Source organism: Schistocerca serialis, chromosome 9, assembly GCF_023864345.2.
Source record: "Schistocerca serialis cubense isolate TAMUIC-IGC-003099 chromosome 9, iqSchSeri2.2, whole genome shotgun sequence".
In the NCBI taxonomy this organism is placed as follows: domain Eukaryota; kingdom Metazoa; phylum Arthropoda; class Insecta; order Orthoptera; family Acrididae; genus Schistocerca; species Schistocerca serialis.
The window spans coordinates 416141146-416429503 of record NC_064646.1 but is presented as its reverse complement, the minus strand read 5'-3'; the positions used below and the strand labels follow the sequence as shown (position 1 = coordinate 416429503).

Below are 288358 nucleotides of genomic sequence, written 5' to 3'. Positions count from 1 at the left end.
TTTTTTAACAATTGTAAGCGGCGGTAGCGCGCACAAAAGCAAGCCGTGCCGCGAGCGGCAACAGGCCGTAAACACGCACTATCAGAATGTGACAAACAATGCATGACACAGTACAGTAATGAATTTTCAGCTTAGAGTGACGTAAACACCTATAACAAAGAAAACGGCGCTTATCAGATCAAAGAAAAATAAGCAATCAATTCAAACCAGACAAAGCACGTGAAAAAGGAAGGGTACCCGTATAAATAAGGACGGAGCGCCTGACTCATAGCAATGGTTACCTGGTAAAGCTTAACTGCTAAGCTTACAACTCCAACCAAACTACTGTAGCTGTGTCGTCATTCATTTGACCTTAATTGTGTCTCATATTACAATGGACCAACTTTGTTTCGGCCTAAAACTTTTCTCTCCCCTTGAATTTCAACTCTCAAATTTCAGGTGTGGCTTAGATTTGAGAATTTTTTTCCCCCTTGATTTCGAGTCTCATTTTTCAGGTGCGGCTTAGATTCGAGTGTGGCTTAGATTCGAGTAAATACGGTATATCCTTCTTTTTTCTTGACGGTACTGGCAACTCAAGGACCAAAATTATTGGCAGGCTCTTGCATACATAAAAATACACATAGATACAATTTCCCTGAAGCAGTTCAACTGTACTGAGCTGTATAAGAGTGGGTGGTTTTGGACAGATTGGGCTCTTTGCCAAAACAATCTTTGCCAATTGTCCTGTTATATGTTGATTCACACTGGCATCCATTCGATACACTGTTAATTATATAATCAGGGTTAAAGTTAGACATTATGTGTCTCATATGTATACAAATGTAATCTGCTTCTTCCAGCATTTCTTCCATGTTGCAGTTTTGTTGACAGTTGATGATTTTTCGCTGTCTTCTTGAATGTTGATATTCGAAGCTTTTTATCCAGGTATCATTAGCAATAAACTGAAATTTTTCTGACAAATATGGAATGTGACCACCATTGCCCATTGTTGTAATGTTCTCATTGTCACTTGTTCGTAACACCTTGTTTATTCTGAAATCTTCCCATGTTTCAGTGTTGATGACTGCAATTTGGTCGTTACTAGTGCCACCTTTTTCTATTTCTTTCTTTCTTCTTATCAGCCAAGACATGTAAGTATGAGAGTGATATTTGTTAGGATTGTAATCAACATTAAAGCTGTACTTGAAGAAGGAACCTGTTACAAGTTAAATAGGATTCCATAGAGATTCCCCCCCCCCCCCCCCCCCCCCCATGAACCATGGACCTTGCCGTTGGTGGGGAGGCTTGCGTGCCTCAGCGATACAGATAGCCGTACCGTAGGTGCAACCACAACGGATGGGTATCTGTTGAGAGGCCAGACAAACATGTGGTTCCTGAAGAGGGGCAGCAGCCTTTTCAGTAGTTGCAGGGGCAACAGTCTGGATGATTGACTGATCTGGCCTTGTAACAATAACCAAAACGGCCTTGCTGTGCTGGTACTGCGAACGGCTGAAAGCAAGGGGAAACTACGGCCGTAATTTTTCCCGAGGGCATGCAGCTTTACTGTATGATTAAATGATGATGGCGTCCTCTTGGGTAAAATATTCCGGAGGTAAAATAGTCCCCCATTCGGATCTCCGGGCGGGGACTACTCAAGAGGATGTCGTTATCAGGAGAAAGAAAACTGGCGTTCTACGGATCGGAGCGTGGAATGTCGGATCCCTTAATCGGGCAGGTAGGTTAGAAAATTTAAAAAGGGAAATGGATAGGTTGAAGTTAGATATAGTGGGAATTAGTGAAGTTCGGTGGCAGGAGGAACAAGACTTCTGGTCAGGTGACTACAGGATGATAAACTCAAAATCAAATAGGGGTAGTGCAGGAGTAGGTTTACTAATGAATAGGAAAATAGGAATGCGGGTAAGCTACTACAAACAGCATAGTGAACGCATTATTGTGGCCAAGATAGATACGAAGCCCACACCTACTACAGTAGTACAAGTTTATATGCCAACTAGCTCTGCAGATGACGAAGAAATTGAAGAAATGTATGATGAAATAAAAGAAATTATTCAGATTGTGAAGGGAGACGAAAATTTAATAGTCATGGGTGACTAGAATTCGTCAGTAGGAAAAGGGAGAGAAGGAAACATAGTAGGTGAATGTGGATTGGGGCTAAGAAATGAAAGAGGAAGCCGCCTGGTAGAATTTTGCACGGAGCACAACATAATCATAGCTAACACTTGGTTTAAGAATCATGAAAGACGGTTGTATACATGGAAGAACCCTGGAGATACTAAAAGGTATCAGATAGATTACATAATGGTAAGACAGAGATTTAGGAACCAGGTTTTAAATTGTAAGACATTTCCAGGGGCAGATGTGGACTCTGACCACAATCTATTGGTTATGACATGTAGATTAAAACTGAAGAAACTGCAAAAAGGTGGGAATTTAAGGAGATGGGACCTGGATAAACTGAAAGAACCAGAGGTTGTACAGAGTTTCAGGGAGAGCATAAGGGAACAATTGACAGGAATGGGGGAAAGAAATACAGTAGAAGAAGAAGAATGGGTAGCTTTGAGGGATGAAGTAGCGAAGGCAGCAGAGGATCAAGTAGGTAAAAAGACGAGGGCTAGTAGAAATCCTTGGGTAACAGAAGAAATATTGAATTTAATTGATGAAAGGAGAAAACATAAAAATGCAGTAAATGAAGCAGACAAAAAGGAATACAAACGTCTCAAAAATGAGATCGACAGGAAGTGCAAAATGGCTAAGCAGGGATGGCTAGAGGACAAATGTAAGGATGTAGAGGCTTATCTCACTAGGGGTAAGATAGATAGAGCCTACAGGAAAATTAAAGAGACCTTTGGAGAAAAGAGAACGACTTGTATGAATATCAAGAGCTCAGATGGAAACCCAGTTCTAAGCAAAGAAGGGAAAGCAGAAAGGTGGAAGGAGTATATAGAGGGTCTATACAAGGGCGATGTACTTGAGGACAATATTATGGAAATGGAAGAGGATGTAGATGAAGATGAAATGGGAGATATGATACTGCGTGGAGAGTTTGACAGAGCACTGAAAGACCTGAGTCGAAACAAGGCCCCCGGAGTAGACAACATTCCATTGGAACTACTGACGGCCTTGGGAGAGCCAGTCCTGACAAAACTCTACCATCTGGTGAGTAAGATGTATGAAACAGGCGAAATACCCTCAGACTTCAAGAAGAATATAATAATTCCAATCACAAAGAAAGCAGGTGTTGACAGATGTGAAAACTACCGAACAATCAGTTTAATAAGTCACAGCTGCAAAATACTAACATGAATTCTTTACAGACGAATGGAAAAACTAGTAGAAGCCAACCTCGGGGAAGATCAGTTTGGATTCCGTAGAAACACTGGAACACGTGAGGCAATACTGACCTTACGACTTATCTTAGAAAAAAGATTAAGGAAAGGCAAACCTACGTTTCTAGCATTTGTAGACTTAGAGAAAGCTTTTGACAATGTTGACTGGAATACTCTCTTTCAAATTCTAAAGGTGGCAGGGGTAAAATACAGGGAGCGAAAGGCTATTTACAATTTGTACAGAAACCAGATGGCAGTTATAAGAGTCGAGGGACATGAAAGGGAAGCAGTGGTTGGGAAGGGAGTAAGACAGGGTTGTAGCCTCTCCCCGATGTTGTTCAATCTGTATATTGAGCAAGCAGTAAAGGAAACAAAAGAAAAATTCGGAGTAGGTATTAAAATTCATGGAGAAGAAATAAAAACATTGAGGTTTGCCGATGACATTGTAATTCTGTCAGAGACATCAAAGGACTTGGAAGAGCAGTTGAATGGAATGGACAGTGTCTTGAAAGGAGGATATAAGATGAACATCAGCAAAAGCAAAACAAGGTTAATGGAATGTAGTCGAATTAAGTCCAGTGGTGCTGAGGGGATTAGATTAGGAAATGAGACACTTAAAATAGTAAAGGAGTTTTGCTATTTGGGGAGCAAAATAACTGATGATGGTCGAAGTAGAGAGGACATAAAGTGTAGACTGGCAATGGCAAGGAAGGCGTTTCTGAAGAAGAGAAATTTGTTAACATCGAGTATAGATTTAAGTGTCAGGAAGTCATTTCTGAAAGTATTTGTATGGAGTGTAGCCATGTACGGAAGTGAAACATGGACGATAAATAGTTTGGACAAGAAGAGAATAGATGCTTTCGAAATGTGGTGCTACAGAAGAATGCTGAAGATTAGATGGGTAGATCACATAACTAATGAAGAAGTATTGAATAGGATTGGGGAGAAGAGAAGTTTGTGGCACAACTTGACCAGAAGAAGGGATCGGTTGGTAGGACATGTTCTGAGGCATCAAGGGATCACCAATTTAGTATTGGAGGGTTGCGTGGAGGGTAAAAATCGTAGAGGGAGACCAAGAGATGAATACACTAAGCAGATTCAGAAGGATGTAGGTTGCAGTAGGTACTGGGAGATGAAAAAGCTTGCACAGGATAGAGTAGCATGGAGAGCTGCATCAAACCAGTCTCAGGACTGAAGACCACAACAACAACAACAACAACAACAGAGTAAAAGTGTGTGTGTGTGTGTGTGTGTGTGTGTGTGTGTGTGTGTGACAGTGAGAGGGGGGGGGGGGGTTAGTTTCGATACTTTCACTAATCACTTCACTGGTAGAAAATTCTTGTTGGGTTTCCGTTTCCCAATAAAATAAGAAGAGCCCCCCAATAAAATCGTGCATACATTTGGTGAGACGCTGTTCACTACTTTAGAGACCAGTACAGAATGTCTGGGAACTATTGAAATCACAGTCTGTCAGAAATGTACCATTTAAGCAATTCCTTTTTAACTGTATTAATTAGTGAAATTAAAGTTGTTATAAATAAACTACATATATTTACTTTGCATATACGAATCAAACTGTTTAAATACATTCAGATTTTATAATTATCAGTTTAACATCGTTGAGGAATAAAATAAAATTAAGGAAAAATAAAATAAAGATGCTGTAACTTACCAAACGAAAGCGTTGGTATGTTGATAGGAGACAATTAAAAAACACACAAACACACACACACATTTCGAGCTTTCACAACCCAAGGTTGCTTCATCAGCAAAGAGGGAAAGACGAAAGGATTTGGGTTTTAAATGAGAGGGTAAGGAGTCATTCCAATCCCGGGAGTGGGAGGGGGAAAAAAGGTCACGTACACTCTCTCTCTCGCACGCACGCGCCCACACACACACACACACACACACACACACACACACACACACACACACACACACACACATCCATTTGCACATATGCAGACACAGGCAGACATATGTAAATGCAAAGAGGTTGGGTAGAGATGTCAGTCGAGGTGGAAGTACAGAGGCAAAGATGTTGTTGAATGACAGGTGAGGTACGAGGGGCGGCAACTTGAAATTCGCGGAGATTGAGGCCTGGTGAGTAACGAGAGGAGAGAATATATTGAAGGGCAAGTTCCCATCTCCGAAGTTCTGATAGGTTGGTGTCAGTGGGAAATATTCAGATAACCCGGACGGTGTAACACTGTGCCAAGATGTGCTGGCCATGCACCAAGGCATGTTTAGCCACAGGGTGATCCTCATTACCAACAAACACTGTCTGCCTGTGTCCGTTCATGCGAATGGACAGTTTGTTGCTGGTCATTCCCACATAGAATGCTTCACAGTGTAGGCATGACAGTTGGTAAATCACGTGGGTGCTTTCACACGTGGCTCTGCCTTTGATCATGTTCACCTTCTGCATTACAGGACTGGAGATTAGATACAGGCTCCCAGGTAGATGCTATTTTCCTTGGCTTCCGGAAGGCGTTCGATACAGTTCTGCACTGTCGCCTGATAAACAAAGTAAGAGCCTACGGAATATGAGACCAGCTGTGTGGCTGGATTGAAGAGTTTTTAGCAAACAGAACACAGCATGTTGTTATCAATGGAGAGAGGTCTACAGACGTTAAGGTAACCTCTGGCGTGCCACAGGGGAGTGTTATGGGACCATTGCTTTTCACAATATATATAAATGACCTAGTAGATAGCGTCAGAAGTTCCATGCGGATTTTCGTGGATGATGCTGTAGTATACAGAGAAGTTGCAGCATTAGAAAATTGTAGCGAAATGCAGGAAGATCTGCAGCGGATAGGCACTTGGTGCAGGGAGTGGCAACTGATCCTTAACATAGATTAATGTAATGTATTGCGAATACATAGAAAGAAGGATCCTTTATTGTATGATTATATGATAGCGGAACAAACACTGGTAGCAGTTACTTCTGTAAAATATCTGGGAGTATGCGTGCAGAATGATTTGAAGTGGAATGATCACATAAAATTGTTGGTAAGGCGGGTACCAGGTCGAGATTCATTGGGAGAGTCCTTAGAAAATGTAGTCCATCAACAAAGGAGGTGGCTTACAAAACACTCGTTCGACCTATACTTGAGTATTGCTCATCAGTGTGGGATCTGTACCAGATCGGGTTGACGGAGGAGATAGAGAAGATCCAAAGAAGAGCAGCGCGTTTCATCACAGGGTTATTTGGTAACCATGATAGCGTTACGGAGATGTTCAGCAAACTCGTGGCAGACTCTGCAAGAGAGGCACTCTGCATCGCGGTGTAGCTTGCTCGCCAGGTTTCGAGAGGGTGTGTTTCTGGATGAGGTATCGAATATATTGCTTCCCCCTACTTATACATCCCGAGGAGATCACGAATGTAAAATTAGAGAGATTCGAGCGCGCATGGAGGCTTTCAGACAGTTGTTCTTCCCGTGAACCATATGCGACTGGAACAGAAAAGGGAGGTAATGACAGTGGCAGGTAAAGTGCCCTCCGCCACGCACCGTTGGGTGGCTTGCGGAGTATAAATGTAGATGTAGATGTAGAGTAGGTGGTGGTGGTGGTGGGAGGGTGCATGGGACAGGTTTTACACCGGGGGCGGTTACAAGGGTAGGAGCCATGGCTCCTATCAGTACTCCGGAGATGGGAACTTGCCCTTCAATATATTCTCTCTTTCCATTACCCACCAGGCCTCAACCTCCGCTAATTTTAAGTTGCTGCCCCTCGTACATCACCTGTCATTCAACATCTTTGCCTCTGTACTTCCGCCTCAACTGACATCTCTGCCCAACCTCTTTGCATTTACATATGTCTGCCTGTCTCTGTATATGTGCAGATGGATGTGTGTGTGTGTGTGTGTGTGTGTGTGTGTGTGTGTGTGTGTGTGTGTTTTCCCGGAATTGGAATGACTCCTTACCCTCTCCCTTAAAACGCACATCCTTTCGTCTTTCCGTCTCCTTCCCTCTTTCCTGATGAAGCAACCTTAGGTTGCGAAAATTCGAAATTTGTGTTTGTGTGTTTTTTACTGTCTCCTATCAACATACCAACGCTTTCGTTTGATATATAATGGTAGATAGGTAGCAGCAGGAATCGAACTTGAACCAGCAAATTGCCGATGCACCACACTACTGATTTGGTGACTATTCCCCAAAAATCCTTGCACTCTATTCGGAAAACGTTTGAGAGCATTTTACGTTTACTATGGCCTACTCAGGTGTCATATTCTGAGAACTTGAAAGGGGCATCTACCTGCTTATACACACACACCGTTTGAGGCAAATCGGGGAGCCCAGTACCAAGGTGTTCCCTTGTAAGTTGAGGATAAGTTTTCAGTGTGTAAATGAAGGCCGAATGCTCTCGTTGGGATAAATGCTGTTATACAAAGTTGATGTAATCACCTACTGTATTGTTATTGTAGAAGTCCACAATTGTACGACATTGATAGCTTGTTCCAATTTTCATCAGAGCATCTGAGGATGTCTGGCAGGTGCCCTCGTGTCATACTTATAGAAAACAACTAGTGGCTGCACTGCTGATGATTAGCATCATCTCTTTGTGGATATGTAAAATTTTAATTAGTACAATTGATATGAATCTTTTACTTTTATGTTTTATGTGAATAATGCTCTCTCTCTCTCTCTCTCTCTCTCTCTCTCTCTCTCTCTCTCTCTCTCTCTCTCTCTGCTACTGTTGTATATGTGTATGGTGAGAACTGTTTAATTTATTACTGGACTTGGAGAGCTTATTTTCTTTTCAGGGCTTTTTCCTGGTGCCTTCTTTTCATGGTATTCATCAAATAGGCGAGATTAAATTTAGCTCACCTGCACATCAATGTGGAAAGATTGAGGAAGGTGATGAAGTAGTTCAGGTCAACTATCAGACTGTGGTGAGTTGTGGTTAGCTTATGTGAACACTTCTTCCACATTCCACTTTTGTGTTACACATGACAATTGTTGGATTACAAAGTTATTTTAAAGAAAACATTTTAATAATCTGAATGTGTGTTGAAGACTAAATTCACTTTCAGCTCTACAAAAGTAATTTTTGCCTCATGAGTTTGTTTTCAAATTGTGTTACGGAAATAACACATTTTTATGATTGCGTGTTCCATATATCCTGTAGAAGTCCTGTGTCTTATATGTAGTACATTCTAATTACATTTGTTCGCATAGTGTGGTGTATGAAGACTGTATCTTATTCAATGCGCCACTATGCTTTAGAGAACCTAACAACTTTTATGACATACATTTGATTTTTGGTGCAGTATGGATAATTTCCTCCAACACCCCTCCCTTGTCCTCTACACAACCCCTCTTTTTCACACTCGTATTCTAATGCTTTTCATTCTGTGCAGTCAATTATACATTTATGAAGGAAAAGTTGCTAATTTATTTTATTACATTCTAAAACAAGACAAAATGTCATTGCCAGTTCCCTGACTCCATTTGTGTCAAAGAAAATTAAGTGAAAGTAGATCTTAGTTCCTCAAAATCATGTTTTCTTATTAATATCATGTTTGGTCCAATGGGTCTCTGCAATTTCATTTCAGTGCTTATCAGCGACTGGCAGATGATATCATTTTATTGTGTTCATTGATAGTTCCAATAATATCTTGTTCTTAGGTCATTTTTGTTTGCTTTAATAATGTAGTGGATGTATATAATGCCTTTTTTTTTATAATTATAACAGAGACTAAGAAAGAAAATCCAATTATTATTGGCAAATCTATTTCATTCAGATATTTTGCAGCGTTTTGAAGAAGTATTTAACGCTAACCATTCCAGTAAAGTTTCTGATACCAGACTTCACACCATTGTCCTGGTTTAAATACCAAAACTCTCCACACTGTCTCATGAAGAGCATCTGACACTGTTGATGGTGATCCATCACTCGGATGGGGTCATTAAGCTCGGCAGCCCCCTTGATGCTATTTGTGAGTAGTATGCTATGTGTGGGCACTGGGCTTCACGCTCTCCCTTCTCTCAGCATCATAATCGCCATAAACATTCAACACAAACACATTACACTACATTCGATGCCTCCTTCCCCCACCCCCCACCCCCCACTAAATGCCTGAAACCAATTAAGAAATTAAATTTATTTTATGCAACTGGTTGCTGATTCTCTTGATATGTACAACCACAGATGCTGAAGGTGGATAAAATGCCATATTTTATTTCTATAACTAGGTAGGGTGGCAAGCAAAAAAAGTCATGATACTGTTCGAAGAGAGCCCTACAGATGTATTTTTGACTCTGAAGAAGCGCCCTCGGCATACGAAAGTATATGGGCAAATTTATATGAAGCCTTACAGATTGCCAAGTAAAAAACGTGCTGCACCATATTCTCGCTGGAATGATAATTTGCCATCACCAAGACCTGAGCTGCTTACAATTCCAGATTTTGAAATGCCATTGCCGAGGTAAGTGTCTATTTTTCCTATGTACTACTTAACATGTTATTTTCTCACAGAACACAATTTTATGAAAACCACAAGTTAGAGATATTTTAAATTTGACAAATTACTTGTGAATTCTGTCTTTTGTATGTTTCCAGTGTCTCAAAAGTATGTTTTGATGAATAAATTTGTGATGGGTGGCATCACTATATGCAACAAAGAACTCCTCTGTGAGAAAGGAAATATTATAGAATATTATTGATGTTTTTCATAGATTGCCGATTGAAAATGTGCTATAATGTTGTGCAGCCTAGTTTAAAACGTTGGGTGGTTGCTACTGGTAGTTGCTCTACTATGTTGCAAACAGTTCTTAAAGAACCTTTTTTTTTAAAAATATATTATCTCATATAAATGTAGGGTACTGCCCTCTGTGTTTAGTGAGCAATAACCAGAAGAATTATTCTGAATTTTTCATTGCTAATCTCCTCCTCTTGTTTTGAACTCATTTTAGTTTATAAACAACCGTGAAAACTAAAGAACCCCAGAGACATGAGGATATTGTTAATACTGCCCGCAGATGGCACAGTGTCTTACAGGCAGCACTCTATTTCTCAGGTAGCATAATATATCTCAAAAGATTTTGATATTCTCAGTAATGTTGCAAAACCTCTCAAACTAATCTACATATCATCAATATTGTTGCTGATCTGGAAATATTGAGCAATAATATTGACCATCTAGAGGAATTAAACATTGAAGGGGTTAAATAATAAATTCAGTTGGAGGCATTAACTTGGTGGGAGTGCCAGTGGAGGGGAGGAGTGTAGAGTGAGTGAAGGATGTACGAGATTGGGCTCAAATAGAGAGAGATAAGATGGAGGAATATTAAGGAATATAAGCTCACTAGATGAAATGTTAGTAACCCTTAAAAGAGCACAATTGCTTTGGAGCACTAAAGGTATTACTCTGGATACGGGCTGGTGCAGTAAGTGTAGGCTACCTGCCAGTTGGCCTTATGATGCACATTCTGCGTATTCTTGACCCATGTGGTCACCTGTGCGTGTAGTCATTCAGCTAGGGCACTATGATCATGACAGCTTCATCATGGGTACCTGACTGTGCATCAGCAGTTTGCCCATTTTTATTTTTGTAACCTCCCAGCACCTGAGACTGAGACATTTTATTTAATATCTGTTTAGGAAGCCGATCCACTTATGGGTTCAGTGAACACACTATTGTTTTAACGATGAATTTTGAAATATGGCTGTGTGTCACTTTCCACCTGCGAGAGAGATACATTTACCCTTTGGACTTTAGCTGATCCATGGATAGCAAAAAGCAGAAATAGATGACACCTTCTGTTGTATCCTAAGATTGTGATGCAGATTCACCAGCGAACATCACAATCCAAAGGTCCTGAAGAAGCCTTGCACATTTACTCTTGGAAATGCACAGTTTATAAAATGAAACATGTTTAAATACCTTTTCAATGCTGTATTATACCCTTGAGGAAAATTACAGTCTCTTCTTTTCAATACTTTTGACACATTTGTCACAATAGCAAAGTAAAATAAAATTGGTTTTAATGGTGGACAACAATGGTTTACAACTCTATTGAAGATTTGTACATGTTGATACTCGATCTCATACCATAACAGTGTGTGTCACCCATCTCTGCTTCTTGCTGTAGATTTAGCTCTCTAAGGAGCAACGCTAATAACATCGCTGTTGAGCACCCGTAAGCACGGAACACGCATCCAAGGAGTAACTACAGTCCAAAGAGCAAATGCATCTCCCTCGCAGGTGGAATGTGGTACATTTCAGAATTTATTGTTAAAACATTAGATAGCTCATTGAACCAACAGCTGATCGGGTTCCTAAACAGATATCAAATAAAACATCGTACGCTAGTGCACTCATGGAAGCTGGGATACTCGGTCCTGCCAACAGCTACCTGTACAGGAAAACTCATGTTAGAACAGCACTGGGTTGGGGTATTGTTGATAGAGATCAACATGTTAAAGCCACATACACACCATAATATACCATGTGTTACCACAGTGATTATAATTATTGATACTGTGGCCTCTACCATTTCATTTTAACATAGCAAATATATGTGATGGGCACACAGGTACATATGTGTTATGAATACGGAAGTGAACTAGAGAGATTCTGCACAGTCTGGATAATGTTTCATGAAACCATTATGTCGCTACACATTATTATGTAACAAATGCAGTTCAATTGAATTTAATAATGTATAAATAACTGAATAACTAAACGACAGTTAACAAAATAAAATAACAATAAACTTAAGCAATCTAGACATGTGCAGGACATGTAACTCGTATCTCTCATTACTGACACATTTAGGTGACAAAAGTCACAGTATAACTTCTAATTTTGTTTCGGACCTCCTTTTGCCTGGCATAGTGCAACAGCTTCATGTGCCATGGACTCAACAAATCGTTGGAAATCCCCTACAGAAATATTGAGCCAGGCTGCCTCTATAGCCATTCATTATGGCAAAAGTGTTGGCAGTGCAGGATGTTGTGCCCGAACTGACCTCTCAGTTATGTCTCGTAAATGTTCAATGGGATTCATATCGGGCAATCATTCACTTTATTTGTCCAGTATGTTCTTCAAACCAAGCGTGAAGAATTGTGGCCGGTGATATGGCACATTATTATCCATAAAAATTGCATCATTGTTTAGGAACATGAAGTTCATGAATGGTTGCAAATGGTCTCCACGTAGCTGAATGTAACCATTTCCAGTCAATGATCAGTTGAGTTGGACCAGAGAACCCAGTCCGTTCCATTAAACAAAGCCCACACCATTATGGAGTCACCACCAGCTTGCACAGTGCCTTGTTGACAACGTGGGTCCATGGTTTTGTGGGATCTGCACCACACTCGAACCCTACCATCAGCTCTTACCAACTGAAATAGGGACTCGTCTGACCAGGCCATGGATATTGTCATGAGCCCAGGAGAGGCACTGTAGGCTATACCGTGCTGTTAGCAAAGGCACATACATCGGTCATCTGCTGCCATAGCCCATTAACGCCACATTTTGCCATGCTGTCCTAATTTGATATGTATGTCCCACATTGATTTCTGCACTTATTTCACACAGTATTACCTGTCTGTTGGTAATGACAACTCTATGCAAATGCCACTGCTCTCAGTCATTGTGTGAAGGCTGTTGACCACTGCGTTGTCAGTGGTGAGAGATAATGCCTGAAATTTGATATTCTTGGCTCCCTCTTGACACTGTGGATCTCAAAATATTGAATGCCATAATTTCCAAAATGAAATCTCCAATGCATGTAGCTCCAATTACCATTCCTTGTTCGAAGTCTGTTAATTCCCGTCATGCGACCATAATCTCATCAGGAAACTTTGCACATGTATCAGCTGAGTACAAATGATGGCTTCACCAATGCGCTGCCCTTTTATACCTTATGTACGTGATACTACACTGTCTGTATGTGTGTACATTGCTATCACATGACTTTTGTCACCTCAGTGTGTAAGTCTGGGCAGTGAAGTGGGACGTGTGAGCCAGTTGGTTGTATGGAATCAGCACAGTAAGATGGGTCAACTTGGATATGTGAAAAGATGACAGAAGAGAGCTATCTTGTTTGGAAGTGCCCATCACCTCACAATGAACGAAATTGTCCTATTTGTTGCTATATCAGTGCAGACTGCCCAACATGTCTACAAGGAATGGTGTATCACTCACAGTCATTTAATGTAGTGTAAGAACCATTGTAAAAACATCTTAACTGGCAGGGACTGGAGGCGAGTGTCATGCCTGTCAGTTATCCAGCAGTTTCAGACCCAACAGAAATTGCTTCTCCCAGTGAATGCTGGTTCATATCAAACAGTTTGTGAACAAACATTATGAAGGAAACTGTATGCAATGTCCATTTGGAGTCTGGCACTTCAAAAGGCCATTGCTAACAGCAGCACATGAAACTATGCATCTTCTATTGGCCAAATAACACAGAAACTGGACAGTAGCTGACCAGAGGCATGTGTGGTCTGATGAGTTTTGATTTTGCCTCTTTCCAAATGATGCGATATGTCAAGTGCACTGATGGCTCAATGAGGTGTTTTAACCTGCAGTGTGTGTAGAGTATAGGTAGGCCAGAATTTACTTTAAAACATTTTGGAGGATTTTTCATGATTTGACCTCATTTGTTTACATTAACGCGAACATGAATCATTAGCCTCATTCCACTCAGTCTTAACCAAACAGAAAATTTTTAGGACTAATTTGGAGAAGCCATTGAAACTTATCAATATCACCAGAATATGGTAGTTTTACCAGATATAATCATCAGTGAGTGGCTTTGGGTGGATATGGCATACCTGAAGAACCTTGTGGACTCTGTACCTCACTAAACTGTGATCATTATCAGGGCCAAGGCCAGAGATTGTGTTGCACAATATTAGTGTTATGTCTTTTGGGAATGACTTAATTTTTTGTCTGGTGTGCTTTTGTGCTTATGAGATGGAAAGTTGTAACATAATGGAGGTAAGAATAGGAAAGGAAGCAAGCAATTACTGCCATGAGTAATCACTAGTTATTCTTCATCCTGCATAAAAGTTGATGCACAACTAGGACTGGTAACGTACTGATCAAAATAATAAAATGTTCACAGGGATGCTTGGCACACACAATATTAAAAACGGATTGATGCCTAAGAAAAGAAATATTACAGCTGACCCAGTGTAGTTTGTATGCACACAATCATATGTATTCAGTTTGTCAGTTCTCTATCTGTTTGTCCATATTGTATCTATCTGTTTTGAAACCTTTGTGCATCTATAACTTTTTTCTTTTATGTATTAATATTTTATACATATTTTCTATTGCTTTTTTTTTCTTATCCTACATGAATGTGTTCAACCTTCATACATACAATTTTCAAATCATTTAATTTGTTCTATAAGTGACATGTCTGGATTTACAATGAAAAGATATTTTAACAAAAACAAAAAAGCTATACACCAGAGGAAATAATCAACTGGCAGCCGGGGAAAACATACAGTGACTCCTTCTGGCAGAATTGTTGAAATGGAAGGAGGGGGAGGAAGGGAAGGAAGAGAGGTTAAGTAAAAGGACTGGCGAGGCTCAGGAAATGGGGAGAGTTCAAAAAATTTTCCAAGAACCACAAGTCAGATGAGATTTACTGGATGGGATGAAAAGGAAAGACTGATTGTTGCAGCTACATTGGACGAGATTTGAAAACCTGAGAACTTAAGGTGGAAGATATGGTAATAAACAAGACAATTGCTGACAAAACATCATGCAAAGAAAAGAAATAGTTACTGGAAATAAATGCAGAGACCAGAGAAATTAATGCTGAGACGATAGAAATTAACTTAAATTTAGGCCAAATTGGTGGTGAGAACCAAGGGCATATTGTAATGTCAGTTCCCACACACTGTTCTGAGAAACTGGTGTCAGAGAGGGGGGGAGGGGGGTAAAATCGAGATGGCACATGCGGTGAATCGGGCACCAAAGTCTGACTCTTATGTTGTAGAGCATGCTTTGCAAAAAGTTGTTATGGGTTGCCAGTATACACTGTCTGTCTAATTCTATTAATCAAGACTGATAACTTGGTGATAGTCATACGAATGAAGAGGGCTCAACAGTGTTTACATAACACTTGTAAACACTGTTTGGCCTTCTGCATTGGTGTTGTTATCGAGTTATCAATTAGGGTGAATGGGAATAGACAGAGAGTGTATACTGGCAACACACAATATCTTGTTGCAGAGCATGTTCTACTACAGAACAGTCATGACCTCGGAGTCCGTTCCACCACATGGCCGTCTCAATTCTCCCCGCTGACGCCAATGCCGTGCCTCTGTTTGCGTGTCACAATCCTTCCTCTGGTCCCTACACATGACGATATCCTGTTCTTTGCAGAACTCGAGGCTCTTCATTCCCTAAAAACTGATGGCTCCATCATTATCCTCCCAGCAGACAAGGGATCTATGACTGTGCTACTTGACCAATGGGACTATATACGTGAGGGTCTATGCCAGCTGTCTGACACATCTCTGTGCAGCATATGCCATTGAGGCCCCACCTCTCACCTCCTTCCTAACGTTCACAAACCCAGTCGCACTGTCCATCCCATAGTTGCTGCCTTCAAAGCACCCACCGAACACACATCTGCCTTAGTTGATCAACACCTGCAACCTACAACACAAAGACTTCCCTCCTACAATAAAGGCACCAACCATTTCTTAGATCAACTTAAATCTGTGCCCGTCTCACTCCTAACACACGTCTTGCTCATCACCATTGATGCCACTTCCCTGTATATTGACATCCCCCACGCACATGGTCTCTCTCTGCTGCTGAACGTTTCCTCAGTCTGCTCAGTCTGTCCCCCCCCCACCCCCCCACCCCCGAGGGAGGTGGCGCAGTGGTTAGCACACTGGACTCGCATTCGGGAGGACGATGGTTTAATCCCACATCCGGCCATCCTGATTTAGGTTTTCCGTTATTTCCATAAATCACTTCAGGCAAATGCCGGAATGGCCAACTTCCTTCCTTAATCCAATGAGACCGATGACCTCGCTGTTTGGCCTCATTCCCCAAATCAACCCAACCAGTCCATCCCCACCTGATTCCAAACCTGTGACATCCTTCCTGCTCACCTTACTCAACTTTATACTTACTAGCAATGACTTTACCTTTGAGGGACACAGACATATAAACAGATCAGGGGCACAGCCATGGGAAGTAGGATGGCTCCTTCCTATGTCAACTCTTTCATGGGTCACTTTGAGAGGCTGATCTGTTAACATTCTTGGGGTCTCTAAATAAATTCTCCAAATTAAATTTCACATGGTACTATTCCGAATCCCATGCCACTTTCCTCGATGTACACTTGATCATCACTGACAGTCAGCTACACACTTCTGTGCTCATTAAATCTACCAACAAACAGCAGTACTTACAATTTCATAATTGCCACCATTTCCATGTGAAATGTTTCCTCCCATACAGCCTTGGTATTCGAAGCATACATATTTGTTCAAATGTAGACTCTTTATACCAATATACCACTATTCTCATCTCAGCCTTCAGTGAACACAATTACTCCACCAGTCTAGTTTAAAAGTAGATTTCCCTGCCATCACATTCAATCCTGAAACCGCTGATCCGTCAAAAACCAACTTAGGGAGCCAGCACCAGCTTGCACAGTGCCTTGTTGATAACTTGGTCCCATCGCTTCGTAGGGTCTGCACCACACTCAAACTCTACCATCAGCTCTTACCAAATGAAATCGGCTCTTACCTGACCAGGCCATGGTTTTCCAGCCATCTAGGGTCCAACCAATAAGGTCATGAGTCTAGGAGAGGCACTGCAGGTGATGTCATACTATTAGCAAATGCACTCACGTTGGTTGTTTGTTGCCATAGCCTGTGAATGCCAGTTTTAACCACACTGGCCTAATAGACATTGTCATCGTATGTCACACATTGATTTCTGGGGTTTATTTCATGCACTGTCACTGTAGCTTGTTTGTTATCTCTGACAACTCTACACCAATGCTGCTGCTCTTGGTCATTAACCGAAAGCAATAGAACAATGTGTTTTCTGTGGTAACAGGTAATGCCTGGAATTTGATATTCTCAGCTTGACACCATGGATCTCAGAATATTGAATTCCCTAATTATTTCCAAAATGAAATTCCCCATTTGTCTAGCTTCAACTACCACTCCACATTCAGAGTCTGTTACTTCCCATCATGCGGCCGTAAATGTGTAGACACCTTTTCACATGAATCACCTGAGTACAAATGACAGCTCTGTCATTGCACTGTCCTTTTATACCATGTGTATGCGATACTACTGCCTTCTGTATATGTGTATGTCACTATCCCATGACTTTTGGCATCTCTATGCAATTTAAAATAATTTTTTTCAGTCTCGGCATTTCTTCACTCTCTTGTAGTTTCCTGTATCTTTTATTTCCTGTCTATTCCTCCGCCGCCCCGCCCCCCCCCCCCCCCCCCCCCAGACACACACACACACACACACACACACACACACACACACACGTCTACCACATACAATGCCCTTAGCTTTTTGCTCTTACTAACTCATGCATAATGTTTTGTCACTAATCTCTGTCTTACTTGTTACTGTAACTTCCACCGTTAGCCTCTCAGGTTATCAAATCTCATCTGGTGCAGTCCGCAACAATCAGTCTTTCCTTCTCATTCCGTCCACTAAGTCTCCCCCGACCCAGGGTTCTGGGTGACATTTCCTAACTCTCCCCATTTCCTAAACCTCACCATTCCCTTTCCATAACCCCTCTTCCTTCCCCTTCAATTCTTGTGCCAGAAGAAGAAGAAGAAGAAGGCAGTGCCTCCAAAAGCTTGAAAATTTCAGTACTTTTATATGTATGTTGCCCTGCCACTGCTTAGTGAATAGATTTTTTTTATCCATCCAATTACATTATATTCTCAAGCATTGATTACTTTCATTGATCTACTATATAATGTGTGTGTAATTTAAGAATAGAGGTAAGAGTTGTTGACAGGCAGATAATCAAGACTAAAGATGTTACTAGCTTCGTGATGACTCCTTTTTCGAGCTACAAACAAGCGCGCGCCCACACACACACACACACACACACACACACACACACACACACACACAAAATATTATAAATAACAATAACGTGGTGCAATCTTGTAACTGGTGTGTGCGTGTGTGTGTGTGTGTGTGTGTGTGTGTGTAAAACATTTATGTGAAAGCCATATGCTTAACATATGAGTTTATGAGACTGTTTCTTTGAGAATCTTAAAGAAAAAAGGCTTCATAGGCAGTTTAGTTCAAGTATTCTATAGTTTATATATACTGAAATTTAATCCCATCCCGCCTCCCTTTTCTTTTGTAAAGGAACTGCAATTACATGTGCAGATTAGTTGTGATAGAATATGTCTCTGAAATCAGCCGTGACTCACATCTTGCACTACTTACCTGATTTGAAGAGCAGCATTAATATTTCTCCTTTCTCCAGTGAAACTTGAATCATTTAAAAATTTCAGGCAGTCAGAAGTTATTTAGGTGAAACAAGAACCATAGTCTCAGTTTAAATTGTTGAATTCATTTATCTAAATTGAATTCACTTATTGAAATTGTTGAATTCACTTTATTACAATAGCCATTTCAGCCTTCGAAAGGATTATGCTGGGATTGACAGAGTTAGAGGCACTGAAACTTCCGCCTTCCAATTGTGGTCTTGAGGAGTTGCTATAACATTTCAAGCTCATAACAAGATCATAGTTTTTTCCCTAAATTCAACATTAAATCAGTATGTTTATAATAATACTCTCCTTGATTTTAAGCAAGTTATTTTCTACTTCTTATGAGACTTTGACATGCAGATTCTACCTCGGCCCAACCAGTTAATTTAAATTTTTAGTGCGTCTAAACAGTCATATTTTTGAAGTACTGAACATGTAAGCTGTGTAAACACTGTAAGTGTTTTTTCTTCTGTCAACTTATTATTAGACTCTTTTGGGATATTTATGAAGGTTTCCCCTGACTCTTTCCTGGTGTCAGTGAAGTGTTCATATGGAACAGCCTCTGAAAGAAATTTATACGAGAAGTATTATCTGACTATGTAACTTTGACTACTAGGCAAAATCAAATGATGACGAATCTGTGATGGAATAAGAACAGGATGATATGGATAAATTGCTACTCACCACATAGATGAGTCATTGAGTGGCAGACAGGCTCATTAGGAAGACTACTACAAGTTACAAGACTACTACATATTATCAGCTATCCAACTAATGTGGCCGTGTGTGTGTGTGTGTGTGTGTGTGTGTGTGTGTGTGTTTTGTCTACAGTATTATGGAAAGATAGTTGCTACTCACCATATAGCAGAGATGCTGAGTCGCAGATAGGCACAACAAAAAGACCTCTCAGAAAGTGAGCTTGATCAGAAATAGACAAAACACACACACACACACACACACACACACACACACACACACACTCACACACACACACAAATGCAAAAGCTACTCACCACGTCGAGGCAATATTGATCGTTGAGTAGCAGACAGGCACGTTGAAAAGACTGCTAGATATTATTTGCTATCAGACTAATGTGGCCATTTGTGTATGTATGTGTGTGTTAAAAGGATTCACACAAAAATTAGAAAAGTTGTTTGTTTAGTTTGTGTGCCTTTTGACAACTCAGTGCCTCAACTACTACCTGTACTCCTCTAAATCTGTAAATGCTCTGTCCATCCAACCATACATTCTTTATAAGTACTTTAGACCTACAATTACATGATATACATCCCTTTGGTGTAACTGTTGCTGCTGGTGAAAATCAACTTTCATTCCCTTCCAGATCTTCACCAAAGCAACAGTCTAGAGAAGCAGAGGAACAGCCAGAAGCTGGCTTGGATTCTGATGTGGATGAGGATGATGATGACGACGATGATGAAACGTTTCTACCTGGCTCTGCTGATGACGATGGTGGACAGGCATCACCGACATCTGCGAGACTGTATTTGCCAAAACAAAGGTCATCTGTACAAAGAAGAGCTACTGTTACTGGGGCAAGTCCTACAAGCAAGAGGTCACCAGTGAAATTAGAGGAGGTATGACTCCCTAAATTCTTTCACAGGATTACATACGTATAAACTGTTCACAGCATTCAGAGTTTGCATGAGACTCATGGAGTCACATCTACTCCCTTTATCAGCCTTAAACTTAACTGTTGCTGTAATTGTGTACAGGTTGCAAAAGACTAAGGGGAAAGCCATGTAAGAACATTAAAAACCCCTTTTTAGGGTTTCATAGCTCAATCGTTAAAAATAGGTCTGAGGTCTATGTCCTTTGGTGATGTAGAGAAGTTAAGTTTCTAAGACATTGCAATCAGAAAATATGGCCATTTATGTCATATATTTTGATATTCTCACTCATCAAAACCCATAGAATACTTCCCGTTGAAGTAGAATCATGAAATTTTGCAAGAAGCAAGGTTTCACAGTACAAGTAAAGAAAAAGAATCAGAAAATTGTGGTCACTTAAAACTTCCAGTCTATTAGGCCATGGTCGATGTTTAAAACTTTATCCTAACGTCCCCTCTCCAACTGCAGGTGACATCTTCAGAGGTAAAATGGCGAACTGCAAACAGAACTCAAGGGAGTGCGGAATATATAAGCAGTGTAGAGGGCACAACAGTCTTATTATGTGATGTGGCCTAAGAGATTATCGCTGGTAATGCCAACATTCTTGATTGTCATTTGTACGTTGCAATGTTGACATCCAAATTTTATCTAATGTAAAATCTTCCTCTTTTCTGTTAAAATTATTACAGTGTTTATAAATCTCTATTGCCTCTCAATACATATGCACATATAATGCAATGTTTTTGGTGTGACACTTGTCTCAGTGAACTTTATATCACGATCACCATCTTGGTAAAGATATTCCACTATGGCACAATTTATCCATGTGTCCAAAATGGCAATTCCTCTTGTGTTCTATGAGACAGGTGTTAACACTTCTTTTTATGGTACTAATATAAAACAGTCCACAACTACAAGGAATTTTATATATAGCTGGTGTAGCCAAAGGATGTCCTATATCTTTTGCCAATCTTAAACATGTTTTATTTCCTTGTTGGATCTGGAGGTAGTTTCGACACAGTACTTTCTCATACTTTCCCAATACAATCTGTAATCATACAGGTAAATGGAAGGAAAACTTTCCCTTTGGCCAGCCGTTATTCCTCATCAGTCTTGATTCTCTCCCTTGGGTGAAGTGCTCTATCTATCTATCTCCTTGTTAGAATAAACATTCTTCTTGAATGTCAACCATAGATGTTCAAAGTCATCTTTCAATTAAGTCGGTTCACAAATCTTGTGCACCCTATCTACCAAGTTTTTGATCACTCCTCTTTTTTTTTGTCTGGGGTGGTGGGTAGGATCTTTATACAGGTAACAGTCAGTATGCATTGCATTTCTATATATTCTGTGGCCCAATGTCCCGTCGCCTCACTTGATAGCAAACACATCCAAGAAATTCAGCTGGCCAGTATTCTCCGTCTCCATAGTAAATTGTATTTTCTGGATTGAGAGATGTATCAAGAAGGCATCCAATTTATCTGCTCTGTGTGTCCATACTGTCAAAATATCATCACATCGACATAGTGGTACTACCTGGCTGGTCTTTTCGTGGCAGTCTGCAATGCCTGTTGTTCAAAGTTCTCTGTAAACAAATTGAAAACACCTGGACTAAGAGGACTACCCTTAGCCACTCCGTCAATGTGTTCATAAAAATTGTTATTATGTTGAAAATAGGTCATGGTGAGGCAGTGTTTGAATAACTCCAAGGTATCTGCTTTCACCAGTTGATTAGTGATTTTAAAAATCTTTGTAGTTGGGTAATTCTTAAGTTTTTTATAATTGGTCAGATCCAATATATTGTTGGTCTTTTCATGGTAGTCCTCACTCCTAATTGGGATTACCCAAGATATGTTCTTGTGTCAGTCTTACTTCCAATCCTTTGGTACTGCTACATGGATCGTATCTGTATGATTCCCTAAGATGTGGAGACCTTATCCATGCACTAACCTCGCACATCAACTCCAGGCCATCAAAGGCATTTCCTACTCTATCAGAGGCAGGGCTATGTAATATTGCTTCATTCCAGCCGTTCGTTCCACATTGCACCGTACGAGAAACCACTTCCCTGGGCATGATATTTGTATGGCTTTTACCTTCTTGTGATAGTTCTTTCTTAGATTAGTCCGTATGTTGGATGTTGTGAACTAATTTTTCTGCTATGTTCAATGACAACATCTTTTTCATACATCTAAATTATTGGCATTGGACTGATCTTTTTATAATGTTCTTTATGTATTTTATTTTATTTTTTTAATCTAAAGTGTCTTGTGCATTTTCAACTTTTCATGGCATAATGAATAGTCCATTAAATTTCGGGCGTACAGCCACGCAAATAAAATTTCTTCCACTGATGTTTCGACTGCATACCATTCGGCCATCCTCAGAGTGAGGCACAAGATGGACGTCAAGGTGCGAAGCATGGCCTTATATGCTTCACTGCCGTGGTATGCTTCTGCAAGTTACAGACACTGGTCAGCAGCAGAGAGATACGATTACACATGTGCCACCTGTGGTGTAGGCGTACAGACGTTTGATTCGCTTATTGATGTGCAAGGCCTGTCTAAAGGTATCAGACTGTTGGCCAGAAAAAATATTTCAAATACCTGATGAGGTTGTGACCCTAATCCCCTTCAAAGTAGGCCCCTTGTGCTTGCACACACTTAGCCCACCGAATCTTCCACTGCCGAAACACCTCTGAAAGTCTTCTTTTAGAATGGTGTTTAGCTCCGTTGTTGTGTTCTGCATGCTCTCTTCCCTACTCTTAAAATGGGATCCTTTTAGTGGCGTCTTCAATTTTGGAAACAACCAGAAGTCGCAAGGAGCCATGTCTGGAGAGTAGGGAGGTTGGCGAATGGCTGTAATTGTGTGTTTGGCAAGAAATTTTCGATCAAGTGGGATGAATGTGCAGGAGCACTGTAGTGATGTAGTTGCCAGTTTTTCGCCTCCACTTGTCTTATCTTCTGTGCTGAACTGCATCACGGAGTCGCCGGAGAACATCTTGATAGTACTCCTTTGTTACTGTTTGTCCTTCTGGTGCGTATTCCTGATGACACCAAGGAAGACAGTCAGCATCACCTTGATTTTGCTTCACATCTGCCGCATTTTCTTCAGCCTTGGAGATTCAGGATGCTTCCATTGCAATGACTGTCTTTTTGTTTCTGGGTCATACCCATACACCCAAGACCTCTTCGTAATACCTGGTTCAGGCCTTCCAGTTGACTCAGAACCAGGTGACCACGTTCAGTTCCAGGGATAATTCTACAGATTGTGGGCTTCCTTGAAATTCCATGAGCAATTCTGGTCTACTCACCTTCTGGAATGAAGAGAAGTCCTCAAGGATGGTATGCATTTTTTGAAACAATCTACATGGTGATATAGCTTAGGGTCCCAGGTATAATACCTTGCAGCCATTCGCCCTGGTGGGCCCTCCTTTGCAAGTGATCAATGAAAGAAAAAATAATAATTTTGAGTGATGCACTAGAGTTTGAAAAATATAAGCTTTTCACAGACTACTGATGTAGTGTATTTGTTAAGGTACATTCTTCATAAGCAGAAGGTTATGATTTTGTTGTTGACTATAATGAAGTACTCTCTGAAAAAAGCTGCATACATACTCAGTCAGATCTTGAAAAGATTCGGTTCTAGGCGCTACAGTCTGGAACCGCGTGACCGCTACGGTCGCAGGTTCGAATCCTGCCTCGGGCATGGATGTGTGTGATGTCCTTAGGTTAGTTTGGTTTAAGTAGTTCTAAGTTCTAGGGGACTGATGACCTCAGAAGTTAAGTCCCATAGTGCTAAGAGCCATTTTTGAACCATTTGAAAAGATTTCAAAGTTGTGCAGTTACTGGCAACTTGCTTTAGATATTCAGAAATTTTAAATTGTGCATTCCACAAAATGAAAAAAAGAAAAACACAATATCCTGTCAATACAATATGTTCGGAATGAGATTTTCACTCTGTAGCAGAGTGTGCGCCGATATGAAACTTTGTGGCAGATTAAAACCGTGTGCCAGACCGAGACTCGAACTCGGAACCTTTGAATTTCGCAGGCAAGTGCTCTACCATCTGAGCTACCCAGCACGACTCACAACCCGTCCTCACAGCTTCAATTTTGCCACTACCTTGTCTCCTACCTTCCAAACTTTACAGAAGCTCTTCTGCAAACCTTGCAGAACTAGCACTTCTGAAAGAAAGAATATTGCGGAGACGTGGCTTAGCCGCAGCCTGGGGGATGTTTCCAGAATGAGATTTTCACTCTACAGTGGAGTGTGCACTGATATCTGTTAGTCACAGTCAGAATTAATCAGCACATACAAATACCTGGGTTAAAAATTTGTATGGCTATGATCACATTGGTTCAGTTGTAAAGCAGGTGGCAGACTTTTTTCCTCATTTTTAGTTTTGTTATGTTTTGTTCCTTAAAAAAAATATTCTTGTCCCCCCCCCCCCTCCTTGCCCCTTACCCCTTACCACTCCCTTCAACTCTTAATGGAATAGTTCATGGCTGAATTGTTTTGATATTGTTGCAGAAGAAGCTGAGTAGCACCGTGGTGTAGTGGTTATGATACTAAACTGTTGCATGAAGGGTCGTAAGTTCAAAACTCAGCTGGACTGTACAATTTTAATTTGTATATTTGGTTCAAGTACATTCTAGAGGTATCCACAAATATTGAGAATCATTGTACTGGAATGTTCTGTAGCTGTGTATATATACTGTGTGTGTTCTGGCCGGTGGCAGTTCGCTCCATGCTCTTGTATGTGCAAGTGCTGAATGTACCTTCATTAAGTGAAGTTTGTGTTCATCATTCATCTAATTACACCTTCTTCTACGTGACATTATTCTGGTGGAGATGCTGGGTATTGGAACTTGTGATAGCGCACATTATCGACGATACAGTGGCTCCCACCAGGCCACGACAGAGCCACCATTTACGTGTCAAGAAACCTGAGTTCGAGCTATATTCAACAGATCACAATCTATCGGAGACAGAAGAAGAGGAGGATGTTACAATGACAGCAACTGTGTGCCACCACATGAGACATCCTTCCAGGTTCATTGGTGACGATGACCAAGATCCAAACAAGTGGCTGAATGTATATGAGTGTATAGGTAAATTTAACAAATGGGATGACACCGTGTGTTTGGCTACCATATTTTTTTACTTGGAGGGCACTGCCAAGCAATGGTATGAGAACAACAAGGAGAAGTTCACAAGCTGGGAAGTATTCCAGGCGGAACTGCGCAATTATTTCGGCGACACACACACAACAAAAGTGCAAGGCTGAAGATAAACTAAAGTGCAGGGCACAGCGTCCAGGAGAAACTACAGCATCCTACATTCAAGACGTCTTGGAGCTGTGTAAAATAGTGGATCCTAGAATGAAGGAGGAAGATAAGGTTGCACATCTCATGAAGGGTGTTGCTGAGGACATGTATCAAGCCCTACTCCTGAAGGAGGTTTCGACAGCAGACGACTTCATAAAATGTTGCCGGTATATCAAGTCAATGCATCAAAAAATAATTACACGCAAGTAGTTTGAAAGGCTTCCAAACGTCATATCAATGTCTGTGATGGAGGAAGCAACTAATTTCACAAGTGTTCTTCATCAGACAGTGGGAGAGGAAGTTTAGAAGACACTTGGATCGTCCTTCATTTCCTTCTAAAGCGGTGAAAAAGTCAAGACCCAGGCGGAGTTACTTTCCTACAATGCTGCATGCGGAACTTGTTTGGGCACCAAAGAAGACTGACATCTGGAGGACCCAGGATAACCAACCAGTATGTTTCCATTGCGGATGACCGGGACGTGTGGTGCGCTATTGTCAAGAAAGGTGCGCGAGAAAACAGCAGACCAATCCTAGCCATCGCCAACTCCAGAATGACGAAGATGAAAAAGATGATGTGGGTGCAGAACGACGTAGGTCACCATTGCCATAAGCTAGCCGCTGGAGAGGACGCTCCCCAACACGCCGATCAAGGTCTCCATTGCCGTTTAGAAGCTCCAGCTGATCACCTAGCCACTGCAACCTGGAAAACTAAAGGGTCAGCCTTCCTTGGAGGTGAGGCCGCCGAAGAGAAAAATCCTCTGCCGTCGATCACTACAAAAATGATAGAAAATTACATTGGTATCCTCATGGATGGCCGACCAGTCCAATCTCTTGTATATGCTGGAGCATCATATTCAGTCATTTCGGAGGAATACTGTCGCCAGTTGCAGAAAATGGTTTTTCTCAACCATGGACATGTAGTTGGGATACTGGCAGATCCAAGTGGATGAGGCTGATAGTGAGAGAACTGTATTCATCACCCCTGAAGGCCTGTATGAGTTTAAGGTAATGCCGTTTGGTTTGTGTGACGTGCCAGCAACTTTTGAATGTGTGATGGATAATTTTCTAAGGCACCTGAAGTGGATGATGTGTCTTTGTTATTTAGATGGCATTATAGTGTTCTCACAGACATTTGATGAACATATAAGAAGACCGAGGGCCGTTCTTAAGGGTCTCCAACAAGGCAGACTGAAACTTAATCCAAGAAAGTGTCTCTTTGGAGCAAAAGAAATCAAAATACTTGGACACCTTGGGTCAAATGGAGGTATGAGGCCAGACCCAGAAAAGTTGAGATGTATAACAGAATTTCTTGTGTCTAAAAGTATTAGAGATGTGAGAAGCTTCCTTGGATTATGTTCTTATTACCATCGTTTTACCAAAGATTTTTGTATCAAAGCCATGCCACTCCAAGGGTTGTTAAAAGCTGATGCTAAATTTATCTGGGATGGTGCTCATCAAGATTCTTTCAATGTGCTGCGAGAAGCTCTGATGACTGACCCTGTACTTGGTCTGTATGATGAGAGAGCACCTATAGAACTACACACTGATGCCAGCGGGTATGGGATCGGTGCTGTTCTGGTACAGATTTCGGATGGAAAAGAGGAGGTTATGGCCTGTGCTTCTGGGACACTTACAATAGCTGAGAGAAACTACTCAACTACAGAAAGAGAATGTCTTGCTGTGATCTGGACCATGTGCAGGTTTCGGCAGTATCTCTATGGAAGGCCATTCACAGTTGTTACAGACCATCATTCACTTTGTCGGCTGACAGGTCTTAAGGATCCAACAGTACGTCTCTCCAGGTGGGCACTACATCTTCAAGAGTATGACATTACCGTAGTGTACAAAAGTGGGAGAAAACACAAAGATGCCAACTGTCTCTCAAGAAACCCTGTGCAAGACCATCAAGACTTTGATAAAGATAGTGACTGCCTCGCTGTACTCCAGGAACACTCTGCCGAACAGAAGAAGGATGCCAAGATATCTCAAATTATGCTTGCCTTAAATCAATCAGAGGATGTGAAAGGACAATTTAAGGTAGTTAATGGATTATTTTGTGAGAAAAACTTTGATCCTTTTGGAAAGAGGTGGCTACTAGTGATTCCTAAACACATTCGCTTAGGTGCTCTACAGAAATTTCATGACACACCTGAGGCCGGACATTTAGGATTTATTAAGACATATGATAGGATCCGCAAGAGAATTTTCTGGCCTGGTTTCTTTAGGAGTGTCCGTCACTATGTGTCCCACTGTCGAGAGTGCCAGAGGAGAAAGGCGGTTCCTCAGAAACCACTTGGCCGACTCATACCACTTCCACGAGCCAAAATGCCTTTCCACTGTGTTAGGATTGACTTCCTTGGACGATTTCCAATGTCTGCTAGTGGCAGTAGATGGATTATTGTTTGCACTGATTACCTGACATGCTATGCCTTTACAAAAGCCATGAAAACAGCCAAAGCATCCGAGGTAGCCAAATTCATCGTGAAAGACATTGTATTAAAACATGGTGCCCCAAGGTCGATATTACGGATCGAGGGAATGTTTTTCAATTGAATCTTGTGACAGAGATAAACCGTCGGTGCAACATTATTCATCGCATGACAGCTGTCTACCATCCGCAAACTAACGGGCTTTCTGAACCCCTTAATAAGACCTTGGCTGACATGCCATTAATGTTCATCAATGTTGAGCAGAGCAACTGGGATGACGTTTGCCTACAATACCGCCAAACAAGACACCACAGGATTTTACGCCATTTTTCCTGGTGCATGGGCGTGATGCGATTACGACGATGGACACTGTGTTTCCATTACATCCTGAAGACATGGACGACAACTACAATGGCCAGGTGTTAACCAGAGCTGAGGAAGCTCAGCAGTTAGCTCGACTCCGAACACTGTAGGTTCAAGAAGACGATCGCCGAAGGTATGACGAGAGCCACCGCCCTGTTGCCTACCAGCCTGGTGACCTCGTCTGGATCTTCACTCCTGTTTGGAAGGTTGGTCTCTCTGAGAAGCTACTTTGGACCTCATGAGGTTGTAAGGCAGTTGTCTGATGTTACTAATGAAGTTGAAGATTTCGACCCCGACACAAGATGATGAAAGATCAAAGATACGGTCCACATCCTTCGAATGAAGCCCTATAAGGGTCCTGCAATCCAGGGTAAATTCAAAGCTTCAATGACAGGCAACAAGCGGAAATGTGGTGAAGAGTGTAGCGGCAAAAGAAGTTCTAAGATGATCATCGCCAGGGTGAGAATCAGTCATCGCGAGTCGGAGTATGCAGAACTGATGACTCGTTCCCGGACCAGGACGACGCAACACCGAGATGCTGTTCTCGTAAGGAGGGAACAATGTTGCAGAAGAAACTGAGTAGCATCGTAGTGTAGTGGTTATGATACTAACTGTTGCATGAAGGGTAGTGAGTTCAAAACTCAATTGGACTGTAAAATATTAATTTCTATATTCGGTTTAAGTACATTCTAGAAGTATCCACAAATGTCAAGAACCATTGTAGTGAAATTTTTTTGTAGCTGTATGTAGGTCTATACTGTGTGTGTTCTGGCCGGAGGCAGTTCGCTCCGCGCTCTTGTATGTGCAAGTGCTGAATAAATCTTCGTAAAGTGAAGTTAGTGTTTGTCATTCATCTAATTACACCATCTTGTATGTGACAGTATGAAGTATGCTGGGAGAAGCTGAATAATCAATTCATCCTTGGTTAGCTGTTCCTCAATTTCTGATTAAGCATGTGCCCTCTTCCCCACAACAAAATAAAACTTTCAGTTGTTATTTATTAGTTTCCATACTATCATGTCCTGATGTGATTTTCTTAACTTTGTGATCTCATTAGCATTTATTCCCCATCCCCAACAAAGATTATGTGACTTACCATACGAAAGCGCTGGCAGGTCGATAGAAACACAGACAGACACATACATACACACACAATTCAAGCTTTCGCAACAAACTGTTGCCTCATCAGGAAAGAGGGAAGGAGAGGGAAAGACGAAAGGAAGTGGGTTTTAAGGGAGAGGGTAAGGAGTCATTCCAATCCCGGGAGCGGACAGACTTACCTTAGGGGGAGAAAAGGAAGGGTATACACTCTCGCGCGCGCGCGCGCGCGCACACACACACACATATACAGACACAAGCAGACATATTTACAGCTCCCATCTCCGGAGTTCGGATAGGTTGGTGTTGGTGGGAAGTATCCAGATAACCCGGACGGTATAACACTGTGCCAAGATGTGCTGGCCGTGCACCAAGGCATGTTTAGCCACAGGGTGATCCTCATTACCAACAAACACTGTCTGCCTGTGTCCATTCATGCGAATGGACAGTTTGTTGCTGGTCATTCCCACATAGAATGCATCACAGTGTAGGCAGGTCAGTTGGTAAATCACGTGGGTGCTTTCACATGTGGCTCTGCCTTTGATCGTGTACACCTTCCGGGTTACAGGACTGGAGTAGGTGGTGGTGGGAGGGTGCATGGAACAGGTTTTACACCGGGGGCGGTTACAAGGATAGGAGCCAGAGGGTAGGGAAGATGGTTTGGGGATTTCATAGGGATGAACTAAGAGGTTACGAAGGTTAGGTGGACGGCGGAAAGACACTCTTGGTGGAGTGGGGAGGATTTCATGAAGGATGGATCTCATTTCAGGGCAGGATTTGAGGAAGTCGTATCCCTGCTGGAGAGCCACATTCAGAGTCTGGTCCAGTCCCGGAAAGTATCCTGTCACAATTGGGGCACTTTTGTGTTTCTTCTGTGGGGGATTCTGTGTTTGAGGGGATGAGGAAGTGGCTCTGGTTATTTGCTTCTGTACCAGGTCGGGAGTGTAGTTGCGGGATGCGAAAGCTGTTGCCAGGTTGTTGGTGTAATGGTTCAGGGATTCCAGACTGGAGCAGATTCCTTTGCCACGAAGACCTAGGCTGTAGGGAAGGGACCGTTTGATATGGAATGGGTGGCAGCTGTCATAATGGAGGTACTGTTCCTTGTTGGTGGGTTTGATGTGGACGGACGTGTGAAGCTGTCTAATGGCCATTACACCAACAACCTGGCAACAGCTTTCGCATCCCGCAACTACCCTCCCGACCTGGTACAGAAGCAAATAACCAGAGCCACTTCCTCATCCCCTCAAACACAGAATCCCCCACAGAAGAACCACAAAAGTGCCCCACTTGTAACAGGATACTTTCCGGGACTGGATCAGATTCTGAATGTGGCTCTCCAGCAGGGATACGACTTCCTCAAATCCTGCCCTGAAATGAGATCCATCCTTAATGAAATCCTCCCCACTCCACCAAGAGTGTCTTTCCGCCGTCCACCTAACCTTCGTAACCTCTTAGTTCAACCCTATGAAATCCCCAAACCATCTTCCCTACCCTCTAGCTCCTACCCTTGTAACCACCCCCGGTGTAAAACCTGTCCCATGCACCCTCCCACCACCACCTACTCCAGTCCTGTAACCCGGAAGGTGTACACGATCAAAGGCAGAGCCACATGTGAAAGCACCCACGTGATTTACCAACTGGCCTGCCTACATTGTGAAGCTTTCTATGTGGGAATGACCAGCAACAAACTGTCCGTTCGCATGAATGGACACAGGCAGACAGTGTTTGTTGGTAATGAGGATCACCCTGTGGCTAAACATGCCTTGGTGCACGGCCAGCACATCTTGGCACAGTGTTACACCGTCCGAACTCCGGAGATGGGAACTTGCTCTTCAATATATCCTCTCTTCCCGTTACCCACCAGGCAATCTCCGCTAATTTCCAGTTGCCGCCACTCATACCTCACCTGTCATTCAACATCATCTTTGCCTCTGCACTTCTGCCTCGACTGACATCTCTGTCCAAACTGTTTGTCTTTAAATATGTCTGCTTGTGTCTGTATATGTGTGTGTGTGTGTGTGTGTGTGTGTGTGTGTGTGTGTGTGTATGCGCGCGAGTGTATACCCTTCCTTTTTTCCCCCTAAGGTAAGTCTGTCCGCTCCCGGGATTGGAATGACTCCTTACCCTCTCCCTTAAAACCCACTTCCTTTCGTCTTTCCCTCTCCTTCCCTCTTCCCTGATGAGGCAACAGTTTGTTGCGAAAGCTTGAATTTTGTGTGTATGTTTGTGTTTGTTTGTGTGTCTGTCGACCTGCCAGCACTTTCATTTGGTAAGTCACATCATCTTTGTTTTTAGATATAAATTTCCTACGTGGAATGTTTCCCTCTATATATATATATATATATATATATATATATATATATATATATAATCTTTCATTTAACTATTATCATTTAATCTTGCTTTGGAAGAATGAATCTGTGAGCAGATAACGTAGTGATTTGCTATGCTATTATTTATATGTACCGAGCACTGTTTCCATTTGGCACTCGAATATATACTCGAGTAATCCATGCCCTTGAATAATCCGTGCACCCCAATTTTGAGGAAGAGGAAAAAAAAATAATTATTTTTTGCTTTAATTTGTTTTATTTACAAAAAAAAAAAAAAAATTTGTTCCAACATTATGATGTGTTCAAAAGTATGTATAATAACTACTGGCTTGAAGCAATGCTGCTGTACAGGTTGATACATTGTTAAAACGCAACCGATTCAGCGGCGTGCAGCTGGCCAGCCGGCGGGTGGGCGGCCATCGGCGTGCAGCTGGCCGGCTGGCCCATTAGACGGGCGGGCGGGCAGGGAACATTATCACCGCCAGCCGGGACTCAACGCGTACCTACAATAGCTAAAAAAGACATGTGAATTATTTTGCTTAAGAGTTTGTTAATACAGTATGTGCAATAAAATATTTTAGTCAATACCGGTATGTTTCCTCTCTTACCTCTCTATTCATCACTTTCATCATCATCACTAGCAGGAGAATCATTGTCATCTTCACCATCTTCCCATAGAGCGTCGTCCTCTGTTCCATCCAGTGAATTTGTGATTCCACATTTTTTGAAGGATTTTTCCACCTGTGGTTGTGGAATGGAGTCCCATGCACTTTTCACCCATTCACAAATCTGGGACAAATCCGGCTATTTGATTTTTCCACTAGGTGTGAACTTACGGTATCATCAACCATCCATTGCGTATATCACTGTTTAAGTGTAGCTTTGAATGGCCGATTTATACACACATCTAGTGGTTGTAGGATGGATGTTAGGCCTCCAGGGATAATGACCAAGTCAGTTTTCCCTTTTTGTAATTTGTCTCGCACTTCCTTAGTTGTATGTCTGCGGAAGCTGTCCAGGACCCACATGTTGCATAAATTCAGTAGCGCACCAGGACGACATTATCAAACGTGTGTCACCCAGTTAATTATAAGTTCATTGTCCATCCACCCTTTCGGATTCGCTCTCACTAATACCGGTTTTCCTTATAAATATCACATAAGGTGGTAGCTTTCATCTATCGCCAGTTACACACATCACTGTACATCTTTGTTTCTTACTGCCGCCAGTTCGTGTCATGATGCTGGATTCTCCTTTCCTGTTCACTGTGTTGTCGAGCGGCATCTCAAAATAGACTGGCGTTTGATACGCATTACCAATTTGCGATAATATATAGGACTGTTTATGGCGCAGATTTATCACGTAACGATGAAAATTCACTATTTTTTTCCTCGTAACTGCCTGGAAGCTGCTGAGCGATAGTAGTTTTCCTCTGGAATCCTAAACCATTTCGGTTGAAAAATCTTGATAGCCAGCCCCGGCTAACTTTGAAATTGGTAATGCCTAGTTCTTTGGCTAAAGACAGTGCTTTATAAGTTGGCACATTTCACTCGTCACCACGCATCCGTATTGTTTCTTCTCATCTACATAATCGCAGAGCCTTTTCTTGAGGTCCAGTTGCTTCGCTTTTCGGCTGCGAAATGCCCGGCAGTTACTATTAGTTTCTTGAAGCTGCGTTTTATTTTTTCGCCAGTCACAAATACAACTCTCACTCACGTTGTACTTTCTTCCTGCTGCATGGTTTCCAATATTCTTGGCTTCTTCAATAATTTTCACTTTTTCTTTAGCAGTGTACGAGTGATAACGAGAACTTGTAGCCATAATTAACAAGTTTGAAGACGTTAATACTTCACTCCTAACATGCTACTGATGCATCACAGACTGAGGCCACAACAATGCAATAGTATAATGGGATGTATTATTGGAGGCGGAGCAGTACCAACAATGTTTAGAATAATCTGTGCGCCCCAGTTTTTCGTCCTAAAATTCGGGAAAAACGTGCGCGGATTATTCAAGTATATACGGTAATTGTTAGCCTTTATGTAGTTCTGATTTTTCTTTTGTACTTATTTTCATTTTTAACCAGTCAGTTATTAAATTTGTTTGCAGCTGCTTCGTGGTCTTCCACAAGAAGGACGCGTTCTGCGAGACAAATCAGCAAGTGTTGGCCATGGGTTGTCATCTGGATCATCTCGTCCAGCAACATGCCTTGGTATAGAAGGCCGTAAGTCAGGAACACGGGGGATCCTGGATAAGAGTCACAGTACTCCTGCATATGATCTGACAGACTCAAGAAGTGTTGTCGTGAGGGATGCTGCTATTGTTGACAGTGGACCTCCAGACATCACAGTGATCCAGGCAGTCAACTTACCTCTTGTACAGGCAAATGTTTCTATGGATGTTCAGAAGTAAGCAAGTCCTCATCATGTAACAATGAGCGCCACTATTTTAAGATTTGATTGCAATTAGGTAGTAAAACACTCTCACGATCTAGCTAATGACATGGAACACACACATGAAAGAGGGATAGTAACAACAATAATTAGAAGGTAGCAGTGACAACAGGATGGGTGAGGAGTGTGGGGAGATGTAAACTAGGAAGCCAGCGGTTCAGGTTTAAAGCTGAGTAAAGAAAACTATGGGAATAATTGTAAGATGCATAGAAGGTATATTTTAAACTATGGAAGTAGGCAGTGCAGAAGGATGAGATGAAACTATACAAACAAAGTGGAGAGGAATGAAAATTAGGAGTGGCTGAGAATGACACTGAATTTTGTGAGAACAGTGTGTGCGCATATTTCTGAGAACTATATTTTATCCGTCAATAGAAAACTGTACTTCAGTTGCTTGAACAAGAGCATGTCTGGTAGTAGCAACCTTTTTTTGGCAGTACACTGTTTGCAGCAATTCAGTCAGTTTTATTCATAGTTATCTGGAATTTTTCAAAGGTTTGTTGTCCATAGTATCAAAAATTTATGTCACTGAAAACACTGCCTATATGAAATTCTTGTGATGTAGTATGAGGATAAACGGAAAATAAGAGAAGTGATATGCAAAGGACACATGTATTTGCAGCTCACTTTAGCATGCACGCCTTATTCAGGGAATGGATTGAAATTGTAAAAAGTTCATATTTGTATAATTTGAGGGCTTTTTGTTTATTATTCTCAATGATGATGATGATGATGATAATGTGAAAGAAAGTAATTTTATTGCAAAACACTAATACAATTTTAAAAAATTTCCTTTCACAAAACTTGAAATACTCTATTAAAGAATTCCCATTTTCTTTTACAACCACACACTTATACATTTCATTTCTTCTTCTAAATGTGTTGTATTCTGCAATGTACATCATCATCTGCAGCATCAGGAAGAGCTTCCAGCCCCTGACCAGGGTCTTCCTCTGTCTTTCGCCACTATTCAGTAACCATCCTGTTGAAGTCCTGACCTCGTTTCCCAATTTCTCTTCAACTTCTCTCAGCCAGCTGTCCCCTGGCCTTCCTCTCACAAGGGAATGGTCCAATAAGACATGTCTAAACCTACCTGGAAATTTTTTACACAGGAAGAAGACAACTAAAGAAATGCACTGCCAGAATTTTAGCTGCTATGACACACTGCAAGCATTTTGTTAAAAATGTTGAAGTTACACATTTTTGCCATGCAAAGAACAGCTTAGAACAGCTGTTTGTACAGCCCTGCCCACCTAGCTAATGACTCAGTGAATCACTCATGCAGCACCGCATAGAAGAATTATCTGGAGTTCACAGACGCCAATTTCAGGCACCTAAATCCTGGTTTACAATAGAGCAAATGGAAGCAAACACATACGAATGAGTATTTGCAGAAAATTTATTACCATTCACTTGTATATGGGTATATAATCGTTTATACTGGAGGGAACAGGAGAGAACATGAGGTAGCGAACATGAATGCTGTGTTATTAGTTTTTAGTTTTTGGAGCTAATATTCAGCATACAGGATACAACTCTATCTTGTTAGAGCCACAATGCCAAACTTTGCTATTCAGTGAGGATTATTTTGCATGGCAAGTACACTGTTCTTGGCGGAGTATGCAAAATGGTGCAAGGAAGGAAGAATTTAAGCGTCTCAATTTGTATGGAAGCGTGACATGCGTGGAGATCGTGCACTTTACATGAAATTGCATCTCCATCTCTCCTTAGCAGTGGTCCAAAATTCTCCTTGTGTGTCAGCTGCCATTTCTCCCTGGCTTCTCATTATCATTGAGGGGAAATTTATAAACAGGACACTAATTACCAGTGTCAAGCATAATCTCAAGAGGCAACACAGCTAGCGTTTCCACTATGTGTAAGGTCTAATGGTCATAATCTTCTTTTCTACAACAAAAATGGTGTAGTGGCAAAGCACATGCTTTGTGATCCAGACAGTGCAGGATCAAATCCCGTTCAGACCACAACTTTTTCACTGTGATTTTTAACTGAGCATTTGCTTCTCACAGATGTTGGAGTGGCCACGAAAGACGTATGGTTTGGATTCCACATTAAACTACAGGTCTCCATTTTCTGATTAGGTAAATGGGGAGGGTTAGGGACACATAAGTAGCTGCAGTGGTGTTCAGTCCAGACCTGCAAGAGGCCTACTGGGTACACCTGTCAGAATTCTCTTTTGAAACTTCCTGGCAGATTAAAACTGTGTGCCGGAGTGAGACTCGAATTCGGGACCTTTGCCTTTTGCGGGCCAGTGCTCTACCATCTGAGCTACCCAAGCACGACTCATGCCCCATCCTCACAGCTTTACTTCCACCAGTTCCTCATCTCCTACCTTCCAAACTTCACAGAAGCTTTCCTGTGATGCTGCAGAATTGTCTTTTGCTCATGCTTGTTAGCTTGTTTGCTCCAGTGAAACTCTGGCGTAACTATACAAACTTTTTTTGAATAACTTCATATTGGCAGTTCAGTTCTTGCACGTATATTACTGATAAAAGTGGCTAGCAGAGAAAATAAAATCACGGCAGTGTTTGATATCAGAGAAGACGTCCATCAGTGAGGATTTTTAATTTGTTGAAATGAAATGTGTCTTAAGGTACTACATTTTATAACAGTTCCTGTCAGCCATTACTTATAAAAATGTTTGAATGTTGTACGTTTGACTATCAGTGAAACAGTTCTCTGTTTATTCTCTATAGTTGTCACAAAAATGCAAAGTGTATTGAATGACAAAAACAAACATTTTTCTCGCTCCGGGCACACTGGACAAAGGAAAAATTGATGCAGTCAGGCACTTTGCAGGAAGCATTAGTTTTATTTAGACAGAACTGGAATGGAGTCGGAAACAGTCCTGGCTGTTGTTCCACATATTGCGCTGCATACCAGGCATATGTGATCAAATTTGTAAATCGTGGTGGAGAAAACTGGTAATGCACAAATGGCTAGAGCTTAAGAATACTGATCCAGTGACAAATATGAAATGAGAGGGGTATTGGAAATTATGTTGTCTGATAATTGCCCGAAAAATGTTTTTATGAGTCACATTAGTAGTTCCAGGCAGAATCCACATTACATCTACAGATTTTTTGTCATCCTCCACAGTAACAGAGGTGGTGCTATGTCCAGACCATGAATCCAACAAAAGCAATGAATTAGTTTCTGCAGCTGGTGGGAATACGTTTCGAACGAAATGTTGAAAAATATTCTTCCCCACTTTTCCAGATTTTGATATGTCGATTACAAGATTTTTGCAACTAAACAGTCCATTCTTTTATTTTTGATCCACATTTGCCTTGCAGTTCTTGAAGACAGATATATAGATGCAGAAACAGTAAACCACTCGTACTTATCGCTGGCATTATCATACATGAATGTGTCAGTGCATTCATTCATTGGGCTGCTGACTCCGTCTTTTATTCACCCCGAAATGGTGAAGTGCATTGTGCCTGCAATTCTTTCGCAAAACCTGACAGATCAGCTGTGGGGATAAAAGCAAGTCTCGTCTTTACGTCAGCTATGAATTGCTCTGTACCATTGTCTATCACTGGCAGCTGCTCTACATGTTTATGTGACGTAAACTTGATAATTTTGCTACTTTCTATTCTGTAGATTGCTTGAACCTAGGTAGCCAGGTCGACAAAGCCTGAAAATTAGCAATGTTCATGTCAGATGCAATTCGGAGGGCCTAGTCTCGGGAACGGTGCATAGCCTCTCACGAACAGTTCTAAATCTTCATCAGGTTATCTTCCATTCAGAAGGCTGTTGCACGCAGCGACTGTTATATTGACTTGTGTTATATTGACTTGTAAATCTGAAATATATCCTCTTTTTACCTGAGGTTTCTTTGCTGTTACCTCACTTGTACCTGTGTTTTTCTGTCCAACTTCTGTGAATGTCCATTTTAGATATTCCCATTCCTCTTCAATCGAACTATCTACTGTGGTACACAGTCTATAAACTGACATGAGTCCACTTGAAAGTAATTTGTCTACACTACTTTCAGAATTATTTTCATTGTGTATTTATCCATTTTGTGCTGTGCTGCACTGGAATATTTGGTTATAGCCTCAAGTTCAGTGCTAGCACCCTCCAGTACGTAAATTTCATTGCTTAATGAAAATGTCCACCTTCTGGTAAGGTTTGTCACATGAAAGTGGTGTGGTATTAGCAGAAATCAGCTTCGTGTAAAAGTGACCAGTTGCTGTACTTATTGCCTCAATTATTTTATTTACAATGGCTGAGGAACTTCACCTCTTAAGTATAAAATTTTTAACTATAACATTTCAGAACTCCCGTACATTTTCTGCAGTGTATGTTAATTATTGTTTCTGTTGCTTATTTGGGATGTCACAGGTATCTGATATTAGAGAAAGGTCTCTTGCCTAATTATGCTTGCTGGTTTCACATACAATATAATATTTGTCAAATTTTCTAAATTTATACCACTTTCTTTTAGGAGTGTCATGACTTATGATAGTTAACTTTGTGTGGACTGTTTGTTTTTGTTACTTGCCTGCATGTGCGCTTTGTATTTGGTATTTTGGGTTACTGTCTTCCAAAAGCAAGGTTATAATAAACATCTTTGTAAAATAAGTGTTTTATCCTTACATTTTGGTATATTTTTCTGGATCAGTTGATTAACAAAATTGTTTCTCCCTCCTCTAGCAGATTGGAAATGTCAGAAGTAGGAAACAGCACCGAACCTTCATCTTCTGCTGCTGTCACTGTGGAGCATACCACAGCTAATGCAAGAGACATCATTCCTCTTCCTCCAGGTGCTCAGTCTGTACCTTCAAGCAGTAATACCGAAAGAACACAGACACTTCCACTGCAAAATACTCACTCTTCAAATACACCATCTGAACCAGCACCTCCAACAAAGCCCCGTATACCTCTGCCCGTGCTTAGTCCGAGAACACAGAAAAAGAGGAATTTGTTGTTGTCAAGTGAGTAAACCATTTTTAACTTGATATTGTCCAATTTCATAGTTGACTTGTAAGAAGTGAAAACTTTTTGATGATTATATTAATTTAGCTGTAGTGTATATACAACTCCATTTGTTACCTTTGCTCAGCAGCTATTCAGTTTTCCACATCTCTGCATGTTGTTTGTTTGGAAAAATATATTTGCAACCTTGGGCAAAAATTATAGAGGGCCTAGTCAAAAATAAATGTAGCCAGTTTGTCATGTTGAATTCTAAAGTGAGCATGCTAAATTTTACAATAATTAGTCGTTTTAACGTTTTTGCTGTCTTACCTGCTAGCGTAACGCTACTTTCGGAGTGCGTGAGTGGGTTCCTTTTTTCATTAGTGTCTGTATTAAAGGTGCTGCAACAGTAAGCTGCGCATTCATCTGAATATGTATCTTTTATCTTGTTTACACATGTATGCTATCAATGCTACCATTGTCAAAAACTTGACATCTTGCCTCACTAAATGTCTTGTTCAAATGTTGGCTATAAAATCCTCTCCTTTTTGTCACTTCCCACCTCATTTATCCCCTCACCTACTCCATCCGATATACCCCTCACGTGAGTCTACTTGCTGAACTGCAGGCTCAGCATTGGGTATTCAGATGGCACAATGGGGCTGTACAGGCAGGTGTGTGTGTGTGTGTGTGTGTGTGTGTGTGTGTGTGTGTGTGTGTGTGTGCGCGTGCGCGGCCGTCCGTCCTTCCGTCTGTCCTTCCGTCTGTCCTTCCGTCTGTCCTTCCGTCTGTCCTTCCGTCTGTCCTTCCGTCCGTCCTTCCGTCCATCTGCCTATGCTATTCGGTAAATTCTTACCTTTATTCCTAAATTATTTAGAATAATAAATTATGTTGAATAACTCAGTAGTAGACTTCAGGTCTAGTTTATTATATTTGAGGAGGAGAAAATTATGGATCTGTGATACATAAATTTTGAGTTTACTTGTTGAATTTAAGTGGCCAGAAATTTTGTTAATAGTAATGGTTAGGAGAATGTCACTTGTTTCCCAGTAGGGCTCATTTCTATCAACAAATGGAAATGAAGTCTCATATTGACTCTTAAGATGTTCTTCATTCACTAAAATTGTTACTAGGACGTCGCAACATACCAGCAGCTGAGGCTACTGTGGGTGCTGAAAAATCAGGATGGCTGGTGCGTCGGTGCCGGCAAGGAGGTGCTGGTGCTGCATGGGTGCGGGCTTGGTGTGTGCTCCGAACACCGGTCTTTTACGGCTTCCGTTCACGTGAAGCAGCACATGCGGATATCATGGTGTCATTACCAGGGTTTACTGCAGCACCTGCTACAGAAGTTAAATCGAAGAGCTTTGCTTTCAAGATATACCATACAGGCAAGCATTGCTCTGACTGTTACTCAGGTGTCACATACAAACAATGAATAGTGACTTTTATACTACACAAGCCACTTTTAAGTTTCTTCAGAAGTAATGAAAAAAATTAATGTAAAATGTTTTATCATTACCCAAAAGTTTTTCTTCAAAATTTATATACTTTTGCATGCATTTGAACCAGTTCTGTGTTCATTTTTTTTCCTGGCCTATGTTATTACATCAAAAACCTAGTTTTGCAAGAATTCAACACCACCTGGAGGTAATGAAAAATCACTGTCTGCTTGTGTCTGTGTATGTGTGGATGGATATGTGTGTGTGTGCGAGTGTATACCTGTCCTTTTTTCCCCCTAAGGTAAGTCTTTCCGCTCCCGGGATTGGAATGACTCCTTACCCTCTCCCTTAAAACCCATATCCTTTTGTCTTTCCTTCTCCTTCCCTCTTTCCTGACGAGGCAACCATTGGTTGCGAAAGCTAGAATTTTGTGTGTATGTTTGTGTTTGTTTGTGTGTCTATCGACCTGCCAGCGCTTTTGTTTGGTAAGTTTCATCATCTTTCTTTTTATATATATATATATATATATATATATATATATATATATATATATATATATATATATATATATATATATATATATATATATAATAGAGGGAAACATTCCACGTGGGAAAAATATATCTAAAAACAAAGATGATGTGACTTATCAAACGAAAGCGCTTGCACGTCGATAGACACAAACAAACACAAATATACACACAAAATTCTAGCTTTTGCAACCAACGGTTGCTTCGTCAGGAAAGAGTGAAGGAGAGGGAAAGACGAAAGGATGTGGGTTTTAAAGGAGAGGGTAAGGAGTCATTCCAATCCCGGGAGCGGAAAGACTTACCTTAGGGGGAAAAAAGGACGGGTGTACACTCGCGCGCAGCGCGCGCGCGCGCGCGCGCGCGCGCACACACACACACACACACACATATCCATCCACACATATACAGACACAAGCAGACATATACAGAGGCAAAGAGTTTGGGCAGAGATGTCAGTCGAGGTGGAAGTGCAGAGGCAAAGATGTTGTTGAATGACAGGTGAGGTATGAGTGGCAGCAACTTGAAATTAGCGGAGATTGAGGCCTGGTGGATAGCGGGAAGAGAGGATATATTGAAGAGCAAGTTCCCATCTCCGGAGTTCGGATAGGTTGGTGTTAGTGGGAAGTACCCAGATAACCCGGATGGTGTAACACTGTGCCAAGATGTGCTGGCCGTGCACCAAGGCATGTTTAGCCACAGGGTGATCCTCATTACCAACAAACACTGTCTGCCTGTGTCCATTCATGCGAATGGACAGTTTGTTGCTGGTCCTTCCCACATAGTCACAGTGTTCTGGGTTTGAGAGGACGAGGAAGTGGCTCTGGTTATTTGCTTCTGTACCAGGTCGGGAGGGTAGTTGCGGGATGCGAAAGCTGTTGTCAGGCTGTTGGTGTAATGGTTCAGGGATTCCGGATTGGAGCAGATTCGTTTGCCACGAAGACCTAGGCTGTAGGGAAGGGACCGTTTGATGTGGTATGGGTGGCAGCTGTCATAATGGAGGTACTGTTCCTTGTTGGTGGGTTTGATTTGGACGGACGTGTGAAGCTGGCCATTGGACAGGTGGAGGTCAACATCAAGGAAAGTGGCATGGGATTTGTAGTGGGACCAGGTGAATCTGATGGAACCAAAGGAGTTGAGGTTGGAGAGGAAATTCTGGAGTTCTTCTTCACTGTGAGTCCAGATCATGAAGCTGTCATCAATAAATCTCTACCAAACTTTGGGTTGGCAGGCTTGGGTAACCAAGAAGGCTTCCTCTAAGCGACCCATGAATAGGTTGGCGTACGAGGGAGCCATCCTGGTACCCATGGCTGTTCCCTTTCATTGTTGGTATGTCTGGTCTTCAAAAGTGAAGAAGTTGTGGGTCAGGATGAAGCTGGCTAAGGTAATGAGGAAAGAGGTTTTAGGTAGGGTGGCAGGTGAACGGTGTGAAAGGAAGTGCTCCATTGCAGCGAGGCCCTGGACGTGCGGGATATTTGTGTATAAGGAAGTGGCATCAATGGTTACAAGGATGGTTTCCGGGGGTAACGGATTGGGTAAGGATTCCAGGCATTCGAGAAAGTGGTTGGTGTCTTTGATGAAGGATGGGAGACTGCATGTAATGGGTTGAAGGTGTTGATCTACGTAGGCAGAGATACATTCTGTGGGGGCTTGGTAACCAGCTACAATGGGGCGGCCGGGATGATTGGGTTAGTGAATTTTAGGAAGAAGGTAGAAGGTAGGGGTGCGGGGTGTCGGTGGGGTCAGAAGGTTGATGGAGTCAGGTGAAAGGTTTTGTAGGGGGCCTAAGGTTCTGAGGATTCCTTGAAGCTCCGCCTGGACATCAGGAATGGGATTGCCTTGGCAGACTTTGTATGTGGTGTTGTCTGAAAGCTGACGCAGTCTCTCAGCCACATACTCCCGACGATCAAATACCACGGTCGTGGAACCCTTGTCCACCTGAAGGATGACGATGGACCGGTCAGCCTTCAGATCACGGATAGCTTGGGCTTCAGCAGTGGTGATGTTGGGAGTAGGATTAAGGTTTTTTAAGAAGGATTGAGAGGCAAGGCTGGAAGTCAGAAATTCCTGGAAGGTTTGGAGAGGGTGATTTTGAGGAAGAGGAGGTGTGTCCCAGTGTGACGGAGGACGGAACTGTTCCAGGCAGGGTTCAATTTTGATAGTGTCTTGGGGAGTTGGATCATTAGGAGTAGGATTAGGATCATTTTTCTTCGTGGCAAAGTGATACTTCCAGCAGAGATTACGAGTGTAGGACAGTAAATCTTTGACGAGGGCTGTTTGGTTGAATCTGGGAGTGGGGCTGAAGGTGAGGCCTTTGGATAGGACAGAGGTTTCGGATTGGGAGAGAGGTTTTTGAGGAAAGGTTAACTACTGAATTAGGGTGTTGTGGTGCCAGATTGTGTTGATTGGAATTTTGAGGTTTTGGAGGGAGTGGAGCTGGAAGTGGGAGATTGAGTAGATGGGAGAGACTGGGTTTGTGTGCAATGAGAGGAGGTTGAGGTTTGCTGGAAAGGTTGTGAAGGGCGAGTGAGTTGCCTTTCCGGAGGTGGGAAACCAGGAGATTGGATAGTTTTTTGAGGTGAATGGTGGTATGCTGTTCTAATTTGCGGTTGGCCTGGAGGAGGATGCTCTGAACAGCCGGTGTGGATGTGGGAGAGGAAAGATTGAGGACTTTTATTAAGGATAGGAGTTGATGGGTGTGTTCATTGGCTGAGTTGATGTGTAGGTGAAGGATTAGGTGGGTGAGGGCAATGGATTGTTTAGTTTGGAACTGGTATAGGGACTGGTGGAAAGAAGGGTTGCAGCCAGAGATGGGAACTTTATGTGTGAGGCCTTTGGCGGTAATGCCAAATGTCAGACAAGCCTGAGAAAATAAAAAATGCGAGCGTAATGTGGCTAGGGTGAAGGCATGTTTGCGGAGGGAATGTAAATAAAACTTAATGGGGTCGTTGTGGGGTTGTTGTGAGGGTGACATGGTATTAGAAGGTGGAAAGTGTAACATGAGGTTGAAATGAAAATAAAAATAACTGGAGAAAGTAACTGGAGATCTGTTGTGAAAAAAGGCGAAAAAGTGTTGGATAAAGCTGGCCTATGTTGATCCTGTGGTGAACTTGGGTTGGTAGACAACGATGTGCACAAAGGTTAGGTGGTTGTGTTGCCGCCAAAACACGTTGAAGGATGAAGAGATTCGGGAAAATTTCAAAAAAATGGCGTGTAAATGTATTAAAAAGAGTGGTTTTGTGGTGGCAGATTATGAAAATGAGGCTAACAATTGTCTGGCGAAGAAATAATGATGTTAAAAACTGTGGGAAGCGGCTAAAAATTATCAGTGTTGTGGGAAAAACGGAAATGGAAATAAAGCGAAAGTTATCAGAACTAGACGAAATGGTTGTTTAATAGGTGAAAGGAACTGTTTGTGGACTAGAGATGGTGGATTTTATAGCAGCGGTAGTGTTGAAAACGGAAAAAAATTTTTGGACATGGTTTGGAAGTGGGTGACATATTATTGAGTATATATAGGCGGGATAAAATTGTATAGTAGATTACGGTAAAAAGGAGAAGGTGAATACAAAGTGAAACTACTTGCAAAAACAAAAGAGAAAATAAGACGACAGAAAAGATTTTGAAATGCAACAGTGACAATAACAAACGTAATTGTTGGGTTCAAATTAATGATATGAATTAACAGAGGGAAACATTCCACATGGGAAAAATATATCTAAAAACAAAGATGATGTGATTTACCAAACGAAAGCGCTGGCACGTCGATAGACACACAAACAAACACAAATATACACACAAAATTCTAGCTTTCGCAACCAACGGTTGCTTCGTCAGGAAAGAGGGAAGGAGAGGGAAAGACGAAAGGATTTGGGTTTTAAGGGAGAAGGTAAGGAGTCATTCCAATCCCGGGAGCAGAAAGACTTACCTTAGGGGGAAAAAAGGGCGGGTATACACGCGCGCTGCGCGCGCACACGCACACACACACACACACACACACACACACACATATATCCATCCACACATATACAGACACAAGCAGACATATTTAAAGACAAAGAGTTTGGGCAGAGATGTCAGTCGAGGCGGAAGTGCAGAGGCAAAGATGATGTTGAATGACAGGTGAGGTATGAGTGGCAGCAACTTGAAATTAGCGGAGATTGAGGCCTGGTGGGTAACGGGAAGAGAGGATATATTGAAGAGCAAGTTCCCATCTCTGGAGTTCGGATAGGTTTGTGTTGGTGGGAAGTATCCAGATAACCCGGACGGTGTAACACTGTGCCAAGATGTGCTGGCCGTGCACCAAGGCATGTTTAGCCACAGGGTGATCCTCATTACCAACAAACACTGTCTGCCTGTGTCCATTCATGCGAATGGACAGTTTGTTGCTGGTCATTCCCACATAGAATGCATCACAGTGTAGGCAGGTCAGTTGGTAGATCACGTGGGTGCTTTCACACGTGGCTCTGCCTTTGACCGTGTACACCTTCTGGGTTACAGGACTGGAGTAGGTGGTGGTGGGAGGGTGCATGGAACAGGTTTTACACCGGGGGCGGTTACAAGGGTAGGAGCCAGAGGGTAGGGAAGGTGGTTTGGGGATTTCATAGGGATGAACTAAGAGGTTACGAAGGTTAGGTGGACGGCGAAAAGACACTCTTGGTGGAGTGGGGAGGATTTCATGAAGGATGGCTCATTTCAGGGCAGGATTTGAGGAAGTCGTATCCCTGCTGGAGAGCCACATTCAGAGTCTGATCCAGTCCCGGAAAGTATCCTGTCACAAGTGGGGCACTTTTGTGTTTCTTCTGTGGGAGGTTCTGGGTTTGAGAGGGGATGAGGAAGTGGCTCTGGTTATTTGCTTCTGTGCCAGGTCGGGAGGGTAGTTGCGGGATGCGAAAGCTGTTGTCAGGTTGTTGGTGTAATGGTTCAGGGATTCCGGATTGGATCAGATTCGTTTGCCACGAAGACCTCGGTTGTAGGGAAGGGACCGTTTGATGTGGAATGGGTGGCAGCTGTCATAATGGAGGTACTGTTGCTTGTTGGTGGGTTTGATGTGGACAGACGTGTGAAGCTGGCCATTGGACAGGTGGAGGTCAACATCAAGGAAAGTGGCATGGGATTTGGAGTGGGACCAGGTGAATCTGATGGAACCAAAGGAGTTGAGGTTGGAGAGGAAATTCTGGAGTTCTTCTTCACTGTGAGTCCAGATCATGAAGATGTCATCAATAAATCTGTACCAAACTTTGGTTTGACAGGCCTGGGTAACCAAGAAGGCTTCCTCTAAGCGACCCATGAATAGGTTGGCATACGAGGGGGCCATCCTGGTACCCATGGCTGTTCCCTTTAATTGTTGGTATGTCTGGCCTTCAAAAGTGAAGAAGTTGTGGGTCAGGATGAAGCTGGCTAAGGTAATGAGGAAAGAGGTTTTAGGTAGGGTGGCAGGTGATCGGCGTGAAAGGAAGTGCTCCATCGCAGCGAGGCCCTGGACGTGCGGGATATTTGTGTATAAGGAAGTGGCATCAATGGTTACAAGGATGGTTTCCGGGGGTAACAGACTGGATAAGGATTCCGGGCGTTCGAGAAAGTGGTTGGTGTCTTTGATGAAGGATGGGAGACTGCATGTAATGGGTTGAAAGTGTTGATCTACGTAGGCAGAGATACATTCTGTGGGGGCTTGGTAACCAGCTACAATAGGGCTGCCGGGATGATTGGGTTTGTGAATTTTAGGAAGAAGGTAGGGGTGCGGGGTGTCGGTGGGGTCAGGAGGTTGATGGAGTCAGGTGAAAGGTTTTGTACGGGGCCTAAGGTTCTGAGGATTCCTTGAAGCTCCTCCTGGACATCAGGAATGGGATTACCTTGGCAAACTTTGTATGTGGTGTTGTCTGAAAGCTGACGCAGTCTCTCAGCCACATACTCCCGACGATCAAGTACCACTGTCGTGAAACCCTTGTCCGCCGGAAGAATGACGATGGACCGGTCAGCCTTCAGATCACGGATAGCTTGGGCTTCAGCAGAGGTGATGTTGGGAGTAGGATTAAGGTTTGTTAAGAAGGATTGAGAGGCAAGGCTGGAAGTCAGAAATTCCTGGAAGGTTTGGAGGGGATGATTTTGAGGAAAAGAGGAGGTGGGTCCCACTGTGACGGAGGACGGAACTGTTCCAGGCAGGGTTCAATTTGGGTAGTGTCGTGGGGAGTTGGATCATTAGGAGTAGGATTAGGATCATTTTTCTTCGTGGCAAAGTGATACTTCCAGCAGAGAGTACGAGTATAGGACAGTAAATCTTTGACGAGGGCTGTTTGGTTGAATCTGGGAGTGGGGCTGAAGGTGAGGCCTTTGGATAGGACAGAGGTTTCGGATTGGGAGAGAGGTTTGGAGGAAAGGTTAACTACTGAATTAGGGTGTTGTGGTTCCAGATTGTGTGATTGGAATTTTGAGGTTTTGGAGGGAGTGGAGCTGGAAGTGGGAGATTGAGTAGATGGGAGAAACTGGGTTTGTGTGAAATGAGAGGAGGTTGAGGTTTGCTGGAAAGGTTGTGAAGGGTGAGTGAGTTGCCTTTCCGGAGATTGGATAGTTATTTAAGGTGGAGAGTGGCATGCTGTTCTAATTTGCGGTTGGCCTGTAGGAGGATGCTCTGAACAGCCGGTGTGGATGTCGGAGAGGAAGGATTGAGGACTTTTATTAAGGATAGGAGTTGACGGGTGTGTTCATTGGCTGAGTTGATGTGTAGGTGAAGGATTAGGTGGGTGAGGGCAATGGATTGTTCAGTTTGGAACTGGTATAGGGACTGATGGAAAGAAGGGTTACAGCCAGAGATGGGAACTTTATGTGTGAGGCCTTTGGGGGTAACGCCAAATGTCAGACAAGCCTGAGAAAATAAAATATGGGAGTGTAATCTGGCTAGGGCAAAGGCATGTTTGCTGCTATCATATAGCTTGGAACAACTGATTTTGGTCAACCTTCATAAAATTCAACATTGACTAAATCAGAAACTAGACAAAATTTTCCAATCCAAATACAAACAAGCTAGTCTGAAGGCAAGTGATTACCAAAAGTTGATCAAAGCAATTCAAAATATTGTTGTTGAGTTAGGCCTGTATGAAAATTGGTAAAAAATTATCCATTGTATGCCTTTGTGTAAAATTACCATCTTTTCACAACATTGTTTCTTAAAAAAATGGCTGTAAAGAAACTGCACAGGCAGCTTATGAGCCACCGGTGTTATAACAAATGATCAATTTTAAAACAATATTAATGTCATGACAGCAGTAATATCACAACAGTAGTAACATCACGTCTCACTAAATACCATCTAGTGATCAATCTTAAATATGTAAGAGATGACACTCGTATTGCTGTAATTTCTTTTACTGCAATTGGTGTTGTCAACAACCTATATAAACAACATGGACTGCCCAAGATGTCGCCATATTCGAAGCCAGTTAGAAACTTGGCTGCAGTGTTGTACAGTGTTATGATGAGTGATACTTAGCATGGAATCTTAAGGTTTTGTTTGTTATATGCCAATATTTCCTGCTACCAGTGATGATTTATCTGTATTTGTTGTCTGCACAACGCATTTTGGGAAATAATTGCCAATAGGAAGTGCATTTTTCATGCACTGTGGGATGTAAAGTGCAATGTTTGCAATTCGTGAGGTGCTCCATTATTCTGTGACTTTACTATAACGAAAACCGACTTGTTTGTCATACACTATAGATACTGACAATTTGTTTTATAGCTTTACTTACAATTATTATACATTTGACTTGAATGACATTTCGTGGGTTTCATGCTAGGAAGTTATGTCATATGTATTTATTACAGAGATATATTTATATAGGTTGTCGGTATTTGCAGAGGAAGCAAACAGTAGTAGATGTACATAAATGTTTTAATGTGAGCTTTGAAGCATTAATTATCATTGCTTTTGCAGAGAATCTCAGATATCTGGGTCAGAGTTTCTGTTCTAGTGTCAAGTTTTTTGTTTACAGCAGTTCCAGTGGAAGACAGATCTGTCACATTTCATGTAATATTGTGTAAGGATTTTTGTTTCTTGGGACAGAGCAGTTACCAGATCTCTTAATAGGAGAAGAGCATTTATAGATACACTGAGGAGGTTACCTCTTGTTCCAGTCTTGTATTGGTTACCCATCATTGTATTGTATTAGCTCCTTATATTTCAAAGAAATTTTGTGCCGAAAAATAAAGACTAGGTTAATTAGAGTTTATTTACATACACAGCACACATGCCCATTATAGTTGTTCCTGTTTAACACCTAATTTTACCTTGGACAAACAGATGTATTGTTGATACATTACAAAATGATAAATGCAGTAGAGGAGTGTACATTAATAATGTGCCTACCAGACTTGCCCTCTGATCTGTATACAGAATTTTTATTCATATTTTAAAAGGATAACAATCAATTCTCTGAAATAAAGTAAATTATTATAAATTTTGTTCTGAAGCATGACATGACTCTAAATTGAAAACTCATTTATATCAATAACTGCTATTTTAGAATCTTGATGCCCTGGAAAAATTTCTGTGGGATCCCATGGCTGTAGTTACTTAAAAACGCACATTTTACAAACCCAGTGATGGCTTGGAAGTTTATTAGAGTCAGTACAGGCTTTTCCAGTTATCACAATTGAGTCCCCTTCAAATATCTGTAAAAATGTTGATTACAAATTGTGAAGAGATTATATTATCTCAAATCCATTTAAAACACAGAATTTCAAGGTTCTTTGTTATGGAGCATAAAGCTTTCGCTTCATAAGCTTCATAACCTGCTGTCAGGTTGTCTCAAGAGTGCATTCGCTGAATTCTCCATATTTATTTAAACTTTCATGTGTACAACTTGCAGATCATGTGAATTCTGAAGCACAAACTCTGGCTGCAATTAGCATTTCGTCAACTAGTGAAAATGAACATAAATGAGGACAGTGAATGTTTGCCCACATTGTGTATTTCAAATGAGAAGTGTACCTCCCTCCAGAGTGAATGAATAAGTGGAAATATCATTCCTGGCAGAAAACAGCCCTACTACAGTTCATTGATACCCATTACATAGCTCTCAAGTGACTGTATAGTGTTTTGTTCAGCACAGAGGTTACTGGACATTATTCCCACTGAAATGAAGAGATCACAATAACTGTTATTTCAGGTCACTCATGTTGAGGTGGTAATCTTCTTTTGAATATTCATTACACAATTTTCACAGCCTTGCCAGTTTTGATTTGCATGTAAGGCAATAAATGACATTTGTGCGTGACTTGTTTGGTAAGAATATCATCTTTGAGATTTTGCTGTGTGTAGGGGGAGCCATGGTGGCTAATTTGATGAATTTATGGTACAGCATGCGAAGAAGATGCCATCTGCAGGATATAAGTTTCAAACATTGAATTTCTGTTAATAGGTATTTTCATCAGATCTGTTGTAGTTTTTATGTCCTTTTTTCTTTTTTCCCCCATGTGTGTTCTTGGGATGACATAACAGCTATTTTGCATGACATAAACTGTTGGGTGAGGGGGGGAAACAACACTACTATAATTTGTTGTAGAGTATAGCAGTACTCATACCATTACACAAAGGGCAATTTATAATTTAACTACATCTTTTGTGTGGTTTAAGCATCTTGATGATAAGAGCTTCATAAGAGATTATTAAAGCCTTTGTTCACAGAATCACACCATACAGTGTTTAAAGCCAAGGTTTGGAGTTTGCATATCAGCTGCATCTGATAATTCAGATTTTTTAGATTTATGAGTGCACTTCAAGTAGATCACTTATTTTTTTACTCTAAGGTTTAATGGTTATAATATTACCTTCAAAATTAAACAATATATCTTTCTGTTTTACCACAGTTATTGTTACAGTTAAAGCGATCAACAAATTGTTCTTCAAGTAAGAAACTGACACCAACAGGTTGTCACACACACAAATGGGAATCAAATTGTTTTAATTCTGTAGAAGGCTTTGTTAATTACTACAATAATAGTTGTTCAGTAATTTTGTAATGCCTGCCAATATTTTCCCATATTTTCTTGTTCCATCACCACCATGATCATTTTCACAGCCCATCCCACCGAAAAGGTAACTGATGTGAAATAAAATAAGACATTGGTTGTTTGTAGTGTACAAGCCTTTTTTATTCAAAATAGTCTCCTTGTGAGTCAATACACAACTGTAAGTGTTGGAAAAAATGTTCAAAACAATTCTGATAGTCAACAGTTGGAACTGCCTTCAGGACTATTGTCATAGCCACCTGGATATCGGAAATCATGTTGAAAAGCTATCCTTTCACCCCTCATTTTCAGTTTGAGAAACAGCCAGAAGTCGCACAGAGCCAAATCTGACGAATATGGAGGGTGGTAAAGTGCAGTGATACCTTTTTGGAGGCCAAGAAATGATGTATGCTCGTACTTTAGTGTGCTGGAGTATTATCATGCAACAAACACCATGTTCCTTGGTTGCAGTATTCAGGCCTTGCCCAAACAGTCTTCACTTGTAAATGAGTTAGAATTCCCAAGTAATAAGGTGTGTACACCATTTGATCTTCTGAAGCGAATTCTTTAGGGACAATTCCTTTGGAATCAAAGAAGACTGTGAGCAGTGTCTTGCGTGGCTTTTCTGCATTCTGACTTTTTTTGGTTTCGGAGATTCTGGTCCTTTCCATTACAAGCTCTAGCGCTTTGTAAGTGCCTCATACTAAAGACACCATGTTGCATCACCTGTTATGATTCACGACAAGAAGTCTGGATCCCCATCAGCAAATTGTTTCATTTCTCTGCAGTGTTTTTGATCGTCCATGAGCGAGTGGGGTACAAAGCGACAACAGATGTTCTTTTTGCCCACATTTTCAGTCAGAATATGATGGACGGTTGGTTTAGGAATTCCAGTGAGCTTCTGAATTAACCTGGTAGAAGCTCAACAATCATTTCAAAGAATTTCAACCACTTTTTCAACATTTTCTTTGACTCAAACTGTCACTGATGTTCTTGGACGTTGCTCACATTCAATGCTCTCTCGGCCATCACAAAGTCTTGCACAACACTTAAAAATGTTTTTATGACTCATTGCTTAACTACCATAAACACATTGTATTATTTCAAAAGTTTCTGTGGCACACTTGCCCACTTTGAATTTGAAACAAACCTTAATGTTTGCATATTACTCCATTGCTCTTTTCACAACTGAGGTTCAAAATATACTAAGGCGGCAGGTAGTTGAAACACTCTGCATCACATCACAGGTGGAAGTAGTGGTTCCGTGAATATAAAATCAGTCACCTTCTCTGTGGTACGGACTATGTACTTCAGGGACTGTGAGAACTGCAGTGAAAGCATTATTGATAATGAAACTCCTGTTGAGAGAGATTTTTTTTTTTTTTTTTTTACTAGTTCTTTCCAGATACTTAATACAGAAATTTTCAATATCATCTGATGCCTTTACCTGTGTCTGAGGTGTGTGTTTCATGTTTCCAGGTACTGTGTTTTACTTTGCAGTGGAGTCAGAAGATGAGTTAACAGGCTGGTTGGACTGCATAAGTGCTGCCACAGTTGTCAGTGATTCATCGCAGGAACCGGAAGGTTTGTTTCTATAAAGTACAAATTTTAAGATTATATACAGTTCATTCTCATGATAAGCAGTGTAATTTCCTTCCTCCACCCCTTTCCTTCTTTTACTGGCCATTGAACGTATGAGACGATTTTAGTTCTGTCATAGATGTGTCCACAGCCTTATTGTAATTTCTGAATGCTAAAGCAATTTCAGTGTCCACTGTAGGCTCTCAGATTCGTTTTATGTATGTGTAACAGTATTACTTTATCTGTACTTACCCTATAAAACTTATGATGTACTTTCAATTAAGTTCTTGAATATTTTAGCCTGCACATACAACAACTAAGGCACAGGCTTTGCTAGAATTTTATCTTGTGTATTCATTAGAGCTACAGTTTAACTTGCCCTGCCTCAAAACAAAAGAAACAAGACTGCTTACAACATCAAGGAACTACTTGTCATAACATATTAGTGTGCAACCTTTTCTGCCTTTAACTGTGTCCTGTCTCTGTCACATGTTTCATTAAAATTTACCAACTCTGTAGCAATGGACAAGCAGTTTACTACAGTTGTGTTCTTGAGCCCCCTATGCAACCTCAGGAAAACAATATGGAGAAATATTTTGAGCAGTGGAAGGAATGGATGAAAGCAAGCAACATACAAATGTCTCTGACATGAAAATCCTTGCTATTAATTTGATAAGTACACAAATTTACTTCGTAAGTCTCATTTCTTTTGTGTCAGACTTGTTCGCAGCTACTGGTCTGGTGGTTAGCCTCTAGATTGCAAGTTCCAGGATTGGAGATTTTCTTCACTCGGGCTGGCCTTCAGGTTGTCCTCATCATTTTATCTCATCTTGATCACAGAGACACGCAATTCCCCAAACAGGTGTCAGATAGACAGACTTGCACCAGGTGGCCAATTGACCCCAGGTGGGGCCGCCCAGCCAACAACGCTCTTTTCTCTTGTGTTGAGGTAGTGGACATTGTTTCATTACAGTCAGTTCACAAAACAAGGAACTTACTTTTGTGTACATGAAGTCAAAGGGTTAGATGGCACTTCAGAAAAACATGTGGCACTGTTCAATATTTATTTCAAAATTACATTGGTTAATAGATGCACAGAAACACATATTGTGTGGATGGATATGTGTGTGTGTGTGCGAGTGTATACCCGTCCTTTTTTCCTTTTTTCCCCCCTAAGGTAAGTCTTTCCGCTCCCGGGATTAGAATGACTCCTTACCCTCTCCCTTAAAACCCACATCCTTTCGTCTTTCCCTCTCCTTCCCTCTTTCCTGATGAGGCAACAGTTTGTTGCGAAAGCTTGAATTTTGTGTGTATGTTTGTGGTTGTTTGTGTGTCTGTCGACCTGCCAGCACTTACACACACACACACACACACACACACACATATATATATATATATATATATATATATATATATATATATATATATATATATATATATATATATATATATATATATATATCTGTGTGTGTGTGTGTATATACACTCCTGGAAATGGAAAAAAGAACACATTGACACCGGTGTGTCAGACCCACCATACTTGCTCCGGACACTGCGAGAGGGCTGTACAAGCAATGATCACACGCACGGCACAGCGGACACACCAGGAACCGCGGTGTTGGCCGTCGAATGGCGCTAGCTGCGCAGCATTTGTGCACCGCCGCCGTCAGTGTCAGCCAGTTTGCCGTGGCATACGGAGCTCCATCGCAGTCTTTAACACTGGTAGCATGCCGCGACTGCGTGGACGTGAACCGTATGTGCAGTTGACGGACTTTGAGCGAGGGCGTATAGTGGGCATGCGGGAGGCCGGGTGGACGTACCGCCGGATTGCTCAACACGTGGGGCGTGAGGTCTCCACAGTACATCGATGTTGTCGCCAGTGGTCGGCGGAAGGTGCACGTGCCCGTCGACCTGGGACCGGACCGCAGCGACGCACGGATGCACGCCAAGACCGTAGGATCCTACACAGTGCCGTAGGGGACCGCACCGCCACTTCCCAGCAAATTAGGGACACTGTTGCTCCTGGGGTATCGGCGAGGACCATTCGCAACCGTCTCCATGAAGCTGGGCTACGGTCCCGCACACCGTTAGGCCGTCTTCCGCTCACGCCCCAACATCGTGCAGCCCGCCTCCAGTGGTGTCGCGACAGGCGTGAATGGAGGGACGAATGGAGACGTGTCGTCTTCAGCGATGAGAGTCGCTTCTGCCTTGGTGCCAATGATGGTCGTATGCGTGTTTGGCGCCGTGCAGGTGAGCGCCACAATCAGGACTGCATACGACCGAGGCACACAGGGCCAACACCCGGCATCATGGTGTGGGGAACGATCTCCTACACTGGCCGTACACCACTGGTGATCGTCGAGGAGACACTGAATAGTGCATGGTACATCCAAACCGTCATCGGACCCATCGTTCTACCATTCCTAGACCGGCAAGGGAACTTGCTGTTCCAACAGGACAATGCACGTCCGCATGTATCCCGTGCCACCCAACGTGCTCTAGAAGGTGTAAGTCAACTACCCTGGCCAGCAAGATCTCCGGATCTGTCCCCCATTGAGCATGTTTGGGACTGGATGAAGCGTCGTCTCACGCGGTCTGCACGTCCAGCACGAACGCTGGTCCAACTGAGGCGCCAGGTGGAAATGGCATGGCAAGCCGTTCCACAGGACTACATCCAGCATCTCTACGATCGTCTCCATGGGAGAATAGCAGCCTGCATTGCTGCGAAAGGTGGATATACACTGTACTAGTGCCGACATTGTGCATGCTCTGTTGCCTGTGTCTATGTGCCTGTGGTTCTGTCAGTGTGATCATGTGATGTATCTGACCCCAGGAATGTGTCAATAAAGTTTCCCCTTCCTGGGACAATGAATTCACGGTGTTCTTATTTCAATTTCCAGGAGTGTATATGTATATGTATATATATATATATATATATATATATATATATATAAAAACAAAGATGATGTGACTTACCAAATGAAAGTGCTGGCAGGTCGACAGACACACAAACATACACACACAATTCAAGCTTTCGCAACAAACTGTTGCCTCATCAGGAAAGAGGGAAGGAGAGGGAAAGACGAAAGGAAGTGGGTTTTAAGGGAGAGGGTAAGGAGTCATTCCAATCCCGGGAGCGGAAAGACTTACCTTAGGGGGAAAAAAGGACGGGTATACACTCGCGCACACACACACATATCTCCATCCACACATATACAGACACAAGCAGACATATTGAAAGACAAAGAGTTTGGGCAGAGATGTCAGTCGAGGCGGAAGTGCAGAGGCAAAGATGATGTTGAATGACAGGTGAGGTATGAGTGGCGGCAACTTGAAATTAGCGGAGATTGAGGCCTGGTGGGTAACGGGAAGAGAGGATATATTGAAGAGCAAGTTCCCATCTCCGGAGTTCGGATAGGTTGGTGTTGGTGGGAAGTATCCAGATAACCCGGACGGTGTAACACTGTGCCAAGATGTGCTGGCCGTGCACCAAGGCATGTTTAGCCACAGGGTGATCCTCATTACCAACAAACGCTGTCTGCCTGTGTCCATTCATGCGAATGGACAGTTTGTTGCTGGTCATTCCCATCCATTCATGCGAATGGACAGTTTGTTGCTGGTCATTCCCACATAGAATGCGTCACAGTGTAGGCGGGTCAGTTGTAGATCACCTGGGTGCTTTCACACGTGGCTCTGCCTTTGATCGTGTACACCTTCCGGGTTACAGGACTGGAGTAGGTGGTGGTGGGAGGGTGCATGGGACAGGTTTTACATCGGGGGTGGTTACAAGGGTAGGAGCCAGAGGGTAGGGAAGGTAGTTTGGGGATTTCATAGGGATGAACTAAGAGGTTACGAAGGTTAGGTGGACGGCGGAAAGACACTCTTGGTGGAGTGGGGAGGATTTCATGAAGGATAGATCTCATTTCAGGGCAGGATTTGAGGAAGTCGTATCCCTGCTGGAGAGCCACATTCAGAATCTGATCCAGTCCCGGAAAGTATCCTGTCACAAGTGGGACACTTTTGTGTTTCTTCTGTGGGAGGTTCTGGGTTTGAGAGGATGAGGAAGTGGCTCAGGTTATTTGCTTCTGTACCAGGTCGGGAGGGTAGTTGCGGGATGCGAAAGCTGTTGTCAGGTTGTTGGTGTAATGGTTCAGGGATTCTGGACTGGAGGGAACTTGCTCTTCAATATATCCTCTCTTCCCGTTACCCACCAGGCCTCAATCTCTGTTAATTTCAAGTTGCCGCCACTCATACCTCACCTGTCATTCAACATCATCTTTGCCTCTGCGCTTCCGCCTCGACTGACATCTCTGCCCAAACTCTTTGTCTTTAAATATGTCTGCTTGTGTCTATATATGTGTGGATGGAGATATGTGTGTGTGTGTGTGTGCGCGAGTGTATACCCGCACTTTTTTCCCCCTAAGGTAAGTCTTTCCGCTCCCGGGATTGGAATGACTCCTTACCCTCTCCCTTAAAACCCACTTCCTTTCGTGTTTCCCTCTCCTTCCCTCTTTCCTGATGAGGCAATAGTTTGTTGCGAAAGCTTGAATTGTGTGTGTATGTTTGTGTTTGTTTGTGTTTCTGTCGACCTGCCAGCACTTTTATTTGGTAAGTCACATCATCTTTGTTTTTAGATATATTTTTCCTACGTGGAATGTTTCCCTATATATATATATATATATATATATATATATATATATATATATAAAGATAGTATCTGTTCATTTGGACACGTCCAAAAGAACAGATACTATCTTCATATGTATGATTTTGATAATCTTTGCCATATTTATATGGAGATTACAAAACTATTTTTCTTCCGACATACCAGAAATTTTTTACATTGGTTACTTCAACAAGAGTAACTTTTTTAAATCAATAATGAATTCACTTAAAAAATAAAAAATATACATATCCTCCATTAGGTTATTAAAATAATATTGGAGTACAGAAAATTATTAGAAAAAGATGGTTTTGCAATTCAACTAATGGGCAAATTCCCTGTGTATAAAATTCTGCCACTTGAAAATGCAGAAAGCTCATAAGTGTCTAGAAGGTCCTCATCAAAGATAAAATGTTTGAAGATAAGCCGCTTTTCATGTGAGGAAAATAGTAGAAATCACTTGGCGCTAAGTATGCTCTGCAGGGTGAATTTTAAAAATACCCTGTTTGAACAGATGCAACGGGGTATTGCATTTGCTGGAAAAGTGTGTGCCCAAGAATTGCATTGCATATAAACATAATTCTTCATTTGGCCAAACCTTCTCAGGTTTTGTAATGTTTTACAAAACAAATAAGAATTTGTCATTTCATCTTTTATAATATCCAAAAACAAAATTTTTTAACATCCCCACCCAAAGAAAGTTAGTCCATAATCTTTGTGACTGACTGTTTTTGGCAGGTGTTGATTTCTTAAATTGACATCACAGTACCAGCTCCAAATCACAGACTGCTGTTTTGTTCTGTTTGTTAGCATAGGAAATCCATGTGCCATTGCTAGTTACAATTATCAGTAGGCATTCTTAATATGTTAAACAATGGACTTTACGATCAGATAAACAGTTATCCATTGTGTTTTGTGGTTCTCAGGAAAGAGCTTTGGAACTCGTTAAGCACAGAACTTCTGGCAGTTTATTCATTTAGTCATGCTCTGACACACCTCTGGAGAGTTGAGACATAGTTAAATTATAGTTTTCATGAATTGTTTCACCAGTTTTCCCTGCACTTAATTGCTGGCTGCAAATACCTACTCACTTCTGTCGCCATCATGAATATTCTTCATTCCATTCTTAAAACAGTGAAACAATGTAGGCACAGCACTTTTGCTCCTTTCATCCAGTAGAACACAACTTTCATGACAAAATTTAGCTGTTTTGAGATTATTTGCAACTAATAACTGTATTACGGAACTGACTTCACATTTTGTTTTTGAATGGTTACTACAATCCAACAATAAGCAGTTTTACCTTCCCATCTGTTGCAACATGGAGCACACTAGTTGTGAATCAGTGTCATAATAGTTTCTCCCCCCTCCTCCCCCCCCAACTGTGATCTCCACCTTCACCAACACCCCACCCCTACCTCTCCACTATTTAAAATGTTGCATGAAACCAGAAATTGTGTTGTAGATAGTCCTCAACATATATTTTTTATCCTTTTCTTGCTACCATCTTTGCCTCTTTGTTTCATCTTTCATAAAAGTTTGATGCAACGTAATGGAGTCTTCCAGTGAAAATTATTTAGGCTGAACCGGAACTCCGCTGACAAACTTTCAGGTGTAATGTATAACTAACACTGCCGAGAAAGCAAGCCTGAGACAGAGCCAAGCAGTATTGAGTGTTAGTCTGAGGGTGAAGATTAAAGTCAACATTTGTGTTGACAACATGAGTTACCATGAGTGGAAGGAACAGTTTTTGTTTTCTAAAGAAGACATCTACAACTACATACATACTCTGCAAGCCACCATATAATGACATAGCATTGAAATTTGCGCTGTTGTGCACTATTTTCAGTGCAGTACAGATGCAAAGCTAACTGCAACAAAAAACCAAATGAAATGCAATGACTCTGTAATGACACACTGGAGACCATGATCCCTTACACCAAAATACTCAGAAGGTATCCCTGAACAATTGCTGAAAGTTTGTCAGCGGAGTTTCTGGTTCACCATGTATATCCAGTTCATGATCAAAATTCGTTTTCCTACATGCCCTGTTACATCTGAAGGTCAGTAAAAACTGTTAAGTCCACATGTCATTGAGTGTTAGGCACTACCATTATCTGATGAAAACAAGTAACTGTGTTTATGAAACAAAGATCTTAACATGTTTCTTTTGCAGTTGTCTTTAGTGAAACAGAAGAAGAAGATCCACTGACACCGCTACCAATGGACCAGGACAGCAATCACTCCAGTCCCAAATCTCGAAGATTTGCTGCATGGCTTGGAGGGTCCAGTCAGCCTGGATCACCGCAGAATGCCATTACAACTTCCTCAACTGGAGAAGACTCAGGAAAAATTAGGTATGGTATTTGTCACCTGGTACAATAACCGGTCAAAGATGGTGACTTCCCCATTGTTTTGTTTGTTGTCACCTATCACACTCAAAAATTAAATCTTAAATGTTGTGGGTGCAAAAATCGTACTGACAGTTTAGTAGGATTGATTATCTTTGAAGACAAACTTCTCTGCTGTTGCTGGCACTTTTATTTCTTGGGAGCCATAGATCTGAGAGGTGTTGATAGCATCAAGTTATTTTGAAAATAGGGGAGTCGAAGTTCCTGGGACAGATGTATTACAATAATCTTTCTGGTCACATCGTATCCATGTGTAACAAATTTAGTAAATTGTGCACACACACACACACACACACACACACACACACACACACTCTCTCTTCTGGAGGTACATCATACCAGACGTCTGTGCGCACATCGCGCACATCACACAATACCTTTAAATTATAGGCCAGTGGTTTGTAGGCACAGATTTGGTACCCAGTTGTTTCCAAACGTGTTCCATTTGGCTCAGCTGTTTAAAATTGAGGAAGGATTGGTGGTCAATAATTACCTTCAGGAAACAAAATTTTTAGTACTTCTGATATACGCATATAAAAGTACATGAAACTGTCCCTGCTTGTAGAATTATAACAACAGATGAGCTGCTCTCATTCTGGGATGTTTGTTTAACTTTCCCATGCTGGCCCTCCTTCCTCCACAAGGAAGAAACTTTTTATTTCTGAAAACTAGGATAGTTTGATGTATCTTGAATTGTGCATATCAGTGCACTAAAAGTTTTGTTTCCTCAAAGGAAATACTGACCAGGAATTCTGTCTCAGTTTTTTATATTTGTCAGATGATTTTTCCTCTTTGTGAAATTAATTATGATTTTTCATGTTTTAATTGTATTTCTTGGTCAGTAGAACTTTGTTTTAATTTACATTCACTTTCTCAGTGCCGAGTCAAGAAAATTTGGTTCACTGAAAAAAGCATCCAGCAATAAGATTGCCAGTACTGCTGCAAATGAATCATCACCAAATCCATCGTCTAGCCTTGATCGGAAATATCTTCGCTTTCTTGGAGCACCACCACAGCCTGTTCCAACAGCACGATTCAGAAGTTACCGACGTGTAGTTCCTGCAGCACCACAGCGACGACCTGTCACTAGTCAAGCAGGTTAGTTGCATTTGCTTTAAGTGCAAACATTTTAGATTAGGCTGTTATGAATGTGAGTTGAAAAATACAAATTATTGTAACCTATAAGGTTTGATGGAGATTTGTAGCATCAGTTCTTGTCACAAAGGGGCCAAAATTGTCATCCCTGTGAACATTCAGGAATTGGCGAAATTTGAGATTGACACACACTACCGTTAAGTCAGCCACTTAGTTAGTCAGCCAGACAGCCAGTGAACAAATGAACTTCATCACATTGTCAGTTGTGATTGTATGACGTCCGCAGCTCGTGGTCGTGTGGTCGCATTCTCGCTTCCCGCCCCCAGGTTCCCGGGTTCGATTCCCGGCGGGATCAGGGATTTTCTCTGCCTCATGATGACTGGGTGTTGTGTGATGTCCTTAGGTTACTTAGGTTTAAGTAGTTCTAAGTTCTAGGGGACTGATGACCATAGATGTCAAGTCCCATAGTGCTCAGAGCCATTTGAACCATTTTGATTGTAAAACGGTTTTAATTTATTTTCTTGTACATGCAGCTAGTTTCAGTGTATCTCATGTTATGACTGAAGTTGTGAGTAATTGTGTTTGTTGTACAGGTATCCAATGAGGTAAGTAATTATAACTTTTTATTATGATTTGGTTATGTACAGAAGAAACGCAAAAATCTGTAGCCATTGTTAAAAATAATTTTTCCCTCTCTCTGTGACTCATTTTTATGTAAAAGAATTTAATTTGTGTGATCGTAAGTTGGATTTACTGACTCTGAAGTATGTGTAAGTGGCATAGTTACATTACTCGCAAGCAAAGTACCAAAAGCAAGTGCAGTGTGATTTAAGTAGGAAGTACACAACCAAATCAATGGACAGACAAAGGCTTAAAACTGTCAGAGTACCATTAACCCAGAAAAAATCCGGATAAATGCAAGTAAGACTTGCACACCAAGAGTGCCATACAAACTTAATTTTGTATTGTTACATAATTATGTATATAGGTAGTTCATGTATCCCAGCAATTGAGAATCTCGATGATACTTGTCTATCGATATTGGTTCTGGCAAGGTATCGGTCCTGGGAATTCCAAGACTTTCCAGAATATTTTAATTTCAAGTTTTTAGTGCATATTTTGTGTAATTTCACATCTGATATGGTAATTTTTCATTTATTTAAGTTTTGGAGTTATATTAACATGCTGTGTTTATTAACTGTCAATTGCATTTATGTCACTTATTTTGATACTTGAAAACTTAATCATCAAAATCTATAGTGTACTTCCTGATAACCTCAAATCATGAAATTTGGTAAGAATGAAGGTTTCCTAATACATACAAGTCAAGGAGAAAGTCCAAACATTGTTAATTACGTCTCCAAGGGACCATAGACCTCAGGAAGTGATATATTTGATACGTCTACCCAATTGTAAGCATGAGAGGCACCACAGGACATTTTAATTTCCACTGTCCTGGATATGGTTTGATGGCATCCTTTACAAAGTATACACATTTCAATTCCACAGAGTGAAATACAGTGACGTGCGATAGGAGAATGCTGTGTGAAGAGGTGTGGCACTGCACTTTGGCACACTTACGACCAAATAACATGTCTTACATTTCCTCGAACACATATGTTAAATGCATCAGACTCTTCAGAAAGATGTGCGCTACAAAATGAACATATTTTTGAAAATTCTTTTTTTTTTTCTTTATTAATTTTTGACATCCGTAGCATGTAGAGCTGCATCAAACCAGTCTCTGGACTGAAGACCACAACAACAACAACAACAACAACAACATCTCAAACACTCGAGGGAGTGGCGGTGTATTGCCCCGATACGGAAATATTGTAGATCCGGGGCTGATGCGCAGAGCAGTCTGAGTTACAGTGGGGAAGTGCGTCGTCTCCACGAGACCCGTGCTTTGCTGTTTCCTCTTCGTGTACTGCTCTCATGTCAAATGAAAATAAAACAGATTTCTGTGGGTGGGGGCTGTCAAGTGAATTAAAATACATTCACACAATTATGGAGGGCTAAAATGTGTTGTTAGTTGCAGATTTTATTTTATTTCCACCTTTGACAGTCAATCATTAGTTGCCTTGCAGAAAAATGAAGTTCTTTTTGTCGGTTTGCTAAAGAAATTTTCCTTTATTAATCTTTTCCGCTGAGGCATACAATATACTTGAAACGAAGTGTTTAATTCCACACACTACTTGTTGCATTTCAAGTGCACATTTTCAACAACTAGCACGTATGTCATTATGCCATAATAAAGAACCAAACATGAGATAACATAGTACTGGTACTCCAAGAAAATTTACATCCCGAAAACTACATTGAAAAGCTTAATATCAGGTCATGGCGTGCTTCACTGGGAATCTGGACATATGAATGTGCACTTTAAATATATCCTTTGAATGTGCACATTTTAGTATGGGTCACAAAATTGCAATGCACTTGGAGTGTCCTCTGCCGACATTGTGGCTGTGCAAGCGCTGTGATGCCTGTCATCTGGCGCTCTCTGGCAACTGCAAAAACGAACCTATTTCTAACAGGTCACGGGAAAATATTCCAAATGGTGGTTTGAAAAGCGTTACTATAAAAGTAAATTTCCTTTTACTCAAGTTGAGCTATGTGCGAGTGTGTACGATGAATTTCTTAAATCACAGAGCATTTGACTCTCATTTAAAAATCAACTCTTTGATGCTGAGCCATTTAGATGAATTTCGAGCCCAGATGATCACACATTTATGTCATAATTATAAATTTTTCTGACACATTTGCGTGATATATCTTAAACTGTAATACGCGCATACAGGACCAACATTATATGTGAAATCTTAGCTTCTCTTGCAGCGTATTAATCTTACAGACCAATATTATATGTGAAAGCTTTACTTTTCGTGTAGCAACACTATTAGCTTTTTCTGTTTGTGTGTTCGCACTACTTAACAGTGATGTTGCTATTGGCTGACTACGTCGAGTGTCCTAAGTTCTGAATACCCGCTTTCATCAGCTGGTGAGATCACATGACATGAGCTATACCTGGGTTACAAAGCGCATCACAATCTCGATTTCATTGCTTTGGAAAGTAACATGCGGTGTTTGGTGGAATTCGGATTTATACTTCCGTAGTACGAAAATGTGCAGCGTACGTGGTGCAGCACATTAAAGATCTTTCCAAAACGTGCTTTTTTCCCTTGTGTTTCGTTTTCTAAACCGCCGGGAAATTCTACGCCGTATATAAAGCCATAACCATTCAAAGGACTGATAAGTTATACAGTTCTGAGAGAAAATACACTGTCAGTTAACAGGGAAAAAGTATGTTTTCACCCGGGAGAAAGTGTATTTTTAATCAGAAAATCCGGGAATTTTTTTTCCTTGTCCGCATATACACCCTGACAAAGCTGCATATAGATTCCATGGTTCTCCCACACACACTTACTAACACATCTACTTTCTACATCTACATGTACATACATACTCCACAATCCACCATACGGTGTGTGGTGGAGGGTACCTCATATTTTCTTCCCGCAACGAATTTTAAACCTGCACACACAAACGTGTGCTGCACAGTAGGTAGGATTTTACCATCCCACATTCATAACTAGAATATCGTGTGTTTGAGACGGTAGAAGGCTGAGTGGTTCTAGAATTTACACAGAAATTCTCAAATCACTACATATCCCCGCCCAAGACCGAACACGAAATATTTTATACATAATCATTATTCACATAATATCAATCATAATAACATTTCATATCTTAACAGTATACACTTCTTACGTATGGTTATATACATATCTTTCCTTTGAGTAACAATTTCTGTCCTTTCTTGCACAATCTTCTGCTTATTTTTTCTCTGCTCTTTTCTTCTTTTACTTTCTTATTATGACATGAGCATTTATTTGTTGGTTTAGTCAGCTTTGTTAATATTTAGTAATTGTGAGGACTCTTTTTCTTTTATTTATTTATTTATTTGTTTGTTTATTTTTATTTATTTCCCCCACCCCCACCCGAATTGTGAATTTCGGGTGTTTAGGACACATGAGTAATCTTTTTCTCTATTCTTATCTTTAGTACTATCTTTTTCCTGGTATGTACTACTTTCATTGTTTGTAGCTTGGAGGAACTCTGGGTGAAGTTAAAGTGTTCTTTTGACACTCATTTACTTCCACAAAACATAATAATGCTAGTTGTTCATAGAATTTACACTTTCCAGAATAATTCCTATAAAATTTGTGTCTTTTGTCACGATACTGTCCCCTTCTCCTAGGATCAGCACCTATTCCTTGCTTGTGGGTTGACGTTATGGGAGCACTAGCTCTTTCCATTCTGGCAGGTACGCCCCTTACAAAACATCTCTATTTTTTAGGCCACAGATCATCCTATCTCCACGTAGGTACATCTGCCCTTTATACTTAGTGAGTGCCTTGTACGCCCCCCCCCCCCCCCCCCCTAATCTTTTCTGAGTAGGCCTCATGGTTCGTTACCCTAATATACATTTTTATATATACCATAATTAAGTATCTTCTGGTAAAGCTATAAATCTATTTTAAACATAGCAGTCATTCTTTAATATATCATTCTCTCCCTAAGAGTCCTCTACTTATCAACTTCTATACTTTCAATAGAGATAACGCCCCACTATCCTTCAATTCGTCAGAGTTTTTATTGCACTGACGTAGCTTAATGACCAACCTGACTAATTCTACTCCTCCTTTAGTTTTCTTTGTTTGCTCATGCCTCTCTCATATTTATCTAGTACTCATTACTACTTTATAGTTGTTCGTTATGTATGTGCACCTCTTCTTATGTATATTCAATCTAGAACCATCATAACTCCCCATATATGTGCGCATAATTCCCAATGTACACACCTTTTCCCCTACAGCACCGGTGGTTCTCACATCGTGACGGGCTTTGTCTTATATAATTTAATGTTTGTGTAGAAGTGTATGTATATTTGTGTATATTTGGATGTGTGTTCGTGTAGTCTGATTCTTCGGCCTTCTTAGCTAAAGATAAGATGTAGGTTATTATTACCCACGGAAATAAGGAAGGACTTCAGTGATAGAAGTTTATGAATATGGAAAGAGGTAAAAGATAGACAGGTCCTCAAGATGAGAAGTAAGAACCCATCTATATCACATCTCATAAAAGGTATAAAATACTCTATACAAAATAGAAAACTGTACACTTCGGTATAACAATTGTTCAGTTAGTCACATCATATTATATTTTCCACAAACATAATACTCTATTCAATTTATTTCGTCTGGACATAACTTTCTTCTACTTCTTCTTCTTCTTCTTCTTCTTCTTTTCAAGTTGTTCTTTATTTTATGTTCGTATTCAGTTTTTTTAAGCATTAAGGTTATAGGATAATTTTAGATTTTAAAAGAATTCGGTACAGGAAAACTATTTTGGAAGAAACACAGAAAACAACTTGGGATCCGACGGTCGGCACTCTGCCCATTAATTCAGAGTGTTAATATCCCTGGGGGATATACAATTTTACATCCTTTACGTTGTATTTCTGTTTTTCTAATCCAGTTGTGGGATCTACTAAAAATAACGTCTTAGGATGGACCACTGTTTGTACCCGGGATGTTCCCTCATATTTTTGAAAAAAGTTGAGTCTCTTTCCTCAGAGTCGAGCTGGGAAGATGTTGTTTTATAAGAACCAGGTCATCGACTTGGTACTGAGGTTCCACAGCCTTTTCATGGCAGTATGCATGACATAATTTCCCAATTTCCTTCATTACCCGTTCACATGCATTTGATGACAGGTTATAAATGGATATTAACACTTGTCTAATACTTTCCCACACTAGGAATTCTCTAAATTCGTTGCCCACAAATTGTGGTCTGTTATCTGTAAGAAACCATTTTGGTTTACCTACTTCTAGAAAGTATTGTTGTAAACAGTGTATAACTGTCTACATATTTGCTCGCTTAATAGGATATAGTTTAGCATATTTTGACCAGCATTCTATGATAACCAAAATATATTATACTCCTCCCTTTCCTTGTGGAACTGGTCCAAAGAAATCTGCTGCTGTAAGGTCGTGTAATGGCTTGGGGATAATAGGATACATTCTGTACTTCACGTGAGTATTACTCTCTGGCAAATTTCACAGGTTCCAATCATAGATACTATTTTATGTCCTAGCTTCTTGAAATAATAAAATTTATCCATATAAGATATGCATTTTTTGATTCCGAAGTGTCCAAACCCTGTGTGAACATACCATATAAGTTCGTTTTCCATTATCTTCGGAAGACATAAACGCCAACGCTGTGATGTTACACTGTCTCCCCAAAACAAGTTATGATCTACAATTTTCCATTTTCCCAATTGATTAGGAGGTAACGAGTCCTGGATACACATAGAAAATATTTCTGTGAAATAAGGATCATGATGAATATTCAGAAAATATTTCTGTGAAATAAGGATCATGATGAATATTCTCTGTTATTCTTTGAACCATCTCTTTTACCCTGATGTTCGGATATTCTGATGACATAAAATTAATGGCATAAATAATTCCGGGCCCTTCCGTACGCTTAAAGTCTTCCATTCGTACGGGCAGCCTCAATAATTCATCAGTTACTATATTTTTGGAACCTTTTACTTATCGTATCTTGATATTGTATTCCTGTAGGAAAAATATCCAGCACATCAACCAACTGTGTTGTAATCAGTTACTCATCAGAAAGGATAAAGCTTGCTGATCTGTATAAATATGGATTTCTGATCCCCATACTAGTGTTTGAAACTTTTGAATATTCCACACAATCGCCAATAATTCTTTTTCGGTAGCTGTGTAATTTAGTTCGTGCTTAGTTAGGCTACGGCTAACAAAAGCTATGGTTCTGTTCTACATTTCTCAAACCCCATTCTCCGTAGCCTAACAAAAGCTATGGTTCTGTTCTACATTTCTCGAACCCCATTCTCCTTGGAAAATCTTGGCAGCAATACCGTAATCAGATGCATGTGTCAAAATTTTAAACAGTTCACCCATAACTGGATGATGTAATATGGGTGCCTCAACAAGCACTCTTTTAACATTTTCAAATCCATCATTTGCACCTTGAGCCCAAGTCCACAGTACTCCCTGTTTTAGTAAACGTGAACTTCTCGGGTCATTTAACTACTCCCCTCGTACGTACCATCGATAGTATCCGGCCATACCTATAAATCCTTTTAATCGTCTTACATTTCTGGTGTGTGGACATTCTTTGATAGCTTTCATGCATTCAGAGTCTGGTCTGATTCCCTCTACCCCTACAATATGCCCTAAAAACTTAAGTTCTTGGCGCGCAAAAAAGGATTTTGACAGCTTCACCGTAATACCTTTCTCTTTAAATTTTTTCAGAGTCTTGCACAAAGTTAGACACTGTTCCTCCCAAGTAGCTGATATTATTAGGATATCGTCTACATATATTATCAAATCCTTCAATAAGTCTCTTCCTAGTGCTTCATCTAATGCACGTATAAGTATGGACACAGAGTTATTAAGTCCAAATGGCAATACATTGAAATGATATGATTTTCCATCAAACAAAAAGGCTTTATACTTTTTGGATTCTTGATGTAATTTTATCTGCCAATATCTCACGGTCAAATCCATAGTGCTAAAGAATGTTGCCTTTTCAAATTTGGATACGTTAAACTCGGAATTTTCCACTGTCCCTGCTATTATAGGTTGTGGGTTATTAGTAGATAAGCTTGGTTCTTCAAGCAATAACCATACCTTTGTGGGTATTTTGTGCGTAAAGTTAACATACTTATATGGAATATAGCCTCCTAATGTATTTCCACAACCTGGGACCCGGCCCTGGACCCAGGTCAAACAACATTTTCCTCATTACTTAGCGTCACGGGTTGGTTACCGTGACGAGGTACTACATTCCTATTTTGTGTTTGTTGGTGTTACTCGGTAAAAATTCTTGAGAAGTTACTGGATCTAAATTTGAATGTGAATGCTTCTTTTGATAGTTGCTGTTACAACTTTTCTTATTGCACTGGTGTACTTTTGCTAAATTTGCCTAATGCCTTTTTAAATTATTCCAGCTATTCTTTTTATAGTTTGAACTTTCACTTTGGTGTAAAATTTCGTTGCGGTCCTTATTTATTGCATCAACAAAAGACAACAACTCTTCTACCATTTTCTAACCACTACATAAGATGTCTTTTCTCGCATAGATGGGCAATCGCCTAATTCAAATACGTACCAATCCCTCTTCCTCCACTGGCTTATCTCGATACTTTGCTCGTGTTAAATGCCAATCAATCGAAATATTTCCTCATAGTACCCCAAGTATTATTGTAATATTTTGAGTCCCATAGATCTGATATCAACTTTTCTTGAGCACTGGCAGACCAGTATTTCTCTTTAAATTTCTTTTGAAAGTCCTCCCAAGAGGAAAAATTCTCAATATTTGCTGTGCCCCATTCTGAGACTTCCACTAGGAGGTACCCCACAGCAAATTTGATCTTCTTAGAATCTTCCTAATTTTTTGGTAATGCTTTGTTAAACCTTTTTAAGAAATGGGTCGGATGTACTTCTCCATCAAGCTTAAATTTAGGGAATTGACTACATAATCCTGTATTAGCTCTCCATTGTATATCAGTCACAGCTTCACTAGTTAATATAACACTAGGTGAAGATACACTTTCGTCTACTTTATCTTGGATAAGCTTAATCTCTTTCCACAGGTCGTCCATACCCTTCCTGGTATCATTAATTTCAGAAGAAGGAATAGGCAATACATTCCTGGATGTTATTCCCTCGGTAACTTTTCGATCTATAATTTCCCCAAATGTTCCGCCAAACTAATTACATTTATGATATCAGAGTTAGCTATTTTCTCTTTGAAATTTCTTTCTACATTATCTACTCGTGTACTGACACCTGTAATCTGCGATTGAATGACTGGAATTAACTCATTCTGCTTATCTACACAAGTGTACAACTCATGCCTTACATCATTATACTTACTACTGTATACTTCAAAGCGTCTATGCCTTCGCACAGATTACTAAATTCTTCGCTTTGGCAGTCAACCTTGGCACTTAACAAACCTAAATTTGTCATTAAATATTTAGAGTTTCCCTCTGCGCATTTAAATCTTCACTCTGGGTATTTAATTGACAATTTACGAAGCGTAGTTCTTTACTTAGCGTCACACTTTGAGCTTTGGTTAAATTTACCAACTCAGCCCAGTTAGGCACTTCTTTGCTAATTTTCATAGCCAAACCTATTTTGTTTCATGCTCATCCAGCGTAGAATTCTTGTAGTGTAGGTGAGCAGATGTGGAGGCAGGCCTGCACTGGTGAACAGCAGCTGGTGACGGCGGCATCGGGTGTACGTTGGTTTCCACGTCTGCATCCCCGCGACCTGTGTGAGAGCTGTATACTCCCCACACTGGGTCTTCTTGGTTCTATGCATATTTCTTCTTAGACAAATACGTCGAAATGTTCTTTGCTGTTTTATTGTTGTGAATTTTTCATGTCTTCACCATTTTTCATTCAGATTTTGCTCCATTAGATAATTGAACATATTCCAATGTCTGAGAGTAAATCCCTTGTCGTATTATGTTTGGTTGCTATGGCAACACACAACAGCTTCTTTTCTTGTTTTTTGACTGAAAATTCCTGTGTTTTTTGTCCTTTTACACAGGTCGCCACATTCTAGCGTTTTGACAACTTACAGTGTGTGTGTGGGTGTGGGGATACTGATTTATTTCCCCAAACTACATTTCACTTCTTTACGAGATGACTTACTTGGGGTTTGCAGCCGCTCTTCTTTACTGGATAGCTGGCTGCTGGAAACTCTCTTGACTTCTTCTCCGTCGAATAACGCTAGGTACAGGAACTTTCAATCCTCTTTCTACTAGTGAAATAAGTAGTGATACAAACTTTACATTTTGTCAATCAACGATGTATTTGACTTTCAAGCACACTAAAAATTATTACTTTCAACATAATATGTAACTTCAGTAAGTCTCTCGTACAGTTATATGTTAGAAACAAATTGATTTACGTTCGAAAGAAAGTCTGCTTAAACACTACGACTGTCAGAAAAAGAGATTGAAAAAACATCTTGCCTCTAACAAGGCTGAGTCAAGAGTCTATAAGAGTACTTTTTCAAGTGTTCTTGTTTCACATAATAATAGTCAGTGTCACAATCAGCACAAAGCTGCATATAGATTCTTTGGTTCTTCCATACACAGTCACTAATACACATATGGATTGCCGAACAGGTACTTGTCGATGCCGTTTGACTTCTGCATCTACTTTCTTCCCGCAACTGATTTTAAACCTGCACACACAAACATGTGACATGCTGTAGGTAGGATTTTACCATCCCACACTCATATTTAGAATATTGTGTGTTCAAGATGGTAGAAGGCTCGGTGGTTCTAGAATTTACACAGAAATTCTCGAATCACTACCTCCTTCTGAGTTAGGCAGCGCGAGCGCACGCGCGTGCCCCCCCCCCCCCCCCCCCCCCCCCACAGACACACACACACACAAATACATCTCTTGCACACATGAAAACTGTCTCTGGGTGCCAGTGCCAGACTACGAGCAGCTGCTTATGATCCATCGTGGATTTTACATTATTTGATTTTTAATACTTCATATAAATAGTGACTGAATTCAAAAATCTAAAATGCTGACATGATCTGCTCATTAAGAGGTGTAATGTTATGTGAAAAGTTCCACCACAGTAAAATAAGTTTTACAGTTACAAACTGTGTATACTACTTGAGACAGTGAAACTCATTGCACTAATACCCAGACTATGTTTATTTGGTATTAAAGAATGAGAGCACTTACTGGTGTGCAACAGACTTTATACATAGTTTTAAACCTTTATGAAACTTTTGCTCATTCACACCATCCACAAAATTATGAAAGGAAAATAGTTCCTCTTACTATATAATCACTGTTCATGTAGTAAAACTGCCACACCATGCATGACACTTTAATTTATTTCTTTTTTATTACAAACTGTATTTGCAATATATTTTGCAGACAGTGTCCACAAATAGCACTGAATGTACAGGGTGTTTCAAAAATGACCGGTATATTTGAAACGGCAATAAAAACTAAACGAGCAGCGATAGAAATACACCGTTTGTTGCAATATGCTTGGGACAACAGTACATTTTCAGGCAGACAAACTTTCGAAATTACAGTAGTTACAATTTTCAACAACAGATGGCGCTGCGGTCTGGGAAACTCTATAGTACGATATTTTCCACATATCCACTATGCATAGCAATAATATGGCGTAGTCTCTGAATGAAATTACCCGAAACCTTTGACAATGTGTCTGGCGGAATGGCTTCACATGCAGATGAGATGTACTGCTTCAGCTGTTCAATTGTTTCTGGATTCTGGCAGTACACCTGGTCTTTCAAGTGTCCTCACAGAAAGAAGTCACAGGGGTTCATGTCTGCCGAATAGGGAGGCCAATCCACGCCGCCTCCTGTATGTTTCGGATAGCCCAAAGCAATCACACGATCATCGAAATATTCATTCAGGAAATTAAAGACGTCGGCCGTGCGATGTGGCCGGGCACCATCTTGCATAAACCACAAGGCGTTCACAGTGTCGTCTAAGGCAGTTTGTACCGCCACAAATTCATGAAGAATGTCCAGATAGCGTGATGCAGTAATCGTTTCGGATCTGAAAAATGGGCCAATGATTCCTTTGGAAGAAATGGCAGCCCAGACCAGTACTTTTTGAGGATGCAGGGACGATGGGACTGCAACATGGGGCTTTTCGGTTCCCCATATGCGCCAGTTCTGTTTATTGACGAAGCCGTCCAGGTAAAAATAAGCTTCGTCAGTAAACCAAATGCTGCCCACATGCATATCGCCGTCATCAATCCTGTGCACTATATCGTTAGCGAATGTCTCTCGTGCAGCAATGGTAGCGGTGCTGAGGGGTTGCCGCGTTTGAATTTTGTATGGATGGAGGTGTAAACCCTGGCGCATGAGACGATACGTGGACGTTGGCATCATTTGGACCGCAGCTGCAACACGGCGAACGGAAACCCGAGGCCACTGTTGGATCACCTGCTGCACTAGCTGCGCGTTGCCCTCTGTGGTTGCCGTACGCGGTCGCCCTACCTTTCCAGCACGTTCATCCGTCACGTTCCCAGTCCGTTGAAATTTTTCAAACAGATCCTTTATTGTATCGCTTTTCGGTCCTTTGGTTACATTAAACCTCTGTTGAAAACTTCGTCTTGTTGCAACAACACTGTGTTCTAGGCGGTGGAATTCCAACACCAGAAAAATCCTCTGTTCTAAGGAATAAACCATGTTGTCTACAGCACACTTGCACGTTGTGAACAGCACACGCTTACAGCAGAAAGACGACGTACAGAATGACGCACCCACAGACTGCGTTGTCTTCTATATCTTTCACATCACTTGCAGCGCCATCTGTTGTTGAAAGTTGTAACTACTGTAATTTCGAAAGTTTGTCCGCCTGAAAATGTACTGTTGTCCCAAGCATATTGCAACAAACGGTGTATTTCTATCGCTGCTCGTTTAGTTTTTATTGACGTTTCAAATATACCGGTCATTTTTGAAACACCCTGTACTTGCAAAATTATATCATTGTATGACACACAGTTCAGGAAATATGATGTTATAAACATGGAGAAGTGTGAAAAACTAGCTTTTGCATAAAATTGTGTGCAAATTACCCAGAGTGCACACATCCAATATTTGATGATAAAACCACTGACTTCTAATGAAATTTAAATATAATTTCAAACTTTCTCTAAACTTTTCCTTGCTTGCACATTAGCTCAATTGAAAGGTAGTCAGAAGTTTGAAGCTGTTTTATACACAGGAATTTGTTTCTTTAAAGAACTGGAAGTTTACTGATGTATCAACTTGCTATACAACAATTACTGCTTCATCCAACAGGTCAGTGACCAGACAATGATCACATTACCAAAGAAATTGATAAAGCTGTTACGGATTACAGCATAGTGGGCATGTAGCCACACCCCACTCTCAAGGGAAGGCTTCAGATGGTTTAATTTTGCTAATCTGTGGCTGAGAATAGGCAGAAAAATATTTCCACCCTCAATTAATTCCAGCAACAGACAAGAAGCTTTAATGCAAAGTAGTTTCATGCTCATCAAAAGCTGTTTGGATAAGTACCAAAACAGATATATGGTCAAACCCAACAAAAACTACTCATTAATAAGTTTTATGACCCGTTGCATTCAAAGTGTAAACTATCTTAAAGTAGTGCTTGGCACAGCTGTTTTTCCCAAATGACCATACTGGCACTTACATCTCAGACAAAGCACTAAAAGTCGCTGAAAAAAAAAAAAAAAAAAAAAAAAAAAAAGCCATTTGAGTGGCTGATTTCGAATCATTGTGTTGTGTTGCTCTTACACTGCAGTTACACATTATGTAGAGTTGAGGATTTGATTTTTAAAAATTATCAAAAATTGCATCATTTTCAGGGAAATTAACAAGGCCTGGAGATATTTGACCACATTTTGAAAAACATTGAATTTACCAAAACACACAATTTTTCAAGATATTGAAACACATTAGAATAGTGTGTGCTTCATGCTGTAACATTTGAATGAGTCAGTGTATGACTAAAATCTATACTGTATTAAAAAAGGAACAATGCACGAAAATCATCAGTGAAGACTGGAAAACTGGGATTCCATTATAGATGATATTAGTGTGTTGCATTGCTTTTACCGAGTCACATTGGACATCGCAGCAGGTACATGCTATATGTAGGTGGTGATGCTTAGTGGCAGTGAAAAATGGAAAATTAAACCCAAGCGAAATTTCTCAGAGATCTACAATTAAAAATGGTGAAAATAGTGATCATCAAAATTATGCTGTTGGAGATAAAGAAAGACAGATTCCTAGTCACATTAAAATCAGAGGTTGGGAGCTCCTAATACAGCTTCTTTGCTTTTCTCAGTTTACAGAAAGGATATGTAATGTAAATCCAATCTGAAAAGGCAGCCCGTGACCACCAAAAACAGCACTACAGATATTGCAAAAAAGTCATACATACATACTGTCTGTGCCTTATTAATTGAAATAAATGTGTAGGGGGTTGTTTTTCAGTGGGTATATTAATTGCAGTTTGTAGTTACATCAGGTATCATTTGCCTCCATTTTATGTTTTTGTTTTTCATCTTGGTGATTTAAACTTAATAGAATTAACTGATTTTTGCACTCATTGTACGAAATGTATGCCTCTGAGCTCTTGAGAAATTTCTACAACTTGTAATGGTGATATGTTCGTTTGATGGGTATTATGTGGACACTAATGTGAGTTTTAGGTGCGATGTGCTTTACATTATGGTTGCTTAAGATAGCTTCATAGATCAGACAGAAATACTTCATTTATGACACTACAAACATTAGTAAGCAGTAGTGTGGTCTTCATTACCACATAATTTTTGTATTTCGTTTTGCTTTGAACTGTGTGTTACTCATTGTGTTCATTTCTAATTTTGAAATGAGCAAAGAAACTAATCCTGATCCATCATGAAGTTGAGGATGACTCACATCATCAGAAGGAATTGGCAGTCTCTTTGACCATGTGCCAATTCTGCTCATAAAGAAGCACAAATCATGGGTTTAGACTGCTAGTCCTATGAGGAGGAGGCAAGGCTTGTTATCCAGTAGCACACCTCCCCCTTCAGACTGACAAATTTCCCTTTTGTTTATACGCATGGTTGACTGCCAAGTCAAGATGTCACACTGTTAATCACAGAGCATGATAGCTTAAGGATTATGTTTTAGTACAGTAAGGATGAAAACAATAAATAGAAATGAAGAAAGCCAACCACTCACCTACAGGTGATTGATCTGTAATGCAGAGACACATGTAAGAGCACAGAGGCTAAAGTAGCTGTAGATTTACCTCTTTTTGTAGTGCTAGTACACATTGCCGTACACACAGAGACCTTGACGCAACCACCTACAGGTTTGATAACATTGTTTATGAGTGTACTGTTGCCTGTATCTAGTACCTAAAACTGCTTTGGGAAAACAACGAACTCTTAAATCATCATGTGGAATATTCAATTAAAGTCCATCTAATCATAAAGTATGAAGACAATATTATTAAAAGGAACGTTTGCTACTCACCATTTACCGTATTTTGTGGGCTATAAGACACAAACGTCAGGTATATCTTATACTCGAAATTAATGTTAAAAATGTCCATTGATTGCTAAAATTCCCACCACTCTTAAAAATGGCCATACATTTGATGCCACAGGAAACTTATCTCTATCTGACACCATTGGATTCAACTTAGAGCAGTGCACCTATGTGACGAACATGAGTTGCGAGGATTCACAAGCTTGCAAACACTGTTCCCCTTCTTCCTCGCCATCATAGACACAAAACACTGTCAATTTATGATGTATCGTTGCAGTCTATGGCACCATTGAACTTGAGTTGAAAGTGATGTATGTTATTGGTAATAGTACAATATTTTTTATACTAGCTAGTTTTGTAATGGAAAAAAATAAAAGGTTTATATGATGCAGGCTGTAATTTGGAAGTAATAGTATATGCAGAACAACATGGAAACAGAACAGCTGAATGGCATTTCGGCCCTCCACCAACAGAAAAAGACAATTTGCAATTGGTGAACTAGTAAAAAAGAACTAAAAAAAACACTAAATGTGCAAATAGAGGACTGAATGCAAAATGGCCAAAACTAGATGATGGCATATTGAAATGGATTCTGAAGGACACTGTCAAAATGGCATTGGAATTAATACAAAAATTATTGAACTACACACTCTTAAGCTAGTGTTACAGTGGAACTTAACAGACTTTTAAAGAGTGGAGTTGGTTGATGCTAAAGGTTTATGAAGTGTCACAGACTTAGCACGCAAACAAAAACCAAAATACATTAGGAAATGCACAAGAGTATGAAGAAAAATTATCATCTTTCCATTGCTTTATTGTTCAAAATTGAAAGAAAACCAGTATGGAACTGAGCCAAATAGTGAATATGGACGAGACTCCTCTGACACTTGATGTGTCTAGTAACAGAACTTTTGCCATGAAAGGTTCTAAAACTGTAGCTATAAAAGCAAGTGATTATGAAAAAATGCAATACACTGCAGTCCTTTCATGTTTTCTGACAGTACTAAACTTAATCCAATGATAAGTTTCAAGCGCTAAACAATGTCAAAACCTTGTGAACTATTGGCAGGTGGTGGTGTTCACATACATGACACTGGTTGGATGGCTGAGGATGGTATGAAATAATGGATTAATGGAGTGTGGGAGAGAAAGAATGGTGTTTTATTGAAGATCAATTCTCTTCGTGTGCTAGATTAGTGTACCAGTCACTTTAAAAATGCTGTGAAAGAGAAATTGTGCAAGGGAAATACAGAGCTTGCTGTTATTCCATGAGGACTTATTTCTCAATTGCAACCCCTTTGATGCTGTGATAAATAAACCATTGAAAGTGTATATGGGAGAGGACTGGCACAAATGGATGATCGATGAAATCCAACATGAATTCATGTGAAGGGAGCTGTAAAACGACCTACAACCAAACAAATGTGTCAGAGGATAAAACAGCCATGATCTGGAGTGAGAGGGAACATTATTTTTAAATCTTTCAAGAAGTGTGACGTAAGTAACACTCTCAATGACAGTGAAGACCATATTATATACAAAGAGGACAATGTTGATGACAGCGAGGAGGAAGAAGAAGAAGAAGAAGCGGAAAGTCCAGATTTTCAGCAATTTTAAAGGTCAGTTCAGTTTTAAAAACTAAGAATTTTTTTTATTCTGGCTTTGCAATCTAATAACAAAAATGGTAAAAATATTGGTTTTTTTTTTAAATTGCCTAAAAGTTAAGGTGCATCTTACAGGCCACATCATCTTACAGTCTGTTAAATACTGAAGTGGAGATGATATGCTGCAGACATGCACAATAGAAAGATCACTAAACAAGCTTTTGGCCAGCCAGAGACAGCGATCATTTGTGTATGAGTTGCCTAATAGCTTTCCTTCCACCCCCATAACGCAGTGCTGTTTTCTTTTGTTACAATTTTCTAACACAATACTATACTCAGTGTCCATCCTTTTCTTTCTATATTTTACATATTGCATTCCAAACCATGACACACACTCTGACTTATGAGCCACTCAGTATCAACTGTCTCGCCCAAGCACAACTCGGGGACAGCTACATGACTGCACCGACTGTTGGTGCAGCATCCCATGTTCTACATTACTCCCACCAATATCATTAATCCTAGACTCTCAAATTGATCACTCTTCCTGCACCGGCCGGCCAGAGTGGCCAAGCGGTTCCAGGCGCTACAGTCTGGAACCGCACGACTGCTACGGTCGCAGGTTCGAATCCTGCCTCGGGCATGGATGTGTGTGATGTCCTTACGTTAGTTAGGTTTAAGTAGTTATAAGTTCTAGGGGACTGATGACCTGAGAAGTTGAGTCCCATAGTGCTCAGAGCCATTTGAACCAATCCTGCACCACTCTTGCATATTTTTATGCGTTATTGTCTGTACCTTCCTGTCCAAATGAACTTACACCACATCCCAGCAACCACCGATGTGACATCCCCCCCCCTGACGTTTTCTCCTCTATTATTCCAGTTCGCACATACTAAACTCACCTAATCTAGTAACATCTGCTGCCCCTCTCTTCATACATATCTGCCCACCAACCTGCAATTCACATCTTCAGCATTCTTCTGTAGCACCACATTTTGAAAGCTTCTGTTCTCTTCTTATCTAAACTATTTATCGTCTATGTTACACTTCCCATACATGGCTACACTCCATGCAAATGCTTTCAGAAAATACTTCCTGACAGCTGACTCTACACTTGATGTTACCAGATTTCTCTTTTTCAGAAATGCTTTCCTTGCCATTGCCTGTCTACATTTTATATCCTCTCTACTTCAACCATCATCAGTTATTTTGCTCACCAAATAGCAAAACTCATCTTCTACTCTCATTTTCTAATTCCCTCAACATCACCTGATTTAATTTGGATACATTCCATTATCCTCATTTTGCTTTTGTTGATGTTCATCATATATCCTCCTTTCAAGACTATCCATTCTGTTCAACTGCTCTTCCAGGTCATTTGCTGTCTCTGACAGAATTGCAGTGTTCTCGGCAAACCTCAGAGTTTTTATTTCTTCTCCATGTATTTTAATTCCTACTCCAGATTTTTCTTTTGATTCATTTACTGCTTGCTCAATATACAGCTTGAGTAACATTGGGGATAGGCTACAATCTGTCTCACTCCCTTCCCAACCACTGCTTGCCTGTCATGCCCCTCAACTCTTATAACTGCAGTCTGGTATCTGTACAAATTGTAAATAGCCTTTCACTCCCTGTATTTTACCCTTGCCACCTTCAGAATTTGAAAGAGAGTATTCCAGTCAACATTGTCAAAAGCTTTCTCTAAGTCTACAAATGCTACAAACATAGGTTTGCCTTTCCTTAATCTTTCTTCTAAGATAAGTCGTAGGGTCAGAATTGCCTCGTGTGTTCGAACATTTCTAAGGAATCCAAACTGATCTTCCCCAAGGTCAGCTTCTACCAGTTTTTCCATTTGTCTGTAAAGAATTCATGTTAGTATTTTGCAGCCATGACTTATTAATCTGATAGTTCACTAATTTTCACAACAGTCAATACCTGCTTCCTTTGGGATTGAAATTATTACATTCTTCTTGAAGTCTGAGGGTATTTTGCCTGTCTCATACATCTTGCCCACTGGATGGAAGAGTTTTGTCATGGCTGGCTCTCCCAAGGTTATCAGTAGTTCTAATGGAATGTTGTCTACTGCCGCAGCCTTTTTTCAACTTAAGTCTTTCAGAGCTCTATCAAATTCTTCATGCAGTATCATATCTCCCATTTCATCTACATCCTCTTCCATTTCCATAATATTTCCCTCAAGTACATCACCCTTGTATAGACCCTCTATGTAATCCTTCCACATTTCTGCTTTCCCTTCTTTGCTTACCCACGGATTTCTACTAGCCCTCGTCTTTTTACCTACTTGATCCTCTGCTGCCTTCACTATTTCATCTCTCAAAGCTACCCATTCTTCTTCTACTGTATTTCTTTCCCCCTTTCTTGTCAATCATTCCTTAATGCTCTCTCTGAAACTCTCTAGAAGCTCTGGTTCTTTCAGTTTATCCAGGTCCCATCTCCTTAAATTCTACCATTTTTGCAGTTTCATCAATTCATAATCAATAAATTGTGGTCAGAGTTCACATCTGCCCCTGGAAATGTCTTACAATCTAAAACCTGGTCCCGAAATCTCTGTGTTACCATAATACAGTCAATCTGGAAACCTTCCAGTGTCTCTAGGTCTCTTCCATGCATACAATCTTCTTTCATGGTTCTTAAACCACATGTTAGCTATGATTAAATTATGCTTCGTGCAAAATTCCACCAGGCGGTTTCTGCTTTCACTCCTTTCTCTCAGTCTATACTCACCTATTACTTTCCCTTCTCTTCCTTCTCCCACTATCGAATCCCAGTCCCCCATGACTGTTAAAGTTTCGTCTCCCTTCAATGTGTGAATAATTTCTTTTATCGCATCGCACATTTCTTCAATCTCTTCATTATCTGCAGAAGTAGTTGGCATATAAACTTGTACTACTGTGGCAAGGTTGGGCTTTCTGTCTATCTTGGCTACAATAATGCGTTCACTAAGCCGTTCGTAGCTTACCCGTGCTTCTACTTTTTTTAATTCATTATTGAACCTACTCCTGCATTATCCCTATTTGATTTTGTGTTTATAACCCTGTATACACATGACCAGAAGTCTTGTTCCTCCTGCCACTGAACTTCACTACTTCCCAGTGTATCTAACTGTAACCTATCCATTTCCCTTTTTAAATTTTCTAATCTACCTGCCCAATTAAGGGATCTGACATTCCGTACTCTGATCCGTAGAATGCCAGTTTTCTTTCTCCTGGTAATGACATTCTCTTTAGTAGTCCCCACCTAAAGATCTGAATGGCGGACTATTTTACCTCCATAATATTTTACCCTAGAGGACACCATCATCATTGAACCATACAGTAAAGCTGCATGCCCTCGGGAAAAATTAGGCCGTAGTTTCCCCTTGCTTTCAGCCATTCACAGTAGCAGCACAGCAAGGCCATTTTGGTTAATGTTATAAGGCCAGATCAGTCAATCATCCAGACTGACACCCCGGCAAGTATTGAAAAGGCTGCTTGCCCCTCTCCAGGAACCACACGTTTGTCTGGCCTTTCAACAGATACCCCTCCATTTTGGTTTCACCTACAGTACAGCTATCTGTATCGCTAAGGCGCACAAGCCTCCCCACGAATGGCAAGGTCCATGCTTCATGGGAATGGGGTGGGGCAGTCCACATTAGAGTCTTTTTATAAATTTTTATCTTTGCTCACATTGTCTTTTCACATCAATTTCAGTTCATTGTCACCTTTCAGTGTAACCCTACTCACTCAAGTTTCATCTTGCTTCCCCTTACTTCATCCATTCCGTCCTTTTTCAGATTGAGTCAAGCCTTGGCACCCGTCAACAGTGGTCGTGTGTGTGAGAGAGTTGTATTTATGTGAAAGAGTGTGTGTGTGTGTGTGTGTGTGTGTGTGTGTGTGTGTGTGTGTGTGTGTTTTGTCTAATTTGGAAGAAGACCTTTGGACCAAAAGCGTACTTTTGTAGCAATCTTTTTGTTATGCCTGTCTGCAACTCAGCATCTCCACTGCATGGTTAGTAGCAGTCTATCCTTTTCATAATTTTCTCAAAATGTTTCTATGAATACAAAACATCTTGAAATTTACCTGTTTTTAAAGTTTTAGTGTTTATTGATTGTCAACATGTGAGTAATAAAAGAAGAAATAAAATAAAGAAAAAATAATTGTTCGCTTGCATTTTATCTTCATGATTTCGTTTTGCTTACTAAGTAAGCCACTGCATCTGGCAGTCTTCTGTGTCTCAGTCAAGTCCCTGCACGCTCCCGTAGACAGTGCTTTTCTCTCTGCCCAACCGTACCTTGCTATCCCTCCCCCTTCCCTTCCACTCAATGTGCCAGTTACGTTCTGGTCCAAGATGCCGGAGATGGTGGTCATGTGTGCATTTGGTGCAATTGCTTGGGTGAATGTTTCTTTCTGCTTTCTTTTCTTAAGAATGTTGTTGTTGTTGTGGTCTTCAGTCCTGAGACTGGTTTGATGCAGCTCTCCATGCTACTCTATCCTGTGCAAGCTTCTTCATCTCCCAGTACCTACTGCAACCTACATCCTTCTGAATCTGCTTAGTGTATTCATCTCTTGGTCTCCCCCTCCAATACTAAATTGGTGATCCCTTGATGTCTCAGAACATGTCCTACCAACCGATCCCTTCTTCTGGTCAAGTTGTGCCACAAACTTCTCTTCTCCCCAATCCTATTCAATACTTCCTCATTAGTTATGTGATCTACCCATCTAATCTTCAGCATTCTTCTGTAGCACCACATTTCGAAAGCTTCTATTCTCTTCTTGTCCAAACTATTTACCATCCATGTTTCACTTCCATACATGGCTACACTCCATACAAAGACTTTCAGAAATGACTTCCTGACACTTAAATCTATACTCGATGTTAACAAATTTCTCTTCTTCAGAAACGCTTTCCTTGCCATTGCCAGTCTACATTTGATATCCTCTCTACTTCGACCATCATCAGTTATTTTGCTCCCCAAATAGCAAAACTCCTTTACTACTTTAAGTGCCTCATTTCCTAATCTAATACCCTCAACATCACCCGACTTAATTCGACTTATTCCATTATCCTCGTTTTTGCTTTTGTTGATGTTCATCTTATATCCTCCTTTCAAGACACTGTCCATTCCGTTCAACTGCTCTTCCAAGTCCTTTGCTGTCTCTGACAGAATTACAATGTCATCGGCAAACCTCAACATTTTTATTTCTTCTCCATGGATTTTCATACCTACTCCGAATTTTTCTCTTGTTTCCTTCACTGCTTTCTCAATATACAGATTGAATAACATCGGGGAGAGGCTACAACCCTGTCTTACTCCCTTCCCAACCACTGCTTCCCTTTCTTGTCCCTCGACTCTTATAACTGCCATCTGGTTTCTGTACAAATTGTAAATAGCCTTTCGCTCCCTGTATTTTACCCCTGCCACCTTTAGAATTTGAAAGAGAGTATTCCAGTCAACATTGTCAAAAGCTTTCTCTAAGTCTACAAATGCTAGAAATGTAGGTTTGCCTTTCCTTAATCTTTCTTCTAAGATAAGTCGTAAGGTCAGTATTGCCTCACGTGTTCCAGTATTTCTACGGAATCCAAGCTGATCTTCCCCAAGGTCAGCTTCTACTAGTTTTTCCATTCGTCTGTAAAGAATTCGAGTTAGTATTTTGCAGCTGTGACTTATTAAACTGATTGTTCGGTAATTTTCACATCTGTCAACACCTGCTTTCTTTCGGATTGGAATTATTATATTCTTCTTGAAGTCTGAGGGTATTTCGCCTCTTTCTATACATCTTGCTCACCAGATGGTAGAGTTTTGTCAGGACTGGCTCTCCCAAGGCCGTCAGTAGTTTCAATGAAATGTTGTCTACTCCGGGGGCCTTGTTTCGACTCAGGTCTTTCAGTGCTCTGTCAACGGCAAGGTCCATGGTTCATGGGGGGAGAATACCTTGGCCAAAAGTTAAATGTGAACAGTCTTTTTGTTGTGCCCATGTGCAACTCTGCAGATTATCTTTACAGTGAGTAGCAGTCTGTCCTTTTTTTATTGTTGTTGATATTCCAACTTGGAGTTTCCATTGTTTCATCTTATTTTTAGATTCAGGCACATTACATTAACCAAGAAAGATTTTCCCCATCTCACTGACACATTATGGAGCTTGAAGATCATCACATTTAATCATTCATAAGCAGGTAGCGGAAAGACACGTCAGGCTGTATAGAATCTATTGCATTTGCCAATTTATACTAAAACCAGTTGTTGTAAAGTACATGACCATGGCCTTTACCCATGGTACATGGGTGCTGTTAATCCTTTTGACTTGTAAGCATTGTAGGGACCGTTGAGACTGTTAAGTGGAACATCACAACTGGATACATGAATGCCGCATATATTAAAAGTGAAGTTACACCACAGTAAAGAAAGTGAAAGAAAGCTGAAGTTGTTGTATGGCCATATAAAAAAGTTATACTTTCTCAGTACCTGTTGGGAAAGTATGCTAGAAATTTTCTGATTTTGAGAGCTGCACAAATCAGTGACATGAAGCATACATGCATAAATAGGAACAAACCGTTGAAAGTCCTCATTTTGTTAGGTACTGAAAAGCATCTTGGTGTACACCATTTTTATCGTTCTGTGTACATTCATGGTTTGACTGTGAATTCACATATTGGTCCATTTAGAGTTTCTTTGAAGTAACATTTACAATAATTGACATATACACACATTACAAGGTTTTGCAGCCTCTAACAAATATCACAGAATATATACTGAAGTGGCCCTACCTTCATTAAATAATACAAAAATATATTCACGTACACAGTTCATGCAAACAGAACTTTACAGTGTAAACAAGATGTGCAGTCGGCGCTGCTCAGTCGATCACCACTATCAGATGTATTGCTATCATGACAGTTGGAAATACTCTGGGAGAGCACATTCAAAGTTGAAGATGCCACTAGTACAAAGCAAGTTAAATGGAAAAATTTTTCACAGTCAAACCTGCAAAGTAGTTGTATATGTCTACCAGTTTATGAACAAAGAAGCTTTGTTACATGCTCCACTGAGACTACAATCCACATTGAAATGAGTGGATGAAGCAACTGGTGTTTCATTTGCTTCCATCTGGCAAACCAAGAGAGAACTGGAAAGAGTCCATGCTATTCTTGCTTGGTGTGTGTAATTCCACATCTTTTTAAGTTCCAGTGCATGTGTGTTGCCTTTGGTAATTAGTAAATTGCTTCAATTTTATTGTCAGTACTGTTAAGCATGTGTCCAGTCTCTTTGCGTGTTTGATTATGAAAGTCTCCTAAACATATTATACATGGAAGATATCTCCAAAAAATTTGGTAGTAAAAAATAATCTGCAACTGCTAACTTTTTTCACAAGTAAATCACCCACTCTTGCAGATTCACGCAAATACTCTGCTGAGCTTTACACCCATAAACTTATTCGTAGACAGAGTCTGTATTCCATTTCATATATACCAGAATTTTGAAGAGGTGGTCCTCTCATAACCTATTATTAATGCTGTAGGGAAGTTCTTGTAGATTGTAAATACTGTAAGATAAACTGGAGACTGAAAAGCAGAAGCATTGAGTCATTGATAGACACATGCAAAACAAGGGAAACTTGATAGGGTTCGTAGTTCTCCATTGACGAGGTAGAGTATGCGCGCGCGCGCCCACACACACACACACACACACACACACACACACACACACACACACACACACACACACACAGGCGCGGGTGCACACACGTCCCAATGTCCCTGTATGGTGCCAGCGCGTGTGTGTGTGTGTGTGTGTGTGTGTGTGTGTGTGTGTGTGTGTGTGTGTGTGTGTGCTGTAGCTTGTCAAGGATAACTCTAAAAGCTAGCAAGTTTTCCATCTTTTGTTTGTGTGTATCAATGACTCTGCGTTTCTGCTTTTGAGTGCGTGGTCTCCATTACTCCTAAAGTATTTATACCCTGTTGTTATCTTATTTCTTAACTCTTTGAGTCCATCAAATGGATTTATCTGTTTTGTTTCCAACTGCTCTTGATTGAAGAGAGGAGAGAGAAGATGGTAGATACATATTGAATTGTCGAGTTAGAGACAAAAGCTCTACATAATGTACCCACGTAATTACATTTTTTAAAGAAAATCCATTTTTTTCATCCTCTCGTTGCTTATTTAGTGCATATCCATATACCTGATGTTAATACAAAAGAAAGAGTTCAAGGTTAGAAACTAAGCAAGCAGTCATAAAAATGCACTATACTACAGAGACTGAGTTTGAGAGTAGGATTTCAAAACCGTAGGTAAATCCTTTAACACTCATAATTAAATACACATTGTTGTTACATAAATTGTTAATGGGGGCTGTCTTGTATTGCAGGCCATGCTCTTAGTGACTCTCCTGTCCGACCCCCACAACTTCACTCAAGCAATCCATCATTACCAGCATTACCTCCTGACATGGCAGATTACCGGTTGGCTGCAGATTTGCTGCGAGAGTTTGGTCGTGGTCGTCAGGATACTTCAGGATTTGTCACCCTTGAGGAGTTCATGTTGTCACGGCAAGAAGAGGATAGGAGAGCACTTCGTGGGAGCCACAACTCGGAGCGTGAACGGTCTGAACACACCCAACAACCTTCACTGACATCAAGTAAGGAATGGGATGTACCTATATAATAGCCTACAGTAATGACAGAAGCTTTAGAATTGTGATTTGGTATTATTTCCAACAATACTGATTTTATTTCTGCAGTTGGTAGTACAGACATATTGCTTTGTCTTTCTTATGGGCACATAGCCTTTCTTTTTTTTTCCCCCAAGATACTCTCTGTGAACAGAAATCTTACCTTAATATTCTCATTTCATTTTTAATTTTTTTCTTTAACACAAAGGCAATCAAATATGGTACATTGTAGAGCTCTTTCATCAGTTCATAGGGAAAAGTTAATTTAAAAAAAAAAAAAACACAATACATAGTCATATAATTATCTAAGAATCAACATGTACTTTCACACTTATTTCTCTAAGTAGCGATATTAACACTTATGAAAGCTGCAACACCAGGAAGTAGAAATGCAACTGAAGTAAATTTTATACCACTGAGAAAGTATGTAACAGTATGTAAATAATGACTACAAAACTGCACATGGTGTCTGGCTTTTAGTATGGTGTTAAGTTCTCACATGCTGCAATCGGAGCCTCTAAAAATTGTAATGTGGAAACAAAAAAGGCTTAGGTATATTCCTGGGGCATCTGCCTCCACTTGGTTTGCAGCAAAAATGTTTGCTGGAGGATCACATTCAGTGACACATGTCGTATGAACTTGTGGGAGAGAAAAGGAAGCAGTTGTACACACATGGGTGGTCATTGTTCTCTTGAAATATGGAAAATAAAATTTCCAAAGAAGCTATGGAATCTTGTACTTTCTAATGTAGCTGTATCAGCTCAAATTGCCCATTATCCCCAGGACTCAAGATCACATGTTGCACCTAATGGCGTCAGAAATTATTGTACTAGGTATTTGTCCATTATGCTGCTTAACTATTGTAGATCTGTAGTCAAGGGACAGCTTCGTTGATCAGTAATCGAAACATCCTTGGTCCCAGATTCGAACCTCGCCACTGCTTACATTTTGAATAAAAAATCATCAGTAATGGCAGCCAAATACTTCCATCATAAGAAGTCACCCTCATTCTGCCAACGACCTTGTCAAAGAGGGTGGAGGAACGGATGAGGTTCAGAGCACTCTCTAGCCCTTGGGGTAGGAAACTGCCCATAAAGGCAGAAGAACCAGCAAAGATCAATGGATGTGGATGCAGGAGGCAATGGAAACCACTGCATTAAAGATACAGTACATCATATGTATCCACAGAACATGTGGCCTGCAATTGATAAAGTGTCATGTTGATCTCCCCACTGGCAAATCTCCAGGAGGAAACTGCCAAGAGAGAACAGTAAGAGTAGAAGACCAAGAATGAAGTGATTGGATTAGAAAGGGTGTTAGACAAGGATGTAGTCTTTCACCCCTTCTGTTCAATCTATACATTGTAGAATCAATGAAAGGTTCAAGAGTGGAATTAAAATGCAAGATGAAAGGACTTCAAGGATAAGACTCACTGATAATGTTACTATCCTTAGTGAAAGTGAAGAAGTAGTACAGGATCTACTAAATGGAATGAACATTCTGCTGAGTACGGAATATGGCTCAAGACCAAAAGAGAAAAGTAATGAGAAGTACCAGAAACAAGAACAGTGAGAAACTTAACATCAGGATTGGTGATCACGAAGTAGATGAAGTTAAGGAATTCTGCTACCTAGGCAGGAAAATAACCCACGACAGACGGTGCAAGGAGGAAATCACAAGCAGACTAGCACGGACAAAAAGGGCATTCTTAGCCAAGAGAAGTCTACTAGTATCAAACATAGACCTAAATCAGAGGAAAAACTTTCTGAGAATGTGTGTTTGGAGCACAACATTGTATGATAGTGAAATGAAATGAAGGCAACAGGAAAACCAGAAGAGAAGAGAATGGAAGTGTTTGAGATACAGTTCTATAGAAGAATTTTGAAAATTAGATCACTTATAAGGTAAGGAATGAGAAGGTTCCCTGCAGAATTGGCAAGGAAAGGAATATACGGAAAATATGGACCAAAAAAAAAAAAAAAGACAGGATGGTAGGACATCTGTTAAGACATCAGGGAATAACGTCTATAATATTAGGAGGAGCTGTAGAGTGTAAAAACAGTATAGGAAGACAGAGATTTGAATACATCTGAGAAATAATTGAAGATGTAGTTTGCGAGTGCTACTCTGAGATGTAGTAGTTTGCACAGGAGAGGAAAAAACTGCTGTATTTGTAGTCACTATACAAGCATCATTAGTGATTACATCGCAGTAGGGTAAGTTGAGGCAGGACTGTTTTGCAAACACACATTCCGCAACTCCACAACCCCTTCTATGATATTCATGTACCTACTGCAGCATGAGACATTTATGATTCATAGGCAGTGGAAGTCAATGAAATGGCAAGTGTATCATCATTCATCATTTCCACCCACCCCAGATGCCATTGAGCTGTCAACACGACAGCTTTCTTGTAGCCATATATATAAGAAGGTAGTCATCTCATGATGTAATCACATTGTGTGTCCTAATGTCTACTTGTCGCAGCACACGACTATCTCCTATCTACAGTTTCCACAAATGTACCGTTGTCATCTTATCGGTGTGCCTAGTATGAGTCAGATTTTGCTGTATGATGTATCCATTACCTAGAGCGTGAGCACACACTCATATTGGAATTCATTTGCCTACTGGTATTTCACTCTTCAATATCAACAAGGCACATTGACAGTTGCTGGATTTCAACCTCGTGCTTGGCTCTACAAAATATCTTTTAAAGCTAAAAACAGCAGGTTTGTATGGCCTCACACTTGTGTTGTAACAAGTCAACAGCCAAATGCAACATTGCATCTCGGAGATGTGATGAATACATGAGGAACCTTCAACTCAACTACTTGGATAAGTCAGCAGTAATGGAACATAGCATCTTAGAGGAAGACACATTCAACTTTAAAGACACAGAGGTGCTGCGTAGTGCCAGGAGTTTCTAGCATTCTATAATAAAATAATGAGTGCTTGAAAATTCAGTAAACAGGAGCAGCGGCCTCCATCTGAACTTTAGTTGGGATGACATATTCCAAAAAAAATTGACAGATTGGAGCACCAACAACAGTCAAGACTAACTGGTGACCCTGGCACTCAGTTTGGGGCCACTGCCCATTATCTCCCCTCCACCACCTGTGACACTCATTTCTGAGTACTCACAGTATGCAAATCTGGTGTGTTTCCAGGAGATGAAAGATGTGACCCAAAACAGATAGCTGGATCTGACAGGACCCAGGCACTTTGCCAGAATATGACAAATAAGAAACTTACTGAAATGTTTCTATGAAAGGTTGACATTACTCGGCTAATTTCTCAAGAAGAAAGTGCATAAACATTTAGTAAACAAATAATACATTGCTATAATCATATTCTGGATGTGATTCATAACATACTTGTGATGATGAGCAACAGACTAAAAAAAAAGCAGCAGTGTGGTAAAAAGCAGGGAAATTGAGAAATTGTTATGAAATAATAAGTTAAAGTGAAAATGGATAGAATTGTGACCACTTGGCTCAGTTAACATATCAAGTGCACAGTGTGTGAAATGTAACTAAGGAGGAAACAATAAAATCCATAAATGCAACTACCAATACAGCAAAGCTGCTTCATCTTTTATCTGTAAGATGTAAATACAAAATCAGTATGATGCAGAAAGATTCCAATAGCATCGGTCAATTAGAAATGAAATCTGGCTAAAGAGAGAGAAGGAGAGATTTTTAATAATAAATGGTTGTACGAAAGACTGGGTACTGCCAAGAGGAATGTGAAATGCAATTTCACGTGGGACCCAAATGATTGAAAAACCCAACGGGTTCCTCCCATTTACTTCTACATCTATACTCAGCAAATACCTGTGAGGTGCTTGTCAGAGGGTACACCCCCTTGCCAAGTTATTAGGGTTTCTTCCTATTCCATTCATGTATGGAGTTCAAGGAGAATGATTGTTTGAATGCCTCTGTGTGTGCAGTAATTACTGTAATGTGATCCTCATGATCCCTATGTGACCAATACATAGGGGGTTGTAGTATATTCCTAGAGTAATCATTTAAAGCCAGTTCTTGAAACTTTGTTAACGGACTTTTTCATGGTAGTTCAAGAGTGTTCCAGTTCAGTTCCTTCACTATCTCCATGATACTCTCACACAGGTTAAACAAACCTGTGACCATTCATACTGCCCTTCTCTGTGTGTGTTTAACATCCCCTGTTAATCCTGTAATACATGCCCACATGCTTCAGCAATATTCTAGGACCACTTGAACAAGTGATTTGTAAGCAATCTCCTTTGTAGACTGATTGCACTTCCCCAGTCTTCTACCAATAAAGTGAACACTACCACCTGCTTTACCCACAACTGAACCTATGTGGTCATTCCATTTCGTATCCCTATAAAGTGTTACACCCAGATATTTGTAAGAGTTAGCCAATGCCAGCCATGACTGATTGATATTATAGTCATAGGATATTACTTTTTTTTTTTTATGTATGTATCCTGGGAGCGGAGGGACTTGCCTTTGGAGGGGGGGGTTCCTCATTACCTTCATTCTGACCCACAACTTCTTCACTTTTGAAGGCCAGACATACGAACAATTAAAGGGAACAGCCATGGGTACCAGGATGGCCCCCTCATACGCCAACCTATTCATGGGTCACTTAGAGCAAGCCTTCTTGGTTACCCAGGCCTGCCAACCCAAAGTTTGGTACAGATTTATTGATGACATCTTCATGATCTGGACTCACAGTGAAGAAGAACTCCAGAATTTCCTCTCCAACCTCAACTCCTTTGGTTCCATCAGATTCACCTGGTCCTACTCCAAATCCCACAGCACTTTCCTTGACGTTGACCTCCATCTGTCCAAAGGCCAGCTTCACACGTCTGTCGACATCAAACCCACCAACAAGCAACAGTACCTCCATTATGACAGCTGCCACCCATTCCACATCAAACGGTCCCTTCCCTACCACCTAGGTCTTCGTGGCAAACGAATCTGCTCCAGTCCGGAATCCCTGAACCATTACACCAACAACCTGACAACAGCTTTCGCATCCCGCAACTACCCTCCCGACCTGGTACAGAAGCAAATAACCAGAGCCACTTCCTCATCCCCTCAAATCCAGAACCCCCCACAGAAGAACCACAAAAGTGCCCCACTTGTGACAGGATACTTTCCGGGGCTGGACCAGACTCTGAATGTGGCTCTCCAGCAGGGATACGACTTCCTCAAATCCTGCCCTGAAATGAGATCCATCCTTCATGAAATCCTCCCCACTCCACCAAGAGTGTCTTTCCGCCGTCCACCTAACCTTCGTAACCTGTTAGTTCATCCCTATGAAATCCCCAAACCACCTTCCCTACCCTCTGGTTCCTACCCTTGTAACCGCCCCCGGTGTAAAACCTGTCCCATGCACCCTCCCACCACCACCTACTCCAGTCCTGTAACCCGGAAGGTGTACACGATCAAAGGCAGAGCCACGTGTGAAAGCACCCACGTGATTTACCAACTGACCTGCCTACACTGTGATGCATTCTATGTGGGAATGACCAGCAACAAACTGTCCATTCGCATGAATGGACACAGGCAGACAGTGTTTGTTGGTAATGAGGATCACCCTGTGGCTAAACATGCCTTGGTGCACGGCCAGCACATCTTGGCAAAGTGTTACACCGTCCGGGTTATCTGGATACTTCCCACTAACACCAACCTATTCGAACTCCGGAGATGGGAATATATATATAATAGAGGGAAACATTCCACGTGGGAAAAATTTATCAAAAAACAAAGATGATGTGACTTACCAAACGAAAGCGCTGGCAGGTCGAAAGACACACAAACAAACACAAACATACACACAAAATTCAAGCTTTCGCAACAAACTGTTGCCTCATCAGGAAAGGGGGAAGGAGAGGGAAAGACGAAAGGATGTGGGTTTTAAGGGAGAGGGTAAGGAGTCATTCCAATCCCGGGAGTGGAAAGACTTACCTTAGGGGGGAAAAAGGACAGGTATACACTCGCGCACACACATACATATCCATCCGCATGTACACAGACACAAGCAGACATTTGTAAAGGCAAAGAGTGACCCACACTCGGTTTACCCTATTGCTTCCCCCTAGCTCCACCAGAGAGCCCTGTGGCATTCTGCAACAATCTTAGATCTTGTTGTAGGAGTTGCCAATGATTTCAGGGCTGCCTGGCTGCAAACAGATGTAGATGTAGATGCTACAGTCATTGTAGCATCTACGCATATTCTCCTTCACACATGCCCTGATTGCAGTTATTTCAGCTTAGAATACAGAGGCCAGTTTTCCTAGAGAGATGATGCCCTCCAGTCTTGGCTGAACCCTGTACACCCCTGCCCTAACTCCTTGGTCTGAATTCAACCCATCAGTGAACCAAACTATGTCCCCTGTACGGTGTCGAACTGTTTTTTTTTTTTTTTTTTTTTTTTTTTTTTTTTTTTTTTTTTTTTTTTTTTTTTCCCCCACTGCTTCCTGCTTCCAATTATTATATTATAAGGCTTGTTGAAGCAGTTGGGAGTTGTTATATAGTCGGCAGGCATTTCCCCAGCTATTCCTACATTTACCTCACTCACTATGTTAGTGTGTGATTCTGGATATCTGAAAGAGACCCAGTTTTTGTCAGTTTTAAGTCTGCATGCCCCAGCTGCTGCCTCCATCTTGACCCAGTGGTGTAGTGGAGGCATGTCCAGCATGGCTTCCATTCCAGTGTCTGGTGTGCTGCTAATTCCGCCTGCTATGGCTAAGCAGGCCAGTCTCTGCACCTTAGCAAGCTCCTTAGCTGCAACCCACTGTTCTACCTTCTTCCACCGCACTATGGCCCCTTAGGAAATCACATGTCTAACCACTGTGGCGTATATCCAGTGCATACCCCTGGGGCTTAGGCCCCAGTATTTGTCACAAGCCTTTCTGGTACTCACTAGAATACTTTTTACCTTGGAGCAGATGCTCTTAATGTGAGGGGTCCACGTCTACGTCCTGTCTCCCCAGGCAGCGACTCAGGGCAGCAGAGGCCCCTTTACTATGCTGCAGATTAATCTGCAGCACCTCCAGTCTCCATCTTTGAGGTCTTTGAGAATCCTGATGATAACCTGCAAGAACTCTAAAAACAGTTTCAGGTCCTGTTCCCACATTGCCTTCAAAGACTTCTCTCCGACCTCCACCACCAGGGTTTGTCCTTCCAGTACAACCTTCTGGTTGACCACTCTCCAGTCTTCAGTCTTCTGTCAAGACTTTTGGCTTCTTGGCCCCTATTTTCTCGAACAGAGTCTTAGAAGAGACTTCATTAAGGATCTTCGGCACCCATATTGACACCTTTGTGGTCTTACAGAGCCTCCCTGCTGTCTTGACCAGCAGCTTCGCCTCTTCCCAGGGGGATATCATGGGCACCTTGTCCTTAAGCCACTCCACCGTGTGCCCTCCCTCGCAGACAAAAATGAGGGCACCACAATCTAGATAGACCCTCCTAAAGTTGAGTCCTGGGCCAGCGTCCCCCCCCCCCCCCCCCCCCCCCCATCTTTTCAAAGAGGGCCATCTGTACCAATACCTCCTGCTGCCAGTGGATAGCCTAGCTGGATAACTGCCATCCTAAAAACTGAGACTGCAGTATGGTAGGTCTGTTTCCCCATTTCTTGCCTCTGTTTTTTCTGGACTCACTTATCCAGGGAGGAGGTAGTCTTAGAGTCCCCCCTTATCCTCTTGCTACCCGTCTTTGATGTTGTTGGGGTCTGCATATCCCCTTCAAGTTGAGACAGATTTTTCCTGGGGGTCTTAGATTCAAGTCTCTTTAATTCCCACCACTTGTCTTTAGGAAACAGTTCTTTCCATTCCTATTTCCTCTGTTCTCTGAGTAGTTTCCTCCTCTGGCCCGCAGACAAGGCTTTGATCTTAATCTGGTCTAACTTTTCGGTTACAGGTTCCATTTCTGCCTCAGTTCTAGACCCAGATTCAGTAGCGGAAATGCCTCCCATCGGTCCTGACCCCGATGTTTGGATGTCTGAGATCTCAATTTATTTTCTTTAATCATGTCCATATTGGTCCCACGACATTTGGGGATCTACATGGTCCACACCACAAATACCCCACACTGTGTAAGGCTACTTACTCAGGGAGGTCGCCCAGTATCCCTGAGGCTCCATCCATCTTCCCATGTGCCTCGCACCCCTCGGCGTGGATCACATCACACCTTGGGTTGGGAAAAGGAATTGGGTAGGACTAGGAGCAGGTAGGGAAGATGGGACGTTGTGGGACACTCTTAGTCTGATCCATCGGCTGAGGCCTTTTCGGCAGTAGTTCCTCTACCTTCAGCATAGCCCTCAGCTTCACGCAGATACGCAAGCCTCTCCACCCGCACAGACAGTGCTTCATCAAGGTAGTATCTCCTGGAGAGGACATCGCTCTTTGTAAATATCATACACCTCTGTATTGTGCCGAATCATCCATTTTTTTCACTCTCATTATCGTAAACTGGTCCAAAAATCTGCCGAAGGACTTTCATTTCAAATATCATCAGTCTGTTCAGGTCTTGCTTGGTTGTACGCCAGGTGGCACATCCATATAGTACTACAGGCTGCAGGAGTGTTTTGTAGGTGTTTATTTTGAAATATCTTGACAAACTTCTGGTTTTGAGGAGAGCATTAAGGCCGTGATAACAGCAATTACCTGCCTGTAGTCTTGCCTGTATTTCCATTTTACTGGGCCTGTAGTCTTGCCTGTATTTCCATATTACTGGATGGTTCATCTCTGAATACTGTGCCCAGATATTTGAACTCCCAGACTGGACCTTCAGTTGTCTGTAAGGGTGGAAGTGGTTCTTGAGTTTCGTTATGTCTATGGTGTAGAACCATTGTCACAATTGATTTGAAGTCCAATTTTCCTCACTGTTATTTCCAGAATGTCAGCTATTTCCCCTAATTCTTCTTGCAACCCAGACAGTAGCACTATATCATCAGCATATCCGAGGTACTTGATGTTCACATCCCCAGTCTTGGACTCCTGTGAGTTCACTAGATGACATATCTCGCATTACCTTCTCTAATGTGAGATTGAAAAGAACAGGTGATAGTCAATCACCCTGCTGTAGCCAAGTTTTTATTTTGAATGTTTCAGTCACCTTATTTCCAATTTTTACCTTTGCTGTAGTATCCATCAGGCAGGCCTTCGTGAGGCTTACTAGTTTCTTGACAAAATTGAACTCTTCCCGACACTTGAGCATACTTTCCCGATGAAAGCAAGCATATGCTTTTCTGAAGTCAACAAACATTATGTGTAGTTCTTGGCCAAACTCCCACCATTTCTCTACGATCTGGCGTAAGACAAAGATTTGATTGATAGTATATCTTCCGTGATGAAATCCTCCTTGATATGCTCCAATAATGGTGTATGCCAACAGTTGAATTCAATATATAAGATAGTTTGAGAAGATCTATAACAAATTTCTCTAAAATTGATTTTATAAGTTTATTCACTTTGCATGTTTTGTGTAATGATTGGTTGATCACTAATCTTGTAATTAAATATCATGAATTTTTGTCATGGTTTTTAGGCTTACCATGCTTTTTTAATCATTTAAAATGAACTACCACTAAATACCAAGATAAGTAACAGCATGTACATCGCTATTTTCACCTTACTTTATACATGACTAGAAAAACCTAACACCACCATCAGGGAATTACAAGGCTTACGTGAGAGTCTGAAAAAACAATATTCAAAAGAATCATCGCTCCCCCTTAGGTTGTAATTTTTCCATGCATACATTTAAATTTTCAAATTTTTGTGTTAACTTTCCCCTATCTATTCTTCACATGTTAGTGGGTACAGTATTTTTGACCTCTTATATTTCTTGGTAACATCTTCAATGTGTGTGTGTGTGTGTGTGTGTGTGTGTGTGTGTGTGTGTGTGTGGTGTTATTATTATTAGTGGCTGTTAACCACGTAAAAGTTTATTGTGTTACTCAACTTGCTGCTGTGTAATAATGGCTCGATGAAGTTATATAATACCAATTGAGCTTTGAGGGAAGTTGAGTTGAAAAAGTATTGAAAAATAATAAGTTGCCCTTTCTTTCTTTCCGATCTACTTGATTATCTTTCAGAGTTTTCCAGCAACCCACAATACAGAGCTTTTGAAATTTAAGAATGGAGTGACAAGTTTCATGCAACTGATGACTTCTCATTATTTTCAAATGTACTTTCTATAATAGTGATAAGAATAGTCATTGAAACAAATGATTAGAAATTTCCCTTTTGTGTAATCCTCAGCCTTGCTTGTATGTAAAACTTCTAATGTCTTGTGCATAGTTGTATGATGTTGATGGGAGAAGAGTATCAGTTCCCTAAACTGAGTATCAGTTCCCTAAACTGATATTCATGACATTGAAAACAATTTTGTAATGATTTGTGCAGAACACAAACAACTTATTTGCAGAACATGATTATTTTGGATGCATAAAGATATAAGAATCTATGAAAGTACTCTCGTATTTGAAATTTCTTATCTACTTATTGTCTGTATGGAATGATAGTCTAGATGTGTAACGTACACCACACATATTAAAATTTTCCGTAGATACTGTATGAAAAATTTGATTTTAAAATAACACAAGCCCTTACCGAAGTACCACCACAGTGTACTATATGTTTATTTCATTATATAGCAGGTAGCAGTAGGCAGTGTGGATCTTCTAGTCGGAATTTATCAGCCACGCCTGAGCCAGCTGAAAGAAACAGTAGCCAAACATCACAACTAGCTTTGAACATAAGTACAAACAGTTCACGTCTGTGCTTCCCAAACAACAGGGAAGATGGATCAAACCAGCGTGACAGGTATGTGTTACTATCCTGGATGATAAATGCTTATGACTTAAATTAAATATGTAACCATATTTAACTTCTCGTCAGTTTGCAAAACTGAGACTAACCTGTTTGAATTATTTCCTTGTCAAGAGAAAGACAGGGTTAGATGGGGAAAAACGGACTATAGGAAAGAAAAAGAAAAGTTAATCAAAGTAATGGAGTTACATAACCAGATCTGATTTGTAAGTAACAAGCTGGAGAAGGGTCACAGAAACAAGTTTTGAAAGATAATTGTATAATTAGAAAGAAAGAATTGTATTGGAGATGAAGAAAAATTTTGATTAAATAATTGAGAGGAACTGCACAAGGCTAAAACCAAATTAATGGATAGCTTGAAACTGTAGATAAGTTGTAATTGATATTTTCATTTATGCCACACGGTTTTATTAATCTAAGCAGCTGAAGATGAAATAACATGAATAAAACAGTGAACAGAAAGTTAGTGTCAGGAAATAAACTAAACTGTCATGTTCAGTGGGAAATTAATAGCCTTTTCCTATGGTATGAATGATTGATAAGACAACACTAATTCTGAGAACACAAGTGTAAGTACAGTTTTGTGGTATTACCTTATGCTGTTATTAATCTGTTGAAACATTCCAAATGTGATTGAACATAGAGAAAATGCTTCCCTGAAAGTAGTTTTCAACATTAAGGAAGACATGCATTCTAGCAGCATGCTCCCATATGCTGCGTATGTTTGTATACTAGTGTTACTCAAGGAGAGAGAAAATGTGAAATTTTGTAATGTGGCAACAGGTGGAGGTACAGTACTATATAAATCTGATTTAAAGGGCAAAGCAATCTTAGTGTGGTGTATTATAATAACTGAATGCCCAATCCACAAATCTCATGCCTAAGATAACCTGTCTATGAAATGAATTATGTGCACTGAAATTAAATGAATGGAAAGACTGGGATGTAAACCATTTAGACATGCAGGATAATCTATGTATCTAATATGTAGTGACAATTGAAAATTTTGTTAGGCTGCAACTTGAGTTCAGGATTCGTGCTTGTTGTGAGCAGCAACTTCAACCATTAGGTTATCTGGTAATGCCTCCAAATTTAACTCAGAACTTTGTTAATTATGTCTCCAAACTACTGCCTGAGGCTTTTCACTGGTATGTGGGAAGGGGGGAGTGTGGCGATGGAGTTGATAAAGGACACCCAGTGCCAATATTCCAGTGGCACTGTTGCCACATATTCCAAAGGAAACCTCTGCTATTAGGAGAACTCTAGTGGTAGTGTTTGGAAATAGGAAGTGGAAACAACGATGGCGATGAAAGTTTAAGTTGGGCTTCGAGGTATGTTCAGATGGCCTGATAGTTAAGATGACTGTTTGTGATATACATGAATTTAGAGTCTGAGTTCCAGCCTGCCACAGAGTTTCAACTATCAATACATATTCACCACACGTAGTATTCAGCATATCTAAACAGTTTGCATCCTGTGCTGGTTGCACATAGTAGATTATCTACTGGATAATGTGTGTCAACCATCTGCAATTTTTTGGGTTACATGTATCATATACGTACAACTATTCATTGTTGATTCATAGCAATTACAAGGACCAGATAATTCCACAAAGTTGTATCTAGGCAGTCCAAATACCATGGTTGCTCTGTATAAGTTACCTCTTAGATGTCTAATTCAAAGTCATTGACTTGTGTTAGAGCATGTAACCATTCAATGCTTGCCTTTCCTCGAGAAATTTTAATACTGTAGACCTTATATTTAATGGCTCAGGGGCACAAAACAATCTAATACAAACAATTGAGAATATTCTTTTAGTACCTCTTATGAATGTTATGTGATATGATTTCAATGTTTACAGTTGCGTGACAATGATGACCAGCTTTTCAGCTTGCAGCATGTACGCCAGGAATTCCATTGTCTGCCTCTTTGTGACCTTAAGCAGATAAAACACAAACAAACACAGTATTTCATAACAGACACTATCTTAATACTAACATCCATTACCATGTATCGTAGTGAGCATGAGTCAGGGTATTCTGACCATCTGAGTAAATATCAGCACAGTCAAAATCAATCACTCATTTCATTTAAATGCATTTAATTCATTTCATAGAGTGTTATTTTTGGGGCTTGTAGAAGCAGAATGCAAACTAGATCTAAAATTAAATGATCAGAAAACAAAATACACGATAGAGCAAGGATGTTGAGAGGAAAGAGACAACCAATTGTATTTCATAATTGCCAAACATAAACTCACCCGTGCTGAACAGTTCAGATTTCTGGGCCCAAAGATGGGCGAACAAAATCAGTAACAATTATAAATTAAAATGCTAACAGAGCCTACTACTCCACTCATAAACTTCTAAGGTCTAGGTTACTGACAATGAAAACAAAAATTAAGCTATATAACACAATTGTGAGACCAGTCTTAATATATGGAGCAGTAACATTGAGTTAAAATGAAGTGGATGAGCACCAGTTACAAGTATTTGAAAACAAAGATTATAAGAAAATCTTTGGTCCATACTATGATAATCAATTGCAAATTTGGAAGAGAAGAGACAATACAGAAATCCACATGCCATCAAACAAGCAACAATAATGAGGAGAAGACTTCAGTGGGCAGGTCATCTGATGAGAATGAAATGCTTTCAAGAATATTAATGGAGAAGTTATATGGTAAGAGACCAAGCGGCAAGACCGAGGAGTACACTGGTAAATGCAATTAAAACAATATGCAATAGGATAGGTATAAATGATTTGTGGGAAGCAGTACAAAAAAAAGCATTTGGGGGCAATGTGAGATTGGCACAGGAGCTTTGAGTCCCTGAGAAACCAAGAAGAAGAATAGGTCATTATATCTGAGACATAAGAAACAATGTAAAGAAGTCACAGCATATAATAAAACAAGTAAACTGAATGTTTGTGGGAGGAAAAATATCGCAGGTATGTAAGTGGCTCTGCTGATACCTACTGTGACACTTTTCTCATTATTCAACTAAGTCTTCAGTGCTCACTGATTTGCATGCGAATCTACGTCTAGTGAACCTACAAAAAGAAAAAAAGAAACAGTAAACCAGTAATGTACCAAATTGAAATCCAGGAAATGTTGACTTCTGCTACAAGCACATAATAAACTATGTAAACTAAAACTTTGCACAAAGTTCTGTTGCTCCTGATTCTGGCACTGTGTTTTGTCTTTTTCTTTTTCCTGGCCTTGCCCTTTGTGTTGCAGGGCCAGCATGTTATTCTGGATTTGGCAGTGTCTGTGGTAGAGGATGATCAGATGCCCTTCCTGTCACTGCCTTCAGTTTGATGGTGTATATGTACCAGGATAACCGGGAAATCCTGGAAAAACCCTGCAGTTTATTCATTTGTGTGGGGGGGGGGGGGGGGGGGGGAGAGGAGGGGGACCATGTTATTGGTATTAGTATCAGCCTGTGTAATAGGCAGCTCGATAAGATTTTGTAGGTGACATCCAGTAAGGCAATTCCTCTGTAGGTATCACAAACAAGTGGATTATTCTCCTTAAATATGGAGGACACAATTACAGTTTTCCAATCTGCAGGAATAGTTTCTGTCTTCCAAATTGTTTCTATTAACATCTGTATTTCTAACTCCAGTTGTGGGCCTCCATTCATTTATAACTCGGCATATATCAGGTCTTCGCCACAAGCCTAGTTATTCTTCAATTTCTATATTGCTTGCTGTATTTCATTTACTGATGGGGTAGTATCAGCTTTATCAATTGTATCAGGTTCTTCCAATTTAAAGTAAGAGTGTGGGTCATTGCAGTTGAGAAATTGTGAAAAGTATGTCTTCCTTTTTTTTGTATGTCACTTTCGTTGGTCAGTATTTTCCCATACTGTTCCTTTATGAACTGTTCCCTTTTACTGAATTTGCCTAAGGATTTTTTTTTTTTTTTTTAATATGTATTTTGATACACCTGCCTTGTTCTTTTGATGTTGGAAATCATCCTCTGCTTCTCTGATCATATTGTTATAGTATTCCTTTTTCTTCTGTCTTAGGGTTCTTTGCATTTCTTGGTGGAGTTTATAGCAGCTATCCTTTGATGTCATATCGTCCCTTTCTTTAATCCATGCATTCCTCGCATTTCTTTTTTCCAGCACTTTTTTATGACACTTTGTGTTAAACCAAATTTCATTAGGTCATTTTCTTTTACCTGTGATTTTGGAAGCATCATCTTGAATACAGCTCTTCAAGTGTCTCCATCTGCTTTCGACATCCTGTGGTTCTGTATTTGTCAGTCTCGGTTTTGTTAGATTGCTCTCAATTTCTTTTGTAAAATTTTCTTTTGTATTTACTTTCGCCAGGTTTCCTATGTTATATCTTGTAATTTCTCCTCTATTTCTGTTTACTTTCCTTTTGAGTTTCACTTTCATTTTTGATATGATTAACATGTGGTCTATGTCACAATCCGCTCCCCTAAAGTTTCTGACACCTTTAATACTGTTTTAGAATAGTTTCTGGATAGCTACATGATCTATTTGATTGACTACCTTTCCATCTGGTGATATCCATGTTCCTAAATGAATGTGTTTATGTTAAAATTTTGTGCTGCTTATAGTGAAACCAGTTGTCATTGCAAAGTTTATAAGTCGAACCCCATTATCTGAACTTTCCTCGTGTAAGCTAAAATTGCCGATGGTTGGCTTGTAGATTTCTTCCTTTCGTACTTTGGCATTAAAATCTCCTAACACTATTTTCACATTGTGCCTAGTTACAGAGTTGTACTTTTGTTCCAGTTGGCTGTAGAATTCTTCCTTCGTGTTATCATCCTTATCTTCTGTAGGTGCATGTGTATTTAGAAATGTCGTGTCTAACCACTTTGTTTGAATAGTTATGTTGCTTATCCCTGATTGATTATTGTCATCAAAATTCCTCCTACGATCTTCCACTGAGGGCTTCACCCTCTCCACTTTATCAACATAATTTAAGAAATCACCAGTATTACTCCTAAGGGCAGGTACAAGCAATTCTCTTCCTCATTACCACTCTCAAACTTTATTTCTTCATTGGGGCTAATATTATCCTCCTCTATTCTTTCTTTATTTAGCACATTGCCATCATTATCAGTTATAAATTCAAATACCTCATCCTCACTACTGGATTTGTCACTGCTATCATCATTACTACTACTGTCTGAACCAGACCCACTGTCACTTTCATTGTCCTCCCATACATGGCTAATTAGTTGATCCTTGTTTCCAGGATTAGACCACAAAGCAAAACATCTGAATTCCTTATGTTCCCTTAAAAATTATCGTCCATTTTGACACTTTGCACATCCTGAGCAAAGCAGTGCACTCTGTTTCATCACTTTAATTTTATTATAGTAATTTCGTCCTCCCTTTTTACAGGATGAACATTGCTACCCACACCATCATTAGACATCTCAGTAGAATTAGACTCGTCTTACTACTATCATTTACATTACCATTACCTGTGATTACAGCACATTTATATACAAGTGGCTCTCCATCACTCCCTGCTCTAGTGTGAGCTAAAACTGGAGCATTATCTAGTTTAAGTGGTTGGGTCCAGAATTAAAATCATCTCCTCCTTTACTTTTACTCTAATTTCTCCTACCATTTCCGTGCCCTTCTGGCTATCCTCCATTCAACCATTCCTTGAATTTCTACTGTAATTAATCTTGTTCGTCCTATTTACCTGAAATTCTCTTCGTGATTGATTATTGTCATCAAAATTCCTCCTACGATCTTCCATTGAGGGCTTCACCCGCTCCACTTTAACAACATAATTCAAGAAATCAGTAATATTACGCCAGGAGGCAGGTACAAACAGTTCTCTAACTTTCTGAAGCAACTTAGTTTCTAAACCCATAATTATTGATTTGCTACCTAGCTATTTGTCCAAATATTTCAGTTCGTTTATCCAAAGCTGACAGAAACCTTTCACAGTACCCTTCCTAGAGTCAGATCTCTCCCTTCCCAAAAATTCACTTAAAATTTTGTGCTGCTTCACTTTGGACCAATATTCATCTAAAAATGCTTTCTCAAAGCTTTGACACAAAGTACAGCTATCAGCTACCTGAGATGCCCATCCATAGACCTCCCACAAATGATGGCAAATCATTAAATTATCTAATGAACTCCAGTGTATGCACTCCCTCATATGGTTCAAAATTATTAAATTTCTTACAACCAACAAATGAAGAACTTCTTTGGGACACTACATACTCTTATGCTTTAGATTTTACACCACTTCCATCTTTTTCTCCATTTCAGCCAATTTTGAATCTACATTTTTATTTACTTTTACTAGTTTTTCCTCTACCACTACTGCACACTTGATTTTTACCTCTGTTTCTAAATCATTTGTAATCTGATCAATTTAGTTCTCAAGTTTAACCCTATTTTCAGCACAAAATTTCCTGGCAGCTTTGACTTTATCTTTACACTATTTCTCAAAAGCCTCCACCTTCCTACTATAGTCATCACAAGGCTTCTTTCTCTCTTCTACACATTTACTACTCATTAATTTCTCATTAGTATTATGTGCTACCTTTGTTATCTTTTCTTCACAGTCTTTAACTATAACCTCCACCTTCTTATTTAATTCTGAAAAATTGAGAGTTGACTACCTTAATTTCTTCTTTAATTTCTTTCTTCAGTTCATCCTTTAAGCTAGTCATATCAGTTCTAATACTACTGTCTTCTTTCATACACATACTACTCAGACTACTCATAATTTGCCTTAACATCTATTCCACTTTTCCGTCTGCCATAAACTTTTGTCTTTGCTGACTTTCACTACTAGGTTCCTCCCTCTTAACCTTAATGATTTCATCCACTTCAGTACTGTTTTCATCCATTTCGCTCACCTCACCATACAGTGTAGATGACACTTTTATCATTCCATCTACAATACGACTTTTGTCCCCATCATTCAAAGTTACATTCATGTCTGAATTAAAACCACTATCACCTACAGAACCAGTCCCCATTAAGTGTTTCTGTTCATTTTAAAACTTAACCTCCACAGCTTTGTTATCAATTTTCACATCACTTCCCTGTTGTCTATTCTCCTCCATCACACTGTTATGTTCGTTAAGGCCGCTCATTATGTATCACTTAATATAAAACCGCTTTTGCTATGAAATTATGTTGTTCTTATTCACTCACCTGCTGCGGCATCTTGATTGCCATCTGTACAGCTGCTGCAAGTTGTAATTTTCTCGGTGAGGCGTCTTGTTTATTCCAGTCGGCTGTACTGATTGGCTGCTCCTATACTCAGTGGCTGCTTCCATAGAACCCTCTCGCTGATTGGCTACTTTCCTACTGTGGCCATGAAACCCAAGCGCTGATTGGCTGTTGCATCTCCTTCGTTAAAATTACTGCACTGTAAACACTCTTGAGTTCACTGTTCAAAGTTCGTGAATCCTTGTTTATTGTGCTCAGTTACAATAGTCCTCACCATATGTGACGTTCGCCTGCTTTATTTCCTTGTTGATTGTCCTTGGTGTCGACGTACTGCGTTGCTATACTGGCTGAAAAATGGGGGTGGTGGAAGTTGAACACTACTTTAAATGATGTAGCTATCCAACAGTAAACTATTGTATCAGTATGTTGATGTTTGCTCACAACCTATTAATGAGACTTATCAAAGTTAACCAGTAGTGGACTGTCCATATAACTGTGTATTTTGGGGGGAGGGGGGTTGTGAACAGTGAAAGTAAAGAACTGTGAAACGCAAATGTGCACCTGTCGGCTACAGCACTTAAAGTAGTCTGTATTGAACTTCCACCCCCCATTTTTCGGCCAGTATAGCAATGCAGTATGTTGACACCGAGGACAATCAAAGGGGAAATAAAGCAGGCAAATGTCACACAGTATATCATCTCTCCTACCTTCCAGACTTCACAGAAGTTATCCAGTGAAACTAGCAGGACTAGCACTCCCCTAAGGAAGGATATTTGGAGACATGACTTAGCCACAGCCTTGGGGATGTTTCCAGAATGAAATGTTTGCTCTGCAGCAGTGTGTGCACTGATTTGGAACTTCTGTGAAGTTTGGGATGTAGGAGATGAGATACTGGCGGAAGTAAAACCCTGAGGACGGGTTATTAGTCATGCTTAAATAGCTCTGTTAACAGAGCCCTTGCCCAGGAAAGACAAAGGTCCCGAGTTAGAGTCTCAATCTGGCATACAATTTTAATCTGCCAGTTAGTTTCATATCAGCATACACTTGGCTGCAGAGTGAAAATTTCATTCTGAAGAGTTATGTTAATGCCAGTGATATCCTAGCCTTACAAAATTTGTGGCCCCTTTTGGAATCTGAAACACTGCATTTAGAAGAGCAAGTCAAAGTGAACTTTTGCAGTGGCCAAGTCCTCAGTTCCTTGCTATTACGTTCTTGAGTCCATTTAACTGTAGGATTGTTAGTACCTTCAGTTTTATCCTGTCATGCCTGTATAAGGAGCTACCAAAGATAATTAGAAACCTCTGGCGAATTACCCTGCTTCATGTAGTTTGCCACTGTTGATTCCAAATTGTTGTTTGAAAAGAAGTTCGCCCTAATATTGGAAAGAGTCTACAGTTTGTCACCACCAAGCTGAAACAGTTTGAAGGGGAGGTGTGTTAATGGATACTGAAGTACCTGAGACAGTGGCAGAAAATTTTGATTGTTGACATTTTATTTCACAGTATCATCAAACTTCAGAAAATACTTCACAGTATTCATTGTTGTAATACTGTGAGGTTTTTTGTATGTTATGTACTTTTTTGTTCATTTTACCAGTGGTGGACATTTAGCATAGACTATCTCCCATCTGCTGTTTAATAAATCGCAAAACTCAATAGGATGGAAATTTTTCTTGTAACAGTGCTGGATATGTTTATGTTTGTAAATAAATTGTATGTTACACTAATTATAGTTTTGTTTAACTCAGGCCAATTACTGCACTTCACTTACAATCTGATGAAAGAGTACTAAGATGTAAAGGTTGTTGAAATGTAATTGCTTGGAATTTTTTGATGGACTCATTCACTATATGTACCATTTCATATTCAGTTTTATAGAACTAAAATGGCTTTAGAAACATTCACAGTAATTCCCAATGTTATTTATGTGCCATAATGTGTGTTGATCATCATTGTTTGTTGTAATAATGCTATTGTAAATCCTGTCTGCAAAGAAGCTACACATTTGAGTATATGGAGATGTTTAGTAGCGTTGCTACATAAAAATAAAATGTGGTATTTTGTTTTCAGAAATGGCCATTCTGAGAGAATTCGACTAACATCAATGAGACAAGGAGGAAGTGAAAGTAGTGTTGGCAAGTCACAGCCAAGACCTCCTTTGAAGCCTGCGGCACAGTACCAGCCGCCACCAGCAGCAGTGGCAGCTGCATCCACCCTTGCGCCAGGCTTTGAGATGCACTTAGGTGAAAAGACACCGGAACAGCGGCGGCGTGTTGCAGATATCAGCCCCCCTCTTTCTTCAGCAACAGCAGCAGTGCCAGATCCAGGAAAGGTGAGTCGGTTGCTGATGGCCTTTTGCTGTCGGCTAGCCGAACGAGTCAAGAGTTCTCGTGTGCGCTGGCACCGTCTCATCAAAGGTGCTGTACATGGTGGAGGTATGGGCAGCACCAGTGGAAAGTCAGCTAGAGGTGGTTCTGAACCACAAAAGTGACCTTCTGAAACTTGTAACTTCATTGAATTTATTACATTCAATTTCAGTTGGGTTCAAATGCTTTTTGTTGCTGTTTGAAGTCTACTGATTTCATGTAAGTCATTAAACTGTTCATGGTGTTAAAGTAGAGGGATGGGGGCAAGTAGGTAATGTAAAGGTCTTGTTTTTTAAACAAAGAAGCTGCTGCAAGTCATTGTCATTTGGGAGCAAAACAGACAGTTGAAAATTAAGGAAGGAAGCTAGTTGTTGGTTTCTGTGAGGAGGTTAGTTTCCATGTCTGCTTAACACAGTATTGTTAATTAAAATAAATGTTGGGAGTATTTTAACTTATATTTAGATAATAGATTCAAAAACAATGTTCTGTATTTGTATGTCCCACATTCCTCAGCCATCCTTCCACATATATATGTTTCCGTTTAGTGCTTCTTTGCATTTGGTACATAGTGATGACACTGAGGTGCAAAAACATGCTCTTCTGGAAATTGATTTGTAGCAGTAATACATGGTAGAAAATTCTGTCCCCACAAATAAACATGTGTCGTGACTTTTTGAATAAAAAGTATGTGTTAATCTTCTGGCACTGGTTGTGTTATGTTTGATTAATAGAGTTCATGAAGGATATTTGTACATAGCACTTTAACTATGTAATAATTGGAAGAGATACATTCTTCATTTGATTTGCAAGGCATAAGTTTCGTACCTGACATTGCAATGCATCCTCTTCTTCTGTTTGATTGGCATGTGGTACTATAACTATAAATATATGAACAATGCCACATTCCTTGGTACTCAGTGTTTGTGCAAGTTGTTTGCCACATAATGTCTTGGCCATATTTATCAGTTAGCAGTGGAGTTTTGTTGTTGATTATATTTTCAAATCTTCTACAATATAATATAGAGGAATGATGTTCTTGAGGTAGAAATAAGATTAAAGCTTCTTTGAGATAAAGTGAAGGCTCAACAACATATTTTTTACAGAGGTCCAATAATTACAGTTTGTGAAGGAAGTAAGCTTAGGATCAAGAGAATTAGTGTACCAGATTTATGTGCCAGAGATGTTAGTCATGGGGCTGAAATGGCAGTACATTATATATTATGAAGCTGCAATATTACCATGTTGCAGTGCCGATTTCACAGTACTTCCCTTAATTCAGTTTCTCTAAACATTCCACTAAAGGTTTATTAGCCATATATGTTGGAGTACAAAATTAATGTTATGATAAATTGTTCTCTGATGAAATTCACACTTTTATAGCATGTTGTTCTTGCTGTGTACAGTTTCAGCTAACAACATCTAGTTAAACACTTCGAAGTTATATTAGGTAAATTTAAATACGAAATGTGTGTTCCAAAAGCTTAAAGTTTGAGCTTCCTCCTCCTGTTCCTCCCTATCAAATGTGTTACAAGATTTATTTGTATTCCTTTATTAGACATATCACACCTTGACCTAGTGTTTGCAATGTACATTGTCTGGCTTGGAAGCTATTACCTTTTACCATGAAAAATACAGGTTGTGTGTTTCAAAAAAAAGAATTGACTGTAACCAAAAGTTACTAAATGCACATTTACAGAGTATATCACAAGAAAAAAGAAACATTTCTTGTAATTAAAAAACAGTGAATATCTTTTTTTCATGTACAATAATGTTCTCTTTCAACAATTTTTAAATAGGCATTGTTTCATTGTGTATGTACAACAACATTTTTCAGATTGCCAACATTTAAGAACTTTATTGAAACTGTAACTATAATAACTGTGTGCTAAGAGAGTCACAATACTTTTCTAAATTGTATTATAAATGTATAAGTTTACGTAAGTCATTCTTGGATGTTTTTCATCACTCTTTTTTTAATACAATTTGTGTCAGTGTGTGATGCTCTAAAATGTCTTTTGGTCAGAGTTCATCTACCAGTTTCGCTCTTGCAGCTAGCTTGCATTTGAATGCAGGTTTTCTCTGTCATTTATCCTCTTCCTAGTGACATGTTTCTGTGTGCATTTTTCTTTCTTGCTCTATCCTTTCTGCAAGCTGCCATGTGTGACAACACACAACTCTGTCACAAGGGCTGTCTTTATTAGAGCTTTATAAAGTATCCTTTATGTACAGATGTATATGAGATGCATATACCATTTTTTTTTTTTTTTTTTTTTACACACAAATTTTATGTTTTATGTTTTTATTGTTTTTTCAGCCTACAATGGGGATCTCGATGCTTGGCAAAAAGCCGGGCCGCCGTGTGCCCCCCTCTCCCACTCCTGACTACCCTGGTCTAGAGTATCCCCCTGTGTTCGAGCCTGAGACGTATACGCTGAGCGACGCTAGCAGCCTGGCTCGCTCCCGTGCCAGGCAGCGTCCCCCCAAGTGAGATTCCCTCCTACACCCCATTTATTTGCACCAGTCAACTGTGGTACAAATCTGAACTAGCATTCCTTGTGTAGACATATCAAATTGGTCAGTCACCTTTAACGGGTGGGCACTTTAATTTACTTAATGATGAAACTGGGCTGTACTGTTCCAACAAATTGTGATAGGTGTGACATATTTAAAAAATGTCATGGGACTAGGTGTCATACAATTTGTTTGTGCATGTTGCATGCTTATTCAGCTGCTTCTGGACTTTTGCCTGACATCCAATTGAATAATTTTATTGCTGAGAATGAAGTAATTATGCGCTTTCTTATAATACTCCAAAACACGTCCTCAGTAAAATTTCTGTAAGATGACTCACTTGATTTACAAGATTTTAATGACTGTAATTTTGCTTAATATTCAAGACTGGCAAAGATGGTGATACACCCATATATTATATATAAAGAACAATGTAATTTTCTTACTTGGTCAGAATTTTCTGTTATGTATTTGTAGTTGTGGAGATACAGGGTACAGTTACACCTCAGTCTGGGAGAACTGAATTTCTGATAATTACTGCTATCTTTGTATACAAAGAGTAATTTATGTGAAACTGTGTAGTGATATTTTGGCTACATATCTTACGTAGACTATTTAAATCAAATAGTTTATTGTACTTGTTGAGACATAGTTGTTATACAAACACAGTACTGCCCCACCATTCTTATCTGTAAATGTTTCAGTGTAATAATACTGGTACAGTAAAAGCAGAAGTTTGTAGTTTGAGAAGAGAGACGCAGATATGATCAGCATAAATTATACACAAGTAGCATAGTCCTGGCAAGAAAAATGATCAGTCAGACTGACAGAATTCCCAAACACACTAAAAATGGAATGGAGATGATTCCTTCAATAAAAATCTAAAGACTGGCAAAGTATGAACACATTAATGTGAGAATTATCTAAATATAAATTGTTGGGTCAGAAACTAGAAATGTGGAGTGCTGCATCATATCAGATTGAGGCTGTTCCCATCATTTGTGGTAAAATAAAACTGTCCATTGGCAAGTTTCAGAGTATAAGATGAATGCAGATTAAAAGATGAATTTCCAGTGTAACTAAATAAAATGTGAGGAGGAGGAATGGGTTGTACTTAGGTTTAGGGTTGCAAAGCAAGAAACTGGGACATGTACAGCTAAACAGTGGCATCAGAATTTGTCATTTCTCTGTACAGTGTGATCTGTAGTATATTAAGCACAGTTATTTTGTGAATTCTAATGATTGTATGGTATAAATTATTGTTGGACGCAACAAAGAGAGCCATACTTCATCACAAGTAATGAATCTCCATTGCTTGACTGTCATATGCGTCTCTTGTCTTTCAATTCATTTTGTGATAATGTATCAGCATACTTTTGTGCCAATGAGCACATTATCTTTTGACAACTAAATTTTCTGTAGCAGCTTTGAACAATTTAGTCTGTTCAAATTCTAGAAATTTCATTGAATAAATGAACTCTTTAAAGTTTTACTGCACATATAAATCTGCTTGGACACAAAAGTTGAATTTCAACAAGTATGCCTGTTACCATCATAAATGAAACATTTGGACATCGTGCCTATACTAAACATTTCCACCAATCTTACTGTCTCTTATATCGAGCAACTGTATCATTCACAATACTCCACAAATTGTATGATTGTTGATCTCAAAGTCATTATGTATAAAGATGAATAGTGTTAAATGCATGAAAGTTTATACTCAGATGGCACATATAACAAAAGGACTTTGTGCTGAGCTATTTTGTATAAAAATAGAAGTCTTACTCATAAAATGTGTGCAATATCCCAAGAGAAATTTTGATAAAGATGTATTTGAAATACAAAATTATCATGCCACAAGGTTCCATATGCGTAATAGTTTGCAAGTAGACAAATGGCAGATAAGTTGTACAAAATTAGATTTTGCACCTCTTTCTGAACATACTTAGTTTCAGTTAATGATTTTGATACACATTATGAACTTGCCCACTTCCTCAGCACAGTTGAGGATAATTGAACTAAGGGTGCAAGTAAATTAAGTTTATTGCTACTTATTTCAACCTCACAAACAGAAGTACTTAGACCATCATGTACTGATGCAATATGGCTGTCACTTAGTTGTGTATCAGTTCTTCTGCTGAAAAGTAAATGGGTATTATATTCAGGCCAGTGAATATTATGGGAAACTTCTGCTTTTATGAATGTAGTTTTTACAAATACTGTGGCTGAACACTTCTGTTATCTCTCTAAAAATCTGAGAGACATTTAACAGTACTACATCTATTTTCATGTTGATGTGAATTAATTTCATCAGGTTATTCAGTTCAACATAGAAACAGTAGAAACTGTATGATGGGGCAATTGAAATGTTCATGTTGGTACTCTTACTGTTTGTCTTTTGTCAGGCTGCAGTAATGATTGATTGCTTGCCTGAGATGCTGATCATTATAGCTCTGTATAGCTCATTTACAAGCTTTTAAAGCAGCTTTAAGCATAGTACAGATCACTGGAAGGTGTACATTCAGAAACTTATGAAAATTATTGAAAAAGCTTCTAAATACACATTTTTTCTTGAGATTAATTTCAATTTAGTGCAGGCTGATCAAGAACAGTAAATAATAAGTCCCTATTCTGTGAGAAGGTACCAAAATAAAATTTCAGGTATTGGTGTAAATAATGGAAGACATGGTTTTAATTCCATGAGAGTTAACTGCAAGCAAACATGTTAGTACTGCACAAGGAGGTATTCCTACCAGTTTTAATTATAACATCAGTTAAAATATTTCATAACAGATCAGCATCTCTGAAACCTCAGACATTCAATGTTACTTATGTGAAACATTCGCATATTTATGTGAAACATTTGCAGACAACTTTTTATGAACAGTAATGCTTTCCCAGATATATATGTTTGCTTGTTTAAGAAAAGGCTCCACAATGATGTCCAAAATTGTCACACATATATTACAGATGATGGAAGCATTGAGCTTGCAAGTATTATAGAATAAATTTTTAGTACTGTAAGACAAAACTGAATATTTTTTGTTAGTCAGAATGTAAGTTTATTTTATTGACATTCATCTTCTACATTTAAAGATCAACTTGTGCCATATTAAGAGAAAAGGGCACAATGTGGTATTGCATCACATTTATCATATGTGCAGCATTGCCCAGATTATAAAAACCTACACTTCGTTATTTTTATACAGAATCATAATGTCAGCCTTATAAAATGAAAACAGTGAAGAAATCCCATTTAATGAGAATATCCTAGTGGAATATGCTCTATGACAAAGGAAAAATGTCTAAGCTATGATGGTTTCAGAAGGTCTTAGATAACAAGTTTATTGTGAAGCAGCACTTAAGCTGTATCCTCTACACGATTAATATTGCTCAGTGTTCTTGGGTGTTAGAACTTCAGTAATTCCAAAGAAGAATTAAATAAGAAAAGTAGTGATGAAGAAATTAAAATGAAACTTTTTAATAAATGGTTTATGTGCCTAACTTTTTGGTTTCTTTGCAATTGGCCATTTTCATAGCACTAAAAGGTGTAGGTTCCTCAGAGAAAAATATAGCCCTGTTGTGCAGCTTCTTTCGTCTCACAAAGAAGTACCCCCCTTAAAAACTAATAATGTTTAATAAATTTACAATAGGCCTACAGTAAAATTAAGAGGGTTTTTCCTTTACAGTATTGTAACTTTGTGCCAGATTGCCAGCAAGTTTTATTGTAGCTTTGCCAAAATCATTTTGCTTCCATCATTTGTGATTTTGAAGTTAACTCACATTATGCTTTAGAAATAATTGATAACAATTAGCCTGTACATTTCTAGCTGCCATGTTGTATGTTCTCTGGGAAATGGATTGTGGACAAAACAGTATCTTCTAAACATCAGGACATCCTTGATTAAAATATTCATAAAACTGTATTTTCTTTACTAACACATGTCTCAACAAGAAGCACTAAGCAGATTAATCAAAAGCTTCATTATGTAACAGATTTTTCATTGGTTTATAACATTATTTTTTACTGCTTGTTTGTCAGATTTAACATTTCTCACTTCCCTTACATGAAAAAGATTCACATAAATGCCAATTAACGAGTAACATTGGATTTCTCCTAACCAAGATAGAGGCTAACATCACAATGTAAAGGAACTTTTGGATTTTACTTGCTACTCCAAATACCTCCAGGATCTCCTCCTAATTTTCATTGTCAAGAGCGGGTGCTGATGACTGCACAGTTGAGTGCCCCAAAAACCAATAATCATCATCATTGTCAAGAGATCACATCTTCTAATATGTATCCAGTGGAAGCCTGTCTTTAACACCTTCAGTTGTCTTTCCTGTTTTCTTTTATCTGCTGTCCTAACCATTTTATGAATAACTGGAATTAGTTTGCTGAATAAGTATGTGTAATTCTTCTATAGTTCAAGAAATAAATTTTACACACCAGACTTTGATGTAGTTTGGCTGATGCATGTAACTCAGTTTTGCATGATTTTTCTGCACGATGGAATATGCTGGTAACTTTTGACTTGGCTTTTTTATTTCCAGAGTTATGCATGCTGTATTGATAAAGACTCTGGTGCACGTGAGAGCCAAATGTCAGAATAATTTTCCACCCTTCATCGTCCCCATTGCAGATGTCTTATGAATGTAAATCTACGATGTTAATTTTAAAATGACTGTAAGAATCAGAAATGTATAGATATATTTACACTATAATATTGTAAAAAAAATTAAATAAATATGTTTTATTGTTTGAATTGTAAATGTTTAACCCACAATGACTATATTATGGTTGCACAGAAAGTATGTGTTTTGTTTCTTGTTATATATTGTGAAACTTTTACCTTAAATATGTATTGTGAAACCTTTACCTTATATATGCTTGCAAGCAATGTCACACTTGACATAGAAACCAGACGGTAACAGTGCTTGATGATCACTTGTACATTACATTCACATTTTACATGCAGACACACAGCAACGTGTATTGGTGAAGAAAACATTGTGACAAACAATCTGAGCATCCAATGACAGGTAAGCTTATATTATAGAACTCGAGAACTGTTAGTTGAATGTTTATTTTCATATAAAGCTGTAGAACATCCGTGACAACAGATTTGTTGTCTTGCTTGACAAGCTCCTTGTATCACTAATACCATAACCAAGTTCTAGTTTGACTCATTAACTGTACACCAGAGCAGTTACTGCCACGATCACCCTTGCTTACCCAATGTAGATATTTACAGTTTTGTTCCACTAGCAAAATCTGCACACAGATTCGCTGATATGGAGTTTATAAAATTCCACACAACGTAAGTCTATTTACAAAAGTCAATCTTTAGTGGGTAGCACACACCATTACCCTACCCCTCCTCCGGAACCATGTTTCTCTGACCTCTCAATATGTACCCCTCCATTGTGGTTGCATCAATGGTGTGGCTATCTGTATCACCAAGGCACACAAGCCTGCCCACCAACGGCAAGGTCCATTGTTTTGGACAGGGGGGGGGGGGGGGGGGGAGATATAGGTTTAAAACAGTTCATTGAGATTTTCATAATAAAATAGAAAAATACATAGATCCACATCTAATTGATTATATCATGAAATCCTCAATGTACCATTTTAAATCTATAACCTACATGTGCAAACAAAAAAATTGTGTAGTATTTCTGGACGCCCAGCAAAGACGCTTTGTAACTAAGGCAAAACTCTGGGTACACAACATAAAAGAAGAACTTAATGTGCAACATGCAAAAAGAATTTTTCTTATGAACTAATGTAATTTATATACAGCTTTTGCAAAAATGGCCAGCACATGAAACTTGTTAAAATGTCTATTGATGGAAAGTATGTGCTCAGTGTGTTATGAGAACATTTGCAATTGTTCTTACCATGAGTAATGAATTTCCAGTTCTTGGACAGCTCATTTAACTGACAAAACAAATAGTGGAGATGGAAGTTAAATAGCAAATCATGAATGCACCAAAACATACCACATCTTGGAATCTCTCACTACTAAGTAAAATAAGGCTCAAGATATTTCAAAAGTACAATAGCTTCATTCTCTGTGGAACAGATAGTTCAACACAAATAGAGGAAGAAATACTTTCGTTTTTTAGTGTTTGGTTGAAGAAATCTCTTTGGGCAGGGCAAAATGAAAATGATTAGAAACAGGGAAAAACTAAGTGCTATATTACTTGATGAGTCAGTCATACATTTTCCAAATAATTAAAATCAGAATAATGTACAAGGCAAGTAATTCATGTTTGCAACCATAAAAAGGTGGACTCCTTCAGGAAACTGAAGAACAATTCCGATGGATGTAGTGTTGTTGGCTACTGTCAATGTTTGACAAATAAGAAATATGTGGTGCAAAATAATTGCCAGTTGAATCATACTGGGTGTGAGAATTACATCAAAATGGTATTATGGGTGTTTATTACTCCCTGCCGGAGCCACAGTTTAGGATCGGAACCAAACTTGGACAACACTCCAGCACAACTTGTAGTATACAGCCTACTCTATCTGAAGTCTATATTCCTGTAAACCTATCTTGTTACCTTCATCCAGAAACTCGACTCTCTTGATAGTGTGATATAAAGACAAGTTATTCAGATGCAGTGGACGCTAATAATATTTCTTGACAAAATACATTTTAGTGTAGTTTATGCTGGTACTAGATCACAAAGAGCCATCAAACGTAACCAGAAGGTTAAACATGGTTTCCTTAAGTGTTCTATGGAATGTCAAGGAACCTTTAGAGCTGCGAGCATAAAAATTACTCACGAAAATGCAACACTGTTAAAATTTTTTCTTTCACATTGATCTTTAAACAAAAAACCACAAAATTTATAACAGATCATCTACTATAAGAAAATTCATTTTACAGACTTACAACAGTATTACATATTCACAGGAATGCATCATGTGGTCATCAGCAATATAGTACTCGCATTACGAAACAGTAATAAGGCAATCAAAACACAGGTGTATGTGTACTTACTCGATTTGGAGAGAAATTAAGAATTTTTCACATGCAAATCAATCTTTGGTTTGGTTGAAAACTCCCTTATAAATTAAACTTTGGGAAAATCTAGTACATCCATTGAGTTTCTTATGATTGCCAGCGTGTTGGCCATGTCTCCTATGGCCATTGTTCTGTCTCTGCCAGCGGGGCCTCAATGCTCTCTTTGTTCTGGTGCATGTTGTAATGTTAGCCTCCAACACCTACACTTATGTTCTGTAATGTTAATTGTCACACAATTCACAGGTACAAGCCCTCATACAATCTACATAATCTCTGGTAGAAGTGGCAAATAAAGTATGTATGTTTTTAATTTCTAGTATTCTGACTGACTTCCCAAGCTCATGCCAGACAGGAATGCACAGATCTTTGTATTACAATATGGAACCTCAGTTTGCACTCTTGACAATTATATCCATAGTTCATAGTCAAGCAATGTGAATTACAGTTCTTCTGAATGATTCTATTATGTTTAATGAATACCATTAAAGAACAGTACTAGCAGAGTAGGCCTGTAATCTGATACAGTATAGTACACTTGCGAGAGAAAATTCTCTCGGGATTCTAAAATGAAATCTAACTTTTGAATTTTACAGTTTACTGCACATTATATTCAATTTCCTTATTAGTGAATAAAGGTTTCTGCGCTCACGATTTGGCGCTTTCCGAAGAATCAGGTTGTATGTTGATACAATAATTAAGAGTAAATTTATTTCAGTTCGTGTATTGCAAATTATTTTCATTACATACCAAAACTGCCACAATAGTAGTAGTAGAAATTGTAAATCATATAGTAATCGATTCGCCAGTAACGTAAAGATTAACACCTAATAACATGGGACATATGGCAAGTAAGTGTCCGATTTCTGCGTGACTCAAAACTTAAGAACTAGCGATACGAGGATATAATAGCCAAATCACAGAACATCAATTTTGCACTCGAATTTTAATACTTGAGCAAGTGGTTACAGAATGTTCACGATACAATATCAACTAGACACTTCTAACAGCTGAGCAAATTATTAGCACGACGAAGATGAGTAAGATACACTGGTGTGCTTGATGCGAACAAGCTGAAGTAACAAAATCCATTTCTTCAGACTTAATTTTCTTAATTGTGCCCGCAAAGAAGTTCTGCGTAGAATGCAAGTCTTAATTTGTATTTAATAAACGAATGACCATACGATATGTAACTTCGTGACATCCAGCTGACGCTTAAGTTTGTCGATTTTTTGATCACTCTAGTTTCGCGCAAGTAGTCTTTTGTTTCAGATTACTGCCAACTTTACAAATTATAGATAACAAAACTGGGTGCACTGTAGTTGCTATCTGAATGTCACGTTGCGCTGTTATGGAAATTGTGTTATGCAGTAATTCAACAGTGGGCGCTACTTACAACTCTTCGAGGAGGCGACTTACAGTAAAGACGCGAGTCATCTCTACTCGTACAAATGTAAGGTACGAAGAACAAATCAAATCTGTAGTTCCAGCACTGCGTGAGAAAAGTCGGAATTTGACCCCACAGCGACGCTACGTATTGGGCGTAGAACAAAGTTTGACACCTACATATCGTTTAACACTGAGAATAATTTATGTAATCTGTTTTACATGAATACGATATTCCTATTTAATGACATTTAGTTTCACAACACAGCTTGCTCTCTCTGCGACATAATTCGCTAATGTTGGCAGAAAGACCTTCATCCAAAACTGTTGTGGGAGCTCGAAGGGCATAATTTATTGAGTTTTCTCTTCATACACTATGAAGCTGATCTGCACTTGATAATAGTATATCTTTTGACATAAAAGGTTTCATTTCCCCAATGATCCGAGCAATCCCCAAATTGAGAGTCGTGACGAGTGATGCGTTTTGTACTTCAGTCGTGAAAAAAAACACTAGCATTATTTTATTATGATATTATCAATGCTCACATTGTTGTGCACAAACCTCGATTACAAAGCCATATCCTGTATTAAAGTTCAGAAATAAATAATTTCTGAAAGGTGGCAACACTTTCTTGTGCTACGCACGTAAGATATTTATTTAACATGTTTCGCGGTATGAAAAAAATAGAAACTCATAGGAATACTTATTAATTACATATATATGAGCGTTTTAACACGGGGAGGGAAACTTAAGGTAGTACTAACAGATTACTGCTAAGCCGAAATGTGCATCTCAAATCTTGAAGGGGAAGTCCCGAATGACGAAAGGCATTGTGAGGTACGTGTTGGGGAATTTACCTATAGTGGCAGTTGCTGATCATAAAGGTCGAAACGTCCAGCAAAGTTGGTGTTGCGTGAAAGGTAGGCATATAATTCGTTCATTCTCCTGGTGTATCAGTGAATGATTTAAACCTTTAGAAAATGGCAGGCATTCGTCGCACTTTACACCCTTACATGATGATGTACGTTACTGGTGGAAGTGTGAGTAAAGAGGTTTCTTTGTTAGAAGGTGCAGAAACACGTGCTGCTATGGTTATTGTTGCATTGTAATATTTAGTGTTCAGTACTAACATTCACATAGAGCCATCCGTGAATTGTGTTATAATGTTAATTAATATTAGTACTCATAGCATTCATGTTCGAAAGAATAGTATCAACAACTCCTTCAGAACTATATTGGCGCAGAAACTAATTGTTATATAAATTGATATGAATATCTACTGTGTGACTTGCTATCGGCGCAGTAAATTTTAGATTAGGAAGGTCCTGTCTACAACCAATGGTTAGTGCAAGGACTTTGTTCCTACATGTTAAGAAACCTGCTTTTCTGGCAATAGTTTGAGAATGTGGATAGACAAAATCATTGGTCTTATGTCATGCACAACTTTCCTGCATAAACGGTAGATCATTTCTGGTCCAGATAAACTTATGAGTTGACTGCTTCTTTAATTTCATGTCCAGATTGTGTGGATTAGCCTGATTTTTATAGAACATTTAGCCTAAATTACGTTTTAAAAAACGAAGAAAAGGTAATCCAAATGGTACCAAACTACTGAAATGCTTGAAGCAAGAATAACGAGGTGAAGGAGTCCATAGGAAACTTAGAACTGGTCGAACGAAGGATATGTATATACAAATCAATATGAAGTAGCTTCAGAATAAATGGATAGAGACTTGTTTAAGTAAAATGAAAATATGTTGGTCCCCGGCGACGGTCATATGTTGAGTATGTTGTAGTATTAAAATTTCCCATGGCATTGTACTTCTGTGACAACAGTTTTAGATACTTTATATGCATTTGCTTCCTGTAATATTTGTAATAGGGCTGATAACCTTGGCGTTGAGTGCCTGTAAGCTCCCAATGCTCCTACACACACTGCATTTCCTTTCATCTGACACCGAGATTATGTAGTTAATAGAATAACGGAGAAACTATAGCAACATTTATATATGTGTTTTTTCAGGAATCATCTTGCAATGATATTTTAACCTTTTTGTCAATATAATACAATGATAATAAACATCTCACAAAAGCATATACACAGAATATGTCAGTATGTTTTTATGAGGATAGGGCACATGGTTGGCTGTGGCCTTGCTGAAGTAGCCATCCTGGCATTTGCCCGATAGGATTTAGGAAACCCACAGAAAACCTAGATCAGGATGGCCAGACAGACAAATCCCATCTTCACAAATATAAGGTCAGTGTGTTAATGACTGTATTGTGAATATGGCTTATAATTTTGTGCAGTTTCTTCATGTCTCTCAACATCATCACTGCAGATGCCATGAACATTCAATGGTGACTTTGCAACCATGATCATGCTGCTTGCCCTCACTTCAGTCCATTCTGAAAAATGACACCTGGCCTATAAATATGCTGCTGTGCCTCATGCACTTCACAATGTCCTCCCTTCTTTTTGTGTGGAGAATTTGAGCCAACATCCCCCTTGATGTGTAGCATTTTGATTTGACTAGAATGACAGGATGTTAAACGCCATGCACTCTCTTTGTAAAAACATTATATTATGATCATATCTCATAATGTTAAAGAGTGTTGTAGTTGTCCCCTTTCATTATTAACCCATAATCTTATTTGTATAAGTAGCCTAATTTATAATTTTGTTGTATATACAATACTTATGTAGTACATTACTTGTGAATTATGTTTCACATTTGTTAAATATTTGTACTGTATCATTGTATTCTGTAATGGGAGGAGAAAAATGTGGAAAGAGCACTGGCCATAGCAAAAATATAAATATGTAGCCTACTACAGACATTACGAAATCCATATCTTTGTCATCAATTAATCATTTACTGTGTGCTAAAAGTGAAATTATGATAATACAACTAAAATTTACCTTGAGCAATAATAAACAAGAAACACGTGAGGCCTTAATTGCGATAGCTCCGCATCTGCATTCTCCATATCTTGTTGCAGTTATATGTGAATATGAAATAGTGTTTCATTTTTCTTTGATGTGTTTGGAGAGTATTTATATTTGTGCATATTTACTCCAAATTCAAAACAAACCTTCCTAGCTAAAGTATTAAAAATGGGGTCGTACCATTTTATCTTAGATCTGTTTCCTGTGGGAGAATCATGTTCTCTCTCTCTCTCTCTCTCTCTCTCTCTCTCTCTCTCTCTCTCTCTCTACTTACACCCTTTTGTGTGAAGAAGAGGTGTTTTTTTGTGTGGCAGACCAATCTGCAGCATAACCTGAAATCTTTAAGTTTTTTATTGCTGTTGTTTGTACCATATTTAATAAATGCAGATATGAAGACATGCGAGCCAAATCCATTATTACTAGCACTGACTTTTCATTTAGTACAGGTTTGTGTGTGGATAACAAAAGTCCTGGACTAAATTCAGAAAACCTGTTTTACATAATATAGTAATTGCTTTTGAATATTTTGGTGTGTGTAATATTCATAAACCATAACAAAAATTATGCAGACATGCTTTTGAATATTTTGGTGTGTGCAATATTCATAAAACATAACAAAAATTATGCAAACATTTAACTAGTACAGAACAAATCCCAAACTGGGTTAATGCAACTGCTACACGAGAAGGGAGTCAGAATAGATCTAAGTAACTACAGAGGAATTTCACTAACAGCAGTTGCATATAAAACTCTTCTCGAAAGAGCAGAGAAGCAACTTGAACCAAAAGTTGAAGAATGTCAGACAGGACTCTCACCGGGCTATTAATGTCCAAAGCAAACTGTAAACCTAAAGCTAATCCTAAGACATTAGAGAATTTGTAGAAAAAATGTAGTTGGCACATTTATTGTTTTCAAAATTAAGCCTATGACTCAGTTCCCAGCCAATCATGCTCCCAAATATTGAAAGAACAAGATCTAGATATGAAAACACTTGCAGTCATAAAACGGACACTGACCAGACAAAACCAGTGTCAAATGCACGGAGAAACTCCCAGATCCTTTCGAAATCAAAATAGTAGTTAGACAAGATGAACTGTCTCCATTACTTTTCACTTATGGCCTTGAGAAAGTGACACAAATACGGTGCAAACTGAAATCAGCCCATAAAACTGACCAACCAATCACTTTAGGTAGAAGCAAGTTACGTGTACACTGTGTAGCATTCACAGATGGTTTAGCAATAGTAACTCATGACATTGCATCAGCCCGAAATCAACTAGCTAGTTCCACAATTTAAATATGCAAGTGAAACCATTCAGGAAAACTACATCGATACAAAAGCAAACAATATTAGATGCCAAAGGATGGAAACTGAATACTGACTTAAAATCCAAAATATCTACAAGAAATGTTGAAAACATAGAGAAAGGCAAGAAAAATTCTAAGCCTAAAACTTGTAGACGAACTATACCGACTCGTAAGTTTCCCCTCCCCTATCACCAAGAGTAAATCAAAATGGACATGATGAAATAGGTTGGCAAGACAAAAACTAATCTGAAATACGTAGGAATTACTCCAGAAGTTCAACACCGTGTAGCCTTCAGGTCCAAAAGGAAAAACCAAAGAGGAAGACTTCAGTCTGAAGAGATAAATAAACACTGCAGGAAGAGAATGAAAAAAACATGGACACAAAGAAAGTCAAATGCCCACCTCTTAAGTATTTATATGGTCCTGATAGTCTTATTTGCAAATAAGAATAATAAATGTATATTCACAACATGTCAGTTGTAGTACAAGAATTTCAGGAAGAGGGCATAACATAAAATAAAATAATGTCAGTGGATGATTCCCCTCACTGAGCATGTGTTACAAAGTAGTGCGTAAGTCAGGGTGTTGGTGGTGTGAATTTACTGACGAAGCGCTCAATTTCGGCTTTATGAGTCACAGAAGTGATGCATTTTGTTCATTGCAGACAATATTACAGGCCATTTATAATCTCTATTACACACTGTGAAACAAAAACAATCTTGAAAATTATTCACTGGTTCTCTGCAAATGGACTTTCATTGAAACGAATACTGCAATTTTGTTCTGCAGAAGGCCTGACTCACCAGAAATTACTTGTGAGGAAATAACTGCTGAAATGGAAGTCACAAATTACAGATCTTGGTCATATAAACTCTACAACTTCTGTCTCACAGGCAATAGTTAACTTGGGAGATAGAAACTGTCAAAAAGTTAACATGGCATTATTTGCTGGGGTAGCTCTTTCCCGTGGAAGAAAGTATTCATTTCACAGAAGCGCATAAGGGTAATAAGTCTTGACCCTTTTGTAGATGGCACTTTAAACAGTTTGATATCATGGCAATGGCCTCAGTACATGTATCCCCCTTATATTTTGTTGCCAACAAAGACAACAGTATCATTCATAAAAATAATACCGTGTGTGTGTGTGTGTGTGTGTGTGTGTGTGTGTGTGATACAGTTATAAATTAACATACATAATTTTGGAAAAAGAGTCTTTAATCTGCACTGTTCTTAAAAAATATCTGTAATTGTCGTGACTTTGCTGTCGTGCTGATATTACAGCAATAATTGATAGCGTGGCTCTACGAAAAAACAAGTTATGAGGTTTTTACGAAGTTTATAACTGAAATCCGTGGTGATTTTTAATATGTGCCTGTACTCTTAAATCAACATGGGGTATACAGCAGAGTCTACAGTGTAGCCTGTCACATATAAAGCATTCATTCCATTCACAGGTGGAGAATGGTAAGGGTAAGATGGAGAATTGTAAGGGTAACTCTGTAAATTTTACTAGGGTTATTTTATATGTGAAGTCTCTTGTCACATCCTTTTGTAGGTGACTGAGCAGCATTTTATGATCCTGTCTCACAGACTGGTTTTGAAATATTTGCGGCAGGTTTTGTGAGAAGACTGCTAAAGGTCTTGTCTGTAATTCTAAAACATCTTCCTCTGTGGAAGACTATCATCACCTTATTTGTTGCTTTGCTGATGTGCAGTCATAAACTTAAAGCAACTGGCAGTATGTTTTGACAACTCGTTTAAAGTGCTGGGCACTCACAAGTAAAATATTTAGTTACCCTAACCACCACTGACACACATACGTAAAGGACATCTTTGCCATCTGTATGTATTTGGCAGTGCTGCAGTTTCACCCATTTCATTTCTGAAGGCAGTTTAGGCATCAAGTCAGAACATGAATAAAAACAGAACTATACAACATTCAGCAGTAGCAGGCCAGAAACAATGTTTTCTTTGGTCAGCAAACAATGTTTTGAGCTCAGTGTAAATAGCTTGAGAATCTGTTAATGAACATAGTTCTAACTTTCATGAGCTTGATCTGACTTTCAACTTGCTATGTTGAAGATCACATTGGACACAACATGACAAATCATGCCAAAAGGAAGCTACCAACATCTCCAGTACAGCACTAACAGTTATATTTGTGAATCTGTATGCTATCAGGTACAAGATTGCAATTTTTGTACAAAAATGTGACAAATATTTATCATAGTAGTATTTCAACGTTATGTCAATAAAACAAGATATAATACTGTAGTGACAGTGGAAGAACAGTTAAGGTATTGTATTTAATGTACGAAGATTACAGATACACTAAATTTTTGCAAGCAAAATATCATATGGTAGTATTATTTTGTACGGACACTCAACTTGTGTGTGCAGTATTTTAAAACAGCAAAAGAAAGCTATCGAGGTAATTACTCATTTTGAAATTATTGTTCTGCTTAAGAATTAAGGCCAGAGAGCTTTACACCCTCATCTATGGTAACCATGAATATTTTTCATTTTAATATCAAGGGAAGTATCATTTGACTCCAGAATCAGACTTTTAACATTTATACAGGCTTAAATGTCCCTCCAGATGTTCAAGGTAATCAGTGTTTCAAACTTAAATAATCAATCAGTCTGTGTATTTCTTTTATCCTGTATAAGACAAACGGCATTGACGTTCTGTGTATTTTAAAGCTTCTATTACCTCTTGTAGTCTTCATTGCCTCAATTATTACACTCCATCTTGTTTCAGACAGACTGTGAAGAGATTGAAAACTAGTGTGTTTAAATAACTCTGTCCATCTCTGTGGGCTTGCACTGAAGCAAGTGTACAGCTGGTTCAGACAGCTTAAGAATACATCTACTACTTCATTACTTCTTGTAGCATGTAATTCTACTAAGTTTGAAGTATGAGCTGCACAAAGAGAAAATGTTACCAGCAGATTAATTTCTCTAACTTTTGCGTGCATAGCTTTTATGTGACTAATCATATTTGATCCATTATCAAAGCACTGACTGTGACAGTGCTGTAAATCAAATTCATGCTTGTTAAAAACTTCTGTGATAACATTACTAACCACATCATCTGTCTTTTCTGCTAATCAAAATATTCCAGAAACCTCTCATTTATCTCATCATTTAAAAAAAATATACCCTAAAAACAGAATATTCTGTTCGGTCTCAACTTCTTCCCTTTGTTCTAAGATTTTATTTATTGTATATCTCCATACAAAGATAAAATCTCATTCTGTGCTCTCCAAGATAAACAGTGCTCTTATCTTTTCATGTTACTCTTGACAGCTTTTAACATAAATAGTATATTTTCTTAAAAATATATCATATTTAGCCAGTAAGTCACCTAACTCCAAGAAGTCACGATTATCTGGCTCTCCTAACTGGTGACTACTTCTTCTAAAAGGCAAATTTTGTGTGGATAACAAGTTGCTTTGTTTTAGCAATAGTTTCTGGAACATGGAAAGCACACTGCTGCATAATTGGCTTTGTCCATGACATCTCAATGCTAAGCAGTTATTTTTATGCAACAAACTTCTCATAATCAGGAAGAGTGGAGTATAGCTCTTTCAAAGCTGTTATTGTGTAGTCGAATCCTTGATCCAGTGTAGCTAACCTTGATGTAACAAGCTTTTTGGATTCATTCTGAAATACTAGCCATGGATTATAGAAGATTTTTTCCTTTCTGTCACTCCACACTAATCAATCCCTTTTTACTTGAAATTTGTTGTTACAGCATTTGGAATTCAAGTGATACTTGGTAAATATTCTACTTTGTTTGTCTACAATCTGATGAACTGTTCAAAGATCAGTGTTTGAAATGCCCTTTCTAAAAATTCTGTCTCTGTTACTGTTATTAAATGGATATGGCCATTGTCCAGGATCACTTGGATTCCAGTCACAGTCTGTGGATACAAACTCAAGACTTCTTTTCTCTTTTATCTCTCCTTTGTCAGATGGCAAAATGCCTACATCAGATGCTGCTAGTTTAGGTGTTTGCTCAGAACAAGTTACAGTTTCTGCTGATGTTGAAGGATTACTTACATTCATCACAGAACTATGTTTTGGCAAAAAGTAATCAAGTATTGGGTTTTTAATTTTCTCTAGCTCTTTCACAAATTTTTCATCGCTTTTACATTTCTGTGATCACATCTGAGCAGTACATTTATGTGCATAACCATACATTATCCTGGAAATAAATAATTAAAATACATACTAAATTATGTTTAAAGTAACAAAGAACACTTTAAATAATAGTGAAATTTGTGGTAATAAATTATTTTTTTAAATTTTATAACATACCTCAGAATAACAATGATATAATAGATACCTGTGGTATTTACATAAGCAAAGAAGGATAATTTTCACAAAAAGTTATTATCATTCTGCCATCAGTCACAGTGTTCACTGAATTAATGAAAATAAGCACAGCACTTAAATCTGAAATACACTGCATATAAAACATCAGTGTTCGGACACTAAAACCAAGCATGAAAACATCGGTCATCGCAGATTTTGCCAATGCTGCTTTTATAAAAATAGCAAAGTCATAAGTGCTAGGGTCTCTAAATTCCTGTAGGCTCGTTATCGATGGAATAAATGTTATGCTTGTGACCTAATGGGCTTTAGAGAGTCGCTTAGTCAATGTTTGAATGTGTATTTAATTTCTAGAAAAGTTACAATTATTTGTTGTTAAGAAACATGCCAAATGCTGGATGTGGGGATTTATCAATTGACCGTACAAGCTCGTGTGACAGGCGAGCAAAGAAGATGTGACTGAGAAAGAGAATGTCATTTAAAATAAGTCTGCATACTACACTGCAAATAGGAGTAATGCTGCCACTCACATACATTGTCATGAAAATAGATATATAAGAATCTCAAAAAAATAATCTCATATTTGAAGATCGTAAGTGCCCCTCCCACACACACAGCACAACACAAGACCCAGTTTGCCAGTGACTGTGAAAATAAGGCAGTCTAGGCACTGCAGACATCCCAATTGCTGTCATAAACATAATACTTCTGAGAATAGATTAGTAACTATACTTTACCATTGAATGGCTGAATAATTTCAGCAAGGAACCTATGACATTGGGAGCAGTTGTTAGGCGAAGACAAATTCTGTGTCAGAGAGAGAGAGAGAGATAGAGTGGGCACCACATTGATTTTGTGTGTACTAGAAATGCTTTAATAATGATTTAATTTACCAGTTATGTTAAATACACTTTATAAAATGGAAATTGTGTATGTAAGGGAACTTGTATAAAAATGAAACAGCATTTGCTTGTAGAATGATGCATTAGTACTTCAGGAGAGTGAATTCTGTTCTGAAAATCAGTGGCAAATTAAACGTCTGCCAGTCCAGGACTCAGATCTGGTATAAACAGCAATGGAGAGCATTATAGCAAGTAAATTAATGAAGGAAGATCAAATCTGCCATGATACAACAAAATAAGTCAGGGTACTGTGGTACAAGTTATGAAATAAACTTGCCAGGTTTAAAAGAATGCAAAATCTCCAAATTTTCAACGATTTACACATGCTTGACACTAGCGTGGACTTCAGTGTGGGACACTTTTAATAGTTTCTGTAATGAACCTGTCTCAAAATGTGATAGAAATTCCAAAGATCTGAGCAACAAGACATAACCAATATCTTACGATAACAGTGCCAGTGAAGTGGAGTTATTAAAGACTTTTTTCTGAAATTCCTTCACCAAAGAAGATGTAGTCAATATTCCAGAATTCAAATCAGGAACAGTTGCCAGCATGATTAATTTGGAACTAGGTACCCTTGGTGTAGTGAAGCAAGCTATGCCACTTAATAAAGGCAACTATTCTGCTCAGTTGTATACCACTTGTTTCTTTTGTAGTATGCTCATGAAATAGCTATATTTTTAGCAGTTGTATACAACTGATCATTTTATGAATGATTTGTACCTAAATATTGGAATATTTGAATGGGTTGCACTAGTACACAAAAAGTAAATAAAATTAATCTGTCCAGTTATAGACCCACATCTATGACATCAATTTGTAGTCAGATTTTGGAACATGCTGTGTTCCAGCACTATGAAATATGCTGAAGCAAACTATTTGTTGATACATAACCAGATGGATTCAGAAAATACTGTACTTGCAAAAGACAACTGGATCTTTATTCATGGAAAGTAATGAGTAATTATCTGAAGAGGGTTGTAAATTGACAAAAGGTTTTTGACACTGTTCCACACAAGCGGTGTCTATCCAAATTACATGCCTGTGGAGGATTGTTTCATTTGTGTGACTGGATTCATGGTTTTTGGGCAGAAAGGTCACAGTTTGTAGTAACTGACAGGAAGTCATCTAGTGAAACTGAAATGATATCTAGGGCTTGCCAAGAACTGTTACAGGCCTTCTGCTACACTTAATCTGTATAAACTATGTAGGAGGCAATATCTCAAAATGAATTGCAAAATTATTTAGACAAGTTATCTCCATGATACAAAAGTATGGAAACTAACTCTAAACCATAACAGATACAAGGACCTCCACATTAGTGCTAAAAAACTTCTGTTAAATTTAAACAGGAAGTGCAAAATGGCTAAACAGGGATGGCTGAGTACAAATGTAAGGATGTAGAGATGCATATCACTAGGGGTAAGATAAATACTGCCTACAGGAAAATTCAAGAGACCTTTGGAGATAAGAGAACCACTTGTATGAACACCAAGAGCTCAGATGGAAACCCAGTTCTAAGCAAAGAAGGGAAAGCAGCAAGGTGGAAGGGTATATAGAGGGTCTATACAAGGGCTATGTACTTGAGGGCAATATTATGGAGATGGAAGAGGACGTAGATGAAGATGAAATGGGAGATATGATACTGCGTGAAGAATTTGGTAGAGCTCCGAAAGACTGAAGTCAAAACAAGGCCCTGGGAGTACACAACATTCCATTAGAACTACTGATAGCCCTGGGAGAGCCAGCCAGAAGTTCAACACCGTGTAGCCTTCAGGTCCAAAAGGAAAAACCAAAGAGGAAGACTTCAGTCTGAAGAGATAAATAAACACTGCAGGAAGAGAATGAAAAAAACATGGACACAAAGAAAGTCAAATGCCCACCTCTTAAGTATTTATATGGTCCTGATAGTCTTATTTGCAAATAAGAATAATAAATGTATATTCACAACATGTCAGTTGTAGTACAAGAATTTCAGGAAGAGGGCATAACATAAAATAAAATAATGTCAGTGGATGATTCCCCTCACTGAGCATGTGTTACAAAGTAGTGCGTAAGTCAGGGTGTTGGTGGTGTGAATTTACTGACGAAGCGCTCAATTTCGGCTTTATGAGTCACAGAAGTGATGCATTTTGTTCATTGCAGACAATATTACAGGCCATTTATAATCTCTATTACACACTGTGAAACAAAAACAATCTTGAAAATTATTCACTGGTTCTCTGCAAATGGACTTTCATTGAAACGAATACTGCAATTTTGTTCTGCAGAAGGCCTGACTCACCAGAAATTACTTGTGAGGAAATAACTGCTGAAATGGAAGTCACAAATTACAGATCTTGGTCATATAAACTCTACAACTTCTGTCTCACAGGCAATAGTTAACTTGGGAGATAGAAACTGTCAAAAAGTTAACATGGCATTATTTGCTGGGGTAGCTCTTTCCCGTGGAAGAAAGTATTCATTTCACAGAAGCGCATAAGGGTAATAAGTCTTGACCCTTTTGTAGATGGCACTTTAAACAGTTTGATATCATGGCAATGGCCTCAGTACATGTATCCCCCTTATATTTTGTTGCCAACAAAGACAACAGTATCATTCATAAAAATAATACCGTGTGTGTGTGTGTGTGTGTGTGTGTGTGTGTGTGTGTGATACAGTTATAAATTAACATACATAATTTTGGAAAAAGAGTCTTTAATCTGCACTGTTCTTAAAAAATATCTGTAATTGTCGTGACTTTGCTGTCGTGCTGATATTACAGCAATAATTGATGGCGTGGCTCTACGAAAAAACAAGTTATGAGGTTTTTATGAAGTTTATAACTGAAATCCGTGGTGATTTTTAATATGTGCCTGTACTCTTAAATCAACATGGGGTATACAGCAGAGTCTACAGTGTAGCCTGTCACATATAAAGCATTCATTCCATTCACAGGTGGAGAATGGTAAGGGTAAGATGGAGAATTGTAAGGGTAACTCTGTAAATTTTACTAGGGTTATTTTATATGTGAAGTCTCTGTCACATCTTTTTGTAGGTGACTGAGCAGCATTTTATGATCCTGTCTCACAGACTGGTTTTGAAATATTTGCGGCAGGTTTTGTGAGAAGACTGCTAAAGGTCTTGTCTGTAATTCTAAAACATCTTCCTCTGTGGAAGACTATCATCACCTTATTTGTTGCTTTGCTGATGTGCAGTCATAAACTTAAAGCAACTGGCAGTATGTTTTGACAACTCGTTTAAAGTGCTGGGCACTCACAAGTAAAATATTTAGTTACCCTAACCACCACTGACACACATACGTAAAGGACATCTTTGCCAGCTATATGTATTTGGCAGTGCTGCAGTTTCACCCATTTCATTTCTGAAGGCAGTTTAGGCATCAAGTCAGAACATGAATAAAAACAGAACTATACAGCATTCAGCAGTAGCAGGCCAGAAACAATGTTTTCTTTGGTCAGCAAACAATGTTTTGAGCTCAGTGTAAATAGCTTGAGAATCTGTTAATGAACATAGTTCTAACTTTCATGAGCTTGATCTGACTTTCAACTTGCTATGTTGAAGATCACATTGGACACAACATGACAAATCATGCCAAAAGGAAGCTACCAACATCTCCAGTACAGCACTAACAGTTATATTTGTGAATCTGTATGCTATCAGGTACAAGATTGCAATTTTTGTACAAAAATGTGACAAATATTTATCATAGTAGTATTTCAACATTATGTCAATAAAACAAGATATAATACTGTAGTGACAGTGGAAGAACAGTTAAGGTATTGTATTTAATGTACGAAGATTACAGATACACTAACTCTGCCACAAAGGAATTTATTTGGAAACTTAATGAAATTTTATTTTTAATAGTGTCATGTCACTTTACTAAAACTACCAGTTTTGTACAAACAGGTATCCTATTGGTATACAGCAGATGGTTTTTGCTCTAAAAGATGAGCTTCCATCAGGTGAACAAATTATGTAGCTTTCAGGTGATTGATTAGATCTAAAAGTGTCTTGGGATCAACATGAAAAGAACCTCAGTGGTTTACAAGACAATTTTCAGATTGTGACCCCAAATATATATTGGATCATACTATTTTTAAATTTTTGCATTCAAAATATCATATGGTGGTATTATTTTGTACGGACACTCAACTTGTGTGTGCAGTATTTTAAAACAGCAAAAGAAAGCTATCGAGGTAATTACTCATTTTGAAATTACTGTTCTGCAGAGAGCTTTACACCCTCATCTATGGTAACCATAAATATTTTTCATTTTAATATCAAGGGAAGTATCATTTGACTCCAGAATCAGACTTTTAACATTTATACAGGCTTAAATGTCCCTCCAGATGTTCAAGGTAATCAGTGTTTCAAACTTAAATAATCAATCAGTCTGTGTATTTCTTTTATCCTGTATAAGACAAACGGCATTGACGTTCTGTGTATTTTAAAGCTTCTATTACCTCTGGTAGTCTTCATTGCCTCAATTATTGCATTCCATCTTGTTTCAGACAGACTGTGAAGAGATTGAAAACTAGTGTGTTTAAATAACTGTGTCCATCTCTGTGGGCTTGCACTGAAGAAAGTGTACAGCTGGTTCAGACAGCTTAAGAATACATCTACTACTTCATTACTTCTTATAGCATGTAATTCTACTAAGTTTGAAGTATGAGCTGCACAAAGAGAAAATGTTACCAGCAGATTAATTTCTCTAACTTTTGCGTGCATAGCTTCCAGTCAACATTGTCAAAAGCTTTCTCTAAGTCTACAAATGCTAGAAATGTAGGTTTGCCTTTCCTTAATCTATCTTGTAAGTCATAGGGTCAGAACTGCCTCGTGTGTTTGAACATTTCTACGGAATCCAAACTGATCTTCCCCAAGATCAGCTTCTACCAGTTTCTCCATTCGTCTGTAAAGAATTTATGTTAGTATTTTGCAGCCATGACTTATTAAACTGATAGTTCACTAATTTTCATAACTATCAATGCCTGCTTCCTTTGGGATTGGAATTATTACATTCTTCTTGAAGTCTGAGAGTATTCCACCATTGTTAGCATATGAACCGGAAAAACTGTATTTAGGGTGGGGGTCTTATGATACCCAAACATATCCAATCAAATAATTTCACACATGCTTGTTGACATTTCATTCTCAAGATTTATCATACTATTCATAGGCTGACCTTAGATCCCCACTTTATGGTATTGCTATGACTGCCTTTGGTTCAGATGGATCACTAAACAGTGCAAGAGATTGACCAGATGCTCTAAAAGTGGTTCAGTTTTGCAGTGCTCCTGATATTAAATCTGCCAATTGCAACGATTAACATTTCATGCACCATATAAGAATAATCACTAAGGAATTTAATATTATTCACAAAATCCATTATAAGAAAGTCTGGCCTTCCAACTAGCAGCCAAATGTCAGCTGCCAGACTTGAAATATAGTGTCAAAAATGGTTCCCACCTATGCAGTGACCACTGCCACTACTTAACTGCACTGCAAGCAATATAGAAGCATGACTGTGGGAGTGCATGATTCAGTGCTATGGATTTCCTGCATAAGAGAAAGTGAGATGAATAGTGCAATTAAGAATTAGGATGATAAACAATATGCATTTCACAATTCATCTCTCTTTCCCTTAATTTGTCTTTGCTTCTTATTCTGGACTGAAGCTTGCACAGTGTTTACCAGTCTGCCACCTCTGACCAATGTCTCTGACACTTACCACTTCGTCTTTGTCTGCCCTTGTTCTCACTAAAGGTGGTTCTCTCTCTCATCTTGTGGGGTCTGAATGACATGGCCTTCCTTTTCTAACCTCCCATAGCAAATGGCTCTCTCCTCCCCAGTGAATGAACTATTAGTTCTAAAAACCAAGTAATGTGTCCCTTTTGCTTTTATATACACTGATGGAAAAAAATCACAACACTAAAAAAAATTAATGTAGAGTGTTGAAATTTTGGGGATACATTTGTCTAGGTAACGTATTTAAATGATTAACATTGCAATAACACAGGTTAATGTTAGCGTGAGATAAGCCATTGCAAATGTGGAATGCTGGTACATTAATAACAGTTGTAACTGCCAGAATGTTGAATGTAAGTATGCAATTGTGCACATGATGCTGGAGTTGTCACTGGATGATGTCCCATGTGTGCTCAATTGGAGACATTGTGTCATCAAACAGGCCTATGCAGCACATTGACTCACTGTACAACATATTGGGTTACAAGAGCAATATGTGGGTGATTGTTACCCTGTTGGAAAACATCTCCCAGCATGCTGTTCATGAATGGCAGCGCAACATGTCAAATCACCAGTTTCATATCAGATTTGCAGTCAGAGTGCATGGGATTCTCATGTGAGTGCTCCTGCTGACTTAACAAAATCACATCCCATACTGTAACTCCATGTGTAGCACCAGTGTATCTAGCACCCAAACAGGTTGGTTGCAAGTCCTCATCTGTCCTTTTTATCAGAAAGAAACGTGTTGCAAACAGACTATTTTCCAGATAGTAAATTGCAGTGTAATATAACAAGCAGACAGAGTGTAGCTTTGGGAGGTAAAATTCCAAGTCTTGCCAATAGAAACACTTAAAATCAAAATACAACAATAACAATTCCCAGTTTTCAGAACTTTTTTGTTTCTCCCTCAGCGGGAGAAGTTTTCTCAACTGACTTGCATTTTGATAGAATTAAAAAGTTAGGTACTTAAATTCAGCTTATAAACAGCTGTTGTAATATAACATTATTTTAAATGTTATGTAATTAGATAGCCAAAAAGTTTACTCACCAACTGGGGACAGGAGAATACACATAAACGGCATTTAAACTAGCAAGATTTCAGAACCAGTGGCCTGTTCGGCCTGTTCTTCTTACGGAAGAGTTGAAGGGGAAGGAAGACAACTGGTGAGGTATACGAAAAGGGGACAGTCCAGAAAAGTCACCCAGAACTCCGGTTCAGGGTAGACATATTGGGTGGGATAAAAAGGAAAGACTGATTGTTGGGGACTGCACCAGATGAGATTGAAAACCTGACACCTTAAAGATAGGGTAATAACACAAGACACAGATTACTGCGAAAACATAATGCACGATCTAATAAGAGCAGAAAACTAAACGCATTGTATGTGATAGAGGTGAGAGGTAGGAGGGGAGGTTGGCAGGGAAACATAGACAGGTCAGAAATGAAGGATATAGAAAAGTGAAAGGGAGTGAAGAAAGGACTAGTTGCTGTGAAGAAATGCTGAAATCAAAGAAATTGATGTAGATTAAGGCCAGGTGGATGGCAAGAACCAAGGACATGTAACGTGAGTTCCCATATGCAGAATTCTGAGAAACTGGTGTCTAGGAGGAGAATCCACATGGCACATCTGATGAAACAGACACCGAAGTCATGACTGTCATGTTGCAGAGTATCCTCTGCAACAGGGAATTGTGTGTTGTGAGTATACACCATGTGCTCAAAATGGTTCAAATGGCTCTGAGCACTATCGGACTCAACTTCTAAGGTCATCAGTCCCCTAGAACTTAGAACTACTTAAACCTCACTAACCTAAGCACATCACACACATCCATGCCCGAGGCAGGATTCGAACGTGGGACCGTAGTGGTCACGCGGTTCCAGACTGTAGCGCCTAGAACCGCTCGGCCACCCCGGCCGGCCACCATCTACCTATGCCCATTCACTCTAACTGTTAATTTACCTATTTAAAAAGCTGAATAGCATCTGCATAACACCTGGTATGTGACATGACGTTTGACACGTGGCTCTCCCTTTGATAGTACCGGGTGATCAAAAAGTCACTATAAATTTGAAAACTTAATAAACCATGGAATAATATAGGTAGAGAGGTAAAAATTGACACACATGTTGGGAATGACATGGGGTTAAAAAAAAAAAAAGTTCACAAAATGTCCGACAGATGGCGCTGGACAGCAAAACGTCAGTGACTGCGCATGACAATTGTGTATAAAAGGAGCTGTAATGAGAATCAGATGCACCTGCAGTCGCAGTATGTTGACGTTACCTAAAAAGGCGCTTTTAGTGAAGCTGTATTATCAGAATGGGGAATGTGCTAGTTCAGCGTTACGATCCTATCGCCAAAGGAAGGGGATTCGAACGGGTAAAGGTCCGTTGACAAATGCAGCTGTGGCGAGAATGATTTCGAAGTTCGAAGCCATGGGTTGTTTAGACAATAGACCCCGTAGTGGCCAACTGAGCACAAAGTGTTATGCTGCTGAGAAAGTTCAGGAAGAAATGGAGACTGTAGTGGGTTCGTCTATGCACGGGGAAGTCAGCGCTCGTGCAGTCGCACGTCACACCGGCATTCCATACACTACTGTTTGGTTGGCACTGAGGCGTACCCTCCGATACTATCCGTACAAAATCCATCGGCATCATGAAGTGTTACCTGATGATTTTGTGAAGTGGAGGGCATTTGTGGTGTGGGCGTTGCAAAAGATGGCGGAAGATGACGATTGGTTGAGTAATGTGTTGTGGACCGACGAAGCTCCGAGAGGGTCTGTCAACGCCCACAACTGCAGAATTTGGGCTACCGAAAATCCTAGAACTGTCGTGGAAACTCCATTGCACGACAAGAAAGTCACGGTATGAGTTGGATTTACCACATCTACCGTTATCGGGCCTTTTTTCTTTGAGGAAATGCGTGATTCTGGTTTTGTAACTGCTACTGTGATGGGTGAGAGGTATGCCGATATGTAACAGAATCGCATCATCCCCAGCCTGGCTGGTAAACACCTTCTGGAACGTATTATGTTTATGCAGGATGGCGCTCCACCCCATATTGCTAGACGCATGAAAGATCTCTTGTGCGTGTCGTTTGGTGATGATCGTGTGCTCAGTCACCACTTTCGTCATGCTTGACCTCCCAGGTCCTCAGAACTCAGTCCGTGTGATTATTGGCTTTGGCGTTACCTGAAGTTGCAAGTGCATTGTGATCGACCGACATCTCTAGGAATGCTGAAAGACAACATCCAACGCCAATGCCTCACCATAACTCCGGACATGCTTTACAGTGTTGTTCACAACATTATTTCTCGACTATAGCTATTGTTGAGGAATGATGGTGGACATATTCAGCATTTCCTGTAAAGAACATAATCTTTGCTTTGTTTTACTTTGTTATGCTAATTATTGCTATTCTGATCAGATGAAGCGACATCTGTCGGACATTTTTCGAACTTTTGTATATTCAGTTTTCAAATTTATACTGACTTTTTGATCATCCAGTATATGTTTACCCAGTTGCAGGTCTGGCACAATTGATGGTAGGAGAGTGCATGGGAGAAGTCTTACGGCAGGGGTGGTCACAGAGGCAGGAGCCATAGGGTAGGGACATGGAAGCAGAGGGAGCACAGGGTCTGACAAGGATTTTGTGGAGATAGGGAGGGTGATGAGAAGCTATTCTAGGTGTTCTGGACAAAATGTCACTCAGAATGTACTTCATTTCAGGGCATGATTTGAGGAAGTGATGTCCTTGTCAGTGTAGCTGATTAGTACATTCAAGACCAGGATAACACTGAGTGACACGAGGTGTAATCCTAAGCTGTTTTTTTTTTAGAGATCAGCAGTACCAGGATTGAATGTGATGGCTTCGGAAATCTGCTTTTGAACTAGATTGGGCTAATTACCAATGGTGGTTTATTGGTGTAAAGAGTCTGCATCTGAACAAATATGTTTATGTCGAACGCCCATGCTGTATGGGAGGATAGGAAAGAATGTTTGACAAGTAAATGATGGCTATTGTTATATGTAAAAACTATTTGTTAGTTAATGTGAACAAAAGAAGTGTGTTTCCTGACCCTTAGTGAGAATGAAATCAATGTCAAGGAATGTGGTGTGGGATTCAGAATGAAATTTAATTTGAAGGAGAGATTCCAAAAAATTTATCAGGTTAGCCTCACCATGAGTTCATAAGGCAAAGATGTCATCAGTGTATCAACACCAAAGCAGGGGCAGAAGGGCATATGGACCACAGGAAAGCTTCCTCCAAGTGACTCATGAAAAGGTTGACATAGGAAAGAACCATCCTAGTTCCCGTGGCTGTGCCTCTGATTTTTTTGTATGTCTATCCCCAGAGGTAGAGTAGTTGTTGGTAAGAATAAAGTTGATTAATGTGAGTAGGAAGGATATCATAGGTTTGGAATCAGGTGAACACAACCTGAGGAAGTGTTTAGCAGGAGACACACCATGTGTGTGGGGGATGTTGGTATAGTGGAAGGTGACATCAATGGTGGTGGGAGTGGGACGGGCCCAGATTTCAGATGATCTGGGAAACGGTTCGTGTCATTAATGTAGGAGGAAAATCTTTGTCTTATAGATTGCACGTGTTGATCAACTAAGGGATATATCTGTTTGGTGGGTGATTTGAAGCCATCAGCTATGGGACAGCCAGGGTTATAGAGCTTGTGGATCTTAGTAGGAAAGTAACGTGGGGGTGGGTGGTATGGGTGGGGGTAAGAAGTTGTATGGATTGAGTTGTTAGTCATTGTGAAGGGCCTGAGAGATCTTGATGGCTGGTGCTGTACTTAGAAATGTCTTACAGCTGACATAGACCTTTGCTTATGTTCCCCCATCAGTCAAGTACCACAGTGGTAGATCCCTTGTATGCTGGGAGAATTTGATAGTCATCAGTTTTTTGGAAATGAAGAGCATGGATGTCTGCAAAGGACTGGTCAGAGTCATGTTGTAGGGATCTGGGGAAGGGCTGTGAAGCAATGCTAGTTGTGTGGAATTCTTGAAGTACTTGTATGGGATGATTTTAGAGGTGGTGGTTATGGATTAAGTTGAAGTTGGGATTGTAGTCAGAACTTTTCAAGGCATGGGTCAGTGTCAGTTTGCTGTTGGGAAGGTTTTGAGATTAGGCTGCATAATGGTATTTCCACCTGACATTACATGTGGAGGAAAGTAAATCATGAACGAAGCCCACATGATTAAATGCAGGTTTAGGTCAGAAAGGGAGACTCATGGACAATGCAAGTAATTCAGGAGGTGAGAGTGCCTTAGATGAGAGGTTGAGAATGCTGTACTGTTGCGACTGGTTCTTGTGATCATTTGTGAGGTATCTTAGGTCTAGGATGTAGTGGTGAAGACAAGGGGTGTTAAAGAGTTTGGCCAAGCTTGGTTTGTAGGAGAGAAGTGGTGGTTGATGATATGGTTATTTAGAAAGCTGCATAGGGACAGGGACCAATGTTGAAGCAGTTTAGGAGGAGATTTGAATAGCTTTTTGAGGTGAAGTTTGGCTTGTTGTTCCATGAAGTTAGCTTGGCAGATGATACCATCCAAGGAAACATGAGGGACAGATAACTACAGGACTTTGTGGAAGGAGCAAAGTCTATTGGACTGGAAATTTGGCAGATGAGGCACGTAAAGGAATTGTAAAAGAGGTAGGTGCAGAGTAGGATTACATCCAGAAACAGAGACTTCCAGTGTTAGACCTTTGAGTGTAACAAGCAGGTTTGAAGAAAACAAAATGTGGTACCTTAGTTTTGATAGGAAATATGTAAATATGTGATGGTATTCAGCATGGTAAAGAGGAGGGTTGGGATTGTTAGGGATGAGTGTCAAAAAAGAAGCAGAGGATGGAAAAAGATAGAAAAATGGAAGAAAAGCAAGGAAAAGGATTCAAAAAATTCAGACATGGATTAAGTAATGAGTAGGTGATCATTTCTTGCCAGAGAAGTGGCCTATATGGTAAGAAAAAAATATGATTTGAAAGGGGGGGTTGCAAAAGTCAAAAAAACAGACAAAATTTTGAAAACAGGGCAAACAGAAAGAGGAAGTTATTGAAGAAAATGTAATCTACTGCGTTTGGCAAATAAAATAATGCCATGCAGGAGACGCAGTAAAAGTCAATCAAGAGTTGTTTGGTGAAAAACAAACACAAACAAATTGAATGAATTGTGTACAAGCAAGGTAGGTGGACAGTGGAAAAAAGAAAATGCTGTCAAATTCTCAAGTAAATCTGTGAGAGATGATCAAGAGCAGGCCCTGCAGTGTAGTGAACCGTAAACAAAGTTTTATATGCAAAGCTTTTGATACTGTGGATCATACAATTCCGTTGCATAAATTAGAAGCATATGGGATGAGAGGGGTATCCTTGCAACTTCTTATCTCATATTTGCAAGACAGGAAACAGTGTGTCAAGCTGACTTATGAAAGGAATGAATAGTTGGTAACAACCAAATCAATCCACAAGATACTTCACTGTGGTGTGCCCCAGGGAAGTATGTCAGGGTCTTTTCAGTTTCTTGTGCACGTTAATGATTTAATTGAACCCCAAAACTGCAAGGTTGTAAGCTGTGCTGACGACACATCTTTTGTCAGCTGGAGCCATGGTATGCAAACTACGGCAAACAGTAGTGAAACCAATTCTAATTTTCTGTCAAGCTATCTTACTGCAAATAAGCTACTCATAAATAAAGAGAATACAGTGGCAATGCAGTTTGTACTAAGCTATATTCAGAGCATAAATAGAAATCTATTCACACCTCCATTGGGCCTTAGCTACACAAATTATTTGGTATAATTGTTGACGAATGCCTGTCAAGGAAAGAATGTAACAATATGAAAAGAATCGTTGCTACTCACCATATAGCAGAGAGCTGAGTCGCAGACTATTTTTGTAGGAAAATGAGTACAAATGTGTATCTACTGAAAAGGGTCACAGCCTACTGAACGATATAAGCATGCGACAAATGTACTTAAGAGTGATACATCTACATCTTCAGTATGGTATTGAGATAGGTGTTTGGGCACCAGCTGTCTGGACAGAGAGGCTCTTCAGGCTACAAAAAAAGGCGAGGTAAACAGAAGAGTGCCTTGTAGAGAAATCTTCAGAAGATACAAAATGTTAGAAATCTTCAAAAGATATAAAATGCTAACCATATTACAGAGATGCTGAGTCGCAGATAGGTGCAGCAAAAGATTCTCACAATTATAGCTTTCCACCATTAAGGTCTTTGTCAACAATACACACACATCCAAACGCAACTCGCACACACAACTGCAGTCTCAGGCAACTGAAACCACACTGCAAGCAGCAGGACCAGAGCATGATGGGAGTGGCAACTGGGTGGGGGTACAGAGGTGGGATATGAGATGGGAAGGGGGAGGGATAGTATGTTGGGGTGGCGGACAGTGAAGTACTGCAGTTTAGATGGAGGTAGGGGAAAGTTGAGGAGAGTGGGGAGCTGTCATTTCACCACCACACCCAGTCTTTTTATTTCTTTCCTTTTCCGCCACACATCTCCCCTGCCCTCTGTGTAAACTGCAGCGCTTCACTGTCCTGTCCGCCACCCCCACCATACTATCCCTCCCCACCCCGGCCTCCTTCATTTTCTGACCTGTCTATTTTTCCCTGCCCACCTTCCCTCACATCTATCACCTATACCGCATACCCATCTCCAACAAATTGTCTTTCCTTCTCATCCCATCCAGTAAGTCATGCTTCTGGGCAACTTTTCTGAACTCCCTCATTTCCTAAACCTCACCACTTGTTATCCTTCATCCCTCTTCCTTCTGCTTCAACTCTTCTGCCAGAAGAAGTAGCCATTGGCTCCAGAAGCTCGCAAATTAAAAATTTTTTTATGTGTGTTCTCCTGTCACTTGCTGAGTAGGTTTCTGTATCCATCCTATTTTCAAAAATTGATTATTTTCATTGGTGTATTAATCCATCTAACCATTCAGACAGTGTTTCCACTAGTAAGGCTGCAGTTGCTACTGACATTGTTTCTAAAATCACTTCAACTGAAACACTTCAAGCAAAATATTGGGCATGGGAGCAGATTGTACGCTAAAATGAGCAGCTTGAAATCTCTAGTGAAGCACACTTATTGCACAAATAAGTTTTCTGTTTGTGCTTCATTGTGAAATTTATACTGCCCGACAGAAGGTGGAGCACACACGCACTGATTCATTTGGAAAGAGTGCAACAATGCCATTGTATCCACTCCTGAGACGAGATAGCCCAAAATCTTTTGAATGGTCCTTCCATTTCCTGTATGCCGGCACTGGAATAGAGTTGATGTTCGAACTGATCCAACACAGGTTCTGTAGAGGACACATTTGCGGATCTTGTTGGCCATAGAAGTACCTCAACATCATAGAGACATGCCATGTGTGGATGGGCATTTTCCTGTTGAAAAATGGCACCGTGATACTGTCGCAGGAGAAGTTAAAGATGGGGGTGCATGATGTCTGTCACACTGTTATGCTGTCAGTCAGTCCAGCTGAGACTAGAAGACATAGCCAACATCTCGAATAGGACCTCTCCCTAGGTCACTGTCATACTCACCAACAAAGCTCATCCTGGGTAGTGCAGAACTGTGTTTCATCATTGAATATAACGCGATATAACTCACCAGCAGTCGATGCTACTAGGTCATGGCACCACATCCACCATTTGTGTTGTGATGTTCATGGCAGTCTACCCGAAGGACAGTAATTCTCTGTCCAGCTGCTGCTAGTCTGCAACCAGAGGTGCAGGATGACACAGTATGTTGCACAGAGTTCATTACTTGTTCTCAGATGGAGGGTGCATATGTGGACGGTTTACAAAGTGCTAGGAGCACTTGTGGTGGTCGCCTATGGTCGATCAATACCTTGATAATGAATGGGTCAGTCTGCACATTCCCATACAGTCCAACATCTGACCACTATCACTTTTGAACAATCCGCAAATCTCGATACTGCGCGATACGACCAGCTGGCTAAATGCAGACCCATAATGAGACTCCTTTCAAACTCTTCAGAAGTTGAAAACACTCTCTCAAATGAGTATACAGCATCTCATTGGGCTTCTGAGTGATCACTGAACATCTGATGCTGTCCACACCCCTGATATATTGTACCGAGTCTGGTAATAATGCTGATCCTTTCTTATGCCCATTCTATCTGTCACAGACAGTAAGTATTCTGTTCATTACTTCAGAAGTAATCATCATAACTGTTAATGCATTATCCCACTGTAAGACAAGACAGTCAGTGCCTTCATTGAAAAATGTTTGTGGTTGCCTGTTGAACCATGATTGTACCTGGACCTTTTGCTCTTCATCCAATTCAGATTGATGGCCATAAATGTAGGCTCCAGAAATATAGAAATCATGTGGGGAGAGATCAGTACTACAGGGAGGATGTGTAAGGGCCTCCCAGTGAAACTTTTGCGGTGTAGTCAAAACAACCCTGGCAGCATGTGGGTGGCCATTATCCGGCAACAAAATGATGCTACCTGTCAACAGTGCTGCATATTTGGACTTGAGGGGGCACTTCAGTTTTTGCATACTGTCTACATACTGCTGTGTGTTAATTGTGGTGCTGTGTTTTCAAAAGTCAATGAGCAGTGTAACCTTGCAGTCAAAGAGAAAGGTTGTGCTTGCATTGCCATTTCAGATGCTTTCCCTCCATCTCTAAATGATGATACCATGTTACGACATTACAGGACAGAACGTGACATTCTTCTTCGTGATACTGTTCCAGGTCCTGCAGTGATGTTGACATTCTGTTCCTTCATCAGGCTATGGGAACTCCACTATGCTTAGGTTTTCCAGAACTTAAGATGCTCTGTCATGATGACGTGAGCAGTACTTTGACTGATAAACAACATGAGCCAAATATGAGAATGCAGGATTACTCAACAAATCTCAATGATAAAATCTTCTCGGGATGACAGCCGAGTCAATGCATTTGTTCTCCAGCAACATTTCAGCAAGTTCCTTACTTGCCGTCTTCAGGCAAAGATGGTGACTTAGTCTGAAGATGGCAAGTAAGAAACTTGCTGAAACGTTGCTGGAGAACAACACTTTGACTCGGCTGTCAACCCTAGAAGATTTCATCAACATGAGCCAAATGTCATCTGCCATCAGTCATTTCTGTTGGCATCATTCACTGTAGCAATGGCAGAAGGGGTAATGATACAATGAGCCTATCCTGGCTGATCACTGTCTTTCAATGAAACCCTGATCTTTTTGAAAATGTTTATTCCAGGTATACGCACGTGACATGCTGTGTTCGCCATACACATCAAACATTTAGACATAAATTTCACTTCCTGACACTACTTCTGCACAGCACATCTAGAATAGTTTTCCATCAACCTCCCATCTCCACAGTATTCTTCTCAGACCCTATGCTCCTTCTGCACCATAACCTATGGCTCCTACCCCTGTGACCATACTCACTGCAAGACTTGCTCTATGCACCCTCCTACCACCACCTATAGCAACCCTGTAACTGGCAAAACATATATTACATAGGAAGTTCCACCTGCAAAACGACACGTCATATACCAGCTGTTATGTAAATACTGTTTGGCCTTCTACATCAGCATGACTACCCCCAAATTATTAGTAAGGATGAATGGGCATAGGCAGAAGGTGTATACTGTCATCACGCAAAATCCTGTTGGAGAGCATGCTCTGCAACATAACAGTCATGACCTCGGTATCTGTTTCATCAGATGAGCCATGTGGATTCTTCCCCCAGACACCAGTTTCTCAGAACATCACAGGTGGGAAATAGCACTACAATATAACCTTGGTTCTCACTAGCCACCAAGACTTAATTTACATTAATTTGTTCCATCTCAGCATTTCTTCACTATAACCACTCTCTGCTTACTCCATTTTAGTTTTCTACATCTTTCGCCGCCTGCCTCTGTTATGCACAATGCACTTAGCTTTTCACTCTTATTAGCTCATGCGTGATGTGTAAGCAGTAATCTCTGTCTGCACATTAACCTGTCTTGAACCTTTAAGCTCTCAGGTTTTCAAATCTCGTCGGATGCAGTCCCCAACAATCAACCTTTCCTTCTCATCCCAAATGGTAAGTCTCCCCTGATTTGCTGTTCTGTGTGACTTTCCCAAAATCTACCCCTTTTCCTAGACCTCTCCAATCATTTTCCTTCACTGCTCTTCCTTCCCCTTCAATCTTTCTGCCTGGAGGAGCCACTGGCTCCATAAGGTTGCAAATTACAACCGTCTTGTATGTGTGTGTTCTGTCGCCACTTGCTGAGCAGATTCTTTTATCTATCTAATTAAATCATTATATAAATATAATAGAAAGAAACATTCCACATGGGAAAAATATATTTAAAAAAAGATGCTGTGACTTACCAAACAGGAAAGCACTGGTAGATAGACACAATAAAAAACACACAAACACACACACAAATATCAAGCTTTCACAACCCACGGTTGCTTCATCAGGAAAGAGGGAAGGAGAGGGAAAGACAAAAGGATGTGGGTTTTAAGGGAGAGGGTAAGGAGTCGTTCCAATCCCAGGAGCGGAAAGACTTACCTTAGGGGGAAAAGGGACAGGTATGCACTCCCACACACACACACATATCCATCTGCACATATACAGACCTCTATCTACCAGCACTTTCCCGTTTGGTAAGTCACAGCATCTTTTTTTAAAATATATAAATCATTATATAGTCTGTTTCATTATCATTTGACTGCCTGTTATGTGTACTTGCCAATTATGTGTACAGGGATGCCACAGGTTCTGGAAATCATGGAATTTCAAACATGTCAGGGAAATTTGAAAGAACACTGGAAAAATCTCGTTTTTGTCTCAGTAGGTGAAATGGTTTGTTTACTGAGGTGTCACGCATTGTCGCTGGCTGGATGCAGCTGAGCACAAGCACTGCTTCCCTACTCCCTCATTACTACTGCTTCTCTCCTTCCTACCAGTCTCCTCATCTTGCAGTCAGTGCTGCCACCACTTCTTGGTGGTAGCGTAGCAGCTGCTGACCAGAGGCAGGCAGGCATGAGGAGTGGTTTCTTTTGATCTGATTCTCAGAGACTGTCGATGCAGTGGCAGGGGAAGGTGGTCATGTATGCATGAGTTCTGTCTGAACAATTGTGTGAATGCGTGTGTGCTCTCATTTTCTGACAAAAGCTATGGCTGAAAATTTGGTTGTAAGAGTGTGATTGTCTTTTCTACATGCCTGTCTGTCCTCAGCAATCGTCTTTACAGTGAGTTGCTACTTATCCTCATTAGTATTGATTCTCAGAGTATTTGAATAAGTTATCTGTTGCATGGTTGATCACTGTGGTCTCATTTCATCAACATGCTGTCAATGGCTTGTAAATAGCTGGGCACATGAGTGGATTTCCATGACAGGCCAAAACTGGAGGCTGTTTCTTTGGGCATCTGTAATGGATTGGGGCTGCAGATCCAAAGCCATTCAGTTTCCACTATTGGTGGGCCCTACCCAGCAGATCTAGTCTCACTAACCTGCCTGCAGTCCAGGTCTGTGTGTGACATATTGCTGCAGATTTTCGTGGTTCTTTGGACCCAGGACTGTGGTGCTCCTCAGCAGGCCAGAGGCCATGGGCGATGGATTTCAGGAATTGCGACTGTCTCAGTGCAAGTATGTTCTACAGTGTGGTGCTTTATAGACATTTTATTTGTTCTAGTACATTTTGGTACTTTAAAAGTAGTTAATCTACTAAAAAGTATGGACGATAAGAAGAATAAAATTGTGTCAGTCACTGACTGTGTGTATGCTATGCACTCACATATTTCTCAAAAGAAAAATCACAAAATAAAATTAAAATAATAGATATACCACTGTGGGTAATAACACACAATAACAAACTTAGTAGAACCAACATTTTATTGGTAGTCACAATTCTTCCTCACCTTATACACTTAACAGGCCTACTTTTTTTTCTGATGTTATTTCCGTAATCAGTGAAGTTATTTTAAATATGTGTGGCGACTCCAAGGAAATGTGTATTTCCCACCAAATGTGTTTTGTTTTATTGAAATAAAATTAGTGGTCTTAGTGAAACACACTTACCATTTGGCTTGGTTTCTCCATCTAAAAACAGTTCATTACAAAAGATGTTGATGTTAGTACTGAAGATTTTCCCTCACATCAGCAAATGCCACCTGCTTGCAAGTGTTTTTTAGATATTTCCTCATTTGCACTGTTGTTTCTTGTACTGTAGCTGCAAAGACAGATTGTCAACTTACATCTTAACTTACCCTTGAGATCTCCAAATTTGTCAGGGAAAAATGATAAAACTTGTCTGGAAATCAGAGAATTTTCTTGGGGAAACTTGTGGCAACCCTGGTGTATGTGTATGAAGTTACATTGACCTGTGACTGTATCTCCTAGGTGCTTCACATTTTTTGCTTGGCAGTGTAGACTCAGTGAGCATTAAAAATGATTATTATAAATATAAGGTGCTTTCAGAATATGGCTGTTGTATTTGTATTCAGTAAGTAATGCTTTACATTTTTTTCTGAAGCAGGTTAGTTTCATTTACTATTCCAATACACCAAATGTTCCCCACTCTTTTTTTTCTGCAAAACCCTGTTATTCAACATAATCTTGGGTCAATCCAGGAGCCTTATGCCACACTACTGGGAGGATATGTGTACCCACAAGGCACTACTCTACTAGTCAATGTTTGAGCCAGTGTCTTGCTGCATCAGTAACCTCCCCATCATCAGTGGAATGCATCCTCCATTGGATCAAAGAGATGGAAGGTGTGAGATCTGAGCTGTAGGATGGATGAGGAAGAACAGTGCAGTGAACTTGTATGAGTTCCTCTCAGGTGCACAGATCTGTGTGAGGCCATGCTTTGTCATGCAGTAGGGCTCCCCTCAGGTATGCAGACTTATGTGAGGCCTTGCTTTGTCATGGAGAAGAAGTATATTCATATTTTTGCGACAAAGAACAATCCGAAGTCATTTCTTCAATTTCCCGAGGGTAGCACAGTACACTTCTGAGTTTCTCATTGCACAGTTAGGTAGGATATCAAACAGACATCAAACACAATAATCTTTTCAAAGTTTCAGAAGACTGTCTCCATGACTTTATTGGCTGACGGTGCAACTTTGAACTTTTCTTCTGAGGGGAGATGGTGTGGTGCCACTCATGGATTGCAGCTTGTTTCCAATTCAAGGAGATGAACCTGTATTTCATTGCCTGTGAGGATGTTTTACAAAAAAAATTGTCACAATCAGCCTCATAATGTGCAAGTAATTCCACACAGATGGTCCTTAATTTCTCTTTATGGGCTTGTGTTGAGCGGCGAGAAACCCAGTGGCCACACCCCTTTGAGTACCCCAACAGGTGGACAAGCATGTCAGCACTACCAACAGAGACATCCAGTTGAGCAGTGAGATGTTTGATAGTGATCCATCGATCCCGTCAAAAATAAGAGTGTCTACATGTTCAAAAATTGCAGGAGTCATAGCTGTATGTGACTGGATTGCTTGCAGGAGATCAGACAGGTTTGTGCGGCCTAATTAGGATAACGACCCATGTCTTCCCCACTGATTCACAGTGCTTTTGTTCACTGCCAGGTCTCCATAGACATTCTGCAAGTGGCTATGAATATCTGTGATGCTCTGGTTTTCTGCCAAAAGAAACTCAATGACAGCTCGCTGCTTGGAATGCATCTTTGTTACAGGTGCCGTTTTGAGGGCTGTGTATAGGACTACCACCTATCGGAACTTCGTGAAACTGTAGTGACTGAAGCAGGAATATTCCCCAATGTCCCATAGCAAATTCTGCATTTTTTCAACCGAAATTGGCTGATAAAACAAAAGTGTTGCATTACTTATTGGATGCCCCTTGTATAATATCCTTACAAAGTTTTTGGATTTGGCTCTGTTGATACAAATCCAGTTGCTCCATTCATACTAATCATTGATGAAAAGGAATGCCGAAGGCTACATGAAGTGTACATTTTGACTCTTTGCAAATTATTTAGCTATACTTCCTACATTGAAAAATACAGAAGGTAGGAATGGTAACTTCAAAACATCAGGAACCTCATTAATAAAAAAATGTGAACTTTTAGTATCCATACAGAAAAATGAATGAGCGACGAATTGTCTGCTGATGTGTTGCACTTACCAGAGCTCGAAAATAACTCTGAGATCAGAACATTATGAACAGAAGCTAATGATATACTTCTTTTGGACCGGTAAGAGGAAACAGAAGGTGGTTGTTGAGGATATTCATATATTCAAAGTACGAACTTCTAGGATATTCTCACACCATCATACTGGAGCTTTAGTGACCTGCCCATCATCATCCTGGAGTTTTAGTGACCTGCCCCATCCCTTTTAACATTTCCAACTTAATCCCTCTTTCCTTAGCAAGGAAGTAATTAAAACTAGTATATTGTTTATACATATATACATGTCTATCAGTAGTACTTAACATTTCAGTTCATGGAGATAAGTGATGGCCAGGAGGTGCAGTTGTATCTGTGTTTCCACATTGTGTTATACAACACAGTCCCGTTAATCCGAACATGAAAAATGTTAGTCTAAGTATGGAAAACTGTGCAGTAAACTGCTGTACATGCACACTATTTTAATTTACGCAGTACAGTAATCATTATTAGAAAAAACATTAGGTTTAAGCAATTCGTAACAATGAAAGAAAAGCTGTAAGACTTACTAAAGTACAGCAGACATTTTATCCCTACTTTCTAGATGACAAAAACTCAAGTCATTGTTTTTTGGCATAATGAAGACGGTCTGTTATATGACACATAGTTGCACCATCGTCTCATAAACAGTGGGCTGTTGCTCCAAATAACGTAGCGTGAGGTCAAGGGCTTCTGCTGCGTCACTGTGTGGTACCATCTCTCCTTTGTCACTTTCATACTCATTGTCACTTCCATCACAGCAGTCCACTTCTTCCTTGTCTTGAGTCACAGCAGCAACTAAATCAGCATCAGTAAGGTTCTCCAAGCATGCCCCATCCACTGCCTTCCACTCATCTATGTCTCCTTCACTAGCTCCTTCACATCCAGGGATTGTCTGTATCATTTGTAGTAGATTTTCCTCTTCATTTTCAACTAGGTTGTCCTGAAATTCAAGAGATGTCCACAGTTTTCTCCATGATTTTCTCAGAGTATTTTCTAAAATACTCTGCCATGCCTGAGCGGCCCAATAAACAACATCCTTCACATTGGTCTTTTCTATTTTGTCCACTAAAGGATTGCTGTCATCTTGGATCAGCCTTCTTAAATACTGTTTTCTGTAAATCAGTTTTAATGTTTGCAGTACCCCCTGGTCCATCGGCTGTAGAAGTGGTGTAACATTCGGCAGCAAAAACTTCGCCGCAATTTCTCCATCACATAATTCCTCATTGCTGGGGTGAGATGGCACGTTATCAATCAAAAGGATTGCACGGGGACACAAATGATTTTCCTTAGAAAACCGTCAAATAGAGGGAACAAACTGGCCGTGAAACGATTCTTTGAACAGCTTACCATCCATCCATGCTTTTTTCTGGTTGCGATAATATACGGGCAGGGACTTCATGTTGGAGTTTTTAAAAGCTCTTGGCCTAGCAGATTTGCCGATCAGCATTAAAGGCACCTTGTAATTACCAGCAGCATTGCTGCACGCTAATAAAGTAACACGAACTTTGCACATTTTAAAACCAGGAGCATGGTCTTCTGCTTTTGATGCCAGGCTTTTTGTTGGCAAAACCCTAAAATTAAGGCCAGTCTCATCAGCGTTATAAATTTGTTGGGGAGAATACTGTCCCCCTCTTATCATTTTTTCAAACTCACCCAAGTATTCCTTCGCTGCATCACGGTCAGAAGAAAGCTTCTCTCCAGTACGTGTTAGCTGACAGATTCCATGACGTTTTTCGAATCTCGATTCTTCTTCAAATGACAAATGGTTGCCTTACCAACACCCAGTTCTATTGCCAGTTTAGGTACATTCTCACCATTTCTTATCTGTTTTAAAGCATTCAGTTTTTCTTTGAGAGTTAACATTGTATGTTTCCGTTCACTCATGAAGAAAATATGTGCACCACTACACCTGAACAAATACAATACATCTGTTACGTGTGCCAACGATAGATAACTAACATAACCAAGAGCTTTGCAAGCCAACTGGCATTGCACTGACCTCAGATATTACAAAGGTCTCATCAATGCACAACAACAAGGGCAGGGAGTGAGAGTGAGCCATTGTTCCCACACTAGTTCCCATTTGTTACCATGGTATACCTACTTATCTGCTTGGTATACTTCAATCTAGCTATTCCTCACTGTAATTCCAGCTAATCCGAATAAATCGGTAATCCGAACAAGGTCTGGTCCAAATTAGATCAGATTAAAGGGACTCTACTGTATATAGAAGGTTTTTGAACCTCTTGGGTGGTTGTGGGGAAGCAACATAATGTCTCTATGTAAAACAGTTTGTAAATTTTTTATCGTGACAGCCAGCCATGCGTAGTCCTGCTAGGCAGAAAGGTGTTTCCAAAAGCAAGCTGGGTCTCAGGAGTCAGGAATGAGGCAGGGGCATATCGGTGTAAGTTTGCAATGCATGTGGAAATTAATGTAATATGAAATTTGCAGTGTGTATTTCATTCTTAAATTATTACCCAAAATTCTTGATGACATGATGACTTATTTGGCATTTCATTGTGTTTCTTGTCGTTAGAATATCGAGCTAAAGAAATATGGTTTGAGACCTCCTGTTACATATTCTAAAATTCCATTTTATCATATTTACTGCAATAAATTTTTAGATAAGACATATTGCCCTTTGGATGCTACATTTTATTATGCATAGTTCTTTTTTAACTAGTTATATGTTTCTGTTTGATTGTGTGTGTAATTTACATTTTGGTTTACTTTTCAATCCAGTCTGCAGATTCTGGGACAATGAGCAAGAACAGCAAGAAATCAAGGAAAAACAAGCATAAGGCTGCTCCTGCTAGTGCAGAGCAGAGCTCGGAGTCAGTGAATGACAGTACCATCAACGGAAAATCTGAAAGGATTCTAGAAGATGCATCAGGCCCCAGTAAGAATAAAGACAATACAGACAAGCTGACGATGGAAGCTGACCCTCCAGAACCTAACCCAGGAAGGATTCTAGAAGCTGCATCAGGCCCGAGCATGAATAAAGACAATATAGACGAGCTGACGATGGAAGCTGAACCTCCAGAACCTAATCCAGAAGACCTTTCACAATTAAAGAACACATGCCGTGCTTTGAAATCAAATCTAAATACCATTAATAGGAAATATCAAGAGGAAAAAAAAGAAAAGGAAATATTACTTAATGAAAACCAAGATTTAAAATCCAAATTGTGTTCTGTGGAAAGGGAATTGGAAGCTGCTAAAATGCAAATAGAAAAATTGAAAAACCAAGGAGCTCTTCCCCGAAAATCATGCGAGGCTCACGAGCCAATGGATCATGTAACAGTTGAGGTATGGTACTTGATCTTACTTATAAAACAAGCAATATGTGGTAACTTAAAACTTAATGTTAAGCTGTACTGTCAATTCTTCATGTTTCATAAGAGCTGGTCCATAGTGGCTTAGTTCTTGCTTTATTGTGTCCACATGAAAATAAATTTTATCATTATTGAGTTTAATAAAAATAATATAGGCTCAAGTGAAAACTGTAGTCTTGTCATTGTCATTATTATTGTTGTTGCTCAAATAATTAATATATCCCAACAGATACATATTATTTGCATATAAATGTAAGCTTTTGTTACCGATGTTAATCTGATAAAAGTCTTCCAGGTGCACTGCCAGTTACTAAAATAGTAAAATGTCTGTCATTTTATCCACATACAGCAATTGTTCTTTTAGTGTAGACAGTCTACACTCTCAGGGAGGCCACAGCACTATAATCAAAACATTGGTTATTTTAGCATTTTAAGTAATTTAAATGATGATATTTGCAGTGTGGAGAAGGATTTTAATGAAGGCTCACTACCACCCACCCACCCACCCACCAGTCTCTGTGATTAGAATTTGCAGTAGTTCTTGTATAAGTACATGGGGTTTCTACAACCCAGGAGATCCGGGAAAAACACAGGAATTTTTTCATCGAGGAGAAAAATCGGGAAAAACCCAGGATATTTTTAGAATTCGGGAAATTTTTCATTGTTTGAGTTTTCAGTTAAATTTTTGTAATTTTGACTGGTAAGAACCGATACTCTAACAAAGTATATTACTGTATCCCGCTACTGCAGAATAATACTTGAACAATAAAACATAAACAAGAGAAAAAAACGAAAATAACTTAAATTGCAAAGGAATTGCGCCATATACAACAACTACACACAGTGCTCATTCAAGTGCCTGCCAATTGAAAATGTGTCAAAGGCTTTAGGAAGACTATGCAGTGCTTCATAACAACAAATTGCCTCCAATGAGCGTGAAGTCGCAACTGTTTACATTCGATTTGTTTTTGCAGTTACACGTGGGCTCATGCACATGCGCAGTTGAGTCACGTTTGAGTAGTTGATTCTCCCGCTTCTGGCTACAGAAATGTGGCTGTTGGCTGTGCAAGCAGTCACAGCAAGCAGCTAGATGATACCGGAAAATTTCCTCATATTCTTGAGGAAAAATAACTTGTTTCACAAAGCACCTAGCATCCAGGCACGTTTGTCTATAGATTATTCATATGCTTTTGAAAAGCTTCCCTGTTGGTTTTTGAACACATTTTAAGTTGTTTTCTGAATGAATCATAAGTTGACTTTTGAATGCATGCATAGTGTACGTGATGCCTCTGTCAGGAGAATCTTCGTCGCATCTAGAAATAAACTTTCCGCAGACAAAAGGGGGCGGGGCAATACGAGCTGATGGAGTAAAGCCAAACAGATGAATGCCAATTGCTGTCTGGTTATGTGGTTGATTGGGTTTGCAAATGATCAGCATTATTATAGTTACTAGCGAAATCCGTAGATTCAGACTACCAGAATGGAAATAAACGACTAACAGGAATAGCAGGTGAGAAACATTACGTATTATCTTCTCGGTGTATCCAAGAAAATGAAATTTTGACTGAAAATTTTTGGCCAGATCACTACACTAGTAAGGACCAGTTGTACAGTCCCCGGCTAGCAGACGCGTAAGGTCTATTTGGAAGTTATGCGGAAAACGTGTTGTTTGAACACGTAATAACACCTAACTGGAAAATTATCACAGGATAACTAAACCTGTGATTCTGACAGGGTTAGTGAAGTTAATTGACGAACAAATTTCGACAATGGCAGCAATAGCTACAGAATTGGTGATGACAAGATTCTTAGAATGAGGAAGGAGAAGAAACGGGGGCATCACACAAATTATGGAAGAATAAGACGATTCCAAATTTATATAAAAATTTCGTAATACTACTTTTCGATCTCATGCTTGAGAAGCTGTTGCGTATGAACGAAATGTGAAACTATTTCCTAACATAAAGCTTTTTGTTCGTAGAAGGCCTAATAGGCATTTGATATTGGTATTTCATGGATTATGTTCTATTGTGTTATAAAAATGGCCATTTGTGCCAAAACAGTCTCGTTTATTTGGTGTGTTACAAAATTGCTGCCATATTAGAAAGGCCTATTTTGTTTTATGTAGCAGACAGTGCCAAAATAGACATAATCAGATCGAGAAACCACACCAGTCTTGGGTATTATTTGTATTAACAGCTTTTTCAGTATTAGATAACGACATTTCGATTTTTCATGTAGCAAAACGTTTGGCGAACTTTGATGAGGTAATAGATTCTTTCGCAGAAAGGAAAGCACGCCATGTAAAGCTGTAGCAAGATTAGCGAGAAAAAAGTACTAGGAGCTAAGGTTTGAAGAAATGTTTAATTTCTTGCTTATCTCTTGTCAGTATTGGTTTTATATATCCTATATTTAATTTTATGTCACACAAAACAGCAAGTTATTAACTAAAAGGCAATAAATAGTTCAGATTTTCTGAAGAGTTCTTGTTCTCTTGATTACAAATAATCCCATCCACTATTAGTTGCGAAATTTTTTTTTAAGAGGGCCAGGCTGTCAAACCAGCTGACTGGGAGCAGGAGAGGCACCACAGGACATTTCAATTTCCCCTCGCCTGAATATACGAGGGGCGTTCAGAAAGTAAGCTCCGATCGGTCGCGAAATGGAAACGACTATGAAAATCCGATAAAGCTTTGCACAGATGTGTTGGGTAGTGTCTCTAGTATAACCCCAGTTAGCATCACGTCGCTCTTCTCATTTCTGAGCTCGCAGTGAGTGCGTAAAGATGTCTAGAAAATAGTGTCTGCCGCCAAGTACGAGGGCCTGGTGAGAAATTTCGCCTGAAGCTATGCAGCTAACATTACATAACTGTCGTGCTGTTTCTTCTTCAAGACAATTCTCAGCCGCATTCTGCAGGGGCAATGACGATGCTCCTGCATCGTTTTCAAATGGAAATGTGAGATTACCCACAATACAGTCCGTAATTGTCTCCCCCTGAGTTTCATCTCTGGTCACATGAACCACTGTCTTTGAAGACAACATTTTGACACAGACAACGAGGTGTAGGCCAGCGTGGAGAATTGGCGGAGAGCACTGGCGGCTGCCTTCTATGATGAGGCTATTGAAAAGTTGGTACAACGCTATGACAAAAGTCTAAGTCAGAACGGCGACTACGTAGAGAAGTAGCTGAAAGGTGTAGCTAATTGTTACAAGTAAAACATTTCTGATGTTCACTGTGGTTTCAATTTGGCAATCAATTGGAGCTTACTTTCTGAACAGGCCTCGTAGTTTGGATGTGCGGTAGAAAAATGCTTTATGAAGAGGCGTGGCACTGCACTTTGGCATACTTAAGACCAAATAATATGCCTTACATTTACTCAAATACATATGTTTTATGTTCCAGACTTTTCAGAAAGATGTGCGCTACAATATGAACATGTTTTGAAAATTCTATTTTTTTAATTTTTTTTTTATTGACTCGGTCCGCAAATGTCGTAGATCCGGGGCTGGAGCAGTCTGAGTTATAGTGGGTAGTCTCCACATGACCCGTGTTTACATTTATTGATTTTGCTGTTTCCCCTTCGTTTACTCTCACGCCAATGAAAACAATACGGATATCTGTGGCCGGGAGATATCAAGTGAATTAAAATACATTCACAACATTACGGAAGGCTAAAATATATCATTAGTTTCAGATTTTATTTTTATTTCCACCTTTCTGACAGTCAAGCATTAGTCACCTTGTGGAACTATGAAGATATTTTTGTCTGTTTGTTCAAGAAATTTGACTTCTGTTAACGTTTTCCGCAGAGGCAGTCAATGTATTTGAAACGAAATATTTAATTCCACAGCACTGGCTAGTTTCAACTGTTCGCTGCATTTCAAATACACGTTTTCGTTTTCTAGCACGTCATAATAAAGAACCAAACATGATATAATACAGTACTGGTGCTCCAAGAAAATTTACATCGCGAAAAACACACTGAAAAGCTTAATGTCAGGTTGAGGTCTACTTCATTGGGAATCCGGACATACGAATGTGCACTTTAAGTATGCACTTCAAATGTGCACATTTTAATATTGTTCACAATATTCCGATGATCTTGCAGTATCCTCTGATGTCTTGTTTCTTTTATGACATAATGTATGATCTTTCAATGTTTTACACGTACGTACATACGTTATGATAGCTACCCAAGCGCGGTGTCACCTGTTATCTGCGCTTTCTGGCAACTGCTGAAACGAACCTATTTCTAACAGGTAGCAGGAAAATATTGCTAATAGTGGTTTGAAAAGCATTGCTTTCAAAGTAAATATTCTTTTAAGTAGGTTGAACTATGTGCAAAAATGTACCATGAGTTTATTAAATCACAGAGCCTTTGACTCTCATTTAAAAATCAACTCTTTGATGACGCGCCATTTAGAAGAATTTCAAACCCTGAAGAGCAGGCATTTATGTCATTATTAAAGATTTTACTGGCACATTTGTGTGATATATCTTAAAATGTAACACTTGCAAAAAAGATCAACAGTATATGTGAAAGCTTAGCTTCTCTTGCAGCTTGAGAACAATATTATATGTGAAAACTTGGCTTTTGTTGTAGCAACACTATGTATATTAATTTAAACTATGAACTTTCCCTGTTTGTGTGTTCGTGCTACTTAACAGTGATGTTGCTGTTGGCTGACTACATCACATGTCCTATGCTCTGAATCTCCGCTGTCATCAGCTGGCGAGATCATGTGACGAGCTATGAGCGGCCTACAAAAGCCCATCGAAATCTCGATTTCAATGATTTGAAAAGTAACATGCAGATTGGTGGAATTCCAATGTATACTTTTGTAATACGAAAATATGCAGTGTACATTTTGCTGCACATCAGAGATGTTTCCAAAACATGTCTTTTTTCCTGAGTTTCATTTTCTAAAGTGCTGGGAAATTGTACGCCCGTGTATAAAACCATAACCATTCAAAGGATTGATAAGGGAAAATATACTGTCACCCGGGAGAAAGTGTATTTTTTTTTCCTTGTCCATGTATACAACCTGGTACACTCTCTCTTTATTTGAAGTTCTTAATGTGGTGTCCTGTTTAAAAGAGATTTTGATGTGTACTGTAATGAAGGCATCTTGAGCTGTTTATTGGAGTGCACTTTGTACATTGTATGATCTCAAAAAGGGATTCACTTTCATTACTAAATGTGTCAGATGGGATTTACACGGTATGAGAAGGCTCCCATTCGACTTGGTGAAGTACTGTTTAAACAGTTGAGTAGTGTTCTTATTTATAAACCTACTTGTTTTTGAGCAGAGTGTCACTGTATTATGAGACACAAAGTAGATTGGTGGTTACTGTCAGCATCTTGTCCCTCATTATCTGAAAGGCCGTTAATAATCTGCTTTGCAGCAGTGTTGTTGATTTTACTTTTATCTGCAAAGATGATTTCTATTGTTCTAGTAGGATTGACAGTAACTTGTAGGTAAGCACATTATGAGAACTGGATTAAAGGAAAACAAAGCAGTAGTCATTAACTTGCTACATGCCATGTTTGTGTATCTTCACCCAAAAAAGGGCCTGAATCATTTAAGTTTACACACTCATTATCAGCTGTTTGGTATGGGTCGTTTAAGCTGTAATATACTGCACTGATCTTGCTGACATTTTTTCAGGGGAATATTTGTAGGGTTTGCTATTATTAATTCCTTTCTTTTTTGCTGGACTTTAAAGGGCACCTAAAACTTCTTCATCATCCTGTTTATGTGGAAGCTATACTTAGTAAACATTTCTTAGTAAAATTAATTACAATTTATAATAGGATTTGTGAAATGGTTTGGATATTATAGTTTGAATGACAGCCTCATTCGTGCAGTATTGTCATTATGGAATATTATCAACTACTTTGGTGTTCAAAGCGATCAAAATTTTCTCCTTGATGTCATGAACAACACCATAACCTTCATTAAACACAATGTCTGATTAACCTATCAGTATCATATGATAATGTTTGACATCAGTTGCATATTTTCATTTCGAAGACAGTCAGTATCTATTCTGGACGAATATGTTCAACTTTCATCTGAGCTCTGTCAGGTGCAGTTGACTTTGGGCACCTAATTATCATGCTTATATTAGCAAGTAACATTACATTATTTTAAGTTATTTGTTATGTTTGAACCAAGAAAGGTGTAAAAGAAAATGCATAGCCATTCAGTAGTAAGAAGTATTTTTTGGGTCAGACCTGGTGTTCTAGTAGTAATAGATACACTGGGAAACTAAAATGTCACAGGATTGAATCCTGGTTGAACTATGAAATTTGCAGTATGTCATTAAGGGGAGTTGGAATGCCCTATCCCGACAATGTTAAATTTAGTGACTTGGCCTCCCTGTATTTCAGGAACCACTGTAGCCATTGACATGAATCTTTTACAGGACATTAAACTGTATATTCTGAGTCTACTGAACTACAGTGATTGTATTTCAGCTACTGATTTCGGAAATACAGTTGTTTAATTGCATGATTAAAATTTTGTGTACTTTTTTGTACGTTATCCTAAATAATTTTAATTATACATAACATTATATTCTTCTTTTAGTTCAGTGGATTCAGGATATGTATGTTATTACTCCCTGAAAATTTGAATGCTCTGCCTGAAGTGGTTTCTGAGATTTAGGGAAAAATGCAACAGACAATGTAAATTTTCAGGAACGGCTTCTATAAAGTTTCAGAAGATCGTAACTCACTTAATATATGCTTAATTTTTTTATTTTTTGTCACTCAGAAGCACCCTGCACCATACTGTATACCATCCTCTTGATCTTTTTCCAAGTTTCTTCTTCTTTCTGGACTTCTTGGTGGCCAACTGTGCTGCATATTCTTCTTTATCAATGCGAACCTTGTCCATCCGTTCAAGTTCTCTGATGCAGTTTGCCCCAGGATTCATTCCCATATGCTGTAGCACTTTCACCCTACCAATGTTGCCATTATTAAAAGCAATAACAGCATCACTGACCCCCCCCCTACTTTCGTGTCTTCATCCCAACAAAAACATATTTTTGTAAGCAAGTCCATATAATATTATTGAACAACTCATTGGGATTTTGAGTCTGACCATACAGACACTTCTTCAATAATTCAGGATTTGCCAGGTCTCTAAAATAGGTTTTATGATGTCCATGACTGCTGCTGGGAAGGAATGTTTATGGCTGTATGAACTGTTGTAGACTGGACATTGTGGTAATTCCACCATGAATCGGCTCCATGAGGGCAAAGGTGGTGTACTGTTTTTTCATCAGTTGACAGTTTGTGGAAGAAGGTAGCCCATACTGCCTGCTTTATTTTCGACGAATCCTCAGTATTATTTCTAATGGCCATCCCATAATACTGCTGTAGTTCATCAATCATTTTATCTGTCAGCCTGCCTCTTATGGTTTTACCATCAGAAAGTTTTCTTCTTTCTCAAACTTTGTTTCAACTTCCTCGATCTGGTGCCCATCTTTATAACACAGCCTTCTATATAAAAAATTACCATTTTATTAGGTCTTGAAGTAATGCATGTAACAATTTTAATGTTTTCAACTGGTGTAGATTATATTTAAAAAAATAATTTTTTTTTTTTTTTTCCTAACTCCCGTAATTTATCCTTTATCTCTCAGTGATATATTAAGGCTCATCAGGAATGTCCACCTCCGTAGCGTAGCGGTAACGTTATCACCTACCACGCAGAGGGCCCGGGTTGTATTCCCAGCAGGGGACTGGTTTTTGTGTGCATCCTTCCATTGACTCACAAGTCGCAGAAGTGGCATCAACTAAAAAGGACTTGCAATACAGCAGCCGAATTCCCCTGAATGGGGCCTCCTGGCCAACAATGTTATACGATCATTTCCATTTCATCAGGAATGATGGGTGGGTTGGATCCCATCTTAAACTGTAGGTCCCCTTTCCCCCATAAGATTACTGGGTTAGGTTAGGGTCAAGCACGGAACTGAAGTGGCTTCCAATTGAAATTCTTGCATTAGGCTATTGAGCCCCGTGGAGTTATAGTGTAAAACAAATTAGCTTATGCAGTCTATTAACAGAATTCAATTATAATTTTGGGGTTCGGCACCAGATGGAAGCATCATCTGGAAAATGTGGAAAGAGAAGATTGGGGACATTTGAAATGCTGTTTTGTAGCAAAGCTCATGAAGTGAATAGGAATAATAATAAAAAAAAGGTCCCAACACAGAATGGGGAAGTGGAATAAGCAAGTGAGATATAGAAATATGTGATATTAATTACATTTCTTGAAAAATATATAACTTAAGAATGGGAAATGTAAGGAGGTGACACGTATTACTAAAGATGTTGATTTTAATAAATATGCACAAGTGACAAGATCAGCCACTGTACATAAAGGTCTACACGAAGCAGCAAAAGAAGTGACCACATTAAAAAGTAAATTGTTTTTACCATGAGAAGTTCTCTTCTCTATTCCAAACAGTTGATACACTCCTGGAAATTTAAATAAGAACACCATGAATTCATTGTCCCAGGAAGTGGAAACCTTATTGACACATTCCTGGGGTCAGATACATCACATGATCACACTGACAGACCCACAGGCACATAGACACAGGCAACAGAGCATGCACAATGTCGGCACTAGTACAGTGTATATCCACCTTTCGCAGCAATGCAGGCTGCTATTCTCCCATGGAGACGATCGTAGAGATGCTGGATGTAGTCCTGTGGAACGGCTTGCCATGCCATTTCCACCTGGCGCCTCAGTTGGACCAGCGTTCGTGCTGGACGTGCAGACCGCGTGAGACGACGCTTCATCCAGTCCCAAACATGCTCAACGGGGGACAGATCCGGAGATCTTGCTGGCCAGGGTAGTTGACTTACACCTTCTAGAGCACAGTAGGTGGCACGGGATACATGCGGACGTGCATTGTCCTGTTGGAACAGCAAGTTCCCTTGCCGGTCTAGGAATGGTAGAACGATGGGTTCGATGACGGTTTGGATGTACCGTGCACTATTCAGTGTCCCCTCGACGATCACCAGTGGTGTACGGCCAGTGTAGGAGATCGCTCCGCACACCATGATGCCGGGTGTTGGCCCTGTGTGCCTCGGTCGTATGCAGTCCTGATTGTGGCGCTCACCTGCACGGCGCCAAACACGCATACGACCATCATTGGCACCAAGGCAGAAGCGACTCTCATCGCTGAAGACGACACGTCTCCATTCTTCCCTCCATTCACGCCTGTCGCGACACCACTGGAGGCGGGCTGCACGATGTTGGGGCGTGAGCGGAAGACGGCCTAACGGTGTGCGGGACCGTAGCCCAGCTTCATGGAGACGGTTGCGAATGGTCCTCGCCGATACCCCAGGAGCAACAGTGTCCCTAATTTGCTGGGAAGTGGCGGTGCAGTCCCCTACGGCACTGCGTAGGATCATACGGTCTTGGCGTGCATCCGTGCGTCGCTGCGGTCCGGTTCCAGGTCGACGGGCACGTGCACCTTCCGCCGACCACTGGCGACAACATCGATGTACTGTGGAGACCTCACGCCCCACGTGTTGAGCAATTCGGCGGTACGTCCACCCGGCCTCCCGCATGCCCAGTATACGCCCTCGCTCAAAGTCCGTCAACTGCACATACGGTTCACGTCCACGCTGTCGCGGCATGCTACCAGTGTTAAAGACTGCGATGGAGCTCCGTATGCCACGGCAAACTGGCTGACACTGACGGCGGCGGTGCACAAATGCTGCGCAGCTAGCGCCATTCGACGGCCAACACCGCGGTTCCTGGTGTGTCCGCTGTGCCGTGCGTGTGATCATTGCTTGTACAGCCCTCTCGCAGTGTCCGGAGCAAGTATGGTGGGTCTGACACACCGGTGTCAATGTGTTCTTTTTTCCATTTCCAGGAGTGTATTTATATTGAGGACAGGAACCATACAACTGTAGATATAACTTTTTCCATTGCTATAATAATGTGTATTTATTAGTTAACAAATATAGCAATTTTCAAGATATTGAAAATATGCCTGATGCACTAACTTACTTAAAATAAGAATATAGAAACAAATTATACAATATTGTGAAATTTACATGTATCAGTAACAAACTTGCAGCCAATCCATATTCTATGATTTGACACACATACCACTCTGATAATTGTGCCTTTCTTTATATATGGACTAAGCAAACAGCTTCGCATCTTCTCTCATCCCAGGGTTTGGGTCAGGATCTCTGTCTCTTTTGGACAACCCTTTCCAGTCGTGTGGTTTAAATTTCGTGGCTAATAGTGTCTATGGTTACCTATATTATACATTGCTGCCCCTATAGCCTGTTCCTAACTGCTGTCAAATGTAATCTTCATACTCTTTCGGCGGTAGTCCTAAACTATATATGATTTGTGTGTATTGTTCAAACATTGTCATTGAATGTTTCCTTTTTTCTCAATTTGATTGCTTGAGATGGAAGTATAAGGTACAACATCTATATAGTTCATTGTAATTGATACCATGGTTGTAAAATCCACAGTTGGTAAGTGAAATGTTTCAATTTTCTTTATGTTCTTATTTCATTTTGATTTTTTTGAGACCATTGTTGTAGGCATTTGTTTCTACTTCACAGGAACATGCGGGTGAGCAACCAGACCAAAAAGCATCTTCAGATGGACTCATGCGGTATGTTAGAATACAGTCCCATCTTTTCACTGTTCAATCACTTGTAGCAGTTGACACAATGAATTGTATATATAAAATATGTAAAGAAATGCAGCTATAAGAGTTGAAGGTCATGAAAAGGAGGCAGTTATTAGACCAGGTATAAATAGTGGCTGTTTAATGCTCTTCACAAAAATGCTCTATCTTTTCTTATAACACCCACAATTTTTACAGGATTCCTAAAGTGTCCTATTTTTAAATTTCCTCCATAATACATACTGCAATAAATCATAAAATGATTCAACATGATTGATTGTGAAAAGATCAATACTTCTTGAGTTGTTTTGACTCTCAAAAGCAGGAGAGAGAATATAACCTCATCTGTCAAAATAGCATACCTACCTTTTGTTAAAAAACTTTTGCACCAAATACTGTTGGTTATACTGTGTTGTAGATTTGAGGAAAAGGCAAGCAGAAATCTTTACCATTTGGTATTCCAATGGTATGGAGAGAACAAGAAAACCATATAAAATATTGGAATTTTTGTATGATGAACAGTGTGAAAGGATCATAGTATGAAGGCTTTCACGACCGGATGACATATCTTCTGGTAAACCTTCCGGGATGTAAGGTCGTGGTCCATGAAACTCTTCAGCTCCTAACGTTTCGTCCAGAGCTGCGCTGGACATCTTCAGAGGGGTGTTTCTCCTCCGGTGAGTCTTGCCGACTGACGTGTCGGACGTCTGAGAGCGACTTATGTATCGTAGAAAGTGGGTGTGACCAGAGTTACACGTAATATGCAGCGATAACCTTTGTCAGAGATAAAACTTAACTATCGATCGTAATCTCGTCACGGATAAAACTGTCTAGCAATTCTGTAGTGCTACTGTCCAAATATCACTAAGTTTCATGGTCTCTTCTTTCCGGTTGAAATTATCCCTATGTTTATATATTTCAATTGCTTCTCTACAAAGCCGTGGGTAATAGTTCGTCGTCGTAGATAAAATTTTTGTTTCGGAAAACTTCACTTGATGATTTCCTGGCTGAAAAGCGTGTTCTGCTACAGCCGATTTATCTGTTTTTCCTAATCGGCAAAGACTTCTGTGTTCTTTTAACCGTGTATTTACGCTTCTTTTTGTTGTTCCAACATAAACTTTACCACATGTACACGGAATTTTATATACGCCACTGGCTGATAGAGGAGCGCGTTTATCTTTTACAGACCGAAGAACATGACAAATTTTCTTCGTTGATCTAAAAACAGGTCTAATATCATATTTACTTAAAATCTTTCCAATCTGATCCGTTACTTTCTTTATAAAAGGGAGAGAGACTGTATTCTTCCATCGTTTTTCGGACTTGACCTTAAGCTTTTTGTTGTTTGGGTGCAGAATTCTGCTTACTTCTTTCTTTGAGTAGCCATTTTTCTCAAAAGCGTGCTTCAGATGTTTTAATTCGTCGTCTAGATACTCTGGCGTGCAAATCTGTCTGGTTCTGTCAACGAGACTTGTAATCACACCTCTTTTTTGTTTTGGATGGTGGTTAGAGTTTTTATGTATGTATCTGTCTGTGTGCGTTATTTTTCTAAAAATCTGTTGTTTCAAGCTTCCATCCGTCTGTCTCATAACTAAAACATCCAAAAACGGTATTTTGTTATCATTTTCTCTCTCCATGGTAAACTGGATTCTTGGATTTATATTATTAAGGTAATCAAAAAATTCGCCTAAGGCTTCTCTACCATGTGGCCAGACCACAAATGTATCGTCTACATACCGATACCAGCGAGATGGTTTCTTATCTGCTTTTTCCAAGGCTGACTGTTCGAATTTCTCGATGTAGAAATTAGCTACTGCAGGACCCAATGGGTTACCCATTGCTACGCCATTAAGCTGTTCGTAAAACTCATTATTCCACTGGAAATGACTGGAAGTAAGACAGTGTCTGAAAAGGGCAGTCAGATCTTCTGGAAAAATATCCGTTATAAAATCCATAACTTCATTAACTGGAATCATAGTAAATAAAGATACTACATCGAAACTTACTAAAATATCTTCAGGAGTCAGAATTAAACCTTCAATTTTCTCTATAAAATGACGTGAGTCCTTTATATATGAGTCCGTTTTTCCAGTCAGCCTTGGAAAAAGCAGATAAGAAACCATCTCGCTGGTATCGGTATGTAGACGATACATTTGTGGTCTGGCCACATGGTTGAGAAGCCTTAGGCGAATTTTTTGATTACCTTAATAATATAAATCCAAGAATCCAGTTTACCATGGAGAGAGAAAATGATAACAAAATACCGTTTTTGGATGTTTTAGTTATGAGACAGACGGATGGAAGCTTGAAACAACAGATTTTTAGAAAAATAACGCACACAGACAGATACTTACATAAAAACTCTAACCACCATCCAAAACAAAAAAGAGGTGTGATTACAAGCCTCGTTGACAGAGCCAGACGGATTTGCACGCCGGAGTATCTAGACGACGAATTAAAAACATCTGAAGCACGCTTTTTGAGAAAAATGGCTACTCAAAGAAAGAAGTAAGCAGAATTCTGCACCCAAACAACAAAAAGCTTAAGGACAAGTCCGAAAAACGATGGAAGAATACAGTCTCTCTCCCTTTTATAAAGAAAGTAACGGATCAGATTTGGAAAGATTTTAAGTAAACATGATATTAGACCTGTTTTTAGACCAACGAAGAAAATTTGTCATGTTCTTCGGTCTGTAAAAGATAAACGCGCTCCTCTATCAGCCAGTGGCGTATATAAAATTCCGTGTACATGTGGTAAAGTTTATGTTGAAACAACAAAAAGAAGCGTAAATACACGGTTAAAAGAACACAGAAGTCTTTGCCGATTAGGAAAAACAGATAAATCGGCTGTAGCAGAACACGCTTTTCAGCCAGGAAATCATCAAGTGAAGTTTTCCGAAACAAAAATTTTATCTACGACGACGAACTATTACCCACGGCTTTGTAGAGAAGCAATTGAAATATATAAACATAGGGATAATTTCAACCGGAAAGAAGAGACCATGAAACTTAGTGATATTTGGACAGTAGCACTACAGAATTGCTAGACAGTTTTATCCGTGACGAGATTACGATCGATAGTTAAGTTTTATCTCTGACAAAGGTTATCTCTGCATATCACGTGTAACTCTGGTCACGCCCACTTTCTACGATACATAAGTCGCTCTCAGACGTCCGACCCGTCAGTCGGCAAGACTCACTGAAGGAGAAACACCCCTCTGAAGATGTCCAGCGCAGCTCTGGACGAAACGTTAGGAGCTGAAGAGTTTCATGGACCACGACCTTACATCCCGGAAGGTTTACCAGAAGATAGTGTGAAAGGAATTGTTCATCCAAATAACTGTTTATTCCCATGCCTGAACTGTCCACTATTTTGGGATCTTCAACATCATGAGACCCTAATTATTACTCCACACTCACAAAAGAACTGAATGACCTCGTAAGTGGCATACGTTGTCGGGTCTCTACTAAACGAAAAGCATTTGCTTACCCTGTGCACAAATTTCTACTGGATCAACAGAATCAGAATTTCATGAATGTTTCACTAAAGAAGGTTCTCTTGTTTATTGTAAGAACATTGAAGGTGTTCACCAAGATACGGTGTTACATACAACATGAATGGATTGAGACTATTTATAGATTCTAACAAAAGAATGCTGAAGGCTGTACTTCCACACATTGGAAATAAGTATGGCTCTGTGCTGATACAATATTCTGTACCCTTAAAAGAAATTGAATATTCTAAAATAACCTATTAAAATACGGAGATTCTGCTGAAGGCACTGAACTGCTTGAAACACCATTGGGTTGTATGTGGAGACCTGGAAGTAATGGGAGTGAAGTTTCCTGTGCCTCTGGGATAGTCATGCCCTTGAATCACATTGGAGTAGAATAGAATGACCTACCAGAACAATAATGAATCCTGGGCAGAAAAATGTGATAAGAGAGTCTTCCGCAAAATAAGAGAAAATCGTCCTGCCATCTCTTCATGTTAAACTGGGAATCATGAAACTGTTCGTCAAAGCAATGCCTAAAGATGGTGATTGTTTTAAGTATAAACGTTTCAGATTTTCTTTTCTGTCTGAGGCTAAACTTGAAAGAAGGAGTATTTGTGGGATCGAACTGGCTTGGACAGGATTTAAGAATGTGATTAACAATGTGTAAGAAATATGAAACACACAAATTTCAAAGCCATGGCTGAATATATGATGATAGCTCTGGATGAAATATGAGTATTTAAAACCCATTGTCTTCATACTCATCTTGCTTTTCTGTCTGGCAGTCTTTAAGATGATGTGAAAAAGCTTGGACAAAGAGCTCATCAAGACATGAAAAAAATTGAATCACGTTACCAAGGAAAATGGGATGAACAGAAGATGGGGCTGACTACTGTTGGTCTCTAAAAAGAGATAATGCGGAACTACAGGACAGAAGAAAATCTCGATGACAAAATTTCAATATCAAGAGGAATTAGTACTTTAAAAGTACAGTGTCTCCGTAAAACTTGGAACAAGTTCAGCTTAAATTGTGATTCCATCTGTGAACAAATGAGTGCTCTTTGATTTTATTAACTGCTTACGTTTGTAAACAGTTTACAGGTCACTAGTATAGCTGTGTGTGTCTTAATTAATATATTAAAATGTCTTAATATTGTCTAATGTGATTGGATACATTAAAAAAAATCTACTCACCAAGTGGTGGCAGGACAAAAAAAAGAAGGTTACACTCAAGCAAGCTTTTAGAGGCAGTGACTCCTTCTTCCAGCAGAAGTTGAGGGGGAAGGAAAAGGACTTGAGAGGTTTAGCAAAAGGGTTAGATGTCACTCAGAACTGCAGTCAGGGAGACTTACTGGACAGGATGAGAAGGAAAGACTGATTGTTATGAACTGCACCAGACAAGATTCAAAAACCTGAGAGCTTAAAGGTGGAACACAGGGTAACATGCAAGACAGAGAATACTGCTAAAACACAATTCATGAGTTAATAAGAGTGAAGAGCTAAGTGCATTGTACATAACAGAGGTGGGAGGGGGTGGCGAAAAATAAACAGGTCAGAAAATGAAAGATGTAGAAAACAAAAACAGAGTGAAGAAGGCAGTAGTTAGAGTGAAGAAATGCTGAGACAGAAGAAAGTAATGTAAATTAAGGCCAGGTGGGTGGCATGAACCAAGGACATGTTGTAGCACTAGTACCCAATTGCGGAATTCTGAGAAACTGGTGTCTCAGGGAAGATGGTACGTGAGGTGAAACAGGCAGCGAGGTCACGACTGTCATGCTGTAAAGCGTGCTCTGCAGCAAGATATTGTGTGTTACTGGAATACACCCTCTGCCTATGCCCATCCATCCTAACTGATAACTTGGTGATAGTCATGCCAATGTAAAAGGCCGAACAGTGTTAATATAATAGCCGGTATATGACTTGTCGTTTCACAGGTGGCTCTTCCTTTGATAGTATATGTCTAGTCATTTACAGGGCTGGTGTAGGTGGTGGTAGGAGGCTGCATAGGGCAAGTCTCACAGCGAAGATTGTCACAGGGAAAGGAGATGGTTGCAGGATGAGCATAGGGTCAGACAAGGATGTTAGGGAAATTGGGAGAGCAATGAAAATCTATTCTAGGTGTGGTGGGCAAAATCTCAGATAGAATGGATCTCATTTCAGTGCATGATTTTAGGGAGTCATGCCCTTCCCGAAGTACCTGAGTGACAATTGGTGTATTCCAAATTTGATCGGATGGCCTAATAAAGCTGCATTTGAACAAGACTGGTGGGGTAATTACGTTCAGTGATGGCTGAAGTCAAAATGGTGGTGTATTGCTGTAAAGAGTCTGCATCCGAACAAACACTTTTGCCTCAAAGCCAAGGCTATATGGGAGGGATTGTTTGACATGGAAAGGATGGCAATTGTCAAAATGCAAGTACTGTTTGTTAGTTGGTTTAATGTGGATTAAAGTGTGTGGCTGGCCTTCGGTGAGGAATAAATCCTATTTATCTTTCTTCATCCTTCATTTTCTGACCCGTCGTTTTTTCGCCGTCCCCCATCCACCTGTGCTATGAACAGTGCACTTAGCTTTTCACTGTTTTAATTTGAGCACAATGTCTCAGCAGTAATCTCTGTCTTGCATATTACCCTTAAGCTCTCAGGTTTTTAAATCTCATCGGGTGCAGTTCCTGACAAACAGTCTTTCCTTCTCATCCCATCCGGTAAGTCTCCCCTGATGTGCAGTTCTAGGTGCTTTTCCGAAATTATTCCTTTTCGTAAACGTCTCCAGTCCTTCTCCTTCACCCCTCTTCCTTCCCCTTCAACCCTTCTGCCAGAAGAAGAAGAAGCTTTGCCTCCAAAAGCTTGCATATGTATACCTTGTATGTGTGAGTTCTCCTGCTGCCACTTGGTGAGTAGATTTTTTTACCCATACAATCACATTATCACTGCCCTGTGTAATTATTGCAATAAAGTCAAATAACCTACAATATAGATATATTGTTAAATGGAAGTAGTATATACATTTGTATGAGTGAAAGGATGTGCATAGGATACTAAATAAGTCTAATACATTTTGGGCTCTGTCAACCTTATGAGGAGAACTCGACTCCTCTTATGTCAGTCACATAAAATTTTTCAAATGCTTGGTGCATAATACATCATTTTCATGGGGTGGAACCTGAACATATTAAACAAACTGAAACATAGATAAGGTAATTAAAATATTTAATTGTATGGTAAAACAGTATCTATTTAGGGTTGAGTCATTATTTGTAATGTGGTAGGTTACAGATGGTTCTGTATAAGGTTCCCACCTGTTCAGATTTTGTAGGGATCATCCTTACTTTTCTGTGAATGTCTTGTGTCCTTATAAGAGTATGACGTGACACCCTCGGTCTCGACCTTTTTATGTTGCTTCTACAGTGTTATTTTTTTTATATCGCCTGATTTTTAATTTCATGTTCTTGTCATCCTGTTCTTGTTACCCAAAGTTGGTGTGTGTAAAACACAGGAGAGAGCAACAAAACATTGGGTTTTAAAGTCAATTGTTCCGCTGCCTCATTATCATAGCAGTTAAGTGTTGAAGAGACAGTTGTATTTATGAAGTAGCCGAGTGAAGGAGTATTGACATGTTTCACACTTTTCGCTGTTCCATAAAAGCAAAACATTATTAATAGTAGGTTGGTTTTAGGGTTTTCCAAAGTCTAACTCATTTTTAAGAGTGGAAATACAAATAGTAGTGGCAGTGATTGTAGTGCTGACAATTATGATGGTCAGAATGAAACTTGACAGAAAAGAATCTGCTCATTTCTTAAAAAATGATTAGAGGATGAACAGTTTAGAAGATGGTTAGCTAAAGATGATGATGAAGGAATATCTAAATGACCAGTACATATGTCCTGCCTTTTCAGTAAAAACTGAGGGTATTGGGGCCTTGAGAAATAACACTGAGCGTGATTGCTACCAGTAAATACAGCTGGTAATCATAACTTTACTGCATTCAAAAGAGGTAGTTCAATGGATTCATTAGGAGCTCAGGGAATTAGATTAGAAAATGATAAATAAAAAAATATAAAATGCAGCACGGCAGCACCAAGATAAACTTTATTAGGAAAATGTAATACATTAATGTTCTAATGCCACCATTAATGTTGAGGCAGTTATTATCAATCAATTGTGAGAAAGAATTATTAGGATTGTGTATTATGTGTAAACTACATTTATTTCAATGACGTGAGAATTATAACAGTAGAAGTGGTAGAAAACAGAGAAAAATGTGGTTTCAACTTACCTTATTGCAGAGTCAGTGTCTAGTGGCAGATAAATTCCATTCGGATATTCTGTAAGTGAGGTTCAGGTTGGTTACAAAATCATTAAAATACTTTTCTTGAAATTCCACACCTTTTATTACGAACTTCAGTCATATCCAAAAAGCTCACAAATCTTTATGTATAACATGGCAAATTCTCGAGAAAGATACATTAATAGTATAAACTGTTCATTACAATCCATTAAATTGTCACCACAGTCTGTAATCTAACCACAACAACTTCTCTCTGCCACTGCAACACTTGGTGCTAAAGACAATCATTATACAAAGATACTTCAAGAATGTTACGCTGGAATGTCAAGTTTATTACAAAGTACAATTTGTATTAATATTTATAGTTAATATTTTGAGCAGTTAAGTTTGAACTAAATGTAAAAATATCTGGATGACTAGTTTTTCAGAATGTGCATAAATTTGTGTAAGATTAATACCAATAATTTTCAAAATTATCCAATGGGATAAAGAAATAGAAATAATAAAAAAACAGTGCCCCAACAAGAGCCGACAATCATGATGCAGATACCAACAAAAGTTGTATTTAGTGATTCATTAACCTGCTGTTGCTCGTACTTATTATTGTCACACGACAACTTCCGTGTTTGATTTTTTCTAACAAACTCTTACATAAAGGTATCCACAAATTATTGCAACCAGTTGCCTTTTGCTTTATTATTCAATTTTTATTTTCCATTACCAGTTTCGAACCGCCTTATGATTTGTCATCAGATGATACATATTCATTGCTTTCTTTGGGATTGGAATTATTATATTCTTCTTGAAGTCTGACTAAAGTTCAGTAGTAATCATAACTGTGAACAGAGACCTCTTTAATTTTCCAATAAGGGGCATCTATCTTTCCCCTAATCATACATGCTATTAGAGCCTTGCATTTGTGATAGGGTTATGTTCATATCCATTCTGCACGTCCTGTCCAACTCATTTTTTAGATGTCTGTATCCCTTTTTCCTACTTCATTTTCTGCAATTTTACATTTTCTTGTTTCGTCAGTAGTATAATAGTTATCCAAGAATATTTAATGGACATTATCTTTCTGTTTGATCCTTTGCAGCTTTGATTATGGGGTGTATTTTTCCTTCTTTTCTTGCTGTTGTTTATTTTGTAAGATTTGTGGTGGGTCTTATACCAGCACTAGCAGGGAGTTGCATCCCTGGCCGATATAATATTTTGCCAACCCTAATACACCACCAGATGAAAGTAGTATTACCTTTATCATATCTTCTCAGAGTAGTTATTTCTTCTTTGGTGGTCCAGATCCTTTGGCGCCACCTCCCTGTCAATCCAACTGCGGTGAAAATCCCTGGAATGCTTCTGCAAGTTCTCTCTATTGCACTACTGAATAAATAGCCACACTTTGCACAAACAGGGGTATATTTTGTCCAACATTTTCATTATTACTTTTCACAACACAACTAACAATTGCTACAATCATACTGCTCTCTTGATTACATTCAAACGTCCATATATGCATACCATAGGACGTGATGGGGGAGGGGAAAAAAATCAATTACCACTCTTCAGATGTTCATTACATCCTTGTTAGTGCATCATTTAGTTCATGGCTTTCGGATTCAGGCATTGGTGCACCATAGGACAAATTACTCCCGGATGACCAGTGGTTGTAATACTGTTTTTACTCATCCCCTTCTTGCCAGCTCCACCACTGCTCCACATTCACTGCATATATCCTTATTAAATTTACTCACGAGCTTATCCCAAAACACTACAATTATTTATCTCTCAGTGCTACACATTTGTCCTTTGCTACACATTTGTCCTTTCCCCTGTTTCAGTTAATCGTTGCTTAATTCTCCCTCTGAAAACCTCTACCAGTTTATCCAGATTCTTTTTCCTCGGTTTCATATCTTTCTGAAATTTATTCAGTTTTAATCTACTGTTCTTAACCAATAAATTATGGTCAGACTCCATGTCCACTGGTGGAAATGCTCTGCAGTTTAAAATCTGGTTACAAAATATCTGCCCTGCCATTATTTAATCTATCAGAAACCTTTGAGTGTCTCCAAGTCTTCTTAGTATACACAGCTTTCCTTCATGATTCTAAAACAAGGGGTTGCTATTATTAAATTAGGCTCTGTGCAAAGTTATAACAGGTGGCTTCCTTTCTCATTCCTTTCCCCAAGCCCACAGTCTCCTACTATTTTTCCTTGTCTTCCTTTTCCTACTATTGAATACCAGCCCCACATTAGGATTCAATTTTCATCTTCTATAAAGATCTGAATATTTTTTTAGATTTTTTTTTTATCTGTTCTTCGTCTGTTGACCTAGATGGCATATAAATTTTTAGTATTGTGGTAGCTTTTGGCTTCATGTCTATTTTGTTTACAATAAAGTGTAAACTCCGCTGTTTGTAGTGTATTGACCATATTGCTCATTATCCGAACTCAACCACATCCTTTGCAAGAGCTCTGACAACAACTTATCATACCTTGAAATGAAAGACATCCAGATGAACATCCTACTCCCTTTGCCCAAAGTAATATCTGTTATCAATCTAACCACTCCCTCTATAACCTAGTACATCCCTGTGCCACCTCTGCTTCCAATCATGTGCCCCTTGGACCTGTCCCCTTTGGATGACGTAGGTGTGAGACTTGCCTTTTTGTACTGCAGTTTGTTCATAGGCATATCTTAGGCACTCTCAGTTAGGGGTGCATGTGAAAAAATACTTGGCATGTATGATCTCTGCAGTATTCTATGTGGTTGCAACAACTAAGTGACTTCACATGAATGGTCTTTTCTAAACCTTGCCTAATGACAAACGTACATATCTAGTTGCAGAACATGGGTGCTACAACAAGTAACAACTGCTTCTATAACTGTGCGTTTGGGTTCTCATCTGCAGCACCAACTCTTCTAAACTGCATTTCTGTAAAAAGCTGCTGGCCCACTTCCTTCCTCAAATCTCTTCACTCTCCTTTTTTTCTCTTGACATCTTTCAGCTATTTCTTGTGTTTCAATGTTGCAGCTCCTTTCCCCCACAACTATCTCTCTCCCGTGCTCCATCCCCTCCTCAGTTTTGCACTTAACTAACATAATTAGTACTTATACCGTAGTTTACTGGCACTTTTGACAGCTATGTATCTCGAGTTTTCTAATACCTCCATAACTCCTTGCCACAATTGACTTCCCCCTGCCACAACCCTTTCTTTCTCCTCCACCCCCATCCCTGCAGACACACTGATCTACACGTCCAATCATTTGCAATGTTTATAGCCACTGCATTCTGTGTGTGTGTGTGTGTGTGGTGAGGGATATGTTAACACTAAAACACTTAAAAGTCCAAACTAAGCTTTTTCTCTTAGAAACTAACCATCTTTCTGTGTACTTCCTCACAAGAATGAAAAATCCAGGAGGGCAGCAACAATAAATTATGTAGAAAGACAACCATTCACTTAAGATAAAGGATGGGTGACATACAGGCATGTTTGAGAGATTAGAAAACTACGTGCATTTTTCATCTGCAGGTGGGTGGCAGCTTTTCCTCATGTTTCATTGTTGCCCTATTACTTTTTCATCCCTCATGTAGTTATCTCTTATGACTACTTTTGCTATCATGTCCCCAGCTAAAGATTCAAATTGGTGGTCATTAGAGTTGTTTGACCTTGTTTAATAATGAACTAATTATCTATCATTTGTTTCATGTCCTGTAAAGGAAGAAGAAGGAAGACTATTTGGTTCAGAACAATGCGGAAGGTAAGCATGTGTTTTTCCTCTTTGTAATAATGAGTTAACAACATGAGGTTCCAGAACACTTCTGTACCTGTGAAGTAAAAGGATTTTAAGTCAAATTTCTGCAATTTTTGGCTTACGGCTATGTCAGTTATACTCACATTGCTTAATTTGTGGGAGATATGACAGTAATTTTGTTGTCTGCAACCAATTTAGGCAGTGTTTAATGAGCACATGCCACTTAATGCTGTTCACGTCAACCATAGTTTGGAGGAGGAGTGCCATGCTTTGTTCACAAATGAAGCAGTGTATATGTGTCTCAGGTCAAAACTGCATTAGATTTCACACTCCAGAAGACTGAACGTCGATGTTTGCCTTTATTCAGTAGCCATATGTATTTTACCCTTTCAGTTTCAATGTACATTTAATTTTAATTTTCACATGTGATTTCAGGTGGTTAGCTCATGATTCATGTAACATGTTTTAATTATTGTAAACAAGCATCTGCTTCTGAAGAGGATACTCAAAGTTGTATTACTCTTAGTAGTATTGAAAACTAGGCCAAGTTTAAACATATTAACTTCTGGGAACCGATTGATAGTTCACTTAACTAATCCAATTTGTCGGATTTATTCCAGTTTACCAGTCAGGTACAGAATTCTTGAGAAGTTTTTTCCAATTCCTGATATTACGGGTTTTGTGTCAAATGGATTAAATTTAAGACTTGCCAAAATACTGTTACTAAGCAACTGATAGTTACAAAGCATTTACAAAACCGTATGTGTACACTAGTGTCCACCGTGAGATTCGATGAACAGTACTTGGACTATCTTGCTATTTTCTGCTCCTCATCCCTTGCAGTTGTGGCTCTCAAGGGCATCTAAGAGGTTGGTTGAACATGTTGATCACAGTGGCTTTGTTAGGACAAGAATTTTTCTCATAGCAGATTGTGGTTTAAAGTTGGTACATGAGGCACAACAATGTAAGTGAAATGTTGCCATTCCTGTCTGCCTCGTTCATAATTTCACTGTCATCTTCGGCTGATCAGACACAAAACGCTGAGAGGCCGAACCTGACTGGGACATCCCAGCCAACAGTGCCATATGAACATTTCATTTTTTACTGCAGATGTGCTGTCCAAGGGTGGCTAGGCTGTATGGGAGAGCTCTTTTGGTGTGGAAAGGATGACGGATGTTGAAATGCAGGTACTGTTGGTGGTGAATATGTTTCATAAGTGTTTGATAGAACAGATTTGTCCATGGAGGTTACAGAAGGGTCGAAGTCAACATCCTGGATTGTGGGACATGGGGTTGATGAGGATTGAGTTAAGTGGTTGTGAGAGAAGGTGTTCAGGTTGTGAAGAAGAGTGAGGATAAGGTGTCTTATTTTGACATATCCATCCTTATTAACTAGGAGGAGAGGATTACGGCCAATAGGAATATTTCAGTTTTTATCACTACCGTCAGTTGTTGTTTCATTATTAATTTGTTGACAACTGGTTTCGATGATAGAGTTCATCATGGCCGTAGTAGTAACATAAAAGCAGTTGCATTAACAGCAGCGTGACATCAAAAGCAAAATGGTACCTAGAATTAAAATATGTAATACATATTTATTCTAGTGGTTAAAGCCAATTAATATACAACATTAATGAATGTATCACTGTACAAACAGTGTAATGGGGAAACAGAAATGAGAGCCCATATACAATTACAGAACGAGTCATGTATATTCTTGCAAGGCTAAAACAATGGAAACCAATATGTATCACAATAAATTACATAATTAAAATTCATGCAAATAAATATCCACTAATCTTGGGCAGGATCATCCAAACAGTATAATTACAAACATAAAATAATAGTAGGAGGTACATACACCTGTGCAACTGGTCGGTCTTGTAACCAACACTAAAAATTAAAATCCATGTCTATATACAGTATTAGAAGCTAAAATGAAACACATAAAGAACTAATCAAATATAGAGAACAAAACCAATCATAGGCTTATAGAAGCTTGTATGAAGACAAGATAGAAAGAAGAGAACCAACTAATGAAAATAGAACCATTCATCAAAACTGTCACTCTGTTAAGTTATGAGATACAAATCGATCATGTGATCTTATTACTAAAGTGTCAACACTATTGGAACACAGTAACAAATGAACTCTAAAATGTTTCAGTTAAATTTATAACTTTTGGCTCTGTATTTTCAGGAGGCAGCCTTACTGTATGTTGTCAGTTTACATAATCTGATTTGAATGATCTTCTGAATAATGATGTGATATATGTTAAATGAACATCCAGTAGGTATCAAAATTCAGGGTGCTTCTTCTTTTTTCAATAATATCAAAATTTTGGTAAAAATAAGTCCTGTATCAGCTGTCAGAAAGTGTTTTACATATTTAAAAATCATTGTTTGGACCACAATAGTTTAAGTTGATTTCCTATATTACCATAAGTCAAGAAATGTTATTAATTTTTTCCCCATGGACATAAATCCCTGCTGTGACATCAGGGGAAATATGACAGTGATGTGTTAAAAATAAGATACTTTCTATTGCTATTATTATTATTTCTGTCTGAAGTAATGGAATCCAAACTTCAGTTCTGGCATTTACATTTGTAAAAAATTTCAATTTTTTCCTCTCGTCCTCTTAATTAATTACATGTCTAGAATGAAATTTTCACTCTACAGTAGAGTGTGCGCTGATATGAAACTTCCTGGCAGATTAAAACTGTGTGCCGGACCGAGACTCAAACTCGGGACCTTTGCAAGTGCTCTCCGCAATATACTTTCTTCTGGGAGTGCTAGTTCTGCATGGTTCACAGGAGAGCTTCTGTGAAGATTGGAAGGTAGGAGACGAGGTACTGGCGGAATTAAAGCTGTGAGGACGGGGCGTGAGTCGTGCTTGGGTAGCTCAGTAGGTAGAGCACTTGCCCGCGAAAGGCAAAGGTCCCGAGTTCAAACCTCAGTCCGGCACACAGTTTTAATCTGCCAGGAAGGTTCAATTACATGTCTGTTAAGTATTTGCTTCTCGTAATTCTTAAATAAAGTTTCAAATCAGAATCTTCATCAACATCTGAGTTATGGATGCTAATGTAGATAAATGCAGAGCCCAGTTATCAGAATATCACTACTTTTAAAATTCGATATAAAAAAATGTTTTAATCTAAGAGCAAAAAGATTTTGCACTAGGAATGTTATAAGTATAAGCAAATGTGCACAGCTTCATGAAAATCTGAGATGATGGATGACATGACTTGTATGATTTGACATGGAATGACCCTCCAAGCCTTGTTATTCTTTAATTGTTTTATAATATGCATGTAAATTCTAGTGCAAAGAAATTTGTAATCCATTTCCCAAATGAGGTGGCACAGTGGTAAGACACTGAACTTGTATTCATGACGATGGTAGTTCAAAATTTATGTTTTCTGTTACTTTGCTGAACAGGTTGAAGTGGCTACCTTTGCCAGCTTGAGCTTTTGCTCCATTACTTAATGCCTTTGTCATCAAAAGAGCCCTAATCTTCCTTCCTTCTCCCTTCTCGTACAATTCCATTAGTTAAGTTGTATTTTATTACCACTTTATTAATAGATTAGAATGCTCCTTTTTAAATTTTGTGTATGTTTAAAGGTGATTGTGTAATGCGACTGAGAGGAAATAATTGGAATCTTATTTCAACATATCCTCCCTTTTTAACTAGGAGGAGAGGATTACAGCCAATAGGAATATTTCAGTTTTCATCACTATTGTCAGTTGTAGTTTCATTAGTAATTTATTGACAACTGGTTTCGATGATAGAGTTCATCATGGCCCTAATATTTTTGATCTCTTATCGAGATTGGTCATTTATTTCACAATAGGTTAGAAGGTTATTAATAACAATTTTGATGCATGTCAGGAACCTTCAGCAATCACTGTCAAGAATAATTATACAATTATGTGTAGTTATGGAGTGTTCACAAATAAGTAAATTGCTTTACTTTTTCACTGTAATAATATTCTCAAGAATTGTGTCTGCAAAGGAATTATGATTCGAAAGAGGTTGTCTGTTGAAAGATAATCAGCCAATATTTTCATACTATAAAATATCTTTCAGTAGGTAGGCTTCAAATTTCTATATGTATAATTTGCACCTGTTTATCACTTAATATGGAAGAGTATGTTATTCGTCATATCGTAATAACACATAAACATGGCTGCTTTCATAACTAATTAATATATGTGTATAGTTTTTATATTTTATGTAATTAAAAAAGTTACAGTTATAAACTATGTTAAAAACACATAAAACTCCTTAACTACATATTTTGAACCCAGTTGCAATTACTATTGTGTTGTACAATTAATAGTGCTAAGATATTTATAATTTCTTTAATGCAGGGATTTCTGAGGGACCTCGTGACACGTGGGATCAGGATGTTGAAATGGACGACGCGTTCAACAGATGGGAATCAGGTGAGTGCAGAACCTGCAAGTTGAATGCAAAACATGTGGATTCATATGTTACTTTGCAGATGCACATCAATATGTGCCCCTTATTTTGGAAAGCAAAAGTACACTCTCTATTCTGGTTAACGTGACCATCTGTCAAAAGCCTGACTGAGGTTATTTAATGTACAGTCAGGATGTGGAGACATGCTGACTTTTGTGCCATGGCCAGCTGTGCTAGGTTCCTTGGTTGAGGATCCATGGCACCTGCAGCCTGATAGAGGTGGTCCCACAGATTCTCGATTGGTTTAAGTCCAAATGTTTGGTGGCCAGGGGAATACATTCGTAATTTTGTGCCAATGGTGGGTTGAAGTGAAATGCAGTTGGCATCCCTCGACATGTGTAACTGCTGAAAGTTTTATTGTTGTCTGTCTGTTAGTTGTTGTTCAGTGCTGTATTTAGCAGAATGTTGTGTTGCACAGTTTGTAAATTTCAAGATGGCAGAGTTAGAGCAACAACACATCTGCATTAAATTTTGGTGGAAACTCAAGAAAACATTTACAGAGACATACAAAATTATGCAGGAAGCCTACAGTGATGAGTGCTTAAGCCGTACACAGTTATATGAATGGTTCACATGGTTTAAAAATGGCCTGACAGAAGTTAAAGATGACTTCTTCAGGTTGTCCTTTGACATCTACTGACAACGTTGATGTCAAGAACATCAACAAAATTGTGCCTGTGAATTGAAGATGGGCTGTCCGAGTGATTGCAGAAGAACATTACATTTCAGTTGGATCATGTCATGAAACCCTGATACAGCATCTTAGGATGCATCATGTTCTTGCCAGGTTCGTCCAACGGATCATGAGTCAAAGAAAGACCTTCGCCTTGCAGTGTGTGAAGAGCTTGTGGATCGTGCAAATGAGAACAAGATGTTCCTTAAGAGAATCATGACTGGTGATGAGATGGGAGTCTATGGCTATGACGTTGAGACCAAGGTTTAATCTTCACACTGGGACGGGAAAGGTTCCCCAAGACCAAAAAAAGCCCATGAAGTCAGGTCAAATGTCAAAGCTATGCTGATAGTTTTCTTTGACTTTGAAGGATGAGTTCAACATGAATTTGTGCCACAGGGATAAACTGTCAATCAATGGTACTATCGAGACATGTTGTGATGCCTGTGAGAGAATGTGAGAAGAAAATGGTCTGAAATGTGTTGAGACAATTCATAGCTGTTTTGCATCACAATAATGCAGCCACACATTCATGTCTGTTGGTCCAGGACTATTGCACAAAGAAAACAAGATCTCTCCCTCTGCCCCCCTCCCTCCCCAAAGTTGAAAATGCTGTTGAAAGGACAGATCTGGAATATCCACTTCTTTGACTTACAAGTCATATTTCTTAACAACTTGGTGTTTTCCAGGTACAAGCATTTATTGGTTTTTTGTGCAATACAGTGGGTGGCATTTTTTATCACAAGGTCACACATAAACAGCAGAAGGGATATGCAAGAAAGTATTGGAGTTTCTATTCAGTACACTTGTTATAGTTCATAAAAATTCAAATAACATGAAGAAAACCTTTAGCCCAAAGAAGAGGAACCTCACCAAGGTGTGCTGTATGCAGTTCCAGAAGAAATACTGATGGGGGAGAAGTGCAGAAAGAAACAAGAACCTGGTGGAAAGATTGCAATAGGGATTTGTGCATGGAACCGTGCTTCAGCATATACAGGGTGTTACAAAAAGGTACAGCCAAACTTTCAGGAAACATTCCTCACACACAAAGAAAGAAAATATGTTATGTGGACATGTGTCCGGAAATGCTTACTTTCCATGTTAGAGCTCATTTTATTACTTCTCGCTCATTTTATTACTTCTCTTCAAATCACATTAATCATGGAATGGAAACACACAGCAACAGAACGTACCAGCGTGACTTCAAACACTTTTTTACAGGAAATGTTCAAAATGTCCTCCGTTAGCGAGGATACATGCATCCACGCTCCGTCGCATGGAATCCCTGATGCGCTGATGCAGCCCTGGAGAATGGCGCATTGTATCACAGCCGTCCACAATACGAGCGCAAAGAGTCTCTACATTTTGTACCGGGGTTGCATAGACAAGAGCTTTGAAATGCCCCCATAAATGAAAGTCAAGAGGATTGAGGTCAGGAGAGCGTGGAGACTATGGAATTGGTCCGCCTCTACCAATCCATCGGTCATCGAATCTGTTGAGAAGTGTAAGAACACTTCGACTGTAATGTGCAGGAGCTCCATCGTGCATGAACCACGTGTTGTTTCGTACTTGTAAAGGCACATGTTCTAGCAGCACAGGTAGAGTATCCCGTATGAAATCATGGCAGTGAATCGAGGAAGTACAGTACATACTGACGAAACTAAAATGAGCTCTAACATGGAAATTAAGCGTTTCTGGATGCATGTCCACATAACATCTTTTCTTTATTTGTGTATGAGGAATGTTTCCTGAAAGTTTGGCCATACCTTTTTGTAACACCCTGTATAATCAATAATTTTCTCTACGTTTATAATGCTGAAACAACAATTTTCACATTTCCCACATTTTGTACCTTAAATGTTAGTTAAAAATCATTTCTAATTCTGTTTTTTGTTTTCTTATTACATTCCCTTAATTCACTTCTTGTAATTCTTCCAATTATTGAATAAAATTTGTCCTCAATTTTATACAGAAAAATTGGAAAATCAACTGTGGCTGGGGTGTTAACTAAGACGGGATGGATTAGAGTGGATGACTGATTCTCTACCAGAGATGTATGTGGATGCCGGATTAGAAGGCAGCCTGTGGATGTAATTGCTCTTTATTATTTACAATAATTCAGTCTTCATACCCACGAGTGTTGATCTCTGGACCTTGACAAGTGCAGCAAATGTGCAAACAGAGCATTTCCCAGCATATTTTTCTCGCAGCGCCATTGTTGTCAGCGGCAGCACACACTGCTTGTCCATTAGTGCTGTGTTAGGGCCACATTGACATTTTGTGTTTCTGAGCCCATAGCAGACCCAGCTGTGGCATCTGTTGTTGTCCCAGAGAAGATGAGCAAGTGACGGCAGGTGACCCAATGCTCCAACTCCACACCAGAAGATGGACGGCCATGGCAGTTTGCATCTGTTCCCAGTGGCTAAGGAGACCTCAGGTCAAGCCATGGAACGTGAAGGGCACTGGGACTTCGTGAGTAGACCTATGGTGGCAGCAAAGTGCAGGGGTACCAAAAGCAACAGTCAAGGGTTCGAGGTCCAGTGAGGGTTGTGTCAGCTGTCTCAAAGGTATGTTGTCTTCTTGGCAGCATCCATCATAGTGTGGGTGTCATAATACAGCCCAGCTGCCGAATGGTGACTGACTGGCTCCAGGGGTATAAATAACTGCTGAGTGGTGGGTGCGGAAGAAGTAACGCTGACACATTTCTTCCTTCATGCAGAAGCTTCGCAAAGGATGATCAGTGTCTGAGAACTCACAGAGATAGTAGAAGTGCGACAGCAGCTCATTGCTGTCTGGGTTGGTGTCAGGATGAGTCACCAACCATGGTGATTAGTGCCTGGAACACAATGCTTCAGCTATTCGCACTATTTGGTTCATTGCTAAACTGGAAAGTGCAGTGTGTTTGAAATACACTTCTTTATTATCAGTTACCTTCATCGCATTTTCTTGATATGTATTAATGAGTGTTTGAGGGTGACTTCATGTTATTTTCATAAGAAGACACAGGATTTTTAGTTCTGATGATTTCACAGTTAAAACTGGTTGACAGTAGTGTGTATAACAATACAAAATTCGATTTTTTTAATTTTTTTATTTTTTTTTTTTAATACCAAGTTGGAAACAGGATGACCTGAGGCTGAAATAAAGCTGCTGACATTGCCGTTCCTGCTAAGTAATAATTTTAAATTGAAAGTAATTTGGAAACCATCGAGGTAAATCAAATGCAGAGTGTATCATAATTATTGGCGTAAATGCATAAGGTTGAAAGTACACAATACTAGAAGCAAAAAAGTCTGAGTAAACATAGGGTCGAAAATGCATACCTTAAGACCTACGAGCAATTTTTCATCTTCGATTCTATAAAAGAAATCTCTTCTACTGCAAGTTCTTTGCCTTCCATATTTTGGAAACTGGTAGTATGGACCAAAACAAGAAAAAAAAGTCCAGTAAACGTGCTCTAAAATGCGTAACTTAAGGGTTACGAGCACTTGTTCATCTGCTATTTTAAAACGCAACTCTGTTAATGATCAAGTCCTCGTAACTTCTAAAGGTACTATTTCGCTGCAACTGCCGGCCGTAGCGTCCGGCAGTGACTGCGGGCAGTTGACTACTGCTCTTAGGCAAAGCAACGGAACATATGTCGTTGTAACTGCTCGGCAGTCAGTGGTCGTGACGTCATTGCGACTGCCACGTCTCGGCCGCTGCAGAAGCAGTCAAGCAGTTGGGCCGCGACTGCCAGGTGTGTGACGACTGCAGAAATCAACGACGCACTATGTCGAAGAAAGGTTTTCACGATGACGACGACGAACAGTTAGTGGAGCATGTGAGCAGATACTCTATGCTGTATGATAATACGCATACAGATTTCAGAAATGTGATGGCAAAGGATAAGTTGTGGACAAAGATAGGAGAAGCAATGAAAAAAGATGGTAAGTGTTTTGCATATACACATTCATTTATTTATGTTTTTTTCCTACTGTGACAAATTGTACAATATGAAGGCTACAACAGTGCTTCCATTCTTTCTGTCACCAAACGATTACAATAGTCATTACGAGTAGTAACAATAATTAATTTCCTTTATTTGAGCCTTAGTTCTTTTTCAGGTTGTGATCATTGATTTGTAGGTTCACAGAAGTAATTCTTAAATGTATCTCATACCTGAAACCCTTCAGCTTGGTAGAATCCCCCTGTTCGGGGCAGGGGAATAATGTTCCGTGGTAAACTCACGTCATGGTCAAGTTCATAAAAAGGTCGTCCTCCTTTTTCTAAATAGGTGTCCCTGATGAGATTGTGTAGACAGCAACAAGCTGTAACTAGTTTATCACATGTGTTAGGTTGCAGATTCAGATTTGTGTAGAACACTCAAAATACCTGACACAAAAGTCCAGAAGCGTTTTCAGAAACTTAGCGCGCTCGTGACAGTTTATAGTTGAAGGTCGCTTTTGATTTATCTTGCTGGGCAGATGAGTGAGTGTAATGCTTGAGAATATGCTTTCGCAAGCAGAATGCTTCGTCGCCTACTATAACAAATGGCATCTTGATGTCAGTTAATGGAAGCTCTTCATCTGCTGGAAACACGTCTCCTTTCATGATCATTTTCCCCATTGCCGACTTATTAAATATGCCACTGTCTCCTTCCTTCCCATACGAACCTACGTCTATCGCAACGAATTTACAGTTCACATCAACCAATGCCAAAAGTACTATGGAGAAGTACCCTTTGTAATTCCAGAAAAGGGAACCACTTTTTCCAGGACACCGTATCCTTATACATTTCCCATCAATCGCAGCACAGCAGTTAGGGAAACCCCAAAGAGTGTAGAATTCTTTCGCACCTTTCCTGAAAGATTCTCGAGATGGAGGAGGCAGGAAGATAGGTGCCAAGTGTTGACACATAGCTTCTACTGTTTCACGAACTATGATGCTCACATAGCTTGGTGATATCCGGAAACCATATCCAAGGGACACAAAACTCTCCCCTGTAGCTAGAAACCTGTAACACAAAGCATAATTATTATTAATACATGAAACATAAATGTCTTGTCCTAATTACACAGCTAAACAAATATCGTTCCGTTTTAGGTAACCAGTGTAAAAAGAGATGGAAAGACATCACAGATAACTACTGGAAAACAGTTAGAAAAGAACAATTGCAAACAGGTTCTACAGCACCAAGTTCAACAACAAAATGAGCGTTGTTCAACAGACTAGGCTTTTTGAGAGCTGTAGAAAAGGAGCGGTCATCTTTTTGCAGTGTTCCGCTAAAGGAGCCAACAAGTGTTGAAGGACTGCTATCTGATGAAGACGGACAAAATGTCAATGGAACAGGGCCTGACACTCCACAAGCCATTGCTTCCTTGTCCTCTGGTGACGCACTTGCTGCCAACTCTTCCATCTCAGTTCACAGATCGAGGAAAACACACTGGGATTCAATTAACCAAAGGGTCCAACAATGATTGGAATTGCTGCAGCACTTGGCTAATAATCGGGACCCGGAAGATGATGATGGGCTGTTCGTGAGAAGCATCGCAGCGTCCATTAGGAAACTACCACGTCACCTCATTAATAAAGCGAAAATTGACATTTTAAGCTATGTTACGGGACTTGACAGTTCTTCAGAATCATCTCTTGTGCCACTACCTGTCAGCATCAGCCCTTCCGGCTCGTCTTCCCTTTCATCCCCATTCGAACGAACTTCATCGGTTGGAAACGGTACGTACACTTTCACCCCATTAATAAACATCAAACCACAAGCAGGTGATACTACTTTTGAAAATAATTACTAATCATAATGTAAACACAGTGTAAAGATAATGTAAACATAAACAACAAACTGTACAGGCCCTGAGTCGTTTCCAAATAAACTTATTATTTTAATAGAAATTTATGTTATTTCATAGAGATACAAAATTATCCATTTTAAACCATTGTTTATGAATACGTATGCTTTTATACAGCTACTTACTGTAAAGTCACTGCCATTTTTTTGTTGGTTTCTATTGGAGTTTGCACTGCACTGGTAGCTGTTCCTGCTATATCTTCTCTCACCAGACTTTAAACAAAATCGAACTGAGATGGATTAAGTCTAAAGAAATTTCTGAACCCCTCTTCATCGTTTCGAAAGTGACCAGTTACTAAGTTAGCATAAATTCCTTCACTTTTCCATGTTTGGAAAATTCTGTGGGGACAAGATCTTGTAAGCATTGCAATAATTTGCACCTCTTCTTCCTCGTCCACCAAAAAACCTAGCAGTCGCAGCGAAATAGTACCTTAAGGTGTGCATTTTAGAGCACATGTTTGATGCACATTTTTTTCTTATTTTTGTCCATATTACCACTTCCCAAAATTTGGAAACGAACTTGTAGTAGAACAGATTTGTTTCACAGTATCGAAGATGAAAAATTGCTCGTAGCTCTTAAAGTACGCATTTTCGACCCTATGTTTACTGAGACTTTTTTGCTTCTAATATCATGTACTTCCGACTGTATTTGCTTACACCATTAATTATGATACACCATCTATATGCAGCAAAATGTGCAGTAAACAAAAGTTTTTCTAAAGTAAAAACAATAAAAAATGGAAGTTAATGTAGATGAGAGTTTCACCATACTTCTTTATTCGTTTACCTCTGATATAGTTATCAGACATAAAAAAATGAGCATCAACATTATCCAGGGGTCAGTGTGTGTATCTTCTGTTGAGGGTTTTGGAAGCTGCGCTGGATGTTTGTATACACACATTTTTTCTGGTGATCTTCTAAAGAGTCGGAAATTTTGCCCTTTCTTTTGCTGTAAGAAGCAACATTTCCTTCCACTTTGCTGTTTTGATTTAAATGTCTGTCTTCTGTAGTAGGACTATCATCGGCAAAGCAAACTTCTTTACGTTCTCTTCTTATGTTCATTGTTAGTGGAGTTTTTGTGGAATTTGGTGAAAGAACTGCCTTTTTGTGGCTTGTACAAGCCTCTATCACCATAATTCTTTTTACTTTAAAACAAAAGCTTTTTTAATATGTCATTTTGCAAATCAGTGCCAGTGTGAGCTCTACTGTGTATATAAAAGTCTCTTGAAACCAAGTGTTCTGTTATTGAAGTTGTTTGAACTAATTTATTGAATTTCAAGGCTCCGCCAAGGTCGCTTACTGAGTCAACCAGGTGTTATGTGAAAGTATTTCCGTATATTTGGCTAGTCTTTAGGTGAGAGAATGCCAAATCATACCTCTGAAGTATTAACTTTTACTCATAAGTGTAATTTGAGGCATTAATATAAAAGCTCTTATTTAGAAGATTCTCTGCCTGAGGTGCCTGACTACATTACTGTAATAATGTGATGTACCATGGCAACAGAAAATGCAGTGTATGCGATTTCTCTAATTCTAGTTCCTTAGATGCCTCTTCGAAGGGCAGTGAAAACCCCCTCAAGTTTTAAAGCACTTGTCATAAATTAAATGCTAACATTTAAACATTACAGTAATAAAATTGCATACATATTGTGAGAGGAGAAATTGATTTGTTTATCAGTGTAGTATCAGTTTCTTCTATTCGACCTATTTCTCTCTTGTCAGACAGGTTTTTGCACAAGGCCAAAATTGGTTTCAGTCAGTTCTAAAATAGTCAGCCATGAATTTCAGCAAGTATCTTTCAATGGTTTCAGTGTTCTATCTAGAGCATTGAGAAGGCTACTCTTATTTACATGAGTGGCAAGTTCATTTGCCACAGTCAGAGTAGCATAAACTGGTGGACAATTGGCACGTACATACTCTGCATTGAAAGCATTTTGTAGATCTGTGTTTAACATATGGCAGGAACACATCAGTTGTGAATAATGACACAGTTCTGCAATAATGTTGCCACTTTCATCAGTCATTAAAGGCATGTTGATACCAAGAGATATGAATTGCTCATTTGTTGCTCATCTGGAAACTGCATTGTAAACAAAACATGGTTTATGAGGTTCCAGTCAACTAAACAGGAGAATGTAAATGTTTGTTCTTGTATTGCGTGTCCACATATCTGTAGTTGGTGAGTGTTGATGTCTTGTTATGTAAGCAATTACTGCAAGCATAATTATATCTCTTAGACTTGTAAGCACTTTCTGCCATATGCAGCAATATGGTTGTGGGGTAAGGTGGACATTTTTCCATAAGCCACGCCAATGTCAACTAATGTCTGAGTGAGACCCAGAAAACATTTGTCTTCTACAGTTACGTAAGACATTAAGTCTTGCCCATACATAGCCACACATTTATCAATAATCATTTTCTGAGAGGATTTAAGGTGTTTCTAGCCACCAGGAGACTTGTTTATTTATTAGACATGTGTGGATAGTGAGAAACGTGTTAAGTGCCACAGAATCCTTTAACATCAGTGTGAATTTCACTGCCTAATGAAAAGTGAATATGATTAATGTTCTTCCCATTGCCATCTGCTATAGGCTTAAATACCGCCTAAATTGAACTTTTTTTCGGGCTCTGTAGTTCTATATTTCCCACTGATTGGGTTTTTCGTCTGTCTTTATTGACAGGCTTACCTTTGAAAACCACCTTTAGTTTGCACTCTCATTTCCTGGATAGCAAAAAATGGAAAAGTCTGTGATTAGCCTACACTCTCTGCTGCACCACTCCACTGAGCACTGCCCTACTCACCATTCAAAGACTTTTGATCACAACGGTGGTCAGTACTTGCACCCAGTACTACAAGGCCCTTGCAGTGATGCCGTAGGCTCACTTTGTCCAAGACCATTGTAGACCAGTGTGTCGCTGTAGAATCTGGACAAGAATGTTGTAATGTGGTTAGGCAAATACTATGCTGACATTTCTGTTCAATCAGGCCAGAATTCCATTCTCCTTGACACACTCACTTATGCATACATCCCCCCCCAGACACACACACAGAGAGAGAGAGAGAGAGATTCCTCCCGCAGTTTTATTTCCATGTGTGTGTTGCTCACTTCCTGTACATGGACTTCAGCCATTCCCTCGCAGAAGCTATCCGCTCTACCGACACTGCATGCTATGCTTCCATGCTTCCAGAATGAGATTTTCACTCTGCAGCGGAGTGTGCACTCATATGAAACTTCCTGGCAGATTAAAACTGTGTGCCTGAGTGAGACTCGAACTCGGGACCTTTGCCTTTCGCGAGCAAGTGCTCAACCAACTGAGCTACCCAAGCATGACTCACACCCCGTCCTTACAGCTTCACGTCTGCCAGTATCTCGTCTCCTACCTTCCAAACTTTGCAGTTGGTAGAGCACTTGCCCACAAAAGGGAAAGGTCCCGAGTTCGAGTCTCAGTCCGGCACACAGTTTTAATCTGCCAGGAAGTTTCATATCAGTGCACACTCCACTGCAGAGTGAAAATCTCATTCTGGAAACATCCCCAAGGCTGAGGCTAAGCCATGTCTCCACAATATCCTTTCTTTCAGGAGTGCTAGTTCTGCAAAATTCGCAGGAGAACTTCCGTAAAGTTTGGAAGGCAGGAGACAAGATACTGGCAGAAGTAAAGCTGTGAGGACGGGGCGTGAGTCGTGCTTGTGTAGCTCAGTTGGTAGAGCACTTGCCCGCGAAAGGCAAAGGTCCCGAGTTCGAGTCTCAGACCGGCACACAGTTTTAATCTGCCAGGAAGTTTCATATCAGCGCACACTCCGCTGCAGAGTGAAAATCTCATTCTGGAAACATCCCCAAGGCTGTGGCTAAGCCATGTCTCCGCAGTACCCTTTCTTTCAGGAGTGCTAGTTCTGCAAGTTTCGCAGGAGATCTTCTGTAAAGTTTGGAAGGTAGGAGATGAGATACTGGCAGAAGTAAAGCTGTGAGGACGGGGCGTGAGTCGTGCTTTGGTAACTCAGTTGGTAGAGCACTTGCCCGCGAAAGGCAAAGGCCCCGAGTTCGAGTCTCGGTCCAGCACATGGTTTTAATCTGCCAGGAAGTTGCATGCTATGCTGCTTAACAACCAATCTTCCTCACTTTCCAGAATGCTCATCCTGTCCACCACTCAAGCTGGAACCTATTAATGATGTTTAGACCCCTGTTTTTCTCAATTTTGAAGAAGAATCAAAGTACAACTGCTTAGCAATTGGACTTCTAATCTTTGTGTGTGACTGTCCATAACTGCTCTTGCAAACAATGAAAAAATGTTTATATTTAACTGGAGAAAATTAGCTGAGGAAGAAAATAAAGGGACAAAGAAACAAACATTCTCTTAGTTTGCCTTGAAATTTAAAACATATTATTATCTCTTTCCCCTTCTTTATTCCCAGTTTTCCTATACACCATTGCGTATTTATTAGAAGCAATTTCCATTGTATTAACTTCTTCATTTTTGATTGACATTTTATTGTTGATACAGGACCTGCAGCAAAGCTTCCTCAAGGTAATGACAAAGATAAGGAGTCCAGTTGGCACCAATCGGATCGGAAGCAGTGGAATGATGTGGCTGCTTCGGTTGAGCTTGATGAATCTTTGAGTAGCAGCCAATCTTCGGATCACAGTAAGTTGCTTGTAAACTCAGGTGATGCATATTTGTATTGTACACCTATTGCTGACAATAATATGTGCTTAAACGATAACAATTTAATATTATTTATATTTGCATTTATTGACATGTGCAAAGACAGTTTCTGCCTGGAAGACATGTTATAAAAGTTACTCCTGTCTAAAACAGTTCATTTAAATAAAATGTTCAGACTGGAAGACAGAAAATTCCTTTTAAATTAGGGCAGGTGAGGAACTTACTGACAAAGTTACTGAAGACATGATAAGAGAGTAAATGGGGAAAGAAGTTCCTGTGAGCATAAATGAAACTCACAGCAATGTAAAAATCAGTTAACCATGTCAGGTGGATAAAGACATAATTAAAAATGAAGTAAAGTAGATTTATGATGATGGCAAGTGAAAGCAAATAATTTATTTTATTTGGCCTAGGGTCAAATTACAGAAAAAATAAGATACGTGTAACAGAAATCCATGGCATAAGACAATGTACTACATATTAACAGACTTATATAAAATTATAACAAGGGAACATTTAAAGATGTTATAAATGTCACAGTTCTGTCAGAGTGGGGAACTTAGCCATGTAATAAAATTTTGAGAGACTTTTATGAAGTAATCTCGGTTGCCCTAATATCTTATTGGATATTAACTAATAATGTGTTCTGCTATTTGTTCCATTACACCTCAGTACCATTCAGGATAGTGTGTACATTCAAACTAGGATGCTGTGCACTTAAATTCTTGTTACTAATGTGATTGAGGTGGCTTTGGATTTTTTTATGCAGCTGCACACCTGTAATCTGTATGGCACAGTCAGTCTAATTCTCTTTAGTATGATTAGGTCAGTCTGATTCTTGGAGTGTTATCCAATTAGCTCTCTAGTTGACTCCTATTTTACGAGGAGTTGGTTGATGGAGACTCAGGATTTTATGGAGTTATTCTAGACTTACATGGTAGACGAAAGCAATTTTTGTTCATTGGCGAATTTATAGGAGCTGATCTGTTACGTATTTTATCCTATTATTGGGCTACTGCCTATTGTCGTCAGAAATGTGGTGGTGGTTTATTAAATAATACATGTTGATACTAGCATGCTGGTGGTAAATGTTGTTGTGTCATTTAGCTGCACATCAATCTTGTTGACCTGTTTGCTTGTTGCCACACAGGAACATGGCATCAGCAGTATGATACACAGTTGATTGTGCTGCTGAATGTAAGCTATCTGCTTTTGCTTCCCAATTTGTTCCAGCCAGTTCTCTGATAACGTTTCTGTTCTTAATTGTTTATCTCATTGCTTAAAGATGTTTCCTAATGTTAAAAAGTTATTGTGCATTATGCCTAGATGTGTAGGTTTTAGTTTAATAATGCTCTGCAGAAATTCTTTAAATCTACTCGCACAGTGTCATCACAACCTCATGCTGCCTTCAGGTCATTCGCTTATGAGCAGTAGAGTGGGGCAGCACCTTCACTGTCTAGTTTGTTCGATGTTTCATTCAGGTTTACTCCCCTTAGTAGCATGCTGTCAGTTGGGTTGTTATTACAAACAAGAGTTACCTGAATAATCAAGTCTTAAAGAAGAATTTAACTACATCATACAGGGTATACTAAAAATTAGCAATTCTCAGAAACACTTCAGCAATGGCATACTCGTGAAAGATTTTCCAACAGAAACTGTGAAAACATTTGGTTATGATGATGCCAATGATCACTTAAAGACAGCTGCTTTGGCACATAACACTGTAAATAGTCAAGTTCTTGATATGGGATATAGCATAAAAAAGAAACTAAGCAATGTAATTGGTTAGTTAGCTTATTCTTTGTATATGGATAAGTCTTACTTCCTGAGTTGCTGTCAATTGTAACATGAACACATGGAAGTACGAGGGCCGTTCAGAAAGTAACCTCCGGTTGATTTAAAAAAATACACCAAGTTAAATAAAAATATTTTAATATATACATCTCACAACTACATCTTTGCACTATTTTTCTACATAGTCTCCATAGCGATTGAGGCACTTATCGTATCTCTTCACAAGCTTTGAAATTCCTTCTGCATAAAAATCACCCGCTTGTGCCTGGAGCCAGCCTGTGACCGCATCTTTGAGCTCTTCGTCGTCATCAAACCGCTGTGACCCGAGCCATTTCTTCAAATGCATGAAGAGGTGATAATCACTTGGCGCCAGGTCTGGGCTGTAAGGTGGATGGTTGATAACGTCCCACTTGAAGGACTCAAGAAGGGCCGTTGTTCTGCGAGCAGAGTGAGGACGGGCGTTATCGTGCAAAAAAACGATACCGGAAGTCAGCATACCACGGCGTTTGTTCTGTATAGCCCGTCGTAACTTTTTTATTGTTTCACAGTACACGTCTTGATTAATGGTCGTACCACGTTCCATGAATTCAACCAACAACACCCCTTTGGCATCCCAAAACACCGTTGCCATCAGTTTTCTGGCAGAAAAATCTTGCGAGGCTTTTCTTGGTTTGGTAGGCGAATTTGAATGTGCCCACATCTTTGATTGTTCTTTTGTCTCAGGGTTCACGTACTTAATCCAGGTTTCGTCACCGGTCACGATTCTGTTTAACAATGGTTCTCCTTCGTCCTCATAACATGACAGAAAGTCTAATGCAGAGGCCATTCTTTGAGTTTTGTGGTGGTCGGCAAGTATTTTGGGCACCCATCGTGCACAGAACTTACGGTAACCCAATCTTGCTGTCACTATCTCGTACAAGAGAGTCAGAAATCTGTGGAAAACCAGTAGACAACTCCGACATTGAGAAACGTCGATTCTCACGAACTTTTGCATCAACGGTCTGAACGAGTTCGTCAGTCACCAATGTTGGTCTACCACTCCTCTCTTCATCATGAACGTTTTCTCGTCCACTTTTAAATAAACGTACCCATTCACGGACAACTCCTTCACTCATAACTCTTGGTCCGTACACGGCACAAAGCTCACGATGAATAGCTGCTGCAGAATATCCTTTGGCTGTAAAAAACCTTATGACAGCACGCACTTCACATTTGGCGGGGTTTTCTATTGCAGCACATATTTCAAACTGCCACAAAAACTAAACTAGCGCAGGTACGACGTTCACTCGACCACGGCTTGATGCCGACTGACCTGTTGAGTGCGTGAACGCACAGATGGCGTCGCTACTCCCCCCACAACCCGCACTGTGACCAATCGGAGGTTACTTTCTGAACCGCCCTCGTAAAATTTACAAAATTTAAATCCATTATTGATAAATTCTCCTATGAGTTTCACAGTAATTTTACAGATTTTAAATGTCTAGAGTTGGATACCTTTCTCTTTAATAATGTAATGAACACATTAGTCACAGAAGTGGTAGAAGTGATCTTCAAGAAGAGTACAATACACAAAGTTATCTATTCATGCTATTCAAAACAAAAAGAAATATTGCAGTTTTTGAACTCATACCACAAAATTGCTACCGAAAACTCACAAACTCCGCTCTTAAAATGGTATCCTTTTTCAGATCAACGTGCATTTCTCAAAGTACATTAAATTTGCTCAGTGTGATGCAGTGCCCAGTGAGTCTTTGGAACATCACAAAAGTACAAATTGAAATTGATTTTACAGAACTTGTCAAGACCTAGTTAAATAAAACTAACCGAAGTATTAAAATATCTCATTAATATGTGTACAAGAGTTTGAGATAAGTAACTAAATAAAAATAAAAGTATTAGTAGTTAATGCCCCTTATTACTAGGGGCATCGATATTTTGTGAAAATAATGTGAAGCTAGCAATTTTAAAATAATGCAGAAATGGCAACTTTTATGAGATATTGCAAAATACATAATTTTGCCTTACATAATGATTATAAATTTTAGGACGGCAGTTTACTAATATTTGTAACTGATAATTGTTAAATGTTGAAATTATGTTTTGATTTCAAATTTCTCAAGGCTGAGATTTGTGAATAGTTTTAAAATGACAGTTCATTTCCTACAGATGTAATGTTGAGGTGATGACAAAAATAGAACCAAATTTGACAAAAACAAACACCAAATTTGAAAAAAAATTAATTTTGAATATGGCATAAAAATTACTGGGGTATGTACTGGCCCTCAAAGACATGAGACAGGAGAGGAAGTGTTAACTTAAGAGATTCTTTGAAGTTTGTTCCATGTGAGTCTTTGCACTCTCTTGTTAGAATCAGACATCCCTCACGTCCATTTTGGGAAGAAAAATCTCCTCTGTCATCTGGACATAATGCTGAAAAGTGACTATAACTACCCTATCATTCTCTTTGAGAAACTATGAGACAATAAAGCCAATTTTGGACAGTGCATGCCAAACAGTCACATGTTTTGTATCCTGGGGCTGCTCACAAAGTTCATGGGGTTTCTTGCCACTCCAGTATCAATATTTTGTTTATTCACGCATTTAGCCAAATGAAAACGTGCCTCGTCACTGAAGAACACAAAGGTGTCAGTAGGCAGGTTTTCAGTCAAGGCTCCATGTGCATCTTTTCATTAAACAAATTTGTATGGATTAAGTTTGTGTGAATGAAATTTCAAGTCTTCATGAAGAATTCGTCTCATTGTGCAATCAGAAATTGCAACTGTGTGTTTGTGTGCAGATTGCTTGGGGGAGTTCACAACTGCCAGCCTTACTTTCTTGTCATTTTATGTTGCCCCTGTGGTTCTTGAAGGTGCTGGTTTCTTTTTCTGTACGCTACCAGCATTCATAAACATATCAATCCTCATAATGATTGATTTTCAATCAGGAACACGGCCTGGCACGGTGGTAAACTGTCCCCTGAATTCACACTGGATTGCGATGATGGCCATTGGCAAAATTAGTCGTCATGGTGAACGTGTGCTCCTCTTTCATCCATTAAATGATCACTACTAAACTACACTTATGTTCTGTCCTTTCGAATGCACTCAAACACTAACAACAATGAGTAACAGCCGCCTTGTGGCACTCATTCCAATTAAGGATGGTCCTGTGCTGCACTCTGTTTAAAATTCTATTTTGGTTACCATTTAGTTCTTAAGCATGTCTGTTGCACTTACGTGTAACTTATACCAGTCTGCTACAATTCTACCAGTACACCTCTGCCTTCATTAGCATGTTGAATCCAGTTTCCTTGATAGATGTACTACATTTTTTCGGAACATGCCATCAAATCCGTTATCCATTTGACTTTCCTCTTACAGATTTTACTTGTTTGGCTTTTGAGTATTTCCCTAAAAATATAATAGTTGTGACTCGCTCCAGATTTGCACCACTGACCTAGTAATTTAATACTACCAATCTCTTTCTCATGTTACAATCATTATCTACTATTTATCTCCCTTTGATGAGAGTTGGCATTCATGACACAAAGTGGAAATTTTTATCCACATCCTTCTGCATTTCCTTGCTGCCCTTCCACACCACGTACCTGTATACAACATTAACACTGAAAGATATTGCTGCTGAAGCTAATGAAGAATTATTGATCTATATTTAGGTCATTAGTTATCTTTATAGGCTTCCTTGAGGCTTACCCAATATTACATGTGTTTCTGTTGAACATTAGCAGCCCGGTATAGTGTGCTGGACTCTATTCATCAAAAATTCTTTGTGCCAATCGTATGATCTGGAAATATAGGAGCACAGAATAACCTACCTGTCCCCTGCACCTTTAATTCACAGGGTACAGTATGTGAACAAAGCAAATAATGTTTCAACCCTGTCTAATTCATTGAGAGGAGATTCTTTTCCTCCAGGAAAGGCATAATTTTAAAGCTTAGAAAGAGTGTCAGGGAGTCTATGCCTCGGGACAACTGGGAAATCTGAGAAAAACCTGGTAATTTTTTCATCCAGGAGAAAACCAGAAAAAACACTGGAATTTTTTAGAATTCTGGGAATTTTTCAGTGTTTTAGCATTCAGTTAAATTTTTGTAATTTTGACTGCTAAGAACTGATAGTCTAGCAAAGAATGTTATTGTATTATTATAATGGAGCAATAAAACATAAATGAGAGAAAAACTAAAGTTGAAAAGGAAATTTACTATTTACAACAAAACACACTGTATAGGCAAGCGTTTGCCAACAGCCAAATGTGTTAAAGGCATTAGGACGAAAGACTATGCAATACTTAATAACAACAAACTGCTTGGGATGAGCATGACGTCAGAAGTGTTTAAACATTAGCTTCGTTAGAGCAGTTGCCAGTGGGCTCATGCACCTGCGCAGTTGAGTTGGGTACGAACAGTACATCCTCCCACTTTTGGCTACTTGAAGTGTGGCTGTTGGCTGTATTGGCTGTAGCAAGCAGCCAGATGCTACCTGGAAAAAATTTTCTAGCTCACAGTGCTTACATTTAGAGATTTTGCTGTTTCCTCTTTGTTTACAGCTCTCACGTCAAATGAAAACAAATTGGATTTCTATGGCCGAGAGCCATCAGCTGAATTAAAATACATGTACATAATTATGGAAGGCTAAAATAAGTTACTAGTTTATAGTTTTTGGTTTTAACTTATTTCCAGGTTTTTGACAGTCAAGCATTAATTGCCTCGCAGAATGATGAAGTTATATTTGTCTGTTTGTTAAAGAAATTTGGCTGTTATTAATATTTTCCACTGAGACAGTCAATTTATTTGAAATGAAGTGTTTCATTCCAGGCTGTTCAGCTGTTTGCTAGATTTTAAGTGCACATTTTCATCTTCTGGAACATACGGCATTATGCTGTAATATAGCACCAAACATGAGGTAATGCAGTACTCGTACCCCAAGAAAATTTACATCCCGGGAACAACATTGAAAATCTTAATGTCAGCTTGGGGCGCACTTCATTGTGAATCTGGAGATACAAATGGGCACCTTAAGCGGAATTATGTATTTTAGTATGGTTTACGAAATTCTGACTCCCTCGTAGCATCATCTGATGTCCTGTTTCTTTTATGGTGCAATGTAATATCTCTTTATACTTTAAACATACAAACATCCAGGCTTCCTACGTTATTGTAGCTGCACATGCGAGTACTTTAAACATACGAACATCCAGGCTTCCTACGTCATTGTAGCTGCGCACGCGCAGTAATGACTGTTTTCTGGTGGTCAATGGCAACTGCTGAAATGAACCTGTTTCTAATAGCTCGCGGGAAAATATTGCAAATGGTGGTTTCAGGAGCATCACTTTTCAATATAAAATTTCCTTTTACGCAAGATGAATTATGTTGTGTATGAGAACGTGCGATGAATTTCTTAAATCACAGTGTATTTCACTCTCTTTTAAAACTTAACACTTCAAGGACCAGCCACTTAGAAAAATTTCGAGCCCAGTGTCATTTAAAATTTTACCAGCACATATGTGTGAAGTATCTTGAAGTGTAACACATAAAAAAAGACATATTTAAGCATGAAAGCTTAGCTTTCTGGTGGTTTATTGGTATTCGAGGCCAGAATTATATGTGAAAGCGTGCATCAGTTTCCCGTTCTGCCCGCAGTTGTTTGCTGATGTGCCAGGAAGTTCAAGCTGGTGCATAAAACCTTAAACCTTCAAAGAATTGATAAGTTTTACAGTTCCAAGGTAAAGTATACTGTCACATAGCACAAAAAAATCGTATTTTCATCCGGAGAAGTGTATTTTTAACTGGGAAATCTAGGAATTTTTTTTCCTTGTTCACTTATACACCCTATAACTGCACTGCACAGAATCACTCATGTGCCACCACATCGTGTAACTGATACCTACCGTGACGGGCACTGACTTCCAGTAGCAAACGTGATCCATAGTCCGATTGCAGTGAAATCCCCGCCTTTGTGGTTGTATGATCAAGTATTCTGATTCGCCCAACTCCAAAGCCATTTTGTTGTGGGCCACATCGCCTTGTGTGAAACTAAATACTGTTATGTGGTGGCTGCACTTAACCAGTAAATGGCTACGTAAGTACAAGACATTCTAGTTCCACAGCCAAGCACTGAAAGATATGCCTCTCAAGCACACGCTTGTAATGCACTTGTTGCAGTTGGAACCTAAGTAACTTGAAAACTTGCCCCACACTGAAGAATGCAGCGACCGCACATCATCTCAAACATTTTATTGTCATCGCATGCTGTCAGGCTGTGAAGTTGATTATTTGCAGAACACAGTGTGTTTCAAAAAGAATATACATATTATAAGTGCTGTTTTGTCCAAACCTTTGGTTGCTGCTCCACGGCTTGGTTATTGGAGGAATGAATACATTGTCTAGTTTATATTCATTGCTGTTAGGTATTTGTTGTCTTCTGCTTGCTTGGTTACCATCAGTGTTGCAAATTGGCTACTCTGCAGCAGAAATTATTTTGTGTTCTCGTAACAAGTTTGTTTGCAGGGCCATCTTCCACAGAAAGTACAGAAATACTTTTTTTGTAAAGAAAACTACATACTGACATCACAAGATACAAAAAATATATATAATTCCCAGTTGAAAGGGAACAGAACAATCAAATTATCTTTCTGGGTATAACAATCAAAAAACAAAGCAAAAAGCATGTGTTTGAAATTTACCATAAACCCCCAGCAACGGACATTATCATTCCACAATCCTCGAACCAACGACAGTCACAATAGCAAGCAGCACTTCGACACATGCTCCATAGACTCAACACAGTGCCACTTACCAAAGAAAACTATCAATAATAATGCAGATAGCACAATACAGTGGTTTCAATAATAAGTCACAACAAAATTTAAAGTAAAAATAAAAGCAGGAAGCACCAAACCACAGACAACAACACATCAGGACCAAACACAAACACAGTCCCTTAACAACTACACAGATAGTAAGTGAGAGATGAAAGAAAACACAAAATAGTACACAATGACATACAAACACAAACTCACACACAAAATCACCAACATTTTCAAAAGACATGGAATAAACATCGCATACACAACAGACAATGCTATACAAAAATACACCCCAAAACTGACAAAAAAACAGAGACATATACCAGAAAGCAGGAATATATATCAACTACAGTGTAACATCTGTGAAGGCAGATACAATGGACAAACAGGTAGAACATTTGATATCAGATACAAAGAACACCGAGAACCTGGAAATATGGGACCAACTATTCCACATTTGCAGAACACCTAAGAGAACATGACTACAAACCAACCACTAGAGAACAAGACATGAAAATAATTAGAATCAACATTAAAAAAATACCTCCTAACCCTGCAAGAAAATTACCACATACAGAAAACCAAAGCAGAAAGGAAAACATTGTTGAATGATCAGGTACACATGCCAAACAATTCATTGTTTACACTAATAGATAAAGAGTAACACTTTCAAAGAGGATTAATATAATAATACCATCCAATGTAATAATAATACCACCCAACATCTTCACACTCACTATCCATGAACCTCTCCACAGAACTTTGAAACAAAAAGCAAATCAGCTGTCACCAAAGCTTTCAACCATTTGCTAACAGCTAGTACATTCATATTCAACGCCCTATAACTCAACCTCAACACACACACACACACGCAACATGCTCTTCAGCTTACACTCTCGCTTGTAAACACACACGATATAAACGTCATGAATACAAGTTGGTTTTTAACATAAACATTTTTAGGTTGGCAACAAGTAGGTAAACACCAAAGAGGAGGAAACATATAATGAAGTTGCAGTATTTACATTGTTAAAAGCACAGCACCCAAAGAAATAGTTACATCAAGTGGCAAAAGAACAGTAGTACACCACAAAAATAAGGAGAAACATGGTGAACACTGTGAAAAAGGTCTGAATGCAAAATTGTGCTTCTATGTCGATAATAAAGTGGTAGTGCGACCTCTAGACCAGATGGGAGAAAACACGGGTCACTGCAGATCATAAATAATTACTATTTTTTACATAAAAAATTGCAATGTGAACTGTTTTACATTATAGAAATAACAAAACTGCATCATTATAGATCCCACTTATGATGCCTTAGAACAAGAAAAAGGCGAAACGTGCCTAGGAAAAATATAGTAAGTGGCAGCAGAAAAAGGTGGTTCTCTTCACAAAACAAGTATTGTGTTCTCATGTGTGCATAATCTAATTCAATGATAGTTCTCCTTGTTTTGAGATGTCAGTTGACTAGGAAGCCGTACAAGTTGCAGCTGTTACAGGCACTACATCATGATGACAAATGCAAATGTGTGGCATTTCCTGACAAACTTTAAAAGGCTGTTGACAATGACAACATGTATGTACAATGTGTTATTTCAGTGATGAAACAACTTTCCACCTCAGTGGAGATGAAAGTAAACACAAAGTTCGAATCTGGGATGTACAGAACCTATGTGCACTTAGTGTACATGTACAATATTCATCCAAAGTCAGTGTCTTTTGTGCGATATGCCATTCATCTGTTTACAGCCCGTTCTTCTGTGATGGAAACATGATTAATGGTCAGCAGTATCTTGTTGTGTTAAAAGACTGGTTGTTCCAAAGGCTCAATGGAACCAACTTCATTTTTCAAGAAGAAGGAGCACCCCTTCACTTGAATCACCAAGTGTCTGAATATCTGAAAGAAACTCAACCAAGTCATTGGATTGATAATCAAAACATTCGGCAGTGTAGCAGCTCTCTGTTGGCCTCAGTGGTCCCTGGATACACTCTTTGAGTTCTTCCTGTGGGGATTTATTAAGGACAACGTTTATGCACCAACACTACCACAGACCCTAGAAGAGTCATAACATCAGAGAACACGGACATGCATATCTGAGTATAGGAGAAATTTGAGTATCAGTGTGATATTTTTCGTGTCACTGGTGGAGGACATATTGAATATCTGCAATCCAAACTTGAGAGATTCATACATGTGTGTCGCAAGTTTTATAGTTGTATGTTTTACAGTTTTTAACTGTTGCCACCCACTTATGACCCAAAGTTGGTTCATTAATTCTTAAGTAAGATTAAATTTGGGGTGGTGGTCACAATTTTGCAGCGCTTGGCACACTGAGATAGTGACACACTGTAGAGAGAGGTAACAATTGTAGAATTTAAATAAACAGTTTTCATAGAACTCATCTGTTAGTGTTCATTGTTGTTGTCGAAAGTTGTAGGCTTGTAATCCATGTCCATGCTATATTATGAAAGGTAGCAATGGTAGAATTTAAATAAACAGTTTTCATAGAACTCATGTGTTATTGTTCTTTGTTGTCGTCGAAATTTGTAAGCTTGTAAACCATGTCCATTCTATATTCTGAAATGCAACTTCATATACTGATCTAAGGGATTCTTGGCTTCATGTTCTTAAATGATGTGAACAAGTATTGAGTTTCTGTTGTTGAGTGGATATATTTTTAGTTGTTTCACTTCACAATACAGTTAAGTTCTACCTCCATACTAACTCAACCCACATATAACGTGTAATTCACACTCATACTGACAAGAACAAATATTTACCTTAACAACATACATCAAAGGAAATGCTATCTTATATTGATCTATTCATGCAAAATCATCCTTGAAACATACGTTACAGAAACAAAGTACAAATAATTGTTTAAAATTGCCTGTCTTTTGAAGAATTCCGTAATAATCATAATAACTACATAAAGTTTTTATATATGTTGACATTTATATATTTTTGTAAAGTTACTTGGTAATGGATCTCTGGGTTTTGAATCTTTGGCTTGGGAATCAGTCGGTTCATATTATTCAAGATTGGTTAATGCATTTTATATCACCATAACCAGTCGTTACAATTAATCCCCAGAATTTTGAAAGCATTAAATAAGAGAAAAATTTTTGACACAAAATACTTATACTGGTTATACTAACAAGATTTGGAATGTAACAAATCATCATAGTTTCTTCATAACATGATGCAACATTTTCAACTACCTTAGCGTCATTACTTCATTCAAATGAGGACTAGAGCAAAATTTCACCTTACGAAGTTATTATCTCACAAATTTTCAAAACAGTTACAAAGTCTGACTTTTTGTCTGTCCTATTTCTCCCAAATCATTACCAAATGTCATATAACATACATAGGAGAAGCAAAAGATGGTACAAGTAACTAATATTTCTACTTGTAACTCTGTTCTTTGGCATAAAACTACATTCATGGATTTTATCACAGTGGCATGACAATAAAACCTATATTTCATGAAAATGTCTTTTAAACATTTCGAAAAATCCAAAGATACTGTGATCAGCAAGGACAAAAGAAAAGTCTTAGTCCATGTAGGATCTTTTGAAATGCTTTAAAGAAAATATAGCAAAATACTTGATCACAGAACAAAATTAAAGTAGTTAGGAACTTACTCTTTTGCTAAGAATGCAAATGAAAATGTTTTTACAACAACATTTTACAACGTCTTTTACGTTTTTCACAAATATATTCATGTCCTTCAAAGTACTTCACATCACCAGGTATACTATTTCAGAACCTAGTGGTCATCAAATCTTAAGCTCACTTCTTCCGTGTGCGAGTCCATCATTTTCATCACTCGTATTGTCCTTTGGTTTCTGATTGCTGTAAACACTTTTCACCCATCAGTTTTCATGTCATGTAACCGGTAATACAATAACATATCAAAAATTACTTTTCAAGCCTTTCAAATCATGTTACATGCTGAGACAACTCTGTCTCAAAGGTGAACTTGCTATTCTTACTTATTCATGTATAGGAATCTTTTCACTCTTGGGTATGTATATGTTAATTATAAACAGATAAACACAAAATTTGGAATATAACAGAGAAAACTCTAAATTTTTAGCTTTGTCCCACGTTGTCATAGCAGTTATTGTGTACTAATTTTTACCTTTTCAAAGATGTAAATTTCTTTGAACATAAGTAGAATATTTTCAATTATAAACTCCCTGTAGTGAGCTTAAGTAAACTGAACAGGTTGTGGAGTGCTTTGTTATTATCACAAAAGGAAAAGTTTCTTAATAGATGCTGATATTTTTCTCATAGCTTATTCTTATGGTTTTTTATTTATTTTATTTTTTTATTTAAAAAATTGAGCATAAGTTATGCCAAAAATGTCAGTATTAGTGAAATTTATCTTTATAGTTCTGTTCATCAACTGTTTGTCACTGTCATACTTAAATTTCTATTATGTCTACGTAAATCACACTGATTCAATATCATAACATGAAAATTCAACACATGTACAAAAATAATATTAAACATCAGAAAAAACATCTTAAATAGAAAATGCAAGCTATCCATTACATCTTCAAAATCACTGATGTGTTCATAACATGTAGGATGCTTGTGGCTATGGTATGTGTTTTATTCATCTCATGACATACATTTGCAACAATAAATAATAACACTATACGGATATTTCTTTGAATGTGGAACACATTGTATCCAGCTCAAATTTGCAGTTTGTCCTGCATGAATTCATCCACTGAGTAATAACACTTCAGTGTTTGTAATTCATATTGCTTTCTTTTAAGTGAACCTAAATTCATCTGCATCAACGTGTTCCCTTTTAATTTATTACAAATTTTCATTCCCATGTATTGAGGTCCCTGGGCATACAGTCTGAGGTGATGGGTGGGGAACATAAAATTTTCTTTGTTTCTAGTATCATGTGAATTGACTAAATGGTTTCCCTCAAATAATTCATGTCTGGTGTACAAAAATAGAATAAGCTCATATCTGTATAAGGTTGGCAGAGTTAATATTTTAAGTTTTCTGAATAATGGTCAACAGGGTTCTTTGTGATTTCCAGTTCACATTTTTCGAATGATTTTTTTCTGTATTTTTAGTATCTGCACTATTTGTTGAGTTACCTCGAAAAACAATACCATATCTAATAATGGCTTCAAAGTAGCTTGTATATGATACTTTTCATGTGTCCGTGTCAGTTGCAGTTGTTAATATTTGCATTGCAAATGCAAGGCTGCTTAGTTTGTTTGTCAGGTATTCAATGTGTGCCTGCCAGCTCAAATTTTTATCTACATTTAAACCTAAGAATTCTTCTATATCTTGGTTGTTGTGTACAATATTAATGTGCTCACATTTTGACTGTTTGGTTTTGAACTGCATCATGTTACTCTTAGATATGTTTCGATTCATCCCATTTAGCAGAAACCAAGTTTCTAAGGTACTGAGGTTACTGATCACAAATTTGGTAATTTTTTCTGAATCCTAATTTTCAACTAAGACAGAAGTATCATCTGTGAACAGTAATGATAAGGAGCCGATATTTAATGGCAAGTCATTAAGAAAGAAGAGAAATAGGACTGGGCCTAATATGGAGCCTTGTGGAACACCCTGAGATATTTTTTTTCCAGTCAGAAAAGTAATATGTGCCATTTGAAGAGATGCTAACTCTTTACTTTCTGTTGGATAAGTAGGATTAAACCATTGTAGGGCACTGTCGCTAATGCCATACTTTTCAAGTTCGTACCGTATTTACTCGAATCTAAGCCGCACCTGAAAAATGAGACTCGAAATAAAGGAAAAAAAATTTCCCGAATCTAAGCCACACCTGAAATTTGAGACTCGAAATTCAAGGGGAGAGAAAAGTTTTAGGTCGCACGTCCAAATCGAATCAAAGTTGGTCCATTGTAATATGAGACACAATTTAGGTCGAATGAATGACGATACAGCTACAGTAGTTTGGTTCAAGTAGTAGGCTTAGCATGGGGGAAAGACGCATGCTTAGCATGCGTCAGGCGCTCCGTCTGTATTTATACAGGTACCCTTCCTTTTTCACGTGCTTCGTCTGTTTTGAATCTATTGCTTATTTTGCTTCGATCTGATAAGTGCCGTTTTCTTTGTTATAGGTGTTTACGTCACTCTAAGCCGAAAATGCATTACTGTACTGTGTCATGCATTGTTTGTCGCATTCTGATAGTGCGTGTTTACGGACTGTCGCCGCTCGCGGCATGGCTTGCTTTTGTGCGTGCTAGTGCCGCTAACAATAAAAAAAAAGAGAGAGGAATCGTCTCATTAGCGAAACAATGGCAAGAGACTGCTATTTGTTGTTACTTACACTGCTGCTTTCTTTGACAATGATCAACAAGAACCAAATAATAGACTGCATATGATAGAACATGTTCTGAATGAGAGTTAGGCGAAAATTTTTCTCCGTTTGAAAATCTTTGCGGCCGCTTCTTTAGTACATCAAATTCTGCGCAGAAATTAGAGTCATCTTAGATTTGAAAATCTAGTCAGTTGCCGTGCTTCATTTCTGACTGTGTCACTTAATACGAATATAAACATGATACGTATATTCTTCCGCGTTTGCTGTTGTCTCACTCTAGTTTCGTAGTTTATTAGGCAGGCAGGATTTAAATGAGATAGCAGCAAACACGAAAGAAAACCTGGCAAAATGTTTATATTCATATTATTCTTATGGTGAAGAGAATACTGCATGTGATTCACAATTCATAAAAGTTCCTATTAGCAATCATCTCTTGTCACAGGTAGGAAAAATTTCAGAACATAGAGTTGGCCATATTGACAAACATCCCAAACAGTCTTGCCAGTCGGATTTTCGTAGTACATTGAAATTCTGCTACATTCGAAGATGAACAATACGGAGTTTGTATTTACTTCGTTGGATAATGTATGAAAATGCAGTGGTCGAAACTCGGGGCGGAGAAAAAAAAGCTCGTCTTCCACCTTTTTTTTAAAAAAAATTTATTTACTGACGCAGAGGTTTTGGCGCCAGTATTTATCTTTGTGCCTACAAACCATGCCTGTGCAGCACTACATATATTCGATGGCAGAAGTTAGTTGTGGCGGGCGGCAGCACCTACCGACATTTTTCAGAACTTCCTCTTGCTTTGCACTCGATTCTAAGCCGCAGACAGTTTTTTGGATTACAAAAACCGGAAAAAAAGTGCGGCTTAGAATTGAGTAAATATGGTAATCAAGCAATGCTTGGTTTACAGAATCAAATGTCTTTGTATGTCGCAGAAAATTTCTGCCACCTTAATTCTCTTGTCTAATGCTGTACTTATTTTAAACTGTTTACTGCATCTATGGCATTTTTCGCCTGCTGAAAACCAAATTGATTGTTTAGAATAACAGAATATTTTGCAGTGAAGTTTTGTATTTGTGCAACAGCAAGTTTTTCAGATATTTTAGATATGACTGGGAGAATTGAGGTAGGATGATAGTTTCCCATGATCTCTCTTGATCCCTTCTTGAAGAGTGGTTTGACTTCAGCATATTTCAGTACCTCTGGGAAACAGCCCTCTTCAAAACATTGATTTATTATTTGAGATAGTGGGGTTGCAGTTCTGTTGTGAAGCACTTTAATAACTTTGGTGTGTATTCCATCCCAACCTGCAGATTTTTTGTTTCTTAATGTTAGAATAGCATTTTCTACATCCTCCACAGAAACTTGTAAAGTTTTCAGGGTTTTCGCCTAGGTCAAAGGGATTTACTTTGTTGTGATAATCTGTTATATCTACATCAGACTTTGCTACATTTATAAAGAATTCATTAAAGTACTCTGGCATTTGAGGTGGATTTACAGTAGTATTTCCTTCAGTGTCAGTTTTTGAAAATCTTGGTCACAGGCTTTAACTGACCACACAGCCTTTGTCGTATCTGTATGATTTAAAATTAGCCTGTTATTTGCCAGTTGTTTTGCCTCCCTGACAACTCTTTTAAATATGGTTTTATAGGGAGTAATGTATTTAATGAAATCAATATGTTTATTATATTTTAGTTCTCTGTGCAGTTAATTTTTCCTTACAATGGAAGTTTTTATGCCCTGGGTAATCCACTTTATTTGTTATTTAATTGCTGCAGAGTATAGTTGGAAATGTTTCATTAAAGACACCAAGAAAACTGTTTAGCAATTTCACTTGAGTTACATTGATCAAAAGGCCATGTTTTCTCTTTTAGCTTCCCACTAAATGTTAGCAAGTTTTCTTTGCTAAAGTTCCTGCTCATACAGGTTCTCATACGTGAAATGTTCCTGTCTGTCTGTGGCAGCTCAATGAACGATGCACAATGATCTGAAATACCTAGATCTAGACAAAATTTCTACACATCTTCACATTTAGTTAGAACATTGTCAATACATGTTGCTGATTTTACATTGTCTCTAATAGATTCAAAGAAATTCAATTTGAAACCATATTTCTTTACTAAGTCAGTGAATCTTGAAGTGCGACTACTTCACATGTGATATCAGTATTAAAATCAGCAGCTATTAACATTTTTTTTCTTTTTTTCTCTACTAAAGTCTTTTAGCATAATTTGAAGCTTCGATAAGAATTGTTCTGTTGTTGATGTCCCTGTAATTCTGTATATTGAGATTATTATAACATTTGTTAGTGAGTCCACTATTTCCACACAACAGCTCTCAAACACACATTCTTCATTTAAATAATTAAAACAGTTTCTGGTCTCATAATTTATATCACTATGTAGAAGTGTACATGAGCCTCTACGTGACTTGTCTCTCCTGCAAAAGCTACTTGCTAATCTAAAGTTCCCTATTATTTTGTTTAGAATTTTAATTGTGTCCTCAGTAAACCAATGCTCATTTAAACAAACAACTCTAATAATGGCACATTCTGACAGAATGGGATCCAATTCATCTGTTTTGGAGCTTTTATTTTTTGAAGCGTCAGTGTTTAAACCATGTATATTCCAGTGGATAACATACCTACTTTGACTATTAGTTATGCACTTTAGCATGTTTCTTGCAAGATAATGGTTTGATTTTGTCTTTCTTAAGGCTGCGCACGTTTTTTCACCCCCATCACTACTTATCAGTTTACCCTTATTTCTTATGACCTGGCAAATATCTATGAACATGTTACTGAATATTTTTCAGCCCAACCTATTCAGATGTAGACCATCTTTGGCAAGACACTTTGCACTTAGAAATTTATTGGGCTCAATGAAAACGACTCCTAGTTTATTGCACTATTCTTTAATATTGCTACACTTAGAAATTTGTTGGGATCAATGAAAACAACTCCTAGTTTGTTGCACTATTCATTAATATTGCCATTTATTCTCTGGACATAGCTGTCACTCACCAATCTCCTGTACACGATACCATTTATTATTATTCTGGAATTCGAGTAGAGTCTTCTGGCTGTTTGGATGAGGTTCCTTGTATGATTTTGGTGTTGTTTTGAAGTAAATTTGTTACCGTGTGGATAAAAACACCTTTTGAATTTCTGCTATGCTTATCTGCTGCGTTCTCTCTTGAGTTTAAAATGTTGTTTAGGTGTGTATGCAATTGATGCGTCCTGATTCTAGGTCGAATGTTGATTTCGGAATTTGGAAGGCAATATTTTTCAACAGTGAGTCACCTATAATAAAGAATACACTTTCTGTCTTATTATAATGCTTCATGAACATAGACAATCAATTTCATTCAAATATCTCTTTGCTTCATTGGATGAAGGATTATAAACTGAAATTAAAATGTGTTTATACCAGTTTTTTTCTGTTGAATGGTTCCCAGGACTTTGATACAAACTGTGATCCATTGTCTGACAGAAGCTAGCCGGTGTGGCCGAGTGATTCTAGGTGCTTTAGTCTGGAACCGCGTGACCGCTACGGTCGCAGGTTCGAATCCTGCCTTGGGCATGGATGTGTGTGATGTCCTTAGGTTAGTTAGGTTTAACTAGTTCTAAGATCTAGGGGACTGATGACCTCAGATGTTAAGTTCCATAGTGCTCAGAGCCATTTCAACCATTTTTTTATCTGACAGAATGACTTTGGGTTTTCCTAAATTTTTGAAGAAATCTTTTTCAATTTTGGCAATAATCTCCTTACTTGTAGCTTTTCTTATAGGATATAATTTTATGTATTTGGAGAAAAGATTAACCATAGCAATAACAATTTTTTCTTTTTGGTAAACTTCCATAAAAATCCTCAGCAAGTAAGTGCATAGGTTTCTGAGGCATTATGTTTTGCATCTCACCTTGACAAGTTCCGTTACTTACCTTCATTCTCTGACACTTGCCACAAGTAGGCAGTTCTCTCCCATCCTTCTTAGTCATTTTTTAGAAATAAACATTTTCTTATAGCTTTGTATACATTTGTGACTATCACTGTGTCCATAGTCAGGAGTATATACTTAGTCAACTTTCCAGCTTCCTCCTCTAGCCAACATAACTTCCAATCATCAGAATCCATATCTTGTGTAATACTGTCTAATTTTTCATAATGTCTTTTGCCCAAAGAACTCTTTACTGGCTTCCAGTTTGAATCGTGGTTTTGGTTCCTTCTAATTTTGTTGCACATTGCCCCACCAATTTTTTCATCATTTATACCATTCTTTTATCTGATTTTAAAGTTTGTTTCCTCATTTTGATGAAAATTTTCATTGCACCTGCCCAATGGCATCCATGACATAAAACATCTGTAACATTGTCTGGACGTTTAATATATTTAATTTTGCAATCAAATTGTTGCAAGTACATTCCCCAACTGTTAAGTCTGTTGTGATATAGTCAACATTGCTATAGGTAGCTTAATACTTTGTGTTCTGAATATATTATGACTTTATGTTCCCTTTGTGGTCTGAATATACAATTCCTTTATGTTCCAACAAATAGATTCTGAATTTAGTAAATGCCCAGTAAACAGGTAATAACTCTTTTTCTGTAACAGTGTGAGATTTGTCATGTTTTAACAGCATTCTACTTGCAGAAGCAATTGTGTAATGTGTGACGTCCACATTAACTCCTCTTTCCTAAAACAGTTCTGCTCCCAAACTGTTATCACTACTATCTGTGTGAAAACAAAATGGTAGTCTGATATCTGACCTATGTAACAAATTCTGATTATTCAGTTGTTTCTTAATGCTTTCAAATGTTTGTTGCTTATCTTGTGTTCAAACCCAGTGTTCTTTTTAAGTAAACTGTGTAAACAGGGTGCATTCCAACTTCGTCCACTCATCAATTTCTTATAAAATCCACATAAACCATAAAATGACTTCAGTTGTTTCCTACTATGTGGTGCTGCAGAATTTGAAATTGCTTTAATTTTATCTGGATATGTCAAGATTCCTTACCTAGTAATTACATAGCCTAAGAATTTTACTTCAGGTACAGCAAATTCACAATTTTCAAATTTCGGAGTTGTTCCTACTTGCCTAAGTTTTTCACACATCTGCTTCAATAATTCAAAATGCTCTTTCCAACTTCATCCAGTTACCAAAATGTCATGAGTTACCAAAATGTCATCTACATGAACAGTAAGTTTTCACACCGAAACTTGTCCAAGTATGTAATCAAATGCTCTCGTAAATTGACCTACAGATGAGGTCAATCCAAAAGGTACTACACAGTGTTGGTAACATCTTTGACTGTAAAGAAAATCAGTTATTTATGAGATTCAGGAGCTCAAGATACCTGATGGGTTGTTATATGGACTTACACCTCTCTCAGTTATGTCACATGCTTCCATCTTAAGCAACTCTCTCTCAACTGCAGGTCTCTGAGCTATAGGTACACAGTATGGGCTTATGAAAAGTGGTTGGTGTGGGTTTAGTTGTAAAGTACACTGATATCCTCACACTCCACCTGAAGTATTCTAAACACATCATTATACTCCCACAACAAAGATTCTTATTCATGTTTCTGATTATCTTTGCTTCTGAAATTGTAGTACAAGTTCTTTAAATAACACTTCATCTGTGTCTAATTTGTGCATATCCTTAACTACAAATCCACTGTATTTTAAAAACAGTATACTGTTTATTTGATCCTCGTTATAAGATAAAACTGACTTTATAAAATTAGTACAAATACAATCCCAACAGGTGCATTAATAACCAACTTCTGCCCTCCCCAAGCAAAACCTGCATTCGCACTAGCTATTCATGACATCCTGAGTATAAGATCTTCACTGAGATCTTGAATTACTGAGCATCCACATGTAAAAGTTACTCTGTCAATTGTGAAACTTATTAAAGCCTGACTTTTAACCAATTTGCTATATTTCCCAGTTGCACCTTTAATCCAAACTCCAATTACAAGTAATTCCACATAGTTCTTATTATGTTTTAATTTTTTTACTTAAGGTTTCAGATTCTCCTGAAATTTGGCCACCTGTATCATCAGGACATACGCCTTTCCTTGATCCTAATCTGACTCTGCTTAATGGATAACATACATCGATACATTTGTCAGTCTTATCATCCTCATATAATAGGTCATCTTCTATCTCTTAAAAACTAAAGCCTCCAAAATCACTATTGTTCTTACTATTTTTATCACCTGGGCACACTTTCATTAAATTATTACAGATGTCATTATCACTTTCACTGAGGATTTCATCAGTCTATGTACGCTTCTTGTTTCAGATAACATATTTAATTTTACGTGACCATTCTGGACATAAAGTTGAACACAGATTTTTAATCATCTTTCTAAATAGCATCACTATTTAACCATGCATTATATAAAAAAAGATTCACTTTCATTCATATTATTAAGCAGACACTACCACTGTCATAAGGGTACTAAATTAGTATGATCATCTATACATGCTTCATTACTAGTAATTAAATCAAAAGTTGTATTTGCTGTGATGCTGTCATTAACATCCCTTAATCATTTAACAGTGTTCTTGATTATCTCTACAGCATCGTAGCCACTAATATACATTTCCTCACTAACATCTGATGCCTCCAGTTCTTCTTTAAAACGAACGAAATACTTTCCTTCTTCATTACTATGCTTATCATCACTTACCTTCAATTCATTATATTCATTGTTATCCATGTTACCACAAACAACATCTATATCACCACATATATTGCCAACAACATCATGTCCTACTTCATTACCGTTTAAATATGCAGTTTCACTGAAGTTGCTGTCAACTAATACGGTGTTCAATTTTCTTACCTGGTTCGTTCATTAGTTTCTGAATACCAAAATTGTCACTAAAATCAGTTACTTCAGCATTTGCTAAAGTAAAAGTCTCTACCCAGTTATAAAATTCTGATAAATTAATTCATTCCGTATCCTCGTTTCCCAATTTCTGTGTGCTCACATACCTTATTTGCATGTTTTGCCTTACCTGGTGAACATATTTATTCCTCAACAGATTTAATTTTAACTGAAGAATACAAATCTTTAAGATAGCTACTGATCACTTCACTAGACTGTTTTTCGTGTGTGTCAGTATTAGTGTAATTTCTCATCCATTTGTTATTTGTTTCAAAAGCCCCTAACTTGTGGACCGACAATGGGGCCCAGGCTGCGATAATTGTAGCCATTGGTGTTACTGTGTTCACTCCTGTTGTGAGTACTAATGTGCCAGTTTTGATTACTAACTCCTTCAAACTTTGTGTGCCTATTATGGTTATATTTCCCCGTTTCTTTTCAATACTCTATCTACTTCATCTACATATTTAAAAACTGGTCTTGTGTCATCTGGGCCATAGATCCAGTCCCACTGTACGTCAGCTAGTAACCTCCTTCTAAGGCATCTATTTGGGTGACTTCATCAAATTTTCTCAAATAAGCTAATTTTGTAAGCTGATTTTTGCAAAACTGTTTCATGTTAATATGCCCTTTCCTGTAATATGGTCCATTGAGGATTTCGCTTTTTATTCTAGCTTGTCCAGTCTCTGACCAAAACCTATCTGAAAATCCTTTCTCAGAATTTGCATGTATTGTGTCATTATTAGTGTACTGATTAGCTCAATTAGTGCTTCACCTCCTAGAAATTTTTTTAACAATCTTAATTTTCACAATGTCAGTCATATTAGGCACAAAATTATCTCTGCAATGCTGCAGGATGTAAACTACCTTCATCTGAAAAGTTTCTCACTGGAATGTTGCAAAACGCAGTACCAACATTGTTAGCAAGATTTCTATTAAGTATATCACTGGACAATCCTTCAAGGATTTTTTTTTTTTTTTTTTTTTTTTTTTTTTTTTTTTTTTTTTTTTTTTTTTTTTTTGTCAAAAGTACGTATTTCCTTATGCACTTCTTCGAAAGCAATTTTATTCTGTCCCTTAGTTTCATTGCGTTCATCTTTAGTATTTTTTACTTCAGTATTAAATTTAAGTTTGATTTCTTGCATCATGGACTCAATAGCCTCTACTCAACCATGTAATCTATCGATTTTTTGGTTGATATCATTTAGTTGAGCTTTATTTTTACCTGTACAATCTAGTAAAGATCCTATTGAATGACCGAATTCTGTGAACTTGTCCTTGCTTTCTTGTTTAAATTTTTGATCTGACCATTTTTAAGTTGCTCATTAATTTTTACAAACTGATCCTTAGTATCTTTATTCATTTTTGTTAACAATGTCAACATGGTACTTATGTCATTATTATCACCTTGTTGTTTTAATAGTTTACATGACAGTGTCTTTTTCCTGTTCTACTGCTTCATCAATATATTGACCAACTGGATCACATTAACAACTTCAGTTCCTCTTCTTCCGTTGTTATTGTTTCCTATTTTTCCAGTATTCCCTCATTTTCTCCCAATGAATGTCTCTTCCTTTCTTCTGTCCATGTTATTCCCGATTTTTTATTTCTTCTGCTTTGAAAGGCAGTATTTTATTTTTAAAACAGTTTCTTTCTGCTATTTCTTAGTCTTTGATGTTTCTTTCTAGATCTTTCTTTACTGCTGTAATCCATGCTATTGTTGATTTCTTCTTCCATAAATATAGGAGTATTTGTTTTGTTAGTCTATTTCCAACCGTTCGGTAAAGGTGTCCGAAAAAGGTTAATCTTCATTTTCATTTGTAATCCTTTTCTTCTTGATTGTGAACTCCTTTTGCTGTTATTGTTGATGTTTTGTAGCTGTGGTTCATGCTTGATTCATTGGCCATGTAAATTATATACTTAAAATTTTCACAGTATATAAAGTTTAAATGTGCAAGAAGAAAAATAGAAGATCCTGGCTGAGCCCAAATGACCAATTCTAAACATCTCTCCCTATTATAACCCAAAGTCTATTCATTAATTGCAAAATACGTTTAAATTTGGGTTGCTGGTCACGGTTTTATAGCACTTGGTACCCTCCGATAGTGACACTCTGCAGAGAGAGGTAGCAGTGGTAGAATTTGAATACACAGTTTTCATAGTACTCATCTGTTATTGTTCTTTGTTATCAAAAGTTGTAGGCTCGTAATCAGTTTCCATGCTAGATTCTGAAGTGCAACTTCGTATACTGGTCTAGGGGATGCTTGGCTTCAGTTCCTTATAAGAAGTCCCTAATAATCACAGTAATTACATAAAGTGTTTATACATGTCGACGTTTATATATTTTTATACAGCTGTTTGGCAGTGGAAATCTGGGTTTTGAGTCTTTAATGTGGGAATCACTGATTTCATGTTATTCAAGATTACTTAGTGCATTTAATCTCACCATAATCAGTTTTATTACAAGTTTAATAAAATATGTATTCCAAATTCATATATTCTTTCTGAAAAACCCTGTAGATGGCTGTCACACTTACATGTGGATATACAAAAGTAGTCACAGTTTGATCTGGCTGTATCTCGACGCTCTCAGTGTAACTGCTGACCGAATAATCGAGATATATCTGTCAACGGGTGTTGCAGCAGTCTTGGCCAAAACACAAGACTCATCTGGAAACACTGCAAGCACAAGTAACTGAACTGTGTAAGGAAGTCATGGCTGTACAAATATGGCACCCCACATGCACGTGATGATTATGACCCTCTTTCAGCACAAACAGGTGTTCGGACACCAGGGAGAATATCTGCCGGTATCACAAAAATTTGGAACTGATGCTCAGCAGTGTCGACAATGCTGTGACAAGGAAATGCTGTCAGGAATCTGTAGCAATGAATGGTTGTTGACTGATTGTAACAGAACACTCTAAGCGACAATTTCTCATTGACACAGGTGCCGATATCTCAGTGTCTTCTCGTCTTCATAGCAGAATACCAACATAATCACATGTCTTGAATGAAAAACAGCCCACAGTTGCACTAAATTAGTTTGATTTTAAACCTTGACCATGGTTCTGCTATGATAATACAGCCTTCTTCATAAGTCCTAAAAAATGATCAAAATTGGGTAAGTGATAACATATTACATACACACTAATAAATTAAAAGTGTCTTAGCCTAGCAGCTGCATCAAGACCAATAAAATAACTTCAACATACATAAGCCTGTTTCGAACATAAGTAAAGTTTCATATGGCACCGTATGTCCTCCGGCACTACCTCTATTATACTTGGTGCACAGTTGTCAAATGTGCACCATAGGTGGCGCTCACCACAGTGAGCTATGTCGCACCATTTATCAGGCAACTAGTCAATATGTATGACAATAAATTAATAATAAGCCTACATGTGCAAATGATGGACCATATACTATTAATACGAACATCCCACAGATGAAATACTGTTGCATACAATCAATAGAGTGGCAGAAAATTAACAATTTCATATAACAAAGTTTGTCATATCACTATTTGATGCATGATTCAGAAACAAGACTATCATACGCAAATATAACTTCAGCGTACATTACATGCTCTAATAGCTTATAGGGCTAATTCTACCAGCTGACCAATGATTGACATTATTTCTATGACTAGCACCCTAGTGCATGAGTGTGGTAACATGGTACGAGATGACAAAAGGCAGATTAACATATCTGTCTCAATATAAACCACTGTTAATGAAAAAGCAGCTCATGACTCTGTGACAAATTCCTACTGGAGCATTGTCCTAAAACATTAGTTTATCTAAAAAGATAATCATACCATCATATGGCAAAATCAAGTAACTATTAATGCCTATGTGTGTCGCCCAATATGGGCTGAAAGCTTTCAAGGAAGCTAGAACTTTTCAAATAACACTGATCATTCAGTAAATTCCTACTATCAAACTTTTTGTGCTTGTATATCTGCACCTCCCCCAATAAATCTAATTTCACACCCTTAGCTTCTTTACACAATAGTTCGGTGCCGTTAAACAGGTTGTGGCGTATGTCCTTCTTCAATGTTTACCCTATGTTGCCTGATAAGTGGTGCGACATAGCTCACTGTGGTGGGCGCCACATATGGTGCGCAGGGTGCAGCACATTTGACAACCGTGTGCCCAGGATAACAGAGGTAGTGGTGGAGCACATACGGTGCCATATGAAACTTTACTTACATTTGAAACAGGCTTATGTCTGTTGAAGTTATTTTATTGGTCTTGATGCAGCCGCTGGGCTAAGAGACTTTTAATTTATTGGTGTGTATGGTTTATGTGTAGTTTGTATCACTGGTCTAGATGTTATTTTGATCATTTTTAGGACTTATGAAGAAGGCTGTATTATTATAGCAGAAAACATGGTCAGGGTTTAAAATAAACATAATTTACTGCAACTGTGGGCTGTTTTTTATTCAAGACAATTTCGTAATGGTTGCTGTTGTCCCTGCCATGATGAAAATAATGTAATCATATGTATAAGGGTCGTTCAAAAAGAAATGAGCCAGAGGCATAATTACAGAAACCAGTTCCTGTATGTTAGAAGTATTGGCCCTGGCTGTTGAGACACTTGTCCCACTGTTACACAAGACAGTAAGTGGCTGTCTCTTAAACTTCCCAGGGCTGCAATGTTAACCAGCTCTGCACGTACAGCTGGACGTCATCATCCGAGGTGAATCGTCTGCTCCTATGCTGCTCCTATACTGACGTTCTTCTTTGACCAAGATGGCTCCCTTCTGATTCACTTCCTGCAGCATGGGACAGCAGTGAATGCCCAGCGCTACTCACAAACCTTGAGCACCCTTCGCCAAGCGATCAAATCAAAACGACCAGGCAATCTCACCCTTGGGGTCATTTTGGTCCACAACAATGCAAAGCCTCATGTGGCCTACACAGTTGCGACACTCATGCAGAAATTTAAATGGGAGGTTCTCGGCCAGCCTCCATACAGTCCAGACTTCTCCCCCTGTGATTACGCCATTTTTGGTCCCCTTAAAAAGGCTCTGAGGGGAAAACGATTCACTTTGGACGACGACGTCCAGCTGTACGTGCAGAACTGGTTAACATCACAGCCCCAGGAATTTTATGAGACAGCCATTCACCGCCTTGTGTCACAGCGGGACAAGTGCCTCAATAGCCAGCATCAATACTTCTTACATACAGGTACTGGTTTCTGTAATTACGCCTCCGGCTCGTTTCTGTGTGACTGCCCCTTATGCGTTGTGAATGGCTCTTCCACCAAGACTACAGCAACTTCCATCTAAACTTAAATCTTTGGCGTAAGTTCATACAGAGAATAATTGTGTGGCATGTGCTATACCTGACTGTTGGAGTGGGCTACTTATCTTTTTACAATTTCATCCAAGATCGTAACAATCATTGCCTCAATGATTCTACAACACAGTTCTCTAGGCCTATGAACTTACACAATCTCAACCCTGCTGGCATCAAAGTTATTGTAGAATGATACCTGATCGTTATCCTGTGCGCCAAACATCAAAGACGGCTGTGCACAATGATCAACTTCATCAATTCCTTGAAATCACCTGTGCTTTGCCCACTCCAGCACCAGTAAGACACTCAATGGTACATCACATTGTCATTAGGCCAAGATCACCAGTTCGTGCATGGCCTTATCAACTGTCCCTGAAAAAACTGAAGACTGCAAAGCAAGCTTTCTCTTATGTGCTAGAACAAGGGATCTGTTCCCCTCCAGATAGTAGGCTGGCACTCTCCACTCCATATAGTTCCTTAGAAGAATAACAGGTGATGATGACCATCAGCTTAATGCTTGAATGGTACCTGATTGTTATCCCGTGCCACTCATAGAAGAATCTGCTGTGCACATTCATACTAAGAAATTTTTTTTCTACCGTTTACCTCGTCCGTCCTTTTTTCATATACCAGTTACAGCAAAAGCTATACTCAAAACCACTTCTTGCATTCCATTTGGGCTGTACAAATTTGTGCAAATGCCATTTGGGCTGAATAGTGCAGCCCAGGCTTTACAGTACACAAGGAATTCAGTCAACTCGAGACATAGTGGAACCTATTTCTCAGTTTCCGTAGCCCACTACAGTATGAAAATTATGTTGTTTCTTGGGCTTGAGAGACTATCGGACATTGTTGGCAGCAACTCTCAGTGAAATCGTAAAAGGTTCACCTAAGCTTGGAGGCACACTACCCAGTGGAGTGATGAAAAGAAAGCAACCTTGTTCAAAGTAAAAGCTGCTGTAGCTTTGTAGGGAGGGCAACCACAGCCTAGAGACATTGTGAATAACAAATTATCATAAAAATTGTAACATCTAAAAAGGCAAGAATGATGAGGTATTTGCTGTATGAAGATTCTTTATTCATATCTATCAGTTTCACTTCATTATAGACACATCTTCAGATTTATCTGCCAAGAAAATAAATCACTGCGTGAAATTTATGAAATGGTAGAAATACAGAACCATAGATTGTTTTGGCATTCAACAATAAAAACATCACAAGTACTCACAGTGGTTTTATTTTACAGATGTATACAGACTATTATGAAGCCCCAACATTCCACGTTACGAGTCAAACCACATGGGTGGGTTGTCAGAATAAAACTGAGCACACCAAAAAGATATTTGGCAGAAATGCACAAAGAAGACTACTGAATGAGCCACGCCTACAAAAATGTGCACGGGGAGGTGGGGGGGGGGGGGGGGGGGGATAAGAAATGTGACAGTAATGTGAATGGGGATAAAATGCCTAAAAATTAACTAACTTCTAGGGAATGTGGTACATGTACACAGGCAGGTATCATCCAAAAATTAATACTAGTGTGTGGAACTGATACATCGAGAATGAAAGAAATACGAAAAATAGCTTACCAGATAACACCCTGTCAGGATGTGTTGCACTATTCAATAGACACCAGCTGTATAGAATCAACATAAACAAACAAAATCCTGTATGATATGTATACATGTGCCTTATTGGTAACAGGTCAATGTGGTGAAAGCAGCCTGTGGAGGCTAGAAATACAGTGGAAGGCAGAAGGCCGTGTTGCCAGAAAGGAAGACGAACTGTACACATGAACAGCTGCAAAGAGGAAATCACAACTACGAAAACAAGCGAAAGTTGGGAACCACATTACATAACTTTAAAAAATCCATATTTTATTATAGATGTAAAGTAAAAGACGAAACATAATCTGCTTTACATTAGTACTTCAATTTTATAAAATTACCAAAGGTGCAGTATTTTAGTATTACACACTTGCTAGATTAACATGTTCAGATAATAAAAATTCCTTATAAGATGAACATCAACAAAAGCAAAACAAGGATAATGGAATGTAGTCTAATTAAGTCGGGTGATGCTGAGGGAATTAGATTAGGAAATGAGGCACTTAAAGTAGTAAAGGAGTTTTGCTATTTGGGGAGCAAAATAACTGATGATGGTCGAAGTAGAGAGGATATAAAATGTAGACTGGCAATGGCAAGGAAAGCGTTTCTGAAGAAGAGAAATTTGTTAACATCCAGTATTGATTTAAGTGTCAGGAAGTCATTTCTGAAAGTATTCGTATGGAGTGTAGCCATGTATGGAAGTGAAACATGGACGATAAATAGTTTAGACAAGAAGAGAATAGAAGCTTTCGAAATGTGGTGCTACAGAAGAATGCTGAAGATTAGATGGGTAGATCATGTAACTAATGAGGAAGTATTGAATAGGATTGGGGAGAAGAGAAGTTTGTGGCACAACTTGACCAGAAGAAGGGATCGGTTGGTAGGGCATGTTCTGAGGCATCAAGGGATCACCAATTTAGTATTGGAGGGCAGCGTGGAGGGTAAAAATCGTAGAGGGAGACCACGAGATGAATACACTAAGCAGATTCAGAAGGATGTAGGTTGCAGTAGGTACTGGGAGATGAAAAAGCTTGCACAGGATAGAGTAGCATGGAGAGCTGCATCAAACCAGTCTCAGGACTGAAGACCACAACAACAACAACAACAACATAGGGTATTCTAATATCTCAATTCAATCTGATGATTCAGAGTTGATCCTGGGATTCAATTTAATGCCTTTTGATGTATATTTCCTCCAAAGCATTTCCTTTTTGTCGTTACGATTTCCTCCTTGCAACTGTTCATGTGTCCACTTTGTTTCCCTCATCAGAAACATGGGCTCCCGCATTCCAGTGGTTTTGCTGGCCTCTACCAGCTACTGTCTCAACATGAACCTGTTAGCAGTGTGGTGGATATATGCAAGTCATAAAGGATTTTAAGGTTCAAGTAGGATGAAGTCACCAGTTTTGGCCACTACACCACTTATGGCCACTTTGACATAATTAATGAATTTTTAACCTTCTTTTGGATACCAGACAATCAGACAATAGCTTGTTATACACAACATGAAATGTACTATTCAATTAGACATGGAATCATTTCTATGATTGTTCTTGTTTGGAGTTGTAATTTTTTGAAAAGGTCTGTGTTGAAGAAGATAAATTTCATAGAGTTTTTCTTACTTGATTGACAGGTGTATGTTATAGCCTGCTTCACATAGGACGGTGCTTCTGTGCATAGAGCCAGAGTGATAGGGAGGGGTGGAGAGGATGAGGTTTGCGCATGTGTGGCGGTAGAGAGCAGGCAAAGGAAGTCTGTGTTGCTGAACTGTGTTGCTGCGGACAACAGTCATGTTCATTTGCCTTCGATACATCGTAATTTAGTTCAAATCTATGAGGAAATAATACATTAGAGATATCTTACTTGTGGGTCTTGTGGTTGTGTCTGCTGGTCCACAGCAATTACAGACGTCGGAAGGTGAGAACAGCTGATACAACTTTGTGAAGACATCAAGAACAATTTTTCTCAAAATGATGATTGTCTAATGACAAGATCATCAAAAACAGTCACAATAATTGTCATTTATTGCAGTTTGGACTGTGTTATAAGTAGACCGCGGATTTTAGGTAAAAACCTATTTTGTTCCTGAATTCCTATTTGCATAAAAATTTGTACTTATGCGTTTCATGACTATTTACACTTAATAGCGTTAATTCTATAGGACCTAAAAAAGTGTATTTCGACGTCAGTGCCTATTTTTGCCTATTTCGACTTCAGTATCCTAAAAAGTGTCTGTTTCATCATATAACACAGTGCCTGCAAGTTTTTCCACACTATACAACAGATGGAAAAAAATATTTTCTGCCCAGCGTGCAGCAAGGTGGATAGTTGATATGCGCTCATGCTTCGTATTTGCCTAACACTTCGGTCTTTTTTTATTTTTTTATATTGCTATCCCTGTTAATACCAAATACTCTTTATAGGTGTTTTATTATTCATATGTAAAGAATAGATCACGGATCTTTAGGTTAAAACCTATATTTTTTCCTAAGCTCCAATTTGCATATAAGTTGGTACTTATGCGTTTCATGACTAGCTAAACTGAATACCGTTAGTTCTATAGGACCTAAAATTGCGTATTTCGACGTTGACGCCTAATTTAGCCTATTTCGGCATCAAAATCCTAAAAAGTACCTATTTCGTTAATCTTACATAGAGTTCTTGTGTTTTCAAAGATTAGGAAAAGGAAGTAAACTTAGGGCTTTACGTCTTGTCGAAGGCGAAGGTCGTTAGAGATTGTTTACAATTCCTTTGCTTGCCTTACTACCAACAGCACTCGGCATGGTTGAATGGTCATCCATCCAAGTACGGGCCGAGCGCGACAGTTCTTAACTTCGGTGAGCGAATGGGAACCGGTCAGAGATTTGAGTTACACCTTAGAATCGAACGTGGGAGTACTAAATGTTATATATGAAAATATTTCGTTCGTAGGATTCTGGCCAGCTGTGTATTTTCGCAAATAAACAGTTTCATAGGCCTTCAGCTGAGCACGGATTAAAAAATCACAATGTTAATCGTAGACGCCCTCTGTAGCTAAATTACTGCCCTTCGCGCATTTTCTCGCTGCTGTCTACAGGCAGTCCTATCAAACTACTCCGTTTCGTGAAAGGTATTACACGTGAATTTTCCGGTTCGAAAAATTATTTGCCAGTAGTGAGATGTTTAAAAAAAAAAAACAGGTCATCGTTCACTTTTTCCCAGCGAAAACAAATCAGTACATTGTGTAGCGACCGACATGTTAAGTGCTACTGACGTTCTAAGTGCAAAATAAATTCTAGTTTCTGTGTGAGATTACTACGCCATGCCGAAAACAGCTAGTTCAAAGTCTACTCATATAAGGCAGTGGCTGCAAGATTTTCCGCATTATATAACAGATGGGAAAATTATTTTCTGCCAAGCATGCAACAAGGAGGTTAGTTGATGTTTTTCTTAAACTTCTTATTTTCCTGTCACTTAGAATTCTTTTTTTATCGCTATCCTTTAGTAATACGAAATACTCTTTATATGCGATTCTAAACTGCATTTCCCTTTTCTCTCGTATTAGGTTTCGAGTGTTAAGAAATCTCACTTAACTCAGCATGCAGATGGAATCGCACATAAAGCTAATGTTGAACGAAAGTCAAAATTGAAGCAAACTCTTCTAACCAATAAATCTGGTGAATCCTCTGAAAAAATCAAGTTCTGCAGTGATTTGTGTCATGCACTTGTGGCAGCAAACATCCCCTTTCGGAAACTAGAAAACCCTATTTTCAGAGGTTTTCTTGAGAAGTACTGCCATCAGTCTATTTTTGCAGAGTCAACTTTACGTAAGAATTATGTGGATTCAGCTTACAATGCGGCATTGCACAGAATCCGAGATGTTGGAGAATCTTGTATATGGATTTCTGTGGATGAAACTACAGACAGTCTTGGCCGTTACATTGCAAACCGGTTGTTGGCAAGCTAGATCCAGATGCTCCATCCAGGGCTCATTTGATTTACTCAAAACAGCTTGCAAAAACTAACCAACAAACAATAGCACAGAATGTGAACAATGGGCTTAAGGTGCTATACCCAAACGGAGTGGATGAGAATAAGGTGCTTCTGGCCGTCACTGATGCTACTGCATATATGATAGCAACATTTCAACTATTAAAAGTATTTTAATCATTGATGCTGCACGTAACTTGTGTAGTGCATGGGATCAACCGCATAGCAGAGCAAGTAAGGCTACAGTTTCCTAAAGTAAATAAAGTAATATCTATGTGAAGAAAATTTTTTTTAAGGCACCATCAAGAATACACGCATTCAAAGAACAGCTTCCAGATGTCCCATTGCCGTGAGAGCCTGTTGTCACCCGCTGGGGCACGTGGCTGATAGCAGCATCTCTCAGCTGTCCAGAAGGTGGTTGAAAATATACCGGAGGATGCTGCATCCGTAACTGCGCAATGGAGTTACTCAAAGATTCTTCTTTAAAACGGGACTTATCTTACATCAGGGCCCACTACACATTTATGGCAAGAATAATTTCACAATTAGAAGGCTCAAGGAGACCTATCTACGACAATATTTCTTTGCTTGAAGAAGTCAAAATGGAAATTAATGAAGCGCCAGGTGAAGTAGGGGAAAAAGTACGGGCAAAAATGCAAACGGTTTTGCAGAAGAACACTGGCCTGAAGGAGTTGTGTGCAGCTGCCGACATACTTAGTGGAAAATCCAGCACTCCTGGCTGCAGCATTCCTGTCCAACATGTGTCGAAAATGAAGTACGCTCCCGTCACATCTGCTCATGTAGAACGTTCTTTTTCAGTGTATAAATTGATTCTGACTGACAAGCGCCACAGTTTTTCACTAGAAAACATAGAATGGATTTTGGTTATTTATTGTGAAGCCAGCTTTGGCCAGAATATGTGAAACTACGAATGTATTAATTAAACCATTGCCACATCTTTTTTACGGAGATCTTTATCTTGCAGGAACTCAAAAATATTTGGAGTTATGTTCAACATTAATGTTGTAGATTGCTGTGCTCTGTAACTGTGTAAATATTCATTCTCCTTGTTTTAATGACTAATAAGATGTTCATACTGTCAACACTGTGTATTTTAATTAATTTTTATTTTCTCTGCATCATTTTTATTAGAGCCTATTTTAAGTTTTAGATAGCCTAAATGAACTACTGAAGGAGCCTATTTTACGTGCCTAAAACAAACATTTTTACGGCCTAAAAATCCGTGGTCTAGTTATAAGTAAGAATGTAATGCATAACAAAATAAACATTAAACTAGAATTGAAATCATTATATTTGTTTGACAGCTGCTTCTACTCTATGTAATTTTTTAAATGTGTGTATTGCGCATATGTGGGTGTGTTTCGCCGCTGTTCAATGTAAATCCCTAAGTGTAAAAAAGAAGTACTGGTAGCAAACAGTAGTGCAAAAGACTATCTTAAAAATTGTCAGTATGTTATCATATTTTTCGGTGTCAATAAGCATTATAAGTTCAAACTAACTCGTCCAACATCTTCGGTGAATAACTCGATGGAATGCTGACCTATAATGTCGAAAACCACTGATATCTTGACAGGTAACCCTCCCTTTCATTTTAAGGTGTTTTCCAGTTCGTGCCATGAAAATGAAAAGGGTTTTCCTAAGGGAACTTAAAAACTGCCAGTACCATCACCCATTTTCCAGCAGGTATTCACGGAATGCTTCTGATTCACCCATGTTTCATCAGAGTAATACACTGTAAAACTACCTCCTCCTGTTGTATCATGAATTTTTATAACATGTGCTTTGTACTGCTTCTATATCACTTCTTTCAACTAAAAACTCTCTTCCTAACATGTTTAAAACCAATGTATTTTGATATTATTTACATTGAAGCCAATTTGTTCAGGCATAATTGCAGCAAGTTTTTGTGATGTTAGGTATTACTTTTTTATACACATTTCAAACATGGAGCAATTTAAAACATTGTCATCACAACCATCTATTTGTGTTACAGGTTTCTTACGATTTCAGAGATTTTCAGGCAACACGAAAAGAAAAATTTGCCTGAGGTTTCTACGGCTTCGACACTTTTCTTTACTATTCTCTGTACAGTTCTGTTGTCGAAGCGTGCGTCTGCAGTTCGTTCTTGAGTGTTCAAAATGTCAAAAATAGAAGTATCACTTTCAGACTCACTTTTGAAGAAGTTACAAATGAGGGACATAAACCTCCTCGACTGCTTGTGAAACATCAACATGATTACTCTGCAATCCACAATTAGTGCCTGACAGAGCATTCATAGAAGCTATTTCTCCAGCGTTTTTTCTCAAACAGCGTGCAGGAAACATGAATGCTTTTTTCTTTCCTTGCAAGCTCTAATTTCTCTTATTTTATAATGAAGAACATTCCTTCTTATGTAGGTGGGTGCCACCAAAGTATTTTCACACTCTGAAGAGAATGTTGGTGACTGAAATTTCATGATAAACTCCTGTCACAACGAAAAATGTATCATATCCATGGCAGTCTCTTCCCTATTTTGCAAAAATACAAAACGAGCTGCCCTTCTTTGATCAATTATGTCTGCTGTGGATCCCACACCAGACAGCAATACTTCAGAAGACGGTGGAAAAGCGTAGTGTAAATAGTCTCTTTTAGTACACTTTTCCAAGTGTTCTACCAGTAAATCACAGTCTTTGGCTTGATTTCCAACACAACATTATCCATGTGATAGTTGCATTTTAAGTTATTCGTAATTATAATGCCTAAGTATTTAGTTGAATTTACAGCCTTTAGAATCGTGTGTTTTATCCTGTAAACTGAATTTAGTGGATGCCTTTTAGTGCTGATGTGGATGACATAAGACTTTTCATTATTTAGAGTCAATTACCGCTTTTCTCACTGTAGATATATCTACATCATTTTTAATTTGTCTTAATCTCTGATGACTACAGCATCATCTGAAACCGTCTGAGAGGGCTGTTCAGTCTCCTAAATCATTTATTAGATCAGGAACAGAGGAGCACCTATAACACTACCTTGCAAATGCCAGATGTGACTTCTATCGCTTCTGTTTGACTTGATTATTTTCCATCAACTACTACATAACAGTGATCTTTCTGACAGGAAATCATGAAACCAGTCGCACGACTAAGATGATACTCCATGTTGTTGTTGTTGTGGTCTTCAGTCCTGAGACTGGTTTGATGCAGCTCTCCATGCTACTCTATCCTGTGCAAGTCTCTTCATCTCCCAGTACCTACTGCAGCCTACAACCTTCTGAATCTGCTTAGTGTATTCATCTCTTGGTCTCCCTCTACTGTTTTTACCCTCCATGCTGCCCTCCAGTAGTAAATTTGTGATCCCTTGATGCCTCAGAACATGTCCTACCAACCGATCCCTTCTTCTAGTCAAGTTGTGCCACAAGCTCCTCTTCTCCCCAATTCTATTTACTTTCAGAAACGACTTCCTGACACTTAAATCAATACTCAATGTTAACAAATTTCTCTTCTTCAGAAACGCTTTTCTTGCCATTGCCAGTCTACATTTTATATCCTCTCTACTTCGACCATCATCAGTTATTTTGCTCCCCAAATAGCAAAACTCCTTTACTACTTTAAGTGTCTCATTTCCTAATCTAATTCCCTCAGCATCACCCGACTTAATTCAACTACATTCCATTATCCTCATTTTGCTTTTGTTGATGTTCATCTTATATCCTCCTTTCAAGACACTATCCGTTCCGTTCAACTGCTCTTCCAAGTCCTTTTCTGTCTCTGACAGAATTACAATGTCATCGGCAAACCTCACAGCTTTTATTTCTTCTTCATGGATTTTAATACCTACTCCGAACTTTTCTTTTGTTTCCTTTACTGCTTGCTCAATATACAGATTGAATTACATCGGGGACAGGCTACATCCCTGTCTCGCTCCCTTCCCAACCACTGCTTCCCTTTCATGTATCTCGACTCTTATAACTGCCATCTGGTTTCTGTACAAATTGTAAATAGTCTTTCGCTCCCTGTATTTTACCCTTGCCACCTTCATAATTTGAAAGAGAGTATTCCAGTCAACATTGTCAAAAGCTTTCTCTAAGTCTACAAATGCTAGAAACGTGGGTTTGCCTTTCCTTAATCTTTCTTCTAAGACAAGTCATACGGTCAGTATTGCATCACGTGTTCCAACATTTGTACGGAATCCAAACTGATCTTCCCCGAGGTCGGCTTCTACCAGTTTTTCCATTCGTCTGTAAAGAATTCACGTTAGTATTTTGCAGCTGTGACTTATACTTATAGTCCGGTAATTTTCACATCTGTCAACACCTGCTTTCTGTGGGATTGGAATTATTATATTCTTCTTGAAGTCTGAGGGAATTTCACCTGTCTCATACATCTTGCACACTAGATGGTAGAGTTTTGTCGGGACCGGCTCTCCCAAGGCTAATGGAATGTTGTCTACTCCTGGGGCCTTGTTTCGACTTAGGTCTTTCAGTTCTCTGTCAAACTCTTCACGCAGTATCATATCTCCCATTTCATCTTCATCTACATCCTCTACCATTTCCATAATAATGTCCTCAAGAACATCGCCCCTGTATAGACCCTCTATATACTCCTTCCATCTTTCTGCTTTCCGTTTTTTTGCTTAGAACTGGGTTTCCATCTGAGCTCTTGATATTCATACAAGTGGTTCTCTTTTCTCCAAAGGTCTCTTTAATTTTTCTGTAGGCAGTATCTATCTTACCCCTCATGAGATAAGCCTCTACATCCTTACATTTGTCCTCTAGCCATCCCTGCTTAGCCATTCTGCACTTCCTGTCGATTTCATTTTTGAGACGTTTGTATTCCTTTTTGCCTGCTTCACTTGCTGCATTTTTGTATTTTCTCCTTTCATCAATTAAATTCAGTATCTCTTCTGTTACCCAAGGATTTCTACTAGCCCTCGTCTTTTTATCTACTTCATCCTTTGCTGCCTTCACTATTTCATTCCTCAAAACTACCCATTCTTCTTCTACTGTATTTCTTTCCCCTATCCTGTCAATTGTTCCCTTATGCTCTCCGTGAAACTCTGTAAAACCTCTGGTTCTTTCAGTTTATCCAGGTCCCATCACCTTAAATTGCCACCTTTTTGCAGTTTCTTCAGTTTATAATCTGCAATTCATAACCAATAGATTGTGGTCAGAGTCCACATCTGCCCCTGGAAATGTCTTACAATTTAAAACCTGGTTCCTAAATCTCTGTCTTACCATTATATAATCTATCTGAAACCTGTCAGTATCTCTAGGCTTCTTCCATATATACAACCTTCTTTTATGATTCTTGAACCAAGTGTTAGCTATGATTAAGTTGTGCTCTGTGCAAAATTCTACCAGGCGGCTTCCTCTTTCATTTCTTAGCCCCAATCCATATTCACTTACTACGTTTCCTTCTCTCCCTTTTCCTACTACCGAATTCCAGTCACCCATGACTATTAAATTTTCGTCTCCCTACACTATCTGAATAATTTCTTTTATTTCATCATACATTTCTTCAATTTCTTCGTCATCTGCAGAGCTAGTTGACATATAAACTTGTACTACTGTAGTTGGCGTGGGCTTCGTGTCTATCTTGGCCACAATAATGCATTCACTATGCTGTTTGTAGTAGCTTACCCGCACTCCTCTATTTTTTAATTCATTATTAAACCGGCTCCTGCTTTACCCCTATATGATTTTGTATTTATAACCCTGTATTCGCCTGACCGAAGGTCTTGTTCCTCCTGCCTCCGAACTTCACTAATTCCTACTATATCTGACTTTAACCTATCCATTTCCCTTTTTAAATTTTCTAACCTACCTGCCCGATTAAGGGATCTGACTTTCCACACTCCGATCCGTAGAACGCCAGTTTTCTTTCTCCTGATAACGATGTCCTCTTGAGTAGTCCCCGTCCGGAGATCCGAATGGGGGACTATTTTACCTCCGGAATATTTTACCCAAGAGGACGCCATCATCATTTAATCATACAGTAAAGCTGCATTTCCTCGGGAAAAAATACGGCTGTAGTTTCCCCTTGCTTTCAGCCATTCGCAGTACCAAAACAGCAAGGCCGTTTTGGTTAGTGTTACAGGGCCAGATTAGTCAATCATCGAGACTGTTGCCCCTGCAACTACTGAAAAGGCTGCTGCCCCTCTTCAGGAACCACACATTTGTCTGGCCTCTCAACACATACCCCTCCATTGTGGTTGCACTGCTATCTGTATCGTTGAGGCTCACAAGCCTCCCCACCAACGGCAAGGTCCATGGTTCATGTGGGGATACTCCATATACATGCAATTTAATTAAAGTTACTTGTAAAACATTTACATACACACATTCACAGGTATACTGCTACAAGAAAGTTTAACATTGACATTTGAGTGAATAATTGCATCATTCTGTGAATGAAACTGCATTGTCGCAAAATCGGCAATGGCACAACATGTGGGAGAGAGATTCTCACAGTCCAGTTGATAACTCTTGGCTAGCTGCTCAGGAAGGGAATGAGTCTTATTGGCTTCTAAGAGTTAATGGTGGGGGATGCACAGAACGACTGAAAACAGGGCTGCCTTCCAACATGACGCGAACTAAAATGAAGGTCTCTGGCAGCTTTTGATACCTCCACCTACAGCATCTGCCATCAATATCCCATCCCTGTGCTTCAAACTTATCTGTGATCCCTCCTTAAAATCTCAGGCCCTTTACAAGGACTAACAACTCAATCCATAGACCTTCTTACCCCATCCAAATCACGCACCCCCATCTTTTGCTGTCTTCCTGATATCCACAAACCCAATCATCCCGGCTGTTCTATAGTTGCTGGCTTCAAAGCATCCGCCAAACATATATCTGCCTTAGTTGATCAGCACCTGCAACCCACAATGCAAACACTTTCCTCCTGTATTAAAGATACCAACCATTTCCTACATTGTCTGAAATCTGTGCCTGTCCCACTCCTGCCATATACCTTGCTTGTCACCATTGATACCACCTCCCTCTACACCAAAATACCTCACGAACATTGACTGTTTGTTGCTGAACATTTCCTCAGTCATCGACCGCCTGATTCCAGACCTATGACATCCTTCCTGCTCACCTTAAGAAATTATATACTTAGCAACAACTACTTAACCTTCAAGGGGCAGAGCTACAAACAGATCAGGGGTATGGGAATCAGGTTGGCTCCTTCTTATGCCAACCTTTTCATGGGTTGCTTGTAGGGGGCTTTCCTGGGGTCCATAAGTTATCAGCTCCTGGTTTGGTTTAAATACGTTGATGACATCTTTGTCGTAAAGAGTCATGGTGAGCCTGACCTGTTAAAATTCTTATATTCTCTAAATACCTTCCCCCAATTAAATTTCAATAGTCCCATTCCAAATCCCATGCCAATTTCCTTGATGTTGATCTCATCCTCACCAAAGGCCAGGTACACACTTCTGTCCACATTGAACCTACTAACAAACAACAGTACTTACATTTTAACAGTTGCAGTCCGTTCCCTGTCAAACTTTCCCTCCCATACAGCCTTGGCATTCGAGGCAATCGTATTTGTTCAGATGCAGACTCTTTACAGCTATACACCACCATTCTCACCTTGGCCTTTACTGGGCATAATTACCCCACCAGCCCAGTTCAAAAGCAGATTCCTCAGGCCATCGCATCCAATTCTGTTACTGCTGATCCCTCCAAAAAACTACTTCAGAGCACACCACTCGTCACTCATTATTATTCTGATTTTGAATATATTAATCAGCTACTTCGACAGGGCCATGACTTCCTAAAATCATGCCCTGAAATGAGATCCATTCTGTCTGAGATTTTGCGCACCACACCTAGACACGCATCTCCTTATCTTACGGCTCTTACCCATGCTGCCTCCTACCACCACCTGTACCAGCCCTGTAACTGGCAAAAATATACTATCAAAGGGAGAGCCACCTGAATTCCGCAGGTGGGAACTAGTGCTGTAATATGTCCTTATTCTTGGCATCCACCTGCCTTTAATTCACGTTAATTTCTTCTGTTTCTGCATTTCTTCACTGTAACTACTCCTTTCTTCATTCTGTTTTATTTTTTTACATCTTTCATTTTCTGACTATTCTATTTTTTGCTGTCCTCCTCCTACCTCCATTACATGCAACGCACTCAGCTTTCCACTCTTACTAACTCGTGCATGATGTTTTAGCAGTAATCTCTGTCTGGCATGTTACCGTGTCTTCCACCTTTGAAGATCTCATGTTTCCAAATCTTGTCTGGTGCAGTCCCCAACGATCAGTCTTTCTCCTGATCTGGGGTTTTGGGTGACTTTTCGTAAACCTCTCCAGTTCCTTTTTCTTCACTCTTCTTTCCCCTTCAACTCTTCTGCAAGAAGAAGGAACCATTGGCTCCGATAGCTTGCATAAGTGAAACATTTTTTTATGTGTGTGCTGTCCTGCTGCTGCTTGGTTAGTAGATTTTTTATCTACCAAATTACATTATGTTTCAAAAATTGATTATTTTAGTTATACTTTTTGTATCAAGATAGGCCTAATTAATAAGTCTTCCATACGCATATGAATTATGAAAATATAATATTTTAAAAGTTTTTGATATGACCAAAGGATAAGCAGCATGCTAGATGTCTACAGAGAATAAAGGAGCTCAGTATTTTCCCAGCAAAGTAAAAAATGCACAGACGCTATTGTTGAGAGAATGAAGGTTGCTACTGCAAGGAAGTTGTACAATGTTCCAAGACTGTTAAGAAATAAAATTTGTGGTCTGTCCCCACAAGAATCTACAGGACCTGTGGCTCACATTCTGGTTTTTTGTGAAGTTCTAAGGCTGCATTGCAAACAGTCACAAAAAAGATGCTGAATGTTAATGGGACTAATGGTTGTATTACAGAGGAGAAAAATCAGAAACTGGTTCCAGAAAGTATCTGAACCTCTGAATGATAAGAACATATTATTTGACCCTAATAAGATCTTTTAGTATGGATAAAGCCTCTTTTTTCTGGCTTCTAAAGGGGAATTAATTGTAGATTGTTTCTACACCAATCATTACAATACTTTTTGTTAATTGTAATTATTTTTCTGTTCCATACAATTGTTCTAATTTTTATCTACAGTATCTCGCACTGATGCCGCCACAAAGGAATTTGGTTTCATAGTGCTTACCAGCACCCAGGAAAGAGACCCCAGACCTTTTTACTACCAGCTTACCTAATGTTCTATCAGAGCCCAACACAGCCTTCAAAGAAGATCTAAATGTAAAAAAACTGAATTAGCATATGGGCAGGCACTTCAGATGCTGGGATAGTTCTTTCCTGACACATCAAATGGCATTTGTTAGCTGGTCACTTCCATATCTGCATCAGTGCATCAGAGCCCACTGTTTCGTTTGTAAGCAGAAGCGACTTATTTCTATTTTCATTTACTTTTTATTTTAAATTCTCAAATTTCATATGTGTTTGTGTGTTTACCAGTTCTATAATCAGAAACTTTTTCCTAATGTCTGTAGGTCTCTTCTAGATATACAGCCTCCTTTCATGATTCTTAAACCAAGTGTTTTAAGTTCTTCAGTTTCTTGCTTGTTTGTTTGTTTACCAACTATCTGATCTATCTGAAACTTTCCAGGATGTCTAAGTCTCTTCCAAATATACATCCTCCTTTCATGATTCTTAAACCAGGTATTAGCAGTGATTAAATTATTCCCTGTGGAAAATTCTGTCAGTCAGCTTCCTCTCTCTCCCTCCGTCTCCCACTCCCTCTCCCTCTTCTTTTGCCCAGTCCATGTTCACTTGCTGTTTTCTCTTCTTCACCTTTTCCAATATTGAACTTCAGCGCCTCTTCACAGTTGAATTTTCATGTCCCCTAACTACCGGAATAATATCTTTCATTTCATCATACAGTGTTTTCATCATCCATTGAGGTATTAGTACTGTAGCAAGTGTTGGCCTTTTATGTATCTTGACTAAACTAATGTGTTCAGTACCTGCAGTTCGTTACTGTTATTCCTATTTTCTGAATTATTAGATCTACTCCAGCATTACCTCGGTTTGATATTTTGTTGGTAACTCTGTATTCACCTGATCAAAAGTCGTGTTATTCCTGCCACAGAACTTCATTAATTTCTACTATATCTAACTCCATCCTAACTACCTTATTGTGTTTTTGGATTATCTAACCTACCTACCCAGTCATGGAATCCACCATTCCACACTCCAACCCAGAGAACGCCAATTTTGTTTCTTTCCTTATGACATATTCCTTAGTAATTCTTGAACAGATCTCCAAATATGGTACTATTTTTCTTTCACATATATTACAAATGATAATGTGGTCATCGTTAATTAATCCGTACTGTAGAACTACGTTTCCTTGGGAAATAAAATGGATGTAGTTTCCTCTTGTTTTCAGCAATTTACAATACCAACATAGCAAGGCCATGGTGGGTAGTGCTACAAGTCTAGGGCAGTTAATTATCCCATTGCAACTGTCATATTTTAGTTTGGCATCTCCACAGATACACCATCCATTCCGTTGCATGAATGAAATTGTTATAAGGTCCATGATCATGGAAGAAGGGAGGTTGTCAGTTCACCAGTTCATATGTAATTATATTATACAAAAATTTCATGTGTAGAGGATTACATGTGAATGTGTTCCAAAGGTAAAACCACCACTGGCAAGTCTCTGACAAATGCATAACCATGTTTGGTTTAAAGCCATTTAAGCATTTTATAATACCTTCTAAATTGATCTCTTTCTGAAAAATGTAGAGCTAGTGCAGATCTTAGCTGAGTTTGAGAAATTTTATCTTTGCATTCCTAGTAATTTATTCATCCAAAAAAACATTTCAACAATGGAAAGTTCAGGTTGGAATAGCAACAGTGATATAAAAAGGATAGTTTGCTACTCATTGTAAAGGTGACATACTGAGTTTCAAACAGGCACAACAACAAAAACACACAGAAAAAGTAGTACATACCACATCTAATCACCCCCACAACTGGGAGGTTGCAGCACTACAACACATGTAATATGGAAGAAATTGGATTTGGCTCAGCTAGAACCACACGAATAGCTAGGAACAACAGGTATGACACACATGTAGTACACAGGCTCAGTCAAAACACAAATATGAAACAAACTGAACATACCCAGAGTGCAGGTAGACTATGATGCACTATGCCCGAGACACATAAATTAACACATAGAGTGGCAAATCAAAACACAAATATAAAACAAACAGAACATATCCTCAATCCAGGAAAACTCAGAAGCTTCAAACCCACAAATAAACACAACACACATACACAATGATAACACCACAAAGAAAAGAAGCAGGTGGTACACTATGACTTACACACCTAAATTAACACACAGAATGGCAAATATGCTAAAGAAACAGCACTGCCAAATAGAATATAAAATTGTGCAAACCCTATAAACACTTAAGCTAACCAACAATCAAAAAGACAAAATTTCAGGGATGAAGAATATAGAAACTTGAATTTTAAAATTACTGGTCCATTGTACACAGAAATAGTATGCAGGAATTTTAAAAATAGTAAAAGAACACTCTATGTGTTAGAAGTCTGAATCAAACCATTTCACATTTTTCAGGACACACAAAACACCACAACAAACATCCTCTAAACATGGAACAAAATATGAAAATAATCAGGATAAACAACCACCATAAATGCCCTATACAAATGCAGGATAGCTGCAAGGGTTGCCCAGAAAGTAATGCACCACAATTTTTTCTTCGACAATTGCTTATTGAACATAATCAGAATTACACACACGAAAGAATTGAGTTTTATATACACACCCTATTATTTTCCCATGTAATCTCCACCCCGTTCTATGGTCTTCCTCCAGCGCAAAACAAGGATGTGTATGCCCTGTCGGTACCAAACCTTGTCCTAGTGGTGGAGCCAGTGCTTTACTGTGTGAATCACCTCCTCATCATCCTCAAAATGTCTTCCACAAATGGCATCCTTTAATGGCCCAAGCAAGTGGAAGTCCGAGGGGGCTAGATCAGGTGTGACAGCCACAGATGGTCTCTCCGACCGCTGCAAATCCTGGAGCTCCACCAAAACATCTTCTAATGACCTCACCTTCTGTGCCCAGCAGCTAACTGCACTTCTGTCGACAGCAGATGCTCCATAGACTTTGCACAAGCGTTTCTTTCTCTGCAGTGAGAAATTCAATGACGCTATGCCATTTTGAAACTGTCCTGCAGCTACGCTATCTATCAGAAGTGACGGAAACTTGGTGTGCTCACTCAGGAGATTTCAAATAATACATTAATAACGTTTTGCATTTGTAGCATTGTTTTCAGCTGAGAAAAAAAATGTGGTGCCTTACTTTTTGGGCAACCCTCATACCACATCCAGAAAGCCATTGCTGAGGACAAATATGCGCTCTCTTTCTCTCTCTCTCTCTCTCTCTCTCTCTTTCTCTCTCTCTTTCTCTCTCTCTCTCTTTTTCTCTCTCTCTCTCACACACACACACACACACACACAGGATGAAAAATTGACCTGTCGGGATTTTGTTGCACAGCCATCTGGCAGTGGCATTGGCAGGGAGCAATTTCCCCTCCACCGTGAGGTCGTTGTTTGTGCAAGTAGCACACATTAATAAGGCAGTGCAGTGCAGTGTATTGAATGAAAGTGTTTCAAGTGAAATAGAAGAATACAAGTATTTTATTAATCAAAGAATATTGGTAAGTGATTCATACTTGTGTGAGAATCAGTGCCTGCAGTAAGGAGATCTTTGTTTTGCAGGTAGCATGTGTTTGATATGTGATGTAATACAGAATGATGAGTGGAAGTGTTTCAAGTGAAATAGCGAAATACAGGTTAACTATTCACTAAAGAGTATCCATGTATAATTCATACATGTGTAAGAATTAGTGTGTGCAGTAAGGACATTATTTAAAGAGGAATTTGCTGATATTTAGGTTCATAATCAGAGTGTGAGTCATCAATTGATCAATAAATTTCTTGAAACAGAAGTTAACTTGACCGCCGGGAACATAGACAACCACATCCAGTACTCGTGAAGAAATTCTGGAAAACAGTGGTATGCTCTGTAAAGGTGTCCTCACATCTTTCTCAGCAAATAGGATTTTCCCATGGCTCTGTTCAAATGGCTGCGAAGTTACTGAAATTACTGCCCTACAAAATAACTGAAACTGCGTGACCGGGCAATAAGGTTGTGGTTTTGTGAATGGATTGTAAATAGGGTGCATTACAAAGAAAGTGCCCCTCACTTAACTTTATTTTCATGTGAATCATTGTTCCATCAAAGTGGATACAATGTTGAGAAAATAACTTGTTATTAGTTCTGAAAAACCTCATGTAATATAAAAGGCATCCCTGCATGATTAAAAAAAAATAGCGTGGTTTGTTAATAGCAGTGAGAGAATAATAGGCCTCCTTTTTTTCCTCCCAGGAAACAATTAACAATGAGAGATATGTGGCAACCATTTTGCAGCTTTTTTTTGGCCAGTTAACAGAGAGAGAACATTCTCTCACGACCCTTCACCAGGACTCTGTGATAGCACATATGGCCAACTTCTCACTACAGGAAATTCGTGACATGTTTCAGGTTAGAGTTATTGCCAACAACAGATGGCCTCCTTGTTCCCACGATTTAACACTCGGTAATTTTTATGTCTGGAGGGGTCTTAAAAGAGAAAAACGTACAAATCAAAATCGCATATTTTATATGGACTTATAACTTAAATTTGTGAAGAAATTACTGCTATTTACCAGAGGGAACCGCAGAGCATAATGAGCAATTCCTAAGCAGTGTCAGAAATGCTTGAGCAATGAAGGGAGACCATTCCAGCATCTATTTCCTTAGTATACTTGAGTTATTTACTTTTCTTTTTAACAGTTTATGTTATGTATGTTAGAAACAACTGATGCGACAAACCGTACTATATTTGCTGTGGACCTCCTGTCACCAGCACAGTACTTACAGGCCCACCCACCGTATTCTCCAGACATTGCTCCCTCTGACTATCACATGTTGAGATCAGTGGCACATGGCCTGGCTGACCAACACTTCTGATCTCATGAAGAAATCACAAATTGTATCGATTCGTGGATCACTTCAAAAGATGAACAATTTTCTCGACGCAGGGCTCATACATTGCCTGAAAGATGAGAGAAGTAGTGGCCAGCAATGGAAAATACTTTGAACGATACATGTGTAACCAATTTGTTTCATTAAAGCCTCAAATGTTGGGGAAAAATGGCAGAAGCAAATTGTACACATTGTATATGATTTATACCTTTCCTTTCAACTAAATTTGTCAGATATATACCTTAGAAATTGGGTTATTATTCATCAAAGTCTTTTTATTATGGCTGGGGTGAAATATTTGATGGTCAAGGTATATATAGCTTGTTTCTTCTTCTTCATTGCATTGGATTCTGGATAATGCTTGTTTGTTTATTTAATTAGTTATATTCAAGGTTGATGTTACTCGAATTTTTAAGTTTTATCTTTCAACTTTTATTTTTTGAATATTTATTTTAGAAGTGTTCTTTTTAATGGTGGATGTTCTCCCATGGACTTAACAATGAGCTGCCATTGGCCACAATTATTGTAACAGAATATGTGCATAATGATTGATTTTGGTTGTTTTAAATTTCTAGATACATTATTAATGATAAAAAAAATATTTTAAACCTTTTATCAGTTATGGATGTGGAACACTGACTGTAATGAATAAGGGTTTTCACAAATTATTGCAACCAGTTACCATTTGTTTTATTATTCATTTTTTATTTTCCATTACTGGTTTCAAATTGCCTAGCAATTCATCATCAGATGGTACACATATTCCTTGCATGTTTGCAGAATTTTGGTAGTTGGGTAGCTGTGGCAGAATGTATAAACAAAACGTGAGTACTGAATGTGGCAAGAATTATTCACATTATGAGATCGATTTAGTTGTATTACTTACAATAAGTAGTATCTGTTGGTTTGTTGTTGGTGCACACAATGTTTTGGAAAACATGTTATACCACTTCATGATTTTAGCCACAGGTAACAACTTAACAACTTCCATATGCTTTGCATAACGTAAATAAACAAAGTAGCATGATTAAAGTTACATTCTAAGACTTTGTGCTGGAGCAGAGAGTTTCTTTGTTCAGCTTGCATTGCAGACTAGCTACAGTAAGTATATATGTATTTCTATTATATTCATTATTGGAAAAATAACATGTATTTACATTACAGACTTTAACATGTACTATTTACATAATGTATTAAACAATGAGTTTGATATTTCAACTACAATTTTAGTGCTTAAATTATTTTTGACTTTTGTCTTGATGTTTAATACACATTCATCATTACTTATGAGATAAACATTAGAGCTCTGCATGAAGCTCTCTCTCTCTCTCTCTCTCTCTCTCTCTCTCTCTCTCTCTCTCTCTCTCTCTCTCTCTCTCTGTGTGTGTGTGTGTGTGTGTGTGTGTGTGTGTGTGTGTGTGTGAAGGGTTTTGTTTGCTAGGTCAGTTTGTTCATTTAAGATGGCGTCATTTGATTTGTTGTTATGGGTAAAAATCTGTAATTGTTCCACGAGATTCACCTTTATTCCTTTGTCTACAGTATGGAATATGTAGGTTTGTTTTGATGACTGTAATTGAATGACAACTTTATGAGGTGGGCCACTAACTAAAATTTCATCCTGTTTGCCCCATGTAGCAGCAGGAGAAGCTGTCACGGGGTAATTTACATATACCATTTTTGTGAAATGGTGGTTTAGCTCTTCTACTGTTATGAACTATTTGGTTTTGTACTTAGTTGTTTGTGTTGAAACTTACTTTGCCTTTGTGTTTTGCAGATTAATATGAAATATTACTGAGGAAAGGCATGGAGATAAATTTAGTTTCTTCTGCAATCGAAAACTGTTTTGTTGATGCTACACACATCAAAAAAAGTTTTGCATCAACACGGTTGCCAGAAGTCTTGAAGATAGACATTGACTGTGGATATTGTTATCACAGACACAGTCTCTTTAACTGTTCAGAGATGTCATTAAACCCACCCAAAGATGTAAACAACCATGCATGAGCAGTGCCTATTAGACGGAGGGGGTCCAACAGCCGATCAGTTGGTCATTCCACCAGGAAAGAGATACACGGCCCATGTTGTCTGTAGTTCAACCATGCCTAGACTGTCAATACTGTGATTCTATGGCATCTGTATTGTTACTTTGTGCCAGGAAGGGCTCTCAACAAGGGAAGTGTCCAGGCATCTCGGAATGAACCAAAGCGATGTTGTTTGGACATGGAGGAGATACAGAGAGACAGGAACTGTCGATGAAATGCCTTGCTCAGGCTGCCCAAGGGCTGCTACTGCAGTGGACAACCACTACCTACGGATTATGGCTTGGAGGCACCCTGACAGCAATGCCACCATATTGAATGATTCTTTTCATGCAGCCACAGGACGTCATGTTACGACTCAAACTGTGCGCAATAGACTGCATGAAGTGCAACTTCACTCCTGATGTCCATGGTGAAGTCCCATCTCTGCAACCATGACACCATGCAGCGCTTTACAGATGGGCCCAACAACATGCCGCATGGACCGCTCAAGATTGGCATCACTTTCTCTTCACCGATGAGTGTTGCATATGTCTTCAACCAGACAAGTGCCGGAGACATGTTTGGAAGCAATCCGGTCAGGCTGAATGCCTTAGACGCACTGTCCAGTAAGTACAGCTAGGTGGAGGTTTTCTGATGTTTTGAGGTGGCATTATGTGGGTCCACCGAACACTACCAGTGGTCATGGAAGGCACTATAATGGTTGTACACTACATAAATGCCACCCTCCTACCAATAGTGCAACCATATTGGCGAGGGATTCATCTTCATGGAGGACAATTCAATCCCCCCATCGTGCACATCTCGTGAATGACCTTGTTCAGGATAACGACATTGCTCAACTAGAGTGGCCAGCATGTTCTCCAGACATGAACCCTATCGAACATGCCTTGGATAGATTGAAAAGGGCTGTTATGGACGATCCACCAACCACTCTAAGGGATCTACGCTGAACCACCGTTGAGGAGTGGGACAATCTGGACCAACAGTGCCTTGATGAACTTGTGGATAGTGTGCCACGACAAATACAGGCATGCATCAATGCTACTGAGTATTAGCGGTACTGGTGTGTACAGCAGTGTGGACCACCACCTCTGAAGGTCTCGCTGTATGGTGGTACAACATGCAATGTGTGGTTTTCATGAGCAATAAAAGGGGCAGAAATGATTATGTATCTCTGTTCGAATTTCTGTACAGAACCAAGGTGGTGCAAAGTGTTTTTTGATGTGTGTATTTTGGAGTTTTTTGATTTTGTAGTGTAATACGTCAGCTATGGACAGGTCGTAAGCATTGTTGTGGGTTATTGTTTTGAAAATATTTAGTTCTTTGGTTTTTACCTCAGGTTCAGTGTGGAATTTGGTTACATGGTTGAGTGCTTATCTGAAAAATACTAATTTGTGTTGCTTGGTGTGGCTTAATGAGTTATTTATAACGACATTGATGTAGTGGGCTTCCTGTAAATTTGGAATTTGTGTTTATTGTCATGATGTCATCAACATAACAAAATGTTTATAATAAATGATTTTGTTATTTTCTGTTGTATTTGCTTTAAAAAAAATTGTTTCTAGATCATTAACATAGATGTCAGCTAGTAGGCCAACTAAGCTACTGCCCATTGCTGAATATAGACTTTGTTACTAAAAGAAAAAGTAATAGTAAGATAGCACCAACTCAAGCATATCCATTAGTTCGTAGATTCCTGCATTGCCTAATTTTTTGTGATGCAGTAAGTTATCCTCAGTTATTCAGGGTGTTGTAAGTTATTGGTATGTTGGTGTAGAGGTTAACTATGTGAGGAATGTAAACTTTCCTTTGCTGGATACAGTGATATCTTTGGTGCTCTAAAATGCATGCCTTAAAAGTTATGAGCATTTGTTCATTTCAAGAGTTATGTTTCAAAGTAGAGAAGAAGAAAAAGTGCTCATAGCTCTTAATGCATGCATTTTAGACTGCTTTTTTACTGGACATTTTTTCTTGTTTTAGTCCATACTGCCACTTCCCAAAATAATGGAAAGCAAAGAGCTCACAATAGAAGAGATTTGTTTCACAGTATCGAAGATGAAAAATTGCTCATAGCTCTTAAGGTATGCATTTTAGATCCTATGTTTACCAAGACTTTTTTGCTTCTGGTATCATGTACTTTCAACTGTATGTCTTTATGCCATTAATTATGGTACACCCTGTATATTCTCATTCATTCATTATGACTGCTGTATTGCTTTTTTCTGCCTAACAACAAGAGCATTATTGTTAGTTAGTTTTTTATTAATTTGTTTCAGTGTTGTAGCTTCCTTATGGGTGCTCCTGTGGAGTTCTGTTTTAGGTTTTCTTTACTATTTTGATTCATGCACTACAGCATTTTGTTCTTTTGACTTAATTTTGCTGACAGTCAGGCTAGTTGAGTTTAGCAATTAGATATCTAGCAGTCTTTTTATCAAGTGCACACACACACACAGAGAGAGAGAGACAGAGAGAAACTTTAATGTTCATTTCGTAAGTATGATGAATCTTATTAGGCATCAAGTTAAATGTCAAATGTAATTTAAGCACTAAAATTATAGATTAAATATTGTCCAAACTCATTATTTAATAGATTTTGTAAATACCACATGTCAAGTTTGTATTGTAAATTTATGGTGTTTTTGCAATAATGAATATAATATAAATAGATATGTACTTACTGTCACCAGTCTCCAACTCAAGCTGTGAACAGAGAAACTTCTCCAGCACAGAGACTTAGAGCATAACTTTAATCATGCTCCTTGGTTTATTTCTGTTTTTTTGAGCATGTGGAAGTTGTTATCTGTGGCTAAATTTGTGAAGTGATGTACAATTAACATAACTGGAAAACATACATTATGTTTTCCAAAACAGTGTGTGCACGAAAAACAAAACAACAGGTACTACTAACTGTAAGTAATGCAACTAAATTGATCTCATAATGTGAATAATACTTTCCACATTCAGTGCTCACATGGCTTGTTGGTACATTTTGCCACAGCTACACAACCCCCACAATGCTGCAAACATGCAAGGAATATGTACCATCTGATGATGAATTGCTAGGCAATTTGAAATTGGTAGTGGCAAATAAAAATTTAATAATAAAACAAAAGGTGAGTAGTTGCAGTAATTTGTGGAAACCCTTAATCATAAATTTTGTTGTTTAGTTGATCCACTATATCATAGCATTTCAGTTATATTATCTTAAATGAAAATTTTTTCTGTGTGAAACATTTTTAACATTATTAATTTTGAGTGATTAAATAATAATGGTTCTTAATACAATTTTGTAGGGGGTGATACCAGATCACAAAATAGAAGAGCAAGTGATGTGGGATGGAAACGCAATGAAAGATCTTTCTATCAGCCACCAAACAGAAATGACGAGCATAATTATGGCACACGTAATTTCCAAAATGACAGAGCCAATAGACATGACAACACTTATAGAGAGAGGGGAGGAGGAATGAATAATAGAGGTGATCGTGGCCAAAACTATAACCAGAATGTGAATGAGAGGGGAAGAGGAATGGATAATAGAGGTGATCGTGGTCAAAACTATAACCAGAATGTGAATAATCACAACATTCGTGACCACAGAATGAGAACTACAGGTGAACCACAAGTTATCACAGAGATTTATGGTGATCTTTTTACTGCGCCACCAGACTACTCCCTTGCACACTGTGTTGCAGAGGATATGCGCATGGGGAGTGGAATAGCTGTCACATTTAAGTATGTATGCTTCTAACCACATTTTTTTCCCACTTCATATATTAGCCTTTAAAGGATTTCGTCTTTACAAAGTATTGTGTTATCTTTTAGAACATATGACATCTCCTGTCTTCTAATTTGTAAGCTAATGCAAATTTGCAAAGTCAGTGTTGTTCGTCCTCTTGTATGTGTTCGTACTATTACACATTCGGTTGGTTCTTGCATAATCTACTCTTGAATAACCACTTAATCTTCTTATAAATTTCATTTATGAACAAGATTATTACCTCTTTTGCATAGATATCTATCATTCAGTGCAATCACGAACTACAGAAAGAGCAATATTTTATTTTTTAAATCTGTTCTAATTGTTTTTAATTTTAATTTTTGAATGCATAAAATATGAGAAAGCCAGCCACACACCTATGGAGGATCAGTGTGTGGAGCTGTGAACATGTAACAGAAAACAGCATTCGAGTTACTGATGGCACCTCATAAACTTCCTAATAGCCAGTTTTACATTTTGATTATACGTGCTGCCTTGGTCATTTTGACATTTGAAATACCTATCTCAACATCATGTCGAGACACAAATGATTCAAGTATAGAAGTGCACATTTAGCAAACCTTAATGTGGTACTAACTGTTTTTTGTTTATCAGCCATGCCATGACTTTTGCCTGTTTCAATTGAGTTAATGTTCCACCTACCATGGTAATAATACCCAAGAGTTACGTTGAAATTTCTAGATCATGCTGCTTAAATTTATCAAAAAACTAATAACTTCTAATTAATACTTCATTTAATTTCAGAATTGTTGAGGTAAGTATATTACCTTTATTTCTCCAGGAAAAATATTTTGCAGGTGTTCATTCAGTCGTAGTATTATTGAGTTTAGTTATGTTACTGGCAGAAGTCTTATTGCCTCACAGTCGTTATTTCAGTGATTAATTTTGTTCTCAGATATGTTCGTACAAAGATAAATGACAGAAATTCAGTTGTAATTGAATATTTTCTTTTTTTATTATTTGTGTGTATCAAAAGTAAACTCATGATAGCTATTTAATTGTGAGACAGAATTGCTGACCAGTTCTTACGTTGAATAGGCAAAATTTTGGTACTAGAGATACGCACATTATCCTAACTTTCAGAACCAATATTTTCCCCTCAGTGAACTTAAAGCAGACTCATCCAAGGATCGCACTTGGCAGGTGCAGGCACAAGGCAGTGTTGTTTTGGGCCCTCTACATGACCTTGCATTGCTAGTGTCAGCATAGGAGCAAGAGAGATAGCTGCAGAACAAGTGAGACCGCACAGCACTGCTCTGCACTGGACTGTCCCGTGGTGGTTTTTTTATGTTGACAATCTTCGCACAAAGTGCCTCCTGGTGTATCAGACAATGGACTTCTGCGAATAAGGAACAGCCAACTTAGCCATTTTTGACCTGACCTAACCCAGGAATCCAGTGCATATCCCTTGTAGCGCAAGGTCTCCATTATTACATTGCTCAGACGTTCCCATTTTAAATACATTGACTCGAACATGTTTTCCATGACTAGAAAAATATCCAAACCCTTGGTTTTGTCTTTTATTGGTATAAGGTCAAGAAATTCTTTGGTGACACGCAGATTGTTGTCGACACCCATAACTAATATGATGAGCTGAGATATGTCCGTAACGTCCATGGACTCATCAAGAACGACAGAAAATTAAACGAAGTTTGCCGCTCCCTCCATTAATTGGTCTTCCATATCTGGGGCCATATCTTTGACTCGGCGAGCAACAGTTTGAGGCGAAAGATTTATTTTCTCAAATTTTTCCGTGAGGTCTGCTGGATAAATACAAGCTGCCGAGTCAACCAGGCAATCCTTGATGAGATTCACAGCCACAAAGGCTTTCCCTGCTTTCACAATTCTCACCGAGCATTTAACAATTAATTGTTTCATTTATTGAAACCCAAATAAAAAACTAGCAAAAAAAATATTGGTTGTAGGTACGTTTTCTCCTAGTTCCTCTGAAAAGCGGTCATAGATGCTATCAAGGACAGCTAATTGTGTTCGCAAAATACATTTTTATCTGTTTGAATAGTTGGGTTTTAATTAATTGAAAACAGATCAAACTACAACATACGTTTTCCCATCCATCAAAACACAAATAACAAAAACAAAGAACGACTGTTAATGTCACTTTGCTGTCCGAGGGAGCCTTTGTGACAGCTTTTCAGAAAGTGTCAATAAATAACACAAATTGCTGCATATTTCAATGCTGGGCCATCAACAAGTGTCAGCATGTGAACCATTCAATGAAGCTTCATCGATACAGGTTTTCAGGGCTGAAGGCTCACTTGTGAACTCTTGATGACTGCACGGCACAAAGCTTTATGCCTCACTTGGGACCATCAACACTGACATTGGACTGTCGATGAATGGAAGCATGTTACCTAGTCAGACGAATCTCATTTCAAATTGTATCGAGGGAATGGATGTGTACTGGTATGGAGACAATCTCGTGAATCCATGGACCCTACATGTCAGCAGGGGACTGTTCAAGCTCTGTGGAGGCTCTGTAATGATGTGGAGCTTGTGCAGTCGGAGTTATATGGGACCCCTGATACATCTAGATACGACTCAATACATCTAGATACAACTCTTGATAGGTGACACATATGTAAGCATCCTGTCTGGTCTTCTTCCATTCATGTCCATTGTGAATTCCGATGAACTTGAGCAATTTGAGCAGAACAATGTGACACCCCACACATCAGAATTGCTACAGAGTTCGTCCAGGAACACTCTCTGAGTTTAAATACTTCTCCTGGTCACCAGACTCCTCAGACACTAACATTATTGGGTGTATCTGGGATGCCTTGCAATGTGCTGTTCAGAAGAAATCTCCATCGCTTTGTACTCTTATGGATTTATAGACAGGCCTACTCTTATGGATTTTGTTCTTTGGGGATAGTTACATCTTCTAGCATGTGCATATGAGGGGGGGGTTACAAAATTTTCGTCTCTTAGATCTCAATTTAGCTCAGTGTAGTGATCTGTTGATGTCCTAGTCTGTGTGGTGAAAATGTCCACTGCAACAGTTTTTTCCACGTTTACAAACAAGTTCCTAGCATCAGATTCATAGTTCTCAGTATTACTGTTACTTACAATATGAGAAGTGTAGATAGCTGGTATTGTTGGTGGTTGGTAGGTTTGTTATGGTTGAAGCACTAATATAGCCACCCTTAATATGGAGGTACTCCCATCTTCATGAAAATTTCCAAACACCAATAATACTTTCACATCAGCAGCTGATCTCACTTCTGTACAGTCTAGCCACTTAGGGACATCGTAACTGTAATGATGAGCAGTCCCTCTGCAAAAGGCCTCACTGAGGCTATTTCATACTATATGCTCCATTACAGCCCATCTATTGCCTGCAATGTATCATCCAGAAAAAATGGCTATTCCAATTGATTGAACGAGATTTCCCACTATTTTGTAAGAGACTGACGCTAAGGAATTGTCAGCTTTTGTAACTGAGTGGTCAGCAAAGGTGACTGCTATGTGGAGGAACCAGGTTCAGTTTCCAGTACTGCCAAGGATTATTCCTTGGTGGAAAGATTGGAACAGAGTGCACTCAGCCTCATGTTGCCAGTTGATGAACTGCCTGACCGATTGGTGTCAGCTCCATGTCACGAAAACTGGCAATGGCCGGGAAAGTGGTATGCTGAGCTTACACCCATCCGTACCACATCCAGTGACACCATTGGCAGAGGGTGATATGGCGATCATTTAGTACCAATTACCGTATTTACTCGAGTCTAAGCTGCACTCGAATCTAAGCCGCACCTGAAAAATGAGACTCGAAATCAAGGAAAAAAAATTTCCCGACTCTAAGCCGCACCTGAAATTTGAGACTCGAAATTCAAGGGGAGAGAAAAGTTTTAGGCCGCATCTCCAAATCGAAACAAAGTTGGTCCACTGTAATATGAGACAATTTAGGTCGAATGAATGACGATACAGCTACAGTAGTTTGGTTCGAGTCGTAAGCTTAGCAGTTAAGCTTTACCAGGTAGCCATTGCTATGCGTCAGGCGCTCCGTCCGTATTTATACGGGTACCCTTCCTTTTTCACGTGCTTCATCTGGTTTGAATTGATTGCTTATTTTTCTTTGATCTGATAAGCGCAGTTTTCTTTGTTATAGGTGTTTACGTCACTCTACGCTGAAAATGCATTACTGTACTGTGTCATGCATTGTTTGTCGTACTCTGATACTGCGTGTTTACGGCCTGTCGCCGATCGCGGCATGGCTTGCTTTTGTGCGCGCTACCGCTGCTTACAAATAAAAAAATAAAAAAAAAAGAGAGAGAGAGAGAGAGGAATCGCCTCATTAACAAAACAATGGCAAGAGACTGCTACTTGTTGTTACTTACACTGCTGCTTTCTTTGATAATGATCAACAAGAACCAAATAATAGACTGCGTATGATAGAAGATGTTCTGAATGAGAGTTTAGCGAAAATTTTTCTCTGTTTTAAAATCTTTGCAGGCGCCTCTTTAGTACATTACATTCTGCACAGAAATTAGAGTCATCTTAGATTTAAAAATCTAGTCAATTGCCTCGCTTCATTTCTGACTGTATCACTGTTTAGCATAAGAATAATACGAATATAAACATGACATGATATGTATATTCTTCCGCGTTTGCTGTTGTCTCACTCTAGTTTTGTGGTTTATTACGCAGACGGGATTTAAATGAGATAGCAGCAAACACAAAACAATATATGGCAAAATGTTTATATTCGTATTATTCTTATGGTGATGAGAATACTGCATGTGATTCACAATTTATAAAAGTTCCTATTAGCAACCATCTCTTTTCACAGATAGGAAAAAATTCAGAACGTAGAGTTGGGCATATTGACAAACATTCTAAACATTCTTGCCAGTCGGGTTTTCGTAGTACATTGAAATGCTGCTACATTCGAAGATGAACAATACGGAATTTGTATTTACTTTGTTGGATAATGTATGAACATGAAGTGGTCGAAACTCGGCGCGGAGGATAAAAGCTTGTCTTCCACCCTTTTTTTAATTTATTTACTGACGCAGAGGTTTTGGCGCCAGTATTTATCTTTGTGCCTACAAAGCATGCCTGTGTAGCGCTACATATATTCGACGGCAGAACTAAGTTGTGGCGGCACCTACCGACATTTTTAAGAACTTCTGCTTGCTTTGCACTCTATTCTAAGCCGCAGGCGGTTTTTTGGATTGCAAAAACCGGAAAAAAAGTGCGGCTTACATTCAAGTAAATACGGTAGCCTGCCAAGGCCTGTGGACATAGTTCATGTTTTACAACACTAAAGAAACTGGTCTGTTCCTTGTCACCATTCTGTGGCTGTCTTTCATTTTTGCAATTTTCAAGCGCTTGTGAATGAGACTGGCAGAGGATAGATTATAAGACGAGTTAGTTGTTCCGAGGTTATTTCTGAAATTTTTGTCATAATTAAATCAGCACATTATTCTTACAGAGTGTTTAATTTCTAGTAGCTTAATTTCTTGCTGTACATCTGTTGGCATGGGAAATATTGTTTATGTATGTGCTCTGGTTTTGACCTCAGATGTATGTCAGTTTTATGGGTGGTACCAGGTGATCGTGATTAAACGGATGGTGTCCTAAGTGCTTCAGTGCAGGCTGTATATAGTACATTTAAACATAATAGGTGTGTTTGTTAATTGGTGCACTCGTGGAATACACTGAAGAAATAATAGTTCCACTTTCTACCACCAGCTGAAAAATGGTGCTGTAAGTAGTCAGAATGTGGTGTGGATGCAGAAAAATGGGAGGAATGATCAAACACACAATGATGGTGGCTCTGGCATGTTTGTTAGGATACAGTCACAAGTTACACCTTGTGTTCAGTATGGTCTACTGACACAGCAACAAGCAGCATCCGTAACATTGTATGGTGAACAGTTTCTCGCAGCATATCCAGTGTAATCAGAGCAATGTGTTTTTGTATGCTGTCAGATACACACACGCACACACACACACACACACACACACACACACACACACACACTTTCTATTGTACCAGTGCACCTGCATTGTACTTTTCCATTCCTGTACTTCTATCCTTTCCATTTTGCCTCCCCCCTCACCAGTGCTACACCTTGCAGCTGCATCCTGCCCCCACCAGCACATCCCTGATCGCTCCCATAGACAACATTACATATCTTCCCCCACCGTACTCTGTGATCCTTTCCCCCTCCCACCCTTCTTTCTCTCCCCCTCCCCCACCTCTTGCATACCCCCACTACCTACCCCAGCAAAGATTGCTGCTCACCTGCGACACAGTCACAGAGTCCAAAGACAGCAGTCTGTGTGTGTGTGTGTGTGTGTGTGTGTGTGTGTGTGTGTGAATTACGTATCCGCAAAGGTATGTGTGTTTAGTTTTGTTACGTCCGATGAATGTAGGTTGATGGCTAATAATATCTGGCAGTATTTTTCAATGTGTCTGTCTGCAACTAAACACCTCCTCTATGCAGTGAGTAGCAGTCCATCCTTTTCATGTTTTTATTCCAGCCCAGATTTTCTGTTGTTTGATTTTACTGTTACTAGTGTAGCATCCCTCAATTAGTGCTCATTTAGACACATTTCTTAATTACTGTGAAAGTATAATTTCCAGTACTAGTAACTTTTTGCGTAGTGTATGGACATTATGAAGGCACAACATAAAATTATGGAGAACTTGTTCAGTATTGTTTCACTGAGCATTTAATCAGTACTTTGCTTTGGGTTTCATAATCAGTTTTACTGTGTTCTTACTTATGGGCTTAACACCTACCATTGTTTTTTATAAAACTAATGTTATCAATACTTTTTTCTGATTGTTTTTCACTATTATTATAAGGCTTGTATTTGGCTTTTTAAACTATTGTATCTGGTTTGTCACCCCCTCAACCTATATTAATTTCTCTAATTTGCAAATATCAGTAAACATCCTGCTGAATGTCACAGCCTCTTTCTATTTGAATGCAGACTTCAGCAGTTTCCAATTGGACATTTTCTTAGGCTATTGCATTGTTCTTTGAAGGCCAAGTTTATGTTGCAGTTATATTTATCACTCACTGACATTATTATAATGCCACTAACTATGAGCCCTGATCCTGTGTCAATTATCTGATTGGCATCTTCTGATATAGTAACAGCGGAACATATCACAGATGACTTCCCATTTAATGAAAAATCAAGATATTAGCGATCACAGTTACGTATGACTCTGATTGTATAACTTTTCTTTAGGAAAATAATATGTGTTTTAGTTTTTGCTCTCTCTCTCTCTCTCTCTCTCTTTCGTACTTGTCAGTTTTGTTGTGGGGTAGACTGAAAGAAAAACACGAAACAAATGTTTTCGATTTGTCTGTGAAAATTAGTTGTCCTTCCCAGCACCCAACCCCCAACATTTTGTGACGTCAAGGATGTGGGAAGTTGGATTCCAGCCTTCCCACTTCTTTTACACAAGTCAACTTACTTGTGAATGCGCAGCTGATCTTCTTCACTGGTTAGCCGGCTACTGGAATCTCTAAAACCTTCTTTCCCAAAGAATAATGCTAGTTAAAGGAACATATAAGACTTTCTCTCTCTCTCTCTCTACTTGTGAAATATGTAGGTACTCAAAGAATACTTTTAGTTCACTGTCTGTATATTTCAACTTCCATAAAGAACAAATTGCCATATCTCACATAAATATTCGACTTCTTGTAAGTCATCTGTGTTGTCTCACATTAGACATAATTAAGACACATTTACAACAGAGTTGGTGTAACAACCACAGAAATCATAAACATGTCTTGCCTCTAGTAAGTCTGTGTTAAAGAGTTCCTTAAAAGTCTTTCTCCACTCAACAGTTCTTTTGTCACTAACAATAGTCACAATTACAAAACATCACAGAATAACACAGTAGTTTCTTGGTTCTTCCGTGTGCTTTCACTACAACCTCCATGGATCGACCGACAAGCACTTGTCAGTGCCGTTCGACCGCCGTGTCTAGTCTTCTCACAACAAACTTCAGACGTACACACACAGACAGGTGACACACAGTAGACAGGGTTCCTTTTTCCCACTCACATCTAAAATATCGTGTGTTCCGAGACAGTGGAAGGCCGAGTAGTTCTAGAATTTATGCAGAAATTCTCAAATCACTACAACCCCAATTCATTGAATTCAGCTGGTTTACATATGCTGTTGACTTCCCATGATAACAAATTCCTGATTTGCTACAGAAAAACCTCAGACATTTGAGGCATTGGCAGCTCTCTGAACACAACATTCCTGAAATATCCTTTTACCTCAGTTTGTGACAACTCAGGCTAGTAAATTTTTAAATGGAGAATAATGGTGTTCTGTTACCTGCTCTTTCAAAATCTACATACCCACAGCAGTGGTAGTTGAAATTGCTTTACATTGTTGTACACTCCGTACAGGATGGTCAGAAAAACCTGAAAAGCTTATCAGGATGTTGCAGAATAGGTTGTGCTGAGAAGTAATAGTTAAGAAAAAATTTTGATAAATTGCACCATTTCCAAGTTCATTAGCATTAAAGTTAATTAGCATTGAAGTTAGCCAGTCAGTCAATTGATGTGCACAAATTCAAGCAGCCTCTGAGATACAATTAGTGTCTGTTGCGCTCATAGCACAAATGATGGACACATGAAACTGCTTCACCTGTGGCTTGGTTACAATCCTTAATAGTACCCCGTGTCCAATATCTGAATTGGTCTCTTGTTTGGTTTTAGGAAACCAAAATACGTCCAATATTAGCCATTTCTCTACAGTCGTATTCTGAACACGATTTGTGGTGGTGGTTGTTGGGATGTTTAAGGGGGACTAAACAGCTAAGGTCATCAGTCCCCATGATTTGCACTCTGGTTATAATAACACCACAACACATCAGCGATCATTCCACTAGATGCGGCATTGTTAAGGGATCAATATCATTTGAGTAATATTTGGTACAATTATTGTCAAACTTTATTCTTTCCAATTAATGGCATTTTCACATAGCTCAAGAATGCTTTGCTCAGTGACCATCTAATGATATTTATTTTCCACAGCCTTTTAGTCAGGACCTTTTTATTTTTACAAGAGGTGGAGCCCCTCCACGCCCACACCGGCATGATGGCCAATACAATAGGTCTACTGCCATCTCTGCATAAGGGTTAGTATTCACTAAAGCGAGTTCAGGATGTGGGTGCTGCGATGTTTGCGTACGTCTGGTTAGGGTTAACCATTAATACGCGCTCATCTGGAGATAGATTGGGTCGAAATCGAACAAAGGATAGCAGTTTGAAGGGCAGAGGAAAAAAAGTGCCAAGGCAGGAGCCAAGGGAAAAAAACCTCTGCGATAGTTAGGTCGGGTGGTAAGAGCTGTAGCGGTTGTCTTGCTGCATGCGATAGGTCGTGCAAGGATGGGCTTTGTTAGTAGTGGTTATCATGCATGTCGATACCTTGACGTTGTGCGGTTGTGCTGCTCGGCGGCTGGCGCTGGGTGCTGGTACAGAGTCCTCGTTCAGTGTCAGCAACCTGCAACAGTTAGGTTTATTATTGATCTTGTGTCCAATAGGTCATATACCGGAAGCACAGTGTGAGGGAATGTTGGCAGATTGTTTGTGCGTCTGTGGGCGAGCTCGTCAGTGTCCCTGCTGTGGCCTGTTGGTCGGCTCTAATAGCAGCTGATAGTTGCCAGTCAGTGTTGCTGATATGCAGGGGCTTGCCGACGTTTGTCGCTTGTTTGCGTATGTTAGTTTACCATAGGTGGCTGTGCCCTAGCTAGCAGTGTCTTTGGCCGCTTGTGCTTCCACCTGTGGTTGTCATCGTAGTTTCCCAGAGTGAGGATGAAAGGATTGTTTGAGTGTCTCGAGTTCCTGTTTAGTCGTGTGGCGTGTTTTTTGAATACTTCCTTGAGGGTATCAAGGCGGTATTCATGGTGAAGATCCATGGTGCGTGTGGAGCGTGGAGTGTTGCTAATGATTCGTAGCACCTTGTTCTGTATGATCTGCAGGCGGCGCAGTCGTGTAGGAGCTGCATATCCCTAGACGGGAGCTGCGTACGTCATCAGAGGTCTAATCAGTGTCATGTATATGGACCTCGACACCCTCCTATCAGTGTGCTTTCCCTGTTGAGCATTGGGTAGAGCTGTTTGAGCCTCGCGCGCGCTCGGTTGGCAACGTATTCGATGTGGTCCCCCGGTCCCCCCCATGTAAGTTTCCGGTCCAGCCAGACACCAAGGTATCTGACTCTCTCTCGGAAACATATTGGGCGTGTATGTAGTGTTATAGGACCACAGTGTTGATGTCTGCGTGTGAACGGAACTGCTGCGCACTTGCCAACGTTTACTTTAATATGCCATTGCTCCAACCAAGGCTCAGCTGTTCTGAGTGGTGTCTGTATTCATGAATTGATGTTCGACGGTTTCCAATCTTGCGCAAGGATGTTGGTGTCATCCGCGTAGACAGCTAACATCGTGTTTTGTGTGGCTGGGAAGTCATTAATGTACAGGTTAAACAAGATGGGCCCTAGGATGCTTACTTGGGGTACTCCAGCTTGGATACCATGTTGTATTTATTGTTTATCCTGCACGTTAGTGTTGAAATATCTGTTCGTGAGATATGAGTGTAAGACGTACGAGTCTGTCCGGGAAACCAGCTTTGCTTAGTTTGCGTATGAGTCCATTGTGCCAGAGACGGTCGAAAGCCTTTTCGATGTCCAGGAACACGGCCCCTGTGGCTTTGTTCATGTTGTAGCCGTGTGTTATATGTTCGACTACGCAGAGGAGTTGTGTTGTCGAGTTGTGATTCCTAAAGCCGAATTGCTCCGGTCTTAGGGTGTCATTGGCGATGCAATGCCCAGTGATATGTCTTAATATTACCTTCTGAACAATCTTGCTGAGCAAACACGGCAGACTGATGGGTCAGTAATTTTATGGGAGGGAGTGGTCTTTCCCTGGCTTCCTGAACATCAGGACCTTGGCCACCTTCGAAAAGTCAGGGAAGTGTTGGTGTTTCAGGATGGCATTCGTTAAGTGTGTGAGGTATTCTACGGCTTTATCCGTGAACTCCTGGAGGACACGGTTTTGAATGCCATCAGGCCCAGGGGCTTTTCTAGCGTTTGTGTGCTTGATAGCCTATGTGATTTCATTTGTGCTAGTACGTCTAATTTTGCTGCGCGAGGGCTGGGCTACAAGTCGTGTAGCCTCCTGGTCCATTTCAAGTGTGAATACTGGGTCTGAAGGAACCAGATTCGGCTTGAAAGACGCTGCAAGTGTTGTGGCCATAAGTTCTGCCTTCTCCGTCGCGGAGTAGGCTGGGCTGTCTGGTTCTTGTAACGTGGGAATGTAATGTTTCTCCCTGGTGAAGTGTCTGGCCAGCTGCCACACGCCAGGACCTGTGGTATCCAGCCCAGCGAGTTTCTGTCCCCATTGCTCGTTTCTGAATGTTTGTATTTTATCCCGTATTATGCCCTGGAGTCTGTTGACGTGCAGTTTATAGAACGGGCGCCTGGTACGCTGCCAGTATCTCCTGAAGCGGTTCCTCATTGAGATAAGGCCCAGGATTTCCTGGGGCAGGGCCGTCGAGTGTTGTCTTGGTGTTGTAAATGGAATGACGTCAGTCATTGTGTCTTGGACGGCAGTTGTGAGATCCTCCACAGCCTCATCAATTTGCTGTGTGTCGTTAATTTCGTGGGTGTGAGGAATTCGACTATCAAGCGTTTCCTTGAACAGTGTCCAATTCACGCGCTTGTAGTTAAGCATCCTGCGTGGTTCGATGTCCTGCGTGTTTCTTCCATGTGCAGTATTACAGGCATGCGGTCTGAGTCCAGATCGTTTTCAACCGTAAGGTTGAGTGTTCATGTGATGCCCTTTATGAGGGCTATGTCTAACACGTCTGGCCTATGTCGAGCCTGTGTAGGCACGAATGTGGGAACGTCCGGCCCAAGTATAATGTAGTTTCGGCCTAGTGTGTGTTCGTACAGTTTCTTGCCTTTGGAGGTTCGTATTCGTGAATTCCAATCGTGGTGTTTTGCGTTTAGGTCTCCAGCGGCGATTACCCGTGGTGCTATGTTGAGTACTGTGCTGATATCGTGTGATTGTATATCGATACCAGTGTGGTGTTGGCTCCGTTGAACTTGACCCTGACGGCTGTGGCCTCTAGTCTTTCAAGCGCTGGGAGCTCGATGTTCGTGTGTTCCATGTCTCTGTGTATGATGATTGCCGATCCGCCTGCCATCCGCTCGGTCGGTACGATAGACACAATACCCTGGGATGTTCAGTTGTTTGCGAGGTGTAAGCAGTGTTTAGTTCACAAGAGCGATTCGGATACCCTTTCGCTCCATGAACGCGGCCATTTCGGCTTTTTTGCTTGCGATCCCGTTGGTATTCCAAAACAGGATCTGTGAGTTTGTGTTAGCGTCTGCATTTCAGGGCTGGTGTGGTGTACTATCCATGTAGTAGTGTAAAAAGTGGTGTGATAGTGGCTTGGAAGCTAGTCCAGTTGAGCGTGCTCGACATGAACTGCATGGAGAGTTGTGAGACACACCCCATAATCTTCGTGACTATTTCGGTGGTCGTGCGTCCGGGGAATAATGTTTCCATTATTCTCTGGATTGTTGACATAATGTTGGTCATGTCAGCCTGTGTTGTTGGTCGTGTTAGTGGCCGCTTGTTCCTGTGTTGGTGTCTGGTGAGGGCTGGCCTGTGTGTCAGCTGTTCATGTGACAGTTGTGGGCGGCGCCTGTGTATTCTCTGTGGTGAGTGGGTGTGTTATGTGGGTTGTCGAGTTGGTGTCCGGGTTGTGTTTGTGAGTGTTGGTGCCCTGTTGTCTGTGTACTTGTTGTGGAGTGGCCGTGTTCCTCCTGCTGTGGCTGTTTCTCCTTCTCCTCCTCCTCTGGCACTGTGGTCGTCCCTGTATTGGTGCGTCTTCTGTAGCCTGTGGTGGGCTGCAGTCTGTCTGTAGTCTGTCTGTTGCTGGGGGTGTTTGAGGACCTAATTCCCATTTTACTTCTGTGAGCAACATTATTATTATTATTATCATTATCATCGTCATAATCATCATCATCATCATCATCATCCCCACCACCACCACCACCAAAGAAAAAATCAAACTTTAGAAATATAAGCTGAACCCAGTCATAACCTTAACTTAAACTGTATAGACATCGACAGCAACCTCCTTGTACTAAGTGAAATACTTCCTTACTATCATTAAATGACAAATGAATACAGCTATCCCTTCTTGTGTAACAATGTCCAGCTTCACAAAGGCAGGTGCTCTGTATTACCTCAATTTATTATGGTTTTTCTGTTGCTTCAACAAATTTCTATATTGTAATAAAATTTACATATTAACGCACATCAAACGCTAATTCACAGTTAATGTAATGAACCCTAAACAAAAAAAGGTGGATATTCTATCTCCACATAGGCCCGTAAGTAAAGTAGTTTCCTTCATGATGCCTGTGTTTTCATTTTCGAGCGTCACACTCTGTACTTGAAATTTCAGTCAGATGTACACATAAACAGCCATCATGTGTTCACAGAAAGTCATCCATTATTAGTAGGATTTATTTTTTATCACTTTTCTAACAATCAGTGATTGCTTTTTGGCGCCTTCAGTCACTTGCTTATCACTTTCTTTACATGACAGACTGTTTAATTAAGGCTTTTTGGTGACAGTGAAGTGTGAATGCACTTTTTGTTGTCATCATACTTCACTGTATATATTTTCCTCCCCTCTTAAGGCCTGAATAGGCAACAACAAAGGGAAATCATACACTTGCTTTTGACTAAAACATGACACTCCAAACTTCATGGGGCACAATTTGGTTTTCCTATTTTTAAACCCATAAATTTACACTTCCGTATAAGAGGGGCATTAACATTTTGCCATTATCAGTGCAACTAATTCTTTCACAAGTTGCAGCCACATTAATGCCCACATTCACTCTTTTTTAATGTTGTATTGTAAACAAGGCTCTCCTGTAACTTCAAAACTTAATGAGTGTACTATTTTTCCTGTTGCAGGCAGGTGTTCAAACATGTGGATGAGCTTCTTGATCAACGTAAACGACAAGGGCAGGTTGCAATGCTGGAACGTGATGGCCGCTTCATTTATTACCTTGTGACTAAACGTGAGAGTACTGGGAAACCAACAATGGAAACACTAGAAAGGAGTCTTGTGGCTATGCGTCAACATGTTATTGAGAACAATGTGAAAAAAATTGCAATGCCTCGCATTGGGTGTGGTCTTGACAGATTAGAGTGGCGCCGTGTCAAGCCACTTATAGAAAGCATCTTCTCAGGAACAGGTGCACAAATCACAGTTTACAATTACAATGAGGTATGTAATTTAATAGTGAGAGTTTTTCTTCCACTCTAGTTGATTTATAAACATTGCAAAAACTAGGCATCACTTTGTTCAAGAGATTGTTTGTAAATGGCACTGTCATTCCAGACATTGTTATGACTATTACTTTTCAGTGCCTAAGAATGTAAGAATTTGAATACAGTGAAGCTTCTCCTATATTATTAATAGGTACTAAAAATGGTTATGCTCTCAAAAACATTAACACATCAATCTCAAAATAAGTTACTTAATTAGTGTCCATTGGGATTTTGGAACAGTCTCTCCACAGAGCTTCCCTTGTTCTTGGCAAGAGTCAGATTATACAAAGTTAAAACAACAGATTATTACAGACTGTTTTTTCTGTGACTTCTCAGCGGCATTTGTCAGTGTATTTCACAGCATTCTCTTAGAGAATCTCAAATATTACAGTATTGGAAATTTTACAGCTAACTACTTTGCACCTATCACCTACGAAATGTATGAAAATATTTCTTGAAGAATTAGAAATGTATTTAACTAAATTTATCAGATAATTCCTATAGGTGTTAAAAGCTGGAGATTCAAATATTAATGCACTGAAAAACGATTGCGGTATTGGAATTTTTTTGTGATTTGATCAAAATTGATAATTTGAAGTTAGAAGTAAACATCCCAACAAATATAATAAAATGTCAAGTATGGCAATGCATCTCATTAAGAAATCTAGGCAGTGTTCAAGAAAACGGCTTCTTCAGAGGAAGGAATAATTACTACAGCTGTACCCCTGGAATTAATATTGGCACTGCATGTGTTTGTGTTATTTACACTGGTTAAAATAATGTAAATGAAAGCTCGAAAACCAGCTGCAATAAGATAATATATTTAATATTTTACATCACAGGCCTGTTTTGGTTTACTGCAATTATCAAGTGACTTATATGTTAACAAACTTACCGGAGATGATTTTACATTTCAATGTTCTTATTTTCCTTTGAATTTTATCTATGGTTTGTATGTTTTATTTCCATATGACATTCACTTTTCATAGTCTATTATGTCAATAAAGTTTTTGAGACAGTAAATTTTGGTTACGGCAGTGACGATGTAGTGAGCTGATGTTACTATATTGGTATCAAAATCATTTCTGTAGGCTATGTTCCAGAGCGTTTCCAGCCAGTTTTTTTTTGTATAGTTGGTTGATCTAGAGGTAAAATGACTACTTTTTAAAATCATTCAGTGGAAGATGGCATGCTTTTGTGTTTTAGGGTGGCAAGTGTTGGCATTTATTATATTATCTTTGGTGATAGGTTTTCCTTATATGTCACATGTGTGGTGGATTTTATCTTTGCTAATTTTCAGGTCATAGTAGTTTATTGAATTATCTGTTTCCAATTCCACAGTAAATTTGGTACTGAGATATAGGTTGTTAAGTGCCTGAGGAAATTGTTGCTGTCTGTTTTGTTTCCCTCAATCAGCAGTAAAGTGTCGTCTACGTATTTATAACATAGATGATTTCATTATGTATTGGCTGCTGTGAATTGAAAGCTTTTCTTGTAATGTGTTGAGAAATTTATTTGCAATTGTTCCAGTTGAACAGTTTCCCATAGCCACTCCATCTGTGTGGGTGCAAATTTCTCCAGTGAATTCAAAATAATTTTGGGATAAAGTAGTTTTAAGGAGATCTATGATTTCATATGTTCCTGTGGTAAAAGTTTTTCCATGGTGTAAAAGATTTTGTTCTTTTGTTTCCTGTACTGGAATGTTGGTATATAGGTTTATAATGTCACAAGAGACAATTTGCCATTAGGAGGAATTTGTATGTCTTCTATTGCTTTTGCTAAAATACGCAAATTTTTGTGGTATATGTTGCAGTTTTTTTATATTTTCTTTAGTTGTGGTGTATAGTTGTTTGTTGCGTTATGTGGTAGTTCTGCGATGTTAGTTTTGAAGAATTTCATAACCTGACATAGTTGTGGTTTATTATAATGGTACCATTTCCTTTGTCCGATTTTACTGCAATTGCATTGTTTGCATGTAATTTGTTTATTTGAGGCTTTGAGGGCAGTGTGTTCTGTCTTTGTTGTTTATATACATTAACTTTTGTGTAATTCCTTTTCCACAATTTTTGGTATATTAACTGTTTGTTCATTTTGCTTTTAACTGACAGACTTGTCATACCAAATACCACATTTGTAGTAGCTATTAGATGTTTCATATTTGTAATTTAGGTTTTAAATTATATTTCAAGCCTTTTGTAAGTAGATTAGATTCATTGTCTGCGAAGTTAATGTTGGACAGATTTTTCATCCTTGTACAGAATTGGAATGGAGATTGATAAGCCTATCAGTTTTTTGTATAGTGTTGGGTTTTCATTAGCTTATAAGCTGTCTGTGTAGTGAAGGTAGAAACTCTCTCACTATGCATTTTAATAGTATGTGCTGTGCCTAGTTGTGTGTGGGTATACGCAGCCTATGTACACCGTTCAGCCTTTGTCGAGCCTACAGGGGTCGTTTCAATTTTAGGAGATGTACACAGTGTCACCTTATGACAAGAAGGATTGTCAGCACAGGAAGTTGCCCACTGAATTGGCATACACCACAGTGAAGTGATTAGAATATTCAACAATTGTTATGACACTCAAAACAGTGTTGAGCTGCCTCATAATGGTGGCTTGGTGTAACAATACCAGCAGATAACCACTTTCAACAAATTTAAATTCTTAAAAAGAGGAAGCAACAGAACTGTTCACTGCTTTTATAGATTTAACTGGGAGAGCTCAGATAATACTTGGCAATTAATATGTGATCAATTTCACCTCTAGGCATTCATTATGAACAATATTACAACCCCAGCACCTTCATGTGCCTAAGGTGGACAGGGGAACACTTGGAATGGAATGTGGATTAGTGGCGTGAGATTCGCTTCACGGAGTGCAGGTTTAGTATGACTCCTTATCAGTGTGCTTCCAGGTGTTCCGGCAAGTTTTCATTTCTGTTTTATGCACAATATTTTGACGACTCACCCAGCCATCTTCTTCAGGTGCTGTGAATTTTGCTGTTATGTGTACTTCCTGCCTGGACTCCACTCATTAAAGAGTGGAGAGGGGATCAATTACCAATGCACTTATCAAGTGTGCCGGCCATGGGCTTAACAGGGAGGTGGGTCAGTCATTTTTTGGGCCAGTACCACGTGGGTAAAATACAGGGAGCGAAAGTCTATTTACACTTTGTACAGAAACCAGATGGCAGTTATAAGAGTCGAGGGGTATGAAAGGGAAGCAGTGGTTGGGAAGGGTGTGAGACAGGGTTGTAGCCTCTCCCCAATGTTATTCAATCTGTATATTGAGCAAGCAGTAAAGGAAACAAAAGAAAAATTCGGAGTAGGTATTAAAATCCATGGAGAAGAAATAAAAACTTTGAGGTTCGCCAAAGACATTGTAATTCTGTCAGAGGCAGCAAAGGACTTGGAAGAGCAGTTGAACGGAATGGGCAGTGTCTTGAAAGGGGGATTGATATGAACATCAACAAAAGCAAAACAAGGATAATGGAATGTAGTCCAATTAAGTCGGGTGATGCTGAGGGAATTAGATTAGGAGATGAGACACTTAAAGTAGTAAAGGAGTTTTGCTATTTGGGGAGCAAAATAACTGATGATGGTCGAAGTAGAGAGGATATAAAATGTAGACTGGCAATGGCAAGAAAAGCGTTCCTGAAGAAAAGAAATTTGTTAACATCGAGTATAGATTTAAGTGTCAGGAAGTCGCTTCTGAATGTATTTGTATGGAGTGTAGCCATGTATGGAAGTGAAACATGGACGATAAATAGCTTGGACAAGAAGAGAATAGAAGCTTTCGAAATGTGGTGCTACAGAAGAATGCTGAAGATTAGGTGGGTAGATCACATAACTAATGAGGAGGTATTGAATAGAATAGGGGAGAAGAGTTTGTGGCACAACTTGACAAGAAGAAGAGATCGGTTGGTAGGACATGTTCTGAGGCATCAAGGGATCACAAATTTAGCGTTGGAGGGCAGTGTGGAGGGTAAAAATCGTAGACGGAGACCAAGAGATGAATACACTAAGCAGATTCAGAAGGATGTAGGTTGCAGTAAGTACTGGGAGATAAAGAAGCTTACACAGGATAGAGTAGCATGGAGAGCTGCATCAAACCAGTCTCAGGACTTAAGACCACAACAACAACAAACCATGTATGGAAGTTGGACACCTCCCATCACCATTGAGGTAATGTGAAGTCTGTACAGAATCAGGACAGAATTGTCAACTTGTTGCTATCCCTATAGTCAACATTTATGTGATAGGTTCTTTCTTGAACATGATAATGCATGAGCATACAATGCCCAGCTACTGAACCCCTTGGCAGGAATCAGTTGAGTGGGATGCTATAATGAACATGACTGAGCATGCATCAGATGAGTTGAGACTTACACAGTTTGGGGCACCACTGTCAGTAATTGTAATAGGTTGAGCAGCAACATCTTAATCACCTTGTGGACAACACATTATTGGATAGCACTCAGCATCAGATTTTGATTTAAAAAGCGTGCACTCTTGATCAAATTGCATTTATTTTTGTTTTTATTTCACGGTGAATGTATCTTTTCAGTTTCATAAGCCTTATTTTTTAGTTTCATTTTTAGATCAGTTTATAACTGATATGCCTTCCTGTATCCAAGAAGCTTGTATGCAAGGCATATTCAGAAAGTAAGTTTACTGTGAATTTTTGTTTTTTGGGGTTAGCAACACCTGAGTGGTAGGCAGGTAGCCTCAGACGAGAGCGAGCATTGCAGGAACACGGTAGTACATAAACTCATGTTTTATTGCCCAGTTGCATGAAAGATGTCAGTAAAAAATCTCATGAAGTGTGAGCCCCATGTTTTGACCCACTTCCTAATCATGGAGGGAATGACATCTACTGTAATTTTTTGACAAATCGGAATGGTTTACAGCAAAGGTCTTATGGACAGAACAACTTTGTTTATGTGGTGTAGGGTGTTTAGTGGAGGCAGAACAAATGTTAATGACAAACAGAGGAGTGGAATACTTTCCATTTTGACTGATGAGTTGGTGTGTGAAAAAAATTCGAGAAAATTGTTCGTGAAGACTGCCGATTGACAGTGGACGAAATTTCAGCAATGTGTCCCCAACTCTCCAGAACTCTTTTGTGAGACACTTGCAGAAACACTGGGTACCACAAACTGCATGCAAGACTGGTCCCAAAATAGCTGAAAGAGCAGCACAAGAAAAACGGGTGAGTATTGCTTGCAAGATTATTGAGTGACTTTTTGAATTGGAAGGTGAGGATTTTCTCAACTCTGTGACTGGAGGTGGATAGCTCATTACAAGCCCAAGACAAAAAACAATTGTCACAATGCTGTCACATCTACATCTACATACATACTTCGCAATCCACCATACGGTGCATGGCGGAGGGTACCTCGTATCACAAGTAGCATCTTCTCTCCCTGTTCCACTCCCAAACAGAACGAAGGAAAAATGACTGCCTATATGCCTCTGTACGAGGCCTAATCTCTCTTATCTTATGTTTGTGGTCTTTCCGTGAAATGTAAGTTGGCGGCAGTAAAATTGTACTGCAGTCAGCCTCAAATGCTGGTTCTCTAAATTTCCTCAGTAGCGATTCATGAAAAGAACGCCTCCTTTCCTCTAGAGACTCCCACCCGAGTTCCTGAAGCATTTCCGTAACACTCGCATGATGATCAAACCTATTAGTAACAAATCTAGCAGCCCGCCTTTGAATTGCTTCTATGTCCTGCCTCAATCCGACCTGATAGGGATCCCAAACACTTGAGCAGTACTCAAGAATAGGTCGTATTAGTGTTTTATAAGCGGTGTCCTTTACAGATGAACCACATCTTCCCAAAATTCTACCAATGAAACAAAGACGACTATCTGCCTTCCCTACAACTGCCATTACATGCTTGTCCCACTTCATATCACTCTGCAATGTTACGCCCAAATATTTAATCGACGTGACTGTGTCAAGCGCTACACTACTAGTGGAGTATTCAAACATTACAGGATTCTTTTTCCTATTCATCTGCATTAATTTACTTTTATCTATATTTAGAGTTAGCTGCCATTCTTTACACCAATCACAAATCCTGTCCGAGTCATCTTGTATCCTCCTACAGTCACTTGACGATGACACCTTCCTGTACACCACATCATTATCAGCAAACAGCCGCACATTGCTATCCACCCTATCCAAAAGATCATTTATGTAGATAGAAAACAACAGCGGACCTACCACATTCCCTGGGGCACTCCAGATGATACCCTCACCTCCGATGAACACTCACCATCGAGGACAACGTACTGGATTCTATTACTTAAGAAGTCTTCAAGCCACTCACATACTTGGGAACCAGTCCCATATGCCCGTACCTTAGTTAGGAGTCTGCAATGGGGCACCAAGTCAAACGTTTTCCGGAAGTCAAGGAATATGGCATCCATCTGATACCCTTCATCCATGGTTCGCACGGAAGTCAAGGAATATGGCATCCATCTGATACCCTTCATCCATGGTTAGCAAGATATCATGTGAAAAAAGGGCAAGTTGCGTTTCGCAGAAGCGATGCTTTCTAAAGCCGTGCTGATGCATGGACAGCAACTTCTCTGTCTCAAGGAAATTCATTATATTCAAACTGAGAATATGTTCGAGAATCCTGCAACAAACCAATGTTACGGATATTGGTGTGTAATTTTGAGGATCCGTCCTTCTACCCTTCTTATATACAGGCTTCACCTGCGCTTTTTTCGAGTCACTCGGGACTTTACGTTGGGCAAGAGATTCGCGATAAGTAAGGAGCCAATGCAGTAGAGTACTCTGTAAAACCGATTTGGAATCCCACATCTTCCAGAAAATTGTAAAACCGATTTGGAATCCCACATCTTCCAGAAAATTAAAAACCACAATTCCAGTCAAAGAAAAAAAAAAAATCGTGGACTCAGTGTTTTGGGACCGAAAAGGCATCATTTTGGTCAAGTTTCTGCCTCTGTGTGAGACTATCAGGACACAATAATATTGTGAGAAAAATGCTCATAAGGAACATTCAAAACAAAAGCACGGCAGTGCAGACACCCCTCTGTGTACTTGTTGCACGACAATGCCCATTCTCCCCAACCCTTAGTCGCAAAGGTGCTCTTGAACTCATTTGGTTGGGATGTTTTGAACCAGCCTCATATTCTCCTGACTTCACACCTTCAGATTATCGTCTTTTCACCTCTGAGAAGGAATTAAATTTTTAACCAGTGAACGGATAAAGATAGAGGTTACGTAGTGGGGGAAAGAGATGGGGGGAGAGTTTTTCAAGGAGGACATAAAGAACATTTGCCATGGCTCACCACTTGCACTGAATGAGATGGTGATTATATGGAAACATATTCTACAGTTTTTTCTCCCAAGTAGGCTTTTCCTTTTTTTAAAAAGTTGGGTCTAGTACACCTACTTTCTACATGGCTCGGAGTTCACATTGCTAATGATGCAAGTTTTATATGGCCTAATGCTGAAACTTTAAGTGTTCCAGAATGTGGATAAAAGTTATTTACTGGTTCTCTGCAAGTGATCTGTTACTGAACTTGGATTAAAAACAGTATATATTGCTTTTGTACTTTATAATGTCTGACCACACTGCAAGAAAAAAAAAGAACTAGTGAAAATTCAATAACACTAAAGAGAATTTTTAAATATCATATGTTTTATTGACAAGATCCGGAACAGGAATTTACATATTACAGATCTTAAATGTCCGAGCATTGCAACGTTTGCTTTATAGGTATGAGCAGACCTTGGAGAGAGGCATTGTTAAAGTTAACTGTCACAAATTTTATTTTTACACCATCATATTCTAGAGCAACTCTTCACTAAAGAAGAAAATGCACACTACTCAAAACAGTGTAATAAGAATAATAAGTGGTGCCCATTATAAAACCCCTTGCAGACAAACAGACTACACCCATACAATACCTTTACTCACTTGTGCGGATTGTTCTCGACACTCGATCACAGGTCTTAACAACTGTCACATTCATAAATACAATACTGGAAGCATAATTACTTACACTATCCATTACAAAGCATTAGAGTGGCACAAAAAAAGAGTGGGGTTTTCAACTGGAAGCTTAAATTACTTGCACTATCCATTTCAAAGCCTTAGAGTAGCACAAAAAATAATGATGTTTTCAGCCGTAAAAAGCTTTGACCATTTACCCATGTGAAAAATCAATTAGATAACGAAATTTACTTCAAACACAAACTGAAATCATGTGCTTAACAACTCCTTTTGTGCTTTCTGAATGTCTCATATTGCTGCATATGTGTGTGCATGTGGGCGCGCGCAAAAAAGAGAGAGGTGCACAGACCCAGTTGCAGTCTGCCTCTGACAGTTTTCATGGACAACAAATATTTCACTTCCAGTATTTTATATAATTATTGACCATATTTAAAAGTTTTAAATGCTGTCATAATCTATTCGTTAAGAAGTATAATCTTACATTAAAGGTTTAACATGTTAAGACAAATATTACAGTTAGAAACTGTGTATATGTTTTGAGTCTGATAATAACTTTCAAATTACCCAAACTATATTCATTCAATATTTTAGAATGAGAACTCTTAGCCACTTCCCAATAAACTTGATTCATAACTTCAAACCTTTGCACAACATTTTCTCACTGATACATCCACAAAATAAAAAAAAAATTTAAAAAATGTTAACCCTTAATACATTTTCACTGTTCATGCAGTAAAACACCACCAAGAGGCATAACATTTTAATTCATTAGTTCTTTGCTACTAACTCTTATTTACTACATATTTTATAGACAGTATCCACATATATCACTGAATGTGCATGCAAAATTATATCATTGTACAACACACAGCTCAGTACATACAATGTTATAAATGCTGAGATGTGTGAAAAACTAGATTTTGTTTAGACTATTCTCCCCCAGTGTTTGATAATGAGAACACTTCATTACTTTCAAGAAACTTTTAATATAATTTCAAACCTTTTCTAAACTTTTTTTCACGTATGTGCTTAACATCAATGTTAATGAGATATTGGAAATTGTTTATATGTGGACATTCAATTCTTTAAATAATTGGTGGTGGGTAGTTTATTAGTATTAAACAACAAATGTGAATGGTGAGCCAGTTGCCATATTTTTCAGTGGTAAATTAACTGATCCATCCATGTTGTAGCAAGGGATTAGTATTGTGGTCCCTAAGACAGGCAAATAATCAGCTTGTGATTACAGTATTTTGAAAAGGATAGATTGCTGCTCACGATATAGAGGGAACACTTAAGTCACACAGAGGCACAATGGAAAGACTGCTATATATTTAAGATTTTGGTCAAAAGGCTTTTTTCTAAAGTAGAAAAAACTCGCACAACCACTGTCCCTGGTCAGTGTAATTGGGACTGAGTTGTAACTGTGCCTGATGGGAGCAGCAACCCAGTGTGGGTGTTGGGGGTAAGGAGGAGGAATGACATGGGATAGGTGTAGTACTGCATCTGAGAGCATGCAAGGGCGTGGTCAGTGTGAGGATGCTGCATGTAGTTGTGGAGGGGGGTAGAGAAAGGGGACAGACTAGTTGGTACATTTTTGGAATACAAGCTACTTTGGAGTAGGGAGAGTAGGTAAGTTGAGGACAAGATCTAACAACGGTTGATGCCAGGGGGTTATGGGAACATAGCTTAAGTTGCAGGGAGTGTTCATGACATTGCAATTCAGAAAAACTGATGTTGGTAGAAGGGATCCAAGATAGCACAGGCAGTGAAGCAGACATTGAAGTGAAGTACAATGTGTTGGGCAACATGTTCAGCAACTGGGTGGTTCAGCTGTCTCTGGGCCACTGTTTTGTTGGTGCGGACAGCCAGCTTGTTAGTTGTTATGCCCAGGTAGAAAGCAGCACAGTGGTTGCATCTTAGTTTGTAGATGACACGACTGCTTTCACGGGTAGCTCTGGCTTTGATGGGATAGGAGATCCCTGTGCCCAGACTGGAGTAAGTGATGGTGGTGTGGCTGGCCTTGCATGTAGATCTATTGCAGGGTTATGAGCTATGAGGCAAGGGGTTGGGAGCAGGAGTTGAGTAGGGATGAATGAGGATATGTATGTTCGATGGTGACAGAATACCACTGTGCAAGGGGTGGGAAAGATAGGGGTAGGATATTCCTTATTTCAGGGCACTGTGAGAGGTAGTCGAAACTGTGGCAGATAATGTGATTCAGTTGCTCCAGTCCTGGGCAGTACTGAGTCATGAGAAGTGTGCTTCTTTGTGCCCAGACAGTGGATATGGTAGGGGACTGGCGAGACAAGGCACGGGAGATCTTGTTTCTAGACAAGTCTGTTAGTATAATTATGATACGTTAAGGCTTCAGTGACACCCTTGGTATATTTGAGGAGGGACTGCTCATTTCTGCAGATGTGACGATGGTGGGTAACTGTGATATATGGAATGGGTGGTAGTCGTTAAAGTGAAGGTATTGCTGCTGGTTGGTAGGTTCTGATGTAGCCATCCTGAAGGTGGAAGTCAACTTCAAGGAAGGTGACTTGTTGGGTTGAGGGTGACGAGGTGAAGCAAACAGGGTTCAGTAGCAGCAACACCATGGGCATTGGTGATGTAAGTGTAAAGGGAGGTGCTATCAAGAGTGATGAGCACAGTGACGTATGGTAAAAGAATTGTCAAGAGTTGGTGGAGGAAATGGTTGGTGTCTTTAAAATGCACAGTCCAGTCACATTAGTGTGACCATAGCCTATGTTCAACTAGAGCATGCAGTAGTCAGTGGCAGATGGCTGCACTATTAGCGGAGGCTATGCATTGAGTTGGGGTGAACGCGAATTACAGTCATAGTTTGGAAATGGAGTGATTTATCTGATGTCCAAAATGGCATGATCATTGGCTTTTTGACAAAGGATGGGAGCATTTTCAAAATGGCTAAGATTGTCAACTGCTTACATGCCACCATGCTTGGCAAAATGGCACTATCTGAAACCAGTGCTGCAGCAACTTTGGTGCACCATGGACCATAGATGACAGGTTAACGATGGCTGCAGTAAAGTCCATGGGTAAATAAACATGCAGCTCTTGAGCAACTGGCAACTCGTATGAACCAAAGGCCTACCAACAGTGTCACCTCAATGATCTTTCAGCAAACGTTGCTGCCCATGGGCCTCCGCATCAGGTGCCTGGTTCATGTACTCATAACGGGTGTTGATGTGCAACATGAAGTGTTTAGTGTGTACAGCGGGAAATGTTTGAAAGCAAATATCCGGCGACAATCATTGGAAGGTCCAGGCTACAGGAGGGAGCATTATGTTCTGGGGAGTGTTTCTGTGGCATTCCTTATTTAATCTTGTCATTCTGGAAGGCACAATCAATCAACACAAGTATGCATCTATCTTTGGGGCCATGTTGACCCCTATATGTAGTTTGTCCTCAATACAATGGCGGCATCTACAATCAGGACAACACGATGTGCCACACAGTTTGCAGTGTACGTGCTTTGCTTCAGAGAGCGCCAGGATGAGTATGATAATTTTCTGGTTACCCAACTCCTTGGATATAAACCCAGTCGAGAATCTGTAGAACCACCTCGATCAGGGTATTCGCACCATGGATCCTCAAGATGGAGTTGGCATGGCTACACATCCCCCCCTTTCAGTAATACCCAGAGCCTCATTAATTCTCTTCCTTCATGTTTCACAGTGGTCTGTGATGCGAAGGTGGTTATTCAGGTTTTTGACAGATGGTCAAAGTAATGTGACTGGATGGTGCAGGAGGGCAGGTTACGGGTAATAGGCTAAAGGTCTTGGTCCGCAAGAGCAGTGCTTTTCTCAATGAGGCACAGTAACAGGCCATAACGGGACATCCTGGGAGGTTGGTTTGTTGGATTTTAGAAAGCATGTAGATGGTAGGTGTGAGGAGAGAGAGAGTTTCAGGGGAGAGGTTATGGGCCGAGCCTAAGAATTTGAGGAGGGACTGGAGATCCCGTTGGATTTGTGGAATGGGGCCACTGTGGCAGGGTTTTTTCTGTGTTTATTTAGACTTCTTAATATTGTTTTATGTGCTATCTCTTTGCATTAATTTAACAGCTTCATGGTCACTGATAAGACTAGGTAAATTTTAGTACCTCATCATAATGAACTGGCTATATTTGAAAATTTATGGACTGATGACTAGTGAGTTTGATCTGTAAAACACTTATAGCAACAAGAATTCATTACCAAAATTAAAAATGGCTATTGTTACATTAGTAAGATTAAGGCAAATGGTTTGCAAGGATTAAGTAACAGTATGGAGTGCTCTCTCTCAATCTTTCCTCCCTCCCTCTCTCTCTCTCTCTCTCTCTCTCTCTCTCTCACACACACACACTTACTCTCACTCACTCACTTCAAAGATAGTACACATAAATTTAGAAACTAAAGAGATCCTATTCTACTGTCCGTTACTATGGGTACTGGAAAAGATTTGAGAGTAAAATTGTTGGTGGCTGTTGTTTCAGAAATGTAGAAAACACTACAATACTTGTATGAACTATATGAATGCTAGTGTAAAATTATTGTGAATGTATTTATAATGCTAATTTTATACATAAAAAGAAGCGTAACATTGTGATGCATGTAGCACTGTACAGGACACCTTCCATGTAAATAAAAATGCAAATGTTGATTTGTTCAAATTCATAAATCTCCCGGAGTGCTTGATCAATTGATTTACTTCAACTTTTTACATGGTATTGTGATAAACAATCAGGCAGTAACGGTGTGCAGGTTTTCAGTTAAAATCAGCTGGAAGAAATAAAATGCTGTGCTGTGAAAATGTGTGGTTTCATTTTCTTTACTGCTGTCATTTTTAACTACAGTACCAGGGCATTTAAACCATTAGGCAAATAATTTCTCTCATACATATTTGTTTTCCTTATATGTTATTATAAACAAATTGTTTTCATTTCGTTAATCAGAACAGTGTGATGTTCTGTTTTCTCCCTTGCAGTTGGTTTTAGCAGAATACTGGAAAGTTGTGAAGATAATGTCATTGAAACCCCTATTGTCACCCAGTGAATCAGGTGTAGAGGTTGCCAAAGACCACAACCAGTTTACCCATTCATTTTAAGCAACTTCAGTTTGCAATCGAGGTTTCATTTGTAATTACAAGGGTCTCGGTCAGGGGAGGGGGGGACATAGAAAGGGGGAAAGAGGAGATGGATAGAGAGAAAGGATAGGAGGTGATGGACAGAGAGACAGGAAGGAGGATGGGATTAACTGAGAGAAGAGGGAGGAGGAGGGGATTAGTTTGTTTGTCCATTTCTGATACATACTTAGGAATTGCAAAGCATTACCAGGCTTGCTAGTAAAGAATATAATATTGCCAAATTCTTGTTTACTGAAGTTCATATACGTAATTGAATTTGTTGCACGAGTGTTCAGATAAGCAATGCTGGATCAGAGTGAGCTGAAACAAAGACGACTTATAACTAGATGGGACTCGGCACAACATAATTGTCTTATTCCTCACAAAATGGAATTTTTTAAGGGAAGTGGTTACTAATTTCAGTGGAGATAAACTAAGAATGGAGTATTTGTCAAGCTGAATGTAGATAACCTTCCAAACTTTTGACTGTAAAACTGAAAATTTAAAAGAAAAAGTTTATATCCCCAATAACAGAGAGTGAAAAAGCCTGGCATCTTTATAAATATGTGTATTTGTCTCGAACTCCAAATATTTTGTAAGTACACTGTCAAAGAATACAGAGATGAATCAGTGAATATTGGATTAAACCACGAAAGTGCAGGGTGAAGTAGAAATAACTCCACATTTGGAAAGGAATAAAAGTCTGGTTAATTGAGATCGGTAAGTTTGAGGCATAAGCCCATGACTGGGCTATTGGCTACTGGATGTACAGTGCAGTCTTTCTTCCCTGTGACACAAGGAGGTGGAGGGTAGTGGGCCCTTCACCCCTGCCATCCTTTCCCATGGGAAAAGATTTCCAGTACTCATTTGATATCAGGTTGAGTAGGCCTAGCACCATATGGATGGACTTGAATGAGGAAAAATCCCCATATCCACCCAGGGTTGATCCTGGGCTTCCAAGCTTAGAGTTAAGTGCTCTTCCTGGAATGTCACCATGACCACAGGTGAAGTGAGGAATAGAACAAAATCTCATATTTATGAAAACCATATATTTTTTTAAAAAAATTCAATTGCCACCTTTTGATGGAATGATATAGGAATATGTCTGTCACTTTGCTGGACATTGTTGACAGAATTGCAGACATTTTACATCATAGAGGGTCAACTGCTCAGGCAATTGAGGAAGGTTCGTTGTTGTATGGAGTCTTCTTTCCATGTTGGGTTAACACAGGTTTTTAAGGGTAATGAAACCACAACTGAAACCTTATTTAAATTCCATGATGCCTTTGAGCAGTTCCATGCCCCCAGGGTCATCATCTGTCAGTATTAAGTCATAAATAAAATAGAGGTAATGGAAGGATTGGAGGTAACCACTTCAGTATAGTTGGGCAGTTGACAGGCCAGCAAACTAAATTAAAATGATTGCTCACATATTGGATGAAGTCCTTTCTCAAGGCTGTAACAAAAACAGAAGCACGTGGTTACAGTGTCAGTCTGGGATGAGGATATATGTTCAGTGGAGTGAGTGAGAAGAACAAAGGGAGCGGAGTAAAGAAAGAAAGGGAGGTGTAGATGTGGGCTGGTGAGGCTGCCCTGATACACAGAGGAAGGAAATTGTATTATGCATATAATGACAGTTAGGAGTGGATTGAGAATTATCTTTTTCATTTTATTAATTATTTGGGAGGACGGGAGGAGGAGATAGTTACAAGGAAGATTCTGAAGAAACTAGTGTGGATGTAGAGTATTGGAGTGATGTGAGAGGTCTAGGGTCAGATGAATTTGGTTGTATGTTCAGGGAGTATTGTGGGCTCAAAGGATACTTTTTGGATAGTGCATGTCCGTAAAAGCCTTGTTAAGATGTTTGGCATAATGGAAAAGGGATTGCTGATCACCATAGATGCATTGCCCATAGGTCCTTCACAGAAATGCATTACCCTCCAGTTCTAGTGCATAAACAGATCTCATATGTATGTCCACACATGCTCCTAACTCCCCAGTCACCCACAGACCAGTTGCAAATGAGCACTGTTCTCTGTACACAGTATCATCCCAGACTGGAACAAGTGAGTCATGTCCTCCACTGGGCTTGTATGGCCTGTCTTTCATTATGCCCTGAAATGAGGAATATCCTTTCGAAATGGATCACATCCATGCTAAAGACCCCGGCATGATCTGTCCTATGCACCTACACAGTGCATCCTATTCCAATCTTATCAGTTTCATACTCTATCCTTATCAATGGGAGAGCCACCTGTGAACACAGTAATGTCATATGTAAAATCTGTTGTAGCTAATCAACAGCATCTTTTTGTTGCATTACCACTAACATGCCTTCCATCCCAGTGGTTGGCCACAGCCAAACTAACAAAGGGGAAAGTTGACAGTGTAGTAGCAGAACATGGTACTGAGCACAAAATGTTCGTCTTCAATTTCTGCTTCACAACCAGTGGCAACACATTCTAGAAACACATCCTGATCCTGCAATCCCCTGGGCACTTATCTTCACTAGCTCCTTTGCGTACCCACCTCCACATCTGTCTCCATGCCTCCCAATTTACACCATTAACCTGCACCCACACTCTTCTCTGTAGTCCTTCCTCTGCTGTGTTTTCACCTCTTCCAACCCATTCCTCAACTTTGTGTCTTAGATGCAACTTTATCTTCCTGAGCAAGGACAAACTCACAAGTTTGCCATCTATCATGTTCCTGTTCTTCCTTTCCTTCCTAGCAACCAGCTCTCCCTCACTCCACCCCTTTCTTCATCTGCCCTCTTCCTTTTTCTGTCACTTACTCCACCTGCCACACCCCACAGCAGAGTTGAGCTGCAACACTGGGACAATCTCTCTCTCTCTCTCTCTCTCTCTCTCCCTCTCTCCCTCACACACACACACACACACACACACACACACAATACTAGCAATGATTTGAATCTTTTTCATGTGGCTGTTGACTGCTCAATGCCTCCTGCCACCATAAAAATTGTGTGCTTGAGAACCATTTTATCAAAACAACAATGTTCCTGGTAACAATACTGTCATCTGGATTTTTGTTGTGATCAGTATTCCCACTCATTGTTCCATATTTGTGGATAACAATTTTTCTGTTTTTCTTCTTCTAGACTGGCATAGATTTTGTTCTTAAATAATAAAATATAATGCACTAATTACTGATCAAAACATTCAGTAAACTGAATTTGAAAAATATATTAGTGATTGAAACATCGCATTGCTACAGTCAGTATGAATGTTGCTATTCCTTACAGGGTCATGGAAAGCATAAGCCTAAAGATCGCAGTAAATCAGGCAGCCGTGAGAAACGTCAGTGTCCAAATAACAAGAAATTTAAAAACCAAAAAGGAAATAACAGGAAATCTGAAAAGAAACCAGAAAAGTACAATAAAAAAGGAAACAAGAAACATAGAAATTAGCCTCTTTACTATTGAATGGTAAACTTGAAAGAATATTTTTGTGATTTTATTCTTGTTGATCAATTATTTAATAAGAAATTAAACTATTTTAAAGGAGGCTGGCCTTACTTGAGATTGGGCATTGTAAAACTCTTTGCGTGGTCCAAGCAAGTGAATATCAGTTAGTTGTGTAGAGTGTAAAGGTATTCGGGATTTGATGTCGCAGACATACGACATAGTATTTTCTTTTTCTTTTTTTTTAAGAAAGTTAGTGAGAGACTCATGGATGTACGATGTGTAATAGTGTGAAATACCATTCTGTTGTATAGTTTAGCTGGAAGGATGCCTGAATCTGAATATACGTTATTAACTCAAGTAACAAATATATTAAAATGCTTTATTTTTAGTACATAGGACAATACTCCAGGCAGGAGTTTTCATTACATGTTTGCGCAAAAGTGTAATGTTTTCACTCAGAAATTATCTGTGGCTTACAATGAACCATGTTCTGTGACTTATGAGATTTTTATCACCATTTTGTAGACTTAAATGTACTTGAAACACCTATTTTCTATATATCAGAGAACGAAAATTGCTACTCACCATATAGCAGATATGCTGAGTCGCGATAGGCACTACAAAAAGATTCACACAATTATAGATTTCAGCCAGTAAGGCCTTTGTCAGCAGTAGACATACACCAAACACGCGCACACACACTCACGGAAATGCAACTTGCACACACGTCTGCAGTCTCAGATAACTCTACAAAATTATAACATCAATTTCCTTCTTCATAACAATTTCAGTTTCGACAGACTTCGCCGGCTGCAGTGGTCTCGCGGTTCTAGGCGCTCAGTCCGGAACCGCGAGACTGCTACGGTCGCAGGTTCGAATCCTGCCTCGGGCATGGATGTGTGTGATGTCCTTAGGTTACTTAGATTTAAGTAGTTCTAAGTTCTAGGGGACTGATGACCACAGCTGTTAAGTCCCATAGTGCTCAGAGCCATTTGAACCATTGACAGACTTCGGTTGGCGTTGGGAATCAGTAGTTATTTTTCCTTTTGCGTAGATAACACAAATTGCAGAAAGATAACGATACTTGGCAATGTTTCAAATTAGTGCAGGTATTTTGAACTCGCATTTGAAGTGTAGCATTGCCAGAAATGAGGTTTGTGGATTTTACTTGGGGCCTGTCACCCATCCTAGAGATAACAGCAGTGCTGTGTTATACATTTTAGTGTTATTCTTGCTAACACCATACGAATTTAATCAAGTAAACTAGAAGCAAAGCCACTTTTATAAAAAATAAATAAATAAATAAAAAATAAAATAAAAACCAGCTGCTTCCTCAGTTATATTAAATAGCTGCTATTTGTAACTAGTTGGTGGTTTAATGTTTACTTTGATTACATTGGTAACTTTCAAAGAAAATAGTTTCCCTTATCTCTAAAAGAAAAGCCCTGTTTACAGTACATTACTATTTTACATGCAGCTATACAACAAACACCACCAACTGTCACGTGGGCGAGTAAGTGTGTTGGTAAGAGAGAATAGGAAGTCCAGTTCACATTCTGCTGAATAAACATTTTATTTACTATAGATGCATTGCCCCAGAAGGTAATTCCATAAGGTATAAAAAGTGAAAATATACAAAATAACCCAACACTGTTCTCTTTATATCAGCACAGTAAGAGATGCTTCTGCACTGTCCAGTCACATTAATTTGACCACCATGTATGTTTTGACATCAACAAGCAGTAACCACTCACAGATGCAGGTGGCAGCTTTAGTAATAGAGGGGATATTAAACATGTCAGGGGAACACAGAAGCAGTGCAGTCATAGTCATAATGTGGATAAATGATGTATCTGACATCCAAAGGGCATGCTCATTAGTTTTTGGCCCAGGGGCGGAAGCATTTCCAAAATAGCCAAGTTGGTAAACTGTGTGACACTGTGGTTAAAGTATACTTCTTCTTCAGTAGCACTACAGCCCTTGGTGAGCCTTGGCTTCTTCAACAATCTTCCTCCACACTTCTCGGTTATTTGCTGCTCTTTTCCACCCCCGAACTCCCATATTGGTGATATCCATTATTACCTCGTAGATCCATCTTCTTCTAGGTCTCCTTTTTCGCCTAACTGAATGGATCATACCTTTCATCATTTTCTTTGAAATTCTATCCTCTGCCATTCTCTCCAAGTGTCCTAGGCACCATATTCGCTGTGATTTCACAAATTTTACTATGTCCCTGCCTTGTATTAACTCTTGTAATTCGGCATTGTAGCATATTCTCCAACCTTCTTCCTCCCTTATTGGCCCATAGATTTTACGTAGTATTTTCCGCTCAATGCTTCTTAGTGCTTTTTATCGTGTTCAGTCAACGTCCATACCTCTGAGCCGTATGTGATAACTGGACGGACTAGGGAATTATATATTAGCAGTTTAGTTTTTCTTGTAACAAGGCTATTTTTGAAAAGCTGCATGTTTGCAAAGTAAGTTCTGTTTCCTGCTTGTATTCTTTCCCTTATAGTCTTTCCAATACTGTTGTCATTTGTTTATTAGGGCTCCCAAGTAGTTAAAAGAAGACACTCCATTGAAGCATTTCCCATTGATGTTTAGGTTTTTAGGGGTTCTTCTGGCCTCAGATTGTGACATTACCATATATTTTGTTTTGTTTTCATTTACTATGAGGCCAATTTTTAAGGCTTCTGTTTACATTGTCGGTATGTTTCTAGGAGTGTATTGATGTTTCTTCCTGCTATAACAATGTCATCAGCGTATGCACATCATGGCAAGTTTTCATAAGTATGGTGTCTCGGTTAAAGTATACTGTGAATGGCAAAATGGCTCTATCCCAGAGAGGCAGCTGTGGTGCACCATGGACCACAGATGACAGGGGTGAGCAATGACTCTAGAGATGTGTACAGACAAATAGCCATGCAAAAGTTGAGCAACTAACCACCCAGATGAACCAAGGGGCCACCTACAGTGTCTCCTCAGTCACCGTTCAGCGAAGGTTGCTGTGTATCTACCTGATACACGCACTCATGTCGACTGCTGTATATCAGCAATGAAGGCTGAAATTTGCAAGCCAGCACCACAACTAGATGCCCACAGAGTGGCAACAGGTGGATTTTTGAAATTAATCATGTTTTATGTTCCATCAGACCAAGGACCATTGGCATGTATGGCACGAAATATCTGAATACAAATACTCTGCAACATCATTATGGTTTGGGGAATGTTTTTGTGCCATTCCCTGGGTGATCTTGTGATTCTGGAAGGCACAATGGAGCAACAGAAATATTCACATGTCTTTGGCAACATCGTCCACCCTTTTATGTACTTTGTTTTTCCTCATCACAATGGCATCTAGCAGCCGGGCAAAGCAATGTGTCACACAGCTTGCAATGTACGTGCATAGTTCAAAGAGCAGGTGGATGAGTTTACGGTACTCCCCTGGCTACCGAACTCCCCAAATTGAAGCCCATTTGAGAATCTGTGGGAGCACTTTGATTGGCCTGTTCACGCCATGCATTCTCAACCTTGAAAACTAGTGCAGCTGGCCACGGCACTGGAATATCGATGGCTGCAGATCCCTGCCAGTACCGTCCAGAATACCTCTGACTCTCTTACTGCATGTCTCACAGTGGTCTGCACTGTCAAAAGGACTTTTGATATGGGGTCACATTAATGAGACTGGACAGTGTAAGAGCAAAACATGCTTAACTGAGCTTGATTAGTAAAACTTTGTGTTGGATCAGTTTTAACTTGTTATCCAGCTGGATCCCAAATAATTTTACTCTGTGTATCTCACTTGTTTAGCCACAGGCACAGGTCCCAACATTTCCACTGCTGCCAGAAATGAAGTACTGTTCAATACTCCACTTTATCAGTGAACGTCGGTGTTTTGTTTTGGGTCATCTAGCTACAGTATTAGATGAAAAGTATCAGTGCATTGCTTGTGAGTTTTATTGTAAGGAAAATACCTATACTCTCTACTGGCTTTAATCTCTCCATCTCAGTTCTAAAAATCTATCTTTAATAGAGAGAAAAAGTTGATTTTCGGTAGTTTTGAATAGGATAATACAAATGTTGAACAAAGCCATGTTTTTTAATTTCCTTACAGACAGTTTTAAAGATATGGAACTTGAAATATGAAATAGCAGAACAGATTATCTGAGAAACAGCTGAATAGCACCCAACGGTAAATAAATTAGAACTTACATAAACTCCCCAGTTTTCCTCCGTAGTCAGTCAGAATCTGTATTTTATGCAGTCATTTCACTTATAATCTTGTATGTTACTTTGACAATGTGTTGCGTGCCTTTGAAAGTAAATTCATAAGTGGCACTGATGTCACCACAGTTGTCAGCTATTCATTGACTAGCTTATAGAACATGTCGTGCCATTACTCTAAAGGGATTGGTCCAAGTCCAAGTGATAAAACAAGTATTGCCAAATAAAGGCCAGTTCCATCTTTTTGATCATTCAGAGCATATATGAAAGAAGTGACTGCTTCATTCCTTTTCTTTTGTTTGCCATGTACTAATGTCTTATAATGACTCCAAAAGTCATACACCATTTCGAGAGAATTACTATCTGGTTCGCTGCAGCTGGTGCCACCAGTATCACTAAGAATTTCGTAATAAATGCTTTATTGTAGGTGTTTAGCTCACACAACCTCTTGAATTTTAAAAATTTACATTTTTATTTCTTGTGTCAAGTAAGCAGCATACTGCAATCAAATGACTATCTTCAATTTGTCCAACTTTTGCATTCAGTTATGGAAAGTGCTGAAATTGTCATGTCCAAAATTTTAGGTCAGTAAGAAAAATGTAACAAACAATGAGCAGGATCACTTCATACGATACCGGCTGCAAAGTAATGGCTGTAAGTAAAAGTATTAATTGAAGAGCATTGAGTAAAATAATATCGATGTCGAAATGAAACTACTTGATACCATACTGAGACGTAAGAGTACTTTTTCCATGTGTCTGTGTCTAGCAGTGTGCTGCAGTACTGTAGTAAGGAGATTTCAATGTTCGCCAATACTACTGACATGTACCTCCCAACAAATAAAACATTAATTATATAATTTTGTTTTTTTGGAAGTTACAATTAAAACTTCCGCTACCCCTCATAGATTTGAAAGCTTTGTCCACAAATGAGAATAATATTGACTGCTCAGTTTTCATTTATGCTGTGTATAAGGCCACCACAGTATAGCACTGTACTGCCTTTTGTCACCTGGCACACATATTGCTGGATCATACTGTGAGCCGTACAAGGATAAACATCATTTTACATTCCATATATTCAGAGACAATAGGAGATAAAACCACTAGTGGTGGTACATTCCTTGGGTGCCTAAATCTGGTAATACTGAGTACACAGTTGAAGAGAATGAGAATATTCAAGGATAGTGTCAGAATGAGAGGCAAGCCAATAATAATATGTCTGCTACAGACATAACCTGTAAACAAGTATAAGTTAGAGCATTTGAACAGAATTCACAATCTAATCTGTCTCAGACCAGGATGAATAGTGGAACTTCCTGGCAGACTAAAATTGTGTGCCGGGCTCAGACTCGAGCTCAGGACCTTTGCCTTTCGTGGGCAAGTGCTCTACCATCTGAGCTATCCATGCAAGACTCACTACCCATCCTCACAGCTTCAATTCTGCCAGTACCTCATCTCCTATTTCCAAGCTTCACAGAAGCTCTTCTGTGGTAGAGCACTTGCCTGTGAAAGGCAAAGGTCCCGAGTTTGAGTCTCGGTCCGGCACAGAGTTTTAATCTGCCAGGAAGTTTCATATCAGGTTCTCAGAAGAGCCTCTGTGAAGTTTGGAAGGTGGGAGATGAGGTACTGGCAGAACTGAAGCTGTGAGGACAGGTCGTGAGTCATGCTTGGATAGCTGCCAGGAAGTTTCATATCAGTGCATGCTCCGCTGCAGATTGAAAATCTCATTCTGGAAGGATGAATAATTATCGTTAAACTAAATATTGTTCTTGATTAAATACAAGTGTGGATTACAAACTTCCATCATGCTGCAATAGCTATGAATCAGTAACTTCTGTTAACCAGTACAATGAAAAACCAGTCTGAAGTTGAAAAATTCACTTTATTTCTATTTATTTATTTATTTTCACTCAGTGACTAGTTTTGGGCCTAGATTCATTTTCAAATCATCATAACATAATCAAAAATAGTATTCCTGAAAATATAAACACGATGTCAAAAATGTGATCTGTATGCACTGTAACTGTTTGTTTGCAAATTTTTAACTTGCTTTTTACATTTTCGGAAATATCATTTTTGGCTGTGTTACAATGATTTAAAAATGGGTGTCAGCCCAAACCTAGTCTTTGAGTGGAGTTTGCAATATTGGACGTTTTTTGTAATATGGATTATATGGAGTAGTTACTCATGGCAATATTCTCCTATACTTTGTCACATTTCTCCCCTGTTTTGATTCTGATTTAATCGTTTCATTTAATCAAGGATTCTTCAACGTTTGCTTTTTTTCTATTCTTAGAAACCCTAAAACTGTGATTTTATGTGTGGGTGTCCTTTTCTTTTGGATGTCTTAATCTGCTCATAACCTTGATCAAGAGGAATGAAGGAAGCAATAAGCCAACAATTTTAAAAATAAATTCATAAAAGCTATCAAAGTAGAAGCCTGTATTAATTTTTCATTACATTTCATTAATACTTGCTCCAATGATCATGAATATGACATACTTTTCTTTCTTTCTTTCTTTCTTTCTTTCTTTTTGTTCTGTACTTCATATCTAAACATTCAACTATTGAGTAGAAGGAGTTGTCATTCAGAAGTTCTTTTAATTTGTTTGTTTATTTTTAAATGCTATTTGGGTATCTGTCAGACTTTTACTGCTGTTTGGCAAAGACCCATGATAGCATAATGTGCCCCTTTCTGTGCCAAAGTCAGATTTAACCCAGAATAGTGATGATCATCCTTTCTTCTGGTGTTGTGGCTATGCACTTTGCTGTTATTTTTTAATTGGAATGGGTTATTGCTGTTATTTTTTAATTGGAATGGGTTATTGATAATGAATTTCATTGGTGAATATGTGTATTGTGAAGGTATTGTAAATATCCCTAGTTCCTTAAGTAAATGTGTGCAAGGTGATCTTTGGGGAGCCCAACCATTATTCTGATTACACACTTTTATGCAATAACTACTTTTTCTCTTAATGATGAAATTACGTAAAATATGATGCCATATGGAAGCAGTGAATGAAAATAGGCATATATAGCATAAGTTGAAACTAACCATTTCAGCAGATTATCAGTGTGTTTCTTCCAAAGCAATTTCTTGTCAGTACACACACCAAGAAATTTTGAATATTCTGCCTTAGCAATAGACTTCTGTTCAAAAGCTATATTTATCAGTGGTTATGCCATTTATTGTACAGAACTGTATATGCAATGTTTTCTCAAAATTCAGTGAGAGTGCATTTGTAGAGAACCACTTAATAATTTTCTGAAATACATTATTTACAATGTCCTCATCTTCAGCAAAAAGAACTAGCTTTCCATCTCCGTGAATTTAGAATGGCAATCATTGATATATATTAGGAACAATAAGGGAGCCAAGACTTGACCCTGTGGGACACTGTTCTTGATACCTCCCCAGTTAGAGTAGTCGGTTGATTTTTGCAGACTGTCTGTACTGTTAATTTCAGCCTTCTCTTCTAGTTAAGTATGAATTAAACATTAAACCATTTGTGCACTGTTCCACTCATACCACAATAGATAAGCTTATCTAGAAAAAATTCAAGATTCACACAGTCAAAAGCTTTTGAGAGATCACAAAAAATCCTATTGGGCGATGTTCTGCTATTCAGACCATTTAATATTTGATCAGTGAAAGCATGTATAGTGTTTTCTGTTGAAAAACCTTTCTGAAAACCGAATTGACATTTCGTTAGTACTTTATTTTTACCTCTAAATATGATGTCATATGAAAGCAGTGGATGAAAATAGGCACAGTAGGCTAATTTACTAATATGTTTATCACCAAAATGCACAATAACCCTAATAGCATAAGTAGCTGAACTCAAACTTTTCGGATAAAGTTGTCAGAAGTGAGATTATGTGATAGTTGTTAGCATGAGACCTATCCCCCTTTTTATGCAATGGTTTAACAATAGCATATATCTGGCTGGCTGGAAAAAATATCCTCTTTTTGTGAGTACTACATATGTGGGTGAGAATCATTCTTACCTTTTGGATACAAGTCTTAGTACTGTGTTTGAAATGCCATCAATTCCATGTGAGCTTTTACTTTTGAGTGATTTTATTATTTTCCTAATTTCAGTAGGAAGGGTGGGTTGAATTTCAGTTTTATCAAATTGCTTAGGTATTGCATCTTCCATATAATGAACAGCTGGAGCCTATTTTCTACTTCTGACATTTTGTTAACAAACTTTTCAGTGAGTTTGATAAAAATTCAGTCTTCCTGTGCTGCTTGCCCTGTTTCCCTTTTAACACTATTCCAAATTGTTTTAATTTTATTATCAGAGGTGTTAATCTCATACATAATGTACACACTTCTGGACTTTTTAATAACTTTTCTTAATACCGTGCAATAGTGTTTATAAAGTTCGACTGTTTCTGGATCATTACCCCTTCTAGCTATAAATTTCCCTTTTCTGCTTACAAGGTATTTTTATTCCTCTAGTAAGCCACAGCTTTTTGGATGGTTTTTTACAATTATGTTTCCCAGATATACTCACAAAGCTATCAAGATATATGTTAAGTTTTAAATTATCATTGGTTCCCTGCACTCTTCATCCCTGCCTAACTGTTGCAAGTTGTCACTAAAACTTGCAGTTGTTAAATTGTCAATTGAACACACTATTTTGGAGGCTGTTTTGCATTACTATATGGAGATGTGTCATATACTGTAACTAGCTCTGTTTCACAGAGGAAGACTGCACTGTAGTTTCTTTTCTAGACTGTCACACAGATGACAAAATGGTATATATCGAAATAGACGACAGAGGGATAAAGAAACAATTAAAATCGCTTTAAAGAGTTAAGGCTGCTGGACCTGATGGGATACCAGTTCGATTTTACACAGAGTATGTGAAGGAACTTGCACCCCTTCTTGCAGCGGTGTTCCGTAGGTCTCTAGAAGAGTGTTGCATTCCAAAGGATTGGAAAAGAGCACAAATCATCCCCATTTTCAAGAAGGGACGTCGAACAGATGTGCAGAATTATAGACCTATATCTCTAACATCGATCAGTTGTAGAATTTTGGAACACGTATTATGTTCGAGTATAATGACTTTTCTGGAGACTAGAAATCTACTCTGTAGGAATCAGCATGGGTTTCAAAAAAGACAGTCGTGTGAAACCCAGCTCGCGCTATTCGTCCACGAGACTCAGAGGGCCATAGACACAGGTTCCCAGGTAGATGCTGTGTTTCTTGACTTCCGCAAGGTGTTCGATACAGTTCCCCACAGTCATTTAATAAACAAAGTAAGAGCATATGGACTATCAGACCAATTGTGTGATTGGACTTAAGAGTTCCTAGATAACAGAACACAGCATGTCATTATCAATGGAGAGAAGTCCTCTGAAGTAAGAGTGATTTCAGGTGTGCCGCAGGGGAGTGTCATAGGACCGTTGCTATTCACAATATACATAAATGACCTTGTGGATGACATCAGAAGTTCACTGAGGCTTTTTGCAGATGATGCTGTGGTGTATCGAGAGGTTGTAACAATGGAAAATTGTACTGAAATGCAGGAGGATCTGCAGCGAATTGACGCATGGTGCAGGGAATGGCAATTGAATCTCAATGTTGACAAGTGTAATGTGCTGCGAATACATAGAAAGATAGATCCCTTATCATTTAGCTACGAAATAGCAGGTCAGCAACTGGAAGCAGTTAATTCCGTAAATTATCTGGGAGTACACATTAGGAGTGATTTAAAATGGAATGATCATATAAAGTTGATCGTTGGTAAAGCAGATGCCAGACTGAGATTCATTGTACGAATCCTAAGGAAATACAATCCGAAAACAAAGGAAGTAGGTTACAGTACGCTTGTTCGCCCACTGCTTGAATAATACTCAGCAGTGTGGGATCTGTACCAGATAGGGTTGATAGAAGAGATAGAGAAGATCCAACGGAGAGCAGCGCGCTTCGTTACAGGATAATTTAGTAATCGCGAAAGCGTTACGGAGATGATAGGTAAACTCCAGTGGAAGACTCTGCAAGAGAGATGCTCAGTAGCTTGGTATGGGCATGCTAAAGTTTCGAGAACATACCTTCCTTGAAGAGTCAAGCAGTATATTCCTCCCTCCTACGTATATCTCGCGAAGAGACCATGAGGATAAAATCAGAGAGATTAGAGCCCACACAGAAGCATACCGACAATCCTTCTTTCCACGAACAATACGAGACTGGAATAGAAGGGAGAACCGATGGACGTACTCAAGGTACCCTCCGTCACACACCATCAGGTGGCTTGCAGAGTATGGATGTAGATGTAGCTGTGCATTGTGATCCAAAAGACCAATCTTAACACGAAAAGTTTTTATTTGATTACATTTATCTTATTCTATAAAAAGATTATCTACCAGTGAACTGTTTTTGCATTTTTGTGTACTTCATCAGGTCAGAGAGGCAGTGTTGGTTCTAAAAGTTCAGAATTTTTGTGTTCAAAGTATCTTTCAAATTTCTTGTTAACTAACAGGGTAGATAGCATACTCTGAATAACATTACCACCTCAATCTCGTATGAGATTTTGGAATAGCTTCGTTCATTTATTGGTAGTACTATGGCAACTGCCAGCAATGCTTTACTTGAAGAAATACAGCTACCAGCCAATTTTTTTTATGTCTATTTATGCCAAGACCGATTTTTTACTGGTGTAATATATTTATATTTTTGTCACTATAAGGTTGTTATTGAATGTGTTTTGAACCTGTGGTTACCTTCTGTTCTGTAATTTGTGGCTTCATTTCCCACCTGTGGAAGATATAAATGTATTATGTGACTTGAATTGAAGATGAGTGAAAGCCTGAGCTATGTTGTTGTTGTTGTCTAAAAACTTTACTAAAAGTTGCTGGCGTCTGTATTTCTTCAACTGATTCTGTTCGCAGCCACAAAGTTCAACCACTGTTACCATCAAGAAACTAATGCCTGTAGTACATTTCACTATTTATTCACTTGCATGATTTGTTTCTTTATTCTAGGATACGGCAGAATCATCAAAACCCAAGCACATCAGTAATGTTTGGTTGAAGAGCGCACAGATGCCAGTCGCTGACATTGATGTAGGTACTGCTATTTTGTGCCTTTGTGCAGCAGATCGCTCGGTCAACTCAACATTAGAATTATTGGACAGAAAATTCAGAATAATGCCGCAGTATCAGCAAATGGACAGAAAGCTTGGCAAATTTATTGCTATACAAAAACCAAATTATTACATTTTCCTTTTAATTGTTAGAGAGAGCAAAAGCAGTCCACTTTCGTTTAGAGCACTTGGAGACTGTATGCGGCAAGTCTGTAAGTTGATTGACAAGAACAGATACGAATATGTTGCTGTAGAAGCTTTTGATGACGAGGATGATCCACTTCTATTTGAAAAAGTCATAACTGTAATAAAGACAGGACTCGATACAAAGTATCAAAAAGAGTTGTGGTTATGTTATCCTGCAACAGTTTCAAGAGTACCCAACACAAGGCCAAGCAGTGAAACATAATGCCCTTTCATATATTATAGTTCTTTGTAATGATATTAAACAAGTGAATGTAAAATAAAAATGTAAGAATATTTTCATAAATAAATGTAATTGGTGTATATTTATAATTTTATGATATTTAAAGTGTCAATAATTTCAACCTATGACATTTCTGCATTCCATTAACTTTTACAACAAGATATTTTACAGAAATGAATAGGTGTCAGACTGACAGTTGTTGCTATGAACACTTCTCCTCCCATCCAGAAAGAGGAGTGTTCATAGCACCATCCATAAACATCAAAAGTAACCAGGATTACTGTCATCAATGTGTAACTACTGCAACCTACATCCATTTGAACCTGCCCCACACTTCACACCATTACCAAATTGGCGATTCCTTGATGCCTCAGGGTGTGTCATATGAACTGATACCTTCTTTTAATAAAGTTGTGCACTAAACTTTTCACCCAGTTTATTCAGTATCTCCTAAAGTTATTTTATCTGCTTTTTAGCATTCTTCTGTAGCACCAAATTTCAGAAGCTTCTATTCCTTTCTTGTCTGAACTGTTCATTGTTCACATTATATCTCTGTACAAGGCTAAGCACAGATACCTTCAGGAAAGGGTTCTTAACACTTGAGATTTATATAAAAGTAACAAGTTGCTCTTTTTCAGAAACACGTCTTGCTAAATCTAAGTTAAATACTTCTTAAAAAAAATTAAAACAATCTTGATCTGATATAAATGTTTATTAATATAGTGACTGGTTTCAGTCTATTTTTAAGACTGTCTTCAGACCATTCACCAATGGTGGCAGGTTGAGGTAGTGAACGGTATAATATAATAAAAATATATATAATAAAAAAAGTTAAGATATATGGAATTAATGAGATCAATTTTTTGGCGCTCGGACAAGCACAATAAGCTGGGCTATGCCTGTAAATGAGTTCATATTAGTTCTGCATGGACGAAATAATCTTCCTCTTACTATAGATTTATGCTTACCAATTAATAATACTACGTCCGATCGCTGTATCCACCTACAAAATCTTGACTGTGTCCATGATACGGTAATCAGATCTTCGTGATAACTGAAGTACACAAGTGGGCTTCTTCAATTCTTCTCTATTACAGTACTACTTCGATAATAACGCAATTTCTCACTAATGAAATATGAATGTATTATTAATTCTACACACATCAAAAGTACAGGCTTTTCACTTATTCTCATAACCAAAATTGCTACTGCCGATTATGCTCTAAAATAACATGTGTCCACCTTCGTTCATTAACAGAGTGTGAGTCCTTCCCCTTGCCAAGAAACAGGAAAATTATCTTATGTTTTTTAACATTTGAAAATCAAAAATACATGATGGTAGGCGCAGGCTCTATGCTGGGCTACCACTTCACCTTTTCTCTTTGCCTTTATTAAACGAAAACATAAAAGCAAGAAATGCAAAAGGTACGTCACAAATGCCCCCTTACTGTATACTGTCGTACTCCCCCCCTTCCACCCTCTCCCCACTGTATACTGTCAGAAATAAGTCTCTTTATTTAGGGAGACAATATACAGTAGCCATATTTATGTTGGGTCTCATAATTTGGTCATTTAGTGCACCTCAATGGAGTTTTAATACCCTTATGCTACTACAAGTATATCTACAAATTAGTACACATAAATACATTCACATATATTTATATTACATAATTGAATGTCCATGTTGTGCTTCCGTCTTAGTTTATTATTTATCCTTACATTCGTTAAGCTGTGTGGTGTGAACAGGAAAAATTTTAAATTTCTTAAATGGCCCTTTCAAGCTGGTTTAAAAATTGTTTTTCTCACTTGTTTTTGGTTCATTGGCAATTCTGAGAATGTGTCCTTTCGGCACATGCTATCTCATTGTTCGCTGTACGTATGGCCTCAAGCAGCTCATTGTTTACCGCGCCCATCACAGTGATGTCAGTGCCACATGAGCACCAGCACTGCCTGCACATCCACTGTAATGTCACTCCAGGCTTATAAAGTCGGGTGTTGTATATGCCATCCAGTCCGGAGACGGGTTACGACAGATTCAGCTCCAAAGCTCAACACCAATACCTCATCTCGCACCTGGACAAAGTTTTCTGCCAGCAAAATTGAAGGTAGGGGCCGCACTGCAGGACTCGGCATTATGGTTTGTTGTGCATTGCAGTTCGGCGGTCTTCACACATCATTTAGTGGTTATATGGATTTCCTCTGATTTCTCCGTCGCACATGCATCTCACCGCTGTATTCACTTGACTAGACTGTAGTGTCTACTCTTATCAAAGCTCAGCCATTATTTTCACTGTTATCAGGCCTTACTATTTTTGTATCACTTCATTCCATCTTACACAGTTATATATGTAAATCAGAAGGAATCTTGTATTTATTCTGACTGTTGACTGCGCCACTGATTTCTCTCACCAGCAGATGGCTCTTAATAGCTCCGCTTGTGCTCCCGCAGATGATATTATCATAGTTTGTTTGTTAACTATTTCATCCGTTAATCTTTGCTTACCTGTTTGATATCATGTTCTACACGTTTTAAAATTTCTCCTTCCTTGTCCCCCATTACTTTCTTAACTGCTTCCACATAAGTATGCTGTTTGCGTACGCATTTTCCGCGAACGTTGTGTTTTAATCTTTTTTATTCCCCTATACTGTTTCGTAAACTTGCACAATGTCTAAGTTGATTCTTTTATGCTCTAACTTAAGTAATCCTATCTCCACTGTGATTTTCTCTACATTTTCTGGTAAGTCATCACAGAAAGGATGTAGCTTCGCTACTTCTGATTGTACATTATCTAAGTTAACCTGTGTATTCTTTTACATTACATGTAAATTATTCTGAGTTTCTCTGATTCCGGATATTTCCTGTCCATACATGCGTGTTAATGTTTCAATTTTTTCTTCCACTATGCCTTTTAATTTCTCACTCATATCGTGACCTGAAGTTTGTTACTCATTCATTAATTTTCCTATCCACTTCCATGGAGATTTGCGAAATCTGCTATGTGAAATTCGTATCCAGATTATTGAGTTCTGTGCGCAAATTTTTTACCTCTCCTGAAATGTGTGTCATGTTTGTATTTACCTTCCCTATCTCGGACTTTACTGTGGTCATGTCTGCTTTCATATTATTCATATCTGTTTGTGTTGTTTCTAAACTTGACATTTTTTAATTTAATTTGTTCATGTCTGTAATCATTGCGTTCATGTCTGTTTGTACTCCCGTTAAGGCTTGCGTATCTTCCCTAGTCATTTCTGGCCTACACCTGTCAGTATCTGCATATGTGCTATGCGTACTACTTTCATTAAAAATATTCCTTTGCCTTGAAGTGTCATTAATTTCATCTACTGTAATCAACATATTGCTTATAATGAAATGTTCGATTCTGTCATGGTCGCCACTTTATAATATAATAAAAAATGTTATGATATGTAGAATTAATGAGATTAACTTTTTGGTGCTTGCACAAGCACTATAAGCTGGGTCATGCCTGTAAATGAGTTCATATTAGTTCTGGACAGATAAAGTAGTCTTTCTCCTGCTGTATATTTATACTTACC

General features: G+C 39.2%; 2 protein-coding genes across 7 annotated transcripts in view; both read left to right on the top strand.

Annotated features, from left to right (window-relative positions):
- Positions 1-114205, top strand: part of LOC126419905 (connector enhancer of kinase suppressor of ras 2) — a 131827-nt gene extending 17622 nt beyond the window's left edge. The window contains exons 5-18 of one of the 3 annotated variants that reach the window (XM_050087183.1): positions 8092-8220; positions 9524-9756; positions 20149-20401; positions 34093-34391; positions 39120-39397; positions 40511-40765; positions 52828-52932; positions 59769-59949; positions 60881-61101; positions 86240-86509; positions 97199-97367; positions 106630-106891; positions 109240-109409; positions 113994-114205. In XM_050087183.1, coding sequence (XP_049943140.1) covers positions 8092-8220; positions 9524-9756; positions 20149-20401; positions 34093-34391; positions 39120-39397; positions 40511-40765; positions 52828-52932; positions 59769-59949; positions 60881-61101; positions 86240-86509; positions 97199-97367; positions 106630-106891; positions 109240-109409; positions 113994-114093 — 2925 coding nt within the window. In that variant the 3' untranslated portion in view covers positions 114094-114205. Of the gene's footprint in view, positions 1-8091; positions 8221-9523; positions 9757-20148; positions 20402-34092; positions 34392-39116; positions 39398-40510; positions 40766-52827; positions 52933-59768; positions 59950-60880; positions 61102-86239; positions 86510-97198; positions 97368-106629; positions 106892-109239; positions 109410-113993 lie in introns of all 3 variants that reach the window. The other 2 variants (XM_050087182.1, XM_050087184.1) reach the window with 2 other exon arrangements.
- Positions 114206-117786: 3581 nt separating this feature from the next.
- LOC126419310 (transcription initiation factor TFIID subunit 1-like) lies at positions 117787-284892 on the top strand. 4 transcript variants are annotated; one of them, XM_050086490.1, is made up of 10 exons: positions 118626-118780; positions 151035-151601; positions 162244-162296; positions 173811-173851; positions 178218-178292; positions 189345-189485; positions 241664-242105; positions 256154-256469; positions 272895-273077; positions 284276-284413. In XM_050086490.1, exons 2-9 carry the CDS (start codon positions 151053-151055, stop codon positions 273057-273059), a joined length of 1782 nt encoding a protein of 593 aa, XP_049942447.1. In that variant the 5' UTR covers positions 118626-118780; positions 151035-151052; the 3' UTR covers positions 273060-273077; positions 284276-284413. The 4 variants fall into 4 exon arrangements, with proteins under 4 accessions (XP_049942445.1, XP_049942447.1, XP_049942444.1 ...); XM_050086488.1 differs by lacking the exons at positions 118626-118780; positions 272895-273077 and adding an exon at positions 117787-117931 and having other exon boundaries at positions 284276-284892; XM_050086487.1 differs by lacking the exon at positions 272895-273077 and having other exon boundaries at positions 284276-284892.
- Positions 284893-288358: the final 3466 nt, after the last annotated feature.

Excerpts from the sequence above, each read along its gene's own strand:
- LOC126419310 (XM_050086488.1), top strand. The coding sequence starts at position 151,053 with ATGAGCAAGAACAGCAAGAAATCAAGGAAAAACAAGCATAAGGCTGCT. Across the intron at positions 173,852-178,217 it reads GGTTCAGAACAATGCGGAAG|GGATTTCTGAGGGACCTCGT; the intron begins GTAAGCATGTGT and ends TCTTTAATGCAG. Across the intron at positions 242,106-256,153 it reads GGAATAGCTGTCACATTTAA|GCAGGTGTTCAAACATGTGG; the intron begins GTATGTATGCTT and ends TTCCTGTTGCAG.